The sequence below is a fragment of the Salvia splendens genome, chromosome 6 (assembly GCF_004379255.2).
Source record: "Salvia splendens isolate huo1 chromosome 6, SspV2, whole genome shotgun sequence".
NCBI lineage: Eukaryota > Viridiplantae > Streptophyta > Magnoliopsida > Lamiales > Lamiaceae > Salvia > Salvia splendens.
The window spans coordinates 9,803,254-10,079,347 of NC_056037.1; the positions used below are offsets into that span (position 1 = coordinate 9,803,254).

At 37.5% G+C, this 276,094-nt stretch overlaps 22 protein-coding genes, 5 long non-coding RNA genes and 5 pseudogenes across 36 annotated transcripts; 12 read left to right on the top strand and 20 right to left on the bottom strand.

The window, feature by feature from the left end:
* Positions 1–4,392: 4,392 nt before the first annotated feature.
* LOC121807170 (peroxisomal and mitochondrial division factor 2-like) lies at positions 4,393–5,682 on the bottom strand. Of its 3 annotated transcripts, none has more exons than XM_042207374.1 (2): positions 5,566–5,682; positions 4,393–5,343 (listed from the first exon to the last, which is right to left on the bottom strand). In XM_042207374.1, the coding sequence occupies exon 2, from the start codon at positions 5,332–5,334 to the stop codon at positions 4,582–4,584; it is 753 nt and encodes a 250-aa protein (XP_042063308.1). In that variant the 5' UTR covers positions 5,335–5,343; positions 5,566–5,682; the 3' UTR covers positions 4,393–4,581. The 3 variants fall into 3 exon arrangements, with proteins under 3 accessions (XP_042063308.1, XP_042063309.1, XP_042063307.1); XM_042207375.1 differs by having other exon boundaries at positions 5,562–5,681; XM_042207373.1 differs by having other exon boundaries at positions 5,511–5,668.
* Positions 5,683–8,916: 3,234 nt separating this feature from the next.
* LOC121807358 (probable xyloglucan endotransglucosylase/hydrolase protein 25) lies at positions 8,917–9,960 on the bottom strand. The gene is made up of 3 exons (XM_042207578.1): positions 9,667–9,960; positions 9,401–9,561; positions 8,917–9,317 (listed from the first exon to the last, which is right to left on the bottom strand). The coding sequence occupies exons 1-3, from the start codon at positions 9,711–9,713 to the stop codon at positions 9,283–9,285; spliced, it is 243 nt and encodes an 80-aa protein (XP_042063512.1). The 5' UTR covers positions 9,714–9,960; the 3' UTR covers positions 8,917–9,282.
* A 2,193-nt stretch (positions 9,961–12,153) lies between these two features.
* LOC121809902 (mitogen-activated protein kinase 20-like) lies at positions 12,154–16,759 on the bottom strand. Its single transcript, XM_042210748.1, has 10 exons — positions 16,383–16,759; positions 15,010–15,418; positions 14,771–14,898; positions 14,604–14,663; positions 14,147–14,296; positions 13,892–14,047; positions 13,592–13,803; positions 13,413–13,514; positions 13,024–13,190; positions 12,154–12,936 (listed from the first exon to the last, which is right to left on the bottom strand). Exons 1-10 carry the CDS (start codon positions 16,407–16,409, stop codon positions 12,491–12,493), a joined length of 1,857 nt encoding a protein of 618 aa, XP_042066682.1. The 5' UTR covers positions 16,410–16,759; the 3' UTR covers positions 12,154–12,490.
* A 12,827-nt stretch (positions 16,760–29,586) lies between these two features.
* Positions 29,587–36,383, top strand: LOC121808342 (protein MEI2-like 2). Its single transcript, XM_042208767.1, has 13 exons — positions 29,587–29,939; positions 30,771–30,851; positions 30,928–31,068; positions 31,158–31,621; positions 32,796–32,954; positions 33,045–33,161; positions 33,280–33,431; positions 33,567–33,658; positions 33,751–34,675; positions 34,749–34,833; positions 34,914–34,982; positions 35,064–35,243; positions 35,747–36,383. The coding sequence occupies exons 2-13, from the start codon at positions 30,824–30,826 to the stop codon at positions 35,855–35,857; spliced, it is 2,523 nt and encodes an 840-aa protein (XP_042064701.1). The 5' UTR covers positions 29,587–29,939; positions 30,771–30,823; the 3' UTR covers positions 35,858–36,383.
* A 40-nt stretch (positions 36,384–36,423) lies between these two features.
* On the bottom strand, positions 36,424–39,480 carry LOC121808757. The gene is made up of 4 exons (XM_042209339.1): positions 39,466–39,480; positions 36,851–37,131; positions 36,732–36,770; positions 36,424–36,664 (listed from the first exon to the last, which is right to left on the bottom strand). The coding sequence occupies exons 1-4, from the start codon at positions 39,478–39,480 to the stop codon at positions 36,508–36,510; spliced, it is 492 nt and encodes a 163-aa protein (XP_042065273.1). The 3' UTR covers positions 36,424–36,507.
* Positions 38,713–42,370, top strand: LOC121806595. The gene is made up of 9 exons (XM_042206704.1): positions 38,713–38,928; positions 39,502–40,109; positions 40,235–40,423; positions 40,503–40,594; positions 40,749–40,808; positions 40,901–40,970; positions 41,057–41,260; positions 41,369–41,720; positions 41,955–42,370. Exons 2-9 carry the CDS (start codon positions 39,504–39,506, stop codon positions 42,026–42,028), a joined length of 1,647 nt encoding a protein of 548 aa, XP_042062638.1. The 5' UTR covers positions 38,713–38,928; positions 39,502–39,503; the 3' UTR covers positions 42,029–42,370.
* A 6,375-nt stretch (positions 42,371–48,745) lies between these two features.
* LOC121807124 (WRKY transcription factor 71-like) lies at positions 48,746–50,483 on the bottom strand. Its single transcript, XM_042207321.1, has 3 exons — positions 49,852–50,483; positions 49,393–49,521; positions 48,746–49,247 (listed from the first exon to the last, which is right to left on the bottom strand). Exons 1-3 carry the CDS (start codon positions 50,268–50,270, stop codon positions 48,929–48,931), a joined length of 867 nt encoding a protein of 288 aa, XP_042063255.1. The 5' UTR covers positions 50,271–50,483; the 3' UTR covers positions 48,746–48,928.
* A 6,989-nt stretch (positions 50,484–57,472) lies between these two features.
* On the top strand, positions 57,473–71,751 carry LOC121806564 (callose synthase 7-like). The gene is made up of 42 exons (XM_042206667.1): positions 57,473–58,048; positions 58,490–58,590; positions 59,218–59,330; positions 59,422–59,509; positions 59,597–59,707; positions 59,809–59,931; positions 60,167–60,256; positions 60,372–60,463; positions 60,556–60,679; positions 60,863–60,997; positions 61,078–61,154; positions 61,596–61,683; positions 62,230–62,349; positions 63,200–63,317; positions 63,490–63,821; positions 63,894–63,946; positions 64,469–64,529; positions 64,931–65,012; positions 65,099–65,148; positions 65,231–65,317; positions 65,439–65,543; positions 65,697–65,791; positions 65,900–65,981; positions 66,054–66,217; positions 66,351–66,474; positions 66,576–66,679; positions 66,764–66,860; positions 66,976–67,127; positions 67,811–67,920; positions 68,011–68,130; positions 68,223–68,291; positions 68,409–68,598; positions 68,673–68,784; positions 68,871–68,993; positions 69,067–69,179; positions 69,292–69,375; positions 69,462–69,574; positions 69,654–69,883; positions 69,965–70,762; positions 70,842–70,892; positions 70,967–71,152; positions 71,241–71,751. Exons 1-42 carry the CDS (start codon positions 57,841–57,843, stop codon positions 71,478–71,480), a joined length of 5,715 nt encoding a protein of 1,904 aa, XP_042062601.1. The 5' UTR covers positions 57,473–57,840; the 3' UTR covers positions 71,481–71,751.
* Positions 71,752–77,101: 5,350 nt separating this feature from the next.
* Positions 77,102–78,750, bottom strand: LOC121806926 (cytochrome b561 domain-containing protein At4g18260-like). The gene is made up of 4 exons (XM_042207103.1): positions 78,343–78,750; positions 78,103–78,264; positions 77,566–77,714; positions 77,102–77,489 (listed from the first exon to the last, which is right to left on the bottom strand). Exons 1-4 carry the CDS (start codon positions 78,463–78,465, stop codon positions 77,180–77,182), a joined length of 744 nt encoding a protein of 247 aa, XP_042063037.1. The 5' UTR covers positions 78,466–78,750; the 3' UTR covers positions 77,102–77,179.
* Positions 78,751–82,517: 3,767 nt separating this feature from the next.
* Positions 82,518–85,394, bottom strand: LOC121806412 (cytochrome P450 724B1-like). The gene is made up of 9 exons (XM_042206435.1): positions 85,080–85,394; positions 84,607–84,931; positions 84,370–84,522; positions 83,975–84,217; positions 83,513–83,599; positions 83,286–83,364; positions 83,007–83,113; positions 82,776–82,897; positions 82,518–82,706 (listed from the first exon to the last, which is right to left on the bottom strand). The coding sequence occupies exons 1-9, from the start codon at positions 85,313–85,315 to the stop codon at positions 82,619–82,621; spliced, it is 1,440 nt and encodes a 479-aa protein (XP_042062369.1). The 5' UTR covers positions 85,316–85,394; the 3' UTR covers positions 82,518–82,618.
* A 22,244-nt stretch (positions 85,395–107,638) lies between these two features.
* LOC121807128 (ras-related protein RABB1c-like) lies at positions 107,639–109,543 on the top strand. The gene is made up of 6 exons (XM_042207325.1): positions 107,639–107,886; positions 108,154–108,293; positions 108,483–108,565; positions 108,785–108,989; positions 109,073–109,141; positions 109,260–109,543. The coding sequence occupies exons 1-6, from the start codon at positions 107,841–107,843 to the stop codon at positions 109,350–109,352; spliced, it is 636 nt and encodes a 211-aa protein (XP_042063259.1). The 5' UTR covers positions 107,639–107,840; the 3' UTR covers positions 109,353–109,543.
* Positions 109,544–110,709: 1,166 nt separating this feature from the next.
* LOC121808758 lies at positions 110,710–116,424 on the top strand (annotated as a pseudogene).
* Positions 116,425–116,561: 137 nt separating this feature from the next.
* On the bottom strand, positions 116,562–117,552 carry LOC121806284 (annotated as a pseudogene).
* A 415-nt stretch (positions 117,553–117,967) lies between these two features.
* Positions 117,968–118,779, bottom strand: LOC121806285. Its single transcript, XM_042206275.1, has 3 exons — positions 118,657–118,779; positions 118,401–118,566; positions 117,968–118,236 (listed from the first exon to the last, which is right to left on the bottom strand). The coding sequence occupies exons 1-3, from the start codon at positions 118,660–118,662 to the stop codon at positions 118,103–118,105; spliced, it is 306 nt and encodes a 101-aa protein (XP_042062209.1). The 5' UTR covers positions 118,663–118,779; the 3' UTR covers positions 117,968–118,102.
* Positions 118,780–140,595: 21,816 nt separating this feature from the next.
* LOC121808759 (GDSL esterase/lipase At5g03980-like) lies at positions 140,596–143,535 on the bottom strand. Its single transcript, XM_042209341.1, has 5 exons — positions 143,277–143,535; positions 142,988–143,200; positions 141,283–141,431; positions 140,900–141,173; positions 140,596–140,813 (listed from the first exon to the last, which is right to left on the bottom strand). Exons 1-5 carry the CDS (start codon positions 143,533–143,535, stop codon positions 140,605–140,607), a joined length of 1,104 nt encoding a protein of 367 aa, XP_042065275.1. The 3' UTR covers positions 140,596–140,604.
* Positions 143,536–147,292: 3,757 nt separating this feature from the next.
* LOC121808760 lies at positions 147,293–148,336 on the bottom strand (annotated as a pseudogene).
* A 22,020-nt stretch (positions 148,337–170,356) lies between these two features.
* LOC121806466 (gibberellin 2-beta-dioxygenase 1-like) lies at positions 170,357–172,195 on the top strand. Its single transcript, XM_042206515.1, has 3 exons — positions 170,357–170,848; positions 170,925–171,258; positions 171,861–172,195. Exons 1-3 carry the CDS (start codon positions 170,481–170,483, stop codon positions 172,107–172,109), a joined length of 951 nt encoding a protein of 316 aa, XP_042062449.1. The 5' UTR covers positions 170,357–170,480; the 3' UTR covers positions 172,110–172,195.
* A 6,532-nt stretch (positions 172,196–178,727) lies between these two features.
* LOC121807096 (splicing factor YJU2-like) lies at positions 178,728–180,085 on the top strand. Its single transcript, XM_042207293.1, has 2 exons — positions 178,728–179,165; positions 179,273–180,085. Exons 1-2 carry the CDS (start codon positions 178,968–178,970, stop codon positions 179,558–179,560), a joined length of 486 nt encoding a protein of 161 aa, XP_042063227.1. The 5' UTR covers positions 178,728–178,967; the 3' UTR covers positions 179,561–180,085.
* A 5,499-nt stretch (positions 180,086–185,584) lies between these two features.
* On the top strand, positions 185,585–187,113 carry LOC121807097. Its single transcript, XR_006051750.1, has 3 exons — positions 185,585–185,700; positions 185,817–185,928; positions 186,784–187,113. It is a non-coding gene; the product is annotated as an uncharacterized LOC121807097 (long non-coding RNA).
* Positions 187,114–187,364: 251 nt separating this feature from the next.
* LOC121806589 (interactor of constitutive active ROPs 1-like) lies at positions 187,365–189,317 on the bottom strand. Of its 2 annotated transcripts, XM_042206697.1 has the most exons (3): positions 189,045–189,317; positions 188,397–188,437; positions 187,365–188,318 (listed from the first exon to the last, which is right to left on the bottom strand). In XM_042206697.1, exons 2-3 carry the CDS (start codon positions 188,408–188,410, stop codon positions 187,529–187,531), a joined length of 804 nt encoding a protein of 267 aa, XP_042062631.1. In that variant the 5' UTR covers positions 188,411–188,437; positions 189,045–189,317; the 3' UTR covers positions 187,365–187,528. The 2 variants fall into 2 exon arrangements, with proteins under 2 accessions (XP_042062631.1, XP_042062630.1); XM_042206696.1 differs by lacking the exon at positions 189,045–189,317 and having other exon boundaries at positions 188,397–188,726.
* Positions 189,318–189,691: 374 nt separating this feature from the next.
* LOC121807628 lies at positions 189,692–190,269 on the bottom strand. The gene is made up of 2 exons (XR_006051851.1): positions 190,161–190,269; positions 189,692–190,064 (listed from the first exon to the last, which is right to left on the bottom strand). It is a non-coding gene; the product is annotated as an uncharacterized LOC121807628 (long non-coding RNA).
* Positions 190,270–195,391: 5,122 nt separating this feature from the next.
* LOC121809980 lies at positions 195,392–197,356 on the bottom strand (annotated as a pseudogene).
* A 7,383-nt stretch (positions 197,357–204,739) lies between these two features.
* LOC121809940 lies at positions 204,740–207,228 on the top strand. The gene is made up of 4 exons (XR_006052331.1): positions 204,740–204,858; positions 205,058–205,148; positions 206,315–206,513; positions 206,598–207,228. It is a non-coding gene; the product is annotated as an uncharacterized LOC121809940 (long non-coding RNA).
* A 390-nt stretch (positions 207,229–207,618) lies between these two features.
* On the bottom strand, positions 207,619–211,825 carry LOC121808761. Its single transcript, XM_042209342.1, has 4 exons — positions 211,734–211,825; positions 209,476–209,610; positions 208,935–208,984; positions 207,619–208,853 (listed from the first exon to the last, which is right to left on the bottom strand). The coding sequence occupies exons 1-4, from the start codon at positions 211,823–211,825 to the stop codon at positions 208,618–208,620; spliced, it is 513 nt and encodes a 170-aa protein (XP_042065276.1). The 3' UTR covers positions 207,619–208,617.
* A 60-nt stretch (positions 211,826–211,885) lies between these two features.
* Positions 211,886–213,386, bottom strand: LOC121807201. Its single transcript, XR_006051771.1, has 3 exons — positions 213,115–213,386; positions 212,677–212,751; positions 211,886–212,336 (listed from the first exon to the last, which is right to left on the bottom strand). It is a non-coding gene; the product is annotated as an uncharacterized LOC121807201 (long non-coding RNA).
* Positions 213,387–215,611: 2,225 nt separating this feature from the next.
* Positions 215,612–218,821, top strand: LOC121807841. The gene is made up of 2 exons (XR_006052056.1): positions 215,612–215,774; positions 218,447–218,821. It is a non-coding gene; the product is annotated as an uncharacterized LOC121807841 (long non-coding RNA).
* Positions 218,822–229,969: 11,148 nt separating this feature from the next.
* On the bottom strand, positions 229,970–235,406 carry LOC121809485 (polyadenylate-binding protein-interacting protein 8-like). Its single transcript, XM_042210133.1, has 10 exons — positions 234,473–235,406; positions 233,191–233,301; positions 233,048–233,092; positions 232,099–232,171; positions 231,878–231,990; positions 231,678–231,737; positions 231,502–231,549; positions 231,342–231,410; positions 230,450–230,511; positions 229,970–230,360 (listed from the first exon to the last, which is right to left on the bottom strand). The coding sequence occupies exons 1-10, from the start codon at positions 234,902–234,904 to the stop codon at positions 230,303–230,305; spliced, it is 1,071 nt and encodes a 356-aa protein (XP_042066067.1). The 5' UTR covers positions 234,905–235,406; the 3' UTR covers positions 229,970–230,302.
* Positions 235,407–243,792: 8,386 nt separating this feature from the next.
* Positions 243,793–246,504, bottom strand: LOC121810087 ((S)-2-hydroxy-acid oxidase GLO1-like). The gene is made up of 12 exons (XM_042210983.1): positions 246,350–246,504; positions 245,878–246,055; positions 245,677–245,801; positions 245,551–245,597; positions 245,387–245,464; positions 245,182–245,306; positions 245,044–245,110; positions 244,903–244,965; positions 244,741–244,810; positions 244,550–244,650; positions 244,304–244,408; positions 243,793–244,215 (listed from the first exon to the last, which is right to left on the bottom strand). The coding sequence occupies exons 2-12, from the start codon at positions 246,015–246,017 to the stop codon at positions 244,024–244,026; spliced, it is 1,113 nt and encodes a 370-aa protein (XP_042066917.1). The 5' UTR covers positions 246,018–246,055; positions 246,350–246,504; the 3' UTR covers positions 243,793–244,023.
* A 1,086-nt stretch (positions 246,505–247,590) lies between these two features.
* LOC121806501 lies at positions 247,591–251,391 on the top strand. Of its 3 annotated transcripts, none has more exons than XM_042206560.1 (6): positions 247,591–247,904; positions 248,427–248,588; positions 248,675–248,800; positions 248,910–248,948; positions 249,999–250,610; positions 250,850–250,964. In XM_042206560.1, exons 1-6 carry the CDS (start codon positions 247,851–247,853, stop codon positions 250,850–250,852), a joined length of 996 nt encoding a protein of 331 aa, XP_042062494.1. In that variant the 5' UTR covers positions 247,591–247,850; the 3' UTR covers positions 250,853–250,964. The 3 variants fall into 3 exon arrangements, with proteins under 3 accessions (XP_042062494.1, XP_042062492.1, XP_042062493.1); XM_042206558.1 differs by having other exon boundaries at positions 247,603–247,904; positions 250,846–251,391; XM_042206559.1 differs by lacking the exon at positions 248,910–248,948 and having other exon boundaries at positions 247,608–247,904; positions 250,846–251,391.
* Positions 251,392–253,980: 2,589 nt separating this feature from the next.
* LOC121808650 (mitochondrial import inner membrane translocase subunit PAM16 like 1-like) lies at positions 253,981–261,930 on the top strand. 2 transcript variants are annotated; one of them, XM_042209236.1, is made up of 5 exons: positions 253,981–254,103; positions 260,013–260,066; positions 260,595–260,682; positions 261,401–261,531; positions 261,639–261,930. In XM_042209236.1, the coding sequence occupies exons 2-5, from the start codon at positions 260,064–260,066 to the stop codon at positions 261,768–261,770; spliced, it is 354 nt and encodes a 117-aa protein (XP_042065170.1). In that variant the 5' UTR covers positions 253,981–254,103; positions 260,013–260,063; the 3' UTR covers positions 261,771–261,930. The 2 variants fall into 2 exon arrangements, with proteins under 2 accessions (XP_042065170.1, XP_042065171.1); XM_042209237.1 differs by having other exon boundaries at positions 254,007–254,058.
* A 158-nt stretch (positions 261,931–262,088) lies between these two features.
* Positions 262,089–265,269, bottom strand: LOC121808649 (annotated as a pseudogene).
* Positions 265,270–266,596: 1,327 nt separating this feature from the next.
* On the bottom strand, positions 266,597–273,126 carry LOC121809443 (protein BONZAI 2-like). Of its 4 annotated transcripts, XM_042210073.1 has the most exons (17): positions 272,634–273,126; positions 272,350–272,505; positions 271,249–271,296; positions 270,596–270,744; positions 270,463–270,511; positions 270,199–270,255; positions 269,614–269,787; positions 269,390–269,524; positions 269,060–269,121; positions 268,881–268,983; positions 268,688–268,802; positions 268,099–268,175; positions 267,886–268,023; positions 267,618–267,782; positions 267,318–267,431; positions 267,111–267,207; positions 266,597–267,017 (listed from the first exon to the last, which is right to left on the bottom strand). In XM_042210073.1, the coding sequence occupies exons 1-17, from the start codon at positions 272,712–272,714 to the stop codon at positions 266,923–266,925; spliced, it is 1,815 nt and encodes a 604-aa protein (XP_042066007.1). In that variant the 5' UTR covers positions 272,715–273,126; the 3' UTR covers positions 266,597–266,922. The 4 variants fall into 4 exon arrangements, with proteins under 4 accessions (XP_042066007.1, XP_042066010.1, XP_042066009.1 ...); XM_042210076.1 differs by lacking the exon at positions 272,634–273,126 and having other exon boundaries at positions 271,249–271,365; positions 272,350–272,484; XM_042210075.1 differs by lacking the exons at positions 270,596–270,744; positions 272,634–273,126 and having other exon boundaries at positions 271,249–271,365; positions 272,350–272,484.
* Positions 273,127–276,094: the final 2,968 nt, after the last annotated feature.

Consider the following 276,094-nt stretch of genomic DNA (forward strand, 5'->3'; position numbering starts at 1 on the left):
ATGATGCGCAACGCCATATACAAAGCCAACGAAGAAATCTAAAAGTTCCAGGGGTATTACCTCCAGGAAGAGCGGTCGGCAGGGAGCGGCCGGAGCGAGGTCGACATCATCAGTTCCGCCTTGTCGACCTATCAATCCATGAACTACAAGCCGTTCAAGTACCTCAACATTTGGCAGGAGACGCGGTCGCATCCGAAGTATAGGGGAGGCGTAACATCCTCCTCTAGCGGCTCCTCCAAACAGTCAAGGTCGGTATCCCTATCCGACGCCGGCTCCGAAGACGTGGCTAGCCAACTTACCGGAGCTAACTTCGGTAGCCCCGACGCCGGCCAGAGCGGTTCCCAACGCCGACCGCAAGGAAGGAAGAAGGTGGCGGCCAACCACCGTCGTGCCGGGACTCCATCCGCCCCCGATCTCGAACCCGCTCACGCTCCCTATGTGCCACCTCAACCCCCCACTTAATTTGGCCGATAGGTCAAATATGACTCCCCAGCAACTTCGATCGCATGTGGCGATGATACGGGATTTCCAAAGAACGTTGGGGGTATTGCCGGATGATGATTAGTCTTCGCCGGGGGTATTTTTACGCTTAAATTGTGTAATTTTTATTTTTTAGTAGTTTAATTATGTAATTTTTATTTTTAGGATTTTAATTATGTAATTTTTATTTTTTAGGAATTTAATTATGTAATATTATTCTAGGTATTTTTAATGAATTTTAATTTTGTGGAAATGTTTTTATTTAAATTGAATAATAGAATGGTGGGACCCTTGTGCTCGTCCTTGCGGAAGAGCACGGATGTGGGTGTTGTGCTCTTGCCTAAAAGCAGACAGAAAAAGTGGGGTCGGGCCCATATACGTGCTCGCTGGCAAGAGCATGGATGTGGATGCTCTTAAGTCTTAGGGTCGTTGAAGTGTATTTTGCCGGAGTACGCTATGATTACGTATTAATCCGAGGATTTATTGACTTTTAGATAACACTTTTTTTAATATTGCTTCCTTTCTTTTTTTAGTAGAGGTTTCTTTTTTTCAATATAAAGAATATAATTGTGACATTTTTCTCATTTTGCTCTACTTAAAATTTTTAGAAACTTAAAACTGTGTAATCTGTATTTAATTTATGTAATTTTAAGAATTTAAATTATATTTTTGGTACTGAATTAATGTAATTTTGAGTCATTAAATATTTACGTATATTACAAATAATGAAAGTTTTATAAATGGAATTGGATAATAGTTATAAAAAAAGAAAATACTATAAGTAGTGGTTATAATTTAATGTATTGAGTATAGGTGTTGTATAATATTCGAAATTTTAGTGGGATATTATTGATGCGAGAGCTGAAATTCTATGTGCGATTTGAGATTTGAAATGATGTTAGACTTCAAATGACCTCATTGCTTTCAAGATGATAATTGGTACCCAACTCATGTCAGTTTCTGATTCACCAAAACTATATGATCTACTCAACGATTCCCTCCCGAGTGCAACCGCTCCACATTTTGAATCATTTTTTTCTTTTTATTTCCCTTAAATCATTCATTCTTTTATTTTGTTTACTGATTATATTGTGATAGAATAGTATCAATGGAACTAAATTTCTACCTCTACTTTTAATTAAAACAGTAGTACTTGTGTGGCTGTCGGTATTATGACTGCATATACATATATAGTCAACAATTAATTGAGGGGTGATAAAAGGAATGTTGGTGAGGATCCGAACTACTACTACTTAACACGTAGCTTTCCCACATTAGATGCAAAACAAAAAAACAACTAAGAAAGCATACGAATCAAGCAAGTGAACGAGTACATATATATGATAATGATACAACAAATGTGTGTTGAAAAAATGCAAAATTTTAGAATAGCAGAAATCTCAGACATGAAAGATGATTCGTTTCATTCGAATCACACTATTGGAATTATCAACATGTTACAGTATTTGTTGTGCATTTTGCGGACCAAAGGCTTCATTCCCTACCTTAGATATTATGAATTTCTCAATCTACATCTTCACTAAACACCCAAATGTAGTGTTCTGCTCCTCCAAATCTCTGAAGTGAGCATCAGCTCACCGGTTTCGAGACCTGCACAACAAACAAGTCGAAACAACCAACCTTATAAAAACAAGAAAACCTAATCGAACTTACATGATCATCACAAACATCAACAGTCCATATTGCAATCAAACGCCACAAAGTCGAGAAAATCCTAATAGAAAGTAACAAAAGAAAATGCAGCAAGAAAGAACAATCACTAATTATTCAGTTTAGCATAGGCAACAAAAATCTTCATGTTGTGACAGCAACATTCTGTGTATACTTTTCTGTGTTATCTCACAACACAGTACTATTCTGGCCTTGTATTCAATGTTGAACAGAACAATGCTTCCAGTTTTAGATATGCAAGTATTTAATGGGGATGAAAAACATAATCAAGAAAGGCAAGATTTTTCAAACTCAAGCAGCGGAGAATTTAAATCTGCACAGGATCATAATTCTTTGTCTGATGACTACGAGAAGACCAATAAGTTTCCCTCTACCAAGTACCAACACTAGTTAAGCGCTATAACTCAGATTAGTGCTTAGTAGATATCTTTCGACATTCAAACACTTAATTGAATTTATGTTTTTGTCGTCATGGAACTTGGATCGATGATCAGCCAACGACCATGTGAAACTAGAGTTATCGATCTGAACATGAAAAGATTATGTCATCAATGGAAAAGGTTATGTTGCCTTTGAGGAAACAAACAGAAAACTTGGATTTATTTGCAAACACCATACGCTGAGATTTTTGTTTGGGTGGTGCAGTAGAGATTAGGCGGTGCGCAAAATGGAAGACTATAAACACCCACCTAGCTACTTTCATCAAGTTCAACTTTTTCTCATACATCTTTTATGCCAAATTCAATTAGTCATTTGTGAACGAAGAGGGCCTCAATTAGCAGAAACAGAGGGCACCTGAGTATTACAACATTCAAGATTGGCATCAAAGATGAATGAATTCTTATGCTGTTCTCAAGATTTGAATTACTTTAATGAGGGATGGTTGAGTTAACAAAAAAAGGTAAGTGACACTCCTAAACTATGGCTTTTGTTTTTAACTGTGGTTAAAAGACTAGTTCATAGTACATTGCTTTAATTCGATACATCATCTAGTTCCTGAATGCACACTAAAATCTCGAATTGTATACACATGCAGTAACATTTCTATTAGCATAATCAGTTCATGGGAACTTAAATAGCAACAATTTCTTGTAGATTTGATCTCCCATGGACAAAATTAGTATGAAACAATACAGAGAATACAGAAAGCAAAAAAGAAAAATAGACAAATTTGTAAGTGCAAATGCTCGCAACTTGTAAAGTAAATGTAGCTGTATGAACACACAAAAAATATGAATAACAAATCGAGGGCAGATAAAAAAAGAAAACCCAAACAGCGCAAGGAAAGAAAGAGTGACCTTTTGGGAGGAGAGGCCATGGTCTGAGAAAATATGGTGCCACTGCCGCCATGAGCAAAGTCACTAGTTTGAAGAAAAACCCAAATAGCGCAAGGGGTGTTTGGTTCAGAGAGAGAGAGAGAGAGAGGGAGGGGGGAAGTGCAGCACAGCACTGAGCAGTGAGTTGGAAGTAGGAAAACAGCATTTTGTTCAAAGGGATTTTCAGAGTGAGACAGACTCTTTATTCACTTTTCCTCTTTTATTTTTGTGTTGTTTGTAGAGCAACAGGGTTCACTCCCATCTGTATTCTGTATTGTAACTGGTCTGTCTCTGTGTGTGTGAGAGAGAGAGGTCTTTTGGTTGAAAATAGCACGAATCACGAGGAGCTGAAATGCCAACACAGGAAGAATTTAAAACAGCGGTAAAATGCCTTCAATTTCTGCCTTCATACCTTTTACTTTTACCACTCTCTCTTTCCAACTCGATCAAGTTTCGACTCAATTAAAATAATAATAATAATATATTAAAATAATGGGCGTATACGAAATGGGCTTCGTAAAAGGGCAAACTTTATTGCTTGAAAATTAAATACAGAGGTTTGCCAGTGTCAGTGGAGAAATTTACAAGTGACGAACATAGCCACCATGGCCATACCATGCTAAGGACTCGAACTTAAATGTTGTGTAGATAGATGTTGGGTACAATTGATAATTGTATCAATAATAGTTATAGAAGGCTGGAAATGGTCCTGACAACAGACAAATAGGGCGGACACTCTACCCTTCTTACATGCAGAGAAGCTCACATTCACTTTTCTGCTGAATAACATATTGGCACACAAAAACAGTACAAGATCACAAGCGAATAAATGCCATATGGTCAAAGATTCAAGCATGGTGGCAAAATCATGGTAATCTTGAAAGAAATGATCAAGAAAATGATGTGCATCAAGAGCAAGACATTTTTAGCATTAACCGATCAACAATAACTGTCCCCAAAACTTAGCATCAAGCACAAACCAAAAGCAACAATTATCCAAAACTAAAGCACAACTCTCCCAATTCGGCCAAGAAGAAAAGGAAATATAGAAATCCTCCTACTCTCTACCTTACTACCATTGAAGAAGCACAAATCAATGTTTCCTTGCAGCATGTATGTACCCCACCATTACAGCAGCAGTAGCAATGGCCGAGCCACCCACAAGCATCCACTCCCTTTGCCTCAGGCCACAAACCAACCCTCTCTTTCCAAGGCTATCATTGCCGTGACGCTCGAGCTCCTTGATCAAATTCTCCTTATCATCCAAACAGCTTTGCAGAACGCTGATTTCAGCCTTCATCTTCTCCACCTTCATCGCCAAACCATCCTTCTCCGCAGAACCCTTGCTCTTGCCCTTGCCCACCACAGCTTCCAATTCCTCCACATTCTTCTTGAAAACCTGGATCTGCTTATCCCTAGCATCCAGTTCCACCACCAGCAACGCCTTCTCCCTCTCCGCCGCATCCAGCTTCACATCTTTCTCCACCGCCCTCCCTTTCATCCCCTCCAATTCGCTCTTCAATCCAGGCAATTCCTGCAAATCGATCATCGCGGTCGCCAAATCGTGATGCAGCCTCGACACCTCGCCTTCGAGATCCGCGGCGCGCGCAGCCACAGCACCAAACGCCTTGTTGTCCGATTGCGCGTTCTCTGTTTGATTCTTCAAATCCGCATTCTCGGATTCCAATTTCTCAACAGATGCCTTCAGCTCATCTATTTGTTGCTTGTATTCCTTGACGATCTTAGTGTTCTCCTCCTCGAGATCATTGATCCTTTGATTGAGCTCGTCGGAATCCGCATTGTCAGCATCAGCGAATTCTTCGTGGAACGACGACTCGTCCGCCATTAAATATTCCTATAAACACAAAAAAGAGAACGCATTGAAAATAATAATAACACAGATTTGATCCAAAAAGAAACAAGCGGATGCTCAAATCGACGAATTTCATAATTGCACAACATGGGGGGAAAACAGAGAATAAGGACATATCGAAAACGGAATTTTACGATTCAATTTGTTACCAGATTGATTCCATGAAGAGAAAAGAGATTCAAGAAAGAAATAGATGTAACCTGCCTAGGGTGTGCGGAAGATTGTAGGGTTTATGGAATTTTCAGTCGAGAGAGAAATGCTGTGTATTTTAAAGGCAGGAAAAAATTACTACTCCTCCTCAAACGGGCTATATTAAAATTTAATCGACATAGATCGTCCTATTAAAGTACTTATTCCTGTGCGTTTAATCATATAGAAAACCTATCTAACCATAATATTATTAGGCCATCCACAATAGAAATAGCCCAGCAATAGCTCAGCCATAGCCTAGCCACTGCCACATCATTATCACTAAAAATCCTCCTGCCACATCATCAAAACAAGCAAATAGCCCAGCAATAGCCCAACCATAGCCTAGCCATATACTATCCACATCACTATTAACAAATATATACAAAATGCAATAATTAACAATAACGCAATATACGAAATTTAATTTACGAGACATCTACGGGAAAATTCACTAATATTAATAAAATTTAAAAAGTACATAATTAAAAAAAATTACATTAATTAAATTTACAAATGAAAATTTAAAATAACATTACAACTTAAAGTTAAAAAATAAAAAAAAGACATAATTAAAATCATAAAAAAATAAAAATGACATAATTTAAAATACAATTTTATAGAAAATCCTTGAATGAGATTGTCTCACATCGAAAGTGGAACATAAAACATTCAAGGATGTCTCTATAAAAGAGAGACAACCAAGAATGAGTTTCATAAATTCGCAAGCCCATTAAATATATATGGGCTATTACGAATTTCTAGTATAAATTTATTTATAAAAATTGATTTTTATATATAGAAAACAATTTTTATAAATAAATAATATTTTTTTATATTTGATTTTTTTTTAAAAATTCGAATTTCAAAAATTCGAATTTAAAAAAAAATCGCGCTGGGCGATCCGGGCGCTGCAATAGCGCCGAGCGGATCGCCCAGCGCACCGCCCAGCGCCACGAAACCGCCCAGCGCTGCGCGGTTTCTCTCTCCAATCGTCCGCTGGGCGGCTGCAATAGACCGCCCAGCGAACCGCCCAGCGCCGGCGCTCGGCTGGGCGGTCGCTGGGCGCCTATTGTGGATGGTCTTATGGTCCATCGCAATATTTGTAATTTTAAAATGACACTTTTGCGCACTAGATTATCTCTTTTTATACCATCTTCTTTCTTAAACTATATGGAGTACCTTTTTTTTATATAAAAAACTTCCCCAATCATACATTATTATAAGGGTGGCAAATCGTGCGTGTTGAGTCGTTATCGGGTCAATCTATTAACGACACGATCTAATAAGGACAAACACACACTCGATCTGGTAAGAAAACCCCAAACCCGAACACGAACCTGACTTGCTACCCTCAAACCGAACACTGCACAAACCCGACACGAACCCATTAACGACACGAACCACCTTGGGTCAACACGACGCGATAACAAGACGTGCACGTCATGACACTATAACAACACGACCTGATAACACGGTTAGAACCTAATAACACGATTGGAACCTGATAATACGATAAGAACCTGATAACAACTGCTCTTGATTAACAAAAGTTACAAAACTTTGAATCTGATTTGTAAAGGTCTAATTAAAAACCTAAAATCTGATTACACAATCTGATCTGATGAACAATAACTTCAATAAATTCATAGCGACAAAATCCAATGAAATCCAACAAAAAATTATCATTTTTTAAAATGCTAAAAGTTAATAATATTATAATATTATTTCGTAATGGGTAACCTGAACCTGACACGATAAGGACACGAACCCAATAAGTTTTGACCTAAACCTATTAATTTCGCGTTCTTAACGAGTCGACCCGATAAGGACACGAACCTAATAAGCTTTGACCCAAACCTATTCATTTCGAGCAGATTCGTGTCAGATTAACGTGTCGTTGCAAAAAATTGTCAGCCCTATACACCAAACTCAAACCCAATTTTAAATTTTTCTATGGAACAACATCAAATATGGTGCAACTGTAAAAATTTTGTGAGACATATACTAAAAATGGTACTCCCTCTGATCTATGTTAATTCATTTTTCTATTTGGGAAGTTCAAAAAGATAATTGAGTCATTTAGCAAAGAGTAACTATTTCTCATACTTTATTCTTTCTTCATTTCTCTTACTTTATTCACTGTCCACTTAACACATTATTTTTAATTTTCGTGCCGAAAAGAAGCGACTTTATTAACAAGGAACATAAAGAGTATAAAATTTGAATTTTGTGTGAATGATTGGAGTAAAATTGTTTTTTAGTGTGATTTATACTCAAAAATTAGTTTGAGTTTAATATAAATGGAAATATGAGTTTGAGTTTGATGTAAATGGTTAAAGATGTTAATTATATTTAGCTAACTTATTTCATTCTTTTTTTTTAATTTGTAAAAATTTGTGTTAATCTCAAATGAGATATAGAATAGCAGATGAAAAGTGTATATGGAGTACTCCTTTATTAATTGAGCTGCAATCCCCCGTTTAAGTAAAATCTGGGTTTTAACCCCATTGATAAATTGAAAACATTACATTGTTCCAATGGATGAATTAGAAGATTGTCTCTGTTTTTGTTTAAACAGTCAATATATTACAGTTTTTGTTTAAACAGTCAATATATTACAATTTGATACTAGCGCAGTAGCGCTATAACAAATTGCATCCATATCAAGCAATTTATGATAGTACTACTATCTTATTTAGGTACCCGGTGTAACCCGGCATATGATATGTTGATTAAGATTCCAAGCAAGTTATGGTAGTACTAATATCTTATTTAGGTATCCGGTGTAACCCTGTATATGATACTCCTTTCGTCTTACGTTACTCGCAATTTTTATTTAGGAAGTAAATTTGGGATTCATTTTTTAGTATAATTAAATTAGAATTTTAGGTGTAATGAGACATAACTTAATAAAGAGTCTCTTAACTTAGTCTAACATATTAATTAAATATATTAATTCTAACTTAAACTAGAAATAATGTAAGTAGTTTGAGACGAGTCGAAATAGAATAGTGCAGGTAACATGGGACGGAGGGAGTATATCTTAAATACTTGATTATATGTGTTCCACAAGAGTATGTACTTTTTCCTTTTTAGTATGTCACACGAGAGCATATTCTTATGATACAGAGAGAGGAGTAGAGAGAGGAGTAAAGTTTTTAATTTCTGTATTTATTATACTATTAGCAATTTTGTGTAACCCCTCGTATTTTTAGCAAATAATACCCTTTATCAATAGGTCGAACACATAATCGATTTTTGGATAATGACGTTCATGTGATATATTACATGGACATCATTACCCACGGTCACACAAGTATCCTTGTTTTTATAAATTAGGACAAAATATAGGTAAAATAATAAAGATATTAAGTTCAATTGATTAATCAGTAAACAAAATAAAAGAATGAATGATTAAGGGAAATAAAAAGAATGAGTGATTCAAAATGGGGAGCGGTTGCACTCGGGAGGGAATCGTTGAGCAAAGCGGTTAGAATCAGAGCAGTAGTTGTAGATCATATAGTTTTGCTGAACCCATCTTAGGAGCCTGTTTCTGCCTTGGGCGTCAAGGTCCTGCGTCTGCCCGCATTGTTGGCGGAATCACCAACGGCGGAGTTGATGTTGAAGTCGCTCCAATCCGCCTTGACACGGCCCCAGTCGTCGGCGTTCCACAAGCTGCAGTAAACTCTCATCGCCTGCGTTTTAGGGAACGGAGTCCCGATGGCTTCGTCACACTCTGATCGGAATGTTGTCCCACCATAAATCTGTACATTCAATTCAATTACTTGCACCATTAATTAATTTCACTCAACAATTCTATAATCAAAGTAATTAGATCAACACTCACATGATGCGTTGGAATAGGTGTGGAAAGATGAAGTCGGATCGAACCAGAGGCGGAATTGCTGTTCCTTGTCGCCTTTTCCGCCGGCAAAAACGTTGGTGGTTGAATTCCCCAGAAATTCGAAGTCGATTTCATCGATCGTGTCCTGCTCCTTGAGACGACAACTGCAAGTTCCAAATTTGAATTTGAATTAGAATTTAGAACAAACAAAGTAATTAGTAATTCAATTAGAATGTGAGAATTAATTAGAAAAGGGAAAGCAGAATTACGAAGAAAGTATTCCAGCGGAGTTTCCAGGGACGAGCTTCATCTGCATATCGAATCTACCAAATAAGTATTCATTCTTGGATTGGAAACCGGAGCCAGAGAGAGTATTGGTCTAGCGAGAGAGTGAGCTGCCGCCCGCCTTCCACCACGTGATCTCCGCGTCGCGGTAGAAATCGCCGGAACCGAAGCTCAGAACAACAGCACCAAACAGAATAGAGACTACAAGGATTTACAAGATGCACCACCCATTGCTCTTGTTCAAGGGAGACGGGAAAGGAAGATAGTGAAGTGTGTGTAGATGTGTAGTTTGATTTGGTAGGAGTGAAGTGTTTGCATTTTTTTGTAATATTTATATACTCCAGTTAGTATTGCAGATCCAACGGTGGGGACAGCTGGAGTGGAGCTCGACCGCGGTTTCTGAAAATGAAAGCTGGCTGATTTCGGCATAAGAGCATGCACAACGGTTGCGCCGGGCCCCGCGTCCGTCCGCGCCGCTGGCAAGGACGAGGCTCGCCGCCGCCGCGCTCGCGTCGCTGGCACAGCACTGCTCGATGCATCGAGCAGCGCCGTGCCAGCGAGCAGGACACGTGGCGAACGGCGATTGGATCGAGCAGCGCCGTGCCAGCGAGCAGGACACGTGGCGAACGGCGATTGGGCAACTCCATAGTCGTTGCCTTTGAATATATTTTTTTTAATTAAAAATCAGTTTTTAAATAAAAAATTATTAAAAATTTAAAATAAATTCACTTCCCAAAAAAAAATATAACCGTTTATTACCGTTTTTTATCACTTTTTAATTTTTTTAATTTCCCCCCCAAAAAATACACACTTTCATCTATAAATACCTCCACTTTCACACCAAAAAATTCACATCAAACTACACAATTCTCATATTCATTCTCCCATATCCATTCTCATCTTCATTCTCTCATATCCATTCTCAATCTTTTCTTCCACCATACAACATAACAATGTCCGTCCAAGGCGATTACCACCCGCCCTCTCACGGTTGGAACCCCGAATGGTTGGGTTCACAACCGTTTCCTAGTTCGGAAACGGAATATTCGGCCCCTCCTCAAACCCAAAGTTCGGGCGTTCCGGGTGGCTACCGGCCATACCCAGTCGACGATCAAGGTGCCTCCGAATGGCGATACGGGTGGACACCGGAGCCTAGGCCGACCGCCCCCTCCCAAACTCCAACTCCTCCTACTCGCGGTGTCCGCACACCGTACACTCCGGCGGAGATGGATAAATTGTTCAAGGCGTACTTAGAAATCTCCGAAGATGCGGTGGTTGGCACGAACCAATCCGGCGAGCACTTTTGGTGGCGCGTCGCTCGCCGGTACAATGAAAACCGGCCGCCGGCAACGATTGAGCGCAACGAGAGTATGGTGCGCAACGCCGTCGGCCGAGTCAACGATGAAATTGGCAAGTTCAATGGCTATTTCCTCCAGGAACAGCGGAATGTCGGGAGCGGCCGGAGCGAGGTCGACATCATCACTGCCGCGCTGAGCACCTACCAATCCATGAACTGCAAGTCGTTCAAGTACCTCAACGTTTGGTAGGATACGCGGACGCACCCGAAATATATGGGAGGCGTAACATCCTCCTCTAGCGGCTCCTCCAAACGGTCAAGGTCGGTATCCCTATCCGACGCTGGCTCCGAAGAAGTGGCTAGCCAACTTGTCGGAGCTAACTTGGGTAGCCCCGACGCCGGACCGAGCGGTTCCCAACGCCGACCGCAAGGAAGGAAGAAGGTGGCGGTCAACCGCCGTCTTCCCGAAACCGCTCCCTATGCACCACCTCCACCCCCTAACAACTCGTTGTGGATGCTCTTAGGCCAACTCAATATGGCCGATAGGTCAACTATGACCCCCACGCAACTTCAAACGCACAAGGCCATGATATTGGGTCTCCAAAAATAATTGGGGTTAGTGCCGCCGGATCAGTAGTCTTCCACGGGTAATATTAGCCAATAATTATGTAATTTTTAATTTTTAGGAGTTTAATTATGTAATTTTTAATTTTTAGGAGTTTAATTATGTAATTTTTAATTTTTAGTATTTTAATTATGTAATTTTTTATTTTTAGGATTTTAATTATGTCTTTTTTATTTTATTTGTAATTTGTAATATTTATTGTGGTTTTGTAATGAATTTTAATATTATGGAAATGTTTTTGTTTAATTGAATTTTAAATTGAATTGTGCTTGTCCTTGCGGAAGAGCACAGCTGCGGGTGTTGTGCTCTTGCCAGAGAGCAGGCAGGAATAGTGGCGCCGGGCCCACAACCGTGCTCGCGCAAGAGCACGGTTGTGGATGCTCTAAATCCAGATACTTTTGTTTTGCCAGTTACTATAAGTTTAGTTAATTGATCCACCGCCAATTAATTTCCCAGAAACTAAATCGAGTTGGCAAATTGCAAGTTGCAAAAGTATCATAGTTGAGTAATAAATAAAACTTCTCTTTTATGAATTTAAAGACACCAAACTAGCATGGCAAATCGAAATTTACATATGATTGAGCTTCACCGTCTTGCACCCAAATTTTATACTACTACATGCTAATATGTTAGAAGAGAGATTTCCATTCCAAAATCAGCAGAAGCAGAAACTCATCTTTTACCAAAGTAAAAATGATGAAAAACATAAGTAAAAGGTAACATTAGCTAAGGGATTCACCACCAAAATAAGGCGATGCTATCAAACATGTTACTATCGTATTAGGGCTGCTCCAGGTGCCCTACAAGCCCCTTGTTACTGTACACGACGGCCATCCCCCCGAGCAGCAATTACATACTCGAAGGTGTATTGCCTTAAATACGTGTGCTAATACATCCTCGCCATGCCATACTGAACACTACCTACCTTGCTGTGCGCAGCTGCATTGGCGTTTGTAGTTGCGTGAGTCGGAGCTCTGGTCTGCAGAAGGTTCGCGTCAACCCTGACTCTGTCATGAGCGTGATCGACCTTCATCACTGCAGCCCGACTCATGCAAAAAGGATTGCTTCCTGTGTTAACTGCTGTATCGGGAGCTAGTTTAGCAGCCATCTCACAGTTGGGCATTTGCTTCGTCATCTGAGGTGGCAAGGTTTTCTGAGTCTCTGCTGCTGGTCTTTCCAGCCTGTCTTTGCTGCTTCTATAGTAACAACTTGTCGGTGGGATAGGGGGAGGAGCAACACCCGTTCGTGCCAGAGTTCTTCCCTCATAAGCATCTCTTGTGGCATTCCCACTCTCGTATGGAAAAACTGGGCCAACTACTTTACCTGGTTTAGCTGTGTAGGGTTTGAATTAAACATCAGTTCTTGAGAAAATCTATGGTAAATATGGAACGAGAGAGGTTCTTCGTTATATCGAACAACCTTGTAGGATCCTCTGCGGTGGCTGCAATGTTCTAGGGAAACTACTATGAATCCCATTGGAATCTCTTGAACTTCGACCGCATGATTCTTCACCATTTTGTCGATCTTTGGGATGAACGGTAGCTTGATCCTTAGGTGGTACTGCACCAGAATGTACAACGGTAGACCTGCATCATGCAAAAGATTGCTGGTGAGTGCACGAAATAGACTAAAAGCTGATTGCCACAAATATCAATAATGATTAGCAAACATATAGTAATCAAGAACACGAATATAGGGAATATCTTCGAATTACTAGCACGTAAATAATGGACTTCCACATCCAAAGTCGGAGACAGAAATTCATTAATAAATCCACGGGCAAGGTTGAATTAAATAGTAAGTACTACCTAGGAAGGGAGGCATGCTTTCTTTCAAGAGGAATCGCTGGTGAGCTTTTGCCAATATTTTCTTCCAAATGAGCAAATTGTTTCTTGAACTGATCAAGAGCACTGGGTAAAAGATAATTCCCACCATTAGCAACATGCATTTTTGAAAAGTGAAGAGATTTGAGTAAAAAGAATATCACCTCGGATAGACAAAGGTAGTTCTCTCGATTCCATTGATGTAGTCCTTCAACAGCTGAGGATGGTACTCTAGTATCTCGCGGAATATTAACTCCCGAATGTCCTCTTTTGTCACCTTCCGCCTCTCAAATTCAAATTCCATCTTCGAAATTGGCTGGCAGGATGGCTCTCTGTCAACTTTGGCCAATCCCTTGAAGTACGGATCAGCTAGTGCCTAAAGGCAAACAAGAGATATGCAGCATCTAATCATCCCGAGCTTTCAAATAATTTCCTATCAGAACGGGATTCAGGCCAAAGCAAACCTCTTGAGCTGTAGGCCGGTCCCTTGGATCAAAAGCAAGCAGCTTCTCCAAGAGCCGAAGGGCTAATGGATCAGCGTTTGGAAATTTCTGTGAAAAAGGAATCGGCGGCTTCTTTCTCATGCTTGTGAGATATCTCCTAGCCTTGTCATTACGCACCTAAAAAGAAGAATACAAGAAAGATACTACCAAAACTAAGTAGGGTCTCATATGCAACGAGAACCTTCAAATTTATAAAAAATGATAAAGAATGCATACTCGAGAAATCGTATCCATTGAAGGAGTGCCGAGTAGATCGGTTATCATGTCCAGCTGATGAACAACATTCTTTCCAGCAAAAAGTGGTCTCCCCGTCAACACCTCAGCAAAAATGCAGCCGATACTCCATATGTCAATAGCTGGAGTATACTGAAATGTACAGTAAAAAATTCAAGATGGAACGACGGCCAAAAATGTTGATGCCATGGCACAAGAAGAACAAACTAAACCTATAAATGAGCTTCACACACCAATGCTCCCGATGAGGCATTGAAGAGAATCACACACGAGGCACTTCACCATTTGATGACACGTGTACAGATGTACCCAACTGTTATAAAACTCTCATGCCCTTATCATCCTATTCACAATCTCTCTATATAAAAATATACCAATCCAATATTGAGAATACAGTGACAGGGAAACAATGAAGAGGGAGACAAATGCAGAAACATACCTTTGAGAAAAACGAGCCGCATAATTCTGGAGCCCTGTACCATCTAGTAGCAACATAATCCTGTGTTTTATGACAGGGTGCATACAACTATCAGAAAGAGGCATAAAGAAAAGCAGCTCTTTTAATTGTTCATTATAAATAACAATGACAATAACACCTGTTCATACCGTCCAAAATACAGTCGTCGGTGTGTCACTGAATGCAACTCTGGCCAATCCAAAATCACATATTTTCAGTTTACAATTTGCATTTGCCAGGATGTTCTTTGGTTTCAAATCACGGTGGTAGACATTAGCTGCAGCATATATTCAGAGTAATGATCAAATAAAGATTTGCACTTTATCTATTTTTTAGGGTGGGGTGGTGGATAAGGATTAGTCAAGAGGAATACAAATAGAAGGATTACCCGTGTGAATATATTTAAGGGCACGAAGCAATTGGTAAAGAAAAAATTGGTAATGTTCCCGTGTCAAGTCATCATTTGCTTTGATAACTTGATGTAGATCAGTCTCCATTAGCTCAAAAACCACGTAAATATCTTTGAATTCTCTCCTTGAAGGGGGAAGCGTGATATGCTTGATCTCGACAACATCTGGGTGCCGCAGAAGCCTGAGAAGCTTTACCTCTCGGAGAATCCGAGCAGCATCAGATATGTGCTCGAAGATGCCATGGATTTTCTTTATTGCAACCTTGTCACCAGTATGAGTGTCGATCGCAGAACAAACAACACCATAACTTCCTTTTCCTACAACCTCCTGGATTATATACCTGCTTGCCTCCCCATACTCAGAAAAGAAGTCCATTTCCTTTGAACCCTGATTCAATCAAAGAGATTGGATATACAGTCACAATTTATTAAACAATGAAATAAACAGTAACTGCAGACAACAATTGCACTATATATACTGCAGCCTTTCATTTATACACCACCCAGTGGGTGTTAAAAACATTTCAAGCTATAGCAAAAAAAGGAGAGTAGGTACAGAGATGCAGGAGATTGGCCACACACAAGCACACAAACCTATAGGAGAAACCATTTCACATATCATCCTAGTCAAGGAAATGCAACAATGTAACATTTTAAACTTCATTGGATCTTGATCAGTCATAGTATAAAATAACTACACCATTTTCGTTTCTTGAACTTGAACAAGATAACTCATAGTCAAGAACACGAAAAATGTACTCCAAGCAAGAGCTTCCGTAGTAGACAAGTACCACTACACAACATTGTAAGCCATGTAAAGCTAACACTTGTTCCAATCATGGTTTTAAAGAATCAGACAACATGAAACATAGTAAAAATTAAGATGGAGAAGATAGTATCAGTTAGTTTAAGCGTTCAATCAGAGATGATGAGAAATATGCAGTGTAATTGCAGCTGACAGCATTCGGTTATTCATTTCTTTGAAAGAGTCTACTGAATTCAAATGCAGAAAGCTACAGATTTCAGACACCAAAATTCCAATCATCATCTATCCATCACCAGTCTAATCAAACATCAAAACTAGCCTTCAAACGTCTGATCAATCAATGTAATTCATAGTTTACCAAAATTGATGTATTTTAAACAAATCAAGAACAACCCCAATTTGAGACTCGTCATAAAAGAAAAGTCTTTCTTTCTTTTTCTTTATTTCTTGAAGACGAATAGTACAAAACAAGTAAAACTGATAATCAAGAACAGGCAAATCTATAAAAAAAATCTTCTTGTTTTTGTAATACGTAAATCATACACCTCAAAAAAACTTTTCTTTTTTCAATCACAATCGAGCTGACCTTCTTTTTTAGGTAATCAGACTGCATTGTTCCAAAACCCAAGAAAAGAATCTTCAGCAGCTCTCCAATTCCGCCACGAATTTCAACAGAAAACGCAGCCGCATTTGCCCATCCAACTCGACTTGGAATGGAGAAAGAGCAGAATCACAGTAGAAAAAAGAGAAACCGATCCCTCATATAACCTGACGCTACTCCTTATCTCCGTTTTCACCAGAAATTCTAGAACAACCATCAACAGCTTACTCACACGAGTGCGTGAATGTGTGGATCTTAAGGAACGTTGCGGTTGCTCCGACGATGGGGTTGCTTCTGACACCGACACTAACTGTAGGAGAGAGGATGTGTATATCAGTATATGTAGAGCGATAGGAAGTGAATGTTTGAGTTGTACATTTCTGCTTCTAGTTGTACCACTAGACCATCAGACAACGCGTCTCCTATCCGTCTCGGTCTCGTCTCTCCGAGACCGAGACGGAGATCTCATCTCGTCGGGCGTCTTGCCCGGAAGAGAGAGCTGGCCAGCCAGCTCGCCACGCGCCTTGTCCACGTGGCGAGCTCCCGTTGATCCGTGACGCCTAGTCGTCGGCCCGTGAGTGGGCATCTTTAATTTCCGTTGAAAATATTTTTTTTGTTTTTTTAAAAATTCAGGAAAAAACCGAAAAATAAAAAAGAAATCCCAAAAATATACTAGCCGTTTATAGCCGTTTTTTACAAATTTTTTATTTTTTAAATATCTTTTTAAGCCCCCAATCACTTCTATAAATATCAAATCATTCCCACAAATTAATTCACCATAAAAAAACTCCCTATTCTCACTTAAACACTCTACATTCTTCATCTCAAAACATTATTCTTCTCCCAAATTTAATCCATTCATGGATCCATTTGAGCAAATGCGTCGAATAATGGAAGAATCGCTAGAAGAAGATCGACGTAGGGAGGAGGAGGAAGCCGCGGCGCCTCAAAGACGATCCCGGATTTACATCCATCGTAACCGGGAGGAAGCCGCCGCAAGGTTGATACGCGATTACTTCTGTGAGAACCCGGTATGGGGAGAGACCTACTTCCGTCGCCGTTTCTGCATGCTGAAACCGCTATTTATGCATATCGCAAATACATTGGCAGCCCGGGAAGAGAACTTCCAAGAAGGGTTCGACGCCATTGGCCGTCCCAGTCACACGACGCTCCATAAATGTACTGCAGCAATCCGTCAGCTTGCTACTGGACAAACGGCGGATTTGTTCGACGAATACCTGCACATTGGGGAAAGCACTGGGAGACTGTGTTTGATGAACTTCTGCAAAGGCGTCTGGGCAGCCTTCACCGACGAATTTCTCCGGAAGCCAAGCACCGCAGATTGTCAGTTTCTGCTCCGACTTCACAAAGAAGTGCACGGATTCCCCGGGATGCTTGGCAGTGTCGATTGCATGCATTGGCAATGGAAGAATTGCCCTGTGGCATGGAGGGGGTCATACACGAGCGGCCACAAAGACACCCACCCCACCGTTATACTCGAGGCCGTTGCCGACTACCGGCTATGGATTTGGCATGCGTATTTCGGGGTCCCCAGATCGAACAACGACGTCAACGTGCTCAACCAATCCGACCTCTTCAGCGAAGTTTTGAATGGTAAAGCGTCGGCCATCAACTTCATCGCTAACAACCGCTAGTATAAAATGGGGTACTATCTTGCCTACGGCATCTATCCGAAGTGGCCAACCTTGGTGAAGACGTTCAATAGGCCGATGAACGAAAAACAGGCTCTTTTTGCGCAGAAGCAAGAGGCTGCTCGTAAGGATGTGAAGAGAGCGCTCGGGGTTCTCCAAGCTCGATTCAACATTATCAAAGCCCCGGCTTGTACGTGGTTTATGGAGAATATGGTCGACATCATGTATACGTGCATAATCTTGCACAACATGATTGTCGCCGACGAAGGACCTGAGGCGGGAAATTGGTTCGACCCTGAAACCCAGGGAAGCTCTATCGCAAGTAGTCCGCCTCACAATGGAGTGCATTTGTCTTTGCAAGAGCGGTTGTCTGTTCGGGCAAGGACACGTAATTCTAGCGCCCACGCCCAACTCCAGGAGGATCTAATGGAGCACATTTGGGCAAAATTTGGCAACCAGTAGACGCACTTGATCGTCATTAGACAACTCTTTCTTCTGCTTCTTTGAGTTTAAAATTATGTATTTTTTAAATTATGTATTTTTTTTATTTTTTTAGGATTTTATTAATGTGGTTTTTTTTATTTTTTTAGGATTTTATTAATGTGGTTTTTTTTTTAGAATTTTAAGTTGTAATTTTATTTTATTTAATGAAGTGTGTTTTTATTAATTGAATTTGTTGGAAATAAAAATAAAAATGAAATTGAATGAATAGTTAAGGGATTAGATGGTTAAGAGATGGAGGGATGCAGGTGTTGTCTCTTAGTTAAGAGATGGAGTGAAAAGTACAGTGGGGCCCATGAATAGTGAAGAAATGAGACGGTTAAGACACGGATAAGAGACAGGGACGTGGATGGCCTTACTAACTTAGGTTTTGGATAAGATTATGTTGAGTAAATATTCTTCGTTAAAATGTTTTTAATATTATACTACTAGTGCTTAAAAATTATATTAAAAATATAATACTACCTCCCTCCCTTCAAAAAATTTTTGATAAATTGTAAATAACACGAGTTTTAATACTTAATTGATAAAGTAAGAGAGATGGGGAGAAAATGTGATAGAAGTAATGTTAGGGCTCGTTTGATAGCTATGTCATGTTTCGACTCGACATGATACCATTATGATAGTAGTCATAGTTTCGATTAGTTAATTTACTTATTATAGTGTTTGGTACAATAAGTCACAAGCAAGGATTAAAATTATGATTGCCAAAATTGTCCTCATTAATTTAAATTAATTACTAAACTATCCTCCTTACAAAAATCAACATCTTTTCAAGCTAAGGGCATCAGCAGTGGGGCGCCCTAAGGCGCGCCACGTCATCAGTTTTATCCTCCTACCTCCCCACCTGCAGTGGGGCGCCCTAAGGCGCTCCCTATGGCGCGCCACATCATAATTTTTTAATATTTACAAAATCCATACGAATTTAAAAAAACTAATAAATTAAAATACGAATTTCAAAAACTTCATTTCATTTAATAAAAATTAATACATTACAATGCGAATTAAAAAAAAATGCAAACTCAGCGACGACGGTTACGAGCCCACACTTCTTCAATCATGTCGCTCATGAGCTGCGCATGATCCCGTTGGTTGCGCATTGAGGCATGTCTAGATAGAACCTCATTGAAGCCTAACGGTAACCCTCTATCGGGTGTCTCGGTCGACGTGCCGGACGAGCTAGATGCACGGCCATCTTCATTCCAATCGGTGTTGCTTCCGCCTTCATTCTCGACTATCATGTTGTGCATGATTATGCACGCATCTATGACATTGGCGATGACTTCCTTGTACCAGGAACGAGTCGGCCCTTTCACAATTGCCCACCGTGATTGGAGCACACAAAATGCCCGCTCGACATCCTTCCGCGCCGACTCCTGCTTTTGAGCAAATAAAACCCTCTTCTCACCAATTGGGTAGCTGATCGTCTTTAGGAAAACTGGCCACCGTGGGTAGATGCCATCGGCCAAGTAGTACCCCATATGGTATTGGAGTCTGTTGGCAGTGAACTCGATGGCCGGGCCGTTGCCGTTACATTGCTCGGTGAAGAGGGTAGACGAGTTGAGGACGTTAATGTCGTTGTTCGACCCGGCTACGCTGAAGTAAGCATGCCAGATCCAGAGTCGATGGTCAGTGACGGCTTCAAGGATCATCGTCGGGTGGCTGCCCTTGTATCCACTTGTGAATTGGCCTCTCCACGCCGTCGGACAATTCTTCCACTGCCAGTGCATACAGTCGATGCTCCCGAGCATCCCAGGAAACCCGTGCGCCGTCTCGTGCATCTGCATCAGACCCTGGCAATCAGTGGCAGTCGGCTTGCGCAAATATGTGTCGCCATAGGCCTCTACTATCCCCCGACAAAAGCGCTTCAGACACTCACGGCCTGTAGAATCCCCGCAGTGGAGGTACTCGTCAAAAAGGTCCGCCGTGGTGCCGTATGCCAACTGACGAATAGCAGTCGTGCACTTTTGCAATGGTCGTCCTCCCGAAACGTGAAGTATTCATCACGTGAAGACAATGTCCGAACAATGTTGAGAAAAAGGTACAACGACATTATAAACCGGCGGCGGAAAACAGTCGGGCCTCATCGTGGTTGATCGGCAAAATAGTCTTCAACCAGACGTTTGTGAGCTTCCGGGTGGTCGCGTCGGACATACGTCCTATGTCGAATAGGCCTATGGACTTGCTCAGCCGCCGCTGCCGCCGCCTCCTCCTCGCGCTGCATTGCCGCATAGCATGCCGCCATGGCCTCTTCAACGGCTGCATCTAATGCTTCTGACGTCGAACTACCGGACTCAGACGAACTAGAACTATTGGTGTCGTCGCCGAGATTCATTTTGGTTGGATGTTGAGAGAGAATATGTAAAGAGATAATCGATATGTTCGTATGTACAAATGAATGAGAAACGAGATTTAAATAGAAAATAAAAAACGCGTGCCATCGTCCGCGTAGCCCACAGTGGGGCGGACGATGGCGCGGCTGATGGCCTATCGTCCGCGGCCATCGTCCGCGTAGGCCGCAATGGGGCGGACGATGGCGTGGACGATGGACATCGTCCGCGCTATACTCCGCGCCCTTAGTATAGGGTGCGACGATCGTCCGCGGCCTATGTCACGCACCCGCAATGGGGTGGACGATTTAGGGATGGCCTAAGCTCCTTACAAAAAATAACATATTTTCAGGCTAAACTCCTTACTTATCAAAAAACGTATATTTATTCTACCAAAAAAAAACGTATTTTATTTTGGTATTTTATTTTTGTAAGCATTAATTATTTTGGTCAAATTTTATGAATAAGCATTGATTATTTTAGACAAATTCTATACGAAAATATTTTATTAAGTGCCAAATTTTGTACATTCAAAATTTTGTTTAAAGCGTTTGTGGATTGAACAAAATCGTATATTTTTGTTTAAAAAAAGCAATTGCCTTCAAGTATTACGAAATTATAATTAGAATATAATATAATAAAAATAAAGTGAGAACAACAAATTGACATCAACAAAAATTATAACATGATTAATAGGAAAATGACGTATTTCAATACAACAACATAAGTAAAACCAACATATATTTTGGTTTAGGGTTAGAAATTTTGATGGGTAAAATTGTATTTTGCTAAAATTAACTAGACTTCCATGATAAATAGGATTTTGGGTAGTTACAAATATGAGTGAAACATAGGATTTTCAGTGGCCTTTGTGCGGACCGGATATAAAACACGGGCTATTAAGTTTGGTAAAATAACTACCAAACACACAAATAAACCCAGATTTAATCCCTTATTTAGGCGTAACATAGCAACCGAACGGCCCCTTAGTGGATTGTGAGGTCCACATTAGAATGATGTGTAGAATTACTATTCTTTTAAAACTCTTATTTTTAGAATTAGTTCAATTTTGGTGGACAGCTCAAAATGGTAAAATTAGTCTATTTTATGGACGGAGGTAGCAAAAAGTTAGTACTCCCTTCATACTATGTTACCTGAGTCTATTTTATTTTATTTTATTTTATTTTATTTTATTTTATTTATCTTACTTAAATAATTCTCTTTAGGGCTAAAAACAAAATATCCATCTCTGAATTTATTCTCTTCTTTATCTTATATTAATATTATGTTTATTTAACTTATTATATATAAGTTTTTAAAATTTTGTATAAAAAAATGTTCAAAATAACATAAAACATAGAACAGAGGGAGTCCAATATTGATCTTGCTTTTTATATTACATTAAGAAATGTAATATGTCCCTCAAGTAGAGAGTGGTCCACAAACCTTTGCATTCCCCTTGAAGTAGCATGGTCAAGTCTGAGGTGCCATTAAAATGTTTCGTTCATTATATAAGGAGACTTCCGTTTTCAAGAAGAAGCCTGATGTGTTGTAAGATTCTTCTTATTGGGTGGATTGCGAAGGTATTATAGTGTATAAATTATTTTCATAATACCACGACAATTATATGTATCATATTTTTCAGTAACGCAAGCAACTTTAAATGCAATCAAATATCCATAAAAAACAAGTTTTATGGATATGAAATAACTCGCATGAACTCTGGAGAATGAAATCAACATGGGATTATGGACCAATTACTCCTCCCAATATCTCTATCTTATTGAGATGACCCATCACCTTGAGGACATGATCACTCATAGATGAGTCATCCTTCATAATCTTATTCATGATTATGAAGGAGGGAGGGGCTTAAGGTTTAATGTAATTTAAGTACTTGCATGCATAGCTTGATACCGATGTTGAAGCACATTTAAGATAGAAGCCAAGATGTAACAATTCTCCATCATTAGCTTTGCGTCACTTGTTATATGTTTCCTTAAACGCATTCAAAGCGGAAGCAACAGGCATGGGCAGACCCAAAGAGAAGAAGGGAGGGGCTTAAGCCCTCAATGAAATATTCTTTTCTATTGATTTTTTTAAAAAATTTAGTCAAATTTAGTGTGAAATCTAATGTAAAAGCCCCTACAAATTATTTAAATTACTAAAAAATATACATTAATATAAAATTTAGAAATCTCAGCCACTATCGATATTTATTTCTGCGTCCGCCCCTGGCAACAGGTACATGTGAACGTGGTGTCTCTAAAGCAACGTTCAACTTATCAACTATGAGAACTATATCTAAATTCCTCTTTCAATCTACATAATTTTGACTTTCGAGTTTGTTTTATTTTAGGATGATAGTCAGAGCTATTAACTGAGAAAAAATAAGCTTAATCTAACTTATTCGACGCAAGGACTGCAAGAAAATTTTAAACACAATATCTCTAACAACAAGTAAGTCACTAGGTAACGAAAACCAATTTAAGTTTTAATAGAATTTTCTGATTGCATTACTTTGACAGTTAGGCATGAAACTATATAATAGGAGTAGGTATTTATGTTTGTACTTTGATTAATTATTTGACATGTTAGATACAGATATATAATTAAAGTTTTATCATGAGAGATCATTTCACTGTGAAATACATCATGATTCGAATTAAAATTAGATAATATACAATTAAAGTTTTCATGTTAGCTACGTTTTGCTTGACACATTTAAAGAGTGCAATAATGTACAACTTTTTAATAAAGAAAAAGTAGATTTAGTGTCATATCATATCATCCAACAAAGCAGTTTCTTTGCTTGTAAGGATGGTTTGAACTTGAAAAACATACAGTACTATAAATTTTATGTCGTCTTTACCATTATTAATATTTGATGCCCTTAACATCTGTCCCCTTTTAATGTGTTTTCAAGTTACACCAACATAGTTTTACACTTAAAAGTTATGAATAAAACAAGAGATAGCACTTCAATTACAAATATTATGGAGTAGTAGTATATATGTAGTACTAGTAGTTATACAGTTCTTATCTTGTCTCATAGCTCTTGTACTTGAGCAAATGATCTATTAATCGAGAAATAACTTGGCATGAATACACCCACACATGCATGAAAAAGACATAGTAATTCATTGGTGCTAGTATACATTTTCTCTCTAATAGCAATATTATATATTCGTGAACAAGAACAACAGATGGTTTTGCATATTTTTAATACTATGTTTTTATATGGAGTATATAATTAATCACATAACATTAATGCTTGTTGAGTTATGTTATCTATCGCTTGCAGTATTATTTTCATAATTTCATGTGTAAAAATTCCACAGCTCGAGGCCTTAGAAAGAACTCAAGATCAAGTCTGTAATAAAATATAGGTTAAGTGCAAAATACAATATAGTTTCGAGGCCATCAATCACTATTACGAAAAAGTTGTTTTAGTTGTGCGATGGAAAAAGTAGATCACTTATTATATACAATTACGACTATGCATATACATAAATAATATTTAAACCATATATTTTTGTGATTAAGACCTATTGCATGTCTCGTGCTTTATATAAGTATAAACATGTCAATTCTGAACCACTCATTATATATACTATATGTAAACAAGTGAAGAAAATATTGTTGTAAAGCAAAATCTACGAAAAGAGGAACAAAAGACAAGTCGAATCGTCTCTCTCATCTAATAATACATTAATATATATTCCCACTTCATTTTTTTTTATTTATGTTTATTTAAGTTGTGATTTCTTAACTAACAAGATTTCGTTAGCACTCTAGTTTTGTGATAGCTGGATATATATAATACTATGAAAGAGGAACAAAAGAGATGTCGGAAGCATCTCTCATTTAATAATGCATGTACGGTGCCGTTCGTTTAGGGTGACTTATTATTATATGATTATCCATCTAAAAAACTGTGGAATTAATTTTAATTAGAGAGAGGTGACTATAACTAATTGTGAGACTATTTTATGAACTAAACATAAATACTCTATATGTAATTTAATAATGAAATATAATCTTGCAAATTGAACGACCATGTAATTAAAATAAATATATGCACTTGTACTACGTAGCAATATCATGTTTAGTACCATAAGACTATATATTGATCTGGATTTGAATATTATCAAAACGACAATATTATCAATTTGATTGAATTATAAATTAATATTCTCATCCGTTGTTGAACTGTGGAAGTTTGATCAATATAGCTTATCGATCTTAATTAAGTGGTTCTATAATCTTAAAGAATTAGTATATAACAAAATTAAACTGAAACTTATAATTGATAAAATAATTTATAGTTGCTGGTAAAATTATAATAGAGACTACTTGATTTATGTATAAAGTAATTAATTACTACTATATGTTTGGCCTATACAAAAATAAAACACTACTATAATATAAGAGTGGATACACAGCATAAATCCAAATCTGCGAGATTCTACACTAGCCAAAAGCTGGGATTAGATCAAGTATTTTTTATGAGAAAAGAAAATTGAACAAAAAAAGTTACCAAAAAAAGTTGAAATTCCACTCGAGCTAAATCGAGACATTGTGGAAGCTGATTGTATGAATATTTGCCTGCCATTAAAGTATTGCTTTTTTATAAAAGGACTTATAATGCTGTGTTCGGACGCTGAAATACATAAAAACGGCTAGAATTAAATTAAGCACGAGAAAATAATCTTTTTGCCCTGAAAAAGGTATTCAAATTTTATCATGTTTATTTGATTTTTTATTCAACAAAGAAAGTACTAGTAATAAGAATTCCTAAAACAAGAAAAGTTGTGCGACTTACCAGGTTTCTTCTTTCCTAATTTTCTTAATAATAGAACTAGCTTCCTCCACCGATTGTTAGATAAGATATATTTTTCTCATATTTAAGAAAATGATATTTAGTTAATTATATAAAGAAAATATTAATAAGTAAGAATAAAGTAAGAAAGATTAAAGGTGTTGATTTTTTCTGAAAAAAAATGATGAATCATTTAACGAAGAACATAACAACTAATAAAAAACAGTTATATTTCATTACTATTTATAATTATTATTATGTTATCAATAAATATAACTTATTAAATAATTCTTAATATAATTGTTGAAAATTTGAATGCACTTAATTTTTGAAATCTTAATGTGAATTTTACTTGTAGATCATACTTAACTAATAGCCATTACACTAAGTGCATATTTGGTAGGGAAGATAAATTAACAAAAAACATGTTTGAAGTTATTTTTGGTTATATAAATTTAACACATCTATCCGAACTGCCATTGATTATAATTATTTATGTATTATTATTATTATTATTATTATTATTATTATTATTATTATTATTATTATTATTATTATTATATCCTTAGTTAATAATTTATTAAGTAAATTATGATGTAATGTTTGAAATTAAGGATCATATTGTATGTTGTACTATTTTAATTTAAAAAACTTTAAAAAGTAAAATTTGCAGTATAATGGTCGATTTTTTTTATCAGAATCAGTTGTTGTTTTCCTCTCTAGGCCGCCACGCCTAACACCTAGCTCTGCGCACCTTGACTCCCATGAAACCGCTGGTTAAGGGGCAGACTTGTAACCAGATTGCCTGAACCGTTAACACGGTTATGTTTGAACCTTCAGATGCTAGTTCTGGTTGTGAATCGTAATCGGCGATTCCAAACCATTGGTCTGATTAAAACCACCCATATTTATATGCATATGGTAGAGTATTGGGGTTTTACGACAGTGTAAAATGTATTGTATGTGGTATAATACCACTTTATAGTACTAGTAAAAAATACTCTCTCCATCTCTAGGAAGATGATCTCTTCTTTATAAGACACGAAATTTTATGCAGTTTTATTTTTATTTGGTAGGTAAAGAGAATAAAGTAAGAGATACGGATAAAGTAAAGAAAAAAGAGTTTCTATTTTTAATAATGAGTTATTTTGAATGAGACAAACTAAAAGTAAAAGTGGATCACAGTGATGTTAGGATCGTCGACTGCAACATTAGTTTGATATTGTCCGCTTTGGGTCAAGCCCGCACGGATTTGTTTTTGGGTCACTCCCAAAAGGCCTCAAACTAATTGGGGTTGGACAGGAATTATATACACCTTCCAACTTCCCTCACTCATCCGATGTGGGATGAGTTTGTAACCCAACAAACCTCTCCTCAAACCGAGACCACATCGGGAACGCAGTTGACACGAACATGGGTTGTTCCAGCCCTGGCCCCTGGGTCATCCTGGGCCCGACTCTAACCCGAGTCCTTCAGGGCCCGACCCTAACCGGGGCTCATTTAGGCACAACCCATAGCCACCTGGGCTCTGATACCACTTGTTAGGATCGTCGACTGCAACATTAGTTTGATATTGTCCGCTTTGGGTCAAGCCCGCACGGATTTATTTTTGGGTCACTCTCAAAAGGCCTCAAACTAATTGGGGTTGGACAGGAATTATATACATCTTCCAACTTCCCTCACTCATCCGATGTGGGATGAGTTTGTAACCCAACAAGTGAGACGTAAGGGGAGCAAGTGACACTGATTCCTTTTATCATGCTTTTGGTAACAGGAATATATTTTTCTTGGTCATAGAGATTTCAATCTAGTCACCTTTGCTTGTATAAATGGGTGTGTATAAATTTCAATAAAGTTAATGGAGCCATTAAGATAAGTGGCTTTCCTTTTCCGACAATAGATTGAAAAGGAAATATCAATGTTTATTTTATTTATTTGCGAGATGCATTTTGTAAGCTAGCTAGTCTCTAAATAGCTCAAGATTTATTTATGGATTTCACCGTAGAAAATATTTTCAATAGCAATAGGCCTTTTACATATTACTAATATTGTTTCATTTCGTGTGATCGATGTTCACTGACTATAGATTATAATTATGGATATATTCACCGTTCACGTAATGAAGGGAAATATATGGCCTTAAGTTTTTTTTTAACTCATTAATTATAAGGATATTGGCAACGTTTACGAGCACAACACCATACCAATTTGCAATTTGTGCAACCACACCCATAAGCATGAAACACAAAACAGCAAGTACAATTTTCATAGTTTTAATTTTTTCTGATTCATTATTAATTCATTTAATTTGTAATTCTATTTTTCACTAAATAAATAACACGGAAAATTACACATTTTAAATTAAAAATATAATTAATTAAAATCATAAAATTATTTAATAAACTTGCTCGGGTGGATGCGTAGATGGTTAATTCTTAAACTAATTTTGGGCTTCATTTGTTTTGTGGCAAATATAAGGTGCAGAAACATGCCATAAAATAATTTTGTTTTCTATGCTACACTAGTGGGCCCAAAAATGGTAAGGCCCAATTAGGATGGATGATAATGTTGACCAATATAAATTTGAATTCTTACAAAAATATGTGGTCTTCAATTTTATAATTATAGCAAATTTTGCTAATTAACACTAGTATATGCTTCATATATATTGCAAGTAGAAAATATTATGAGCTTTGTAACAAATTTGGAATTATATTACTATTTGTTGATTCCAAATAAACAAAGGCCTTAACCTTGATGGGTTTGGTTATCCTATATTGATAGATTTGAGGATTGATTCTTTTCTGTAACTTGGATTTTGCGTATTATAGCATCATCTATAATGTGCTATACGTAATAAAAATATTTATACACTATTATATCAACTTAAAACAACTAAGTTCCTTCACTTTCCCCCCACATTTTGCCTATTCTTTGCAAATCTTTTTTTTCGGCAGATTACCTTAGATTGTCCTGCTATACATTGTAAAGATCCTCATGATTTCATCTGCAGTGTACGAAACACATAGATTGTGTTGGGACTCTCCACTTCACCGAATAGCTGTATAATGTCGAGACACATGGTAAATGATGAGTTGAGGCAAGAAGAATATGAGTGTGTGAGTTGAGCCAACTCCAATATTGACATATTGTTTATGTCAAATACATAACCAACCATTTAAATCGACTCATTGTCCTATACAATATGGAGCATATTGTTGGAGGGAAATATTGCTCATGAGAGTAGGAGAGTTCTGACATGTTGACATTTGAAAAAAAAATTGAAGCATTAGAAATGAGAAGTTGAAAGATAAATTTGAGAAGAACGTAGAGAAAAAGTGATTCGGCGGTGCAAATGAAACGACAAGTGGGAGAAAGAAGATAAGTTGTAAAAGGGGTTGGAAAAAGGAGAAAAATGGTAACGCGACCATTCCCAATTGATACGACCGATTTTTACTTATTTCTAACTTTAATATAAAATAAATAAAATCTAAATTAAAGATTAGCAAAAGAATATGAGTGTGCACGCATAATGATTGATTGAGACGGCGCGTGCAACCATTTTCAGCCCACATGCCACATACATGATATCCCCATGTTGAGAGTCGCCAGTGTTGGCCCTCAAGTCGATATAATGGTCGCAGATGCTATTGGGTACCCTCTAGACGGCATAATAGGATACCGTTGCGGATACTTCAATGATCTCGTAACGATAACAATACCAATAACCTATTTTTTGAGTCCCTAGCCCCATCCAAATTCCAAACAGAACTTACGAAATCAAATATAACTATTTTCCAATCCCAAACAGAACTTACGAAATCAAATATTGAAAACAATTAATTTCCAATTTTTGGCCATTGAATACATTACCAAAGATCTAATAAACAATTACTGTTTGGAATCAGACAAGTACGATACCATCTTTTCCATCCAATCATTCTCCATTTGGTTCTCTCTCAAAATTGTTCCGTTTGTCTCTCAAAACCACTCCACTGGTTTCCCGGCGGTAGAGGAGGAAGTGAAAGAGTAGAAGAAAACAATTCCTCTGCTTCTACGAAACTCTCACTCTGAGGGTTTTGTGTTTCTTGTAAATTTCATTTCTTTACACTCCCTTCGACCTATCTTTCCACCCAGCCTTAGATTTTTGTTTTCTCTTCTTTTATTTTGGGGCCTCTCTCTCTCTCTCACACACACACATCTTCTTTTTTAGGCAGTTAGCAGTCTTGTTCGTGAGGTACTATCTTTCGTCTCTCTCTGTAACATTTTCGGGAATTTGTCACTAATTGATGTGGGTTTTTATTCTATTGTGATTCTCTATTATTTTCGCGATTTAAGGTGTGGGCTTGTTGGCAAAATTTATAATTTGATTGATTTCTGGTAAAGCTTCCATTTTTATGTGGTTTACAGTACTAAACCTAGGATCCTTTATTCGATTCCATTAGGTTTTTGCATGTGGAGGAGTGGTAAGTCGTCAATTTCAAGGGGACTGCATGAATTGTTATTCTATGTTTTCGTGATTTGGGGAATTTATCATTTTTGCATATTTCTGTTTTGGTCTTTAATTTTACTGTGCGGAGTTGATCTTCATGCATATTAGTTGCTTCAGTTTGATTTGTAAATTGTGGTATCGAGCCGATAATCCCCGTTCAAAGAAATTAGTGTCTTGATCCAAGTGAAAATTTTAATTTGGCTGTGATCATAGTTTCATTTTTTCTTTTTTGCTATATATTTTTTATTTTTTGCTCAATTGTTTTCGAGTCATCGATAGGGTTGATAATTGATTTTCCTGCTTCGTGTTGTTACTTTTGTGTTTCACTTTGTAGGTCATTGAATTTGCTTTATGTGCATGTGCTAGTACTTTATTGCCTGCATGTATGTCGAGTTTGTTTCTAAAACAAGTTTCTTTATTTGATTCTTATGTTAGTAGATTTATTGCAAAGTTTCATTTTGATGTTTAGGTTTAAACAGATATCCATTGCTTCTATTTTGGTTGGTGCACTTAAGTGTGATTGACCATGCTGATCATTTCTGGTTTCTATTTTGTTTATGAACTTTCCTAATCCAGAGCCGGCATCATACTTCATTGCCAATTAGCTGTTTTTGCATAAAGTGAATTCAATGGAGCAATCCAAAAATCCTTTTGCTGGTAAGTGTAAAGTCTCCATTATATGTATTTGATTTTAATGCATTCATCCCACCATTATTTCAATATTTATCTGTAGGCCCTTCTAAAGCTCCTTTCATGGGTGTTTCTGATAAAGAGAAAACTGCATGGAAACTTCCGAATGATACCAGAGCGTATCACACATCTACCGATGCTAGTTTGTTTTCTACCTCGTTGCCTGTATTCCCACACATGAAATGTGAGCAAAATCAAATATGTTACTAACAAGTTGTGCCTTTTCAATTACTTTTTGTAATAAGCTCTTAGCTTGGGCCTTTTGATCTTCAGTTAATTTTAGTGAATCTGAACGAGTGAGATCCATTGATGATGGCTTCCCTAGTCGTACTAAAGGTCGTGTAGCTGATGAAGTTAAGGATCCGCTTGAAGATATTGAACCACATACCATGGGGAATCTTCTTCCTGGTGATGAAGACGAACTCTTTGCTGGCCTAATGGATGATTTCGACCTTAGTGGGTTACCAACTCAACTTGAGGAATTGGATGACGACTTTTTTGGAAGTGGAGGGGGTCTGGAAATTGAATCTGAAAGTCATGAGAATCTGATTAATGGTATATCGAGGTTAAGCATGTCGGAAGGTATTAGTGGAAGTACCATATCTCCTTTTGGTTTCACAAATGGTGTTGCAGCTGTTAGTGGCGAACATCCATATGGAGAGCACCCGTCAAGGACGTTATTTGTTCGCAATATCAACAGTAATGTGGAGGACTCAGAGCTGAAGTCTCTCTTTGAGGTATTGAATGCTAATCTTAAAGATTATTTATATGCGCTAGCACCCCATCTCTCTAAAATTGACACTGACCGTTTTCATACTGTGCTTGCTTTTTGCCTAAGTTATTTTTCAGCTATATTCGCAGATATGTATCTTTAGTGCTGTTGTGCACTGCCTTTTACTTCTATCATCTGGCTAATTAATAGAAGATGTAAATGGTAATTTGTAACGCTTAGATGCATGGGAGAGCGTGACACTCAAATCCCTTTATAGTAGCTGGTTGCCATCCAAAATACTTAAGATATGTGGAGTTTTCGAAATATAGGTTAAATGATAATGTTGTGAAGGGTTACAATTTCTAATACATCATGTAAATAAGATGATAGATAATGTAGGAAAACATAATCAACAGCTTTTGGCCTATGGAGATGGGTGAAATATTTGTTTCTGGTAGTTTTTAAAAGAATTAGTTGAGTGGTCATCTATGGTAATTCTTACTAGTATACTGTATTAGATAATTCATAGAGCTTTCCCGTGCCTTTTTTTTGTGCTACTATCTATACCTCATGCTCACATATAAATGAAAGAGCAACTCCTTCATAAATGAAGTTGTTTGTTTTACCATCATAATCTTGGTGAAGGAGCCCCTTAAATGTTTGAAGCTGCTGATAGCTAACAACGGTCTCGTTAATACCAAAATTGATTGAAAACTTTGTTGCTGATAAGACTCAAGCAGTCTTATCATTCCTGATCCCGTTCCATCAGTCCATGTTGCCAATCATATTTCTGGTATCTGGATCCAACTTTGATAGATTTGATACTTCTTCTTAATGTCCAAAGCACAAAATAACTACTTTCTATGAATCTTAATGTGCTAGCGAGTTAGCGCTATATTTATCTCAGTTTGATTGCCTTTTTTTTATCGGGGTTCGACATTTAAGGTCGGTTTGCAGCCACTGTCGAGACAGATTTTACGAAATTAAGTGAAACCTTCCTGATTAGACCAATGTAGTTTGGCTCCTAATTTTATCTTTTACTGCTGTTCCAAGTTGTTTTTTTTTTATATTTTGATTTACAATAGATTTCCTTCTAAAGTTATTATTCATTTATGATACTCCTATTAAACTTTTTATCTGTTATTCTGACATGTTACAACCTTTTCTTTTCTTTCTTGTTTTTCCTTTCCTTCAAATAGCAATTTGGAGATATCAGAACTCTTTACACTGCATGTAAACACAGGGGATTTGTGATGATATCATACTATGATATCAGAGCTGCCCGAACTGCAATGCCTGCACTACAGAGCAAGCCTTTGAGAAGAAGAAAACTTGATATTCATTTTTCGATTCCTAAGGTATGGAATTGAATACCATTTCATTTTATCAACGTAACATGTTGCTGAGTGAATAACCTTCTATCAACAATCGTTTCCTGCTCTTTTCAGGATAACCCATCGGAAAAGGATGTTAACCAAGGCACTTTGGTGGTGTTCAATTTGGATGCATCCGTATCCAATGATGACCTTCGCCAAATATTTGGAGCTTATGGCGAAGTTAAGGAGGTACTACTACATTTCCAAGAAATTACCGCTCTTCTTGAGCTCATTACATGTTTTTTTTGCTCATGGGAGCTCCTCCACTTATGTTGACTGAACTATTCGTGTGTTGCATTAAATGCAGATAAGAGAGACGCCTCATAAACGGCACCATAAATTTATCGAGTTTTATGATGTTCGAGCTGCAGACGCAGCTCTAAAGGCTTTAAACAGAAGTGATATAGCTGGAAAACGCATAAAGCTTGAACCTAGCCGGCCTGGTGGTGCCCGTCGGAGGTGCACCCTCTATTCATTAAGAAAAAAAGATATACTATGAATCATTAAAGAGTTTTGGATCTTTTACTTTTTGTTAGCCCTTATGGAAATCCATCACGATCTAGTAAAGTGGTACTGTTTCCTTTTTTTGCACAGCTTAATGCAGCAGCTTAGTCAGGAACAGGATCAAGATGAAGCCCGGGCTTTCCTTCACCAAGTTGGTTCTCCTTTAGCTGATTCTCCTCCAGGCATGTCTTTGGTGCCCACACTCTAAACAATTATTTTTTCCATCACTTTTTTATGTTTTGTGCGAGTCAAAATGATAAAAAGATCTTTGCAGGTAGCTGGGCCAATTATGGCAGTCCAGTCGAGCGAAATTCACTGCATGGTTATAGTACGACGCCAAAGTTAGGAAGTCTGAGTCCTGTGGGGAGCAGCCACTTAACGGGGTTGGCTTCTATTCTCCCGTCCCATGCATCTAATCCTGTGAAAATTGCGCCAATTGGTAAAGATCCAGGAAGGATGACCCAAAACCAGGTCGTCAATAAGGCTAACAATGGCCAAGGAGTGGCTTTTCAGGATCATTATTCGATTCCTGATCCAAACTTGAGCTCCAGTCCCGGGCCCGTCTCACCGTTTGACTATTCCAAGCCGTCTAGCATCGGTACACTTTCTGGTCCTCAGTTTCTTTGGGGAAGTCCCTCTGTCCAGTCTGACCATGCCAATTCATCGGCATGGTCTTCATCTTTGAAGGCCCGTCCTTTTCAATCCAGTGGTCAGGGAATCGGTTTCCCCTACCCTAGTCAGCGTGGTTCATTTCTCGGGTCACACCACCACGTTGGATCTGCTCCTTCTGGTATTCAACTGGAAAGGCATCTTGGCTTTTTTCCCGATTCTCCAGAAACTTCATACATAAACCAGGCAGCTTTTGGTGTAACAAATTTTGGACGCAATGGTGGGAGCCATGGCATGAATATCGGGGTCCCTGGGGCTGTGAATGTAGGAGTTACTTTTGCTGGAAACTACACTGATAGTGGTTCTCCTGGTTCCCGAGTGATGTCTATGACAAGAAATGGCCCTTTATATTACGGGAACAGTTCTTTCGGAGCCACCAACAATGATGGGATGATTGATCGTGCTCGTAGTAGAAGGGTTGAGAGTGGAGGCCAAATGGATAACAAGAAGCAGTATCAACTAGATTTGGAGAAGATTATGAGTGGTGAAGATAGCAGAACTACGTTGATGATTAAGAACATACCAAACAAGTAAGAACTTGAGATTTGTTCTGTGGTATTTCCGGCGTCTTTTTTCTTAATGTTTTCTTCTATCCGATCTTAGGTATACTTCAAAGATGCTACTGGCTGCTATCGATGAAACCCATAAGGGCACATACGATTTTCTCTATTTGCCAATCGATTTTAAGGTAATGTTGTGGTGGATTAGGGTTTTCCCCCTATTTTAGTAATCTTGAAAATGGAAATTAATTTATTTTGTTTCAACCAGAATAAATGCAATGTTGGGTATGCCTTCATCAATATGGTATCGCCTTCACACATCATCACCTTTTATGAGGTTCGTGTTCAGTCTAATTGTTCCATGGTCACTTAGACATTTAATAAGGCGTGCCTAATTGCAAGTTGTTGATCATTGCAGGCATTCAATGGAAAGAAATGGGAAAAATTCAATAGTGAAAAGGTCGCTTCTTTGGCGTATGCAAGAATTCAGGGAAAGATTGCTCTCGTGTCTCACTTTCAGAATTCGAGTTTGATGAATGAAGACAAGCGTTGCCGGCCAATCGTCTTCCAATCGGAGAGCCAAGGGACTGGTGATCTGGTACGTTACAACATCAACATTGGTGCTTGATTTCTTTGAAGTCTTTACTATATCAAATCTATCCCAAACTATCACTATTTTTCCAAATTGATCCCAAACTATCGACCTTGACCAATTAATACCCAAGCTATGGAAAACTATGCAGATCTATAATCAGATAGGTTTTTTGGGTACTTGAAAGCCATGCAGAATCGCTGTCGATTTAAAGCAGTTGGCACATAAATTATTGTTTTTTTAATGGTGAAAATACAAGGGTCCTACTAAGCTATTAAGCACTGAGAAATTCGTTCCAGTGATAGATTTGCATGGTTTCCAATACTTTTGGGTATTAATGGTCAAAGTCCATAGTCTGAGATATATTTGAGAAATAGTGATTCCAGAAAATAGTGATAGTTTGGGATAGATTTAGATCTTTATCCTTTTACAATTTTGTTTGCCCATCTTTATGTGATAATTATTGCTCATCGGAGAGCCTGATATAAAGTCGTGTTTGGGATGCTCAGGAACTGTTCCCATCTGGCAATCTTAACATCTTTATCCGTCAGCCCGATGGGTCCTACTTAGGAGATTCTCTTGACAGTCCGAGGGGTGATTCAGACATCTTCGGAAGCTGAACTGAGCTGGGAAGGTCACTTGACTCCTGATAAGAATTCAGGGAAAATAGGCGCTAACTCTGTATATTTTTGCATATAAAACATGTTTCTATTGATAGTCAAGGTCAATTGTGCATATGACTACACTTCTACTAGGGCAGTGTCCTCTGATTTTTGCAGTGGATACTCGGTTTTTTTTTTATCTCGTGGAAGAATATATTTAATGAGGAAGCGCCGCCGTTTTGTCTGTGTGTATTCCGGTAGCTGGAGGAAGATGAAGCAGTGCACGGGGGTAGGCTCAGCTCTGCGTTTCTTCATCCTTAAATATATTGGCTCTCCCCTTTCCAGACTTTTAGCTTCCTCTTTATTTCTGCTCGACTTTCGACTGATTTCGTCATTGTATAGTAGTTTAGAGAGTCGGAGGTATGTAGGCATGGTGCTGTTTCGACCAAGTGTACAGTAGGGGGCGTCAACGCTTTATTGTTTACTGTGGGCTTAACTTATGCTTATAACGCACGCTTTTAATGATATTTGTTTTTTACAACATCAGTTGTACTATGTTCTTGAATAATTTTTTGGGCTAATTGTAAGTTACAATTTCAATTGTTGCAAAATAACAGAACTTTCAAGTTTTTCGATTGCACCACATGTGACATGTAATGCTTTCTAAACTAATTAGGTAGAACTGACAGAAGTAGTGCCAAGAGTTGCAGTACATGTATACAAGAGTTAGGCAGGGCAGCTGCAGTAGGAGAGGGAGGGACTGGACCAGCCCCGAAAACATGGGTTCCAATCGAGCTACTCGTGTTCAACACCGATGAACTTGTGCTGCGAGTTTGACGTGTTGGCTTATGAGTATTTTCACCTCTTAAAGAAAAAAGGAGTAGAATCTCACCTTAGAGATGGGCAGTGGGCTAGTGGCATGTCACATAACCTGCATTAGCATATCATCATCATCATCATCATCATTTTAAATATATATTTATATAAATAAATGTGGGTAGAGTGAGTGACTTGGATGAGTGCTTGTTGTAACGGCTGAGCCAGCAAAGTTGCAGCTGCTGGGGATTGGATTCCTCTGGTAATAGGCGTGGTGGCGGAGGTTGATCGGGGCAAAGCAGCCTCCCCCGGGCAGGATGGGGGAGCAGTCTGTGCCACCGTGGCCACAGGCATAGTCCAGTGCAGCCTGTAATGCTGCTGTTGTGGCGGAGATGCTGGTGACGCCCCAGCTCCCCCGCGGCAGTAGATGGAGGAGTGGTGATGGTAAATATGAATAATGTAATATTAGGGAATTCCTAGGATAAAATTAGTAATTACTAGTACGTAGATACTTCATGTCACGTTACTTTGAAAAGAACAATACTGGCCACAAAATTTTTTTAATTGACAAAAGTATTGCTAAATTGTTATTTTTGAAAGAACTAACCCTCAGATATTGGCCTTTTTAGCTCATAGGCCTATATATTTCAATGGTGTTTTAATATATCAATTGTATATACATTTAATAATCATCCTCTATCAAGAGAACAATATAAATTTACTAATTAGCCATGATTTTGATAGCAAATCACTACTTCTATTATTGTAAAATGCAACACTTTTAACAAAATTGTCAGTTAACTTTGGAATTAAAAATAAAAAAGAGGGAAAATAGAGAGAAAATGAACAATTATTTATTTAAAAAAGAGATTCTTGATAGATCTTAATAATTGCAGCTATACTTTATCCTATGAGCATGTATTAACTTTGGTAAAAGTTATATTTGGTGACAATTAGATATTTCAAAATCCTAACCTAATTATGAACTTTTTGACCAATTGATGTCCAAATTTCTACAAGCTAATTCTTCCAATGTTGTATATTTGTGCATTTGTTAATTGTTAGTAACTTAGTACTATTATGCTTCTTTTTATGCTAGGGGATTAAAATGGGATCTTGACTTTTGTATCCACTTGGGATTTCAAATCATAAAGCTAATGGTGCTAAAGCCATCCACGATAGGAATAGCCAAGCCATAGCCTAGCCACTGCCACATCATCAGCATTAAAAATCTTTCTGCCACATCATCAAAACAAGCAAATAGCCCAGCAATAGCCTAGCCACATAATATCCACATCACTATTAACAAATATATACAAAATGAAATAATTAACAATCACACAATATACGAAATTTAATTTACGAGACATATACAAGAAACATTAATAATACTATTAAAATTTTAAAAAGTACCAATAATTAAAAAAAAATTACAATAATTTTTAAAAAAGTACAATAATTCACTCCTCGTCGCCGTCGTCGTCTCCTCCGTCGCTGTCGCCACCATCGCCTCCGCCTCCGTCGCCGCCGCCTCTACTCCCGTCGGCTTCCCTGACTCCATCCACCTCCCACGGGGATCGGGGGAGTTTGAGATTCGCTACTCCCTGAAGTAGGCTCGTTGTTGAGATTCATTTACCGTTGTTGATCTTGTACAGAAATTTAGATAGAGAGAGTACTCGTTAATATAAATGGTGCGAATGAAAATGACATGCAAGTCGCGTATATATAGTGTTTCGGAAACAAAAAAAAAATTAAAAATTCGCGCTAGGCGATCCAGACACTGCAATAGCGCCTAGCGCTAGGCGGTTTTTTTTCGCGAAATCCGCTAGGCGGCTGCAATAGATCACCTAGCGCACCGCCTAGCGCCGGCGCTCGGCTAGGCGGTGCGCTAGGCGCTATCGTGGATGCTCTAAAAAGAGACTTCAGAACTCAGAATATAAAAATTAATGGTGCTACTTAGGTTGAGAAACTTCACATTCCCATAAGATATGCTGATAGTATTTTAGTTACTTACGTCTTTTGATTTTATTTTTTATTCATCGTCACATCATCATTATCCATCATCTCTTTGTTTTTTTGAAGTTTATAATTATAAGTGCAAAATATAAATATTTTATAGAGTACTATTATGAGTGGCGAGGCACAATCCTAATTCCGAACCGCTTAGAATCTGTTGTAATCCTGTACATTCACTTCCAAGTTTTCATGACAGAGTATTCATAAAGATCCTTGATTTCTTGAAATAGAACCCAAGCAAATTCCTCCAATCTCTGGTATGAAAATCAAGACAAAGTTTATATCGGAAAAGCCTGCCTTTATTTACTATGCTGCTGATATTTTTACTAATTAATTATGCGATTTTCTTAGTTTAATTTTGTGGTGGTAATGTTTTTGAATCTTGGATCATAATTGAGTTCGTCATAGTTAGTAAAATATCGCTGCAATTTTTGTTAAGCTGTATCTCGATGTTATGAATCCATTGAACAATTTAATCTTTCGATGGGCAAATTCAGTTAAGGCATGGATGGAATCAATTCACTTATGATGTAGCATATGCTCATTTCATAGTTGCAATTTCACTTGTAATTGGTTGATTGGTTCCATATTTGTTGATGTGTAGAAGAATCATTAGGGTAGGGAAAGAGCGAGGGAGTGTGGTCGTTTCTCTCTTGCTGTTCTTTGTGAATTTTACGTTTATTCTGATGCTCTGTCACAGTTTAAGTTGTGATAAGTTCGTGTTTATGGGTAAATGTCTGCCTAATTGTTCAACTAGTCACATCTTCAATGCCTAAGTAATGATCCTAAGTAACCTTTATTTTCTGCATTTACTTTTCATAATGTGGCAGCAATGAGCAATGATCCTAAGAAACAAGAAAGTCACAAACAGCAGTCGTGTAGGGATGTTTCGCTGGGTAATGAGTTGTGGACGGATGGACTAATATGTGCTTTTGAGTTCATACGGGGTAATAGAAAACCTCATCATTCAGGGACTGGCTTGAAAGTCGAGTCTTCGCAAGCTAGTGCTGTTGACAAGTCACAGAATGGTGTATATGGAGATACAGACGCTTATGATGTTGATGCTCTAGACGAGCAATCTCAGAGACGCGAGCATCATTTAGGCTGTTTTCATCCGCGTGAGAGATCTTTTGGGAATTACTGGATACCAATCGGGTGGAAAAGGATATCTCAGCTACTTCAGACATTGCAAGTTGATGCTGTTTGGGCGTCCCAATCTGTTGAGCTAGATGATGAGGATGACGTGGCTGTAGCAGATGTTGCAGCTCCTTACTGGGAGCGTCCTGTGGGCCCCACATGGTGGTGCCATGTGGATGCAGGCTGCCCTTTTATCAGTTCATGGTTGAGCAACGCTCAGTGGCTGCATCCTGCGATCAGCACTGCATTGAGAGACGAAAGCAAGTTGATAAGCGAACGGATGAAGCACCTTTTATACGAGGTATTATTGGCTTACTTGCGCACTGATCAATTACATATCCTTTTAATCGTCATTCATTTCTGTTTTTAAAATTTGTTATGTTTCTGTGTGTACTAAATAATCTGGAAACATACCTCAATTTTTAGGTTCCTGTTAGAGTTGCTGGAGGGCTTCTGTTTGAGCTGTTAGGGCAGTCAGTCGGGGATCCTAATGCTGATGAAGATGACATCCCGGTTGTCATACGATCTTGGCAAGCACAGAACTTCTTGTTGACTGCATTGCATGTCAAAGGCTCGTCTTCAAACATTAACGTGTTGGGTGTTTCCGAAGTTCAGGTCTGTCAATGCTTCATTTTAATGTTAAAACTCAACCTTCTCTGAATCATCTCATGGTTATATGCTATTGTTGAATCAGGAACTCCTTGCAGCTGGATGTAGCAACACACCACGAACGAGTCATGAAGTTATAGCTCTACTTGCTTGCCGCCTTGCTCGCTGGGATGACAGGTCGATGTCTTCTCCTTGTTGCTAAATAATGCCATCTTTACTTTTTATAATTTCAGCATCACATGAACTTCTCGTATGCCTCAATTGTATATGTGGCTAGAGGTTAATGTGTCACATGTTTCGCTTTGATGATTGCAAGTGTTGATCTTTCTAGATTGTTTCGCAAATACATTTTTGGGGCTGCTGATGAGATTGAATTGAAGTTCATGAATAGGTAATATCTTTATTTGATAGTGTAGTAAGATTTTGCTTTTACTTGGAAAGAACTACTTTTGGTAAAGAAGAAACACTGTAAATTTTTAACAGGAGAACTTATGAAGACATGCATATGTTCAGCATAATTCTAAACCAAGAAATTCGAAGACTTTCAACACAGGTATGCTGCAGGCAACATGAAAAGCCCTGTTTTACTACCTTGATAAAAATATTCGGTCAGAAGAGATGACCAAATAACCTCAACAGGTAATCAGAGTAAAATGGTCTTTACACGCGAGGGAGGAGATACTGTTCGAGCTTCTCCAACACATTCGTGGCAATGCTGCAAGAACTATGCTTGAGGGCATGAAAAAAAGCACAAGGCAAATGATTCAGGAACAAGAAGCAGTCCGAGGTCGTTTGTTTACAATACAAGATGTCATGCAGAGCACTGTTCGTGCATGTTTGCAGGTTCTAGCCTTTGAACTCAATATGAGGCCTTGAGATACATAATTAAGTCTCCGCCTCATGAAAAAACATGCTATTGCAATGCTCATCACATGTGATGGTAATTTTCAGGATCAGAGCCTCCACGTGCAGCATAACCTTGGAGTTTTTGGAGGCTGCGGCCTAGTTCTCAGCATCATCACCGGGCTGTTTGGAATAAATGTGGATGGGATTCCAGGATCTGGGGGTGCCCCTTATGCATTTGCCGTGTTCTCTGGTGGTCTTGTCTTGTTAGGAGCGGTGCTGATAGGAATCGGGCTGATCTATCTTGGACTGAAACGGCCGTTGACTGAAGAGAAGGCAGAGGTGAGGAAGCTGGAGCTTCAAGAACTGGTGAAGATGTTTCAGAAGGAAGCTGAATCTCATGCTCAAGTGAGAAAGAACTCCAAAACATCTTCTAATGCTGCAGAGATATTTGTTAATGGTGAGAATTTTGTTCTCCTTGACTAATGTGTATGCAAGGTCTCTCGATGCATACTCCACATTTTTCTGGTGATGTTTCAGTTACTATATTATAATCGGAAAATATGTGTTAAAAAGAGAAATTTTACTATGGGAATGCAAATTCAAAGATTCATTTTTATTAAAAAAAACAACAAACTGCGAATAAATACATCTGCAAAATGCTAGTGACTAAAAAGCTATATACATCCCCCAGGCACGAGCTTGCCAGAAGAGGAGCCGATGACATTCGAACAAAGGGATGTGGCCCTTCTCCCTGGGCCGCAGTAGGCAAGGTCTTGAAGGCCAAAGATGACCGATGATGAGAGCGCGAGAAAGCTGCAAAGGCGCAACCCACACATCGATGAGTTGCGGTGCACGTCGATGAGTCGCGGTGCCTTGACAGCAAATTGATGGATCAATTAGTGACCGGAGAAGTCTCACCGATAGGAAGTGAATAGGCGTCGGAGGGATGAGAAGAGACCGTCGGAGGACATGTTATCGGAAAAACCCAAAATTAAGCTTTGGACTGCAAATTAAATTCAATCAAACAAGAATTGGCTCTTACGAGCAAAAACTGTCTAGATTAGTTCCTCGACAAGAGTCAAAACTGTCTAGATTAGCTCCTCGACATGAGTCAAAACTTTCTGAATTAGGGTCCTCGACACGAGTCAAAACTGTCAGAATTAGCTCCCAGACACGAGTCAAAACTATCTAAATGAGCTCTTCGACAAGAGTAAAAACTGTCTCAGATGGCTCCTAGATACGAGCTAAAACTATCTAAGATGACTCCTTGATATGAGTTAAAACTGTCTAAGATGACTCCTAGATTCGAGCTAAAACTACCTAAGATAGCTCCTAAATATGAGTAAAAACTGTTTACACAAGCTCCCGGACACGAGTTAAAACTGTCTAGATTGATTCCTTGACACGAGTTAAAACCGTCAACAAAAAATTGAAGAACTCCTTGAAACGAGTCTAAACTTTCAATAACTCTTTGATACGAGTATAAATTATCTATGATGAATTGAAAAAGCTATATGATACGAGCATAAACTATCAATGGAAATTGAAGAACTCTTAAATACGAGTATAAATTATTCATCAAACTAAAGATCGTTCAAGTTAAGTGTCGAAAAACTCGATACTCAACTTGAGAGGGAGTGTTGGAATAAGGAAATCAATTAATTGGAGAACAAGAAGCCAAGAGATGAAGTTATGACAAGAATAAGGAAGGAAATCAATTAAAGATTATGGAAAATTAAACCAAAAAGAGGTTTATGAAATTATAATATATTTTCTATGTATAGCTAGAATTAGAGCCTATAAAAGGTTGTGTAACTATTGAGATAATTAATTCAAGTCATTCCCAATGTAGTCTTTAAAGTTCTCCCCGTCTTTTACTTTCTGCAATAATCTTTTATTTTCTGCATTATATTTTCTAACCAGAGAAACAGTACTAGTGATGATAAAATGTTGAATATTGCCATTTTCGATAGATATTGCAACAATGGAAAGTATGTGTCACTTTAGAACGTATAAATATGTATGAGAAACGCAAATGAAAGGTCACTCATCAAACCTTAATTTCCTCATAAATGTGGACAAAGGTTTGCTCATTTCCTTAGTTAGAATGATGATTTTCGATAAGTGTAAGGAGACTAGGAAAGACATTAATTTATGTTGATGGAGTTAGTTTTATGTGGTGTTATTAATTACATTAATTAATTTTTTTTCCTGCATAACGGAAGAAAATACGGTTAAAATACTCATGGTCAAAATACCACTTAAAAAGAGTAGTTATTATAGATTTTTTTTCAGTAATTACCAAGGGTATCCGGTGGACCAAGTGACTATTCCGCCGATGTGTAAGCACCTCAATGGGTGGAAGCAATTATTGATAAATTTTGTTCATGAAAATTGATCCAATAATATTTTAGAGTAAAATTCACTAACCTAAATTCATGGTTTTCGTAATAAAAATTTAATTTTGTAGACATTATTGAATTTTGAATAATGTTATAATTTTAGGGATTAATAGTAAATGAAGTATATGTTAGTAGTAGTAAATAATAGTAGTAGTTATAAATAATAAGATAACGTTTGTTAGTCGTGGGCAGAAAGTACTAATGCAAAAGTGTCCACTACGAAAACCGTTTATAAAATTCATGGAATGATGGACTTCATGAAATAACTATAAAATCCATTATTGCATTAAATTTTATTTCGGTAAAGGATTTTCAAGGTACTCCATTGTTTGAAAACGGGTTTAAAATATCCGAAAAGCTTTTAATATCCTATCCACATGAATGAAGTATTTTGTTAATTTTGCTGTTGGAATAATTAGCTATATGGAGTATATATTATGGGACGATCCATTTAACATTCACTACTAAGTTGTATCCTCTTCAAAACAATATAATAAACAAGTAAAATAATTAGAGCCCTATTATATTCATAAATATTTAATTTTCTTCGGCATAAATTTAAAATTATAACAGTATTTAATTATCATAATTTCGAGTTCCAAAACTCCTCAAGTTAATAAGAATAACATGCGTTCTCTAGTTAGACGTGGATGGAAAATATTAATGACCATATTAAGGATTTAGTTGTAATCAAATTGGAATTTATTACCTAGTAAGAGTATGCTTAGACGTCACCACGGTTCGGGAACCGGCGGTTCACGGTTCGGAACCGCCGGTTCCGGTTCGAAAAAAAATGGAACCGGAACCGAACCGGCCAAGGATCGGCTGTTCCGGTTCCGGAACCGTGAACCGCCGGTTCACGTGAACCGCGGAACTGCCTAGGTTTGCCCAGTTCCGGGCCGGTTCCGGGTCGGTTCATCCGGTTCGGCGGTTTTTTTTTTGCATTTTAAATTTGTAATTCAAGTAAAATATGTAGATATATTTGCATAAATAAAATTAGAATAAAGCGATGTTCAAATGCAACTTTATTGATACAAATTACAACTTTAAAATTACAAATTACAACTTAAAATTTACAAATTACAACTTTAAAATTACAACTTTAAAATTACAAATTACAACTTTAAAATTGCAAACTACAAACAACTTTAAAATTACAAATTACAACTTAAAATTTACAAATTACAACTTAAAATTTACAAATTACAACTTAAAATTACAAATTACAACTTATTACTTAACATTACAAATTACAACTTTAAAATTACAAATTACAACAATTACAAATCGAAAAATTTAAATACAAGTTACTTACAACAATTACAAATCGAAAAATTTAAATACAAGTTACAACAATTACAAATTTACAACTTACAAGTGTTGACAAAAAAGACTTAGAAGATCATTAAAAGATATTCCTCATTTGATAAGTATCTTATTGGTGAAAAAGTGGGTATCTTTGGGGCAGATGGTACTGGAACACAAATTTATATATGGAATCAGGATGAATGAGGATCACATTATAGTTTAAAATGGGAAGCTGGGTTAACTGGCGGGAGTTCGTTTCATCGTCGGACTCAGATGAATATACCACCCTGATGGCCTGATGAAACGAACTCCCGCCAGTGAACCCAGCTTCCCATTTTAAACTATAATCTGATCCCCATTCATCCAGATTCCATATATAAATTTGTGTTCCAGTACCATCTGCCCCAAAGATACCCACTTTTTTCACCAATAAGATACTTATCAAATGGAGAATAGAGAAATTGAGATTGAGAGAGAAATTCTTATTAACACAGTTACACAAGAATGGGGTGAGTAGAAATGAAGAGGATTGGGGGGTATTTATAGGGGAAAATTGTGATTAAAAAAATTTTTTTTTTTGAAAAACACGGCGGAAACCGCCGGAACCGCCGGTTTTCGGCGGAAACCGGCGGTTTAGGCGTCCGTTTGAATTTTCAAAATTTGGAAAAAACGGCGGGAACCGCCGGAACCGCCGGTTTTTGGCGGAACCGGCGGTTTTGCCGGTGGAAACCGGCGGTTTCCGCCCATGGTTTCGGTCAAATCCGGCGGCCGCGGGCCCGGTTTCTGAAAAGGCTAGGAGTAGGCCTGAAATTGTGCCGGGAACCGCCGAACCGGCGGTTCCGGCAAAACCGGCGGTTCCGAACTGCCAGTTACGGTTACCGAAAAATTGGAACCGGAACCGGCCCGGCCGAACCGGCGGTTCCGGTGCCGGTTCGAACCGCCGCCGACGGTTCCGGTTCCGGTTCGGAACCGCCGGTGATGGTTCCGGGCCGGTTCGTCCGGTTCGGTTCGGATTGGGGACCTCTAAGTATGCTTGACCATCTTCTTTCGAGGATAGACGCTATCAATTATACATTAATCGATTTACTTCACCTAAATTTAACGTATGCAAAATTTGTAAAAAAAATTGTTATATAAATGCTAATAAAACATCAAAATAACAAACCTTTATAAGATGGAAAAGGATATCCAAGCGTTGGAGTTCAGGCAGAAAGTTTGGAGCGCAGTTGAACCTTTAATTTCTATATATTATTATTAAAGTGAAATATGTGAGTATATTTAATTTCAATATCACGCGCTAAAGAATATTGTGTTGTGTTATTTGACATATTCGAGTTGATATTAATTCGCCTCGAATTATTGTCTTTAAATAAAGAGAAACCAACAAAAAAAATCAGTGGTCAATATTGTATTGATTTGAATTGAAACATGTAGCATGCGCACTTTCAGTCTTCTTTTTTTTGTTGTTCTTATCACTTTATTTTGAATTAATTTTTGTGGGATCGATTTTAGCGGATTTCTGATGAGTTATTGTTCCAAACATTTTACCCAAATGCAGCCCTTAGTGGAAACGAAGTTGTAATTGACTGATTTGATTGAGACAATTTAGCTGCCAAAATATTCGAAAATAAGCTCAATAAATATATATTCCATATGCAACATTAAATTATGTTCATGTGATGTCCACACAAAATATCTAGTAAGGTCAAGAATATCAAGCTCCTCGTACAAAAAAGGAAGCACGCTACATTACTCATCACATCATATTGTAGTGCAATCAATCATTCACCTAGGTTATTAATCTAAATTCCCGCAACAATATATAAGTAAACATAATTATTTCCAGATGGGATTTATTAAAGAAAGAAGAACTATATTTTTCATGGTTATATGTCGCAATAATTTGAACTCAATTACTTTCTATATAATTGTCGGGCCTAGCTAGAATATTATATTGGAAGGTAAAAAGATATACATATAATTGGAAGGGATAAATAAGGATGATTTGATATCATTTTAGAGTTACAATGTGTCAAAATCAATATATCATCAACACATACTTCCTCCATCATAGAATACGAGAATTTGAAATGACACGAGAATTAATACATAATTAGAAAAGAAAAATGAGGAAAAATATAGTTAAAGTAGTGTTAGTGAATATTGAGACTGACATTATATTAGTGTTTAATGAGTTAAAATGGTGGGTCATAGTAGTATAAGTTATAAATAAATTGGTGTATTCGAGTAAAGAGTTGGGGATCACTTTCCATAAATGGAAATGCCCATATTTTTATGGGACAGACAGAAATAGAAAATACACATATTTTTATGGAACAGAAGAAGTAGTATATAGTACTGTGTTATTCATTACTATTTAGCTAAAATTATCCCTAAAATATATATCTATAATTTAATTTCACATTTTTACTAAGTTATATACTCCAAAAGAGTTATAGACCTTTTGATTTTTGATTGCATATTCTATAATCTATAGTAATTTGGATTTTCTTCGGATTATCAGATGAGATCGAGTTAGGATTTTTAAATTGGGAAAAGAATCTTAGAAAATTAAACTAAGGGGTTAAGGAATGTTTTTGAAATAACTGAACTTATAGTTAAATATGCTTGGGAATTAGAGCTTGAAGAACAAAAATAGTCGTTGCATGGGAATAGTATATATTTGGTGGCAATTTTTAAGGATAGTATTTGTTTTAGTACATAGTATCATTAAAATAAATACTAGCTTTTATCCAGTCCCTTAAACATAGTCAAATCCATTTTAGATTTTTTTTTTCTCTTTAATGAGTTAGACTGATCATTTTCTATTATTTTACTAATTGTAAACTAAAATTCATATCTTTTAAAAAATGTTTATTTTTATGGGGTGGAAGAAAGTATTAAAAATATTGACATCACTATACAACACTAAAACACAATATGGCACGAGCACTGGCTCGATCTCTAAGTGTCGAAGCAATTTGAAGTTGATGATATGTACTCCAGTCAAGACTCAACAAATTAAGTAGCCCCACAAAGGTCTAATACTCCTTATTATGCTTTTAATGTTTAGCATGTGTAGTTCATTTTTAGAATAAAATCAAGAATTGAACTACCACTTTATTTTGTGACTAATTCACATAGACATGAGGGACAAGGCCGCAAACACATTTTTTTTGGAAAAGGTCGGTGACAACTTATATTTTGGATTGTTTAAAAGTATGATTCAGACACGTTACAACTTATGGGATGTTATATTCAAGCTGAGCTGTCATATGGAGTAAAATAATTAAATTTTACAAAGGTTTTCATTAAATCAACGTAATCAAGAACGTACACTCCAGCAAGAATCGTCGTCGATTAATTCATTAAATCCTTAAATTGATAAAAGATAAATTTACGAATCGAGTACTATATGTCCATTCCAACGAAACCGGTTTAAGCAAATTAATGAACAAAGAAGTCAGCAATGGATACCTTAATTAACATATAAAACAAGAATAGAATGCCGTTGGTTTCCACTTAGTAATTAAGAACACAATTAAAGTTTTGACTTAGATAATAATCGTTTGGCCAGTTTACATTTGTATACATCCACAACTCGATCATTCTCATTCTAAACTACTACTAGTAATCTTAGATATAGCCTATACACCTTTCATGTCCTAGCTAATTAACTAAATTGACGAAACGAATATAGAGAATGGGACACACAAACACACGTATAAGTACCCAATTGGATATAACAAATCGTATATATATTGTGATTTAATTTCCCTTGCTATTAATTTATTCAGTTTAGGAAATCACATAATTTTCTTAAACCAGTCTATAGAGATAACAGATAGAACAAGTACAATATATACACAAAAAGTTGCTTCAAGAAATATCAAATAGTGTCTAAAATCCAGCAACACATTTAATTAGGCAGGAAAAGATGCGTACAACCATTGATCTAGGGCTGTTGAAGAAAAGATGAATCCATGTTGAATTGATCAGCTAGAAATTGGGGATTGATCTCGAGCTGCGGAAAATTTGAATTGTGATGGTGATTAATAGCAGTGAAGTAGTTTTCAGGGAAGCCATGGAATCCGAACTGCGGCTGCGACAGCAGAAGGGGAGCCGGCAGCGCGGTGGCTCTGCCGCGGAGAGTGGCGGGGCTGTGGTGGTTGTGTCTCCCCAAATAGGTGGTGATCACCGTTGATGAATCTTCATATGATCTCTCAATAAGCTTCTTCACACCACACTTTTGGCTAGTGCACTTGTAGTAGCTCCTATATAGATTACATTTTACAACATCTATAAGTTCAAATTCCAATTAAAAATCTAATTATTTTAGCAAGATTGAGATCTTGTTACTAATCACACTAGTAATAAGAATGGTAGGCACTACATAATTATTTTTCGAAATTGAATTACCTTGGAAAGGGGCTATTCTTCACAGCTTTCTGGCCATACTTTCGCCATCTATATCCATCTTCAAGATTGTTTATCTCGCTTTTAGTCACAAAGGCAAATCGTGCTTCTCTTTCCTTTTTCTCTTTGATTCTAAAAATGATTTGTAATTATGTTAGCCCTCAACATATTTTTACTTTGGCAAAATTGTAGATCTTGTACATTTTTCTTAACATAGATAGAGAATTAGGGTTTTCTTTCTCGTTTCCAACTAAAATTTATATGGCTCAATTTCAAGAAAGCTTAAATCTCTATCTATCTATCTATCTTTATATGTATGAATGATGTGTAGCACCAGCAAGCAATAGGAAAATATGAAAAAAATTAAAGTTTGCCTATTTTGAAAACAAGACAACTACTATTGAGAAAACATAGAGTGGGGATCAAAGAAACATAGAATTAAAGAATTAGTACAAAACCTACACTTTTTTAGGCTTCAAATCTCCACCTTCACACACTTTGGCCTGCTTGCTTTTGAAAGAATCTGCTTCTTCAACTCCGGCCTCCGTAGAAGGGAACGACACCGAAGAATTCTGAGCTGCTGCAGCGCTGGAGCTAGTCTCTCCAAGATCAAGATTATTGTTAGAGGAGCTATCACCAAAAACAGGTGCAGCTTCAGATGATGAGTCAAAAGCTGGTGCTGATGGGGTGCTGTACCCTCCATGAAAGAAGCTCGGGTCAAAGATTTCAGCCGGGTTTTGCACAGGCTGCTGCTGCTGCTGCTGCTTCGGGTGGTTGTACAAAAAAGGTGTGGGAGAATTGTGATCGGTTAAGAAGGAAAAGTGAAACCCTTGTTGTGATCCCATGTTGTAAGGATATGAGTTGTTGTCTGCATCAGGCATGGGAGATGGATCTTGAATACTGATTGGCTAAAGAGAATTTGGGGTTTTTTTTGTAGGAGAAAGTTGAAGAAAGATTAAATTAGGCTTCTTTTAATGTGTGATCGAGGATCTGAGGCATTCTTAGCTTGTGCTTTTTCACATACTCTTGTGCCCCCTTTAGAGAGAGAGAGAGAGAGAGAGAGATATGATCGGTCATATAAGTCATGATCATGAAAGTGATGTTTTCAATAAATACAACTCTATGGTTTGAATTATTTTTTGTTGTAGGCTTGAGATTGTATTTCAAACCATCTTTTTCTTCTCATTTTTCGGATTTAAATTAAATCATATACTATATGTGAAACGCGTTCGTGAGTGTGTGTTTTTCGGAGTACTATTATACTATTATAGATATCTAGGATCTTGATCTAATTAAGCACAATTTAATATGACTAGATTTATGTACTTTGCATTGCTTGTGTTCTTCACTAATTCTTAAAGTTATTGGAGTTCTCGCTCATCAGAAATTGAGCACTTTTTAAATTGAATTTACTTTCCAAGAAATTTACATAGAATGAGAGAGACATTATTCAAATTCAAACTAAGTAGTAGTATATGGTTTTACATTCGGTTTGCAGACATTGTATTTTTTTTTAAATTTGTCACCTGTACGATTAGAGATTTTATACTCATGATTTGAAGACTACCCTTAAAATGAGGCCTAATACATGGAAAATAGTACATTATACATATGGGGACTCGAAGTAAAGGAGATAGAATTATCCATTACATTAGTATATAATTCTATTCAATCACGTGTATGTATCAAACATAAACGTTGGTTTTAAATTAATCGCCTACAATTTCAGTGGGGTGTGAAAACGAAGCGGAAACCTTTATGATAAAAGAAGAAAAGAAATGAATAAATTCTATCTTGTAGCTTTCACAATTTGATGGGAAAAAATAAAACCAATAAATTAAGATAATGCATTAATTATTAATTGTGTTTTATCTAGCGGATTGTCAAAATAGAGAAAATGATGATGAGAAATTGGTTTCGGTTTCGGTTTCGGTTTCTTTCTCTTTGATGGGTAAAACTATAATATAATGTGACACTAATATATATGATAATCTCATTCAATTTATACACGAATAAAAATCTTATATCTAATAAAAAGTTAAATTAACTGATGATTGTGCACAAAGCACAGGATATAGATCACATTATGCATACATGATTAACTAATTCGGACAGTACTATTATTTTTGAAGTACAAATTAATTGTTCACAATCTAGCTAGGCAGTATCCGATTATTATCCTACCAATTATTTTCGGAAAACAGTTTTGAATTATTTATCTAATTGAATAATGAATTGAGCATAAAGTCTCACTTATTTTTCTTTAATTTTTTAAAATTGGACAGATAAGTGAACCGACGAAAGAATTGATTCATAATTAGTCGGACGATGCGACAATTGATCATGTTGAAACATATTAGGGAGTACTTCTTTTAGAATCAATTAGATATAGTATAATTTTGAAAAGTAAATTGCTAAAAAAAGTCATAAATTTGACAGAGTATCATCTAAATTTTAATATACTATTGATAACAAAATAGCCAAAGTTGAATTTAATTAACTATAAACGTCGCCTGTTTTTGTCATCATGACAAAAGACACGGCCAGAATAACAAAATTGAACTTCTAATAAAAGGGAGTATTAAATAAATCTTTTGATTTAATTCAACAGTGTTAGTTTAGGTACGAATGACCGACACCCATCTCAAATTCAATTCGGGAAAATTTTTAAATCAGATACCAAATCATAAAAATAAAAGGTTCAAATGTTTATGTTCAGAAAAATGGTCCTATGCGATTTAAATAAATTGCGAAAATAGCTATTTAGCCGCTAATATTCCATAAAATTTCTATATGCAATGTATAAGTCCATTCCATTATGTTGAGTCTTTTGTTATTATATGTATATATCTAAGCTTGATTGGGTAAGCTAATGCCATATTATGAGAATTATATGTAATATTGCTCATAGCAAATGACATCATACATTATTAAGACTACTTATAATTAACATATAACGATTTCAAAAAACAAACAAACTATTATTTGTGATTTTTAATAGTTTGCTTATTACGAATTAAATCAGTATCTATGATACTCATAAGCTTATATTCAAATCATAACAAAAGACTCTTGCAATTACAAACCCTCTTTTAAAATGTTACACAAAAATACACAATTAATTTTATTGTAGATAATTTGTAAGTATATATAACAAACTATAATGTACTACTAAATAGTTTATACAAAAAAAATGATGTTTTATCTAAAAAAATATTTCAAGTTCATAATATGTCACAAAATTGATCGTGGTATATTGATGTAGGTGCTACACACCTTATCCATCAGTCAATGAATTGTGATGTCCATTGGCCGATTGATAAGGTATGTAACATCGTAATCCTTTGAACAAATCAGTTGAACCGTTGAATCAATTATTGATTTTCTAAACATTTAAAAAAAAAACAATTTGAGTTGGTAGAACTAACTAGTCCAATCTGATTTTTAAAACAATGCTTTTATTTTTTATTTTTTGTTTGTTGGTAAAGCAATGCTTTTAACGTATACATTAGGGCTGTCAAATTGGATATCGGGTATTGGATACCCGATACCCGAACCCGAAAAAATCGGGTAATTGGATACCCGATACCCGAAAAATCGGGTTTCGGGTCGGGATCGGGTATTGGATTTTTTGGATTTTCGGGTATCGGGTACCCGATACCCGATCGGGTAATACCCGAATACCCGAAAATTATATATAATTTTACTAATCTTTTATTTAATTTGTCACATTTATCAACTAATTCAATTAGGGAATTTAGGGTTCTACACATTACAATATTTAATTAATCCATAGTACACTCATTTGCTAAAATAAATCGAATATTATATTCTGTAAATTCTCAAATTAGATTGAATAATTATTCAGCCTAATTAATTAGAACATCATTATTATACTAGTAATTTTGTTTTGTAACACTGTGTATCAACAGGATAAGAAGAAAATATGATTTTAACATGGTTGGCTTTTAACTTTTTACTATTAGTAAACAAAGAGTGATAATTCATACTACTCCATATTTAGAGATGAGCAAATTTTGAAACACAGATTGGGTGTTAGTGACAGATTTTTATTTTTATTCTTGAAGGCTGCACCAGAAATAAATCCAAACATGTAAAATTATTGGTGCTACTACTAATTCAACCAACTGCGCCACTGTGGAACTGGGATCGACTTCTATTTTTTAATTGGAAATATTTTACTAAAAGTTAGCCAATTAACCAAGAAGGAAATGAAAATAATTATACATTAATCAATCCTAACTAAGTTATCCGAAAATATCAGTCTCACTAATTAAGCTGGAATACTTAATCTGATGCGCTAGAGTTTGATATAATACTTGAAAGTAAATTTTAGTTAATTCTCCATCTATAAAATATTATGATTTTTTTTAAATCGGGTATCGGGTACCCGATTTTTCGGGACTGGATACCCGAAATTTTTTTCGGATCGGGTATCGGGTAGCAATTTTTTGGATTTTCAGGATCGGGTACCCGAAAATTTCGGGTCGGGTACCCGCGGGTACCCGATTTGACAGCCCTAGTATACATAGTCAACTAAAAGAATCTGCTCGTGAACTACGGTTTTCAAATTTTCGGTCTTTAGAGTGATATCTCCTTTTTATATTTATTTGTTCATATTTAATTCATTCATATACTAATAATCAATCGGGTCGGTCCATCGGGTTTCGAGCCAACCCTACTCAGTTTGCGGGTCAATCGGGTGCGGGCTAACCGGGTTGTAATTTCTTTCGGGTTATAAAAGTTCGGCTCTAACCCTAACAACTCGGGTTTCGGGCTAGCCCGACGGGTTAATCGAGTTTCTACCGATAAAATTAAGATGCGAACAATCCAATAAATCATGATGAAAATTAGTTATATTTATGAAATATAAAATATTTAATTATGATAAATTTGAGATATATGCCTAAACTCAATCATAAATATGATCAAATACTAATATTTGAGATATTTCATGAAATTTTAATGTATGTATTAGAAATTTAAATATTTTTTAGTGAGTTTAATTTATTTAACAATTATAATATTAATAAAAATTTAATATATAATTTGCATATTTAATAGTATAAAAATGAAAGTTATTTTTTTAGTTATCTATATCATAAAATTAGTCAATGAAGTGTCGAATTAGGAGTAAAAAAATAGAATAATAGAAATTTTATCAGATTTTCGGGTCTGGCCCTAACGGGTTGCAGGTTAATCGGGTGCAGGCTTATCGGGTTTTAAATTTATTGGCTAGAAATTTCCGGCCCTAACCCTGTAAATTTAGCGGGCTATTCAGGCCAGCCCATGGGTTGCGGGTTACACTGACATCCCTAACTAATATCGACCAAGAAGAAGATGCCTAACTAATACTCCCTCCGTTATTATATGTGACACATTTCTTTTGGACATAAGTTTTTAGGTGGTGATTAAATAAAAAGATAATTAGGTATGAGTGAGAAAAAAATAGAGAGAAAAAGTAGGAGAGATGATAAATTAAGATATAGATAGAGTGTTGTTTTTACATAAAAAGAAATGTCTCACTTATAGTGAGGCAGACAAAAAAAATAAGTCTCACTTATAGTGAGATGGATGGAATAAATAATTAACATGGTTAGTTCAATATAATAAAAAATAGTAATTATGGTTGAAGAAGCATCATAAACAAGTGGAGTATTTGAGTAAATATTTTGACGTTTTGGTTTTTATTAGTGGCTAACTAATAGTAATAAAATTGCATGTGGCCATTAAAATGGATTGGTAGGAAATGTATGCTGAAATAAAGCCAAGATCACGGCCTTGTTTTTCGGAGAAAAAAAGTTTAGTCATATCACGTGCACCGTCATCTGACTCTGAGTTGGCACGTGCCACAAGTCCACATTACTGCCTTGTTAGACGCTCCCCTAAATAAACTACTACTATATATTAATAGTATATCAATTATCAACGTGCTAGATTACTACTACTACTACTATCATGTATCGATGTTTAATGTTACACCAAGCCATATATATCTAGAATTTCACAAATATCAATGTCAAACGGTGGTGATGTTTGTAATTGTGTATGCATTGAAACTCATGTACTATAAATAATTAAAACTAATAGTAGTACTAATTGAAGCTTAGCATTAATTAGTAAAGTCCAGGCACCACAAAATTATTCTTAGAGAGAGGTCTATTTGAGTTTAATTATTTCGACCACGACATCAACGGGCAACCACAAGTTTTTTTTCAACATTTATGGGTGGCAATGGAACACGAAAAAGTCACCAAATCAAGTAGTAGTAGTAGTAGTTTGTTTGTGAAACTTTGACCTCTGAGACACCCAACATTTCGTGTATAATGAATGCCCCAAACAATGCTGCAACAACTGGTTTCCAGCAAACAAACACCATTAACAAATGTTAAGGTGGAAGTATTAGTATCTATTAACACCCACAAAAAGAATGATGGCCATAGAGATACATATCTTTCTCTTTCTGCCTCAATCTTCTTCATTTGGAACTAACAACCAGAAGAGCTACAAATAATTCAAGACATAGAAAGAAGGTGTGATTGAGGCATAATCAATACATAATTGATACAGTTTAGAATAGAATATATTGTGTAATATAGCCCCTAGAATAGAATGATTTGTGATTGATCTCCTTCCTTAATTAGTGATCCTCGTCTCCTATATAAGTGGGAGGAGTTGTACACATTCCAAACACACTGAAATAAGAGAACAAGCATATCATTCTCTACACACAAAAATGTCTAGCCTTTCTTGCCCTACCTCTCTCGATTACCATCGTTAAGACCAACTTTGTCACCAAGGATCCTTTTTTTCCCATTAGCAAACTTTGAACATGTGCAAGTAATGTGTGTCACTAAAATCAAGCTCTAATTAGCCCGACATGTGTCTCAGTCAGTTCCTACCAGCTGCATTGTTTGGCTGCTGTCGATATCGGACAAACCGCAGCCCTTTAATTGTAATGAAACTAAATGACCCTCAAATATCATTAATTTTATCGAGAGATCGATGCAATGAAAGTGAAGAATATTATGAACTAGATTGGATATTAGACTTTTAAGTATTTACAGTTGGATTTTTAATTAATAATTGTAGAGAAAAGAATGCAAATCAAGTGGTTAATGCTCGAAACTAAAAATTTCAGATTTGAGTCCCCACTATAGCTTCATAAACTAATTGCGTATGCAATATACAAACACTTGTTGTTAGAATCAAATCCGACAACAAAAAGTTTACTACCCTTTATAAGCTGTTTTTGTATGTGAGTTCCATCAACAGTGGTGAATTTGCATAATTGAAACCCCTCTAACAACTGCCCAAAAGGCATACTTGAAAACGTTGTTCGTCCCCTCGCTTAATTAATCTTTCATCACGCAACTACTCAAAAATTAATTGTACCCAAATTTTGTCTGTGCTTTTTAGCCATGTAAGACGACAATTCTTTGAATGACATCTCCTAGTCACCAAATACAAGCTCAATCATTTTCACCGGTTCAATTTCAGCTCCAACATTTGGTTTCATATCCAAAGCTTGTAAAACTGATGATTTTGGCTTGAAATCAGCAAAACGCCGGCAAAACCAGCTAAAAATGCCAACTGGAACCAAGATCGGAATCACCGATTTTCCATCAAATTCGAAACCCACGATTTAGCTCGCTTGTCCACTTACAGTTTCACTCCCTTTGCAACAACTCTCAATTATTTTAAATTATAATGTTGCATCTATATATATCTGATTCCAACTGAACATCACAATATTTTTTTACCTATAACTGCTGCCAATCATTTCACTTTGTTTTTGGATATTCATATAGTACTACTTACACACTAGTAATTTTTTTAAACGAATATAGCTACAAATCGATATAATAACTTATACCCTAAATTCACGTATTTTATTGAGCTGGAAGGTAGCAATTTGTCCATTTTCCCATTAAAGTAGCATAAAGTTTGTGATTTATTCTAAAAATTAAGTGTTTATATTTATATCATAAAACTGGATATTGCGTATTTTTCTTTTAAAAAAGGAAAGGAAATAAAGCAAAAGGGGCGGGAAAAGGGCAGTTATGCGACACTTCTTCGTCTCATACTACAAAGTGGAAATCTAATTCACAAGGCAGCCAAATGCCCTTTCAACTACGATTCACACACTTCAAAAGCCACCGGTTTTCGATTTATTGCGCCCAAATTCTTTTCTTCCTTGCAGAGAAACCCAAACAAAAGAGAAAAAGATTTGCCCCACTTCTTCATCAAAGCATCAATCCTTGTCGCCTTTGTATATATGCACTCTTTAACCAGAATGATGTTCCGCTGCAGCCACAAGGATTCTGGAACCGGTGGCGATTTGTGGAAAATTGAGTGTGATAGAAAGGGGGGAAAATTGGAGGGTTTGCGGATTGCAAGTAGGGGAAGGGGAGTGGCGTTAGGAATAGCATGGCGAGTAGTAGTGGGACCAAGGGCGATATGGGCCCGCCGCGGTCGCTGTCCAAGCGGCTCACTAGGGCTCTCACGGTGATGGACCCTTCCGACGAGAATTCCGCCGTGGACAGTGAGCTGGTGCCGTCGTCGCTGGCCTTCATTGCCCCTATTCTCCGCGTGGCTAATGAAATTGAGCAAGATAATCCCCGCGTTGCTTATTTGTGTAAGATTTTTAGTTTAAACAATATCGAATTTTCATTTATTGCGAGTGTTGTTTTTGGCATCTGTGTGTTTTTCTCTACTTTTACCAATTATCTCAGTTTTGCATGTAAGTGTTCATTATGTTGTCATCAAACTGAGTAAGTTGAGTTAATTTAATGCTTTGGATTAAAAATGTTACCAATGCAACACTTTATTAATGCAATATGCGTAGCATTCCACGTTTTCCTTATGTTTGTCACGCATTTATGCAATTTTCTTTCTACAGCTCCAATATCCAGTTCTTCCTTTTTAAATTTGATGTTATAGACCGATGTCATATCTAAATGAAAATATGGAATCTAAGCTTGTTTATATAAGTTCTCCTGCTTTATTTCCTCTTGTTGTGCTTCAGAGTTAATCTGTTACTTTTGCTGTCTCTTTCTTTTCGGATAAAATGGACCAGGTCGATTTCATGCATTCGAGCAAGCGCACAAGGCGGATCCGAAATCCACTGGGCGCGGTGTTAGGCAATTTAAGACATACTTACTACACAGACTTGAAAAGGTTAGCTTGTTGTGGATTTCAGTTCCCTAGAAATTTGTTTTGATATCTGTAGGTATTATGTTGCATTGTTCCTGAGATTTTGGTCTTTGAGCTTTACCTCCTGGCTCTTACATCTTATTTGTTTCCTGCTATATACCATCTCCTAGATTTGTTCCTAGGTTCATTGTATGCTTGCCAAGAAATTAGATACGGTAATGGACAGAGAGAGATCAATATATAATAATTTACTGTACGTACAATTTTTTAAATGTTAGCAGCAGCTGCTGGTATTAGTGATGCAGTCTAGGAACATGACAACTGAAGGTCAATGCGATCATTAGAGATGATTGTTGGATATACTATAGGATTGCAGAGAGAGGGAAAAGAATCTTTAACCTTTCATCACTGCTCACCAGTGTACCAAGAAAAAGATGTGATTAATCAATCGTCCTGCTACCATGAGCGCAGTGTTGTGTTGATAGAGGAAGATGCAGTGCTGTGTTCTAGACAATTACTTGAATTGTATCCAGTTTCTACAAGTAGCCACTTCTATTTAAACTTTTAAATGGATCACAACTCGTAATCTGTTGCTTGCCTTAGTTTTTTATTAATCCAGTCTTCTTTGTGTTTAAAAATTAATGGTTGCAGGAAGAAGCAGAGACAGCACCTAAGCTTGCAGGTAACGATCCCAGAGAAATCCAGAAATATTATCAGCTGTTCTATGAGCACAATATCAAAAGGGGGGAACATACAAAAACACCGTGAGGCTTAATCCCAAATCTTTGTTATTATTAAGATCAATAAACTACAGAATTTACTTGATAGTTTAATGATGTTAATTTTTCCTCTAAGGGAGGAGATGGCAAAGATCTATCAGATTGCTACTGTCTTGTATGATGTGCTGAGGACGGTTGTGCCGACAGCAAAAGTTGATAGTGATGTATGGTTATGTTTCTTATACTAGTGAATTGTCCTATGCTTCGGTAAAAGAATTTCTAATTCAATTATTATGATGTAATAAATGCAGACCCAGAAATATGCTAAAGATGTTCAAGAGAAAAAAGTACAATATGAGCACTTCAACATTCTTCCCTTGCATGCTGTTGGTGTTAAACCAGCAATTATGGAGCTCCCTGAGGTAATTATATATGCGATGTATCTATACTCGATTCATGTACACATGCATTCAGAACTTTTGTCTTCACCTTATAATGAATATTTCTTGATTAAATATTTTAGATCAAAGCAGCACTTCAAGCTATTCGTTATGTATATTATCTTCCAACCTTTCAAATGCCTGAAGAAAGAGGGAGGCCAGTCAATGACATTCTTGAATGGCTTGCTTTACGTTTTGGATTTCAGGTGTGCATACTATTTTGTGGGTGTTATTGTTGCCTTTGCTACTTGACTACTGCTAGTCCTATAGGGTAAATATATATGTTGGTTTTCCTAGGCTCCTTTGTGACACACACACACACTTCGTTTGATTTATTGACTGCATTGCAAATCCTTTTTTTCTGTTTACTGTTATTTTCCTGAAATTTGATGCTTAAGATTGCTCACCTCAATGTATTTGTATTCTTCTATGGTGTTGAAGAAAGGAAACGTTGCTAATCAGAGGGAACACTTGATATTGCTTCTTGCTAACATGGACATAAGAAACAAGAATCTTCAGACTTACACACATGTAAGTATGTCATTTGTTCTCCATGGAAACAATCAGAGAATACAAAGTAAATCCATTATTTCCTTGATCCCCTCTTTTAATAGACTAATGGTTTTGATGAAAAACTGTTATCCAGTTGGAAGGCAAGACGGTTCAGGATTTGATGGACATGATTTTTAAAAATTATCAGTCGTGGTGTAAATATCTACACCTTAAACAACATCTGGAGTAAGTTGACTAAATTATGATTGCACTATTACCAAAATTTCCTTATTAGAATGTCATGTGACCATGTAGCTATCTCATTTTCATGCTTACAGCTGTCCACGGGATGAAAGGAAACAACAATTGCAGCTTCTGTACATTGGACTTTATCTCCTTATTTGGGGTGAAGCATCCAACATTCGATTTATGCCAGAGTGCTTATGCTATATTTTTCACTGTGTATGTTCACTTCTATTATTTTACAACATCTTACTCGATATGCTATCATATGTGCAATTTGTTTTAGTATAAGAAAAAAAAGAAAGTTCTTTGTGTTTCTCTGTTTAGTGTTCAAGTACATCACTGATAATTATTCATATATATGTATTCAAAAGAATAACTTGTTCTGTTTGGGAAAACAAGATGGCTAAGGAGATGCATGAAACTCTGTTCAATAATGCTCAACACGTTACTGGAGCTGCTACCCAACTAGTACCACTAGGTGAGGAATCATTTTTGAAGAAGATAGTGACTCCTATTTATGAAGTTCTGGAAAAGGTAAATCAGTCTTTGAATCTAGTATTTGTTAGTTATTTAATTATTCATTTTATATTAACTGCTTTATCTTCTAAATAAAGGAAGCCAGGAGAAACAAAGAAGGAAAAGCAAGCCATTCAGCATGGAGAAATTATGATGATCTGAATGAATACTTTTGGTAACTCATTTATTATAATTCTATGTTTTATCATTAACTTTTCAGAACATTTAAAGAACTTATCATAACACAGATTCTACATATTGAGACCTTCACAGATACTTTTATTGGTATTAATCTAATTTGATGAAGTCACTGTTAAAATTATTTCTCCTGCACCTAAATGTTGAATTTTTTATACTCCGTCCCATAGAAATAGACCATTTAGGTTTGACACGGATTTTAATGTGTAATTGGTAAAGTAAGAGAGAAGGAGAAAAAGTAGTTGAAATTGTGTAGTGGATGGTGGGGCCCATAAATGATAAAGTAAAAGAGAAGAAGAAAAAGGTTGCCATAAATGGATATGGACTATTTCTATGGGACGGAGGGAGTAAATTATTTGTTCATTTATGTACTAATTCTGTTTTTTGGTTTGTTGACTTGCATTTCCTCCCTTGTCAGGACTAAGAGGTGTTTTAAGTTAAAATGGCCATTGGATCTAAAAGCTGATTTTTTTGTGCATTCGGAAGTGATAAAGTCCAGGCACAAGGTATTGAGTCCTATAACATGGTTATATCTACATCCATTGTGTTGATAAACACAAATATATGGACCTCTCTAGTAACGTTCTTTCTTGTTTATTCTGTATAATAAGATTGATAATTCATCTCATAAGTCACCATTTCTTAAATTATTGCAAAGGTATATGCTTGATCCCAAGTTGCATTCCACTTGCAATGTGTTTGGCTGCCACTAACAAAGGGGAAACTGAGTCATGTAAACCAGGATGAAATAGATGTTTCATTTTAAAATCCTTTTATCTAGAAAAGCAGATATTTTGGTGAAATATAAGTTAAACCATAAACAAAAAGGAAGAAGAAGAGTAAAAGGAAAATACAGCCAAGGGATAGGCCTCAAGTCACTCTATTAACTAGTTCATGAAGAAAATATTAAACTCACTGAAATTTGAGATGTTTGCTTGAAGTTGTGAACTGTAATTCTAATTGTCTTGTATGTACCCAGGTTTTCTAGAAGTATTTCTCAATTCATGTTTTTAACTAAGAAATACAGGTACTAAATCAGTTTTTGTTGACAGAGAAATAACCAGACTGTTGGAAAGAGAAAGCCCAAGACTAATTTTGTAGAAGTGCGTACGTTTTGGCACCTTTACAGGAGTTTTGACAGAATGTGGATTTTCTTTATATTGGTGCTCCAGGTACTTCATTTAGACTCACTTTGTTCTGTGATGTTTTGTATATATATATATATATTCATCTTGAGTTGTTTTATGGCTCTTAATTAGAGTTGAAAGTTTTTCAGAAAATATTTACCTAGAAACAACATTTTAGAACCTCATATGTCTTACATAAATCAAATCTCAAAATGTGTCGTCATTTTCTAATCATCTTATCTTAAGCCAATCCAAAAAGATTTACAAGATTCATGCACTAGAATAGGAGGAGATTATATGCATATTCTGGTGTTAGAATGGTAGTGACAATATACTGCCTATTAGTTATTACTTCAAACTGGCCCAAATTTAAAGTCCAGATATATCAGTTATATTTTAGTTTCAGTCTAGATTTACTGCTATATCAATTAAATTTGACCCATAGTCGGCAACCTCAACAACCTGCTCTCTGATACGATGATAGAAATTCAATTGGTTTCAGGATGGAACCTTATGAATTTCTATCGCGGTATCAAAGCAGGTTGCCGACTGTGGGCCAAATTTAACTGACCTTATATCTGGACTGAAACTAAAAATTTGATTGATCCAGCATATCTGGCCAGTTCGATAGTGGACTGGTCCAACCTGATTAAAAGAAGTCCAACCCTTCCAAGGTTCACTGTGAAGGGTTTGAGGGAGGGTATTGGAAATTGAAACTAAAAGTAACATATAACTATACCAATTGGTTTCAAAGAGAACTGAAACCACTATATAGGTCTCATGGGTCATCCTATCACCAATTGGTTTTAGGATGGAAGCCCATGGATTTCTATCATTTATTGTTTAACTTTTTTGCACCTTTTCTTTTAACTATCAGTTCCTCAATATATATCAGGCAATGATTATAATTGCATGGCATCAACGTGTATCCTCAAATGTTCTTTTTGACGAGGATGTATTCAGAAGTGTTTTGAGCATCTTTATCACTGCTGCCATTTTGAATTTTTTGAGAGGTACCTGTTAGCCTTTTTCCTTTCTGTTTTCAAAATTGTATGTTTTTCTTTGTGTCAGTGTGGGCGTGTCAGTACATCATTTGCAGTATTCTCACAATTTTGTTACTCGAGGCAGAGCCTTGTTTTATATCATTCGTAATATAAAAATAACATGTCAACCATCCCTCTGTAGCTGTCCTCGACATGGTCCTCAGTTTCCATGCCTGGAGGAGCCTGAAAGTTACCCAGATACTCCGATATCTCCTGAAATTGGCAACTGCTACATTTTGGCTTATAATCATGCCACTGACGTATTCCAGATCTATTCAGAACCCAACTGGGATAATGAGATTAATTGACAATTTGGGAGCAGATTGGCAGAACCAAGACCTTTATTATTACTGCATTGCAATCTACTTTTTACCAAATATTCTAGCTTCTTTCCTCTTTCTGTTTCCTTTTATGCGGAGAGTCATGGAACGCTCAAATTGGCGCATTATTGTTCTTCTTATGTGGTGGGCTCAGGTTAGTTGATCTAAAGCTGCATTTCTGACGTATATGATAATTATGGTTTAATGTATCCTTTTTCTGTTCCAGCCAAAGCTGTATGTTGGAAGAGGAATGCATGAAGATATGTTCTCCCTTTTCAAGTAAAATTTCGTTTTCACCATTAAACAATGCATAAATCTGTGTGTATATATATAAGAGAGCGATCAACTTAGTTCCCTTTTTACTGTTAGTACATTTGTCCACTACACCAAACGTATAAAATTACTAAAAGGTTTAAGTTCCAGAGTTCAAAAGCTAATTATGAGCATGGCATCTGATTTATTTCTTATATGAAATGATAATATCTAAATTTTTGGACCCCATTTTGCTACTTGTCTCTAGTTCGATGTGATAAGTGTCTCAAATGAGTTACTAGAGTATCTCTTAGGCCCTTCTTGGTATGATGAAATGGAATGAAGGTAGGAATGGAATGAAGATAGGAACGGAATGGCAATTACTTTGAATTCCCATTCCATTCTCTCTGTGCCATTACATGACCATTCCATTCCATTATACCAAGCAAAGGAATGGAAGTAGGAATCACCATTCCATTCGCTCCTACATTCCATCATACCAAGAAGAGCCTAGTTTCTTACCTACCTTTTGTTTAACATTCTTTCCAGGTACACACTTTTTTGGGTTACCCTGCTAATAAGCAAGATAGCATTCAGCTACTATGTTGAGGTAACCTTATTCTCTTTGACGAGAAATATACATGTATGTATATGTGTATGTACGTATGTATGTATGGGTTTATGTATGTCTATTCGTCTTGTGGATTTTGAGGAAACACTTAAAGAGATATATGCTATATAGTAACTATAGCATTCTAAATTAATAAATATCTGTTGTCACGGTGCATGATTGTTTTTTGTTCTTCTGACAATAGGCTGCTGTATCTGACAGAATGATCCCAAGAAGATATTAATTCATCTGGACATAACTATAGAAACTTGGTCTTTTATATTCAGTTTTTTCTACAATCATAGACGTGATTCCTCTATTTTAAAAAGTTTGGCGTATTTGCATGAGCTTTCTGCTCTCTAATAAATTCTCATGTGACTTTCATTTTTGTCTTTAATTAGATATTGCCATTGATTGAACCAACAAGGACGATCATGAATATCACTGTCAGTAATTATGATTGGCATGATTTCTTTCCAAATGGTAATATTTTCTCGATTTAACAGTTTGGGTTTTGTTCTAATTACTTATGTGGTTGACGAACTAACCATTATGCATATGGAATGCAGCAACTCATAACATGGGCGTGGTTATTTCTATCTGGGCTCCAGTCATTCTGGTACGTGACCAGATACACTCTTGCAATGAAATGTTTCTACCAATTTTCTTCTTAATATTCATGAAAATTTATCTGCCTATAGGTATATTTCATGGACACGCAAATATGGTATGCTATATATGGAACTATCATTGGTGGGATCTATGGCGCATTTAGCCACCTTGGAGAGGTTAGTGATTTTGACCCTGTCAAGTGGCGAGATAGGGACGTACAAAACCTTTATAAGTTGTGGCTGTGCTTAAGTAATATGTTTCAAGAATCTTTCCTGACCCATTATTTCCTTTTGTTAGATTAGAACCCTTGGCATGTTAAGGGCAAGGTTTGAAAATGTTCCTTTGGCATTCAGCAAGCGTCTTGTTCCATATTCCAAAGGGGACGCCAAACGGCATAGAGGGGTACTACATCGATTATCTCTTGATGATGATTTGGCAGTCTGGGAAACATTTTTCAAATATTCAAATGAACTATCTTATTAAAATGTTTGTACACTTTACAGATGTATGTCTGAAAGCCTTTAGCGTTCTTATTTCTCTGAACTGTTATGGCAGGATGACATGTATGATAGAATAAACATCGCAAAGTTCTCTCAGATGTGGAATGAGTTTATATCATCTCTCAGAAATGAGGACTTGATCAGTCACTGGTATCTCTCTCTCTTAGATGGGAAAGCATATGCTTTTCCTTCAGAGTTCGGTTGTCCTGATGACAGTAGTTTTTATCGATAAAATGATTATATGGGACCCATTTTCAGGGAGAGAGATCTGCTTCTTGTGCCTTACTCATCAAGTGATGTCCCCGTTGTCCAGTGGCCTCCTTTCTTGCTTGCCAGTAAGGTAATAACTTATCACATTTTTTAATTACTATTGATATTCCTTCTTGAGTGAATGTCTTCCTGTTGATATCAGATTCCAATAGTACTGGACATGGCAAAAGATTTCAAGGAAAACGATGATGCTGAACTCTTCAGGAAAATCAAGAGCGATGATTTCATGAAGTCTGCGGTAATTGAATGCTACGAGATATTGAAGCAAGTTCTAATTGGCCTTCTGCTAGATGAAGGGGATAAGGAGTAAGAGACCTATATCTGGCTTGTCATTCTGAGTTTATCTTAATTGCTAATTATGAAGAAAGAAGCATATGTTGTTTCGTCTTACAATCCTACTGAGATGAGTTACTTCTTGAACTCTTGCTCCAACTTTCAGAATTATCAGGCAGATCTGCAACAAAGTTGACAGCAGCATACGTGATCGAAGATTCTTGAGGGAATTTGACATGACTGGGCTGCCTATATTAAATGAAAAATTGGATAAATTTTTCAAACTTCTTGTAAGATCCAAATTTTGAATGTTCTGAATCTAACTCTTCAGTAAATCTAGATGTTGAATGTCTCTTGTGATATCAATTTTGAGTTAGTTGTTGAATGACAGATGGAAGATTATGAAGACCTAGAGTTATACAGATCTCAGATCATAAACAAGCTCCAGGATATCATAGAGATTATCATTCAAGATGTAATGCTTGATGGCCATAAGTAAGTTTCGTATTGTTTGTAACAGCTAGGCTGTGATGTTATATTTTCAGTATTTTGAAATATAAACTTTTCTCTTTTCTTCAGGATTTTGGAAAATTTCAATCAAGGAAACGAGAAAGAACAGCAGAAGTTTGAGAAGGTCAATATCAATCTCTTGGAGAGCAGCTCCTGGAAGGAAAAGGTATTGTATTGGAAACTTGAAAGTTTGTTAGATTTTGTCTTCTACTGTTCTACGTCCTCTCTATAACTGACCTAATATTGTTAATTCAAAAGTTAGTTTATTTTCTATTGTGCAGGTCATCCGACTTCATTTGCTTTTGACTGTGAAAGAGTCGGCAATTAATGTCCCAATGAATTTAGAAGCTCGGCGACGCATTACTTTCTTTGCCAACTCTTTATTTATGAAAATGCCTCCCGCTCCTAAAGTCCGTAACATGCTGTCTTTTAGGTATGATCTAACCTTGAAAATCTGGGGTTGCTTGTCTACTGGCTCGTGGCTGTAGTTATGCTCATCTCACTTCCAAAAATAAATAAAAATATTTCCCATCCGAAAACATGTAAATTGCAAAGCGGACGGGAGCATATTCTGGTTCAACTCTGAAATCTTACCCTTTTGAAATCATTCCATTGATCATCATAATTGAAAAACATGTAGCCAATGCTCTTTTGTTTTTCTCCCTCCCTCCCTTATAAATGTTCCCAACTTTTCGGCATGAGTTTTAATAAATGTTAGGTAAGTGTTTAGAGATGACTATATTTATTATAGGGAATTGTACTTTATGGCAGATGTTAGGTAAGCGTTTAGATGAGCTGTGGGCCATGCTTGGTTTTTGATGTAAATAAGTTGATATAGTGAGGGGAAAATTTAAGGGGTTTGTGGTGGGTAATTCCAAAAGTGGAATGGGAACACTTGTGAGGGACGAACTAAAATGGTAAAATGAGAACTATAATAAGGGACAGAGGGAGTATTACTTTTTTGTTACATGCTTTGTCTTTACTAGCTTTTCTAAAGAGGCTCTGTTTCTTATCTGTCTTGTCTATACTTTGCACGTTAATATGACCCCCAGGCATGATAGTTGAGCTGAGTCTCTTGCAACTCTACCACAATTTTGAATCTGTTATATTTTTCAGCGTTTTGACGCCATACTATAGAGAAGATGTTCTATACTCACCGGAGGAGCTTAAAAAGGAAAATGAGGATGGCATTTCAACTTTATTTTACCTTCAGAAAATTTATCCGGGTGAGTTCTAAATCCATCTTGTATTGCAATTACTGTGATAATTCAGGCATTTATTAAACTGTCGCGCTGTTCTGTTTTTAAACAAAAAAGATGAATGGAATAATTATAAGGAGCGGATCAGAGACCCCAAACTCAGTTATTTCAAAAGAGACGAGAATGAAATGAATCGTTATTGGGTATCTTACAGGGGCCAGACACTTGCTCGAACAGGTCAGATATACAAGCATATATTTGAGAACATCAATGTGAATATACATTTCTGACGGACATTTCCTTTTTTATTTTTCTTGCTGGGTATCCAGTGAGGGGTATGATGTATTACAGGGAGGCCCTAGAACTTCAATGCTTTCTGGACTTTGCTGATGATGATGGTTGGCCTCTTTCTTAATCTCTCTCTCACACATACATTTCAATGCTTTTCTGTAGCAAATCACTTATCTTTATTTGGAGCTATCTGTTGATTTTGGCATTCACTGTTCCCCTTGCAGCTATCTTTGGTGGCTATCGGGCCATTGATACGACTCACCATAACTACAAAACTCTCAAGGACAGAGCACAAGCTTTAGCAGATATGAAGTTCACTTATGTTGTGTCTTGCCAGGTCTATGGTGCACAAAAGATGTCTAGCGATCCTCGAGAGCGTGGCCACTATCTCAATATTCTGAGCCTCATGTTGGAGTAAGTGAAAGTAAGCAATTAGTTTTGTAGATCGATCTTACGCTGACTAAGTTCAAAATCTGTAATGGATCTAGGCATCCAACGCTGCGTGTTGCTTATATTGATGAGAGGGAGGAGACAGTAGAAAAGAAAACTGAGAAGGTTTATTATTCTGTCTTGGTCAAGGGAGGGGATAAGCTGGACGAGGTACTAGAAAAGACTACCTCGGTGTTCTGTTGCAATTGATTCATTGGCCTGTGATTTTTAATGACATCATTTTATTGCGACCCCAGGAAATATACCGTATCAAGCTTCCAGGTCCCCCAGCTAAAATCGGGGAGGGGAAACCCGAGAATCAAAACCATGCTATCATTTTTACCCGTGGAGAAGCCTTGCAAACAATAGATATGAATCAGGTTTGTCTAAAAGTTCTCTATAAATTTTATCTTTGCTTATTTTCATCTCATATAAATGGTTATTTTCCTTCAGGACAATTATTTTGAGGAAGCTTTCAAGATGCGCAATGTTTTGGAGGAATTCTTAAAACATCAGCGGAGAAGACCGACAATTCTGGGATTGAGGGAGCATATCTTCACAGGAAGGTTTGTCATTCCATTTGAAGAGCTAATGGATACTATTACTATATTTATTTAGACAACTAATCTCCAATGATAGAATGCTGTGCATGCACTGATCTTTTCTTTTCTATAATAGTGTCTCATCACTTGCTTGGTTCATGTCCAATCAAGAAACTAGTTTTGTGACTATTGGGCAAAGGATTTTGGCAAACCCTTTAAGGTAATGTTATCTTTCTGGTCTATCCTCCTATATTTTACGTGTCCTAATATCATGATGTGATGTTTCAAGTTCTTCTATGCTTACAGGGTAAGGTTCCACTACGGGCATCCTGATATTTTTGACAGAATCTTTCATTTGACAAGAGGTGGCTTGAGCAAAGCTTCAAAAACAATTAACTTAAGTGAAGATATATTTTCCGGTATAAATATCTAAAATTTCTTCAATCATAATATTCTCTCATTCTTTATCTTATCTTTTGACTGAGTTAATACCTTCAGGATACAATTCAACACTGAGGAATGGCTATGTAACGCATAATGAATACATCCAAGTGGGTAAGGGACGGGATGTTGGCATGAATCAGATATCTCTGTTTGAGGCGAAGGTTGCAAATGGAAACGGAGAGCAGACTCTTAGCAGAGACGTCTATCGGCTAGGACGTAGGTTTGATTTCTACAGAATGCTGTCCTTCTACTTCACCACAGTCGGATTTTACTTCAGTAGCATGGTATGCGAGATTACACCTATTTCTTATACTTATAGTTTCTCTACATATTAGAAGAGTGGATGAGATGTTATTTGTCGCCAGGTTACCGTGCTTATCGTATACGTCTTCTTATACGGACGACTATACATGGTCTTGAGTGGTTTGGAAAAGCGAATTCTGGATGATCCTTATATTCGTCAGAGTAAAGCTCTTGAGGAGGCTTTGGCAACTCAATCTCTTTTTCAGCTAGGCCTGTTGCTGGTGCTGCCAATGGTGATGGAAATCGGCCTTGAACGAGGCTTTCGAACTGCCATTGGCGATTTGATCATCATGCAGTTGCAGCTGGCATCTGTCTTCTTCACATTTCAGCTTGGAACAAAAGCTCACTATTATGGTAGAACACTGTTACATGGAGGGTCGAAATACCGAGCCACAGGTCGTGGTTTTGTCGTCTTTCATGCCAAGTTTGCCGATAACTACAGAATGTATTCCCGCAGTCACTTTGTCAAAGGTTTGGAGCTTTTGATGCTTTTGATCGTGTATGAGGTATATGGGCATTCCTACCGCAGTTCATCACTGTACTTCTTCATTACCTTTTCAATGTGGTTCCTTGTTGCTTCCTGGTTGTTTGCTCCTTTCGTTTTCAACCCATCCGGGTTTGACTGGCAAAAGACCGTGGATGATTGGACGGACTGGAAGAAGTGGATGGGAAACCGCGGAGGTATCGGGATTGCACAGGATAAAAGTTGGGAATCTTGGTGGAATGGAGAGCAGGAACACTTCAAATACACTAACTTAAGGGGTAGAGTGCTCGAGATCATCCTTGCATCTCGCTTTTTCATATACCAGTATGGTATTGTCTATCGCCTCAAAATATCACACGGCCGCAAGGATATCCTGGTATCCCCTAAAGCAACCATCTTTTTCTTTCACCATACCTTCGTGCCATCACTCTTGCTCAAAATCATCCACCTTGTAGGTCTATGGCTTGTCTTGGTTCGTGATGCTCACAGTTCTTCTCGTCTTAAAGGTATAAATGTTTGGATTTCCCCTTATCTCTCTCTGCATATGGTCAATCTCATGATTGAGTTGTTTTCACAATAGATGGTGTCGATGGGGAGACGAAAGTTTAGTACAGACTTTCAGCTCATGTTTAGGATTCTGAAAGCACTTCTATTCCTTGGGTTTGCATCAGTGATGACTGTGCTATTCGTTGTTGCTGGCCTTGCTGTCAGTGATATATTTGCTGCTACACTGGCCTTCTTGCCCACCGGGTGGGCCCTCATCCTCGTAAGCATCTGGGTTTATCGTTTTTCTTCCTCCATTCTATTGCATACATTTGTTGCTTCTTGATCTGATTAATACCACTAATTGGCAGATTGCCCAAGCATGCGCGCCTTGTTTGAAGGGAATTGGGCTTTGGGGGTCTGTGATGGAACTGTCCAGGGCATATGAAGCCATAATGGGACTCGTGATCTTCATGCCCGTTGTTGTTCTGTCGTGGTTCCCCTTCATGTCTGAATTCCAGGCTCGTCTTCTCTTCAACCAAGCCTTCAGTCGGGGCCTCCAGATATCGATGATTTTGTTCGGGACGAAGGAGAAGTTGTCAACCTCTTGAACCTTTTATTATACTGCAGCTGTTGCCAAATATAGGTTGTGTAGTTTTGTGAAAACGAAGTAGCAAAAATAGCATATGGTATTAACATCGTTTTCCATTGCAGTTAGATTGCCGCACTTGTGTAGCCTTTTGCTATATCAAGTATACGTACTATACACGTTGAAATATTTAATATGAAATGGAGTACATATCATTTTGTAACATTTATAGCAAATTTCGACGGTGTCCTTTTGGTATTATGAATTTGTAATTGAAAAGAATTGTATTCCAATTCATTTCATCTTTTGTTTAATAGGGACAAATTTTTAGGATAGACACAAGAGTGAAAATAAGTGATAAATTTAATAAATGAATCAATTTCTAATTAAAATAAAATTATGGCTGCAGGCCTGTGTTATAAATCTATACACCATAGTGATATTATTTTGCACAAATCTATGAAACTATGCCAAACATATAATGAAGTTCCTCCGCATATTAATTAGTTGTGGCAGTCGAGACTAGAATATGTCTAATCTGATTGCAGAAACATCTATAAATTGAATGCGATTAGATCATCCCTCTCCATATAGCATAGCTAAATATATGTAACTAATAAAAATGAAACGCAATAAATGTGAGTAATACTATCTAGGACTGCCGAAAACACAAACCCCTCACTCCCTTTCATTTATTGCAAATATAATATTTTTAATCACGCTAATAACCTGCACGGGTTAGGCATCAACAACTATACTCCGTTTCTGTATAATAACTAGGACATCATACAAAATCATATAAGAATAATTAGACAATTACTAGTAGACTCGATCGAAGTAGTAGTAATGAAATTCGAATTTTAAATATTTTGGTCTAAAGGAAAGTATAATAATCATTAAGATCACATTGCTAAATATTAAGGAATTTCGGTAAAACAAAAATAAAATAACTAAAAATATTAAGACAAATACGAGTATAATTCTTGGCACACATTATTTACATGAGTTACAGCAGTTTACAATCGTTGGGTAACCTTTATGGTCAACATTAGTTTTCCGATTCGATTTTTTTTAACCGAATCGAATTAAAGCATTTAAATTTTTTTGAAATAAATTAAATCGAACCGAATTACTAAAAAGGCCATATTCGAAAAATCAAAATTGAAAGTACAGAAACTTTTGTCCGAATAAACCCAAATTCTACTATATCTAAGAAAATCGTGAATTAACAAACTTGAATTTACATAAATATATTCATATTGTATCAACAAAGTAAAAATAAGCACTTTTTTTTATAGTTAAATAAACATCTTCTAATTTTAATAAAAGAAGATAATTTGGAAAATATACTAATAAAATTTGCCTTTTGCCTGGAGAAGAGGTAAATATATCTTCAAAATGAAGAAGGTATAATACATTTCCAAATATCTTTTTTATTAGAGATTAAATTTTTATAAATAAAATGTAAATATGATAATTATTTTGATTTACGTCTTTCTTTAGGCAGAAATAACTAATTTCAGCACCGATAGGCGGCTAGTATAGGCCTCATACAATCAATTTTCCACACTATTTATTGTTCTCCAAAAAAACTTGCTCTTCATAACAAATAACAATACACACCTCTTAAATTAAAAGCAAAATGGGAAAGAGGAAATCAAATGGATCAAGTCCAACAAAATCATCCAAGCATGAAAAGATGTTGCAGCCAAAAGTATACATCGCAGACACGTACAACTTCAAAAGCCTCGTCCAACAACTCACCGGAAACGGAAAAAACCCTGCGGCGGCGGCGTGGGAAGCTCCCTCGGTTGAGAGTATGAGTGCGTCGGTGGAGGCGTCGCCGGAGCTGGAAATTTATAAGGGATTGGAGGCGATGCTGATGGAGATGGACTCGGATTCGTCTCATAATTTTGATATTGCATTTGCATCTAATAATAATCATCAGATGTGTGAGTATGACTATGATTTTAGTGGTATCATTTAATCAATTCAATGCATGTATGTAACAAATTCACGTCTCGTCTCGTAATAATCTATGACATAATTCTATAATATTCGGAGATTATAGATTTTCAGAAAACATGCTTGTGTCGAGATTATGATTTTTATTTTTTTTTCTTGCGAGTTATACTCACAGATTCTCTTATCAGTGTGTACATATAGTTACAGCCAATAATTGATGAGCAATTCTATCAACAATGTAATCTAAACAATACAAAAACCACTAATAGTATTATGATTATGATCATATCAAATGAACTAACATAAATACCGGGTCCACCTATCTTGTTTACCAAATGTATATCAATCTCAATTAAAACATATCTTTTTCCCCAAAAAATTAGACTATTTTACCATTTTGATTTGAGTCGTCCCCAAAAAATTAGAAAAAGTCTAAATATGGAAAGTTTTTCAACAAATAATAATCATATACATTATTTATAGTATGAACCTAACAATCCACTAACACTCATTCAACTACCTTTTTACTCTCTATTTTACTAACAAATTTTGAAATTTTAAATAAGTGATAACAAAAATAACATGAACATAATCCCAAAATTAGTAAATTCATTATATTTTGGAATTTAGAATTAATTAAATTATAATCACAGTAATTAAATAGTACTCCCTCCGTCATTAGAAGTCCTGTTGACTTTTCTGCACTCATTTTATAAAAATAATAATAAATGGTACTCTCCTCTACATTATTCTCTCTCTTATTTTACCATTTATTCAATTTAAATATATAGTATCATTTTGATATAACGAGTGCAGAAAGTCAACAGAAATTCGCGGAAGGAGGATTAGCAGTAATTATAATTAGGAAAGTATAGTAATTGTCATTCGGATCCCTATCTGTGCACAGCCGCACGGGTACTTGAGGTGATCAAAATATAAAAGGAAGTAAATCAAACAAGGTAAGTGACATTGGATAAGGCGCTGGTCTACGGAACCAGAGATTCTGGGTTTGATCCCCGGTAGAGTCACGTTCACTCTATTTTATTTTCCATTTCTCTAAATTTATTTTGCAATTAATCTTATTCATTCATTTTTTTTCTATTGGTTGAATTTTATTTTATTTTTAATTATTTTGTGTATTTTTACTTTATAAATAGCACAACCAAGTATCATTTTCTCATCCCAAATTCTCAGTCATTTATCTCAAGCATGTGAGTCGCCCGTGACATTGCAATTCAAGGTGCTCCCCATCAATTCAAAGATTTTGTGCGAATTAATACTTAATTGTATTCACAATGAACAATTTTTTGCTCAAATTTCATCGAGATATGAACACAACAACTGAATTTCGGAACATGGTTTTTTTTTTTTTTTTGGTAATTATCAAGGGTATCCACATGTGTGCCCAGTGACTATTTACCACGCTGATTTGTAGGCACCTCAATGGGTGGGACAGCTGACCCAAGGATTTAAAGTTGTTTCATACCCAAAGACATGGATCGATCCTCTGACTATTTGGTTAAGGAATTGAAGTTATACAATTTTCGGTTGTTAATTAATGTAACAAGTTTCCATTATTTAAATTAATGTACCTTTCAAATTTTAATCAAGTAATTTTCAGTTATTTAGCTTCTACTAAAATTTTTAAAATGTTGAAATCTTTGAAACTACTTATGCTCTAGAAATTGGGACTGAAATGGGAGCGGATGATGTGAAAGCTAAAAAATGAGTTGGCTGATTTGGGGTGGAAAAGAAGTGATTTTTGTTGTGAATTCGTGCCCGCTTACACATAACATAAGTAAGTGAGGGAAAAAACGCGATCATGTCCTTCCACATCTAGGCGCTAAGATAGAAAATCTTGGTTTTAGATCCTTACATCTCGAGGAATAAAATAATCTAACTAGCTAAGTAATCCAAGATCATGTAAAACAATGTTGTCTAAATCGTAGATAGATTGCAATCCGATGAGTAGAGAAATATAATACTGAAGTTGCAAAAATGAAGATAAAAATCACAGATTGAGAGGTTATGCAATGCTACTAATAAGCTTACTATTATTAATAATGGCCATCTCCACTTCCAAGTCATCGGACCACCACTGCGCCTCCACAAACACCTTTGCACCACCACCACTCACCTCCGCCCCACCTCCATCACTATAATAGCAGCAAATATAGTCACTGTTGTTGAAATACAAAAGAGACCTGCTTCACCTCTGTCGTCTCCACCGATCTCGCCGCATCAACATCCCCACCAGTACCACCTCTCATATGAGATAAAAATGGGCCAATCACCTCTTCTCTTAAAAGGCCATATTAAGAGATTTTTAACAAAGTAAGGAATGAAGTTAAAGGGATAGTATGAGACAGAGACGGAGCAGGTGGAGTTGATGAGGTCTCTCGCCCTCCACCGCGACCTTCTTGGCCGCCCCTTGATTTCTTCCGGAAATCAACAATTAATTGGGAGTGGATGCCATTGTTTTTGCATCGGATTCCATGAGAACAAATTTATGTTATTTCAGAGCGTAGCCGGAGACACCCATATGGGTTCTTTCCCATGAAAAATATTAGTACCTTTTTAAAAATAACTTTTTTATAATCAAATATGTATCATCGAAATCATATTTATATTATACTCTATACATTTACTACTACCTCCATCTTTAAAAAATACTACAAATTTTTGAAACGGCGTGAATTTTAATACATGATTAGTAAAATAAGACATAAGAAGTTAAAATGTGGTGGGATTGGTAAAATATAAGAGAGAATAAGATAAAATATGGTGAGAGTAATATTAATGAATTGTGGAGTCTACATTATTATAAATGGTGTTTTAATGGTCTTGTAAATAAATTGATGTATATGAATAATATATAGATTAAAAATTTTCTACAGTACAAAATTTCTATTTTTAAGAGACAAATATTTTAATTAAATTAAACTGTACAATGTAAGATTATTTAATTCTATATTCCTCATTTTGACATTTTATTGTTACTTTCTCAGACTAATATTTACAATAAATTTTCTTTATTTATTTCTCTAGTTTTAGTCCCTGTTAACATTTGATAATTGGTTTTTATTCACGTCGATTTTAAGAGCTAAGCGATATTGGACAATTTTAATAAAATTAACAAAAAAAAAAGAACAATTAATAGGGCGTGAATTTGTCAAGAATATAGGTATTAAATAAAAATATAATTCATAATGTAGGGTAGTGTTAAAATGCAAACTCTAAATATTGTACAAACTCCAAACTATGATCTGGACCGTTAAAAAATGTTAACAGATGACAAAATAATAGAAATAAAAAAAATGTCAACACAATATCAACGGTGATCTAGACCGTTAAAAAATATTAACAGATAACAAAATAATAGCAATAAAAAATGCCAACACAATGTCAACCCATCATCAACCGTTGACATTGTGTTGACATATTCTATTGCTGGAATTTTGTCATCTGTTGACATTTTCTAACAGCCCAGATCATAGTTTGAAGTTTGTACAATATTTAGAGTTTGCATTTGATCACATCCCTCCCTAGTAATCTAACTATAATTGTTCTGTTATAGATTAACTGGCATAGGAGCCCTGAGCCAATATGTTTATTTTCTTTTGTATGACAAACAATTGCATATTCATTTATGATATGAGACGTTGTGTCTGGTTATAATTTACATAAAAATGAAACCAAATCCAATATCAATGCAAATATGACTATGTTACTACTAAAAAAAAATCACATGTATCATCAGCAATGTTCACTTGTTTCTTTCTGCTGGGACTCCGTGATCATCTCTCGATCGCTGGTAGGTTGCACCGGCTTATTCCCGAGTATTGCCCCTTGTTTGCGAATATAATGCCATTTTTCTTGTAGGAGATACACGAAGAGTGTGAGAGAGACCTGAACTGTGAAAAGGATTGTCCAAATACTCACATTCTTTAAACTTCTCTTGTGGTAGGCTTCTAGGCCAGTGTATATGTTGATAACTCCCAGTAAAGATACAATTATTCCAACTAGCCAGTGAAAAATAAACCAAATATTTCTGCTTTTGCTTCCCCTGCAATAAAATAATATCACAAACACACATGAAATGTAGGTATGTTTGCATTTGTATTGAGTGGTAAAATATTTACCGGTGCGGCCTGCAGATGCCAGCCAGTGCTTGTAACCACATGATAACGTAAAAGGCGAGGCCTATTCTCTGGTGATCGTTGTTGAAAGAGTTGTCGAAGTATTTTAATGACATTACTGCTGCTGCTGAAGCAAGTAGTACTGAGACTACCTGTATAGTAAATATGAGTTAAATTGTGGTCATAGTGAAGCAAAATTGATCTCATTATTTTGAATTCAATAGGAGTTAAAAGGGATTTGATATTTGTTTGCTACATTACATGATTGGTAGAATAGTTCAATATAAGCAACTTTGAACTGCTCATTGTGCAAGAATGAGGCTTTTCCTTTCCCCCAAGGATTCATAATGATTATTAGCACCAATTAAGGATCAGTAATTTAGATTATCTTTTGAGTCATTAAAGATGGTTGTGGGGCACCCTGCCTAGCTACCAAAATGATACTGTTGAGTTGATTTCATCAATAATCATACATAGGTAATTATAGGCAATTGTGTTACTATTAATTAGTAGTAGAAAAGATCAGAATCATGGGCTTGCCTGTGTAATAGCATGTATATAGAATATGATTCTGAGCCTCTTCCCAGATTCTTCTCTGTTAGACATTCTCTTTACCAGTATGGCAGCTGGCATGAGCAAGCCGACTGAAGCCCAGAGGAGAAACCCGTGGAGCTTGATCTCGAATGACAGTTCACGACTCACCTGACACATACACACACAGTTGGCCCCTGTTCTTGAAAATGAAACATATAAGAAGATTCAACTACATGAAACATGTACCTTGTATCTGCTGCTAGAATCCATCGTTGGATGGTCTAGCAACGAGGCGATTGATGGTCGGAGATTGAGAATGTTGAGGCCTACGGGTAGAGCAACAGCCACGAGCTTATGAGAAGAAGGCATTCTTCAAATGAAGAGTATTTCAACACCTAAAAAAATTTAGAAAAAAGCAGCATATATACATAATAGATGTCATGCTATTGTGAAAGAGAAAGCCATCTATTGCTACTTAGCAGGAAAGAAAAAGTAGTTGCTCATTTACTCTTTTTGTGTATAAAAGAAAAGTTGGATGATTATAAATATGTGTATATATGTTTGAGGAATGGGGAAATTTGAATAGATTTTAGAATGGGGGTGGGGCCATTTAATGGAAGGAATGCAGAATTTAGGAGATGGATTTGGATTGTTAGTCAGAATTGGTATTGGTGGAGATTAGAAATTTGAGATATTGTATTTGTAGTGGTCTGCAAAAAGTTTATGCTGTGACACTATCTTCTGCTACCCCCACAATATATGTGCAGACAATTATAGAAACTATATACTATAAAGTAGAAGATGCTTTTTTAAAAATGTACATGAGCTTTCATTATCTCTACGTGTTCATTCGTTATCATACATAAAAGGTTTCTGTTTTCTAATTAAGATAGTAGGAGTAGTATAATATAGTAGTATTAACTTTGAAAACGATAATTATTTAATTTCATATATATGTGTCTGAAATACAACATGCATCAACGTATATATACTAGTTCCTACCTTTCCCTCAAAAATATATTCAAACTATAATATGATGTGTTTTATTCGTCTTTGCTTTTTTTTTATGATGAATGATTCAGTTATGGGTTCACTGTTATAATGGTTGCTAACAGAAACAGCTCACAAAAGCATAAATAAATTAAATGTAGAATTTTGTGGAGACAGATGATGCAAACTTTAGTTGTGGGAAATCTAAGTAATTGATTGCATAAATTAGAAAAAGGTGAGGAAAATGGTCCCTCCCATTATCATATACTATAGCACTGCGTAGTTGGGTCTCGTTTGTCATCATGCAGAATTGGATGAATTTATTTTTTTAGATCGAGTAAAGTTTGATTAATTTGAAAACAACGTTACATATATAAATGCAAAAATTCAAGAAGGGATATCTTGATTTTGATGGAAAATGACTTGTGGAAACATTCTAAGTTGGTTTATTGACATGTTTTGTATATCCATAAATCCAACAAGGAGATGAATTTTGGCAGTCCAAATACTTGAATTTTATGATTTTTTTCCCTGCGACGTACTTGGATAACTAGGAATACAAAAGGCAAATATTAGTATACTAACAATTGAATTAATATGAACAACTGACTAGCTCACTGACTTTTTTTTACCATATTTTTAGCACCCCAATAATAAAATCGTGCATTTCGAATTTTGGAAATGAAACACATGGTCTGCATATTGTCCTAATTTCAAAATTAAAATGGGAGAAATTATGAAATAAATAAATGATAAGAATGCAAGATCATATGTCGAATATTTCAAATGACTTGACTTTTGGTCACATGGAAAGTGATGAATAAGCTCTAATTGTCAAGTAATAATAATGATGCCTAATTGACAATCTATTGGTAGCAGGTCTTTTCTTTTCATAACAACCAATTTTGTTTTAGGTGAACGACACAACTTAAAAGGAGTGATACATGTGAATGAAAAAAGGTGATTATTATTTATTAATTGGGCAATCAAGTCATTTAAGTGTACATGACTGTGAGTGTGTGGATTGCAACTTTAAAAGTAATTAAGTTTTGATTGAACTATAACAAATTTAATTGATAATATACTCCAGTCGATTCATAATAAAATGTTATAATTGAAAACTTAATAAAGTGGTGGCTGATTTAAAATTACTCGAAAAAAGATTGTGAATACCTTCACCCACAAAATAACGTCCTTTTAATAGGGAAAGCTATGTCTACGTACACAAATTCCATATTGTGTCATTATTAGTCTTCTCACATTATTCTCCCTCTTATTTTATCATTTCTCTACTTTAATTATTTATTATCATTTTTACAAAATGAGTACAGAAAAGTGACCGGGACCGGAACTTCTAAAGTGGGACGGAGGGAGTACTATTCCATATTCATAGTACAATACTTACCAAGTCATTATTATGTTAAGTAGATTGGCATTTGGCAATACGACCAGTAACCAGGAGATTGGGGATTTGTGGATTTCCTCCTAACTAGACAACTAGATTTATTAAAATTTTTAGTAATTTTTTATTTTCTCGCACTAGTAGATTTTCTCATACCTAGAATAATTAACTTTTATAGTTATTAATTCATTTAACTGATTTTCATAGCTAATTCTTTAGCTAGTAATTATTTTATGCTTTTTTTATTAATTTTTAGAATAGTAATTCAGTGTAATTTTTATTTATTTTTTCAATTTTATAAATATCGATATTGTAAGATCATAAATTAATGATCATTATAATCTAAGAAAAAAAACTCCTTTAGCCCCATAAATATATAATATTAATAAATTCAATTCTAAATTTATGCATTTTATTTGAAAAAATATATTCTTCAATTGTTTTGGCGTCGACACTGTATGTATCTTTAATTCATACTGCTCATTCTCAAATTATTCATCTCTCTCAGTTATATACTGGTTGTGTTGGGACTATTTCAAGCGTCGTTAACACTAAAAATAAGTAACAATATCAAAATATTCAGTCGACCACAGATTGCAAATATAAATATCCCCTACCCCGAGCCGACACTTGCAGTTAAAATCCATAACTCTGTAAACACAGGGTGATTTCTTTTGGAAGCCATAACCTGGGTAAAGAGGCTGTAATAAAGTGCACTTCACATGCATTTGAAGATAAATGCTCTCTTCATAATGCAAGTAAAATTTTACTGAAAACTTAATTCCTACTGGAAAAGGGGATTGGAATCCTAAAACAAAGGAAATAATAATTTCATAGACTAAAACTAATTAAAATAATAAACACAGTGATCTTTATTTTGAAAAAATAAATTGAATCTTATGTACTTGAAAATTTTCTTTGTAGAGAAAAGTACGACGCAAATTATAGGCATGGCCAGGGTTATGTGAGTAAAGGTATTTAATTGCTGATTGAGTTAAACCATGATATGAGCCTTAAAATTAGGAATTATGTCAATTTTGTAACTACCACTTATTATTGCTCAAACGGACTTCAAATTAGTGGCCAGTTTTTCCCTCACGGCGTCTAAATTATTTGTAAATGTCATAATATTTCAAATGGATTCTAATACTACCAAGTTTAGTCAATTTAGGTGCAATTTTGTGATTTAAGTCTTTGAATTAATTAAAGGCCCCAAAAGCATTGATATGTCATATACTCCTTTTTAAATAACTATCAGTAATAGAATGAATATAATTTCAGCATTAAAGTCATTCCCGCATCCAAAAAAAATACCATTAAAGTCATTCCACCCTCTCTTGGTATTATCTTCTTTTATTATATGGAATTTTATTCTATTTTTTCACTCTTTAATCTCATGTCGACTTTTATAAAAAAAAAAAAAAAACTTATAAATGTATTATCATTCTTCCATGGCCATGAATAACCGAATAAGTAGTTTTTCCAAATTATTTAATTAGTTTGGAATAATTAATATATACACAAATTTTAGACGAGTAAATACGTATCAATATTCTGTTCGAATAAACAGAAGCACATTTATTTCACCGAGGAAATATTATTGAAAGCAGTTGTTTGGGCCAATGTTAAGCTTGAAATTCGGATTCAGGCCCAGATGTATGGGCCAATTTCGGGTTTGAAATTTTATTTTACCGAGGAAATAATAAATTTCAATCGTTTCGAAAAATTGGTGTTCCTGCTAAAACGGCGTCAGGCCCAGCAGCCATATGGTCCAATTTTGGGCTTGAATAATAAGTTTAGATAGATGTTTTATGTTTGTTCGGATATTATTCCAAACTTATGGTATACATAATTTTTTTATTATAAATTGAATCATAGTGTAATGCTCCATATAATAGTAAATTTTTTTAAAATAGTGAAATTCCATACAAAATTGTGGGACAGAATTTCAACCTGTATTACTTATATTGATTTTGTAAGTAAAAAAATAAAAAGGCACTTTGATTGAAATTAAAGGTATGAGGGAAGATTGAATGTAATAAGTGTAGAATGGGCTATATATTATGACTCATAGGTATAGGAGAAAATTACAAACTCAACACATCCTAATATATTACGCCATAATTAAGTTTACAAACGATGCACATTCATCTTGAGTTCTCTTTCAAACTCAACATATGGATAAGCCAAAGTTTGTTCGCCCTCTCCCACCTCCCATCTGCATTACAATCACCAAATTAATATGACTACAAATCATTATCATTAGATTAATAAGTGGATTAGTTACCTATAAGTTTGAACTAGATGGTGGAGGAAAAATGCCACCTCAACTTTTGCTAATTCGAAACCTGGGCAACACCTCGACCCTCCACCAAATGGAGTGAATTTCTTACATGTTTGATCTTGTTTCTGCATATTCAATAAACCCAAATTACACCTCTTTTTTCCCACCATTAAATATCTGGATGTATAGTTATAAATTAAATATAGATCTTTTTGAAAAATGGCCTTAATTTACCTGCCATCTGGAGGGATCAAAGTGAAGAGCATCTGCATGAATTGAGGGGTCAAGATGAACTGCAGAGAAAACTGGTAGGACCTTCCAACCTGCTGGAATTATATAATCTGCCCCAAAATAATATCAATGAATTAGCAATTCATGTACAGATAGGAAAAGTATGTATGTATGCATGAATAATAATTGCTTAGAAACTACTTTTTTGGTTGTCAACTAGTGCTGCAACTGATATAGCTTAATTTTGTGGACCATCAAATATTTATCTATTTAAATATATACCTCTAAACTTGACATCTTTGATTGCCTTTCGGTGGACAAATTTAACAATGTTTCCATATCTCAGAGCTTCACTTATGACCTGTCTTAGAAAGGTCCACACAAATTTAATTAATATCACACTTTTTATTGCAGTCAAAAAGATGCATTCTGCAATGAAATTAGTATTCACTGCTATCATGTACTAGTACATGTAAAACTAAATAATAAATTGTGGAAAAATATCTTACATTTTGTGTGTATTCCATCATTCTGTAATCTTCCCAGTTCAGAAATTCATCCTTTGTCTTCATGCTTCTTATTTTATTATGTTCAAGCTATAACACCAAACAACAAATTTTGCTCAATAAGAATATAATAAAGGAGTAGTACTATTATTTATTGACACAGAAATATATCAAGACATTTACTGCAGAAAAAAAAATCCAAAGTTAAAAAACTTTGACTATTATGAAGCCATGTAGTTCTCATATAAAAGTACTAATTGATGTACTCTCACCACACCCAATTATTAAAATCTCATGATTTTATCTTCAAACACAAGTATAAATAAAGTGTTGACTTCATAAAGAATAAAGCACAGTCTATTATGGTACTGTACTAAAGCACGCGCGCGGCATCTTCTATCGATCTAAAAGAATATGAAATAAAATACGAGACTGAAATTCGAAATTGGTTGTCGTCGAATTTACCTTTAATTGGTGGACGGCTTCAGGGGATCGATCGAGAAAGAACACTACCATGGACATGAGAAGTGAGGTAGTCTCATACCCACCAAGAAGAGAATCCAACACAAAGCTAACTTTTTCATCTTGGGATAAGGATTCTACACATAGTAGAATCTCAAGAAAATCACTCTTTTTGCAACCATTAATATTACTTCTTCTTCTTTCCTCTATGATTGCTTTGACAGTTGAAGATATTCTAATTCTAGCCTGTAAAGATGTCATGGCAAAAAGGGTCAGCACATGCAATTCATGCCCTTTTTACCCTTAAAAAAAGATAAATGAAATTCCCATGGGAACAATAATTGATGAAATCCAAATCTAGATATATAGGCTTAATTTATAGTAATAATAAAAAAAACCTGAACAGCTCTTGCGTATGGAGTGCCAGGAATGTAGATAGGCAAAGAAATGAGGCCTTTCATAAATGTGAGAAAATCTTGAAGAATTTCCTTTGTTTGTGGCTCATCTTGTGTTAGTCCTAGCACTTGCTTCACTATCACATTGAATGTGTACTGCAATCAAAAAAATTAATAATAATATGAAAAACATAGGTATTTGTCACACCCTTGTAACAAAAAAATTGACAAGACACATACCTTCCTAGCTTCCTCACAAAAGAGTACTTGGTTCTTGTCCTTCCACGAATCAAGAATCTGCGTGGCAGTCCTCTCGATGTCGTTCAAGAACTCCGGTTTCGACTTCATCGACGTCACGAGTGAAACGGCGACGTTTCTTAGGCGCTTGTGCGTCTCACCAACAACTACTAACATTGAATTTTTGCCCAAAATCCCATGAATCGGTTTAGGATAGCTGCATTGGAACAATTTATCTTCGTTTTGCAGTATGTAGTAATTCAGCTCTTGGTCACATGAAACAATTGTGGGAGAGAAGAAGAGATGGGATTTGAACACTTTCCCATACCTGCAAAAAAATGATGAATCATTAAAAAAAAATTCGTACACAACACACACTCTCTAGGTGCATGAACACGTGAGTGATGGCAGCTTTATGAAAAAACGAAAAAAGAAAAAAAAAACACAATGATGAGAGAGCATGTTTATGAACTTGCCTAGAGCAATGGTTTTGTAAAAAGGCACCAATTGAGGTGGAGGAGTGAGGCTTTAAAAAGGAGAGGGTTTCGCCGAGAAGCGGCCATCCGAAGGATCCTCGAGGGACATTCTTCGCCGCCACCAAAGGCCAGAAATGGTAAGCAATCGTCACCAAAGATGAAACGGCTAATACGACCACCACAGCCACGTTGGCAATGATCGAAAGGCCTCCAGCTATGCCAAGGATCAGCAACATTTTGAAACCGGAAGATGGAAAAATTTGTTGCTAAACAGCACTCTGAGGCTTGGACAGGCTTGAGTTTGACTGGATATATATAGACAGAGGAAAATGCAAATGAAAATAAAATAATAGAGTACTAATAAAAAGCGAATAAAAGGAAATAAATTTTAAAAGATGAAAAGTTTGGTTTAGCCTTTTACCGCTGATCATATATGTAGAGATAGAGGTGTATGCAGTAAATTGTAGTAAGACTGGACAAGGAAGCTAAAAAAGTTACCAATATAATTATTGGGTTTCCGGTGGTGTACACCCGAACTCCACATTAGTATGATATTGTCCGCTTTGGGCAAAGCCCTCACGGTTTTGCTCTTGAGGTACTCCTCAAAAGGCCTCATACTAATGGAGTTGGGGAAGCCCATTTATATGCTTGCAACTCTTGTCCATTCTCCGATGTGGGATATGGTTTGCTTCACAACAATCCTCCCCTCAAACCAAGACCACCAGACCAAGACCACATGTCCGTGTCCCATGTTACAGGTCACCACAGGTCTTGGTCGAGCTCACGCAAAGACATCGGAGAACTTGCAAGTGCAACCCACCCAACCCCGAGCCACACAGGCCCAGCCCATGAACCAGGGCTCTGATACCACTGTTGGGTATCGGTGGTGCACACCTGAACTCCACATTAGTATGATATTGTCCGCTTTGGGTAAAACCCTCACGGTTTTGCTCTTGGGGTACTCCCCAAAAGGCCTCATACTAATGGAGTTGGGGTAGCCCATTTATATGCTTGCAACTCTTGTCCATTCTCCGATGTGGGATATGGTTTGCTTCACCACAATTCACAACAATCCTCCCCTCGAACCAAGACCACCAGACCAAGACCACATGTCTGTGCCCCCCATGTTACAGGTCACCAGATCACCACAGGTCTTGGTCGAGCTCACGCAAAGACATCGGAGAACTTGCAAGCGCAACCCACCGAACCCCGAGCCACACAGGCCCAGCCCCTGAACTAGGGCTCTGATACCACTGTTGGGATCGGTGGTGCATACCCAAACTTCACATTAGTATGATATTTTCCGCTTTGGGCAAAGCCCTCACGGTTTTGCTCTTGGGGTACTCCCTAAAAGGCCTCATACTAATGGAGTTGGGAAACCCATTTATATGCTTGTAACTCTTGTCCATTCTCCGATGTGGGATATGGTTTGCTTCACAACAATAATAAATATAAATATTAAATGATTTAATTTTTTTTGGTTAATTAAGCAGCCTCAGTATTCGCTGCATTGCATATTGTATATATGACATGATAAAAGTATATGCAATGAATATACTACTATTAAATTAGAATAATGTTGAGGGAAATGCTTTAATTTTAGCAAGACAAATCGAATATCAAATTAATACTACTCCGTTTATATGATGATCAAAAACTGGTATTTTTAGATGAGGACTTAATTACATAAATTGTATAGTGAACCTTTTACGTACGTACATTGTTACTTAAATGTAATCGTGTGAACTTATTTAGTCATAGTTGCAATAAAAAGGAATTTATGACGAAATTAGAAAGAACTGATCAACCTAGTCTAGGATCTAGGCATTTACAGGCAATGTAGGGAGCAGAGATTTATAAAGATGAATTGTAAATGCTTTTTTTTATGGTACTTGACTGTTTTCTTATTTTTATTTTTGCATTTGACTGGGGGTACTGAATAAAAGAGACAAGTACCATCACCATGATTATAATCCAAAATGAATTATGGTTTCACAAATCACAAACCGTTAGTAAACTTCACCTTCAAGATTTATCATGTCTAATTAATATTGTTTTCAGTTTTTTCTCAGGAAAAATAAGAGTAAAGTAGAATGCAATTTTTTTCAATTATCTACTAGTACAATTTATTTTTCTATGTAATTAATTTATAAGGTGGGACGGACGGATTTAGTACTTTTCTGTTGTAAAAGAAGCCAATTACATTGGTCTTGGCTACTTTTTCTGGTTAGTACGATTAACAACTTAACATATTAATTAATTTGTTAGTTGGGCAGTAATTCAATGATGTCTCCTGTCACTGATCAATGTCATAATTTGTTATACATATTGCAAAAGATTGTAATAATAATTTTAAAAATCGTATAAACTATGAAAAATTATTTTTATAGGAATACTAGCAAAAATATTAACAAAATTTGAACTGATTTTAGTTTTCGATATATTTTAATATTATATTTTTTTATGTTGCAAAAAGGACCATTCCCCTAAAAAAAAGAAGGCTAAAGAATTTTTGACAGCGGAAGTGGAAATGGGGAATTTCGGAAACTTGGAGAAGTTAATTTTATAGGAGTAGATTTAAAATATTACTAAAGATTCAGAAAAGTAGTGGTCTAATCTTTTGTCAAATTGTATAAATATATATGGATTGCTGAAATAAAAAGGGAGCACGAAAATGACTGTGTATAACAACATGCAGGCACTTTAGGTGGTCAAATATAGCCACTATGTAATGAGTAGAAATTCATGATTTTCCACTTATCCATTGTCTCCCAATTTGTAATTACCCATTAATGCCCATAATTGCTGGACCTAACTGCGGCTAATCCACTATCTTAACCTTTTTTTAAAAAACTCAATTTGCATATCTTACAAACATAAAATCACACAATTAATTAATATTAATTTCGTTATGCATTTGGAAGATAAAATGAAATATTAAACACCGAGAAATTAAAAATGATGCTTAGCCTAACTACCCTTCCCTCATATTTATGATATTAAAAAATGCAAATAATTAAGCTGCATTGCTTGGAAACGCACAAATATTAGAATCTGTAAATATCTTTTAAAATCTGATTTGTCTATACACCACTGCCAAAGTTAACAAGTTTCATTATAATGATAATTGACGATAAGTGTAAACCTCTACTGATAACTAGCGAAGTGATAATAAGTAGTTGTAGTTCAAATACAAAAACAGAAATGATTAACTAGGAGTAGTAGTTGTCTTCCAATGCCTTCATTTTAACTTTTAAGTACTTTCTTGGGGAAACCACATCATATTAACAAATTAATTTTATAATGCATGTAACTTTTCATGCATATACAACTATAGTCTACATATGTTAACAATCGATCGAATCGAGTGATGACCTTTTGACAAAGTATCTCGCACAAACCATTGCAAATCACACCTTAACTCTTTTAAGTGAAAAATGTCTATGATTGATGAAATTTAATCGGCAACCCTCAAGAGAACATTACTTAATTATGGTTCATATGTTCTTGAATTTTTTTCAGTTACCATCTAATGACATCTTGTTCTAAAAGCGTATGAAAACTCTTATCACAATTTTCATTCATTAGATTTGATTATTACTGCGTCCGGCCAAAAAAATAAACTAATTTTGCCATTTTGAGTCCATCAAAATTATACCAATTTTAAATATGAAAACATTTAAGAGCATCCGCAGCGGCGGACATCCCGGCGGATGTCGGACCGGCGTGCCGGACGTCCGCCATTAGACGAGCGACCCGCGGACGCGGACATCGCTTGCGGACACCGGAGTTCTGCGGATTTCCGACGACGTCCGTCGTGACGTCCGCCATTGCGGGTTCCCGACGGACGTCCCGGCGGACGTCACGATTTAAAAAAAATAAACTCTATATATACGGCTCGTTGAATTTCATTTCATTCACACCACTTGTTTTAACGAGTATTTTTTTATAATGTAATTTGTTGAGTATTTTTTTTTGTTGAAAGGTATTTTTTTATTTAATGAAATTATTATTGCACTTTCTCCGTCCGTATTCGTGTCGAAATTTTAATTCGTAAATTATTTTATTTAGTGAATTTGTGAATTTTTATTATTGTGGATGTCCGCCATTGTGCAGTTGGATGTCCTTATGACGTGGCAGTGCAGTGGGAGATCCTTATGACGTGTCAGGAGGTGTTTTTGGAAAGTCTGTCGGGTCATCCGTCCCACTGTGGATGCTCTAAACAAATACTAACCCTACGCATCATTTTAAATGTGGACCCTACAATCCACTAATACTTCTTCCACCACATTTTCCCTCAATCTCTCTTTACTAATTATGTATTAAAATTCGTGTCATTTATAATTTTATCTATTTTTTTAGACTAGTATATTTGTAAAAACATTATAGTATGATTTAAAACCACGATGAACTCAGTTTCTTTTTAAATTAAGAAAAGTCGCACAAAAGAAGTGACAATGGCCAACCCGCAGCTTTGTTTGAATGAAAAGTGTGACAACTTTTTCTCTTATTAATTGATGACAATTTTGTACTACTATTTCTCAAAACTAAAAATATAGAACTTAATTGTAATTCTTATGATCTTCACCAACCAAAAGAACAAAACGAAACAAAAAGAATAAAAAGAAATTATCAGTTCCTACTAAAATGCAATCTAATGAAACAAAAAGGACATAAAATACTAAAACCAAATAAGCAATCAACCTTTTAAATTGTGGAGTGCTATGAAAGAAGTGAAGAGTAAATACCTATGAATATAAGGGTGACTAAGAAGCGTGTTCATTACAACTGTATTAGTAGGTGCGTGTGAAAACGTTTTTTGCATTACATATCACTGGCTCACTGCAGACATTATGTTATGATTACCAAGTTTTGGGAGAGAGAAAGAGAGAGAAACAGTTTAATTACATCTAATACTAGAATTAGAGGATATACAAATATTTTTAAGGAAGTGGTCGATGTAGTTTTGGGTGACAAATCCAAAACTAAAGCAGATTTTAAGGGATTTGTAGGAAGGCTGCATGCTGTAAAACACACTGGTGGGGAAAGATGTATTTTACGTAAGCACTTTTGATACGAGTATATCTACGTAATATCATCATATCTCTATTATTTCATATATTATTAATTTTCATATCTTTCCTATTTCTTAATCACTAAGTTAGATTATTAGCGAGTATTATAAATATGAGTCTTTGTTATCGTATTTTACTTTTCTGCAATTTACTTTTCTCAGTCTTTGTTTATCGGTTGCTCGACGGAATTCCTTCTACGAACGGACCTCTTTTATCCGGCGATTTCTCGCCATTATTCTCCGATACGAGTTTACTCGTATCATCTGGTGCTTTCATTGGTTCTCATCATCCGCATTACCACCGTCTCTACCACTGCCATGCCTCTATCCGTCAACATGTACCAGCAGTGACAATTCTGGGAGTTGCAATCGCTCGACCAAGGATTGCAATACGATGTGCCGTCGTTTAGCGCGGCGGATCAATTACAACTCGATCCCTACCACCAGGGCCATCAATTCGACCACCTCACACAACCGCCGCAGCCACGACCCCCTTCCTGTTGGGACCCGCCTTCGTATCACTTGTAGCAAGAGTACATATCATATGTTCAAGAATCCCCAACTGGCTAGCCATCTACTTGCTGGGACTTGCCGACGCCCTATCAAACATCAGAGTATCACAACCGCCAATTTGAGTACCAGCCCCCACTAGTCCAGAATCAGTTTGCTCACGACGCCCTCAGCGCCGGTCATTCTGGATGGTATCAACAACCTCAGCATTCGAATCCTAATATTGACGAGCAGACCGTGAATCCTTACTACCAACTAGAAGCGTACCAGCAATGGGTTGTTGACGAGCTGCCTACGCAGCCGCTCTATACGGGCTTCGATTTGCCGGAACCACTGCCATATCCGGGTTCGGAGCCTCTCAGCATGCCACAAGTTCCAGTGACGCCGAATTTGGAACCGAACCTACAGTTGGCTGCCTTGGTTTCACAGCTTGAGCACTTGACCGCAACTGTCGAGCAATTGGCGTCTCGGATGGATGCAAACAAACGCTGCCTGGGTGATCACACGCCGCAATGAGGCCTACGAGCCATCTCCGCACAGCCGCCCCACTGGCCGCTACAATTGCTGTCTCGTCCATGAATCTGCCCCCGCCAGCTCCTCCGTGCAGCCCCGATATCAGTGGAGATGAGGGCGAATTGTTAGACGATGACCCATCCCCACTAGCCGTGATCTCTCAGTCGGGCGACTCCAATACCATTCCAACATCAGTCCCTCATTTGGTACTTGTTGTTTTCCCTGGTTCTATAAAATTGGGGATTTCAGAGGGTGTGAAACGCGACTGCTTTAGTTCTTCTCTCGGCAAGAGTAAAGTTACAGAGAAATTTCATAATTGGGATGATATAGGTTTTAATGATGACGCGAATCCAATTGATGGTGATGTTGCAATAATGAATCATCGACCAACATCGCTTGACGGTGATACACGGTGGATTCCTCCGCGCAAGGACACGTTGTGTTTGAGCATTCTGGGACGCGTCGACAAACTTCCCATTTTAACGATGAATTTTGGCAACCACAATGGTCATCCTTTGATGATTTTTGATGGAGGTGATGAAGGGAGATGCTCTACTGTTCGGTGTGCGTTTGATCTGGGAGGAGATACCTCGCCAGAGCTTCGACTTTTAACTCTCATCGTGGCTTCATGGTTTCCACCTCGAGGACAAGGTGAATTTAACCGTGGGGGAGTTGATACGAGTATATCTACAGAATATCACCATATCTCTATTATTCCATATATTATTAATTTCCATATCTTTCCTATTTCTTGATCACTAAGTTAGGTTATTAGGAAGTATTATAAATATGAGTCTTTGTTATCTTTTGAAGGAATCATTGAAGAATACAATTATCTTTTATCGTATTTTACTTTTTAGCAAATTTACTTTTCTCAGTCTTTGTTTATCGGTTGCTTGACGGAATTCCTTCCGCGAACAGACCTCTTTTATCCGGCGATTTCTCGCCATTATTCTCCGATACGAGTTTACTCGTACCATCTTAATGTTACAGACTCAATTCCCAAATCGGTTGTGAGAACAACTGATGTGGGGTATATAGACTAAATGGGCTCTCTCTCCTAATAGACTAGTCTTTTGGGATGAGTTCTTTTGTTTGGTCTGTATCAATTGGTGCTTTCATTGAGAGCCCAAACAGCTCGGAGTGGTGGCCGGGCAACGAACTCGTCGTTACCAACGAGTGCGTTTGGGACCGCTCGAAGTGGTGGTCGGGCAAAGAATCCGCCGTGACCAACGTGGCCGTGACCAACGAGAACTCGGAGTGGTGGCCACGGAGTGGTGGCCTGGCAAAGAACCAGCCGTGACCAACGTGGCTGTGACCAACGAGGACGTTGGCCCTTAAAGGAGGGTCGAATGTTACGGACTCAATTCCCACATCGGTTGTGAGAACAACTGATGTGGGGTATATAGACTAAATGAGTTCTCTCTCCTAACAGACTAGTCTTTTGGGATGAGTTCTCCTGTTTGGTCTGTATCAACTTTCTACTCGCACAATAGTTTAACCATATATTTCAGCTCTTATGTTTGGTATTTCAAAAAAATAAACTGAAATTAACATTAAATTTTTGAAAAATTGGAACTTCGTATGATTTTTAGTTTGACTATAAAAAGTGCAATTGTCGTATTGAATATTGAGATCGCAATGGCCTTTAAATTTCAAATATTAGGCAAGTGTGTATGGACATAAATAAAATAAACCAACTTCTTTTGTACTACTACATGTGTTTTTGAAAAGAGTGGCATTTTATTTGGCTATATCTGTACTACCATAATATAAAGTCAGTGTTAAAATAATCGATCTGAAGTTTATTAAAACTTGTAATGTAGTTCCGAATAAATCTAAATTCATTTTTACGCTAGTGGAGTAAAATTGTGCTTTTTATGTGACGATAATAATCAAAATACCAACAAAAAATCCAAGGTCATATATATGTCTAAGCATACTATTTCTTGGTTTTGAAGCAATAGTTATTAGTTCCAACTTTCAAGAGACCATTTCCTATTTCTCCTATTGTTCGTCAATCGCAACTATTTCGAATGTGTGGTAAATCTTACTGTGTTGTTTATGGGATTCTATATATGTTTTCTGTCACACACACATGTACTATTATGTTAAAAATAGATTGACATATTGCACTGCCACTTTATTACACGAGTGTGTCTTGTAGTATATATTTTTAATGTGACTTTCAAGAGAATTCTAAATCTGTTTGGTTGATTTCATAAAAAACACGTCATTTAATTAAATATAAAAAAAGTATACCCCTTCAAAAATTTAAAAATGATTACATTTGGGTAATTGATTTAGTGCCTCTAGGCAAAAGTTATTTAGAATGGTTTGTTTTTACAATAAGAAGAATAGGTGCAGTTATCATAAAAACAATGATGGTGGTATCATTAGTGTTAAGCAGGAGGAAGGGGCTAATGACTAATATAAATTGGTACTAATCTTAATTTAGATAGTTGGAATATGCCATATATATGAAGCCAAAAATGCCATGCATGCAATTGCAAAGTGAGATTCACAAGTTCCAAGACTGCACGAGGCACGAGCTTATGTCAGTTTGACCAATCTGTGATTTTATATTCACACGTTTGACTCCTTTTTATATACCTGTAATTAATTATTACTATTACAATCCTCTTAATTTCTTTATTTTCTTATTTTCCACTCCATGACAAAAGCTCTTTGATTGCTAAGGCTAATAAATTTCGGTAGGTTTTAGAAACCGTCGCATTTACAGTAGTACTATATATTCAATGTATACACGTTTGTTTGATGAGGTTTCTAATCAACTATTAGTAATTGATTTTTCTATAATTGTACTCTGTATTCACATGTCACATTATGTCCAAATCCAATGGGATAACGTATCTGAGTAGTCATAGATTATGTATGTATCTAATTAGGGCAGTTAAGTTTTTTTCAAGAGATCTAATTCAAATTTTAAAATGAAAAACACAATCTTTTCTTAATAATAATATAAACATTATTACCATAAAGTAATAAATAATAAGTTGGAGTTTATGTTAGAAATCAGACACTCACTCCTCTTAAAAGCTTTATAAAGAAAGATTATTATTTTAAATTTGATACAATATAAGTATTCTTTTAAAAGCTTTATAAAGGAAGATGATTATTTAAAATTCGATACAATATAAGTATTGATGAATGTCAATCTTATTCTTCACTTTTAGAGTATCATCAAATTAGATGGTTATTAGTTATCATGGATTATATGAGTTAGTATATTGATTACATACATTATTTTGTTTAAACAAATTTGATCATTTGAATATGTTGTGTAATGTACATTTTTATCGTATTCATTTCTTCTTGCGTGGAATGTCCATGTGGAATGACAATAGTATGAAAAAGGGCTATTTTTTTCAATTTAATTAATTTTCCAGGATCTATTAGTTGGGATCGGATACTCAAGTTTGATAATTAAAAATCTGAAATCAAAATCGGATCGAGTATTGGGTATTTTTTTGCAGCAAAGTCGGGATCGAATAAACACTTTTCAAATTAGATACCCATCATACCCGATTGGACAACCTAATATCTATCGTAAAATGGTTCTTCACAATCTCGATAGGCTTACTGCAATCTTAAAATTGAGTTACAATTATGGTGTTTCAGTGAAAGAGATTGGAGCCACTAGCTAGGGATGCCGTGTTGTACCAACATTATAATGGACAATTAATCAATATAGGACCCTTTTTTTAATATAATAAACTACATTAATTTTTTCGAATAGATGGTCCAAAATTGTAAATCACTAATTAAGGTTGAACTACTTTGAATTATTAGAATAGAACATGAACCCCATTAGCGCTGCAAATCCCATCATTAATCTCAATAATCCCACCATGCATATATGTTAAATAATCCAAGTCAAACTATTCACAACTTTATCAATTTTAGTGTAGAATGACGCGACAAGGGTGTAATCAATCTTTGAGAATCAGAATGTTGGTTTGTTAAATTATTGTATATTTGTATATATAGAGCATAAACTTTTAGATATATATGCAAAGTAAATGCATTAAGTTTTCAACATCAATACCCGGAATATTGATATATAATTAATATGCAGTCCATCATTTGTAAATACTTATAAGTTACGTTATTAATATTCTTTAAAAAAAATTAATTTTAAAATGCATCATTTTTTAGACAAATAAATAAAATTCAAAGATCAATTAATTTCTTTTAATTCCTCTATAACTTGATGAATAAAAATAAATATATACCCCATAATTTATAAACTTAATGATTCGATAAAATCTTCTGAAGTACGATAATGAAAAATATATTTAAAAAAATACGACGGCAACAAAATGTTGATATGCTTATAGAGGTCGCAAATAATGAATAGTAATATTATTCTGTATTGTATATAGTACACCCTCCTTCCGTCATTAGAAGTCTCATTTTTTGGCGGCACAGGTCGTAAAGTGGGTGGAAAAAAACTAATGGAATATGAGTCTCACTTATACATATTAGTTTTAAATGAAATGTGAGTGGAGTGAGTTAGTAGAAGGTGAGACCCTATTACCATTTATGGTAAAAATGAATCGGAATTCCTATTCGCAGACGAACTAAAATGAAAAAATGGGACTCCTATTTGCGGACGAATAGAGTATTTTATAAGTATAACAATCTGAAAATGGTAAAAAAGAAAGTATGTATGAAAAAGTTGTCGTGGTGATGAGGCGGCCAGAGCCAGAGAGAATGAAAGGGGAATACGCTCCTGAGAGATAGTTGAGTGGACCGGCGCACGTGCAATCATGCACCAAATAATTATTACGAATTTATGATTGTGGGGACATATTATATGAATCAATTTACTGTTATTTATTTCAAAATAAAGAGAATTCGACGTTAGGGTTATCCATGATAGGTGGACAGCCTCAATAGCACCGTCCCTTTTTTGTCCACAACCCCAGTTTATTTATCTGCGCCCATAAAAAAAACTATCTGCAACTATAAGGTGGACACTTCCAATAGCCCCAAAAAAAATTTCATTTATTTTAATTCAAATTATCGGACTATATGTAATTAGAAAAAAACGGCTATAAGTGAAGAAATTGAAATTAAACACTAAAATTTCATTATATTAAAGTAATGGACAAATTATACAAGGAAAATTTAATCTATTGAAAATCACAATGGTCTTCACGCTGCGCCACCTCCCCTACGTGCCCAAACTTCTTCAATCAAATCGGTCTGGAGTGTGGTATGTGCTGTGCTCCTGTGCATATCAGTGAAACGTTGGAGCAAATATTCATTGCTTCGTGGTACGCCCATCTGTATCGGTACGGAGGCAACATCGTTACTTGTACTTGCACCATCTTCCGGTGCCCATTGCTCTGCAGCAATTCATTCATCTTCTATTATCATATTTTGCAATATGATACATGTTCTTGTTTAGATCTTAGTCACTTTTGGGCTACGATCATATTTTTGGAACATTACATTTTGATTTTATTTACGGGTAGGGGTCTGCCTAAACCCCCCGCCCACAAAGGGCGTTTCTAATTAAAAAAACATAATATTCGCGACATCATCTTCGTGCCAAACTCATGCCGGGCACCGTAAATGGCCCATCGCGCTTGGAGGACACCAAAAGCTCGCTCAACATCCTTTCTAGCACCCTCTTGTTTTCGCGCAAAATATTGTTTCTTCGGTCCAACCGGTTGGCGAATTGTCTTGACGAATACGGGCCATCGAGGGTATATCTCATCTGCTAAATAGTATCCCCTGTTGTACTGCGTTCCGTTGGCTACGAAGCTAATTTCTGGACCCTCCCCCCGGCACTTATCATTGAAGAGAGGCGATGACTGAAGAACATTGATGTCGTTGTTCGAACCTGCAACACCGAAATACGCATGCCAGATCCGCAAACGTTAGTCAGCAACGGCTTCCAAAATCATCGATGGACCTTTGCTTTTGAAACCAGTAGTGAAGTGGTCTTTCCACGCCACCGGACAGTTTCTCTACTCCCAATGCATGCAATCGATGCTTCCTAACATCCCTAGGAAACCGTGAACCGAACCGTGCATATCTAGCAGTCTCTGGCACTCATCAGGGGTGGGCTTTCGTAGGAACTCCGGACCAAATATTTCCCGAATCCCCTTACAAAACTGCCTGAGCACCGTTAGGCTAGTCGTCTCACCCATCTGTAGGTATTCGTCGAACATATCAGCCGGTCCGGCATAGGCAAGCTGCCTAATTGCAGCAGTGCATTTATGAAAAGTAGACAGCCCGATCCGGCCAGTGCAATCACTCAGGAGGGTGAAGCACCGGTACCGTTCCGCCAAATTCGTCGCTATATGGTTGAAGAGCCGTTGCGACATTTTGAATCGCCGACGGAAAATCTCGCGTGGATAACGGGGGTTATCCACAAAGTAGTTCGGCATTAGACGCTGGTGCGTTCCGCTATGGTCTCGTTGGATGGTCCGACGACAAGTTATCACACGAGGGATCGCGACCTCCGCAACTTCCGCCTCGCGCGCCGAATCCTCCTCGTCGGCTTGGTTTTGCACCTCTTGAATCAGCGAATTCCACGCGTCAATCCACAAATCGTTCATTTTTAATACCAATTGAATCCACAAATTTTAGTGAGAGAAAGTATGAGTGGAGAGTTGGAATGGTGTGAAAATAATGAAGGGAATGAGGTGTATTTATAGGTAAATTAAATTGAATTTTTAAAAAAGAGAAAAAAATCGCCCGCCCCGTATCCGATACGGGGCGCCGCGCACCGCCTCGCTATAGGCAGGCGCGTCCTCGCACTCTTCTCGCCAAAAAAATTCGTCTGCCTCGAGGCGGACAATTCTCGCACTATAGGCTGGCGGGGCGGCCGGCGCGCCGCCCCTATAGTGTACACTCTTATTAATTGTTTTTAATTTTAATTTCTCTTTCAAAACATTCAAGCGGTAAGATTCAGGATTAGGCCACAAATTCAATTTATATGGGTTCCCGTTTCCCCCCAACTAACCAAAAGAGAACACATCAATGTCTGATGTCCCGTCTCTACTATTCTATCCTTTAATGAAAAATTTCCCACCTCCAAATGTGTGAAATGTCAAAAGGCTAGCCTTTGGCCTTTTATATGGTGTAACCTCCAAATGTTTATGAGGTGCCCTAATTGCAAGACCTTTCACTTGTTTTTCCTAGCCTATAAATAGGTTTGATCTTGAAGTAGAAAAACACACCAAGAAATCATCATCTTTTCTCTCAAGGTCTCTACATCATAGTGTGCATCTTAGGAGCATTGTCTAGCTCGATTCTCGGAACTCCATCAAGTTCGCTGGTGCCTAGCGGGTTTGAGGTGCTTCTACACGCTAGGAGGAAGTCATTTTATCTTTGGGGGCAATACCCCATTCCGTGAGCACTAGCCGGGGCGTAATTTGTCTTGCGGAAAGAGAGCTTTCCTCGACTAGACTTATAAATTTGGTTTGCTTTATTTCCGTTGTAATTTTCATTCCTCTTTTGTTGCAAGTTTCCTTTCGATTGTAATAGTTAGAGTACCGCCTGTACACGGCTTGGGAATTTATTCACACTATTTCTAACAATCGCAAGACAAATTAGTGTACTTTTCTAAGACAGGGTTATATCAATCGAAGTTGGAGAAACATGAGCTTCAAAGCTGGAATGAAGAAACGAACAGTACCAATGTTCATGGGCTACGAAATGGTTAATTCCTTGAGATCTACTCTCTTGAGAATTGTGTTTACGTTTGTCATTTGACAAGCAAGACCAATTTAGACTTGGTAGTAGTAATTGAGATGCATGGGTTGTTGAATATACCAATGCACATATGGTTCAATATAATTGTGTACTTATTGGTGGAGACAATATTGTGCAAATTATTTGAACATGTTGTTATAAACTACAATGATCACGAGGTGGTCGCAATGGTCTCCGATGTGAACCATGGTAACAATCCAAATGAATGGTTTGTTGATACAGGTGCCACATGTCATGTGTGCTCTGAAAGAAGCGTTTTTTCTACCTACATATCTGTTGGAGGTAGAAAAGTACGTATGGGAAACCAAGCCTCTTCTAAGGTGGTTGGTGTGGGTAATGTGTTCCTAAAATTAGGATCTGGAAAAGTTCTTACCCTTAGGGATGTACTGCATGTCCCAGACATCCGAAATAATTTGGTGTCAGGCTCACTTCTAGTAAATCATGGATTTTCACTAGAATTTGAGTGTGAAAAGGTTATATTGACCAAGTATGAAAAGTTCATAGGTGAAGGTCACCTAGTGAATGGGCTTTTTGAGCTGAATGTTACGGTCATTCACCGTGGAAAAGGAATAAGCAATAAGGAAGATGACACATCCTTTTATTTGCTTGAAAGCTATGATTTATGGCATAATAGATTGGGACATGTAAATCTAAATGCTATAAAAAGATTAGTAAATCTTAATTTACTAAAAGTAGATAAGTTTAACTCACAAGAAAGATGTGAAGTGTGTGTTGAAGCCAAAATGGGTAAACTGCCGTTCCATTCGGTAGAGCGGAGCACAAAACCTCTTGAATTGATCCATACAGACGTATGTGATTTGAAATTTGTGCAAACAAGAGGTGGTAAAAAGTATTTCATCACGTTTATAGATGATTGCACAAGGTATTGTTACCTTTACTTATTAAGAAGTAAAGATGAGGCAATTGAAGCGTTCAAAGACTTCAAAAATGAAGCTGAAAATCAACTTAATTGTCGAATTAAGTGTTTTCAAAGTGATAGAGGTGGTGAGTATGTAGCGCCGTTTGCAGAATTATGCCATGCAAGTGGAATAATTCACCAAACCACAGCTCCATATTCTCCTCAATCAAATGGTGTTGCTGAACGTAAAAGTCGAACACTAAAAGAGATGATGAATGCTTTGTTGATTAATTCAGAATTACCCCAGAACATGTGGGGGGAGGTTGTGTTAATAGCGAATCATATCCTGAACAAAATTCCACTAAAAAATAGGGATGTGACTCCTTATGAGTTGTGGAAAGGCAAGAAACCTTCGTATTCATACCTCAAAGTGTGGGGGTGGTTAGCGAAGATGTGCCTCCTCCGAAACAAGTTGCAATAGGCCATAAAACAGTCGATTGCATCTTTATTGGCCATGCACTTAATAGTAGTGCATATCGTTTCCTAGTCCATAGGTCAGATGTGCCTGGCGTGGCTAAAGGAACAACAATTGAGTCAAGAAATGCTATATTCTTTGAGAATGTGTACCCTTGCAAGAAGCAGGAGGATCGTTCTAGTGAAAGAATGATGGATGAATCCACTAGTTCTAATCCTCCAAAAAGGACGAGTTCAAGTCCTGAGGATATAGAACCAAGGCGTGGTAAAAGAGTTAAAATTGCTAAGACTTTTGGTCCAGAGTTCATAACTTTCATGTTAGATGGTGAACCAAAGTCAGTGGCGGAAGCTTTGTCTGGCCCAGATGCAGCGTGGTGGCAAGAAGCTATCAACAGTGAAATTGAATCCATCATGAGAAATAACACTTGGGTGTTAGTAGACTTGCCTGAAGGCTGTAAGGCTTTAGGGTACAAGTGAATTTTGAAAAAGGAAATATAAACCCGATGGTACTATAGATAAGTACAAAGCTCGCCTAGTTGTCCAAGGCTTTAAGCAGAAAGAAGGGCATGACTTTTTTGATACCTATTCACCTGTTACGAGAATCACTTCCATTCAGGTGCTTCTTGCGATTGCTGCTTTGCACAATCTTGAGATTCACCAAATGGATGTGAAAACTGCGTTTCTGAATGGTGATCTGGAAGAAAAAATATATATGGAACAACCCGAAGGGTTTGTTGTGCCTGGGCAAGAGCGTAAAGTATGCAAACTGGTAAAATCATTATATGGGTTGAAGCAAGCGTCGTTACAATGGCACTTGAAGTTTGACAATATGATGTTGTCAAACGGGTTCACTATCAATGAGTGTGATAAGTGTGTTTACATTAATAACACAGATAACGGTTTTGTTATTGTGTGTCTTTATGTAGATGATATGTTGATTATGGGCAGCAATAGTGCCATTATCAACGAAACCAAAAATATGTTGAAGAGAAATTTCGACATGAAAGATATGGGTTTAGCTGATGTGATTCTCGGAATCAAAAGGAATCATGAGAGAATTGCTCTGACACAATCTCATTATATTGAGAAAGTGCTAAAGAAATTTCACTCGTTCGATTGTGAGCCAGCTAAGACTCCATTGGAACCCAACGTGCATTTGAGTAAGCACACGGGTGAGCCTGTAGCTCAAGAAGAATATGCAAGGATCATAGGGAGTTTGATGTTTATCACAAACTGCACCCGACCAGATCTTGCGTGTACGGTGAATAAGCTGAGCCGATTTACGAGCAACCCAAGCAAGGAACATTGGAAAGCTCTGCGTAGGGTTTTGAGATACTTGAAGTATACTCTTAACTTTGAGCTGCAGTACACAAGATATCCCCAAGTACTTGAAGGGTACTGTGATACAAATTGGATTTCTGATTCAAAAGACTCATTTTCGACAAGTGGGTATGTGTTCACTGTGGGGGTGGTGCTGTCTCGTGGAAATCAACGAAACAGACGTGTATTGCTCGTTCCACCATGGAATCTGAGTTTATCGCATTGGATAAAGCAGGGGAAGAAGCTGAGTGGCTCAGAAATTTTATAGAATGTATTCCATGTTGGAAGAAGCCAGTGCCGACAGTAGTGATATACTGTGATAGCCAAGCAGCTATAGGGAGAGCACATAGTGGCTTATACAACGGTAAGTCTCGACATATTCGTCGGCGACATAATACCATCAGACAATTGATCACAAGTGGTGTTATCACAGTTGACTATGTAAGGTCAGTTGATAACTTAGCGGATCCGTTAACAAAAGGTTTAAACCGTGATCAAATGCATAGATTGCTAAAACGAATGGGACTGAAAACCACATCTTAAAAAGATGATTATAGTGGTAACCCAACCATACGATTGGAGATCCCATGGGCTTGGTTCAATGGGAAAACGAAGCCATATGAATCTAGTTGTAACACTCGGAAGATTTTTAATCTTCGCTCATTCTTTAGAAAGCATTGAGTGTTGTAACCTGCATGTGGTAGGAGGCTAAGTTTTGACTTTTAATGATTCTTGGAAATCTCGAGGGGGTGGGTATTGCAGGATACCTGGAAAAGAATCACCTATGTAAGTGAAGAAGTGTGGGCCGCTTCAACATGTGAATCACTTATGAGTCCAAAGTGCTGTTCCATGGCCAGTAAAGGACACAAACGTGAGAACTGATGAGTTTGTAAATAATATTGGGTCAATATTATTGTCTCGGTATACACCAAGGAGGAATTGTTCAAGGCATCACGTCCACCAGGCCGCCGGTATGCCCGATAGTGTTGACTATGGAAAGTTCAAAGCCCCAAGCTACTATTCCAAATGCAATATTATTTCTCGAGAATTGAGCAAATAGTCTGCATGCATGCATACACGTCTTGTGTTGGTTTGAGCTTGCAGTGCTCTAACCAATGTGGGGGATTGTTGGAAACGTGTGACATTTGAAAGGTTTCAAACCTTTCACTTTCTTGTCCTTTGGTCTTTCAACCTCCATTGTATTAATTTTGTGGTTAATGGTGGCTAATTCCATGACCTTTCATGTCCACATATGATGCCTATAAAAGGCATGGAGTTGTAGAGAGATGATAGACCAAAACATGCATTCTCACTTCTCTCTCTAGTTATCTACATCATAGTGTGCATCTTAGGAGCATTGTCTAGCTCGATTCTCGGAACTCCATCAAGTTCACCAGTGCCTAGCGGGTTTGAGGTGCTTCTACATGCTAGGAGGAAGACGTTTTATCTTTGGGGGCAATACGCCATTCCCTGAGCACTAGCCGGGGCATAATTTGTCTTGCGGAAAGAGGGCTTTCCTCGACTCGACTTATAAATTTGGTTTGCTTTATTTCCGTTGTAATTTTCATTCCTCTTTTGTTGCAAGTTTCCTTTCGATTGTAATAGATAGAGTACCGCCTGTACACGGCTTGAGAATTTCTTCCCACTATTTCTAACAAAATTGTGTTTTTAATCCTATATACTTAAAGAATGAAGAAAACCTAATGAAAACCCAAACGATTTAATTAATCGAACCGGATACACTTTGAGTGGCTATCCCTAAATCTCCGAAGCCTAGGTTGAAGGCCACATTTTGCAGCTGCAAATGCGACCTTATTGCAACCTTGCCTGATGCATTTTTCTTAAAACATTTTTTTAATTAATATTAATACATTATTTTATCTATTACACTTTCATTCTATATTTCTTTCTACATTTTTCAAAATTCATACAATCAATAACAATCTAGTGGTCTATGAAAATACTTGTCACATACTGTTTTATAAGGCCATCCACAGTGGCTCCGCGGACGACGGACGATGTGTCGTCCGCGCCCTACGCTTAGTCCGCGGACGAAGCGCGGACGATAGTGCATCGTCCGCCCACTGTGGGTGCCGCGGACGATGCAACACGTTTTTGTTTTTTTTTTTAATTTGTCTATTTAAACCTCGATTGTAATTCTATTTTTCATACGAACATTTCTCGCATCTCTCATTTCTCTCATCTCTCACGTTTCTCCATCTCTCACAAACCAAAATGAACCACGACGACGACCGGAGTTCCTCGGAGGACGGTAGTCCGACCTTGACTCGAGCCTTAAATGCAGCCGTGCACGACGCAATGGCGGAATGCTTAGCCATAATGCAACGCGAGGAGGCAGCGGCGGCAGCGGTGGAGCAGATCCCTAGGCCTATTCGACGTCGGACGTTTGTCCGACGCGACCACGCCGCAGCTCATGAACTTCTACGTACAGACTATTTTGTCGAGCAACCATGGTGGGACCCAACTGTTTTCCGCCGCCGTTTTAGAATGCCTCGTTACCTTTTTCTCAGCATTGTCCAGACGTTACAGTCACGTGATGAATGCTTCCAGTATCGGGAAGATGACATCGACAGACCCGGACTTACGCTGTTGCAAAAGTGCACAGTTGCACTCCGCCAGTTGGCCTACGACACCAGCGCTGACATGTTCGACGAGTACCTCCATGTCGGGGATACAACAGGCCGCGAGTGCCTGAAGAGATTTTGTAGGGGAGTTGTGGAGGCCTACAACGACACATATTTGCAAAAGCCGACAGCTGTAGATTGCCAGGGCCTAATGAGAATGCACGAGACGGCGCACGACTTTCCTGGGATGCTAGGGAGCATCGACTGTATGCACTGGGCGTGGAAGAATTGTCCGACGGCGTGGAGACGCCAATTCACTAGTGGATACAAGGGCAGCCACCCGACGATGATCCTCGAAGTCGTCTCTGACCATCGGCTCTGGATCTGGCATGTTTACTTCGGTGTAGCCGGGTCGAACAACGACATCAACGTCCTCAACTCATCCACCCTCTTCACCGAGCAATGCAACGGCAACGGCCCGACCATCGAGTTCACCGCCAACAAGCGCCAATACCACATGGGGTACTACTTGGCCGATGGCATATACCCAAGGTGGCCTGTTTTTCTGAAGACGACCAGCTGCCCAATTGGTGAGAAGAGAGTTTTATTTGCGCAAAAGCAGGAGGCGGCGCAGAAGGATGTGGAGCGGGCATTTGGTGTGCTCCAAGCACGGTGGGCAATAGTGAAAGGGCCGGGCCGGCTCTGGTTCAAGGAAGTCCTCGCCGATGTCATGTATGCGTGCATAATCTTGCACAACATGATAGTCGAACATGAAGGTGGGAGCATCACCGATTGGACCGATGACGAAAGTGCATGTAGCTCCTCCAGCACGGCGACCGAGTCCATCGCTCGAGGATTACTGACGGGCTTCAATGAGGTTCTATCTAGACAGGCCTCAATGCGCAACCAACACGACCATGTGCAGCTCATGAACGACATGGTTGAAGAAGTGTGGGCCCGTAACCGCCGTCGCTGAGTTTGCGTATTTTTTTAATCCGTATTGTAATGTATTAATTTTATAAATGAAATGAAGGTTTTTCCCAATTTTTGTAGTTATTTAAGTATTCAAATAGAAGAAAATGCTTAGGGCGCCCCACTGCAGGCGGAAGGGCATGAGGATAAAATGCTGACTTGACGGTGCATAAGGCGGACTTTAGGGCGCCCCACTGTGGATGTTCTAATGGGATGTAAATGCAAGAACTTGGAATCCCAACGTGATGGTGAAGACCTATGTGTTAATATAATTTTTATTTTGCAATTTTATTTGTATATAATTTAAAATTTTTATAAAATAATAAGTACGAAAAATGTTATAAGCTGATGAAATTAGTTGTGGCTGGAAATGAGGTTGCCTTGTTGGTGACTGAAATAAATAATGTTCACGTGAAAAATTGATTGTGGCTAAAAATAGGGCTGGTTTATGGGTCGTTATTATGGATGCCTTGACCGCCTATCGGGATCAAACTAAAGTCGTACCATATTAAAATAAAATTTGACGGGAGATATCGTCCAATTTGTACATTGAAATCTAACAGTAATCAAAATATCGTAACACAAATTGGAGTTAGGAGATACTCATTTATCTCATAAAAATAGTCTTCTTCATCCATTTTGGTCCGTCTCACAAAATCAGCTATTTCTATCTTTGGTATGTGCTTTCTCTCTTATGAGATTAGCTTCATTTCCGCTGACAATACTATAATTATTTTTTTTTCTTATCTCTTTTATATTTATTTGCTCCTAATTTTGTATTAAAACATGTACTATTATTTTAAAGTTTTTATTTTTGTAGAACAGATAAATAATACTCCATGATTTAGGAAATAGGAAAGTTGCATGCGTGCGAACAAGAATACAAACAATGCAGGAAAGAAGAAAGGGGAAAGATGGCTTTCAAGCTCCATTATGGATGTTTGCACGTGGGAGTGGGGTTGCCCTTTCTTTTCTCTAATACTATTTATACTTTTTACCTTTAATTTATTATGGGTCAAACTCTTTTTTGTGAAATCATTTTATGTGTCAAAATCTACAAGAGGTCTCATTTTATTTTTGATTATCCTTTCAATTTTAAAGGCTACTTCTAATAAAAATGTTTTGTTGTGAGATCTAGATGATCTAAGCACAACTATCTACGAATAAAGAAATCATTCAACAATTTTTGATGGGGTGCATGCCAGGGGTGGAGTCAAACAACTTTTTAATAAAAATAATCTATATTTGAATTGAAGAGGATAATAAATAATTAAATCCAACTTTAACTTTTACGTAATTTATAAACTCATAATGACAATAACAATTCATGAGCTATCAAAAAATAATAATAATAATAATAATAACACTCCTATTAAAAAGAACTTAAATAAACGTCAATGAATAATAAGGTCATTCATTATCTACAGATTTTCAACTTAGCAAAGAAGGTACCAGGCCCACGCATCTATTGATTTTGCATTAATGAGCCTAATAAAAGTATTTATATATGTGAACATTCTTTTTGTAATGCAAAAGTGAAATATGTTAAAGTTTATTAATATTACTCCTTCCGTCCATAAAAAAGTACTATGAATATTTGTTTCGGCACAAATTTAATGCATAATTGATAAAGTAAGAGGTAGAAAGAAAAAATAATTAAAGTATTGTTAGTGGACAATAAGTCTCACCTTATTAGAGAGAAAATAGTTTTTAAAATTAAAATGTTCATACTTTTCAGGGACAAACTAAAAAAATGTTCATACTTTTTAGGGATAGAATGAGTACTAAATTATGATATTATTCGTTAGTAAACATTAATTTGTCTTAATATAAATGGTAAATTTAGTTTTTGTGTAGTTTATGTGTTGATTTAAATTATTATTCCATATGACATTTAAAATATCGCGATCTCAACATAAGTTCAATGTTAATTTTCTTTCTTGGCTCAAGGCTGCAAAAGAAATAGTAGATTTCTGTGGTACTCTTGCCTCAGCTCACTTCGTTTTCTTCTGCGTACATGCCCTTTTAATCTTTGTGATTGTCACGTGCAATAATCATATGAATTAGATCCTTAAACAAAATATAAGTCGTGGCAATAATCTGAATTAGATCCTTAAAATTGAACGGACTACATGATGCAAATCATAAAATTGATTTATTCATATATTCGGTATGTTAAGATTTTCAAATAGATGAATTAAAATAAAAAATGGCTGTTATTCTAAAGTTTTATTGTGCTATGGGTTATTGGGGATTTTTTTTATTTTCCTTTTGTAGATTTTTCACCTATTCATTTATTATGTAATTTGTATTTGGAGATTACCAAGTAAATTGGAGGCTATGAATAGAAATGTAGAATTACTAAAAAGGCAGGTGAATATGCACCGTAAAACTAAAAAACCAGCATGTGCAACAAATTAGTTACTTTTTCCCTTTCTTTTATTTTTCTAATTCATAAATGTGATTTTCGTTACTTATCGCAGAGGAATTTCTCCATGTTAAGCAACATCGAAACATTGCAAAAATAGCATTATAGGAATTTTCCCATGTTGAAACAAATCAAGATTCAGGAGCCCTTTTATGTGTTTCCTCTTGAAAGGCGAAGGATAAATATTGGCACTATATGTCTTTGAATATCAATCAAATCTCATCATTATTTGATTTGCTGTCACACGTTGTGTGTTTGATCTAGTAATTCAATGTCGTATGCTTACCTCTTCAAGTACATTATCATCGGTGATACCGGTAATATCCTGTTTTCCTTTCTTGGGCTTGTTTTTTGTTTATTAAATAGTACTATCTTGGATTTGATACTGATATGAATTGATTATTGTTGGCATTGTCTTATGATCTGTAATATTTTGACTGTGGTTGTAGTTTTTGCATTCTGATTTGGTATCTCTGTTTTAGATCTGTAATATTATGGTGAAATTTGTATATGAAGATAGCATCATTGTTCTTGTTTAAGTGGATGATGGATGGATGGATGAAGTTTTTGTATCATTTCTTCAGGTGTTGGAAAATCATGTCTGCTTCTGCAGTTCACGGACAAGCGCTTCCAGCCAGTGCACGACTTGACTATTGGTGTCGAATTTGGAGCCAGAATGATCACCATTGATAGCAAACCGATCAAGCTACAAATTTGGGATACGGTTTGTCATATGATAATATATAGCATTGGTTTTCTTATGATTCAATGTTATGAACAATTAAGTAGTACTACTTATTGTGCCAGCTTGTGGATTAAGAGGTTCCTTTGTCATTTTTTATATACAAAGATAAGTATGGTTAGTTTGATTTCTTCATTTCTTATGCTGCATATTTCATAATGATCATGCCAGGCTGGTCAAGAGTCGTTTAGGTCCATTACGAGGTCTTATTACAGAGGAGCCGCTGGAGCCCTGCTAGTCTACGATATCACAAGGTGCTATTTCTTTTTTGAATAAATACATGAGTACCAATGCTATGGTGTTAATCAAGGACTTTTTAAGTATATATGCAGATGGTTACTTCTCTGCCATCAATCTCTTATTTCACAATGAGATACCTTTGTGACTTCATGATAACATATGTTTCAACTTCTCTAATGAAACCTGATTTGTGTTGTAACAACTGATTGAGTTCGATTCCATCACACTTTTAGGAGGGAAACTTTCAACCACCTTGCCAGCTGGTTGGAGGATGCAAGGCAACATGCGAGCATGAACATGACGATAATGTTGATAGGAAACAAGTGTGATCTCGCTCACAGAAGGGCCGTTAGCACTGAAGAAGGTGAGCAGTTTGCAAAGGAGAATGGCTTGGTATTCATGGAGGCATCTGCTAAAACAGCTCAGAATGTCGAAGAGGTAATACCAGTACTCATCAAGTTCAAGTCCTTAATATATAATGTACATTATCTTTCATGTTTCTTGTGACTCTTATTCCTCAGGCCTTTGTGCGAACCGCATCAACAATCTATAAGAAGATTCAGGATGGCATTTTTGATGCGTCTAATGAGGTGCGTGTTCTGATATGATATGACAAATTGATGATGATGATGGCCTTATAGCTTGTTTTGGCTAGAATGGTCTAGAGATATTTGCTATATTCATTTTAGTTGTGTCTTGTTTTCGCAGTCGAATGGGATCAAAATCGGATATGGAGGAAACCAAGGAACTTCAGCTGGAAGAGATGGAGCTGCTTCTCAAGGAGGAGTTTGCTGCGGCTGAAACTTTTTTGGAAAAAGTATGAAAATGACAAGCGTTTATCTTTATTTTCTTATGTTTCAAATAGTTCTACATATATTATCACCAATCTAGAGTTGCCTTGATCTACTTACTTTACAGAACAATGTTGATCCACATTCTAAAGCTGGTTGATGTGAAAACAAAGGATATTCCTCATCAAACTTTTCTGTATATGTTTTTTTATGGTTGAACTAGTTTATATGGTGATGAAAAATCGAATTTCAAATACATGTTTCATGTTAGAGGACGGTTGGGGGATTCACGACAGAAACAAGTTAAACAAATTTTTGATCAATTTAGATGATTATAGGGGATTAATAACACAAATAATTCATGTAAAGAATTAAAATCCTAAACATAAATTTTACCGAGTAGATAATTTAACATTTTGATTCTCCAAAAAATCATAAATTGTTTACCGACTCTAAAACTCAACCACAGATTGTTCTTGAACTCAATATATGGTCTTTTATGAGGACAAAATTGATCAAATGTAAATAAAATAACTTGATTTAGAAAACACATGAAATTTTTGCACGTGTTGTGATTTTTGAAAATCATAATTATGAAATCCCTAAAATTAAGTTCAAATAAATTTAGGCGTAAAGTAATGCGTATATCTCCTCACTCCTCTCCTCTCCTCTCCTCATCTCTATCGCACACATCAAGCCTAATTCTCGTCATGGTTGCGTGATCATTGATATAGAGACACGTATTTTTACAGGCGAGCTTCTACCGGACTTTTAGATTTTTCTCCGACTGAATTTTGTTTAACAAAAGGATAATGGTCAGCTCTTTATTTTCTCTTATCTTATTTTTTGTTTATTTTTATAAACCATACGTGTACGTGTCTATCGAATTTGCATTAGTGTGGAATTGGCTTGATTTCAGTAATTTTCTGGTTTGTATCCGAAATTTCTAATGCGTGGAGAGTTAGGCGTTCATTCCTGGTTTAATGTTACTGTAACGTAAGAAGAAATCTGCAATGTACCCAAGTATTCACGTCATCTTGATAAGATTTTCGGTTTTAATCTGCACTGCCTCATTAATTCTTTAGTTTGTTTTATTATTTACCACTCTGGTTGTACTATTCGCTGCCATATATTTATCTAATGGTAATTGAATTGCTGTTATTAGTGTATTTCCTTTCTCTGTATGTGTGTTATTCATTTCTGGCATTGATGCTACATCTTTCGATGGAGTCCAATTTGCAGGATTATCCCTCTTTTTAACTTACTAGATGCTCTAATATTTTAATGGTGTGTTCATTTAGAAACTATGTGGGCATCTTTTAGGTTGATTTATGTAAACATTTTTTTTGCTCTATAGAGCTTCAGAGATGGAAGAGGCAGACCTCGTAGGGATTACCCTTCAAGATCAGAAGATAGATCCTACCATTGTCGAGAAAGTAATCCGCCATCAGGGCACCTCTGGGTTGGAAATCTTCCTCATAACTTAACTGAAAGTTATGTAGCTCATGTCTTTTTACACCAGGCCGGAGCTATGCTTTTATTAATTATATAAGTAAAGAAGATGCCTATGATGCAATTAAAGAGCTTCAAGGTTTTGATATTGAAGGCAATCCACTTAGGATTGAGTATGCCAAGGTGGTTAGTTCTGTCAATCTTTGTCTTATTTTCTTCTCGTTCTGTATTGATGCCTTTCCTATGTTTAAGTATATTACTTGCTCTGTTCTATGGAATCTATGGTTATTCAAGTTAGGGCGATTGTTATACTGCACTACAGAAGATTCAAAAATGCACACGTGGAGACTTGAATCGTTGCACAATCAATTCCATCTCATTCTTGCACATCAGTTACTATTTAAAGGTTTTCACTCTCCTCAGCTGGCATTCCAAAATGAGAAGGAACAAAAAGTAGACAATTATACTTATGTAGTCTACTTGTTAATTACAGAGATTCTAATCCTCACTTTGTTCCACTCACTGCTTTCCAATTAATTAGCATAAGTTTTGCTCGCTCTTGCACAACATCTTACATCAAGTGCAATTACTCCAAGGTGCTGAATCAATGCTTCCCTCTTTGCACATGGATCTTTCCATCAAAACATGGATGCTTAGTGCCATTCTTGTGCGCCCTGCACTCCTAACAACACTGATTGGAAGTCCTCTTTTGTACATATTTGCATTAGATGAAAAAAGTTATGCAAGCAAAAATAAGGCTTAAATATTGAACATATCCATTGCTTGCCAAGTAGTTGAGTTACTTCTTAGTTCTTACATATGGGCAGCCAGTCGCCAGAAAAACCAGACTTCATATCCTTGCTAATTGCTGTGAACTTGAATTGTACATGAATAGAGTTAGCATTTATCAGCAGGCCCCCTCCAAGGCACATATCTCCAGACATGTTCGAAAAGTTAAAACTAGTTGAACGGTGTAGGGTGACTGAATTTGCAGTTCCTGTCTTTGAACCATAATATGTCTCGTTTGTGGTCTTAATATGTCAAAGCTTTGCTACACAGGCAACATTTTACACCATGGTGGACGTAAACAGCAAACTATGCACTTACTACGATGAACCTTCTATGGGTTTCTACTTCGCTGTTCAAATCAAGCAGGACAGTGCTCATATCAACACAATGCTAATATGCAACTTTAGACCCTCACAAATGCATATTAATCTTTGAACTTATTGTTCCGCACTGTTATTTCTGACCAAACACTGCAAGTTATATCCATTCGTGTATTTTGCAAAAAGGCCACTGTAACTCCATTGCATCAAACACCAAGCATATCATTATATGTTTTCTCACAGCTTGTACCTGTCAGCCAGTGATTTCATTAGAAGCACAAATCATTTTTCTCCAAAGGTGGAAAACAATGAAGATGGAGAAAACTGTCTGTATATCTCCAACGAGATAAGTCTAGGCCGTTCATTTTATAGAGCTAAATAACATATTTGGCTCATCATACACTTGTCTCTATGATATTAGTATATTTTTGGGAGAAGGTCATATTATTCATGGTCCAGTATGCTTCATGGTCCAGTGTGTTGAGCTACATGTGTCCATGGAAAAGTCCAGCTGTCTGGTAAAATCTCATCCAAAGAAACATGAAGGTGTAAACTGTCACCATAGCTATACTCGGTATATAGCATTAGTGTCGTATGTGTGATAGGTACCAAGACTTCAGGATCTGGTCAAAGAGCTGATTATCAATGAAACACAGTACCTATACAACTCACCTTCAAATGCATGCCCCATATCCAGCACATCTAGACTCCAACAATAAAGATAGAAATCGCATACAGCTAAAGTAAGCATGTGAGGTCAATGAATGAAAAAGTGAAATGCTCTCTTGAATCGAATGAACCATAAACCTATATATCTGTTTCTTGCTCTGACTGTGCTATAAGTAATAAATAAAAGGCCACTGATAAACATTTCCTAATAATTATTCCAACTCCTAGCTTTTTGGATTTAGTTCAGTGACATGCTTTTCAGGCAAAATGTATGCATAATGTAGTCGTGTGATTCTCTAAGTTGTTGGCAATAAGCAGAAGGCTGTATGGTAATTGCCTTTTCTGATTTCTGTGTCATGTGTAAATAATTTCTTCAGCTGAATCCAATTGATTTACCTTTTCTCAGTTCAGTGGAATTTGTGCTTTTTATATGTTTTTAATACTTTTGTTTGACAATATCGATAAAGCACTCTTTGAAATATCTTCTCAGCATTAATATTCTGCTATAAGGATACTGGTGAAGTTGGTTGCTTCATTTGCATGTAGTTCTTAGTTATGTAATATCTGCAGCGAGCCATATTTATAAAAAAAAAACTTGATTAAGCAGATGAAAGACAATCAACCCTGCAGAACACATGTATACCTTTGAGATACTCCTCCACAAAACTTTCCCAAGCACACTTACTTTCATATCTTTCATAGGATCTAGCTAGTGAACATTGCATTGGTAAATACACGTTCAGTTTCTTGTGGTTGCAAAACTCAATATCAAACTACTGGTTGAAGGCTTATATGTTGCTATTATGGTGAAACAATGTGAAATTATCTGTTTGTTCACATAACTGAATAGACTTTGTCCTGTATATTGTGTTTCTCAACGTTTTGAATCTTTTGATTTATTATCTACTTTTTTTTGAAGTGGAGTCGAGCTATCATGGCTCTTCTTTTTTCAGTTTTTATGCCACAGTGAAATTTCTTTCTTAGAATTCAGGCACTGCTTCTCTGGTGCAAAAAAGATACTGATAATAAGATTGTGGAATTTTGTTTTCAGTACTTACTCAATTTCTTCATCTCAAGTGTATATAATGTGAAGTTGTACTTACTCAATTTCTTCATCTCAAGTGTATATAATGTGAAGTTGTGAATTCTCTTGCTAATTTATTTAACAGTAAAACCTGATACTATGTCTTATTGGAGAAGAATCAGTGGACATTGATATGGAGAGGGAGAGAGAGAGAAGTTAGATGGATGGATTTTGAACAATTTAATTATAGATTAGTGGTTGTGGAAGAAGCTCTGACTTTTCAAGTATGTAATTCAATAGTAGTAATGGAGTTCAAATTTGCAGGAAAAATCATTAGTTCCACCACGTGATGCAGATTATTACTCTGAGCGCGAACAGAGGGATAATCCATATCCCAGGGGACGAGGGTCTCCCTTTTCCTCGAGGGACTCAAGACTGCGTTACTCTAGTCCTGAGTTATCACATCACAGAAAATCCAAGATGAGTGACAAAAATGCAGAACCAAGTGAGGTCTTGTGGATTGGATATCCTGCTCAGCTGAAAGTAGATGAATTTGTTTTGAGAAAGGCCTTTTCACCATTTGGTGACATTGAGAAGATAACTGCATTTCCAGGTCGCACTTATGCATTTGTTTATTTTAGAGATGTGATGGCAGCCTGCAATGCTAAAGAAACACTGCAGGGGAAATTATTTGGAAATCCCCGTGTAAATATTTGTTTTGCAAAGAATGACATTGGGCCATCAAACAGAGAGAGGTGCTCAAATGCTCCTCCTTCACCACACATTGGAAAACATGGACACACTGAATATTTTGGTGACTTATGGTCATATGTCCAGGGATCACAGCATCACATCTCCTAATGAGCCACATCTGGAATATGGTGATCGTAACACGAGGCATACTGATTCTTGGTCTGGGAGGAATAATATCCATGAACGGAGGAGATTCCCCGGGCAAGGGTCTGTGCTTGGGATGTCCACAGATATTTATGATGATCCCCATAGCCATCCAAGGAACATGAGAGCACATATTCGTGAATTCTCTCCTGAAGGTTATCCTCATCAAGGTCCTATCTATGATGATCCGTGGGATTTGCCTGAAGATGTCTCTCTCTTGCATGGGGTAAAAAAACTGAAGACCAACACATTTCCCACTGATAATGAGTTACCAGAATATCCACTTGTCTGATTTAGAGAAATTGAAACGAATGCCTTCTCGTAATATTTCTCAGTCTGGTCTCCTTGATAACAATGACAGATCAAGACATTCAGGTTATAGACCAATTTCAAAGCGTTTGATGAACACTGGCCAACCATATGATGATTTTCAGGTTGCTCCTATGCCGATGCATCCCCTTGATAGGAGAAAATTGACTCCTGATTCTCGTGAATCTTCCTCAAAAGAAGTGTGGAGGTGGGAGGGAATGATAGCTAAGGGAGGAACAACTGTTTGTCGTGCTCGCTGTTGGTAAACTGCCGGACATTGTCCTGTAAGTAGTAGCCTATCATAATCCTTTTCTAAACAGGTATCATTCCCCAAAGCTTTCAAGGTTTTATTTTGGCAGAAATTGTTGCAGAAACTATTTCACATTTATCGGGAATCTGTTGAGCACTCCGCTTATCAGATAGTAGACTTGATATGCTAGAAAGATAAATAAGCACATCCAATATTTTCTCATTTGGACATTTTTTTCCATTGGAAACATAATAGAATCTAGAGGAGTATGGCTGCTCCGGAGAATTAATTGAAACGATATGTGACTTTTACTATTTTATCATTTGTACTTGGATATAGCCCTTTCGTTACCTCTCTCAAGTCTCACCTTATGCTACCGGATTACTCATGCAATGATTTTGAATGTTCAGGCCTGAAGTTCTTGATTGTACAGCGAGGACTAGCTTAGACATGCTTGCGAAGCATTACTATCAGGCGGCTAGTGCTTCGGCTGCCTTTTTCGCCCCAGCAAATGATCCTGACATTTCATATTACAATGAATTCATGAGCTATCTTGGGGAGAAGCAGCGTGCAGCAGTCGTAAAATTGGATGAAAGGAACACCTTATTTCTCGTACCTCCTTCAGAGTTCTCTGAGAAAGTTCTTAAACTACCAGGTAAAGTGTGCATCTCTGGTGTTGTCTTGAGGTTAGATCCTCCTGGTTCTAGCCATGGATTCCTTCCTCCAAACGAAAACCGAGAAACTCCATTTAACTCGTTCCAGAATGACTCGGTGTATCAGAATTCAGTCTCACCTTTGGGGCCTTACTTGCCGCCTCCACCACCTCTTATTAATGATATGCGGTCAGTTGATGCTCAGCTTCCGTCGTCTCTTCTCTTCTCGGGCAACAGAGACAATTGAGTGGTGTATCGGGTTACCAGTCCCAGATGTCAACCGATTTCCCACCACAACAGTATGATCAAGTGCGGCAGTTGCTGCAGCAGTCCCCAAACTTAGTTGCATCGCAACGAGAGCCTCAGTTAAACCAGCAACAGCAGCTTCGAAAAGCCGGGCAAGATGATGCGGACACTGATCCACAGAAACGTTTGGAAGCAACGCTGCATCTCGCCGCAGCTCTTATTCAGCAAATCCAGCAAGGGAAAGGTACCTGAAAGATCGAAATCATTGGTGTGGAGCTGTGCTATTGCATTCTGAGCGATAATCGAAAACCGGCTCTCTGTTTTGCCTTGTTGGCCTCTTCTTGTACTTTTTATGGATTGTTATGTAACAGTAGATTTGTGTGGAACAATATGGATAAAGGCATCTGTGCTTTACACATTCACTCCTGAAATTGGCTTTGGGTATTTTGTATTACTAATTAGTGTTCTTGCTAAGCAGATGGATTTGGATTATACACCTCAAATTTTATCTCCCGTTGATGCCTTTCATGTTGTGTGTTTGTAGTTTACATCCAGTGTGTACAATCTTGCAAGGCTAGGAATATACAGGTTGATACTGAAGCACAGTCGATTTGTAGGGGATCATATCAAATCACTCTACATTTTATTTCCATGAAATCATGTTTTTACATGATGAACAAAACTCAAATGTTCATGCTCCAAAAACTGAGATGATTTATGATAAATCTAAGAGTGTCAAAAGTTTGCAGGGCTATCATCAAGCTGCTTCTCATCTTCTATATCCACCTCCAATATTTCCTGATATTGATATAAGAGAAGCCCAGAAATAAGCTTAGTAGGATATTCAAATGTTAACACACAGAAAGTGGATTGAGCAGCACTTACAGGTATTCTCTGCTTCAAGTAATTCCCCAACCTAGCCAAAACCGTGGAACGTTTGTGCCAAAATCGTCCGCTGAGCCTGATCTTCACATAGGGTCCGACCATCCAATTCCGCAAGTTCCACTTTTCCTATCCAATCCACATTATCAGATACTACACATTGAAAAATTCATGGTGACAGTTGAGAAGTAGTATCACCTGTTATGTTAAGTGAAGTGTCAAAGAGCTGTCCCAGCTGCAACATATTAATCAAAGTGTGAGTGAGGCCAATGCAGGGAGTGAGAGTTGCGAAGATGAACTTGCCTCTGTTTTAGCATCCATGAGGACTTGCTCAATATTATCCTCTGTCAAATCTAGTGGTGCAGATGAGGCTGAGATTGCAGCACTAGGGAACCTCCGCCTCGAGTTTCTGAGCTGGGTCGTTGCGGTTTGATTCTTCAACTGTAACAGTGCAGGTGCGGAGAAGAGATTGGATGCGAGATGATGTGAGGAAGGTGGAAGCTTTGATGTGGGAAAGAGGCTGCTATGGAAAAGTTTCAGTGGCATGGTTGCCTGTTTTTGTTATCCAACAAATGTGTGGCCAAAATATGAATAATATTTAGTCTAAGTTTTGAGGCATTATTCATCACTTCTTTTTATGAATAATGTCTAACTCGTTTCAAGCCCGGTCCTGTCCCATAAAACTTTATTTATATAGGAGTATTATAGTATTATTGTTTTGAGTAGTTTTTTTTGGTTTTGGTTGGCAATGAAACAAACATTTTTAGAAATATGTTTTTTGTGATTTTTAATACTATCTGAAGCGAGTTAATACTTATTGAGTTTTTCGATTTTTTTAAGTCTTGTATTTGCAAACTACTAAGAGAACTATATTAGGATTCCCAATTAAGTTCCGTGTTCAATTAAAAAACCAAGTAAAGTCTATTTTAACGAGAACTCAAGTGATACAAAGAATGTGATTTTGACATTTCATACAAAATAATTTTTGGTCTCACGTTGATATTATTATTATTATTATAGAAATTAAATTCTTCGCATTATGGAAAAAGAATGCAATGAGCTTTCATGGAAGTTGAAACTTCGAGAAAAAAATAGAAAAAAAGCAAGAGAGATTAAAATAGAGAGATAATAAAATATGAGAGAAATAAATTATTATCACATATGGAAAAAAATTAATTATGGTGAAACATCTCAAAATTAAAAAACGACCAAACTATGATAGAACATCTCAAAATTGTAAAACGGCTCAATTATGGTGTGAGTATTACATTAGTCAAGACTTAAAATACGGGCAAAGCCTACATTTCGCCTTAAAGATCGGGTGAGTTTAACGGTGTCAATATCTTTTCCGGTGACCACCAACTGGTTTTTCTCGTCAATCTCGAACGTCACTGATTCAACCCCTACAAATTGATGAAAATACAATAATAAAGAAAGAAAACGTGCATCAACCTGGAATAAACTTGAGAAGAAAACAGAGGAAAATGATCATTTCCTTAATAAAACCAAAATCCAACTCCCTAAAGTTAACCATGATTAGTAAATAAAATCATACTGATTAAATTACCTTTGGAAACTGCAATCTCCATTGCCTTTTTCCTTAATTTAGCAGTAGAAATGCGTCTCTTCCAAATGATATCATAAGGAAAAATGAGCTTCAACAAATAAATCACAATCCTTAAAGGCTTCGGCAGACACTTCCTCCCATCCAAACACACCTCAAAGACAATCTTCTGTTGTTATAGAAAAAAAATCTATAAAGATTATTTACAAATTAAACTCAGATATGATGATGTAAGTAAATTAAGTAAACTAAACTATACCGTCATTTATTTAATTGGGAGCTGGACGATTAAGTTGTAGGAATAACAGTGAGAGGTATTGTATTTATAGCATTTGTAAGAGACTTTTCTAATGCTGATTTCTCTTTCACAAACAAGCATATTTCCATCATGGAGTAGTACTATTTTTAACTTGTAAACTGGTTTATGAATTATTATGATCTCCACTCAATTGTAATCTTGTTGCAGTATGGCTTTCATTGACTAAATTTATTCTAACAATGTCGAGGTCAACATGACTCCTATTCTATTTCTATGTTCTTTGAATATAAAATCATTTCACACGGCGGGGAAGAGTACTACTCCACTTTGTAGGTAAGTTTCCAAGTAGTAGATGTAGTCACAAATTGAATATGAAAGTGCTGAAAAGTAATACTCTACTATATGTACAAAATCCAAATTACAGCTTGGCTTAATATTCTTTTTTGTTTCTATCTGTTCAAAATGTTTCTTATCAAAATATACATTGCTTGTTCTACATTCTTTTTCTTTAATTTTGTTTTAATCATAACTCGAATTTTACTAGGTAAATTATTAAAATGTTTTTATTTATAAAATTTGATTAATTGTTCCTTTTATAATTTGGAATTAGAGAATTGAATTTCACTCTCGATTTGTTTGATAGGAAATATAGTGAAGTTATGAAATAAAATAAATTTCCTAGAAAATAATTCACGATTCTCAACAACTTTATTTTCATTTGTTTGAAAAGATGACAAGATTTTAAAAAATTATATGTTTAATTGAAACATTTCATTAGAAGATATAATAATTATATTATAAACAAGTATAGTACTAAAAAATACTCTCTCGGACATCATTTGCTTGAAAAGATGACAAGATTTTGAAAAATTATATGTTTAATTGAAACATTTCATTAGAAGATATAATAATTATATTATAAACAAGTATAGTACTAAAAAATACTCTCTCTGTCCGAGCCTTAGAGACAGACTCCATAAAAAGTAAAAAGCCTACAAAATTGAGGAAAAAAGGTTTAGCGTGACTACGTGAGAGAGAGGAAGAGAGACTCACAGACACCGATAGAGAGATTGGACAAATTGAGGAAAATAATACCTTGATTGAGTAATAGAAAAAGAATATTAATGATATTTCAATTTTCCATATTTTTAGAAATATGATTACTGATGGGGTGCGTACTAAACAAGCCCGACAGCAATGACGGCCCATCAGCCCAAAGCCCAAGGAAGAGTGTGAGTTCGGCATTACCAAAGAGTTCGGCCTCAGCCTACAGCTCGGTAAAAGCCGACCAATCAAGCTCTGCGAGTTCGGCATTACCAAAGAGTTCGGCCTCAGCCTACAGCTCGGTAAAAGCCAACCAAGCTCTGCTCTCAGGTCGGCATCAAGCTCTACTCTCAGATCGGCAACCAAAGCAGTTCGGTCTCAGTTTTCGACCGAACAAGGAGTTAGTGGACCCATGCAGGATTTCCACAACTTCCAACACACCCACTACCACGTGGCGTCAACTCAGGCCACGATCTTAGGCCATGACCTACACGACTTCCACGACCTAGAGTGATGATGTAAGCCACGATCTTAGTTCAATGTATAAATAGAACTTAGGTCTGATAGAAAGGGGTTGGAAGCTCTCTAGAGAAAAATACCATATAGCAAGTCTGTGTTGTAAGCTGTAATTCCAGATCAAGCAATACAAACCTGCCCCCATTTCTCCCCGTGGACGTAGATTTACCTCAGTAAATCGAACCACGTAAAATTCTCTGTGTCGTGATCTGTATTTTCCTGCATTTACTAACATCAACAATTCGCGGACTCATCACTGGCGCCGTCTGTGGGAAGCAGAGAACCAAATTTGTGATAAAGCGAATTTTTGACCATTTTTTCAACCCAAAAAATGCATACCAGATCGCAGAGTACCCGTATTCCTGCCCGTGAGAACCAGGAGGAAGCCAATCCACCCCATAGGTCTGGAAAACAGCCTAGGGATAAATCCACCACCAGTTCTCATGGCGGAGGAACAAGCCGCTCCAAAAGCCGTCACACCGAGTCCTCCCAGCAGCCCGATTTGAACGAGGCTGTCAAGCTGTTTTTGGCTGAAAAGCAGGAGGAATTCTTAACCTTCCTGCAGAGAAGCCAAAAGCAGCCGGAGGCGAAAACGGCGGATTCTCCCTCTCCCTCCATACGAGACAGTCACTACCGCAGTAGTGTCATGTCTTCCAGAAGAAAGAATCCTCGGTACCGGAATCACAGGAGAACTCCATCTCCTCCATACCGAAGAAATGTCGGGTTCGCCATGTACGGAGCATTGAGGACTCCGTTCTCGGACGATATTACCCGAACTTCCCTACCACAGAACTACCGAACTCCGTCGATAACCTATGACGGACTCGTGGATCCTCATGATTTCTTGGGACGCTATCAATATAACATGGCGAACCAGGGTCTCAACGAGGTCCACATGTGCAAGCTGTTTCCCGAACTGCTTATCGGGAACGCAAGAAGGTGGTTCGATAGCCTCCCCCAAGGCAGCATTAGATCCTACCGAGATCTAATGGATGCTTTCCACAGGAGGTTCTTTCAGAAAGCGGAAGCCCGGATTACTTCGGCTCAGCTGCTTTCTATACGTCAAGGTCGCGACGAAAAGATCAGCGACTTCCTGACGAGATTCCATAAGGAATGCCTACAAGTAGATAATCTCAATGATCTACTTGTCATTTCGGCATTCCAAAATGGAATCCTGCCCGGAGCTCTCTACAGAAAGCTCGTGGAATGCAGTCCGCAAACAGCTCAAGAGATGTGGGACATTGCGGACAAGTTTTCTCATGCCGATGAGGCAGACCGTCGAAAACGGTCTTTAGACAGCTCATCTAGAGAAGACAAAAAGAAGCCCGATCATAGCGATCAGAGGCTTCCTCGCCGAACACCTTCCCCACCAAAGGAGAGATAGCGGTCATCCGAGGTGATCGAAAAAAGAGCAAGTGTGTTCGCAGATTGCGCTTAAAAGTGCCGAGCAATCAGTTCGGCACCATCAAGCATAGCAATCACAGCAGCCGGAGTCAGAGGCAGGCGGAATGACCGAAGTCACACCGGAGCCGAACTCGATGGTGTACGGCACTGAAGCCGTGATTCCGGTTTAGATTGGCATACCCAGTCCCCGAACTCAATTTCTCCTCAGAAATGAATGGTGACGGACTGAGAGCCGAACTAGATCTTGCCGAAGAAAGAAGAGAATTGGCCTGCATAAAAGCAGCCGAGTACAAGGAGCAAGTAGCCCGGTATTACAACCAAAGGGTGAAGAAGCTGCAATTTCAAGTGGGAGATCTCGTCTTGAGAAACAACGAAGTAAGCCGAGCAGAAAAGCTGGGCGAACTCGAACCCACATGGGAAGGTCCATATCGGGTGTCAGAAGTCCTCGGCAAAGGGTCTTACAAATTGACTCACGTGTCAAGAGCACAAGTACCCCGAACATGGTACGTTTCCAACCTCAAAAAGTTCCATTTGTAAGAGACAGTCCGGTCAATGTGCTTTCTTTGGTTTGCTTGGTCTTTATTTGTCTCTGTGCGTTTTGTCTGTGTGTTTTGTCTGTTTCGGTGCGTGTCGTCTCTTACAAATGTTACTGAGGTATCTTGTTCTTCGAAGGCTGATCCCCTTCTTAGAACATATATAAGCCAACGATTGTGAGTCAAAGCTTCTACAGAAGATACAAGACCACAATTCAGCTTAAACAAGCAGTTCGTCTGAAACGAGCTGCAACAAGCCAACGATTGTGAGTCAAAGCTTTTACAGAAGATACAAGACCACAATTCAGCTTAAACAAGCAGTTCGTCTGAAACGAGCTGCAACAAGCCAACGATTGTGAGTCAAAGCTTCTACAGAAGATACAAGACCACAATTCAGCTTAAACAAGCAGTTCGTCTGAAACGAGCTGCAATAAGCCAACGATTGTGAAGTCCAAGCTTCTAAAGAGGATACAAGACCACAATTCGGCTTAAAAATCAAGCACTTCGTCTGAAACGAGCTGCAACAAGCCAACGATTGTGAGTCAAAGCTTCTACAGAAGATACAAGACCACAATTCAGCTTAAACAAGCAGTTCGTCTAAAACGAGCTGCAATAAGCCAACGATTGTGAAGTCCAAGCTTCTAAAGAGGATACAAGACCACAATTCGGCTTAAAAATCAAGCACTTCGTCTGAAACGAACTGCAACGAAAGTCCGATTCTCGCGATAAAACTTGCCTGAATTAGGACAAGGGAAAGTCCGATCCACGCGATAAACCTCGCCGAATTAGGACGACCAAGTTCGGTCAAAGAAGTTTACCTCATAAGACCGAGGACGACCATGTCTAGTCAAAGAGGTTTACTGCATAAGACCACTTCGGTCAACTGGGAAAGTCCGATCCACGCGATAAAACTCGCCGAATTAGGACAAGGGAAAGTTCAATCCCGGCGACAAAAATCGCCAAATTAGAACACAAGACGAGTCCGGTCAAAGATGTTTATTTCATCAGACCAAAGACGAGTCCGGTCAAAGATGTTTATTTCATCAGACCAAAGACGAGTCCGGTCAAAGATGTTTATTTCATCAGACCAAAGACGAGTCCGGTCAAAGATGTTTATTTCATCAGACCAAAGACGAGTCCGGTCAAAGATGTTTATTTCATCAGACCAAAGACGAGTCCGGTCAAAGATATTTATTTCATCAGACCAAAGACGAGTCCGGTCAAAGATGTTTATTTCATCAGACCAAAGACGAGTCCGGTCAAAGATGTTTATTTCATCAGACCAAAGACAAGTCCGGTCAAAGAAGTCTACTTCATAAGACCGAGGACAAGTACGATGAAATTTTTTCGCTAAGCTGTAAATACACAGTGTTAGAAGCGAAAACAAAAACAAAATTTCATTTTCAAATCTTGTTCGGCACACAACTCCGCTACCCTACAAGATGGCGTTACGCTATTACAAAGGACTATTCTACTGTCCAGGGTTGCTAAAGTTGAGCCATCTATTCACAAAATCCTCGTGAAGCTGAGTTCGGGCGTTCCAGGCAGCTGCAGAATAAGCAGGTCGACGAGATGCTCTAATCGACCTGCCACCCCTTCTCTGAGCCCGGGAAGCCCTAGCACCTCGGCGGCGAAGAGTCTCTTCACGAAGCATTTGCCGATCTTGCTCACTCATAACCACAGCTCCTCTGCGAACTTCAGTCCGTCCTCGACTTGACGTCTCCGGTTGTCCCTGAGTTCGTTGCTGACTTGGAGTAGGGTTTTGAGCAAGTGAATCAGAGGTTTGAGCTGGAGTACTAGCATCTGTTGGCGGGAAATGCCGGAGGAATCTCTCAATTGAGGGACGCCGGGCAAGAACTATGTCGTACCGAGAGGCCCAGCGCCGCAATGATGTCACGACTTGTTGGCAAGCCGAGCTCTCCAGCGCATTGTTCCTCCGGAGTACATTATATTCCTCCCACAGTTCGTCAACTCGACTCTGAACATCTGATATGGTCATTCCCCCGCGCACACGGATGTAATCCTCGTACGCAGTCCTCTCAGCAATGGTCGTATTCAGCTCGGCCTCCAGATCATTCTTATCGGACTCTAAGTCCTTATTATCGGCATCCAGCTTCACTAAACGAGCCAGAAGCTCGTCATTCTTCGTCTGATCGGCTATAGCTCTTTTCTCAGCTTCGTCTAAAGCCGAAGAGTACAGCCGTTTCCAGTGAATTATCTCCATCTCCTTGAGTACAAAGCAGCTATATTAGTTCGGCAGCTGTACCGAGCAGATAGTAAAAAACAACAGGAATAAAGGCGAGTACGAAAAGCTATACGAAGACAAGTGTAGAGAATTTTTCATTCATAAGGAAAATTTTTTACACTAAGAGGGCTTCAAGGCCACCGTACAAGGAAGAAACTAGACTAAGAGAAGGGAGACGAAATCATACTCCGCCAGCTTCGTCTCCGGCTCCTTGGTCTGGTTCAGCTTCTTTCTCCTGAGCTACCTCAGCCTCGGCCTCGCATCCTGCCGGCCTCGCCTCCGCCTCCTGATCGGCTTCCTTCTCCGGATGCCCGGCCCGCTCGACTTCGGCCTCCAGCTCCAGCGGCTCGGCCTCACCCTCTCCGTGGTAAGTCGAAGCGGGTGAAACGGGTCCCACGGAGGCAAAGATAGCCTCCAGGTTCTCGTCCCGATCAGCTCGACAACTCCGGACTCGGTCTGCAGAAAGCAGGACCGAGGATGAAGCGAGCTCCTCAAGGAGCGGCAGATTCTGAAGCCGAGCTGCTATCTCTCGGCTGTACAGAGGCAGCACGACGTCGGCCCCCTGCTCGCCCTTATCGGCAATTAGCCTTACCAGACTACCGACAAAAGCCGAGAACTGGCTGCTCAAAAAGAGTTTCTCCGTGTAAACACGGAGAGCCTCCCCCTGGGCAACCACGGCGGCAGCATCACTCCGTTTCGTCTGCTCTCGCTGGATGACGAGCTGGTTTTTGGCAAACTGAGCTTCATCCTGGGCCGAAATCCTAGCAGCTCTGGCTTTCTCAAAGTTTGCCTCGGCCTGCTCGGCCCGGTGACAAGCAGCCGCCAATTTCCTCTGCATCTCAGCATAGTCGTTGGACGCTTTGGAGAGTTCGACGGCGACGAGCTTGGAGAGCATATCGTTCCTCTGAAAATGGATAAGGAAAAAAGTCAACAGAGGGCACCAAAAATACAGGACAGAAGCCAAGCCAAAGAATCAAGAAGACAATTCACCTCGGCGAAGTCCGTGGGCCATAAAAATGGCTCACAGATATGCTCCGAAGGAGGCGCCAAGACCACGTCTTTCTCTGGCGCTCTCGGGGGCTTCTGGGTCTTCCCCTTCCTACTTGCCGAAGTCGACTCCGGCTTCTTTGGACCCGAAGAGGTCTTTTGCCTCTTCGGATTCTTCTCGGCATCAGGCGCCGAGCTGGTAGCCTTCTCTTTCTCCGGCTCCTCAAGCCCGGAGGACTTTCGGATAGCCTTATTCAGCATGTACACTGCCAAAAAGCAAGAAAGCAAGGTTAGTTTTCGCCGCTAAAGCAGTAAAGCATAAAAGAGAAATCCTCACCCTCGGCCTCTTCGTCCGAAGACGAGATATTGAACACGAGGTCGCCCTTGACGAGCTCAGTTTCCGAATACTGTTTCCTAATCATAGGAATCTTATTGAGCTCGCCCTCGAGCTCGGCCAACGGTTCTAACCGAGGATGGGGAATCACGGACTTCGGCCTTCTCCAAGGAAAGCCCGGAGCCAAAGTCCTATTATAAAAAAAGAAACGTTTTTGCCATTTCGGCCACTTGGTTTTGCAGAAGGCCCTAAAAGGCTGTAAGGGGATCAAGTAAAACCAAGATCCCTTCCTTTTAAACTGGAAAAAATTAAGGATTGCCCTCAGAGACAGATCCTTATTTAGCCTACGCAGTTCGGCAGCAAAAGCCGATAAGTGCCTCCAAGAGTTCGGAGTCACCTGACCTAAAGGGAGTTGAAAAAAATCAAGAAGCTCTACAAAAGGTGGGGGAAGAGGGAAACGAAGCCCGCATTCTAAGCAGGCTTCGTAAACGGTGGCATAACCCTCCGGCGGGTCGTTAGCCCTATGATCATCGTCGGGAACCACCGCCTTCCCCCCGGGAAGAAGATATTTTTCGTGTAGAGATATCACGGTGTCCTTACTCAAGACGCTGTGAAAGTGCTCTACGGTCTTCTCCCCGGATTCTTTCCGGCTAGGAGACCCCTTATCCCCTTTCCTACCGCTACCCGACTCCGAAGAAGAAGAAGACATTTTTCTTACTTTTTGAAGGTGAAGAAAGTCTGAAGAAGTTCTTGAAAGCGGAGAGAGAATTTTCGCAAAGGAGATAGAGTGCAGAAGAAGCAGTCGCAAAAGTGCTTCAATGATGAAGAAGGGAGGTATTTATCAGATTCGGCGAAGATTTCAAAATCGTCGCACCGTTTCGAATCCCACCTTTTCAGGATTCAACGGCCGGATTTTACTGTCGCATTTAATGCAGCCACATGCAAGGCACGTCCCCTGACGTCAGCCTCCCCCGTACCTTTATCCAGAATGCCGAAGTGACTCGCTTCGCCGAAGTGATTCACTTCGTCTTTCGGGGGGGGGGGGTAGTGATGGGGTGCGTACTAAACAAGCCCGACAGCAATGACGGCCCATCAGCCCAAAGCCCAAGGAAGAGTGTGAGTTCGGCATTACCAAAGAGTTCGGCCTCAGCCTACAGCTCGGTAAAAGCCGACCAATCAAGCTCTGCGAGTTCGGCATTACCAAAGAGTTCGGCCTCAGCCTACAGCTCGGTAAAAGCCAACCAAGCTCTGCTCTCAGGTCGGCATCAAGCTCTACTCTCAGATCGGCAACCAAAGCAGTTCGGTCTCAGTTTTCGACCGAACAAGGAGTTAGTGGACCCATGCAGGATTTCCACAACTTCCAACACACCCACTACCACGTGGCGTCAACTCAGGCCACGATCTTAGGCCATGACCTACACGACTTCCACGACCTAGAGTGATGATGTAAGCCACGATCTTAGTTCAATGTATAAATAGAACTTAGGTCTGATAGAAAGGGGTTGGAAGCTCTCTAGAGAAAAATACCATATAGCAAGTCTGTGTTGTAAGCTGTAATTCCAGATCAAGCAATACAAACCTGCCCCCATTTCTCCCCGTGGACGTAGATTTACCTCAGTAAATCGAACCACGTAAAATTCTCTGTGTCGTGATCTGTATTTTCCTGCATTTACTAACATCAACAATTCGCGGACTCATCAATTACTTTCTTTATTTCTTTACTATCTAACCAAACACATAAATTTAACAATTAGGCAATTTATTACTTTCTGTATTTTGTCCAAACACAATGTTAAAGGGAATTCCCATAACGTGATGCCGGAAAACGGGTTTAGAAGTCCGGGAGGCGAAATCCTGTCGACAACTAGAGTTTGCAAGGAAAAGTAAAAGAAAGTCCTAGAGTTGGTTCGACTTCGATACGGGAAATAACCAACAAAGAAAACCCGTAGAGGAACTTATAACGGGCTCGGTCCAGAAAACGCGTAAATACCTAATTAATGAAAAGACTCTTGCGGAAGGAAACTAAATAATGGACTAAGGCAAAAATAAATAAATAAAAAAAGACATCCTATTTGGAAACGAAGTCTCCGTAGCGTGAGGGAGGCCTGGTCCTCCTCCCCGGGCGGCTTGGCGGTCGTGTCACACTCGAGCTCTTGATCACTATTCCTACTATGCACGGACTCTTCTCCCTCGGGCTCGAGGTCTTCGACGAGATTAATGAGTGGTATCGTATCACACAATCATTTAAAAATATCGTATCGGAGCACAATCTTTATCAAACAAACAGACCCTTAAATAAATTTATGTATCGATATCGGAACTCATTTTTTACTATATATCTTGAGGAAGATGTTACGGCAAAGTTCTAAACTTGGATTAATATCGTACCTCTGTTCATAATCATAGTACTTAGTAATCAAGCTAGGCTATGACTATCAAATTAATTAATTAAGCTAGCTGTCACCTTGTCCGTGGAGAACTGATTTTCATTGTGTTAAAGGGATAATTTCCATTAACAAGATTCTAGCGTCGCGTCGAGGTAGTCGCGGGAGCTTTGCCCGTCGATCAAACCAAGAACAATACTGAATTGAAATAAAAGCGTAAAAATAAAATAGGATAATTGTATTTCTGATTCAATAGGAAGAATACAATGCCTCCTATTTATAAGTCTACTCTGACTTAGAGAACAAGAAAATAAAGATCCTAATAATATATGGGAAATATATGCTAAATTAATACCAAACTAAATAATAGAGATATGCGTATATTCGGAGAGATATTCTCGTATCACATTGTCTTTTCTTGTTTGTATTTTCGATCTGTTTACATTGTCATATTTAGTTTGTTATTTATACGTTTGACCTTTTAATCTATATGGAGTAATATTATATAGCTCATAGAGATTAATGGTGACTTAATAGTCGGACTGCTAGATTCGAAATACAATCATTATTATCTAACGTCTAGTGGCTGATCATTTCAAAAGATGTAACATAACATTGATTTAACCGGCATAAGTTAATAAGTTAAGGATGTTAATATCTTATATAAACGAAGTATGTCATCTTTTATAAAATAATAATAGAAACAAATTATAGTATCTTATACAATGAGAGTAGTACATTACGACTGAAATGAAAAAAAATAATTATGATTGGAAGTAACATCATAAAAGTAATTATTACTCAATTTATACCGAATAAAAATGATTGATTTTACAAAAAAAAAAGAAACAGATAATAACATTCAACAGTAAAAAAACAAAATTAGAATATCGATCCCAATTCAAAATCAAGTACACGTACATGAAAAGCAGTGAAATAAATGTGTGTTATGTTAATCTCCTCCGCATCCACCACAGCCACCGCCATCGCCATCGCCACCGCCACCACAGCAGCAGCCCGGCTGTACTTCGACTACCGTTTGGGCAAGCTGTAGGCCGTCCAGAACGACCATGTTGCCGTCCCTATCGCTCGTCTGCGGCCTTCCGTTTTGCTGCTGAGTGTCGTCGTCGTGGCGGCTACAAGCGCTCATCAAGCAAACAACGAACACAACCACAATTACGCCAACCAGGATTGCTACGCCGGCGCCTGAATCGATCCCTCCTCCTTGCGTGTTAGTGTTACTACTATAATATAAATTCAAAACAATTAATTAAAGATATATACTTATTCATCCTCTCTATATATTCTGTTCCACATTTCTATCCAAATTTTTTTTTTTGCGTGAAACATAAGTACATAATAATGGATCAAACACTTCAATTGTAAATTTAATCTTTTATAGTTGTGAAAATGTGCAGAAGCGATGAAACAACATATATATACCTCATTTCAAGGTCGAGCAGAATTTTCACTAGCGGGAAACTGGCCAAGCTACTCTACAAATAATTTTGGTCTCTCTTGTGGTATTTGAGCTGCTTGTTAGCTAAATATATATAGCTATAAAAATGTACACTATTTAAAATTGACTTTCATAATGTAGTCCTAAGTTAGTTTGTTTTTTTTGTTCCCATCGCTCGGTGTTATCTTATGTAGTTTTTTGTACGTAATTGTTTGGTATATCAAGATTTTTTTGTCCTATTCTGCGTATCCGACATGAATTTTCAAATAATAAATGATAATAAGGTTATCATTTTTTTCAGCGTTAAGAGCATCCACAATAGTCGACTAGCCGACGTGCGGCTAGGGCGCTCAGCTAGTCCACTATTGCAACCGGCGGCACAAGGACGAGACCTAGGCGGACGAGAGGTCGGGCATGGACGAAAGGTGTTAGCCGACCGCTCACTGCCCAGTGGCGGCTGCAGAAAATTTTTTTAGTATGGGTTTCATTGTATATATGTGCTTGAAAGAATAACTACTTATTTTGTACATGAAAATAACTTTGTTAATGATAATATGAGTTTAACTGCAAATCGAAAAGTAAGAGAATGATTTTAAAAAAGTATTGAAATATTGCTTGTAAATAGCTTTGATCGACACCACAAAATAAAAAAAAACATAATTATTTTAATGGATGGAAAAAATTATATCACAGGAAAAATCACAATCATAACAACTATTACTATAATAATATGAATCAATGACAAATACTCCATAACACTAAAGTTCAAATTAAATAAATCGAACTATCACTCTAAATTAGAAATAAAAATAAACAATTGAAAAGTTGTAGGAACGTATCGTTTGTATTTTGTTTGAATGGCTGTTTAATCTTTATTTTTTTTGTCAAAATTGTAATACAATGAAGGTTTTCGAATTAGTACTATGTTTTTTTCCCGGATTTATTTTGTTGTTGTTTTTAATGTTTTTTTTCAAAAGTTCATTTGGCTAGACTGTTGTTAGGCTGTCGTTTGGCTAGGGCAATGACTAGCCTGTGGAAATGACATAATAATATGGCAAAAGGAGTTTTTAGTTAGGTTATTATTAGGTCGTTACTAGTCTAGAACTATTGTGAATGCTCTAAAGTAACGCGTTACGATGTAGAACTATCATTTTTGAGTGACTTCTAGGAAATTTTGCAAGGCCTGTTTTTGTTGCTTGTGGTTTAAATTAGGAGGGCACATCCGTCTTTTGACCGTGCTCTTTCCACTAATTAAATTCCAAGTCATTATCTTAGACGATTAAGAGAGAAAAAAAAAATTGTAGAGTTAATTCAAAGCCAAATTTAATAACATCATAGCCAGAAAAAAAAATAAAAAATCTTTCGAGGGAATTATTTCGATATAATTAATGTTGTAAACGCGGTTAAGTGTCGATAATGTTTTGTCGTGAATAACGAATATTAAGTTGTCGGTTTTGGGGATTCTCTCATTAAGCTAGTGTAGCGGCCTTGATCTCAGTTTATCTTTAATCCTCGGCAACTTAGCGGTTATTTTATTGTCCAATTTTATCATATTATTTTGTTTTAACAGATTAAAGTAGTATAAAGATTAAATGTGACTTTTGGAGATTCAAGAATGAGAGAGGGAGACCATCAAGGCATTTTAATTAGGAAATTTAATCATATCTATCTAATGAATTATGTTACGGTAATTTAAAAAGTTTCTAACCCCATAAAACTATTCCCAATTGATTTGAACTAAATAGTAAGTCGATCGACAATCCGACATAAGTCACATAACTAAATCGAAATCGATAGGAAAGATGAATAAAAGTTGAAGTTTAGCCTTTGTTTACTTGTGTAATTGATGTTGGATGAAAATTTAGTTCGACACGAGTTTTAATGTATAATGAGTAAATTAAGAGAGATGGAGATAAAATGATAATTAAAATAGTATTAGTGGAAAGTAAACTCCACATCATTAATAGTGTAGTGAGTGGTATAAATTGTAAATAGAATGATTTGTAAGGGTAATGTGTTATTTAACTTTTCTAAATTTAGAAAGTTCATACTTTTCATGGATGAACTAAGAAAAAAAATAGACTTTAACAATTGTATCTTCCAAGTTTCACATCTTCTTCAGTACTCTCTAACATGATTACCTTTTGAGACTAGCCATCTACAAATAGTGAAAGCTCAACAAATTAATATAGTATTATCAAATAATATAATCAATAAGTAGCTTATTGTGTTTTTTTTTGTTAAGGTTTCATTTTATTTCAAGATATACACTCCTATTAATAGTAAAAAAAATTATATGAATATTACTAGCTAAATAGGTGTCACAGTTAAATATAAAGTGGACATATTTTTAATATTTATAATTTTATTGAAAATTTATTTTTTTAAAGCTATTGTTATGATGTTTAATTTAATGTGTGTATTCAATATTTATTTTTAAAAAAAGTGAGATTTAGAAAAAAAATAAATATACGAGAGAGAGGAAATAGGGGAAAAAGTGATAAACACTACTCTAACTTTTCCCTTTATTAAATCAATATAACAAGAAGTAGATTATCATAATTCATTTTCTACGATGTTTTTTGAGGAAGATATTACGGAAAGTGCGGGAAAGTTTTAAACTTGGATTAATATCATACCTCTGTTAAAGCTAGGTTATGACGACCAAAGTCGAGGATCAAAATTTTGTACGTTTTCATTTGAATCAATTTGAAAGTGCATCAACACGGTGGAATCTTGAGAACATACTCTTCTTATTCTCGTAGGCTAGGTGTATATCTATTTATTTAACAAAGAAAAACAAAATAAGTAGAACACTTACAAAAGGTAATACTAGTAGCTTATTATTCATGTTGTTGTTTTGTTTGACGAGCTAGCTGTCACCTTGGCCGTGGAGAAGTTCCAGCTTAATTTAGAGTTTCATTGTCTTTTCTTGTTTGAATTTTCGACCTGTTTATTATATTAGTAGTAGTATTTAGTTTGTTGTTCATACATTTCACCTTTTAATTTGACATTGAACAAGCTGTGAACATTGATTTAACCGCCATAAGTTGATAATTTAAGGATGTTATTAACATACCCGACCCGACCCGAAATCGGGTATCCGCGGATACCCGAACCTGAAAAACCCAAAATCACATACCCGATACCTGGATACCCCTCTCGGGTATCCAGTCCCGATTTTTAATGTACTAGGATGCAAATCCGACATGATTTTTTATATAGTCAATGAATAACATCATCAATTTTTTTATTTTTATTTTTTTGCATTAAAACGACGTTGTTTCTCAACCGTTATGACTCAATGCAAAAAATAGTTCAAAATTAGGTTGTGATTGAGATACTATATTATTTGGAAGTTTCTTGGAAATTTTGCAAGCCCTCTTTTGTTGCTTGAGGTTCAATTAGGAGAGGGCTGACCATGCGTCTTTTGACCCTGCTATTTCCATTTTAAAATATAGTACTACGTCATTATCTTGGACGATTAAGACATTAAAAAATATGTACACTTAATTGAAAGCCAAATCTAATCGAACATCATATTCACTAAACCTTCGTTGGAATTCGATATGATTAAAGTAGAAAACGCGGTTCAGTGTCGAGAATGTTTTTTGCTGATCGTCTTATTAAGTTGTCGGTTCTCTCTCGTCATCGGCTATTTAATTAGGGGCTTTTTATGATCTAATTTATCATATTGTTTTGATTCAACAGATAAAAGATACTCCATAAATATAAAATGTGACTGTTGGAGATTAGGAATACGGGAGGGAGATTTTAAATACAAAATTGATATATGTCTATTTGAAAATGTGATTATTTAGGTGGGGTAAAAAAATTTCTATCCCAGGAAAATTAGTCCTAATTGATTTGAACTAAAGATAATTAAGTCGAATATCGACAACCCGACCTAACAAATTGAAATCGAGATAGTTGATTTGATTAGAGGTTCAAGAAATCAAGAATTAAAAAGGATAATATTAAAAGAAATTAGTCATAAAATTGGAATTTCACATATATCAGTAGAATGAACTTTTCCCACACCAAAATTTGGTTGAATAAAAGCAATAAAAAAAAGAAGTAAAATAAGAATGAGTTTCAAGTTCCGAAGACCCCACATCCACCACCACCACCACCACAACCGCCGCAACAATCACCCTCAAATCCAATAACTGCTTGAGCGATTTGCACTCCCCCTTCCAAAACTGTCAAACCGCCGTCTCTTCGTGGAACTGTATTTGAGGCTGGTGGAGCGCCGCCGCGCCGGCCGTAACATCTGATGATTAAGCACACTAGTCCTACAATGCCCACAACGGCGCCAAAGGTCACTGCAAACTCCCCTCTTCTGACAACTCCCAATTTAATTCGTGTTACAATCATGTGAAATAGTAACTTACAAAATTAATTTTGAACCTAACTAAACAAATTTCAAAACTCGGAATTTTAATTTGTATATTTGTATTTAAATCTATAAATCGGAAATTAGTAGATTATCGTACCTCATTTCTTCTACGTATCTAGACCAAGATCTTACGCAGTGTTATGAATCTGGAATCTGGAATCCCTAAAGTTAACTCAGAGATCCTAAAACCGTTTTTACGTAACTTGGAATATTACCCAATTCAACGGATATCTATAATCACTTGCAAGAGTTCTATTCTTTACCATGATAGAAAACCGTGACTATTGATTAGTATAATTATAGGGTTGGTGATCATTCATATCTAGGATCCAAATGACAAATGTGGAAAACGTTTCACACACGGAGGGAGTACATTATTAGATGACACGTAACATTAATTAACTGTTAGAAGACAAGATCTAATGAATTGACAAGTGTTTTATGGTTTGCATATATTTAGAGTATGAATCTGAATACATCCATATGTAATATATATAGACTTTGTATTTTTAACACATTATCACTTATTTACGTCTGCTAAACAGTATGATGTTACACAATTCTTTACTACAATGAAAATATATTCTACAGGTAGAACTGAATTTTAATCACCTATAACAATAATAGGAGCAGCAAAAAATAGGCAGGTTAGAGCATCCACAACCGTGCTCTTGCCAGCGAGCACGGTTGTGGGCCCGGCGCCACTATTCCTGTCTGCTCTCTGCCAAGAGCACAACACCCACAGCTGTGCTCTTCCGCAAGGACGAACACAATTCAATTTAAAATTCAATTAAACAAAAACATTTTCATAATATTAAAATTCATTAAAAAACCACAATAAATATTACAAATTACAAATAAAATTAAAAAGACATAATTAAAATTCTAAAAATTAAAAATTACATAATTAAACTCCTAAACATAAAAAATTACATAATTAAAAGCTAAAAATACCCCCGTGCATCCGGCGACACTACCCCCAATTGTCTTTGGAGGCCCAATATCATGGCCTCGTGAGATCGAAGTTGTGAGGGGGTCATAGTGGACATATCGGCCATATTGAGTTGGGCCAAAAGCTGCCACAACGAGTTGGTGGGGGTGGGGGTGGCTCATATGGAACGGGAGCGGGAACTGGAGCATCGGCGGTTGGTCGCCGCCTTCTTCCTTCCTTGTGGTCGGAGTTGGGAACCGCTCGGGCCGGCGTCGGGGCTACTAAAGTTAGCTCCGGCGAGTTGGCTAGCCACTTCTTCGGAGCCGGAGTCGGATAGGGATACCGACCTTGACCGTTTGGAGGAGCCGCTAGAGGAGGATGTTACGCCTCCCATATACTTCGGGTGCGTCCGCGTCTCCTGCCAAACGTTGATGTACTTGAACGGCTTGTAGTTCATGGATTGGTAGGTGCTCATCGCGGCAGTGATGAAGTCGACCTCGTTCTGGCCGCTCCCCGCATTCCGCTCTTCTTGGAGGAAATAGCCATTGAACTTGCCAATTTCATCGTTGGCTCGGAAGATAGCGTTGCGCACTATACTCTCGTTGCGCTCGACTGATCCCGGCGGCCGGTTTTTATTGTACCGGTGAGCGATGCGCCACCAAAAGTGATCGCCGGATTGGTTCGTGCCAACCACCGGATCTTCGGAGATTTCCAAGTACGCCTTGAACAATTTATCCATCTCCGTCGGAGTGTACGGTGTGCGGTCGGCCTAGGCTCCGGTGTCCACCCTTATCGCCCTTCGGGGGCACCTTGGTCGTCGATTGGGTATGACCGGTAGCCACCCGGAACGCCCGAACTTTGGGTTTGAGGAGGGGCCGAGTATTCCATTTCCGGACTAGGAAACGGTGGTGAACCGAACCATTCGGGGTTCCAACCGGAGCCTGGGGGTTTATCGCCGTGGCCGGACATTGTTATGGTGTAGAAGTGGAAGAAAGATTGAGAATGGATATGGGAGAATGAAGATGAGAATGGATATAGGAGAATGAAGATGAGAATTGTGTAGTTTGGTGTGAATTTTTGGGTGTGAAAGTAGGGGTATTTATAGATGAAAATGTGTATTTTGGGGGGAAAAAGAAAATTAAAAAGTGGTAAAAAATGGTAATAAACGGATATGCTTTTTTTGGGAAGTGAAATTTTTTTATTATTTTTTATCGGTTTTTTTAATTAAAAACCGATTTTTAATTAAGAAAAATTTCAAAGGCAACGGCTATGCCGTTGCCAAATCGCGTGCCGCCACGTCGCCTGCTCGATGGCACGAACGTGCTCTTCGCAGCCAGCAGCGCCGTGCCAGCGGCGCGAGCACAGCGGTGGTGGAGCTTGTCCGTGCCAGCGGCACGGACGGACGAACGCCGTCTGTCCACCGCTGCGCATGCTTTTACGTTTGAAACATAGCCTAGTGAGTAGGGTTTCAAAAGTGGCAATGTAGGCTGGAGAAGATTTGATGAAGCAGCCATCCAGCCATGATCTTGTATGATCGCTGAGTCAAATGCACCCCATCCCAGCTTACATATCGCTCTGGATCCGGACACACCCCAACTCCATCGTTCCCGCACATTCTTGGCATATCGTAATTGTATTTCCCTCCGATCCCACAACAAGCTTGTCACGCCCGAATTTTCTAAGGATAGAAAACACGGTTGATCGCGACTAGGGGATGATTAAAGAAGCGGGGAAGAAAGGGGAAAACAACACAACTCGACCATAGCTCGAAACAAATGGGAATAGCTCGAATAAAATCAGAGTATCTCAACAATCAACAACTCAAAAATGAATATTATCTCAACGATACAATAACTCAAAAGAAGGACAACTACTCAGCGGAAGCATTTGAGAGAAGGAATATGCCACGTGTGAAGACATGACACATTCTAGACACTTAAATTTCTTCAACGGTCTTGCTCAACACCTACCGCACCCGTCACGCTCAACCTGCACATTTTTAAAAAGAAATGCAGGGCTGAGTACTTGATGCACTCAGTAGACTCATGCCGAAAACATTTTATAAAAAGTAGTTTATCATGCCACCATTGAGTGACCTTGGGGTTTTAACTTTAGAAATCGCCCAAGACACTAAAATCATTTCCATCGTAAAATTCGGTTGATCAACCATTTTCCCATAGATGTCTATCATATCTGATCCATTGATGACAAGGAATGTGGCCACATTCCAAGTCACTAGACCGACCAACTCGAAAGATGGCGCACGATCTCCATAGGTGTACACTCGCCTGAGTAGGGACTCACTCCCTAGTCAGACCCGAATTCGATTATCCATTGATGGCATAAGCCACATCAGATAGGTTTCATAGATAAAACAAAACACCGCATGACAAATATTCATATCATTTTCACATAAAAATACACTTAGGGCACAACCCTTATTTAAAAAGAAAGCCCTTAGTTTACACAAGTTTCACTCTTTAGCCTTTTAGATGCTTTTTAAATCCCAAATTCTGAAAAAAAACGTTATCTGCTCATAAATAATTGAAATCGAACTATTAGAAAACTTAATAAAAGGTTTAAGATTTGGGAAAAAAGGGAGAGGGACTTACCGGTTGTGAGACAAGACGCTGCCGACGGAGGAGTTGACCGCCGGAGCAATGGCGGACAATGGCGGTGACGCCGCGATGGAGTCAGCGGCAGCTGTTTGTCTTCGACGGAGAGGCAGTGGATGTGAAGCGGCGCCGGTTTGGAACGAGGGAGATGGATACCCTGTTTCTGACTTTGGATGAAAAATGGAGGGAGAGAGAGAAAAGTGAGATTTAGGGGGAGGAAGAGTTTGTTGTGAAATAAAGGGAAGAAGAAGACGTATTGGTGTCTGGGAGTATTTTATGTACTGACTCTTTTTCGTTTCTTTTCATTAGTAATGGACTAGGGCCTTTTATTTTATTAGAATTTGGGTCACTCATTTATTTATCTAGAGTGGGCCGGCAGATTGAGAGCTTGTGTCCACTAATTAATTGTTTGGTCTCTGATTTAATTATTGTTGGGAAGATTTTTGGGTGATGAAGTAAATCCAGGAAAATATACAAGGACTTTATTTATATGTTTTCTTTATGAAAGAACGAACAATAATATGAGCGCACACACATAGGAGGCATGCATTAGTAAATTTATTTATTTTGTAAAGTCTAATTTTTGCATATCGTGTTAGTTCGAAAATGGTGAATTTGTGCACGTTGTTTGCGGTGAGAACGAAAAGCGATTGAGGATTTAAGCGTTTGAGGTGGGCTTTCTTTTTAAATAAGGGTTGTGCCCTAAGTGTATTTTTATGTGAAAATGATATGAATATTTGTCATGCCGTGTTTTGTTTTATCTATGGAACCTATCTGATGTGGCTTATGCCATCAATGGATAATCGAATTCGGGTCTGACTAGGGAGTGAGTCTCTACTCAGGCTAGTGTACACCTATGGAGATCGTGCGTCATCTTTCGAGTTGGCCGGTCTAGTGACTTGGAATGTGGCCACATTCCTTGTCATTAATGGATCAGATATGGTAGACATTTATGGGAAAATGGTTGATCAACCGAATTTTACGATGGAAATTATTTTAGAGTCTTGGGCGATTTCTAAAGTTAAAACCCCAAGGTCACTCAACGGTGGCATAATAAATACTTTTTATAAACTGTTTCGGCATGAGTCCACTGAGTGCATCAAGTACTCAGCCCTGCATTTCTTTTTTAAAAAATGTGCAGGTTGGGCGTGACGGGTGCGGTATGTGTTGAGCAAGACCGTTGAAGAAATTTAAGTGTTCAGAATGTGTCATGTCTTCACACGTGGCATATTCTTTCTCTCAAATTCTTCCGCTAAGTAGTTGTCCTTCTTTTGAGTTCTTGTATCGCTGAGATAATATTCATTTTTGAGTTGTTGATTGTTGAGATTGATGAACTCGTAGTTTAGCAAGTATTTTGGATGTTTAACATGAATATTTCAGTGTTTTGTAGCATATTACTTGAGTTTGCATCCATTATCCACTATTTAGGTGTTTTGATGAGTTTGTCGAGTGTTGTAGTTAAAACATGTAAAAATGAGTTGAAAAGGAGTTCGGGGCTGGAGTACAGAGAATTCGCCCGGCCGGGCGTTTTGGAAGGAATTGAGAATCCAGAGAGTTCGCCCGACCGGGCATTCTGGCGACTTAAAATCGCCCGGCCGGGCATTTCGTGCGGAGCGTTACAACTGCTTTTATTTCCGCCCCGGGTATAAAAGAGACCTAGGGTTTTCGACTCCCACACATGAGAGACGCCCTGAAGCAGTTTTGAAGGTTTGAGAGCGGATTTGAGAGACAAGGAGTTCCAATCCTCAACAAGATTGAAGACGAAGACGATTTGCCCATTCAATCCACCCTTAGGAGTATCTTTATTAGTTTTCCTATGTTCAGTTCACTTTCTATGGATTTATCTTGTGAATATGCGTTGAATATGAGTAGCTAAATCTCTTGTAGAGTTTTGGTGAAGACTACAATGAACACTTTTGATTAATTCAAGGACTTTTGATTACCTATGCTCTTGTGATTTCTTTGTTTCATTCTTGAGCTTTTTCAATTCAATTGCTTAGCTACCAATTGAGTTTGTTGACCTAGTTTTGAGTAATCGAGAGATACCTAATTAGGATTGATAAAAATGAACAACACCAAGATAATTTACATTCGAGAGAAGGAATTCTAGAGTGAGGGCTTGAGCCTTTTGTTTTAAGAAGTTAATTGTGAAGTATTGGAATGAGACTTCAATATTAATGTTTAATCAACGGGTTGAGTGCACCCGAGAGAAGGCTTAGCCTAGACTAGCGGCTTTCCTAGTAATCCTAGAGACTTCAATTGGGTAATCAAAGTTGTTGAATTGTTCGTATTGTGTTCGTTGTAGTTGGATCCAAAGCTCTACCTCGTTCTCTTATTTGAAACCTGCTCTTTTATCTCTTGTTTTACTTTGTTTATGTTTAATAGTTACATACTAAAACCAAACCTTTGATTTGTCTAGATAGTAGTTAACATCGGTCCGTGGTACTTGAGTTTGTATAATTTGTCTCTGTGGGATACGATACTCTTGCTTGCTTTGTGCTACACTAGCCCCGTACACTTGCGGGAATTTCTTGTGTTAAAATAAGTTGAGTCAGAGATACTCTGATTTTATTCGAGCTATTCTCATTTGTTTCGAGCTATGGTCGAGTTGTGTTGTTTTCCCCTTTCTTCCCCGCTTCAACGGATATCTATAATCACTTGCAAGAGTTCTATTTCTTTACCATGATAGAGAACCGTGACTATTGATTAGTATAATTATAGGGTTGGTGATCATTCATATCTAGGATCCAAATGACAAAAGTGGAAAACGTTTTACACACGGATGGAGTACATTATTAGATGACATGTAACATTAATTAACTGTTAGATGACAAGATCTAATGGATTGACAAGTGTTTTGTGGTTTGCATATATTTAGAGTATGAATCTGAATACATCCATACGTAATATATATAGACTTTGTATTTTTAACACATTATCACTTATTTACGTCTGCTAAACAGTATGATGTTACACAGTTCTTTATTACAATGAAAATATATTCTACATGTAAAACTGAATTTCAATCACCTATAACAATAATAGGAGCAGCAAAATAGGCAGGTTACGTTTGAAACATAGCCTAGTGAGTAGGGTTTTAAAAGTGGCAATGAAGGCTGGAGAAGATTTGACGAAGCAGCCATCCAGCCATGATCTTGTATGATCGCTGAGTCAAATGCACCCCATCCCAGCTTACGTATCGCTCTGGATCCGGACACACCCCAACTCCATCGTTCCCACACATTCTTGGCATATCGTAATTGTATTTCCCTCCGATCCCACAACAAGCCCTTTCTGTTTCGAACCCTACATGCATTCGCCAAACAAGTAGGAGTAGTTTTTTTTATGATTGTGTCGTGTCACCAAACAATTCTAATTGTATGCGTACGTACCGTGAGATTTGGAGTGTTCCAATAGAAACTGATAAGCGTTGTAGTAATCAGCATAGACGACGGTTGCATTAGGGTTTTGTTGCTGTAGATCATGGATGGCTTGTTGAAGTTGTTGATTGTGGTATTTAGCAAAATCATTCATTTGCTTTAGGCACAGGCTCTCATCGTATGCTGCCGAAATGTTTGTCAAGAATTGGGTTTTGTAAACTGGAAGGCAACCGATAGGCATGTTCCCGGGAACCACCACCTTTGTAGCTCCGTAGCTCATAACTTTCTACACTCAATTTGTACTCCATAATTAATTAATAAAGATAAAATTTAAAGAATTTTATTTATGGTCAACAATAATAGTAATGCAATTATACAGATCATTATCAACTTACCTTAACACCAAGCATGATGGTATTTACAACTTGAGGTACCATGCTTCTCACCTCCTCTATTGGCTTTCCTTCAAAGAAGGCATAGTTGTAGTCGTTTCCACCAATTGTTCCAAACATAAAAACCGCGTTTTCCATTTTCTTGCTACAATCTAACAAATTGAAACACAAAACAAGAATATTTTTTAAAAAGGAAAACCGTATTTCTTTTTTATCACTTTGCAGCATTAGTCTACTGAATATAGATTAGATATGGCAGCAACAAACTGTTTTATTGCTAATTGTGGCCCCACTTCCTAAAAAAACTCCCCTTCTCGTCACTATACAATACCTACATTTGATTAAATAAATTTATGGGATACTTGAAAATTATAAAAAGCTATGAAAAATTCTTCATAAACTTTGAATGTGGTCTTAAAAGTCATTAAATTCTGAACCATCCTGGCCCAAATAGGAAAATTTCAACAATTTTTTTTATCGTACATGGATTGACGTGAAGAGTTGTGATCAATGTCGAACTCCTCTTAAAGACCGAACTAGAGACCAAATTATGGCCATCCATTTTCTTAATCTTGTGATTAGGATTAATTTACAATTAATTTAATATTTTATTCAATAAATATATTTTTTAAAAATTTTAATTATTTTAAAAAAAAATTTTATTCAATAAAAACTTGTTGGAGTAAATAATGAACTATATTCACTAAATAATGAACTGAATGAACGTATGTTATGAAGTAATTTAGTTCATTATTTAGTTAATATAGTTCATTATTTACTCCGACAATTTTTATTGAATAAATTTTTTTTAAAAAAAATGAAAAAAAATAAATAAATAAAAAATAAAATAAAAAAGTTTTTATTGAATAAAATATTAAATTAATTATAAATTAATCTTAACCACAAGATTAAGAAAATGGAGGGCCCTAATTTGGTCTCTAGTTCGGTCTTTAAGACTGGATTTGTGAATAATGAGACTCTAGATGTGAAATCTATAAGGCTTGGTCTGAATTACATACTCCCTACGTCCCACAAGAATATGCTCTCTTTCCTTTTTAGTTCGTCCCACAAGAATATGCACTTTCCAAGTTTGGAAACTATTTTTACTCTAATGAAGTGAGACTCATTCTCTACTAACAATACTTTAACTACTTTCTCTCTCTACCCCTCTCTTATTTTTTCAATTTTGCATCAAAACTCGTGCCGAACCCAATGTGCATATTCTTTGGGGACGGAAGGAGTATATACTAATGTCGTTTTGATAAGGGTGTGATCAAATACTAACTTTTTACAGTAATAACTAATAACTAAATATCAATTTTGTATGTTAAAATATCAACACAAAGACATAAATTTATCAATCTTTCTTGTGTTGATAAATTATGTCTTTGTATTGATATAATTATGTCTTTGTGTTGAAAATTTTAATACACAAAATTAAAAGATTTAGTTATTACTGTAAATTAGTTAGCACACTAACGCAATCCCGTTTTGATATCCTTGAAATTTGACATTGGATAATGTGTCTAATAGGGTAAAATTTGTTAGATTGAAGAATGACGCATAGTAGAAAATTGACACAGATATTAAAGTTTATGATTTTTAAGATCGTGTTCAGAGCTCATGAGAAATATCAGAATTCGCCCAAAGTTTATGATATTTTGACCAATATTGCTAAATTTATTGAATTGTGTATATATAAAATAACCTCTGTGATTATGACAAGTGGAGTTGATATGAGAAGCCACCCAATCCAGCTGCACAAAAAGAGAACTATTTGTCACCGAAGAGGAGACATTCTCCGCCGCCAACTCATACCAGGGCAGTGCCGTCGACCCCGCCACGGCGAAGTTCACTCCATGCCTAAAATCAGCACCACTGTTTTTGTAGGGTGGTAACAAAGGAACGCCTGCATCTAATGCTGTACTAACATTTATATAAGTGCAAGTAGAAGAACACATACAAATTATTAATTTATTAATTACATATATATATACCCATGAAATCGATCATAAGAAGGCCATTGGAGCACCGGCCAGTTGGTTTCTTGAAAAATGATTCGCCGTAAGGCGGCCTCGCACAGAAGGTGGCCAGGCCGATTTCTCGTATCAAATTTCCGGTGTCGGAGATCGAATCTCCGATGTTGTATATTTGGTCGATCTTGCACGTCTTTAAAAGATGAGCATGTGAAAGAGAGGAAATTTGGAGTAGTAGAAATGTAAAGACAAGTTTCTTGAGAGTTGAGGAAATTGCCATTGTTGAAATGATTGATCTGAGTTTTATGAATGTAGAGGAACAAGTGATTATATTTATAGACTCACGAGTTTTTTGGATTTGGGACGGTTTTATAATACTTGGAGTAATCATTTAAGATTTAAAAGGTTTCTATGCTTATCTTTTCATACCTACCACAAAATTATGAAAATATGGAAAGGGAAAAGAGCCAAGCTAGAAATCACTAGCTTATTAAAAGTAGTTATAGACATATATAGTTGCTGTGGGTTTGTTAATAATTGTATGGAATTTCAGAGGTACATTACTTCAAGTCTGCAACATTTTTATTAATGTAAGCTGAAAACATTGGATAAATTATTAATAGTAATATTTGATATTCTTACGTGCACGTGTATGTCATTTTGAGATTCAGAATTTATTTGAGTTAGTAAGAAAGCTGGAAAAACAGGCACGTATTACTTTCCAGTATGAGTTATAGATGTAAATTTTGTTGATAATTGGACAGATTTGAAGAGTAAATATTTTACATATCATCCGTAATACGTGTAGCTTTAGCGATAGCTTGGAGTAAAGTTTTTACACAAGCAATATATATTTGCGCATGCTTTATTTTAAAGTCGAAGCTAAAATACTACTCATGTAAGTATGTAACACTTATGTTTAATTATGAGCAACTTATGTCGTGTTGAAACACCTTTTAGTTAATGGGTAAAGACACGTCTCATACAAAGAAAATAGAATATTACTCCCTCCATCCCACAAAGATTGTCTCGCTTTGACCAGACATAGATTTTAAGAAATGTAATGAAAAGTGAGTTGAAAAATTAGTAGAATGTAGGTCATACTTTTCTATATTAGTTTTATAATAAAATGTGAGTAGGAATGAGTTAATGGAATATAAGGTCCACTACAAAAATGGTAAAAAGTGAAATGAGACAGATTTTGTGGGACGAACAGAAATGGAAAAATGGGACAATCTTTATGGGATGGAGGGAGTAATTGATATACTACATATTTTTTTTAAAAAAAAACTTCATATATTCTATATGAAGGAGGAAACTACAAATAAACTCCTATAGCAAGGATGAAATTACAACTGATGTCAAGAGGACTCGAACTCGGCACCTCATACAATAATGTCTAAGCTCGTTGTCGCTAGGACAAAGGCTCTGGACTTGATATACTACGTATTTACAAGCACAACATGTGCTCACAATTCTGGCAGAATTGCGAGTAATAAGCTTGTGCTTGCTATTTTGTGAGCACAAACAACAATTTAGTTTTTACATCAATAGTTTTCTAGTAAGCTACTACATTGCTTGCAGATTTGCGAGCACAATTAATGGTACTTGCAAAATTATTACTACTAAGTAACTCTTATCCAGATGCATCTTCCTCATTTTTTTCTACCTCATTCTCTTTCTTCTCTTTTTTGTTTGCGAATTCTTCTATCTTTCTCATTTTTTTCGTTCCTTTTTTTTTCTTTTCGTCTCTTTTCTTGCTTACGATTTCCTCAGTGAAATAATGGGCCGCAAACCCTACACTGAAAATACTTGTCAAAATTTGTCGCCGCTTAATTCTTCTCCCAGCCTAATTCTCACCATCTCTCTCAATTCTCAAAATTCTCACCGCTATTCTCTCTCCCTAAAGAAACCCTAAACCTCCCCTCTCTCGTATCATCTCTCACTGAATCATTTGTTGCGCACTGATTCATTTCATTCTTTTTCAGATTGTTTGAATTGAGAGAATGTGTAATTAGATCCTGTGAAGCAGAGACTCTGGTGAGTGAACTGCTTCTGGACTTTTGTAATGAATTATGTAGATATGCGATTCATATTTGAGTGGAATGTTGAGCTGGTTAACTGCTTTCATGATTGAGATTGCATTGAGTTCGATGCAATTGTGATGTTCATTTGATGTTGTTTACTCTTTACATTACATTGTAAACTCAAAATTAAATCATTAGTAGCATTAGATAATTGAGTTAACCATTCATTAAACAATATTGAGGTGATGTTTAGCTATATGTTAGCTATGGATTGCTCACTGCTCACTTACAATTATACTTTTTTACAGTCATCCGTTCATTGTTAAACCCCTCTCTAGTCAAAATTTTAACTGGAATAGAAAGGTTGATTAAAGTTAAGAAACAGAACCATAAATATAGGTATTGATTATTGAAGGAGATTCATTATTATCAACTCACCTCGTTTCTCATTTCTTAGGAGCTGCCAACTGTGTTAATACTACAAAATCCTCAATCGGTTTACACACTTATCTGATTTCTAGGTGAAATTATGGTTAGATTTTCAATTTCTTAGTTATTTTCATGTGGATTTTGGAGATTTCACTTTTATTTGTATTTTTCTTGATATATTTTCATCATTTGCAGATTTGTTTAGTTCTGTGTAAATTGTAACGATGTGAAAAACTTGGAGAAGTAGAATCTATACGTTTTCTCTCAGTAAAGACGAAGAAAAGAAAACCTCGAGTGAAAATTGTGAAATCGTCATTTTCATTATGAATCACTAATTATGAAGCAGGTGCTAATTAAAGTTTTGAACATTTCTTCTATATAACTGTACTTCTATAAATAAACTATCTATGTTTATTTGTTGGCAATAGAATATTGTCCATTGTACGTCACGATGTAGATTTGGTAGTGGAATATTAGTTTGCATTATTTATATGGGAAGAGAACGAGTTAGCGAAAACTTAGAATTTTATATTTTTATAGAAATAATGAATTGGATTTTTTATTTGGAGATAGACTAAAATGGAAAATGAGACTCTTATTTGGGGATGAATTGGAGACGAATGGAGTATATTTTAAATAATAAAAACTGACTAAATAATACCCCTTCTGTCCGACATTAGGAGTCTCATTTCTTGGCAGCACGAGTCTTAAGAACGGTTAAGAAAAGTGGGTTGAAAAAAGTGAATGGAATATGAATCTCACTTGTATATATTAATTTTAAATGAAATGTGAGTGAAATGAGTAAGTAGAATATGAGATCATATTACCATTTATAGTAAAAGTGAAACGGGACTCCTATTCACAGAGAGACTAAAACAGAAAAATAAACTTCTATTCGTGGACTGGACTGAGGGAGTACTGTATATTATAGACTCATGAAAAAACTAAATGAATATATCCGCATCACATGTGATAGCCCAAATTGGAATAATGATTTTTAGCATTTGCTGTATAAAGTTTTAGAAACTCAGTGGGCAGAATTAATTCTGAATGAAATCATACATTAGTGATAATTGGAATTAAATTGGAGGTAGTGTCCTAAGTCCTGTGTGTGTCGTTAATTGGAGCGCATATATTACTACGTAGATCGACTATCGTGACCACGAATAAACATTTATGCAAAGTTGAACATGTAAAAAAGATCGAAAGAGATTCAATCATTAATTTTTATTAGGTGACCGAATAAACTACTAGTACAATCTTCATTATCGTGTCACGTCCAGTTATAACAAATCTTTTAAATCAATATCAAATAAAAACATTCACGAATTTGACTTTCGCATAATCATAAATTGAATTTAAAATTTAAACAACTACGTCATAATTTAACTTTCACGCTGCCTTTATTTTCCTTTAATTTTTTTCCAATTCCAATATTACAAACCGTCAAACAATAGAGTATTCATTAGTAATTTCTTACGTACCACGATGGAGACTCACACACTTAAACAAATTAATGTTTATTCGATAATAAAATCAAAAGATAAACTTCGGCAATAATAAATAAATCTCTCAAACATATTAGGCCAAAAAAAGCTCAAGGGCTTCTCCGGTAGGTGATTTGGTTGAAGTTCTGAGCTTTCTGTACTCTTCGAAATCTAACGGAACATAGCGGCGGGGGTGGTCGGAATCCATGAGTTGCGGCGGCGCCTCCACTTTCCCGTCTATCGGCCCCAACACGAAAAGAGCAATAGAAGTCCGCACAGTTGGCTCGTAGCACTGCACTCGATGCTTCACATTGCAAAACCTGCCATTGCTCCAAGCCTTGATCAAATATAGCAATTAAATTAAAACAAGATAAGAAAAAGAGAATTAATTAATTAGGTCATTATATACAATCACAAACCAAACACATTAGCGGTATCTCCGGCATTAACAACGAGAGATCCGGCTATTGGGTGGAGGGGCACGAGGTCACCTGTGATCTTGTGGATGGCCTCGAGGCCATTGACCATCTCATCATCTTGCAATATAGTGAGAAACCCTGGATCTGTGTGCAAAACGGCGCCGGTTAAACCCACCGATTGAGGGCTGTAGTTGTATTTGTTTATTTTCAACTGGCACGGCCAGTCTTCGAAGAGATCGCCGTCCATCCCCAGCCCCTCCATCACAAAATGCCCTAGATCGTACAATGCAAATGCGTACTTGCTCAACACCTCCCTGAAAAAATATATAAAACAATTACTAGAATAGAATGAAAGTAGGAATGGAATAACAATTGTTTTTGGATTGTATACCTCTGATATGGCTAAACGTCGATCTGAGAGCAAAAGAGGTCGATGGCACCGGGGGAGCCCATGTCGTACAAACTAAGATCCTCGAAGAAAGGGCTAGCGAAGTTTGGTGGGGTGTAGCCTTTGCCTGGCTCAGGGTGGGAGTTTTTTGCTTGACCTCCATGGGGAGGTCCATGAGAGAGAGGGTGACGGCCTTCATTTGGGTCATGAGCTCTATAGCCACGCCATGGTTAACCGGTTTGAAGCAACCCCACTCTTCGCATGCTTTCACTATCTTCTCTGCTAGATTCTCTGATTCTTTCATGTCGATTACGGGAGCTGAATACTTCATGGTTTTGCTTCTTTGTTTTTGAGGGGAGGGGGTTGTTTGAAAGTAGGGGATTTTGCACGCGTGTCGTTTGCACGTGTCCCTTCCTATTCAACAAGATTTATAAGTTCTCATTTTCCAAAATACTATTAATTAGCATATGGTAAGTTAGGGTGTCGAACCCACGAGGAACGGTAGCATCCGTTATGTATTTCCACACTTAGAAAGATTTTGTTTTGGCGATGCCGCCACGCTCTAAATTGGGGGTGGGAACTAAGCTACGAAATATAAAAACACTTAAGCTAAGGTGGGAACTAAAAGTGCAAATAAAATGCAATTAGAAGAAAGCATTTAAACTGGAGCGCAGACTGGGCAAGTTGACAAACTGGGCAAGTTGACAGAAATAAAAGCACCAGCGAGAGAAATTAACACTTGGTGAAAATAAGAACATTTCGGAAATGAAAATAGAGCAGCAACTTGCATGAACATTCCTAAGTTTAGAAAGCAAAAGAAACTAAGTTAAAAGGCTAAGGAAAATAAACTAAGTGTTAACTACTAAATAAAGTCTAGAAACTAGGAATGTGACCCTTAAAAGTAGCTAAACTAATTAAGTCCTAAAAGCTAACCCAAATCGCATGTTAGTAAAGGTTGAGTGCAGAAACTAACTAAGCTAAATGGGTTGCCAAAAGTGAAAAGGAATGTGATGGAAGAGGTGTACATCTTGTCTCCTAAAGCCTATTGTCCAATGTGTAAAACCAATGGATAAAAGCCTACAACTAATGGACAAAGAACTTGACTTCTAAAAGCTGATCTTAACTACTAATCCTATACTAAAGGCACATAAATTAAGGAGGAGAAAGAGAGTAGATGGCTGCTACATTATTAAAAATGCTAGAGAAACACAAGATCAACAATTAAGCTACCTAAACATGCATTGAAATCACCAAATGAAAAGCTGAAAATTAAAGCACTTAAACATGATGAAATAAGCTTAAAAACAACAACAATGGAGGATGAATAAAAAGACATGAAATTACGCAACAAACATTAAACTTAAGACATGCTAAACTAATTAATCTTGGTGATTTAAACTCTAAACAAGAACACGAGAACTAAGGCCATGTTTGGTTGTCAGGATTCTGTCTGGGAAAGTAATCTGATTCCTTAAATTTTAAATTCCTGTGTTTGTTTCCGTTTTTAATCAAACTGGGAAAGTAATCAAAATCCTGAAACAAGGAAAGTTAGTACAACTTTCCAGGATTCTGAATCCTAACTTTTCTTAGATATTCTTTTTCCCAGTTTTAGGATTCTTACATATTTAATGTAATATAGTACAGTTTATTATTATTATTATTATTATTATTATTATTATTATTATCATCATCATCATCATCATCATTATTATTGTTATTATTTATTACAATGTTTTAAAAATAATTTAAAAGTATAAACCATACTTAATTTCAGGATAATAAATAACTATAATTCAAATTATCATAATTATAACTATACTATTAATATTTATTTTTATTTTTATTATCAAAATAATAATAATAATTTTTTAAATAATTAAATATAATTGTAATTATATAATAATACAATAATTATTAATTTATAAATTAGTAATTAACAATAAAATTGTAGTGAAATTTTAAATTATAAAATTTATTGAATTAAAAATTATGTAAATATAATGATAATAATAATAATAATAATAATAATAATCTTATTTATTATTATATATTATGATGTATAATCCATATTTAAACTATCCATCGTAATAATAAATAAAATAATATAATTATTATCATTTGTAATTAATAATTTATTAAATAATATGTATTATTATTTTTTATAAATAAAAAATAATAAGTATATTTTTAGTTTGGTGTTTAAATCAAATATATACTTCAAATCTTGATATTTTCCAAACACGGGAAAGTAAAGTTATTAGAAATCATATTCCCGGGATTCATTTTCCCAGGAATCATTTTTCTTGTCAACTTTACTTTCCCGCCAACCAAACATGGCCTAAGAGTAAATGCTTTAGCACTAGAGAAATAAATACACCAAAGGTCTTAAAGATCAGCCTCCAACAACCATATTTAACTAGAGAGTTAAGATGTTGAAAATAAGTTTCAACACAAGTGCTACAAAGAAACTAAAAGCATTAAAGAGACTAAAGTCTACTACAAGCTTCAACCCATGGTGAACAAAGATCTTGGCAGCCTTGAAGTTGAAATCTCTCTTCTTAAGGAAGAGAGAAAAGTTTCCTAGAGAGAGAATAAACTAAAACTAAACTAAAGCTAAGTGACAAAGTGATAAGTTGTTGGTGTCCTTGGAAGGTTAAGTACTTTTAATACATATATCCAATAAAATATATTTCCCCTTCTTTTTTACTCCCCAAGGGCTGATATGGGAGTGTTTAGCAAGTGAGAGTTGTCCTTGATAAGTGTGTGGAAGTGGCTTTAATCATTTTCCCGTCGGGTTCAAACTGGCCAGTCCAACAGCTTGGGCAGTTTGAGTCTTCTTTGCCTTCTTCCTTCACATTCTTCCATTTCATATCATTTTGCCCTCTTTCTTGCATGTTTTCCTCTTCATGCCTTCATTAAGCAGCTTCCGAACTTAATGATCCATGCCCTGCCAAAAAGCATCTTTTTTCATGCAAATATTCCACTAATAGTTGCGAAAAGTGATCGTTTCCGAGTGACGAAAACTAGCCTATCATTGTTATATCAAAGTTTTCGATTTTAATGGATGATGGGATATTTGAATTGTCACGACCACATCTCCCTAGTCAAAGAAAGTGTAGCTTTACCGCGACTAAAACATACTGAAACTGTCTCAACTCATCATAAGATGCTTAAATCAAAAGAAACATTATCTGAAGTGTGTTGAGGGTACAAATCATGCTGAATCAGAGTAGTTATGAGAAATTGTCTTTGTTAAATGAATGTTCTGAATTTGCGCAACGGAAGAGTACCAAGACAGATGTAGTATGTATGAAGACACACTACACCCGCTACCTTCCTACTTATTTGGTCTTCTGTCCCAACACCTCCTCGGCTTTGACAACAATCAACCTGCACATTAAGGAAAACAAAATGCAGGGCTGAGTACTTGATGCACTCAGTGGGCTCATGCCGAAAATATTTTCTTTTAGTTGTCAGCCAAGCTGAGTGAACGCGGGGTTTTACTGAAAATCTATCCCGGTCACTAAAATCTGTTATTTCTTTCTGAAAATAGACTGCAGTCATTTAAACTTCTGATGATATGCCATATCAGCTGCGTGAATCGGGAATGTGGCCACATTCCACGATCACTGGGTCGGCCAACCTGGCGCTAGCTCACGACCCCTAGACCGGCCAACCTTGCGCTAGCTCACGGTCCCTAAGTGTACACTAGTCCGAGTAGGGTTTGAGGTCGACTTGGCGCTGGCTCACTGCCCTACTGGGACCCGAATTCGATTTAACAGATAGGCAATCACAAAACAAAACATGGCATGACAACTCATTCAAATAATCATGTTTTCATATAAATACACTTTAAAAGAAAGAAGAGAAAGCCCACCTTAATTGCTTAAATTCTTGCAAAACGGTGCTTTCCTGTCCTGAGATTACTCGTCGAGCGACGACGTTCCTTTACAAAATTTAATATACTTAAATTAGGCTTTAAAAAAATATAATTGTTTATCTTGCATGTATGCATGCCTAAGCGTGCTCCTTTATTATTTTATTTCCTTTCTTCTAAAATTAGGAAATCTTAATTCTTAATTAAATCTGCGATTTAATTTATTCGGAAACTGGCCGAAAACTATTTCCCGCATTAATTTAAATATCTTAAAATACTTTCCGGGCTAAGAGTTCGCTTATTTATTTATTGGCTTTTATTTTATCACGGCGAACATTCTTTTCATTTTCTTCCGTAGCTTAGGAATTTAATACCATAAATTCTTGGAATTAACTAAAGATTTCAACAAAAGAATCCGGGTCCAAGTAATTAAATTCTCGGGCTCGGTTGGAACTAATTATTCTGGCCCAGCCTTAACTTTCGGCCCGCTCATTTAATCTCGGCCCAAAATGCATTTTCCTTATCTTCTTTTCTATTAAACAATCAAGCCCAAACTAAAACTAAAGAGGAGGCCCATTTCCAATTAATTAATTAGAAGCCCAATAAGAGGAATAGTGGAAATGGCCCAAGGAGAGGTACTCCTTTCCATCCGTCGGCCCCCACCCCCTTCCCCTTTCTCATTTCATTCTCAATTCTAATCCCTAATCTCCTTCTTCTTCTTCCCCCAAAATTCTCCAAAAGAAATCCTTAATTCACAAACAAGGAAGAAGAAGCTGGAAACGGGAACCCTAGTTCTCTCCGCCATCGACGAATTCATGGAGCCGCCGCTCTCATCGCGTCTCCCGGAGGTGTCCGCCGTCGCCTACTCCAGGCTGCTGTCTCCGTCGCGAAGTAGCCACAACACGAACCGGAGCTCGCGCTTGCTCCCTCCACCGAACGCCCTCCGGCGAGTGTTTCCCCCTTTCGGCGAAGTCGGCGGTGGAGAGGAGGCGTCGCCTCCTTCTCTTTCTCAGCCGCGGCCCGTAGCTGCCTCGCGCCGCCTCGGTTACTGCCGAAATCGGGCAAGCTCCGAGACACGCCACTGCTACCTCGTGCCTCTGCTCCCGCGTCGTCGTCGGCTCCCCACGGTCAAGCTAAGTCTCACTCCCCTTCCCCTTTTATTCATTCAGATTTGTGATGTTCTACTTGAAGGCAGTAGCTATGTGGTATTGGGATTTTTGGTGATTGAGCTCGATTACAGCAGTGTGTATGCTAAGGCTTCGTGGAAAAGTTTAGTTTCCTATGTCCTTGAGCTTCTGTCCCTAAATTCCTAAACTTGGCTATCTACTGTGTTCGCCTAAACGTGATGCATAAAGGGTGTTGTGGAGTTTACCTCTACTGCAGTGTTTCGGTTCTTGTCTCTGCTTCGGCTCTCCCTCCCTTTAGCTTGCTCCTCTGCTATTGAGTAGTGGTGTTGTGGTGTGGTATTGCTTGTGGTGTTGAGGGAGAGTGAAGCTGGGATTATTTATGCCCATTTGTCTAACTGAAAGCCTGTTAAGGCTGATGTGTTGTGCAGCGAGGGAGTCCTTGCTTGGTTGTGTTTTGGCTGTTTTCTCTGCAATCATGCAGGGGTGTACTCGTGGGATTAAATGTGGTTGTTATACCATTTTGTTTCCTTCTTGCAGAACTCCCTTTTTCCCTTGAAGCTGCATCCCTTAACCTGAACTTTGTGTGGTGAAAAGCAGGTGCAACAACAAGGATTGTAGGGTTGTTACGTGACAACCGCAGAGCTGCTGCTCTACACGGAGCAGGCTTTGCACGGTCGAAAGGTCCATGGTTGGGGCTGCTGTGAGCCGTGGAGTGCAGGAGACATTGCAGCCTCTTGCTTTTCTTTCTTTTTTTTTTTTGGTAAGTTTTGGTCTCCAATGCTTAAAGTAGGCTTGTTCCTTATCCTTACTTATTTTGCCAACTAGCCACTTTAGTGTCTTATGCATCTTCTTGTTTATCTTGTTGTTTCTGGCAGGGACAAGAGACTGACTCCTTCTCGGCTTTTGTCTCGTCGACTCGGCCCAACAGGCCGTCGTGATGGGGCCGCGGTCCGTGCCGGAGAGGCCCAACGCTAGTTTTCCTCCTTTCATTTTCATATTGTAATAACGTAGTTCGACTTTTATCTTTGTCGTCAAGAGTTGTAAATTAGTTCGGGATTTCTGTAATTAGCAATTTCATTAGCTTTGTATTAAATTTGAAATTTGTACTTAAAATTCTTATTCAAGAAATAAAATCACTCCTTCATCAATTGTACAAAGAAAATTCCAATATTTACTATTTTTCGAAAAATCTCGAGATAATTACGTCTCGGCTATTACATTCTACCCTCCTTAACAAAAATTTCGTCCCGAAATTTTGTCTCGGCTAGGCAAAAAGCTGTGGGTGCTTCTCCTTCATCTGATCCTCGAGTTCCCACGTCGCTTCCTCGCGGCCGTGGTGCTTCCAAAGGACTTTCACTGTTACAATATTTTTATTTCTCAATTCTTTAACTTTTCTGTCCAGAATTGCTTCTGGCTTTTCTTCATAGCTCAAATCTGGTTCTATCACCATCTCTTCTTGGTGTACTATGTGTTTGGGGTCAAACACGTACTTTCTCAACTGTGATACATGAAATACATTGTGAACATTCCCGAAGCTTGGCAGGAGCGCTAATCAATACGCCACATGGCCGACTGTTTCTAGGATCTCGTAAGGTCCGATAATACGCGGTTTTAGCTTGCCCTTGACGCTAAGTCTGGTTATCCCTTTCGATGGGGATACTTTCAGAAAGACTATGTCTCCTGCTTTGAACTGTAAATCCGTTCTGCGAGCATCTGCATAGGATTTCTGTCTATCTTGAGCTTCTTTGATTCTCCCTCGGATCTGTCGGACAATTCCTATCATTTCCTCCACCGAGTCTGGTCCGAGTATCCTTCTCTCACCAACTTCATCCCAGTAAAGTGGTGATCTACACTTTTTCCCATAGCGTGCCTCATATGGGGCCATATCAAAAATTTCCTGGTAACTGTCGTTGTAGGCGAACTCTATAAGTGGAAGTACTGGCTCCCAGCTTACTCCACGGTCGAGCACTACAGCTCTTAACATATCTTCCAATGTCTGGATCGTCCTTTCGGACTGTCCGTCCGTCTGTGGATGGAACGCTGTGCTGAAATTTAGCTGAGTGCCTAACTCTCGCTGTAGGCTTATCCAAAATCTAGAAGTAAATTTTGAATCTCGATCTGAGGTGATCGTTACTGGGACACCATGTAAGCGTACGATCTCTCGCACGTAAATCTGTGCTAACTTGTCCGAACCGTGTGTGATACGAATTGGTATGAAGTGAGCACTTTTGGTGAGGCGATCGATAACTACCCAGATGGCTGTGTTTCCTCGCTGTGATTTTGGCAATCCTGTCACAAAATCCATTGCTATGTGCTCCCATTTCCATTCTGGAATCTCGAGAGGTCCGTAGGGTCGTTGATGTAACGCCTTCACTTGCTGGCAGGCCAGACATCGTTCCACAAACGACGCTATGCTTCTCTTCATGCCATCCCACCAAAATTGCTTCTTCAAGTCCTGATACATCTTCGTACTTCCAGGATGGGCAGTATAGGGTGTCTCATGAGCTTCACTCATGATCTCATTTCTGAGTGTCTCCTCATTGGGTACGCATAATCTCCCTTTGAAAGTGAGAGCATTATCCGCCTCTTCGCGGTAGTATTCTCCTTTTCCCGTCCTTACTCTGAGACGGATCTTTTCTAGAGCGTCATCGTCTCTCTGGGCTTCAACGATTCTGGCTCTTAAATCTGGTTCTATGACCAAGGTGGAAATTCTGCTGTCCACTGTCTCCGGGGCTCTTACTATTTCCAGTCGCATCTTGGCGAATTCCCGGATAAGCTCTTCCTCTTGTGTGAGGAAAGCAGCCACTTGAGGCGCAGTCTTTCTGCTCAAGGCATCCGCTACCACATTGGCTTTTCCTGGGTGGTAGTTTATACCACAGTCGTAGTCTTTGACTAGTTCCAGCCATCTGCGCTGTCTCATATTCAGATCCTTCTGCTCGAAAAAGTATTTGAGACTCTTATGATCTGTGAAGATCTCACATCGAACTCCATTGAGGTGATGTCTCCAAATCTTCAACGCGTGGACCACTGCTGCTAATTCCAGGTCGTGCGTCGGATAGTTCAACTCGTGCGGCCTCAATTGGCGTGATGCGTACGCTATCACCTTACCCTTCTGCATCAGCACGCACCCGAGTCCGACCTTCGATGCATCTGTATACACCACATAGTCGACTCCCGCTTCTGGCATAACTAAAACTGGCGCTGTGGTCAACTTTTTCTTTAGCAACTGGAAACTTGCTTCACATTCTGGGGTCCAATTGACTTTAACTCCTTTCTTGAGCTGTTGAGTCATCGGCCTCGCTATTTTAGAAAACCCCTCAATGAATCTTCGATAGTATCCTGCCAGACCTAGGAAACTTCGAATTTCATTGGGCGTCGCTGGTGACTGCCAACGTTGCACGGCCTCAACCTTAGCGGGGTCTACTCGGATCCCTTCTGCTGTCACTATGTGTCCAAGGAAGTTCACTTCATTAAGCCAGAACTCACACTTGCTGAACTTAACATAGAGTTTCTCGGCTCTTGACGTTTCTAAAGTGGCCCTCAAATGTTCCTCGTGTTCCTTCTCGTTCTTCGAGAAGACTCTAGCTCCTTGCAGCTGATCGAAAAGATCGTCGATTCTCGGTAAAGGATACTTGTTCTTGAGTGTTAACTTTCTCAACTCTCAACGTTCTATCCTTCTTCATGAAGAATTCTGGTGTACCACATGGTCACACACTGAGTCTAAAAATGCGGATCTAGTAGTTCTTGTATCTAGATCTTAAGTTCTGTTGTTCCTTAAGCGCCCTTCTATCTGGTGACTGAGATAATATGACTGATTCAAGTCATCCATTAGACGTTCCATTTCGTCTGGCGGTTGAAGCCATTCCTCGTTTTAGATTTCATCGTCAGATACTAAGTTCTCAAATGCTTGTATCGATCGTAATCGTAGTCATTGAGCTAGCCTAATGACCTCGTAACCTCTCGCTTAGTTGAGGTAGTCTACTTTCATCGTTTCAAGATGCTTTTGTGTTCACCGCGATTCTTTGTCATGATTTAGCATAGACTTTATTCTACTCGCGTTAAACCTTGAATACTGGATCTGTGCATGTGGATGTGTTGGCTTCTTTCTCCCAACGCTACTGTCTCCATGCTCTTTTGGTTCGACTGAGCGATTCGTGGCGAAATAATCTAGCATGACTTTCCAAAGTGATCCAGATCTCGTGTCTAGATTAACACAAAACTCTATCGACAGCTCCTTTCTGAGCCGCTTAATCTGGGATGTGGCATATCGTAGAATACTTCGTCGCGTTTTGTTGTCAACGTTTGTCCTTGCTCTATATTATAGGGCTCTAAACCCGTTCTCTTGCGATAACTCTTTAAGGAAAAATTTCGATTTTCCCTTCATAGTAGTGATGGTGAGGGTAGCTGTGCTATCACGCGTTCCTCTCCCTGAATGTCTCTCCAGCTTTAGCCTTTCCTGGCCACCTCTCAGACGAATCCCTTTTGCTGATGGGATTTGTTCCGTCAAACATAAACTACGAATACACTCGTACTTTCTCCATGGCTTTCATTACATGCCCATGATTGAGTCTTTGTTCTTGTGGCTTACTTATCTTACTCGGAGTAAGCATTTTGATCGTTCAAACTACCATATAGGTCTTTTACGTCTTCGGACATCATTTAATCCTCAAATATTCCTTGATATTTCTCTACTCAAGGCTAGTTGCTTCTCTATACAACAAAATATTCGATCTTCCACCTGCTGGTCACAAGCGGTACGTAGATTCGAAGTATTTAACGCTTTGCTGTCGGTTATGCGACGCTTCTGGTTGGTGCATCATTTCCTGCACGTGTCTCCATGGGGACGTATTTATTATGCGTATCTGAAAGAAACTGAGACCATGCCTTTTTCTGCTAGCCTCGTATCAATAACTCAATGATTAATCTAATAGTCTTAACTTGGATTATTATTCACACAAGAGAGTATGACTGAAAATCTGAAGGGCTCCTGAATACCCAACTGGACAAGAATAACATCCCTTGTTCAACTTTTATGAATTTTCGTCGATAATCGACCTTGAAGGTAAGTACTGAGTTCATTCAAAGAACTACGTAGCTCAACTGGTTTCCAGGTAAACTCATAGAAGCTGAGGCTCACCCCTGGTGGGAGCTAGAAATAATCATGAGATGGGTCATGAAAACTGGATGGAAATGAATTAACTGTAAATTCCCATAGTAAGCTGCAAAATAGGACAATACAGTTGTCCAATTAAACTGAAAGGATCTGAGCATCAAGGACAGTGGTTCAAACATGTCATCGCCTAAGATGATCAACCACGAAAATTTATAAACGTAGGCGATTGCAATGAAGGAACATTGATCATGTTTCAAAGGCATCTTGATATGGAATAACAAAATCACATCAATGATTTCATAGGTTCATTAAGGCAACGCACTGAAATGAACTATTCAGAAAAATCAGCTAGGGCAAGCTCGTTAGGGAAATGTGCAATATGCTTGCCTTAACTTCGAGCTGCAGAAAATTCCGAGACTAGGAATAATACATGTACTGGAATCGAGGTCAAAAAATTTCACCTTTGTAGGATTTCAAAATAGGGAGGTAAACAAAAGATCCAGCACCACATGAAATTCCCTGAGGAAAATGTTTAACTGTCTTGATCACTCTGGGGATCACAACGTAAGCATCGTAAGAATGAAATTTCATTGCATAGGTCCAAGAAATCGAGATATAAATCTCCAATATTGTGGCTCAAAGGAGGCAACAACAAATAACGATGCTTGGAACATAAGAGTATCCCAAATTTGGGAACTGAAACTGAGTCACCGCTTTCCTGAAGAGAATGAAATTGGCGTACTACTTGCAGAACGTGAGTCAATCAAAGGTCTTAATAGCCGACAGGACATCGTTGTCCCGGAGGTTCAAAGAATGTCTGAGGAATACGCTCAATCCGAAGATCATAGATATGAACAACTGTAGAATTTAGGGTTTACGACTGGAGCTTAAACAGTCAAAACTTTACTCTTTATGTACGATGAGTCAAAAGGACTGCAGTCCATAAGCTGGAAATGAGTCAAACCTCGCACAGAAAAAGGAACACTGACATGGTACTTGCGAGTCAAAACTAGAGTCTAAATGGACGAGGGTATCGTCCTTGGAAGGACTCTTAGAAGGGATTTCATTGGAATCCAAGTAAGTACTATTGATTATAATCATCGGTTCTAGTTATGTGACACTCCCTTGTTTTTCTTGTGGAGCTCGCACATGATAAACGCGTTCTGGGAAACCATACATTCCAAGATGGGGTTCCTCGTGCTGTTAAACTGATAACTGCAGCTGAAGGTCATACTTTCATATCGTTCTCGATAACTTAGAACGCTGATTCTGGTAAAACATTACATTCTCCATCGTGCTTCGTAGCACGCTATAAGTATCGCTTCTGGATCACGTAGCCACTTGGGCTTGTTACGCCACATTAGATCACTTTACTAGATCGCGGGTACGATCTCTTTCCGTGTAGGGATGCATCTCCCGAACAGGCTTGAAAGTAAACTATTTTCATTATAACTTGGTCTTTGTAAAGACATTGGGAACTTCTTGGTTCATCGTCTAGTATACATATATATATGTATACTATCTGTGTGTTTAAAAGAATGGACTTCCTTTAATTGCTGTCTATAAGTAGTACAATAGTACTTTTTGGCTCGTCTTTTCTTTCTCATAATTCCTTGGAATTTGAAGCTTGCCCAAACTGATGGGTTTTAGTTGGTCTCGTCGCCCTGGAAGGCGGTAACAAATTCTTATTCTGCTAGTACTTGATCCTGAAAGTCTCACCTAAGGTACTTTTCTAAAGCACTCTAGGTTCACATACATAGTCCCCATGACATCTATACATTCATGTCAAGCTCTTTAAACATAAATCACAGATACATTAAGCATATCTCATGCAAAGTATCAGCTAGCACGTTGCGTCTTGCAAACTTTTCAAATAAACATTTTCGTTCCCATTTAGGGCTATGAAATTTTTTTTTTTTTTTTCTTTTTCTGAAAACTTAGAAAATTTCATTTTCCTTCTCAAAATGGAAAAATATTTTCTTTTTTAAAATTCTCTTTTCTGGACGAGCGGGCGTCGACCCCTGTTTCTGGTGCAGTTGATCGTGTCGAGCTGAGGTGTTGGGATCTTGTACTTAACATTCTGTTCATCTTCAAGCCTAGTACTATCTTTTCTGGACTGAGGCTTAGAAAGAAGGTTCTTGGGTCAGAGCGAAAGAAAATTGCTCTGATACCACTCTGTCACGACCACATCTCCCTAGTCAAAGAAAGTGTAGCTTTACCGCGACTAAAACATACTGAAACTGTCTCAACTCATCATAAGATGCTTAAATCAAAAGAAACATTATCTGAAGTGTGTTGAGGGTACAAATCATGCTGAATCAGAGTAGTTATGAGAAATTGTCTTTGTTAAATGAATGTTCTGAATTTGCGCAACGGAAGAGTACCAAGACAGATGTAGTATGTATGAAGACACACTACACCCGCTACCTTCCTACTTATTTGGTCTTCTGTCCCAACACCTCCTCGGCTTTGACAACAATCAACCTGCACATTAAGGAAAACAAAATGCAGGGCTGAGTACTTGATGCACTCAGTGGGCTCATGCCGAAAATATTTTCTTTTAGTTGTCAGCCAAGCTGAGTGAACGCGGGGTTTTACTGAAAATCTATCCCGGTCACTAAAATCTGTTATTTCTTTCTGAAAATAGACTGCAGTCATTTAAACTTCTGATGATATGCCATGTCAAGCTGTGTGAATCGGGAATGTGGCCACATTCCACGATCACTGGGTCGGCCAACCTGGCGCTAGCTCACGACCCCTAGACCGGCCAACCTTGCGCTAGCTCACGGTCCCTATGTGTACACTAGTCCGAGTAGGATTTGAGGTCGACTTGGCGCTGGCTCACTGCCCTACTGGGACCCGAATTCGATTTAACAGATAGGCAATCACAAAACAAAACATGGCATGACAACTCATTCAAATAATCATGTTTTCATATAAATACACTTTAAAAGAAAGAAGAGAAAGCCCACCTTAATTGCTTAAATTCTTGCAAAACGGTGCTTTCCTGTCCTGAGATTACTCGTCGAGCGACGACGTTCCTTTACAAAATTTAATATACTTAAATTAGGCTTTAAAAAAATATAATTGTTTATCTTGCATGTATGCATGCCTAAGCGTGCTCCTTTATTATTTTATTTCCTTTCTTCTAAAATTAGGAAATCTTAATTCTTAATTAAATCTGCGATTTAATTTATTCGGAAACTGGCCGAAAACTATTTCCCGCATTAATTTAAATATCTTAAAATACTTTCCGGGCTAAGAGTTCGCTTATTTATTTATTGGCTTTTATTTTATCACGGCGAACATTCTTTTCATTTTCTTCCGTAGCTTAGGAATTTAATACCATAAATTCTTGGAATTAACTAAAGATTTCAACAAAAGAATCCGGGTCCAAGTAATTAAATTCTCGGGCTCGGTTGGAACTAATTATTCTGGCCCAGCCTTAACTTTCGGCCCGCTCATTTAATCTCGGCCCAAAATGCATTTTCCTTATCTTCTTTTCTATTAAACAATCAAGCCCAAACTAAAACTAAAGAGGAGGCCCATTTCCAATTAATTAATTAGAAGCCCAATAAGAGGAATAGTGGAAATGGCCCAAGGAGAGGTACTCCTTTCCATCCGTCGGCCCCCACCCCCTTCCCCTTTCTCATTTCATTCTCAATTCTAATCCCTAATCTCCTTCTTCTTCTTCCCCCAAAATTCTCCAAAAGAAATCCTTAATTCACAAACAAGGAAGAAGAAGCTGGAAACGGGAACCCTAGTTCTCTCCGCCATCGACGAATTCATGGAGCCGCCGCTCTCATCGCGTCTCCCGGAGGTGTCCGCCGTCGCCTACTCCAGGCTGCTGTCTCCGTCGCGAAGTAGCCACAACACGAACCGGAGCTCGCGCTTGCTCCCTCCACCGAACGCCCTCCGGCGAGTGTTTCCCCCTTTCGGCGAAGTCGGCGGTGGAGAGGAGGCGTCGCCTCCTTCTCTTTCTCAGCCGCGGCCCGTAGCTGCCTCGCGCCGCCTCGGTTACTGCCGAAATCGGGCAAGCTCCGAGACACGCCACTGCTACCTCGTGCCTCTGCTCCCGCGTCGTCGTCGGCTCCCCACGGTCAAGCTAAGTCTCACTCCCCTTCCCCTTTTATTCATTCAGATTTGTGATGTTCTACTTGAAGGCAGTAGCTATGTGGTATTGGGATTTTTGGTGATTGAGCTCGATTACAGCAGTGTGTATGCTAAGGCTTCGTGGAAAAATTTAGTTTCCTATGTCCTTGAGCTTCTGTCCCTAAATTCCTAAACTTGGCTATCTACTGTGTTCGCCTAAACGTGATGCATAAAGGGTGTTGTGGAGTTTACCTCTACTGCAGTGTTTCGGTTCTTGTCTCTGCTTCGGCTCTCCCTCCCTTTAGCTTGCTCCTCTGCTATTGAGTAGTGGTGTTGTGGTGTGGTATTGCTTGTGGTGTTGAGGGAGAGTGAAGCTGGGATTATTTATGCCCATTTGTCTAACTGAAAGCCTGTTAAGGCTGATGTGTTGTGCAGCGAGGGAGTCCTTGCTTGGTTGTGTTTTGGCTGTTTTCTCTGCAATCATGCAGGGGTGTACTCGTGGGATTAAATGTGGTTGTTATACCATTTTGTTTCCTTCTTGCAGAACTCCCTTTTTCCCTTGAAGCTGCATCCCTTAACCTGAACTTTGTGTGGTGAAAAGCAGGTGCAACAACAAGGATTGTAGGGTTGTTACGTGACAACCGCAGAGCTGCTGCTCTACACGGAGCAGGCTTTGCACGGTCGAAAGGTCCATGGTTGGGGCTGCTGTGAGCCGTGGAGTGCAGGAGACATTGCAGCCTCTTGCTTTTCCTTCTTTTTTTTTTTTTGGTAAGTTTTGGTCTCCAATGCTTAAAGTAGGCTTGTTCCTTATCCTTACTTATTTTGCCAACTAGCCACTTTAGTGTCTTATGCATCTTCTTGTTTATCTTGTTGTTTCTGGCAGGGACAAGAGGCTGACTCCTTCTCGGCTTTTGTCTCGTCGACTCGGCCCAACAGGCCGTCGTGATGGGGCCGCGGTCCGTGCCGGAGAGGCCCAACGCTAGTTTTCCTCCTTTCATTTTCATATTGTAATAACGTAGTTCGACTTTTATCTTTGTCGTCAAGAGTTGTAAATTAGTTCGGGATTTCTGTAATTAGCAATTTCATTAGCTTTGTATTAAATTTGAAATTTGTACTTAAAATTCTTATTCAAGAAATAAAATCACTCCTTCATCAATTGTACAAAGAAAATTCCAATATTTACTATTTTTCGAAAAATCTCGAGATAATTACGTCTCGGCTATTACATGAATACATGTTGATGTTGGTATTTAGAGCATCCACAATGGGGCACCCTAAGGCGCGCCCTATAGCGCGCCACGTCAGCAGTTTTATCCTACTACCCTCCCACCTGCAATAGGGCGCCGCCCTAAGGCGCGCCCTATATGTTTTAATATTGTTCTGTTAATTAATTTAAATGTTTTCAAATATATAATGTAAAATAATTTAAAAACACAACGAGTAATCAAAAACCGGCGAATGTTGCATTAATAATTACACAAAAGTTACACGATTTAAGTTGGCTAATCCACGCAATTCCCAACTTCCGGCGCAACTCATCGATCAACCCCTGGAGAATTTTGCCTTCGGCGGGGTCCGTACACTTCTTGAGGGCCTTGTGCGTCTGCAACAACGTCTTCGCCATCGAGGCTGCTGCCAACGACTCATACGCTGCGGCCGTCGTGAGCGGGCCCGAAATTGGGACCGGGATCGACGATGACGCAGCGGCGGTCGAGGATGATGTCGCCGCCGCCTTCCCCTTGGCCTTCGCAGCCTTGACGCCTATGGGACGCAGGGAGGACATCGGTGTGCCGGAACTCTCAATGTCCTCGTACGTCCGGTTGAGGTCCACCGGACGAGTTCCGCTTACGCTGCTCGTGTAACCACCAGCTTCGGTGGTCTTCGTCCTCTTTGTCGCCCCGGTGTGCAGAATCTCACCTAGGAACTTCTACTTGTCCCTCAAGAGCGCCCAGATGACCTCGTGCTTGAATTCACCGTACAGGAACTGGTACGACAACAGCGCTTTAGCGCACATCGCACAAGCTCTCGCCGCTCCCCTGCGCCCTCGCGCACTTCTCGTACTCCGACGAGAACAGGTTGATTTGCCTCTTTACCTGGTCCTAGAGGTCCCCAAACCGAACCGGCCGAACCGGCCCGGAACCGGAACCGTCGGCGGCGGTTCGAACCGTGACCGGAACCGCCGGTTCCATCGGGCCGGTTCAGGTTCCATTTTTGAACGAACCGTAACCGGCGGTTCAAAACCGCCGGTTTAGCCGGAACCGCCGGTTCTGAACCGGCGGTTCGGCGGTTCCCGACAACTTTTCAGGCCTAAAACCGACCTACCCCTAGCCTTTTCAGAAACCGCCGGTTTTCGTTAGAAAACCGTTGACGAAACCGGCAGTTTCCACCGAAAAACCGGCGGTTTACACAGAAAACCGGCGGTTCCGCCGGATTTTCAAAATTTTGAAATTTGATTTTTTTTGTTTTTTATTTAATCACAATTTTCCCCTATAAATACCCCCTCCTCTTCATTTCTACTCACCTCATTCTTGTGTTAATAAGAATTTCTCTTATCAATCTCAATTTCTCTATTCTCCATCCTCATTTTCTCAAGTTATTTACGTTATTTGCGCTCATAATTTACTTACGTTGTTCATGTTATCATATTCACACAATCGCACTACTCTCTATTCTCCACTTTCGTTGAGGATAAGTGGACTATGATTCCAAAATGCAATTGAGCATTGAGGATACGTAGGCATCTCAACTTTGTTGGGACTTGCATCCATTTCGTCGAAATAATAAAAATGTGAGTTTCGAGAGTGAAATCGTAAAAATTAAACGTTACAAATGAAGGTGGGGTAGGGGTATTTATACAAAAATTAAAAAACGCGTGACATCGTCCGCGACCATCGTCCGCCGATCCTGCAATGGGGCGCCCGATGGCACGTACGATATCCCATCGTCCGCGCCCATCGTCTGCCGAGCCCACAATGGCGCGGACGATAGGTCATCGTCCACGCTTCAACCGCGGATGATGCATCGGGCGTGGGCGTAGGGAGCGGACGATGGCGGGCACCCACAATGAGGCGGACGATGGCGCCCGCGGACGATGACACGCATCGGGCGTGCCATCGGGCGTCCCATTATGGATGCTCTTATAGTGGAAATTTAGGTCTTGATGTCATATAATTTTGCAAGTTTCTCATTTTCATAAAACAATAAATTAATACTTCGTTCATCAACAAATGGTTTCTCTTTTTTTTCTTTTTTCTTTACATCCACCAAAATTAGTACTACTATCATTTCAATTTATTTAAATTTTCTTACTAGTTTTTTTTCTTTTTCTCTTCTACTTTACTAATTAATTGTGTTTTAAAACATGTGTCATCTACAAATGAGATAATCTTTTATAGACGAATAAAATATTTTTATGTGCCAAACGCAATAAAAATGTGTGTTTAATAGGTTGATTTACGCTGGAAATACATCTGACGATATTAGCGACGAATTACCAGCAGAAATTCTGATGGTGAATTCACTGGCAGATCTTTGGGAAAATTCTGTGGTTCGTCTATGCCAAAACCACTGTCCGATTTACCGACAGTATATAATCTACCAAAAATTATATGCTGGTAAAAATCTGGTAATGGGTAATGTTGCATCGCATGCTAAATTTGAACTTCTTCCATCTTATCTAAAATTCTGGTTGTGTTGATAAACCCTAGTCCCCATTGTTGCAAACAGGTCATGTATCGCGTGCTAAATTTGAACTAGTACCCTAAATCGCCATGTTCGTATGCTTCAACTGTATCTTTCTTTAATTTGTTGTGCATTATTCTAATGCACCATGTTTTAATGTATAATGATTCAGTTATATGTTTCTAAGGATGTGATCAATTGCTAACTCATCTTTTAATTGCTAACTACAACTAATTTAAAACCATAAGATTTGTACAGATCTAGTGGTCTATAAATTGTCATGTATGATTTCATTTTATTATTATTTAAATTTAAAAAGATAAGAAGAATCACCAAATTTAGGGTTTTAGAAACACTGTCAATGACTCAATATAGTATATAAAAAATATCAATACAATTCCTTGAATATGTCAACACAATTTAGCATTGACATTGTATATGTATTGTATTGACATATTATTATTGCTATGCTGACATTATCTGCTTGTCAAAAAATACAAAAATTCATGAATTATTTTTCAAATTTTGACATCGAAACATATGTTGAGATCTCGTTGGAATCCTTATAAAATTATCTTTAATTTGATATATGTTGTGTAAAAAATTAATTTAAATTGAGATAATTATAATCATTTAAAGTTTAGAGATGTTTTTCAAAAGTTAGTTATAACTATTTTTTTTGTTAATTGACAATAATACCCATAATTGACATTTTTTGTTCACCGCATTGATATTCGTGGCTAAATAATCTTATACCTAATTTAATGATCTAATACGTGTATCATTTAGTTCTAGTTAGCCATTTATAAATGAGTTAGCAATATAACATATCCCATTTTTTCTATATATCAGACCTTATATATATTGTCTATTAATTTGTTGTTCATTAATATTATTAATTGGCTGTATAATAATGTTGGATATGTGTGGATTAGTGGATATAACGTGTATTGTATATGGTGTCTAAAAATCCATACCGTATAAAGTTAGTCAAACATTTCGAGGGGAGAAGGTGGTTTATAAAGTTTTTTATTTTATTTTATTTTTATGTTTATCTTAAGGTGGTTTATAAAGTTAAGGGCGGCATATATGTCTCAAGATCCATATGGTATAAGTAATGGAGTACTCGTATGTGTCATGTGGCCAGACCCAAAATCTTGTTTATTTAAATTAAGTTTAGTTTTTATTATATTAATCAAATCAATTATAGATCTTGACAGATGCTTATTAATGTATACTTCAAAACAAATCGCTCAAAGAAATTGGAAAGAGAGTCTTCTTATACTAAAAGATATTTGTGTTGACATATTAATATCGCCGTATTGATATTTATAATATATTATGTTGATGGGTTAATAAGTTAGCAATTTAAGAAGAGTTAGCAATTGATCACACCTCTCAAATATGTATATTTATATATCATAATTATAGACTAATACATTTGTTAAAGAATACATAATTAACCGGAGTATTACAATAATTCTAAAAAATAGTGAAATGAGTGTTTGTGGATTGTGGTGTCCACATTACTTAGTAGTGTGTAATTGGTTAAAAACTTCCTATATTTGAATTCAATGTAATTTTAAAAGACGATCTAAATTTATAAAACTAATCTATTTTTTTAGGACAAATCACGATATTGATGGCAAATAATTTCAATCTAAGATGCATCCGAGACACGTCGATGGTGAGTAATGTCTTGTGCGGTTTATTGTTTCTTTGATGAACCAAACACGCCTAAGGCCCAAAGCCCACACCATATAACTCCTCTTTAAAAATTATCTTACTCAATTAGAAAAGACACGTTTTATTTGACTTGTTTTACCAATTTTTATTTATGATCATATTCGCCTGCACTTAAATGTCGGGAATGCATGCACAAAATAATGATCTATTTAACTTAAATTCGACCTGTGATTTAATCAATTTTAATTGATGCTTTCTGCAAAAACATTCTAATAGCTGATTAATAAACCCTATTTATTTCAATAAATTTTTAAATAGTACTAACTATAACATTTAAGCATTACATTGACGTCGCTAATATAGTATAAAATTTAGTTTCGAAAATGTCTGCATCCGTTAAGAAGAATATTATTACCGATAATATTTTGAGCAGATAACATTATTAAGTATTAACATACAAAATGTTGTTAGTATATTATACTAAGTACAATATAGTAGTATTAAAGTATTTATGATATTTTATTTTAGTAAACAAACATTTATGAAAGTGAATGACTAAGATGGTGGGGGATGAGAAAGTGGACCTCTCTAACACAAGGGTTATGGTGTCAATGTCAATCATGTTCACTAGCATATATATTCTTTAATCCATGGTCAATTATCATTAATTATTCTACACATATTGCTACGTCGATGGTACATGAACCTAACAATGCATATCATTTGAATTGATAGGCTCGTAAGTATAATGTAACATTCCTTGTTCGAGATAAAAAAAAATTAAAAGAATATATTAGGCTATAAGATTTAGACAATCACGTATATATATTTTGCCGACCCATAATTAAAGATCCTCAAATGTAAATATTTTATTTTTATATTATACCACTTTGAAATTGTACTACACACTTTGATAGTGCATCCGGCCAAATTGAATTTTATTGTAATTTAGAAATTTAAATTTGTTGAAATGAACAATAAGTAAATTTAATTAGAACAAAACCATAATAAGCATCTAGAAATAATTAGATATTCTCCTAGTGTCGGTATCGAACAATAAAGAGGAAAACAATGTGTAAACTACAACTACTACATTTTATTGCGAAAGAAATAAAGAATAAAAAAATGTTGATATTATTTCACTTTGTTATTAATACCATAATTAATGCTCATCCGACGTCGTCCTAAATGTAGGTATATGAACACGTCATGCCCATGCTGGAGAGAGACATGAAGCTTCTGTATTGTTGGAGAGAGATTCAGCTCTGTAACAGAACCATATATTAATGTACTGTTTGAATTTTAGTTTTCAACCAAAGAAATGCCTCATTATTAAAATAATAGTTGTGCATAATTTTATGGTTGTAACGATAGATTAATTCCTGTATTATGACATAATAGTCATCCAATAGTACATGCAGTGACATCACGTGTATAAACAAACACACACTAATATTAGACTGAATATGGAGGAACTCCAACTTCTTCCTGTGATAATTAAATCAATCTCTAAACCGATATATATTCGTCTTGTATTACGATATCAGCAAATAAATCAAGTTTATATAATAATAACAGTGTCGGTCATGAGAAAGAGAATGCCTATGGCAAAACAATAAAAATCACCAATTAATCATATAGAAAAAAATTGTACTGCTCCCAAAATCATAAGAAAACATTGATATGACATTTCAGTAAAACTAATCTCCAAATCCAGTGAACGCCTTATTTTTACTATTTCCGTAGCCAATGAAAATGGTAAGTACATTTTGGAGATTTAGAAATGAGTCATGATAAACAAACAAATTTTGTACTATCAAAATAAGATTATATTAGTAATTTTGATATATTAATAATGTAGTAAATAATAAATGTAGTTAGTGGATAAGTTAAAAATACTTTATTAGTCTTCGGCCTTATTTTCAATTTTTTATTTTTATATTTAAATTGTCTTTCTTTTATTTTTCAAATTTGAATTAAAGTATGCATTAATTATATTTTATGGTTCTAAAAAAGAAAAAAATTTATACACAAATTATTAATATATGACTATAATATTATGCACGTTCCATGTACTATATATGTGTCCATATATTTTAATTAAATGCATAAATAAAATAATTTTTTTCTCAAATAAATTAGTTTTTAATTGTATAAAATTTGGTAACATAAAATTACTCCCTCCGTCCCGGGCTACTCGCACATTTGCTTTTCGGCACGGAGATTAAGGAATGAGTGTATAGCAAAGTCAACAATTGCGGCTGTAGGTGATAATTTTTACTAAAAATGGAAAGAGTGCAAATAACTTGGGACGCCCAGAAAGGAAAATAGTGTAAGTAACACGGGACAGAGGGAGTATTATTTTAGAAAATGTAGTGGACATCCTTACCTAGTACATGTCCAATCAACCTGGGATAAATCTTGAAATCATTATTGCTTTCCCAACCCCAGGCTGGGGTAATATAGAGTAATTAACCATACCTTCTCAAAATTCAAAATTTAAGCAGTGTAAATACAACGTACTCCCTCCGTTTCTCCATAGTTGAGTCATTTTTTTCATTTTAGGAAGTTCCCCATAGTTGAGTCATTTCCGTATATAGTAATTTTTTTCTATCTCTACTTTATTCACTTTTTACTTTATTATCTATTTATTTAACATATTCAACATTCTTTTCTTAAACTTCATGATGAAAAGTTTTGCCTGAACTATAAAGAAGCGGATGGAGTATTTTGCAGAAAGTGTGTAGAAGAAGGTCGAAATCGTTATCGTCCCCTCCTTAAATAGCGAGGCAGCTCTCCAGGCTCCAGCCCATATGTTGTTATATATATATTCCAGCTCATCCCACAACCACCAACACACACTCTTCTCTCTCTCTCTCTACATATCCAATAATAGCCCATGGTGTTTCTCTCCAAACCGGCAATGGAACAGTTCTCATTGCAGTTCTCCCCCTTTCCGCTGATCGACCTCTCGAAGCCCGACGCCCAATCGCAGCTCGTCAAGGCCTGCGAGGAGGTCGGCTTCTTCAAGGTGATCAACCACGGCGTCCCTTTCGAATTCATGGCCGAATTGGAATCCGAAGCCATCAAATTCTTCTCCCTCCCCTTATCCGAAAAACTCAAGGCCTTGGGCTATGGCAACAAAAACATCGGATGCAACGGAGATTTGGGGTGGGTCGAATACCTCCTCCTCACCACCGACGCCGCCGATTCAATCTACCACAAATTCGCCTCCATTTTCGGAGAGCCTGCCGCCGACAGATTCCAGTCAGTTTTTAACTCCCCTTTACTTTACGCGGTTTGGCAGGAAACATAAATAAACAAATACGGTATGTGTGTGCAGCTGTGTTTTGAAGGACTACTTAAGGGCGGTGAAGAAAATGGCGTGCCGGATACTGGAGATGGTGGCGGAGGGGCTGGGGATTCAGCCGCGGGATGCGCTGAGCAAGATGCTGATGGATGAGCAGAGCGACTCTGTTTTCCGGGTGAACCACTACCCGGGAAGGGCGGAGGGAGGGAATGTGATCGGATTCGGGGAGCATACGGATCCGCAGATAATATCGGTGCTCAGATCGAACAACACGACGGGGCTCGAAATATGGGTCAAGGAAAAGGAATGGATTTCCATCCCGCCAGATCAACATTCCTTCTTCATTAATGTGGGTGACTCCTTGCAGGTACAACTACTTTCGCGCCGTCAATTCCTCTTCCTTTTTTTCAATTTATTAATATTTCCCACGTGTTTTGTTGCTCTTATCTTGCATGTTTTCGCCTAACTAACTATTCACTAATCATCCTCCCTTCCTCCCCAACTCTACTACTCCTAATAAATTTTCATTCTTCCAACTTTTATATATAAATTCTCACTAATTTATGTGAATTCCTAGGAAAGTTCCCATAACCAAATTTATAAAACAGAACTTGATATTTTTTTTTGCGTTAGCGTTCGCATCTGACCTTGTAAAATTCCATAACACTACTGCAGTTAATACTATTTTTGTATGTGTTGTTGCCAAGATGTGAAACTTTACTAGATTTGCTAAGACAATGCATTCTTCCTATTTTCACGCACGAATTTTATTTTTTCTTATAATTAAATTCACTATACCCAATATTTAAATCGTTTTAGATTCCTCAATCAGTACAAGTCACTATCAACTTATTGACCCATTTTCAAAATTGGATATGCTCTGATGACAGAATTGATTTACTAGTTTGTTACCACTTTTTTTTTGAAAAAATAAAATAAAATTTAGTCTGTTACTCCATATGAAAACAGGTAATGACCAACGGGAGGTTTAAGAGCGTACGACACCGGGTAGTTGCGAACAGCCCGAGACCGAGGATTTCAATGATTTATTTTGGAGGACCACCATTGAGTGAAAAGATAGCTCCATTGCCTTCATTAATGGAAGGAGAAGACAGCTTGTACAATGAGTTTACATGGTTTGAATACAAAAAATCTGTTTACAATTCGAGGCTGGCTGATAATAGGTTGGGCCTTTTTGAGAAGATTGCAGCCTCATAATGTTCCCCCTTCCTTCTTTTCATTCACAAACATTTTTAGTGTAGTTCATTTCATTTTTCAAATAAATACCAATCAAATTTTAGTGATGATCGAATCTCCTACGCCATCTCTTCACTCCAAAATTTTGTGTATTTCAATCTTTATATTTTAGTAGTACTACTTTCTAGGTCAATTTATTCACAAAACTAATAAAACTTACATGACTAATATAGTTACAATGTCATATCATGTTGGTCCAATCAACACTTAATCTAGATTTTCATTAAATTGCAATATAAAGCTATATGCTTGTATTCACCTCAAATGAAAAACCACATCTCCATTTGGAAATCTAGATATTCTAGGTTTATTAGTGGTAATGTTTGAATTATTGAGATTAAATAGATATCTATCAATAGATAAACCCTGTCTCCGATGGTCCATACCACTTTTTGCGACTATATAATTCATAGATATTGAAATGGCAAATTACATCTTAGTGGGCAAGGGTCCAAAATTGACGTGTACTTCGAAGTCCTATCAGTATAAAATAAAATAAGTACATACATTATTTTTCTCTTAAATCAACATTCTAAGTGAAAACTCTACATTAATTGATTTGACCAAGACCTACCGCAATATAAAAAATAATACGTATAAAAATAATAAGATCAGATTATGACTCGTGACCATGACGTTTCTCAGCATGTGTTTAATTAGCACTATTTCGTTGATAATATGTTTAGAAGTTAATGGCGTGGTCCTCTACCATGCCCTATCACGATCAATTTCGTGTCATTAAATTGTGTAGACAGAATCACATAATTATGATCAAGATTTTCTCAATTAGGCACATTTAATGTTAGGCAGTTACGCGTTGATACGTTTTAATGTGTTGGGTGGTAAGCTAGGTAGCACATAACTTCAGCTTTGTCTCCACACAAAAACTGTCTAAACTTAATTATTGCAATTGATGAGACTATATAACTCGCGGATTACAAAACTTTATATCCAAGACATCAACTTATTACATGTCTGATTTACGAACCTATGTATCTAACTGCTTTTACCATAAAAACATACTAGTATTCCATTTGTCTTAATCCAAATGATCTCATTCTTGAATAACACATGTTTAGAATTATTTAGTGTATTAAAATAGAGGAAATAAATTTAATTGAATGTTTTAATGATGAGAGTGCAAAGAAATATATTATTCTAAATATTGAAAGATGACATTTTAGTTGTGTGAAAAAATAAAAGTGAAATGTGAATATCTTATAGTATCATAGGAAGGATACTTTGTTAATTAGGTTTATGATATTTGTAAATAAGTTCGTCTCAAGTACTCAAACAGGCATTTGATTGAATAATAAAAGTATTTATTTTTTGGGTGAGATGTAATGTCTCCGTCACAATATGATTAAGTTAGTCATTTGAATTATTTTCTTTTTTTTGAATAATTATGAAATTTGTGGTATTTATTATAAATCTTCTTACCATCTATCTATATTAGATTAAATATTACAATAAGATTTGATTTATCAAATTTAAAAAATTGATTTATTTCATAATTAATTCAACTTATCAACTTGTAATTATAGAAATCATTTCACTATTATAATCATTTAAGGACAAAAGTTTCAAAATATAAAAATATGTTATTCTTTGTGTAAATTATATGTTTCCATTTAGTATGCAGTTCCGGGTTTTCAAATCACTAATATAATTGTGTAGTACTAATTTTTAAAATTTGTTGTTATATTTAAAATATTTTGAACTAATTTATTTAATACTCTATTTAATATTTGAAATTATTTATAAATTTATAGATTTATTGGCATCTAATGTTATTAAACTTTGTCAATGAAAAAAAGAAAAGAAAAATACTAGTATGAAAATATTGTGTTTATGTTTATTAAAAGTGAAATGATACCTTAAATATTCAAAATAAAAACACTTTAAAAAAAACTTTGTTAAGTGTGGATTCAAAATATACACCTTATTATTTTGAGTATTCTTGATTATTCCCATTAATTTTGGTTAGGTTATACTTCTCATCCATTAATTTACTCTCGTTTTGTCATTTCAGGGTGTACGTCCATAAAAAATATTACCAGTTTTATTTCAAAAATGAAAACTTTCTTTCCTATGTTATCCATTTTTTTCTTTTCTTTCTATTTCTTGTACTTTACTCACTTTTTCTTTTCATCTCTCATCTTATCAATTTAACATTAAAATTTGTACGGTGCACAAATAAAATTATTTTCTGTGAAAAATAAAATAAAAATATTACAAGTGATTTTAATTAGAGATATACTCCCTCCGTCCAGCAATAGGAGTCCCGTTTTTCCGTTTTGGGACGTCCGGGAATAGGAGTCCCGGTTCTACTTACCATATTTAGAAAAATAAATTACCCTCCCTCAATTCACAATTTACAAAAAAATGCCATTAAAAAAACACCCCCCATACTCCAATTTTATCTACAGTCTCTCAATTACACTCTCTCACTCTCTCATTCTCTCAATTACACTCGCGTTCATTCTCTTCCTCCGTGGAAACCCTAATCGCCGCCTCCTTCTCTTCCTCCGTGGAAACCCTAATCGCCGCCTTCTTCTCTTCCTCCTCCAAATCGCCGCCTCCTCCTCTTCTCTAGTCGACCGTCCATGGATAATGCACCCTCTCCATCACGATCCCCCATCTATGGGTTAGATTCGGTCGGAAATCGCATTTAACTTCCACGTTGGCCTCGTTTGAATCTGGCGCCGGAGTGGACGTTCGACCCGTCGGAGGGGTCGATCCTGACTCCTATTGCAACCCGCATGTCGCCTATCCCTACATACTCGTGGGAGGCAGGTGATTCGATGTCTACCGTTGTTCCTGAAACTCCGACGGTCGAAGTCCCTCCCTGGACCGATTCCCAGCCCCAATGTACCTTGAAACCCCAGATCTGGAAGCTATACCGTCGATGGTGGGTGGTTCCACTGTGGTCCCTAGCACGCTGGAGACCATGCTTGAATATGAGCCTATTGTCCCTGATACGTCGGGTTACGAGAGTCCGGACTCCAATTTGGTCCCTGAAGCTCCGCGAGTGAAGAGACGGAGGCGACCTATTGAGGAAGAGGAGTGGTTCAAGGAGATCCTCCTGATTCTCTTACCCGGCATGAAAGATCTCATCTAACATGGTGAGTTGTGTAAGAATCACCCCCTGTCTAGGGTTTGGAGATTTTGGCTTCGTCTGTAATTAGGGTTATTTTGTTATGTTGATTTAGCGACCCCCATTGTGGGTTAGGAGGTTTGAATCTTGCCCTAATTGATGAAATTTGTGGTTGGTTGCTGGAATTTGTTGTTGCCTGCTGGAATTTATGCATTCTACTCCTTTATGATGAAATATGTGATGTTTGTCCGATTACCCTACTGCTATATGGTGCATCCTTGTTATACATGCTGGAATTTATTGTTGGTTGCTCATGTGCTGTTGGGCCATGTTTGTGGTTCCTGTTGTGTGTGAAATAGCCACCCCTTTATATGGTTTGGAGGCTTTTCACAATGCCTATGATGACATTTTTCTGAGGTGCTTTCATGATGCTGAATTGTTGACATAGTTGATGGAATATGTTGTTGGTTGCTGTATTCTCTGTTGGGATATGTTTGTGGTTCCTGTTGTGTGTGAAATAGCCACCCCTTGATATGGTTTGGAGGCTTTTGCTAGTGCCCTATGATGACATTTTTTCTGTTGTGCTTTCATGATGGTGAAATGTTGATATATTTGCTGGAACTTGATGTTGGATGTTGTTGTGCTTATAGGGTATGTTTGTGGTGCTTATTTTATGTGAACTGGCCAACCCCTTAATCTTGTTTGGAGGCTTTGGATGGTGTTTTGTTGTTGGTTGTTTCTGTGATGTGTAAAAGCCACCCCTTGTTTCTGGTTTGGAGGCTTTTGATGGTGTATTGTTGTTGGTTATTGCTGTGATGTGTAAAAGCCACCCCTTGTTTTTGGTTTGGAGGCTTTTGATGGTGTATTGTTGTTGGTTGTTGCTGTCATATGTAAAAGCAACCACTGTTTCTGGTTTGGAGGCTTCACCCAATGCCCTATGATGAAATTTTTCTAAGGGTCTCATAGCATTATCCTGCATAAGTGCATTACAGTAGGTTTGCGCTATGTATGTATACCAAAAAACCAAAAACATCAAACCCTAACCCAAAAAACATAGGGGCTGACCAACACACCAAAAAAATCAGACTACCCTATTCCATAAACATTATGGCCGGACCAACACACCAAAAAGATCAGACCACCCTATCCCATACACATGACTTTTGCTGACCTAGAAGCCAAATGCATTTGACAGAGGGCCAATATCATACATTGACCCAACATTGTTCTCTGACATTTGTAAGTAGTGCAACACATCTCTCACAACATCCTCCTCCACCTTCAGCACATTGGGGAGCCACCCATTTCTTTGTAGTCTGTCCTTGTTGATGTGTGGGACTTTGTATCCATTTCCACCTCTGCACTGTAGGATTTCAGTGAGGCAAGCCTGCAAGCTTAGGAAAATTCTGTTGAGAGTTTGTGGTGACAGCTCTGCAAATTAGCTACACACATTCCCCACAAGTTCATCCACAGTCTTGCATGGTTTCTCATGCTGCAGTGACTGAATTGCTCTAAAAAATCCCAGGTCTAAGATGTTAGTGTCAGGGGAATTAGGTGGTTGACAAATCAGTTGGATTTTAAATCCATCTGAATTGGCAACAGCCTGAAAATCTGCATCCATGGCAGTTATGTGTGGGGTTGCATTAACTTGTTGAATGTAAATGTCTTTACTTGCCCCAACAGGCCACTTGGCCTTAATTGCAGGTATAATCTGGCATAAAGAACAATAACATAACTAGATGATGATCTTTTTTGAATTATTAAGATCTGATAGAATGAAAAAAGTTGCATACCTTGCGGATAAGGCAGTCCCTCATCACTGCCTTTGTGACTGAATTGATTGCTTTGGTTTCCATGGTGCCTCTTGCCCTGTTCTTTGACTTCCTCTGTGCTGGCAGTACTTCAGTGAAGGGAAATATTCCCACCTTACCATCATAAGTTGACTGCCCATCCATACCAAACTATGGTCTACTGACTGCACACATAAACATCACTTTGGTGATGTATCTCTTGGATTTGCATGACCTATATGGCTCATCCTCATCCGGCAAGAGGTAGTACCTGTCTGATACCTTGGTCATATAGAACCATTTTTCATCTATATGCACTACATTGTGCATGCTTTGAAACTGAACTCTACCTTGAGTAATTTGTGACTGAAGTTGACTAAGACCCCATCTAGCTCTTGCTATCTTATTCATATTGGTGAGGGCCGGTTTGATTGCATTTGTATGTGTCCGTAGTTTACCTTGCTTCACCCACCGACCTAATGTGCTCTTGCTCACATTCAGTTTTACTGCCATTTTTCTCAGGGAAGATCTTTTAAGAGTAGATAGTTTCTAACCTTTTCTTGATCAAGTTTTAATCTGTCAACATGATGGTAACCTCTAATCTTTCCTTCCATCATTGCAGGTTCTCCCCTTTGCATCTGCTCCTTGGTTGCCTTCCACAGCCTGTATACTGTCTTCCTACTGATGCTATGAGTTTCTGCTGCCTCCATTACAGCCCCTCTTGCTAGTACTCCATCATGGCTGTGTTGAGTAGAAACTGCACCACATTATTCTTCATGCTGCTGCTCAAGTGCAGGGTTTGCCTCTGCCCATTATCCATCCCAATGATGAAATTTTTCTGAGGGAATTAAATTTACTTAATGCTTGGGAGTGTTTTTGGTAGATTTTCAGATAAGGAGTTGGTAGGAGGTGGCTTAAATGAGTGTAGTTGATGCATTTATAGCAGCTATGAAGTTGTACTTTTTGGAGTTCAAATTTCCCTCAAACTCTTTATAGAGGGAAATTTGAAATTTTGACATCCCCTTGTATGTTGAGGTGATTTCACCTAATTTTGATCAATTTGTAATGGAATGCATATTTTTTTTATATTGAGTGTTCTTTTTAAATTCAGTTTTCCATGTCTTATGCCCATTTTAAATGTTGGCAGCCATTAATTAACAATTTCATTCCATGAAATTACACTCAACGTGCTGCATTATTACATGCAAACCAACAAAATTGAAGAATTTGGCTTATTGTTGTATGCAAGATAAAGGGCCGTAAATTAACTTTTTGGTATTAATTGACTTTTTAAATTTTGGCTGTCATTAATTTAATTGGCTTCTTTGTCATTCCATGTCTTATGCCCATTTTTAATTTAAAACAATTTAGGTGGGTCCCAAATTCCATTATCACACAACATTTATTACACACTCCAACAACTTTCTTAAAACTCGTGCCCTGGAGAAATGAAACTCCAATTGCTGGACGGAGGGAGTACTAGCTAATATATTTGAAAGGTGTTTGATTTTCAAGATTATATTTTGAGATATAATATGTATTTGTGTTGGATTCATGAGACTAAATCTCATAATTTAATCTTAAAATGATAATTAATTGTATTAAATAGAATAATTTTATAGTAATTCTAAATAGATAATGTAATAAGTAAATTACTCTGGCAACTGAAGGGTACCTTGAATAGCTAAAGGGTTCGCCTAATTTGACGGTATTAAAAATTGAATACAGAAACATTTAATCTCTCCGCGCGTATTTGTTTTGGGGATCAACATTGATCGTTAATTGGAGAATTCGTCGTTCCGGTCGTGACTCCTGAGTTTAATAGAGTCATTTGTTTTCTTGTTACCAGCAGAATTGGGGGAAGAGTCTATCTAGGGTTGCAGCGGCGACGAATCCAACTGTTTCCGTTGAGCCGACTAGCGAGCAGCAAAGATGGGAGAACGGAAGGTTCTCAACAAGTACTACCCCCCGGACTTCGATCCGGCCAAGATTCCTCGGCGCCGCCAGCCGAAGAATCAGCAGATGAAGGTGCGTATGATGCTTCCGATGAGCATCCGTTGCGGCACCTGCGGGAATTACATTTACAAGGGTACCAAATTCAATTCCCGCAAAGAAGACGTCGTCGGAGATGTACGCTCACCTACTAATTTCGTCTCTTTTTTTTGCTTCCAATGATTGTTTCTGTATTTTAAATTATTAATTCTCATCTGAATATCGCTTATGTTGTTTATCTGCAGACCTACCTGCGGATCCAAATTTTCAGGTTTTATTTCAAGTGCACTAAATTCTCGGCTGAAACAACCTTCAAGACTGATCCTCAGAACTCGGATTACATTGTTGAATCCGGAGCGTCGAGGAACTTCGAGCCTTGGCGCGCCGAGGATGAAGAAACAGAGGAAGAAAAGAAGAAGAGGAATGCTGAAGAGATTGGAGATGCCATGAAGTCTTTGGAGAATCGAACATTAGACTCAAAGAGAGAGATGCATATCCTTGCTGCTTTGGATGAAATGAAATCGATGAATTGACCTCGGGCTGGTGATCGCCGGCGCCGTAGTCCGAGATGGTGGTGGTTTCCTGATACGATCCCAACAGAACCCCAAGCAATGCTGGAGCCGGCAGTAGAGCCCCAAGCAATGCTGGAGCCGGCAGTAGAGCCCCAAGCAATGCGGGAGGTGGAACAGAGCAGGGAGAGTGCGGAGGACAGGCGGACAGAGGACAGGCGGACAAAAGGAGTTCGTGCGGAAGCGTCCATTGCGAAGTCGAGGCCGACGAGGAACGCGAAGCCTCCGAGCAGATTCGGCGACTTCGTCGCCAAGTAGTGATTTCCATAATTAGCTTTATTTTATTTTAAGTAGGAGTCGAACTTTAGTATTTTATTTTGGGGATATTTTATTAATTATTTTACAATTGAGTCGAGCGTAAATTATAAGCTCCGTCGGGTTTTCTTGTGGGTTCTTTCCCGATGATAGGATTAGGTCGAACCAAACCTAAGGTCCATAGAATATAAATAGGGCTATTTTGTTCGTAACCTACCATGAAGGAAAATATTAATTGCCCAACATCTTGTTGATAACTTGTGAAACTATCGTCGAACTTGATTGCCTGACGGGGAAGACTCACGCACACAATCTGTTCGATCAAACCGCCGACCCTGAACAGGGCGCCGGGACGATTGCTTGCCGCCGAGAGAGAGATCGGGTTTGAAGGGCTACTACCGTCGTTTTATTGGGTTTTTTGGGTTTGAAGGGCTACTACCGTCGTTTTATTGCAGGCTACGCTATGATTGCGGCTCCGTTGACCGAGTTGCTCAAGAAGGATTCCTTCAGCTGGTCTACCGACGCTGAGACGAGCTTCGGGAACTTGAAAACTGCGATGACCTCGGCGCCGGTTCTTCTTTTGCCGGATTTTGACCGGCAGTTCTGTATAGAGACGGACGCGTCTGAGGTGGGCATTGGGGCAGTGTTGTTACAGGATGCGCATCCCATAGCCTATTTCAGCAAGAAAATAGGTCCTCGACGTCGGGTGGCTTCTACGTATCACAAGGAGTTGTATGCGATTGTGGAGGCGGTACAAAAGTGGCGCCAGTACCTATTGGGGCGTGAATTCGTGATCCGTAGCGATCAAAAGAGCTTAAAGGAGCTACTACAGCAAGTGATACAAACCCCGGATCAGCAGCTTTATGTGCGAAAGTTAATAGGGTACAAATTCAGGATAGAATACAAAAAGGGGACTGCTAATCGTGCGGCGGATGCCCTTTCCCGCCGCGCTGACCCACGCGATGCGGACCCCGAGATTAGTAGAGCGAGCGGGGAGCTCGAGGATGACCAGGCCGACGGGGCTCTCCTGACAGCAGCAGTCTGTCCGGTCCCGAAGCTGATGGATCTATTGCGCAGCGAGACGGCGTCGTCTCCGGAGATGCGTGAGATGACGAAGGAGATCAAAGAGGGACGCGCCCCTCCTCATTTATCGTGGGTGGATGGGCTGGTTTACTATAACAGACGGATTTTTGTGGGATCCCGGTCTTCGGCGCGGACGCCGATCATGACCGAATATCATTGCTCCCAATCGGCGGGTCATCCGGGTTTTGAAAGGACTCTACGTCGCGTTACAGCCGAGTTCTATTGGCCGAACATGAAAAAGGAGATTCGCCGATTCGTCGAGGCGTGTGTTATATGCCAAACTACAAAGTATTCTACTCAAAAGCCGGCTGGATTGTTACAGCCACTACTGATTCCTTCGCAGGTTTGGGAGGACGTCTCGATGGACTTCATCACGGGACTGCCTCCGTCGCGAGGGTACACGACCATCATGGTTGTCGTGGATCGTTTATCCAAATACGCCCACTTTGCAGCCCTGCCAACACGTTTTGATGCCTTGCGGGTTGCACACTTATTTGTTAACACGGTGGTGCGTCATCATGGATTTCCCAAGACCCTGGTCTCGGATCGCGATTCCGTGTTCTTGAATAAAATTTGGGAGGAAATTATGCGGCTAAGTGGTACGAAGTTGAACTTTTCGACGGCATACCATCCTCAGTCGGATGGTCAAACGGAGGTGCGCAATAGGGGCCTCGAGCAGTATCTGCGAGCGTTCGCCGGGGATCGCCCTTCTATATGGACTAATTTCCTACCGTGGGCGGAACTAGCGCTTAACTGCTTCTATCATGCGGGTCTGGGCACGTCACCGTTCAAAGCGCTATACGGGAAGGATCCGCCCAGTCTGGTGTTTGCCCCGCCGTCAGCCGCGACTCCTCCGTCAGTGGCGGATCTGATCAGGCAGCGGAGTGAGCTACTGGTTCAGCTTCGCACGAATCTAGCTCGCGCACGGCAACGGATGCAAGAGTCGGCGAATAAGCATCGTCGACATGTGGAATTTGTGGCGGGAGATATGGTGTTACTCAAACTTCAACCGTATCGTCAACATTCGGTTGCGCGGCCATTGTCAACGAAATTGGCGCGACGGTATTACGGGCAATTTGAGGTGATGGAGCGGATCGGGCAGGTGGCTTATAGGCTGCGACTTCCGGAGGGGAGTAGGATTCATAACGTGTTTCATGTGAGCCTTCTTCGCCCGTTTGTAGCTGGAGGTTCAGAGGAACCACAGGGTGATTTGCCATCCGAATTTTTGGGGGAACGGCCGGTGGTGTACCCGGTGCGTGTGCTGGAGAGGAGGCTGCTTTGGACTGGGGATCAGCCAGGGGAACACGCTTTGGTTCGGTGGTCAGACGGTACCGAGTCGCCGACTTGGGAACCAGTGGAGGCGCTTCGTCAGAGGTTTCCGAATATCTTCCTTGAGGACAAGGATGTTGCTATGGAGAGGGGGGTTGATACGATCCCAACAGAACCCCAAGCAATGCTGGAGCCGGCAGTAGAGCCCCAAGCAATGCTGGAGCCGGCAGTAGATCCCCAAGCAATGCGGGAGGTGGAACAGAGCAGGGAGAGTGCGGAGGACAGGCGGACAGAGGACAGGCGGACAAAAGGAGTTCGTGCGGAAGCGTCCATCGCGAAGTCGAGGCCGACGAGGAACGCGAAGCCTCCGAGCAGATTCGGCGACTTCGTCGCCAAGTAGTGATTTCCATAATTAGCTTTATTTTATTTTTAGTAGGAGTCGAACTTTAGTATTTTATTTTGGGGATATTTTATTAATTATTTTGCAATTGAGTCGAGCGTAAATTATAAGCTCCGTCGGGTTTTCTTGTTGGTTCTTTCCCGATGATAGGATTAGGTCGAACCAAACCTAGGGTCCATAGAATATAAATAGGGCTATTTTGTTCATAACCTACCATGAAGGAAAATATTAATTGCCCAACATCTTGTTGATAACTTGTGAAACTATCGTCGAACTTGATTGCCTGACGGGGAAGACTCCCGCACACAATCTGTTCGATCAAACTGCCGACCCTGAACAGGGCGCCGGGACGATTGCTTGCCGCCGAGAGAGAGATCGGGGTTGTTGAGGGAGGAAGGCCTTAACATTTCCACCCCTGCCTCAGCGTAGATATCTCCATAAGCGGGTCTGGCGGTTCCTTGTGTCTTTCCTCGGTCACGTGTCCGCCAAAAGCTAAAGTTTCAAGCTTCTTAAGCATCGATTCTCGGTGCCGCGCCAAAGCGTAGAGGTTGTACTTCAACGGAGGTTGGGGTTCCAAATCCATCGAACCTAATGCCATGGTTGTTGAGTGTTGAGGGAGAAGAGTAGTCAATGGAAGCACCAATTGATAGGGTTTGAGTTCCCTATCAAGAAGTTTGTAGAGCACACGTAACTTTAATGAAGCAAAAGAGAAAATCCCCCTAGTTGGAGTGCTAGGGTTTCGAGCAATTACAGTTTTGAGAAGAAAGATTTGTCTTTATTTCTCAATGTTTTTTTACTCTCTAATGGACTCTGGTATTTATAGAGTCCGCTTGATTCGACTCTATGATTCGGGAAAGAATAAAAAAGAAAACCCGAAAAGATCTATATAAATCCTATGCTAAAATATAGTAAATATCTTGCTTGAGGAGCAAGATTTGTGTCCCAAAAATACTATAGCTAGACAAGAAAATAAATACTAATAAACTAGCAATCAAAGTTGTTAAATAGCGGCTATGGCGGTGATATGACGCTATATCATATCGGTTAGTAATGAAAACGCCATCACCACACCGATTTATGGCATTTTTCTGTATCGGCCTCCATGCCCGCCATGGCGGTGTTTTACTGTAATTTTGACTTCTTTGTTCTAATTTTGACTTTTTAATGGATTTTTTACTTTTTAATTGAATTTTGGTATAAGCTCAAAACTGAACCGGCCCACCCAACCATTCTAACCCATTTAATTTTATAATTAAAATGAAAATAGATTAAACTTAAAATAGAAATTGAAACCCTAATTATAGTGATGAAGCAATGGATGCTGATGATAGTGATGAGTTGAGGTGCCTATGGTTTCAGGACCGGCGGCTACAGTTCGGATTCGATGGTTCCGGATTTGGAAATTGCCGAACCGAAACCGTACCGCGAGGGTGTTTTGCGGTTACGGTTCTAAAACCGCCGGTTTCGGTTCCGAACGGACAGTTTTTTATGATTTTTTACGGTTCTGAACCACCGGTTTTCGGCATTTTTTTGTGGTTCCGGCTCGGTTTCGCGGTCTTCTACCGGTTTTTTCCCGGTTCCGGTTTGGAACTGCTCGGAACCGGCGGTTCCGGTACGGTTTCGGTTCGAAAATTTTTGAACCTAAACTGAACCACTATTCTAAAATCGACGGTTTCGGTTCGGGTAAATTCTCATGGTTCCAGTTCGGAACCGCAACCGACGGTTACGATTTCACGATTAACATCCGGAACCGTAAACCTTGGGCACCGCTAGTGATGAGGATGAACTAGAAGACTATGTTGAGCTTGATGATTAATGACTACTGAGTAGTGCTTAGGATGACTTTATGTTTTGTTGAATTAAAGACTTTAGTTATTAGACTTATATATAACTTTTTAATTTTTTGCTTTATTAATCGTTTAAAGAGTTTTTGAATTTTGATGTTATATTTTTATTATTTTCTAATTTTTTAATTATATATAAATATTATTTTATTTCTTTATTTAATGACTGCCATATCCCGCCATACCGATACGCCATATCCCTGTGGCAGTTTTCGGGCGGACCGCCATAAGCCGCCATACTGCTTTGACAACATTGTTTAGCAATAAAAGATGTCGGGCCACGGCTTAGTTGGTCGTTTGGGTTTGGGGGTCGAGGTCTCTATCAGGCTAATAGGTGTCTTGGTACCTGTGGTGGCGCTTTACTCTGAACGATAGTTTCTGGAATTTTTTAGACTGAGATGTAGTAAGCTGGCTTGAGTATCAGCCTATTCCCAGAAGAAGATATAAATCTTGATAGTACTTTTGTGTGGCTTTATGAAGTAGATGTGAATAGTAGTGATATTCTTCCATTTTATGCTTAGACTGATTAATGTGGCATTGTGGCTTGTCTCTGGATACTACATATCAAGGCTAATCGGTTCATGAGCCTAATTATCTGGTTTCTAAACAATTTCAAATTTTATTTAGGTTATTGTGTGAATTCTAGAAGAAACACATTCACTGTACAATTTAAGCGTACTCTATAAAACATTAGAAAAGCATAGTTTGTGATGAGTTAAGGCAGAGAACACAAGAAAGAGAGTAGGAATAATATGGAAACGGAATATAATGAACTGAAATGGACAACTGAGTTAAATTGATATTACCGACTGCAGAAAAGGACATAACTAATCCATCCTATGCCTATGGTACTACGCCCTAAATTATTATCCAAGACACTTTGCTTTTCTACAAAGGAGCTACCGAGCTATTTATGATAACCACCTATAGTCTCATGTCTCCTAATTTGAATAGAACTCCTAATTAAATAGGATTCCTAAACGACACAGTAACTCTAATGAGAACAACTAAACTCTGTAACTCAATAAACAATTGATAAAATAATACTAAAGATAATATACTAGATGATCTGCAGGGTAGGGATGACCTATTTTTCTTTTGTCGATCAAATGTATGACTGTCTCATATAAAATTTACACACTGACGCTTTGTCATAGTTGTTGGGTCTCTACTGAACCGTGCTTTATATTTGTTAGGAAAGGAAGCTGTTAGAAGAAGAAGAAGAAGAAGCTTACATAAAAGCTGTGTTTCAGGTAACGATATAATCATAAAATACACCGTTTGCTCATCAATGCGTACATCTAGCATTTCTTCCATTTTAGCTTTATTTTTCATCTAAAATTCTCATTATGTGCCTTCTCCAACTCAGGGTCAAAAAAAGGCTCCTATTGTTCGAAGGATTGATGATGATGACGACGAAGATTTGGAATTTTTCTCTCTTGACGATGTGGGATCATCATCTCATCCATGATCCACCGAAGGTATCCTTATTTTCTTACACCATCTTCCGTGTATGCTTTCTCTACAGGAATGAGGATACATCAGTGGCAGATGTGTTTAATAGTAGTATGCAGTGACAGATGTTAGTACTGGAGTTGATAATATTCATCATTGTGCTATTGACAATTTAAAACCTTTAGCTACCTTTGCTATTGAATTTGCCTCAGAAGCAACACTAACTGAATTGCTTGATGTCCATGGTTGTTCCCTAATTTCTAAATGTGCTTACACAATTGGTTGATGGGGGTTTCACTTTGAACTGTACATAGAATAGTAAAATTCATATTTCCAGCCCTTCCTGTGTTCCTAACAAAATTGATTTTGTTTTAATATTTAATTAACGCAGCGAATAATTATATATAGGAAGCTGGGAGTTAGGAACTGACGTGAGACACTGACAATAATGGAAACATTTAAGCATCCAATTCTCTTACAGTGTAAGTTTGTACTAGGTTATGGGATTTTATAAAGTATCATGCTCAGTTAGTTTAGTGCTGAGTGTTTGCTCCTCGTGATATTTGAGACCCACTAATTGTCTAAGGGATATTACAGGAGGATCTATCTTAATCTTTTATCTATATTTGACAGAAATCGAATTTGAAACCATATTGTAAATATGCAGCATCGGAGCCTTTAGTGCTCATCTATGAATGTCTCTTATCTAACTTTGTAGAAACTTAGTTGACTCTGTACATACAGGGGTCCACTGTTAGTGTGGTTTTACTTAGAAATCATGTGTTTTGGTGCAGAGGACGAAGGTGTCTGATGAATATCCTTCCATGCCAACAGATATATTGATGACACATTACTTACCATTGCATGTATGTTGTTGATAGGTAGAGCTGGTGTTGATTGGGCTTCTGGTAGTAGTAAACCTGTTTCGAAGACTCCTTCAATCAAATTCTCAATCATCAAGAAATCCGCGCCACAATCCTCAACTGTAGGCGTGGAGAAAGCACAGCAAGATGCCAAACCCACCGTTGCTACCAGCAACGTATTACAATCCTTATTCCAAGAGTATGGAAGCGATGAAGACGAGTAATCAGAGTATATAAAGATAAAACATGTAATACTGATCTCCCTAGTTCAGATTCAAAGTATTTAGATTTTTGTTGCTATCAAAGCATTTTTTGCCTGTATGATGTCAGATTGAAATATATTGATAAATCTAGTGCTGCTGCAAGAATTTTTTTTTATTGCCATGGATCTCATCAACAAATTTTTCCATCCATCATATATGAAGATCAAAAATTTGATGACTGCAAACGGAACAAGTGCTGCTGCATTTTTCATCCGGATTTTTGTGAAGTTAGCAAACATATATTTTCAATATGGTACTTTTTAGTTATGCATCTGGCTAATTTTGTTATTAATTGGAGCAAGTCTCATTGTTTCAGAATATAATCTGATTGTAATCTATCTCCACAATTCATATTTTGATTGGCATTCTCGATAAATGAACCCCATGAACTGAATTGTCTGCAAACACAAACCAAATACTCCTACTAGTCTATTGCTAATACATCCCAAACTGAAAACAGATGCAACTGGATTACAAGCATTATTTGGAACCTAAACAGTCTATTTGTTTCCTTTCTTTCTCCACAGGTCTCCAAACATTTTAATACCAGAACCTTTCCTCTTGCCGCCGTCGTCAGAATCGTCCGGTGAGCTTCCATACACCTGCTTGTCCACTTCCCCAGCCAACACTGCCGCAGCTGCATCCGCAGCCTTTCTCCATTGCTCAGTTTGAACACGAAGCCTCTTCATCTCCATCTCCAACTCCACCTTCCCTCTCTCACTAGCTTCCACTTTCTCCTTCATGCTTGCCACATTTGCTCTACTCTTCTCCACTTCTTCATTGGCCTGCTTCAGCTTCAAACTCAGCTCCTCAATTTCCATCTTCATCTTTGCATTTTCCTCACCAACAACCTCAGCCTCTCTACTCTTCTCCTTGAGCGCTCTTATCTCATCCCGCGGAGATTCCTTCGACTCCACAGCTGCTTTCTCCATCGGCACTTCAAACACATCATCATAGAACTCCTCATTGCTCTCTTTCTTGTCTTCCATTTCCACAACCTTCTTAGGTTTCTTTGATTTCTTGTTAAGAAGCTCCTGAGCTGCTGTCTTGGCTGCCTCGGCAGAGGCCAATTGATCCTTGAGGCATTTGAGCTCGCCCTGAGCCTGCCCAAGCTGAGTCTCGAGGTCAGCAATGCGGCTGCCTAGCTTCCTCTGATTCAGAGGCTCCGATAGCCTCGGGCTCCGCACGGTGGTCCTCGAGCGCGGATGGACTGGATCCGAGTCCGAGCTCGAGGACGTCCGGAGGCTGTGCGGAGCCCGAGGAGACGGCCGTTGAGGCATCTCACTCGCTCTGTTTTGCCATAAAACACACAATCAAAATCATTTTTGAGTTAACAAGATAGTTATTAATAGATGAATTCTTGAATACCTTGATCTTGGCATCTCTCCGGCTGCAATGTGAGTTTGATTCTACAAGAATGGAATGAGAAACTCAGAGACTAAAACACTAATGAGCACTTTCTATACTTAAATTATTGATATACTATATGATGTGGTACTGTATTTATTTTCCTCAAAAAAAAAGAGAATATACTAAGACAATGTGAATTTGATGTTTATTTATTTTCCTCAAAAAAGGAAAATACTTTTTGAACCCGTGAGAGAATATGATCAAGGCCATTGTCTTTCTTGAAAAGAGATAAAGTAGTTTTTGGTTGCAGTACTAGCTAGTCACTGCAGCCATGCACGCATCAATTTTATGAAAAAAGATGCAGACCATTTTGGCTTTATAGCCCCACTCAATTCTGTAGAAATATGCACTCCCATTAAATCCAAAATTGATTCTGTAGAGTAAAATATTAAAACAACTTTAGCAAAGTGCGACATCTTCTCCAAAAGAAGTAAAAAAAAACTCACCAAAAGACTAAACTTTTTACTGGTTCATCAAAAGGTATTTATGACATAAATTAAATGAAATGTAGAATTGAATAACAAAGAAGTGTAAATACTACTATAAATTAGGACAAGAATGGTAAAGAAGAAATGGGAACGTTAGAAAAATAATACTTCTACTCACCTTAATTGTGTTCTTCTTTCATTTTACGCAGATGAGGAAGAAGGAGAAGTTGAAGAGAAAAAGACTAGGAGATGGGAAAATGGAGGTAGGTTTTGAAAGTGTGCTAATGCATTTATGAATACACGTGTGCCGTGCGTATATATATTGATAACTCGTGTTGGAAACTTGCATGGACAGTAAAACTGTATGCAATGTACAGAATCCAATAGGATATTTTTAACAATAAAATGTTGATGGAGGAGAGAGAAACTGGAATTTTACACATCCTTTCAAAATTTGAATTAAAGTTTGCTTAAATTGAAACGTGGGCAGCATTGTGAATTGTAGTTTTTCTTTTGGTAATTTGAAGAAAAAATCAATTTTATCAAATTTTGGTTAATTCTCATTTTTATAAATACTCAATTATATTGCCATTTTTTAATTATCCAGCTTATTTGTATTTAGATGAAATTGATTTTAGTATGAAGAATATAAAATATATACTTAATGATTAACTAGAATTTGAACAAATTGATTTTAGTATGAAGAATATAAAATATATACTTAATGATTAACTAGAATTTGAACAAATTTAATTATTCATTTTGTAATTTGTCTCTTTTCTTAATTTTTTAAGTTATATATGTAAATTTTTCCACAGTGTATCAAACACCAAAACTTTTAGTTGTAGTTAAGGATAGGGTATTCGAACACGTCAATGTAGAACCTCGTTAAAGCAAAACTTTCCTATGCTTTTGACCTCTTCAGCCCATCCCAGGCCGGCTTCTTCCTCTTCGCCCGAGACAGCCTCGACTGATCTCAAAAACCTCGTAGTCATCAGTATTCATTGCCGACAGTTGGTAAGGGCTATCCTTGGACCCGGTCAACAGATAAGGGGTTGTATCATCTACATGCACTTCACATTCCGACGGCCTATCAACGTCCCAGCTCCTACCTCGAACAAACGAGGTAGTTCTAGTCGAATGAGAAAGTGTCGTTGAGACCCATCTTTTATAAAAATAAAAGTGAAATTGGCTGAAACTGAAAGTGGATATGGAATGGAAATTAAAGTCAAATATAGTTGTCTTTATATGGTATTGAATTTGAAATAATAAAATAAATAACTTTCGCCCCCACCCGCGAAACCATCCTCATCCTAGCAGCTCGCAATAGCAATGGGCGGTGAGCAGCGCATGCACTGCTCCCCGCCCAGTCAGCTGCCCCTGCCCCTGCCCCGCCCGCTCCCCTCCAACCTACAATAAGGGCACTGCCTGCTGGGACGCCCTAGCTGGATCAATATTTATACAGTAAACATATGGTGTAAAGAGTGTAAGATGAGGAAACAATAAACATAGTGCATAGGAATTTGTTTCATAATCAATCATGGAATTTTATAGTATTATAAAGAGAAATTTTGAAAATGTCATGAATTTTAAAGCAAAATTTGTAAGAAAAAAAATGAATAAAATAAGAAAGAGGAGGAAAGTAGTGGAATTATTGTCAGTAAAAATAGACAAAAAAGAAAAGAATTTCTATTTTTGAAAAATGGAGGGAGTATATATTTATTATTTTTATGAGATTGATAAATAAGTGGTAGGAAGAGATTAGTTCATATGTCCCAAAATTGGCAGGTGGGAGGGACGTCTCATAGATAGTTAGAAGACAAAGCATGTGAATCTCAATCGAATCTCAGCCATCATTTTCAAAAAAAAAAGTAAAAGAAAATTAAACTATCGGGCCCTTTAGCTCACACTCTTTTATCTTTCATACTATATAATTATTAAATACTAATCATAACATCCTATAAATTACAATATAGACTCTAAAATATAGCTATGAAACAGATGAAACATGTCTTTGTCGAGCATAATATTTTACTTGATTTGGTTGAAAATAAACCCAATTCGAAATCACAGGATATGAGATATTATGGGCAGGCTAGGACTAGGCCCAATTCTTTAACTTTATCATTTGATGGCTACATAAGTTGTTCTTATAATTTACATCAGGAATAGCAACACACTATCAAAAAAAAGATTATGAGAGCATCTGAAAAAATAAATTTTATAAAATATATTTCATTATATATGGAAATACTTTAAAACACACACACACACACACACACTGATGAGAGCTTAAATAGGCCTTGGAGGCCGATACGCCGAATAGATAGGCACAAATAGAAAGAATGAAGGATCGGTTGTTTTATTTTCATTATCCTAAAAAAAAAGAAAAAAGAACTTACGAGAGATTAACGTTACTCAACAAAATAATCTCTATTCTATGTAAGTCTAATTCGTCGTCTTTTGATCAAAATTTTCTCTTGCTTATACTAACCAGATTAATTTTAGCAGCACGACATATATTTAAAAGTTGATCCAACAACCATCTTCTCATAGACGTCGACATAATTAATCATTGATTTAGTCCATCAGTCCTAAAAAATTGATAAATTTGTAGATGACATGAATTTTAATGTGTGATTGGTAAGTAAGAGAGAGAACGAGAAAAATAGTGAAAGTAGTGTTTGTGGATAGCGAGAACCACAATAAAATAATGTGTATGATTAGTAGTAGTATATTGTTAAAAACTTTTCATATTTAGATTTGGTCTAATTTTTAGAAATGATCTAAAATGATAAAATTAATCATTCTTTTTTAGGAGGGAAGGAGTATATCACTCAAAATAAGCATCTAAAAAGAATTTTGATTGTCAAAAACTTGGGACAGCCCGGCCTATTCAAGACATTTGATCATTTTTTTTAAATTTATTTTTGAGCCAGTTCGGCCTGATCCTGATCGAGGAATGTGATAAAATTGCTAAGCTGTAGCTTTTTTTTTTAATGTAGTGTAGTATGCTCACAATGGATCATTAGATTATATTTTAATTGAATTAATGTGTTCAAAAGGGAGCACTATGTGACATCATAGTTAAATTGACAATGTATGCTTGCAATCTGTGATATATATGATAATAACTCGGCATATAGTTTCAAGCAATTTGCGATACGAAATTAGAGCACTATAGTGACACCATAGTTAAAATGAAAACTTAGGCAGACAATCTGCAATACATAAGCAATCAATCAGTAATACATAGGCAAGTAACTCAACATATAGTTCTAAACAATCTATTATACAATATCAAAAATAATCAAGCAATCTATGATATATAGATAAACAAGTCTGTCATGTGGCAACCTGACAAATTAAGGTTGAATCTACTCCTAAATATAATGATCCTCCTCATTAATGGTATGTTGTCATTTTAATTTGGGTTGTCATTTAGTATATGTTTATGTTCAAATATTTATCCATACTATTTAATGTTCTTATAGTGACTCAAAATGTAAATAAGGAGTATATAGATCGGTGGAACCAAACAAAAACCTCTCACTAAAGTAAATTTTAATAGATGTATATGTATTTGTTTGCTACAAATACAAATCATCCAAAGAATTTGAGAGCTAGGTAGATTACAATCCGAATGCCTCATAATCAAATAGTTCGATTACCTAAAAATGTAAGCTCGTTTTGGACTCTATTTGAAATTTAAAAATTTGAAACATGCAGCGTAATTTATAAACTAATTTGATCGGAGTACTAAATATTTGAATTTCTTATAAATAAATTGCATAATTTTTTTTATAATATTAGTACGGAGTATATTTTTTTAGTAATATCAAAAGACAAATTAATATCTAAGTGCTTGTCTGACGTGACGTGGAATATATATTCAGGCGGAACTTGTCGCATATACTTTAATTTACTAGATATAAACATCTTTTTACATTATTTATCGAAGTTATTTATGTAAAACTTTCTGAAAAGTTACTAAATTTCAAATGAGAAATTCTTTTATAAACATTACAAATTAGAATTCACATGAGTATATGATAAATAACATTTTTTTAAGCTTGTAAACAGTGTTAGAGTCGGTATTTTAAAATTAGATTATTTGTGTATATACACAAAATTTCAAACATTTTCGGTTTTTTTTCAAACTTTTATTTTGGAATGTAAATACGAACTTTGAGTTTTTCTAAATTTCCTCCTAAAATTATTTTTTTTTTATATTGAAGCTGATGTCTTTGTCGAAAGTGCCATCGTGGTAAAAAGCAAAGAGTATTTAAACGACATCATTTGAATAAAAATGGTAATTTGTCCTGTAGATACACTATTTTTTTATGTTTTCTAAAAAATTTCCTAAACTTTGATATTTTATAGAATTTGTTCCAAACTCTTGAGATTTTCTATTTTTTTTCATAACGAGTGATTTTTAAATAATTTGCACTCTCTTTTAAATTTAGACATGATCCCACGGAATGGGCACGGGAAACAGTATTTACCCTTATATGACCCAATCCTTGCATATATAGGTAGATGAAAAGAAATAAATATCGAGTATGAATGCACCGGCATTTAATAATGGATACATCCATCATACATGAATGAATATAATTGATATTTGAGACTACAAATAAAGAAGAAAAAAATTAATCATTTTAGTTGAATCAGTTGGTGGGAAGCATTAAATTATAGAGGGAACATTTTTTTTCATGAACTTTGTCAAAATATCATTTTAGGTCCGTGAACTTTGAAAATATCATTTGAGGTCAGTCAACTATGAGTTAATATCAATCGAAGTACGTTTTACTATTTCCAAGTTTTTTTTCAGACGAAAATACACTCAATACCTTTAAGGGTACATATTTTTAATAAACTTATCACATATTCATATTTTTTATAAATATATTCACTATATATTTTTGACTAATTTTTTAAATTTAATTTGACCTTTAATATTATCACTTAATTTTGTGACATGCAAGAAAAGTTCCTTCTTCGTATAATTAAAGACCTTCTTCATAAAATTAAAGACTTTTAAAATATTTTTGAGCTATGGATATTCGTAAAAATTAATCTCACAGTCAATAGACGATACTTGAATATCTTTACTATATATTTTTGACTGTATATCAATATTCAAGTATCGTCTATTGACGGTGACAATAATTTTTGCGAGTATCCATATCTTAAAAATATTTTAAAATTCTTTAATTATAAAAAGTTGTAGAAGGAACTTTGAACTTTTCTTGCATATCACAAAATTAAGTGATAATATTAAAGGTCAAGTTATATTTAAAAAATTCTTCAAAAAATATATAGTAAAGATATTTATAAAAAATATGAGTATGTGATAAGTTTATTAAAAATATGTACCCTTTAAGGTATTAAGTAAAAAACTTGAAAATAGTAAAAAAGTACTTTGATTGATATTAATCCATAGTTGACGGATCTCAAATGATATTTTCAAAATTCGCGGCCGTAAAATGATACTTTGACAAAGTTCGTGGACCAAAAAAGATTTCCTTCTAAATTATAAGATGTGGCCACCCTGAAATTACTACTTTACATTCCAATCCCTTTTTTATGGCCAACCAGTCAACCACGTGCTTTTCTCAAAGATTGTTGTTTCTTTCCTATTTTAGCACTTAAACCTTATTTTTGTTTGAAAAATATAATTTTTTTTTGACATTATAACATTGTCACATAGGGTTTAAATAGTACTTTCATATATTTACATTTAATTTTATGTTATGTTTGGATTTTGTATACATACTTTCCTACCCATATATAACAGTTACTTTCATTTCAGTTAAGGCTATATAGTTGGATTTGCTTAAATGAACTATATTTTATTACTTATTTTTATTCATTGTCAAATTCTCTCTTGTTTTTCTTCTTATTCAATTATATATTCCATCAACAAAATATTGTTTTCTCTTAATTACTCAATTCTAATTTTTCTATAACAATGAATAACTCACTTACAAAACTTTTATATTACTTATAAATTACAATACACATGATCAGTTCCTTCTTCATCATTTTTTTTTCAAATTAAATTTCTCTTTGTAAATGACTACGATAGTAATTGGGGCTGGACTTTTTCGGAAAAGGATAAACAAAAATGACGTGCAAATTATGCGATCATTAGATTGGCAGATGGTAGAATACAATTGTAATTACTAGTTTCATTTCCACCTACTTAAAGGAAAGCAGTTAATGAAAATCAGTAGTTACTATTCTTATCAGTATTTATTAACATCTCGAAGCCACGTTGTAAATGTATATTTCATGTACCATGTTCGATACTATACATTGGTTGCCGTCTCAGTAAATTAATAATTTATATAATTCCTTTTTACACTTTAAAAAGTCTCATTTTTAATTTTTTTTATTTTGTTTTTCTATTACAGTATGTTTGTTTTACTTGAAAAACTCATCTTTATGGAGTAATTTTATTAATTATACATGAGTGTTTTGTTCATGTATAAACATGATATCATTGGCTGGTGTTGTAGATTAATTGATAATTTCAATTTATTATAATTAAAACTCCAGAAAGATACACACCAGCCAAATTCATATTGCCAAATGAAATCAGCCATGACACTCACAATTACGATAGAAATAGAAATAGAAATAAAACACAAGCATGAACCCGATAGCGAAACAAATCGATCAGGTCTCTCATTCTGCAATACCATACGATTTATTTAATTAAGCCAAGTCTTAGGGAATAATCAAGCCTTGTTTGGATTCTCAATGATCTTGATGCCACCAATAGTGACCCCAGGCCCGCTGTGCCTCGGCACAATAGTCACAACGATGCTATCATCGTCGCCGATGTCCATGTCCTCATACAGGTCCGTCAGCCTCAGCCTGATCGACGTCGTCGACGTCTTCTTCGGCGCCTTGTGCGGCACCTGCGCGTACGTCCCCGCGTACGCCGCCTTGTCCAGCTCCAGCGGGTTGTCATCCTCGTCGTTCACGAAGACGTCGAATTTCAGGAACTTGGTGGTGTCCACCGTGATGTCCTCCAGCACCAGCAGCTCGTCCGCCTTCCCCTTCTTCGCCTTCTGCACCTCGAACCTCACCACCTTGGTGAGATTCAGAGGGAAGACAGAGAACACCTTGGGGAAGAAGCTCGTCGTCCGCTTGATCCTCGCCAGGGCCGTCTGGATCGGCGGCCGGTAGTCGAGCCAGGGCAGGTCGATCCTCTGCAGGTCGTACCCCATCTTCCTCGTGTCGAGGCAGTCCCTCACGTAGACGCGCACCAGCTGCGCGTTCTCGTCGTAGAACAGGAAGGACGCGTTGAGGTAGTCGGGATCGGTGATGTCCTTGGTCGGGACCTTGTCCTTGGGGAGGACGTCCTTCCATAGAGTCCACATCCGGTCAACGTTGGCGTGGTGGCAGTAGAAGAGTGGGTCCCGCCCCGCGGAGTAGAAGTTCCCCATGTCCTCCATGCTGGGCTCCCTAGGGTCCCCCACGAATATGTGGAGGGCTGTGTGGGAGCCCCTCTCAGAAGACCCCGGTCCAGGGTTGACCGGGAAGCCCTCGCGGTAGGGCTGCCCCATGAAGTCGTACACGTCAGCATTTCCACGGACCATCTCCGTGTACATGACGGTGAGGTTGTTGGTGACTAACTGCATGGGGTCTTTGCTGCCGGTGCGGCCGAGGTCCACGACCGCCTTGAGGTTGTCTTGGTTGCGCTTGGAGTCGTTGATGGCTGCCTTGGGGTCCAGGAATATGGGCGGGATGGTCATGCCTTTAGGGTTGTCCCAGTCCAGAAGGGGAGGGCGAAGGTGGGATCGTCGATCAGCTTCCCGAGGATTCTCTCGTAGAAGTAGAGGTACCATCTGTGGAAGGGGAAGAAGAGCCATGAGTTGTGGACTTGGATGTCAAGGTCGCCCTGGCCGGGCTGGTTGTAGGCGCCGTTGCAGTAAGCGCAGTGGATGAAGGCCTGCTGCATGAAGCTGCGGGGGTCGTCTTCGGGGAGTTCCTTCATGCGCTGGATGGCGAGGTTGTACTTGAAGACGTCGGTGGGGTTGAGGCGGTGGGCGGATTGGCGGGTGCGGAGTTTGTACACAGGCGGGAGCTTGTAGTCGATGATGTCGCCCGTCACAGGTGGGCAGCAGTTGACGTCGAGGATCTGCTGGTTGTTGAGATTGGTAGCGGCGCCACATTTGTCCAGCTCGGGAGCTTGGACCGGGTTGGCGGAGGCCGAGTCAGTGGAGATCAGGCTGGTGGCGCCGTAGAGGCCGCCCAGACCGAGGAGGACGTTGCGGCGGTCGAGCCTGCCATTGGGGGAGTCGGAGTCGGAGGAGGCGCGGAGGGGGTGGCGGTGGCAACGCCTTGCATGGGAGATGAAAGAGGAGGGCTTGGAGAGGAGAGGGTGGGGGGAGGGGCGGAGTTTAGAAGAGGGAGGGGCGGTGCAATGAAGGTATAGAGAAGCCATTGCTTGAGATGGTTTCTCTAGGCACAAGATTGTAGGTTATTTATTAGTGGAGAAATGGAGAGTAGAGCATATTGTGTATTAAAGTCGTGGTAGCCGGTAGGTGTCTGAATTGATGATTTTGATTTCTCTCCATACACACTGTCAGACACTCTTCATATATTGAAATGTATTGTTCTTTTATCTTCAATTTGACCTACCTAGCTAGTAATTGGATCTACGGATCAATGGCCTCTCTCACTCGTAAACTTACTGGTAAATTTCTGATAAGTATATCTAACCTGTATACAAAATTCATATTTAAACAAGATTAAATCAATTTAATGTTTTCTTAATGGAGTACGTAACAGTCATCAACATAATAAAAAAATGTTGCGTGATGTTAGAGTATACAAGTCCCGACTTGAAGTAAGACATGTCGTAACACAGCAGGCTGCTAACATTAGTATGTAGATAGACGCAAGTACTGGTGGTTTAGATAAATAATTTTAGGGTTTTATATCTGGGGCAATAATCGAAGGCAAGACTCCATTTACATTCATAATTTCATATCTTATCTGTACAATTTGACTCTGTTGATAAGATTTGGAGTAGAGTTTTAAAAACTCAAACACATAATCATAAAAAAAAATAGACTCGATAAACATTACATAATTAGAACTTGGAGTCGGTTCCTCGTGCGGGTGTAGCAAGCCTGACGGTGTGCTGCCTGTATCATATGTATAACTCAAATTATTTTTTAATAAAATTGTAGTAGTATTGTTTAATTTAGTTAATGATATAAAAACTTTGATTACGTTTTCTTTTTTAAACCACAACTTGAGGCATGTTGATGTTGGTTGGTGTACATTAAAGTTTCTGATGGTGATAACTGAAGACTGAAAACTCGCACGTTTTATATACTGGAACCCAATAATATTTTAATACGGAGTATAAGAAAACGTAATAGAAAAATTGTAGGAATCGGGCACAAACAACGCAATTTGTCATGTATAGTTTTGTGATATTAAATGATAGTATATGATTTTAATCTAAGTCCGTGTAGATGCTCGTGATGTACTTCTCATCTCATGTCCCTGAAAATTTATTGGGAGCTTTATAATTTTTGTCGGTCCCATAAAGTTTCGTTCGTCCGTCCCATATTTAACTAACTCATTCTTACTCATATTTTATTATAAAACTAATACTTCGTATATAAAAGTAGGATCTACATTCTACTAACTTTTTCAACTCACTTTCTATTGTTTTATTAAAATCCGTATCTGGTCAAATGGTGACAAATATTTTGGGACAAAGGTACTCCCTCCATCCCCCATTAATTGGCAATGCCATCAATTTCCTTTTTCGTCGATCCCCAATTAATTGGCACCCTTACCTTTTTGCTACTTTTAGTAATGGATCTCACATTCCACTAACTCATTTCACTAACATTTTACCGTAAAATTGATATATAAAAATATGACTCATACTTCACTAACTTTTTTCATCCACTTTTCACCACATTACTCAAAATTCGTGTCAAGTCAACCGGTGTCAATTAATGGAGGACAGATGAAGTAGTATTTATGTTCTCTAAATCGATTATAGAAAGTGAGAAATCATGAATAAAAGTTTTTAGCATGAATATGGAGTTTATAGAGTTGTGAGATTAATTAATATTAACATCGATGAGTCTTGCAGTAATCAAATATTTAAGAGATTTTATATTTATAGTATATAATAATTATGTGTACAAGTGACTAACATTAAAACTAACACTACCACACATTTTTTAAGCTCAAACCTTGCATACGAAAACCTTTATGCATAGATTACATTTTCGAAACTATATACTCGCCTCTTGCAGTTCATTAGAACTCATTTTTTATGTGGTACTGCTACGTACGGGAATAACCCATTTTTTTCTTTGAATACACGAGTATATGAAATGAGAGTACTATTGGGGCATCTCGTCTTGCACATAGAGGTCTTTCTCAACTCGGCTCATTTATGGAGTTGTAATTTCAATTTATTTGTAAATAGAAATTTGAACCTCTATTTCCATATACTTCATTCTCTTGCTATTTTCCATTGGGATTGTATTATATCCGACAAAGTATCTTTTGTATCTAAGTTACTGAAAAAATACTACTCCCTCCGTCCAACAAATATATGTCCACTTTCTATTTCCGTCCGTCCAATAAAAATATAGGCATTTTATTTATGAAAAGTTGTCCCCTACTCATTACCCATATACTCCCTCCGTCCCGTGCTACACGCACGTTTGCTTTTCGGCTCGTCACAAAGTCCTTACACTATTTATAATTTAAGTTAGAATTAATGCATTTAATTAATATGTTAGTTTAAGTTAAAAGCTCTTTTATTAAGTGATGTCTCATTACACCTAAAATTCTTTTTTAATTACATAAAAAAATCAATCCCAAATTTACGGCCTAAAATGAAAAGTGCGAGTAGCATGGGACGGAGGGAGTACAATTTATTTACAACTTATACTACTATGACTCACTATCATAACTCATTAAACACTAATAAAATGTGATTCAACTTCATATATTTTTATTGGACGGAAGTAGTATAATTTGTACTAAAATAAGAGTACATTGGACTAATACGGAGCATAAATTGAGTCATTACAAGAATCATGATTATAGTGTTGGTGAGTTGACCAAGCAGTAGAGAGATTAATGTCTTATGCCAAAGGTCTCATATTCAAGTTCTGTGTAGCGCGACCTTTATATTTAAATTTATTTACACATCAAAAAAATCACGATTGTAGTATAAAATCTGAAATAATTAAAATTTTAATAAAGTGAACAATTATCATTTACCATGGGTTTATCACTTTAACCAAATGCATTTATGAGTCGAGATCAGAATCTTATAGGCAACATAATATTCAATTTTCTAATACACCAGAACTTATTTTATACTGACCGACTTGGTCCACTTCTTATATTTACACAGTGTATACTTGGACTCAGTTGATCCACTTTTAATATATATCAAATACTAACTATATCAATATGCTACTTGCTAACTAAATCAACACAAAATGTCAACACAAATTTATGTAATTATGTTGACATATTCGTATTATTGTGTTGACATTTTTAATATATTGTGTTGATTAGTGGACAAATAGCACATTAAGCAAAATGTTAAAATAAATTTATGTTATTGACATACTCATGTAGTCATATTAATATGTTGATTAGTTAGCAAGTAGCGTATTAAGATAGTCAGCACAATAACACAGCTATAACAGCATGACAATAGATAATGATTAATGAGTAATCATAATGAAAGATCCAGTTAAAATATTTGCTAGTTTCTGTTCGGCGCGCTTAGTGGTCGTTGAATAGTGAAATCAAATATATCACCTAGGATTTTTCATTCAGTTTTTTTTGCATGCTCAAGAAATGTGAAGTGTTTGCGAATACAGAGTCAACATAGTACTCCTATATTAAGTGTTTGACTCCGTGTAATATAGAAAAGTTGCAGAGAGTTTGATATTCAAGGAAATATTAGTAAGATGCAATATAATTGTAGGCTAAGTCGGAGTTTGATATGAATATTTGAAACAATAAAATGAGAAGATTTGGTAGGTTCTTCTTTCATTATCATAATTTAAACCGATCTCTATATACTTGGCGAACTAGTACCATATTTGCTGGTGACAAAGAATCGAACCGAATCGCTGGAGTATTAATTATGGTTTATTTTATATTACATATGCAAATGCAATATAAATTTACAAATGAAACACAATTAATAATGGGACATACTAGTATCTGATCCGAAATCTTGTGGAACATGGATAGCCACGCTACGCATATTAGACGTTACTAGCTACATAAATGCAGATAATGATTTTATATTAATGGTTTATTATTTAATGATAGTGAACAATTTCGTTTACGGTGTGTTACTGAATAGTGAATACTGACTTGTACATACATCAATTGTGTGTCCTCATTCATGATTGTCAAGAGACAGAAAGAAGCTAGTAGTACAATAGTTTGTCTTAAATGTACGTAGCCAGGAGGACCGTTGGAACCTCAATTTATTTCGCCAACTTAATTTTTATTTGTATGTATAATTTCTTATGTGAAAGCGCAATATGAAGCCGTTTATTCTAAATTAACAGTTTGATACGATATATACAAATGTTAGAATTTGAAATTGTGATGCAAATCTAGGTGAAACGCATAATGTATCATTGTAGTGTACTATATATTGGCTAAAGAATTGGCATGATGGTTACAAGATTCATTATTCATCTCAAGCATTACGAAAAGAGAAGTACACCTTGAAGAGGTCAAAGGCACGAAGACAATATTCGAAGTCCAAACTGTCGAATCGTGTCAAAGGGAAAGACCCGGCCGGATGGTGTGATGTTGCATTAGCCGCCTGACCAATTAAGTGGAGCAAATGGGGCAGTGAGTTTCACTTGATCAGGTGTTGCATGGACTTAGGTTTTTCACCTTTTGTGTCTTATTTTTCCTTTGTGTTATTCATTTTGATGTCATCTTTGAACATTGTATAAACACTAGCCTCTTATGAACTTTCTCTCCAAGTTTAGATGAGCATTTATCACAAATTCCACTTGATGGGCGGATTTATGGGCTTTATTGCACGGGTTTCGGAGATAAACCTTTCTAGCCGTCCGCCCTTGGGAAAGGGCACGCTAATCGGCTAGGGCGGATTTAATTTTTAACCTTTTTTTCATTCTTTTCATTTAAGTTTGTTTTTTAAATTTTCATTTTCTCTGAATTAATATGATTGACTAACTTTTCACTTTTCAATTTTAAAAGGACAATTTTATTTCAATTACTGAATTTAACGAACAAATAACATAAAATTAAATTTGAATATTGCAATTGAACAGTAATAAATAGTAACTGTAAATGCATTCAATTCATACCAAACTCAAAGTAGTACTAGTAATAGTTGGTAATTTCAATTGTCTCGTCGCTCTCCGAAACCATCTTTTATGAAATTCTCCGTTTGCTTTGTGAAGCCAAACTCAAATAATTTATCTGTTAACGTTGTAAAAGTTTAGCAGCATGATGTGAAATCTCTCTTTGTGACAACGAAATTAATATGGAAATACTATATGATTCAAAGTTAAGTTGTTAGTATAAATATCGGATAAAATATGAAATGTATGGAGAAATAAATACTGAAATGAATGCGACTTGAAGGATCAGATCTGATAATGGGCTCCAATACTCTTGGCCCATTATTGGTTTGGGCTAGACCTTACTATCGTTCTTACACGCCTCCAAACTGCAACCCATAATTTTGTACTCCACTTATTATCAACAGTGCATTGAACAGATCAGGATATTTACTTATTTTTGTAGAATTTATTGTTATCATATACTCCATGATTTTTTAGAATTTTATTTTATAATCAATACTCTATCCGTCTCTAATAAGAAGTCTTTGGTTGAAAAGGTTGGTGGAATGTGAATCTCAATTTTTTATATATTGGTTTATTGATGAATGTTACGCCGATGGAAATAAAATTAGATTATTTTAGCAATGTATATTATTTGTTTTTTTGTACCCTTTGGATTAGTTTGATCATATTTGTATTAAAGTCTATGTCTAATTTTATTTATTATTTGATTGTTTTTTTCTTAAAAGTGCGATAATATATTTTTAATTCATTTCTAGGCAAATTTCATTTTAGATAATTTCATATAATAAATCACTATTATCTGTGTAACTAATTGAATGTAACCTTTACCTTTAAAGATGAATCGATACACCAATTTTGTTGTTTGATAGAGGAAATGTCGATATGTTTTTATGGAAATCTTATATCTAAATGGGCCCAAGTTGAAAATGGCGAGTTGGTAATGGATGGGCCTCGATGTAAGAGGCGTAGTTTCGCAACTCCACTGGATCTTCAGCTACGAGGCCTCCACCATGTGGAAATTGATTTTGTAGACATTTAACAAATTAAACTAAAATCGAAAATTATAAAATAACAATATAGTATGAAACTCTTACTAATTGCACAGTTTGAATAAGAATTTTATTTTAGAGAACATCACCAAATGTAACAACAAATCGAAATTGCAAATTTGATACGATTTCAATTCAACTATTGATTTATGGTGCGATTAAACGTGTCCAATTTCTCGAACAGTAAAAATTTGGTAAAAAAAAAATAGTGAAGTGTGGGGGTCATTACCAAAAGTAGTAAAAATTAAATGAGGCACTTAATTGTGAACGGACGAAAAAAGAAACTTAAGATACTTAATCGTGGACGGAGGGAGTATAATCTTACAAAATGAAGATCGATCTTCCACTCATGAGGTAGATAAGAGATAAAGAGAAATCCATAATCGACTTAAACCCGCTCTGATACCATATTAAAAATGAGTCACTCTCTTCCTTAAAGTCATATAGATGAGATATGATCATTACTAAGTTGATGTGGGACAAGATCAAGAGATTTTAACAGTTCATGAATGATACTACCTCCGTCCCCAAAAAAAGAAAAAAATTGTAAATGATATGGGTTTGAATGCGCAATTGGTAAAGTAAAAGAGATGGTGAGAAAACGCGATGGAATCAGTGTTAGTGAATTGTGGAGTCTACATTTAGAATGATGAGGTGGGGTTAATATTTGTTTTAAGCTTTCCATATTTAGAATTGGTCTAATTTTGGTGGACGACCCAAAATAGTAAAATTAGTCTACTTAGATTAAACTATTTTGAGATTCCTCATCTAATTGGTTTTCCAAATATAAAGATATTCTCCCTACGTCCCATTAAATATGAAACAATTTTTTTCGGCACATAATTTTATATAATATTGTGTTGTGACTTGTGACTTAATAAATAGAGAATTAAATAAAAGAGATAGTTATATTTTTATTTTATAAAATATTTATTTTTAATGGTTAACCTAAAAAAGAAAATATTTCATTTTTGTTTGGGCAAATGAAGTACTTATTTTGTTGTTTTGACGTGAAACCAAGAATTAGCGACGCTATAAAATTAACCATTGATATTAATGATGAATAATAAGTACGGAGAATTCCAACTTCCATGTTACCTGGGCAATATCTTTTAGTAATGAGATTCAGTAATAAATTACATTTAGTGAAATAAAATAAGGTAAAAAAAAGGTGAAGAGAATGTATAACAAGAAAAGATAAGATATTTTGGATTTTGTAATTTAAGAAAATGATTTAAATAAGTTAATATAATCCGAAATAAAATACGTTAAGGGCATGTTTGATAGCCCAGAAAATCCAAGAAACAAGCTCATTTCCTTGTTTTTTTCCATGCTTTGATACACTTTCAACTTTTTTGAGAAAGCCTGCAAAATACTTCGGCCCGACAAAGGCCCAAGAGTGTATACCAGCTTATCTGTGGAAACTGATCGTTGTTTCAGCCATAGTTTATTTTCCATTGCATCAAGAAATAAAATTCCCTTCCAAAATTAGCCCTCTTTGACTTAAATTTCATGCTCAAACTCTCTTCTTCCATCTTCTTTCTCTTTTTCTCCTTTGGTAAGATTTACAGCAACCTTCAACTCTTCCCTTTTTCTCTTTGACTTGCGGTCAGATTTGCAGCACCAATCCATCTTCTCTTCCCTTTTTCTCTTTGATTTTTGGACAGACAATCAGCACCACACCACATGATTTTAACACATCAATTTTTTTTTTACACGAATTTATCTCACTAAAATTGGCCTCTTGTTTTGTGCAGCCCTATTTGGAAGATTTACACACAATCGAATGTTTTCTTCTTCGTTGAAGAACTCTATTTCGGTCCATTGGTGAAATTATAGACACTGCAGGTAAACCCTAATTTCATGACTTCAATTTGTGATATATCCAAATACAGTCCGTCCATATTTGGGTATGCTTCAATTTCATGGAGAAGATAGATTGGATGAGGTTGGATATTCAAATGGGGTTTGTACTCTACTATTCTAGTTGAACCTATTTTATATCTACTATAAATGATTCAGGTTTAGGTTTTTAGCATGAATCGGCAGGCATTCATGATAAAAGGGCCAAACTATTATGTTTTGTATTTTCTTATTCTTTCTAGTTTTGGTTTGTTAATTGGCAGACATTTTTTAGCATGACTTGGGTTTTTTGGGCATGAATTGGGTTTGGGTAATTTAATTGGCAGGCATTTCTAAGTGTTGTGTTGGTTTATATTTTATCATGATTTGGCAGGCATTCATCATATAATTGGGATAATTTTTTGCTTTTTAATGTGGATGATGGGTATTTCTGTTGCAATTTGTTTGGTGTTCTCAATGTATACATATTCATAAATAAGAGCCAACATGTAATTCATTTTGATTTAAAACTTTCTAATTGGGATTTGATTTTAACTTCAATGGTTTATATCATTGTAACAATTGAAAGTAATTTTGTTCAAGGACTCACATCACATATAATTATGAGTGAAAGTTCATTGTCCGACGAAGAAATCGTCTTGCTTATTGAAGACATACTACAAAAGCATCACACGCAGACCATGATCATTATCCATGAATTCTTGAAACTTACTAATGGTTCTAAGTGGATTAAAAAGAACCAGACACGATGTTTATTTCGCCGTCTGACCCGCATACCTACCCAGGTCAATCGTCTTACTAGATTGACAGGTGTTAGTGATCAGGACTGCATAAATAATCTACGCATGGACCGAAATTGTTTCGGGAGACTATGTATTCTTCTTAAAGAATGAGCTGGGGTAGAGGAACAAGTGGCTTTATTCTTATGTGTTTTATCACATCACAAAACGAACCGGGTGGTTAGTTTTGAATTTTTAAGGTCTGGTCAAACAGTTTCATACTATGTCCATGTTGTCCTCCGAGCCATCATACTGGTGCATAAAATGTTTATATCTAAGCCAACTTCGGTACTTGACAACAGTGTTGACCCTAGGTAGAAGTGGTTTAAGGTAAAATGTCTAAGCTTTACTCACATGAATCGGATGACATAGATTTTTCGTAGAAGCTGAAGCTACAATCGAGGAGGAGACATGCACTCGTGTGAATAGGGACGACATCTATAATCGGTTGCAATTCCTGGAGCGTCGCTACCAAACCTTCAAATCATTGGTTGAGCATCCGAATACACGATTCGAGCCCTCGTCGAACAAGGTTTTTGCTTCTGAAAAAACTTGGACGGCCATCCTTAAGGTTATTTTGAGCTCAATTTTTTTTTATGATGTACTGATATGATGCTCTTTTTAAAAATAATTTTTTTGAGTTTATTGTTATTAGAAAAATGACTTTGCTGGAGCATATACAAAGAATGGAGAACTAGAGTTGAAGCTGCTCAAGATGTTGTTTAGTGGTGAGTTCAATGTGAGCGAGAACGATATAGAAACTATTGTGCTCTCGGACAACACCATTGATCTCAATCCGGATGTTGATGAGGGCCAATGTGAAGATTATGTAAGTGGATATAACCATGATAGCCATCTACTGCCACGCAATCTGTTCAATGAGAGTTCACACTCCCGAGACTGTGAGTCATCAAATTCCATGGAGATTCGTGATAGGGAGCTTGGACAACGACCTGAAAATTTCATCTACCACGGCTTTGACAACGCCCCAACAAGGACGGTTGACTCCTCAAACAGTAGCTCTTGTGCATCGTCAAAGCCAACTTTATGGTGGCGCCGACCATAATCGTGACTCTTATCTACTATGCTGTAAACTTAGGATTGCCACTTGGAAAATAAGTCGTATCTTGCGACAAGGTTGTTGTCGTCTTATGCATATTATGAGTGTGTGGTTTTAAAAATATGTAATCTCATGTGTAGTCCTTAGAATTATTTCGATTCCAAAAGTTGCTCTATGCGACATGTTATGTAACTTTGTTTGTGAAATAAACATGAGTTTCAGAAAATAGGGATAAAGATGAATAAGAAGTAGAAACAAAGGAAAGTTGTGATGAGAGTGATGTATATCTATTAAGAAGTGCCATTATTGCAAGAGAATCAGTAATTCTAAACAGAATAAAAGCAGCAAAATCAAGTGAGGTTATTTGTTGTGAGGCTATGTCAATAAATCAATCGACTCAACCTCAAGAAAATGTTTTTGCAGAAGTAAATGAAATGGAAATAACACATAATGGAGTCTTAAAACGTGTTAGCTTTGGAGATAAATTGGTCACTATTTTTTTGTGTAATATATGAACCAAATAATAACATGAAAAATATATTCATTCTTATAAGCCCATGAGAGCACAATAAACAGGGAATTATAAGTAATTTGAGAAAAAATTCTAGTCATAATATGTAACATATTCTGAGGTTCCATAGATTCCACAAATAGAGTCATAATAACAGTCGTCCAATACAAACCAAGGCCGAATCCCAATGTTTTAAGCTCATACATTTGAGCATCAGTAGAAACTAGACAAAAGATAATAAGTGCGATTATAGTTCAATGCACATAAGGAGGATTAGATATCATCTCCTACAAAATAGCTCCAGGAAGGCTATTGAACAAGTCCAAATGTTCGACTTTGCTGAGGATGAATTCAGCGGCGTCGATTTGTTGCCCAAGAGTAATGCCTTGAATATTACCGAGCATGCCAAACACTTTCTTTCTTGCCTTGCTAGCATCGAACTCAAACCCAATCCTACCAGCCAACTTATCAAGCCTAGCGTTCGTTTCATCCTGTCCTTTAGCAAGCAATTCAAGCAACGCATCAGCCCTATCAACGAGTTTGCGCTTGTTACCTGTTTTCTTTGGCAATTTTTTTTCCGGTGTCACCGTTTGTCTGTGCGGGAAACTGAGTTCCAGTGTCACTGTCTCCCGTACTCTGATCTGGCATTTCTCCTGAGCCCATGGTGTTAACTGGCATTCCTTGCGAGCTCGTGGTGTTATCCGTATTAGTTCCAGAATGGCCATCGGCACTAGCTTCAAACTCAGCCTCTTGACTCCCATTACCCACATTGAGATGTGAGCGCACACCAGAAGATCTCGTTGCACGATCCTTGCCAAAAATCTCTTTCCATTCATCAAACAGAGGCCACGACTTGAAACGCATGTAGCGTGCATTGTTATCTAGCTACAACAACATTAAACACCCATCACAAATCAAACACAGTCGCTCTCACAAAAAATAAGTGTAAACATAAGTAAAAGTCAATAATAGTAAGAAGCACACCCTAACAATTTGTTCTCATTGGTCGTTATCACAATCAATCTTATGATCGCCCTTGTAATTGAAGACAATGCTACTTCGATTGAGCATGTTAACCAGAGAGGAGTAGTTTTTTTTCCATTGCTAGAGCTTGGAGCTGATATGGGAGGTTGCCTTAATGTCGCTTTTCGGGCATTCACGCTTGATGATTTCCTCAATCCGAGCTAGATACCCACCACGAAATTCGTTATCTGATTCCCACTTGTTTACAACAAGGTCTTTTAGGGCTAACATCAAGGCCTCTTCCTCACGAGTAGACCAGCTGCGCCGAGTCCGATCTGTCTTCGGCCTGCGACCAGCCCTTTCTCCAATTTGGGAATCTATTCCGACAAAATCATATGAATGTGGGTAGGGTATTCTATAGCTAACAACACAGGATTTGATAAGTCAAAATAACTCACCTTCAACCAATTGGATTCCGATCGGCCAGATTCTCCCATAGTGAGCAAATCTGCTAAGTAATAAGAAAAGACATATTCTTAGAACAAAAAAGCATTGGTTCTCGATGGGTACCCTCATTAAAACTCAACTAACTTTCTCCTGAAATCTGAACATATACATATACCATTCCATTTAGTTTGTGTTGGGAAACTAAGTGATGGATATACTCCATTTGTAATCGAGAAGTTTGCATAATGTAAGCAATTGTATCCTAAAAAAGTATGCAGAATGAGTAAAAAATATCAAATTTATGCTCTGCTCTCAAAATGTGGGGTAATCTAGAGGTTTGAAATCAATGTTGTCCATTAATTTCAGTCAAGTCCTTGAAACGTGAATTTTCGTCTAAATAAATGAAGAAATTGAGCTCATACATGGAGCACACAGTATAGCTTGAATAATTATTTAAAATCTCAAAAAAAAAGCATGCTATTGATTTCCAGCAAGATATTGTTAATAACTTGGGATAAAATCAAACTTTAAGGAAATTTAATTGAAGCATACCTGTTTGCATAGAATTCGGTGGGAGTCTTCGAGCGGCTGCTGGGAGGAAGAAATGAGAGGAAATTATATATTTCTAGCGTTAGGGTAAATTGTGGTATGTTGGAGAAAAGTAGAAAAAATTGAGGGCAATAATGTCTACACAATGGAGTACGTGGTGTTTCTATCCATATCAGAATTTAAAAAATCGCCTCTTATTTTGTATCAAACAAAAACCGACACTTTACTCAATAATTTAGTTTATTTTCTCATTTTATTTCTTCTCTTGGATTTTCCTACTTATGTTATCAAACATGCCCTAATGGGGAGTAACATTGTCCAAGTAAAGAATTAAAGAAATCAATTAAATATGCGCTTTACATCGTTGAAAAGTTTGGTACTCTTTGTCTAGTAGTACGAAGTACTACAAAACTTTTGACAACCAGCCCATCTCTTACTTGATGATCGTAGTGCATCATCTCTGGACGAAAAACTGAACCCACTTATCTCATAATAATTGGTTACTCTAATGCTAATGTTGGGTTTCACTTAAATTTAATGTAAGATTGATAAAGTAAGAGAGGGATAAAGATGAAAAGTAATTAAAGTATTGTTAGTGGAGAATGAATCCTAGAATACATATTCTTGTAGGACGAACTAAAAAGGAAAGAATAAATATTTTTTTGGGACGGAGGGAATAGTATCCATTGCATTAGCAACATAAAAAAATTATCATTGAAGATCTTTTTAAATAAAGACATCATTATGTCAATCTTTTAAAGTCACATTGAAGTTGGGGCATCACAAGATTTTCTTAATAAGTTGTGTTTAATCCGCAATTGTATTTTCCCACATTTGATTATACAGTGATATCTCCTATGTATGACATATTGATTACGTTTGTGTGTTGTATGCAGTATTGATTTAATTGATATTAGATGATATACATAATTCAGAATGACATGGATAAGATTGTTCGCGAGCTTCTTTAAATAAACTTGATATACATATAGGGATAGGTTTGTGATCAAATACTAACTTCTTATAGTAATAACTAATACCTAAATATCAATATTGTATGTTAAAAATATCAACACAAAGATATAGGGTTGTCAATCTTTCTTGTGTTGATAAATTATGTCTTTGTATTGATATTTAAATTTACATGTTGTATTGATATAATTATGTCTTTGTGTTGATAATTTTAATACATAGCATTGATAGGTATTAGTTATTACTGTAAATAGTTAGCACCCTAGTCCAACCCGGGATAGGGATATATATATATAGGGATGTATTCATTTCCTTTTTATATCTTTTGTTCTTTGTTCTTTTTAATCTCAGCCCCACGATTTTGTCATCCGACGGTTAGATTGGTGTCACGTGTCATTTAATAATGCAGATTTTCAGTTGAATAATGCACACCGACTAATAATGCACCATTATAGTGTAATAATGCAGATCATCTGGACCGTTGATGAATGAGATCTAACGGCCCATATTAAATAGAATAAATGATCTAAGGGATGAATAGGAGAAATGAGGTCAAAAATCCAAGTCAATCCCATCCATTTAATTTCTTAATCTAACGGTGGATTTGGCTGCAATTTGTATTTTATTTAATAATTATAATAATCATAAAAGGTTAAGGATGGTATTAATATATTTGATAGTTAGTAGGTTTCCATTATTCACGCTTCTTTTTTTTAGCAAGATTAAGTCTCCCTTCCGTAAATGAAAAAAAATCAAACAACCACAGTAAGAACTCTGCGCCGTCTTCCAACATCTCAAGCAGTGGCGGATGATGGGGGGAGGGGGCGGTCTCTCCCTCCGCAGGCCGATTTCCCTTTGCCTTCGACAGAAATCCACCATGGTCGCCCCCTCCGTCGCGCCGGCGCCGCCCCGAAGAAGAAGAAGTTGACGGCTAAATTGTTTCTTTCGAGTGAAATTCAGCTAATAGAAATGAGCTTATACGTGTAGAAATTATTATTGATGAGGTCAATGCAAGCTAGATGTTTACCATTTTTACATAGACTTACGAAAATTAAGTAAAATTGGGGGAGAAAGAGATGGAGCGTGAGATAAATTTAATGGAAGAGAGCACATAATGTTTCTTCAGAGTACTGTATTTCACAAACGTATTAAAATATAATTATGCTGAAGGCGCATAATGTTGCAGCACCAACTGAATAATGTTATATAAAAACAACACGAAGACACATCTTGTTTACATTATTGCTTTTATCAGCATACATTAGTGTATTAAAATTGTTGTAATATACTGATTGGGCTTAATAATGTAACGCATAGCACAAGCACTTTGCATTCCAAAGCTCATACGCATGACAACAATGTTAACAAACATGCTATACATTATTCTTAGTTGTCTATTGGATAATGTATCACTAAGTGGTAAACAATGAAACAAAGGGTATGCAAATAATGCCAAAAAAACAACTTAATATGTTACATTATTCATAAATCAAGAATACATTATTTAGCCGCCTCGCTATTTCTTCCTAGAATGTGAAATCTGTCTATTTAGTTCTTCAGTCCATCAGGTCATTGCCCTTTAGAAAGCCGAACGTAAGATGCACATCATCCCCTGTAATACGAACAAACTCATTTTCTAAAAATTGTATCCTGCACCGCTTCATGTTGAATACAGAAAGTATCCAAAGGGCAATTTCTCCAGGTATCTCTGGTATTTTGTAGTTTTAAATACCTCCAAGCCCGAGCTCATGGACAACTTCAACCTGTTGGGGATATAGCTTTGCAATCATGTCCACATATTCCTTTGATGTTCTCCTAAAATACAGTATATCTTCCCTCTTTTTTGGCCGAACCCTGTCCCCTGCATCATCTTCCTCCATCTCTACTTCATCCTGTTTACATTATTGCTTTCATTAGCATACATTAGTGTATTAAAATTGTTGTAATGTACTGATTGGGGTTAATAATGTAACATATAGCACAAACACTTTGCATTCCAAAGCTCATACGCATGACAACAATGTTAACAAACACGCTATACATTATTCTCAGTTGCCTATTGGATAATGTATCACTCTGTGGTAAATAATGAAACAAAGGGCATGCAAATAATGCCAACAAACAACTTAATATGTTACATTATTCATAAATCAAGAATACATTATTTCATTTTACCTTTGATTAGATTATTTTATCAAAAATGTCAAAAAAAAAAAAAGAGCAAAAGCTTACCATCTATGGGGTTTGAATTGGTCTTGAAGGGTCCCCTCTTTTGACTATGTTCTTCCCTTTTTCCATCGTATAGAACTGAATGAATACAACATTACAACCGAGATTAGTATAATTAAAAAACCCCAAATCAAACAAACAAACAAGTAACCAATGATGTATACAACAACCTTGAATAATGTAACAACAACTACTAATAGACAACTACAAATAATGAACATCAATAATGTACATAACCTTGCACAGTAATGAAATACGAACAAGAGAAATGAAGTATGCTTACCAGCAACAAACGTATCATTACCTTAAAAATCGATTCTTTTCACGAAAATTCTAGGATTCATCACGGTAATGTAAACATAAAACTGGACAATTCTAATTTGGTATTTGAGTAACTAATGTATATCGGAGATGATTGAGAGAATTCCATATCTAAATTACCTTAACTGATCGAAAATGGAGCCTTGAACTGAAAGTTTCTAGCCTACGACACTCGGCGTAGTTTTGAACAAATTCACGTTTACACCACAATTCCAGTCGCCAACCGTTGATATAAGCTTCGTCTTCCACTTTTTCGCGATGGATTGAGGTCTCCATCTTTAGTGGATAAGGAATCGCCACAAACTAAGATTGAATATAGAGAGCAAAAGTGGGAAATAAGGTTTTCGTCGATTTGGGGTAAATGGGAGAGAGAAATAGCGGATATTTCGCTCCTTCCATTTTAAAACTGAATAATGAATAAGATGTACCAATTATACCCCCATATTGTAATCAGAACTCCTAAATACTGTAGCTCGGGGTATGATATATACTTTAATCTAATCCGTCCATCAAGTTAATCCTAAGGCTGGAAATACATTTGAACTTAACACTAAATGGTCACTTGGACCCTAATGCTCCCATATATATATATATATATATATATATATATATATATATATATATATATATATATATATATACACCAAATATATATAGAGATAGAGTGTTGTGATCAATGTCGAACCAATATTAAAGACCGAACTAGAGACCAAATCTCATCCGTTCATTAATCACATCTAATGGTTATTAATAATTAACATGTTATCTGTTTTTTTTCATTCAATCAAATTGACACAGGGTAGTTTTGGAAAACAAAAAAATGGTGTAGTTTACGCCACTTTGAATTAGGGCCCTTAGATTTAGTTTTGGTCCCATTATTCACAAATCTAGTCTTAATGACTGAACTAGAGACTAAATTAGGGCCCTTAGATCTAGTTTTTAATGGATGAGATGAGATGATGTAGTGAAAATTTTCGCATTCATTAGGTAGTCAAATTACTTCAACCGAGAGTATTTTTGTCAAATTACATTTATAGTTTATTACTTCATCCAGTAGATTTATTACTCCATTCCAATAGTTAATTAATTCATTCCAGTAGATTATTACTTCATTCCACTTTGAATTTTAATTTGTTTAACCTTTTTACAAAATTTAAAGCGAATAGACTGTGTGAAGTGTTTTCAAAATGAAGTATTTATTCTTTATTATTATGTCAATGTTGATGAAGTTATAATCTCATTTAATAAGGTAATGGGCTGAAGTAATAACTCAATTGAAGTTCAATGAAATAAAATCTTATTGTGATGAAGTGGTATACTTGTTGAATGAAGTAAATGCACATATGAATGAAGTAGTGATCACTCTTCCTCATATGCTCAAGAATCCCTTAAAGTAATAACCTAGTCGAATGAAGTGATAAAACTATTTGAATGAAGTAATAGAATAGAATAAAATGAAGTAACAATCTAGTCAAATGAAGTAATATAGATAGTTAAATAATGAAGTAGTAATAATCTAGGTGAATGAAGTAATATGTAACTGAATGAAGTAATAGTTTAGTTGAATGAAATAATATAGAAATCTAAATAACGATGATTTTTATATTTTTTCTTCTCCAAATTCGTAGCCAATAACAATACAAGTTGAATAAAATAATGAAGTACTAATCTAACATAATGAAGTAATATTCTAGTTGAATGAAGTAGTATAGAAATCTGAATAATGACGATTTCCGCACCAAAATGCCTTCAATCAACCGGGATAATTTCCACCATAAATTCTTCAAAATCAATGACCAATTACCTCAATTTAAACACATCATTACATTGCATTGCGTTAGTTAACTAGGTATATTACTCTACTACTACAAAATCTACAATAGGTAAGAATATGTTATTGATGAATACTACTCCAGCTTGCTAGATTTATACAAGATTCCAAAGCACATCATAAGAATCCATAGGTTTGTGTTTGTTCTGTTGAAGCAAAAAGGTAGGCAAACAGTGAAAAACCGTTCCTATTTACAGAGCTTGCTTCAACATCCGCCAATTCACCGCCGACAACGACCTCGGCCTCCTAGTCGCAGTCGTCTTCTTCAACACCCAGCGGGAAATCGCCGCGAGAGAGAGAATTGTAGAGAGATTGGGAAGGTATGAAGTGGCGTAAACTACATCATTTTTTGTTTTCCAAAACTACCCTGTGTCAATTTGATTGAATGAAAAAAATCAGATAACATGTTAATTATTAATAACCATTAGATGTGATTAATGAACGGATGAGATTTGATCTCTAGTTAGCTCTTTAATATTGATTCGACATTGATCACAACTCTATATATATTCATATATCATCCGGCTAAATTCAAGATCGAAATGATTTTTTTAATTTAATAACAAATCATATCCATTGCTTTAAATATTGTTATTTTATTTTATGGTTTTAATTCAACTATAGGGACCAAGTGTACTTTTGCTCTTGCTCTGTTGGTACTGCATAAGTAATACTCCAATGTAGTGGCATACAACTTGTACTGCAAAAGCAGTACATCCCAACAACAATCAAATGATCCTAATCTTTTTTTATAAATATAATATGGTCTTCACAAATCACAATAGACCTCCAACATCTTCGGCTTTGAATGCGGAGCTACCACCGTTGTTGGTATCAAAATCAGCTAGCGCCAAGGAAACTGCGCCGATCTTGATACCACCAATGGTGGCGGCGCCGCCGCCATTGGCCACCTCCGAATTTGCATCATAACGCCATCCTCCCAATTTGAGTAAGGCTCATTACTTTAATTTTGGCGATTTAATTTGATTCTCAGATTAGATTTTCTGTTTCCGAAAATTTGGATTGAGTTTTGGCCGGAGATTGCAAAGTGTTTTTCATAGTACTAATTGATTATGGGTGCAATTTCGATCACTCCTTAATCCTTATGGGCTCTTAGCTTCTCTTTCTTGGTCTCCTATTTGTATGGAAATAGTTATTCTTTCTGTCTATCAAGCTATTTGGCCATACCATTTCTAATCCTTCTAATTTTAATTAGTATTCTCCGTCCAATTTACTAAATGTATGGGCACTCTATTCTCGAGATATATTTATTTGATTCTTATTCATTGTGAGATACAATTTGAAGTTGCGGTTATATGGTAGAAGAATATTTTTAAGTTATATGATCAATTTTAAGTGGTGGCCCAGTTCTAATTTTGACCTTCAATTGTGACTGATTTTAGAGTATCTCTCTTGTAGTTGAAAATTGAAAAAAGAAAAAGAATCATATTGAAAGTAAAAACGCAAACATCCCACATTGGCAGCAGAAAGCTTTTGAAGAACAAAGAATGGCTTCTGCTTCAATTTCATGAGTCGAAATATAGTGCATATCGTCAGTTCCTTGATAAAAAGAAATCCATTCGATATTTTTTTGTGTTCGTGTTTTACTCTTTGTCGCTAAAGAAATTAATTTTAGTAGTGAACTCATGTCATTCGAACAAGCTTTCTCTTTTGTCGTCAAATATTTAAATGAAGCAGAATACAGGAAAAAAGTCTGGAGTGGGAAAAGGACTATATTACTTGAGCCAACTCAAATCATTAAATGATTAAAATATATATACTCTTAAGTAAAGTAGTGGATGGAGTTGACATTTAGTTACAACTTGTATTGGAGGCACTATTATGTAACTTATGATGAATTATTGAACAAAAGTTTAAAAGCGACTATAAGAATTAAAAGTGAATTAATTGTATTTATCAATTGAGCGACGAACATTTAGTTACATTAGGCTAACGCAACGAACGAACTGGCGACAGATGAGAGGTCGGACGTGGACTAACCGGCTAGCCGATCGTTGGCTTCTTATTGAGCGGCGAGCGATAGGCTAACTGATTTTTCTAATAATCTATATTTACAACTCATTACACTTCATTTTTTTAATATTTGATAAACACTAACAATTAAAATGAATTAATCGTATTTATCAATTTATTTGCTAGGCTAGGGCATTGGCTAGGCTATTGCTAGGCTGTTACTTTGTTAGCTTATTGCTAGGCTGTGGAAAGGGTATGATGATGTAGCATGGGGAATTTTTGGCTAGGCCATTGCTAGCCTATCCTTATTGTAGATAATCTAATTGTCCTAGATAAGATATACGGTCTTCATTTTGTGCAGATCATTTTATTACCCATATTATGTACTACATCTGTTCCATAGTAGTAGAGTCTTTTTGCCATTTTGGTACGTTCCATAGTAATAGAGTAATTTTCCTTTTTAGTAAAAGTCAACACATTTTTCCACACCTACTTTACTCACCCTTACTTTTTTTCTCTCTTCATCTCTCTACCTTTTCATTTTCCTCCTATTCTTCATTTACTTAACTAACCTAATACAATTTTTCTTAATCTCCGTGTCGAAAAGAAACGCCTCCATTACTATGGAACGGATGGAGTACTACAATTGTTCTATCTATGACCACCCATTTTAAATCTTCTAGAAAAAATAGAAATAGAAATTAATATGGTTAACGAGCAATAGTACTATCTCGAATGCAAGCGACCTTTTATATGGTGTGGTCCAAATAGTAGTAAAAGCACATACATGTGCTTTGATATCTAATCTACAACTAAATGCAAGTAGGTTCATATTCTTTAATTTTCTCTCCGCATTTTAAAAAGTACTATAGCCAAATTATGACATATAAAAACTAATATGTTGTTAATTTCCTGCGCTATTAGTAAGAGAAATTAATTATTGTTCTTTCAATTTATGCATGGACGTCGAATACAATTGTGTTTCAATATACATATATAATGTATTTTACATTTTAATATTGTTATACAGCAATTAATTTTCTCAAAGATTCGCCTAACACGTTGAGTTGTTGTGTAGATTTTGTACAGTTTGAAGTACAGTTTTTTGTTCATTAAAATGGTGTAGTATAAAAAGTACATTAGGTAGCATTATAATATTGGACCTATACAGTAATGTAGGAATTAATAGCACCATTAGGTAAGAAATGTACTGCATTTACTGAACATACATCTAGTACTGCAAAAAGTACAATTCTTAGCCTAATCACAACACCAATTATACTCTCCTAATTAATCTTTAATTATACTCCATATATGTGTATATATACTACTCCATGATCTTTCACAAAGGACCCAACAATGTACATCGTCGACGACGGCCGCACCACTGCTAATTAAGGATGCGGAGACCGGCGGCGGAGCTACCACCATTGCTGGTATTAAAATCAGTCACAGCGGAGACAGATGGCTGTCCCGATCTTAATACCACCAATGGTGGCGGCGGCGGCGCCATTGAATTGCCTCCGACTTTACATCATAGTAAAATTCCCCCATACTGATATTCTTTTCTTTAAGTTTTATGTTTATGGAGTACCACTTTTTTGCGAAGAACTTTGTGTTCGTTTGATTTCGTTTTCCGTGATGCAGGGGATTTTTTAAAGATACGTGGCTTGGCTTAAGTTTGGAATCAAGTGAGCAGTTATAATGTATTGAAGTGGCTAATTATATTTGGAGGTATGGCCGTTTTCGCTTCGGATCTCGGTTTCATAATGGATTTGTTTTTCTTTTAAACAAGTAGCTTGGTCTCTCTTGAAGAAATTACCCCATATAGTCTTTGTATTCTCTGCTTGTATTGCATAAAATATTTGGAAGAGCTAGGAGAAATTAATTTTACTTTGAGCAAGAAACTCTTTCTTTAGCACATAAAAATTGGATGTGATTGTTTGATAAGTACTTTTGAAGAGGATTAGAACCTCCTGTAACAAACACTTTTACTTTGAGCAAGAAACTCTTTCTTCAGCACATAAAAATTGTATGTGATTGTTTGATAAGTACTTTTGAAGAGGATTAGAACCTCCTGTAACAAACACTTATTTTTATGGATAGTGGTATAAATTATAAATATTCTCCATGGTCAAGTTGGTATGTGTGTGATCTTTAATTAGAGATGTAAAAGGGATGATTGTGTTTGCATGTAAAACGAGTGGCTGGGTCGGACAACTTTGATGGAAGGTATTGCAATTCGTTATGATTTGAATATGGTCCTTTTGCATAACGTATCAAATCTGTATCTGGAAAGTGATAATCAAAATTTAATTAAGAGTGACAAATACACAAAATTCTATAAAAAAAATACACATTTTTTTGTCATGTTTGGTCACGTAACTCCAAAATAAATAAACAAAACATGCTTTTTTAATCATCACCATCATCATCATCATCATCATCTGACACTTTTTGAGCATTGGAAAATGATAATATTTCTGTTGGATCTAAGGCATTAGTATATGTTGAAACGTTTTATTTTTATTCAACTTAATTTCTCTTATGATATACAATCCTTTATATAGGATGTGGATTATACAAATTAGGTAAAGATTTACCCTAGTTATACTTGCCAATTACACGGTGATATCAATCAATTCCATAATTCCCTTGATTTTCTTCCTTCTGATTTGATCTTCTTTTATTTCTTTCCAACACTCCCCCTCAAGTTAAGTAGGGGATCATCTATACTTAACTTGCCCAACACCTCATGAAAATTTCTTGAGTCCACAACCTTGGTGAGGATATATGCTAGTTGGTCTTCGGATCTGACAAATGGTAGTTCCACAATCTTTGCCTCGATGTTATCCTTGATGAAGTGCCGATCTACTTTAACGTGCTTTGTCCGATCATGTTGCACTGGGTTCTCTGATATGCTAACTCGGTCATTAGTATATTCAGCCACAGGATCTCGGTTAGTCCGCTTTTGATCCCTCGAAACTCAGCCTCCGCACTTGACAATGCTACCACCTTTTGTTTCTTAATTCGCCATGTGACTAAATTGTCGCCAACAAAGGTAAAGTACCCTGTAGTCGATTTTCGATCATTCGGATTTCCTGCCCAATCAGCATCGGTGTATCCGTGTATGTCCATATGTCCATGTTTCTTGAACAACACTCCATGTCATGGTGTTTCCTTCAAGTATCGGACAATCCGCAGAGCTGCTTCCCAATGAGCCGTTTGTGGTTGGTGCATAAACTGGCTTACCACTCCAACGACATATGCAATGTCAGGCCTAGTATGGGACAAATAAATCAATTTCCCAACTAAGTGTTGATATCTCGAACGATGAGTAGGTTCAGCTCCTTCTACTATCCGCAAACCGTGGTTCTGGACTAGGGATGTCAATCGGGCCAGCCCACCGGGTTTCGGGCCAACCCTATTCGGGTTTCGGGTCAATCGGGTGCGGGCTAGTCGGGCTGTGATTTTTTCGGGTTATAAAAGTTCAACCCTAACCCTAAAAGCTCGGGTTTCGGGCTAGCCCATCGGGTTAATCGGGTTGCTATCGATAAAATTAACATGCGATCAATCTAATAAATAATGATTAAAATTAGTTATATTTATAAAATGTAAAATATTTAATTATGATAAATTTGAGATATATGTTTAAACTCAAACATAAACATGATCAAATACTAATATTTGAGATTTATGCAAAATAAAACATAAACATTAAGAAATTTTAAAGCATGTTTAGAAATTTAAATATATTTTTTAGTGAATTTGAAGTTTCTAATCCATTTATCTATTGTTATATTAATAAAACTTAATATATATAATTTATATATTTAATATATAAAATGGAAAGTTATTTTTTCAGTAATCTATATTATAAAATAATTAATGAAGTGTCGAATTAGAGTCAAACAAATAAAACAATAGAAATTTTATCGGGTTTCCGGGCCAGCCCATCGGGTTTTCGGGTCTGGCCCTAACGGGTTGAGGTTTAATCGGGTGCGGGCTAATCGGGCTGTAATTTTATCGGGCTGGAAATTTTCAACCCTAACCCTATAAATTTGGCGGGCTATTCGGGCCAGCCCACGTATCTGCTGGCTTGCAGTCCAGCATTCCAGTTTCTGCTAACAAGTCGAGGACATACTTCCTTTGATTAATGAAGATTCCTTGTTCAGATCTTAGCACTTCTATTCCCAGAAAGTACTTCAGCAGTCCAAGGTCATTCATCTCAAATTCTGAAAAAATATTCTATCTCAGCTCCTTGATTTCTTCCTCGTCATCACCAGTAAGGATCATGTCATCAACGTAGATAATAAGACAGGTGATCTTTCCTTCCCTTTTCTTCAGAAACAACGTGTGGTCGGAATTGCTCTGGTTGTACCCATAATTTTTCATCACCTCGGTAAATCTCTCAAACCAAGCTCGAGCCGACTGCTTCAATCTATACAACGTTTTCTTGAGCTTGCATATTTTTCCTCCTTCAAAGTCTTCTGAGAATCCTGGTGGAGCCTCCATGTAAATTGACTTCGGGAGTTCACCATGCAGAAAGGCATTAGTGAAATCAAACTGGTGTAGGGGACTCCTTGTTGGCCGCAATAGAGAAGAGAACCCTAATCGTGTTTATTTTGGCAACTGGGGAGAATGTCTCGGCATAATCAACTCCATATGTCTGAGTGTACCATTTTGCTACCAGCCTTGCCTTATATCGCTCGACCGACCCATCTGGCCTCCTTTTTATGGTGAAGACCCACTTGCATCCCACGGCTCGTACACCTTCTGGCTTGTCACACACTTTCCATGTCTTACTCTTCATCAGTGCTTTCATTTCTACCATCATTGCCTTCATCCAATGGGCGATTTTCATAGCTTCCTCGGCAGTTTGAGGAATCTCTTCTTCTTCATATAAGGCGGTTGTGAACGCCTTAACCATTTCTGTGAGGTTGGCTTTCGCAAGATTCGCCACTGAGTATCTGCTCTTAGCCCCTATCCTCTCTGGACTGTATCTCTTTGGAGGAATTCCCCGAGTGTTGTGCTGAGGAAGAATATATCGACCAGTATCCCCATCAATAGCGGTGATCTCATCTGTCTCAGAGTTGTCAGGTGTAATTGTACTTTCAGAGTCAGGTTCGGGATTTACCTCGGATATCACTGGAGGAGAATTGGATTGAGGCGTGGTTGGCTGAGGAGGATCTATAGTGGATGTGACCTGCTCGGCGGTGACGCAAGCTTATTCTGTTAGTTCCACCTCTGAGTTACTTGGTTGAGGCACCAACCAACTTGGGGGTTCACTGATATCCCTTAGGCTATTTCTACTCCCCCTGACCCTGAAGTTGGGTGTGATAGAAATATTCACATTCAAGAAAATTACAATTCATAGTGGTGATTATTTTCCTAGAGGACGGATCATAACATCTATACCCATATCCCAGAAAAACACATTTCACAGCGCATGCAGAAAACTTTGTTCGCTCGTGTTTCGGTATATGCACATAGACAGAGCATCCAAAAATTTTAAGCGGAAGAGTGAGAGGTTCATGGAGTTTTGTCATTTTCGAAAGGGTTTGAAGGGGTGTTTTCATGTTAAGTATTTTTGTAGAAAGATGATTTACAAGATAAACTGACGTAGCTACCACTTCGGGCCAAAGGAACTTTGGGACATTTGAGTCAAAAAACAAGGCTCGAGTTATTTCAAGAAGAATTCTGTTTTTTGTCTCAGCCACCCCATTCCTGTCCCGGTGTATAAGGGCATGTGGTTTGGGGAACTAACCCATTTTTCTTAAAAAAGTCTTCCATGTCTTTATTGACAAACTCCCTACTATTGTCTGACCTAAGAACCGAGATAGTTTTGTGAAATTGTGTCTGAATCATTTTACAAAAGATGGCAAATTTTTCAAAAACTTCATATTTATTTCGCAAAAAATACACCCAAGTCATTCTAGTGCAGTCATCGACAAATAGAAGGAAATATTTAAAACCATGATCACCAGTAATAGGCGCAGGGCCCCACACATCAGCATGAACAATAGAAAAAATATCCTTAACACGCGTATTACTGGATTTGAAAGATTGTCTATGATTTTTAGCCAAAACACATGACTCACAAGAAATGTCTTTAATATGCGAAAATTTTGGAAAAGGCAGTTTAAAATAACCCGTTGAGGGATGACCCATTCTCCGATGCCACAACCAAGCTTCTCTATCAGCAGATCCGTGAGCAAGCATTGTGGCGCCACCTTGGTGAGCTATCTCATCCACATAATAGAGGCCTTGACGCTCAGTGTCACGCCCAATTATCCTCCTCGTCTTGATATCCTGTAAAACGCAGAAGTTCGGGTGCATTAATAAAGTACAATTTAACTCCTTGGTCACATGACTGATAGACATTAGTTTGTGAGACAGTTTAGGCACATAAAGACAATTATTGAGTTTCAGATTCGGAGATATCTCAATAGTTCCACTCCCACTTACGGACGTCAATTCCCCATCCGCAGTTTGAATTTGGCTTTTCGTTGCCCCATTAAAAACGGAAAAATCATTCCTATCATAGGTCATAGTATCTTTAGCCCCACAGTCAAATATCCACTCACTTGTAGTACTACCCTGTAATTTTTTCGCCATGCACACAATATGGGTATTTTCAAGGGGTGCAAAATAATTTGGGGTAATAAACGAGATTTCTGAAGATCTGGGTCAGTTTTCGGATTTCTAATTTTTATGGGGTCCAATCGCCTATTATTATCACCATGGGGTAAAAATTGAAGTTTACTGATCTGGGGGGTTTATATGCAAAATTGAATTTAGGGTTAGGGTTAAACACCCCTAACCCTTTACCTCCGAGAGATCCGCTGCTCTTCCTGAATTCGGTGATTGCCGCTTCTCCGATCGCGCCGCCCCTGTTCTCCTGCCGTCCGTGAGTGTCGGCGGCCTCATGGTTGCCTGCTCCGGTCGCCGGAAACTGACCCCCTCCATTTTCGGTTACACCGATCGCTAGTTTTGCCTTGGCCTTCTGATTGTCGTCCCACCACTCCGGGAATCCGACGAGTAGGAAGCACGACTCCTTGGTGTGCGTGTGCTTCCCACAGTGTGAGCACCATAATTTTGACTTGTCCTGCTTGAATGGCCGGCGATTTGGAGTTGTCGGTGTGCCGAGTCGATGCGGCGGCTGTCCACTCCTCTGCTGGTTGCTGGCCGCGAATCCGAGCCCGATTCCGCCTGATGATGATATATCGTGGGTTCGATGGTGGTTGCCGGCATGATTCTGAGCCGGGCTGTCTCCCTCTTAATCAAACCGTACGCGACCTCGGCTGACGGCCACGGTTTGTCCTTGAGCACTTCCCGTTTCATTTGGTCGTATCTCGGGTTCAGGCCGGTTAAAAATTTGAATAAACGCCGTGTTTCAATATACCGCCGAAATTGCCCTATCCCTTTGTCACAACACGTGACCGGCTGTTCTTGGCACCGATCTACATCAATCCACGTTCCGTGTAAGTGACGCCAATAGGTTTCGAGGCTTTGTTCCCCTTGCTTGACATTCTCTGCTTTTTCTTCCTGATCGAAGAGCAAAAACGGATCGGATGTGCTCTCGAATGTCACGGCTAGGCTCTTCCATAGGGCTTCGGCCTTTTGATGGTGTGCGAAATCGATGACGATATCAGTCTCGATGTTATCTAAGATCCACGAGAAGACAATCAAGGCTGTCTCCTCCCACTCCGTGTAATCGGCCGCCCCTGGTTTGGGTGGTGGCGGGTTGCCGTTGATGTGTCGGAGTACTCTCCTACTCCCAATCTGGATCTTCATCAGCCGTGCCCACAACGAATAGTTCGTTCCATTGAGCTTAACGGCGACGGTAACATTTTTGCTTACCCTCGGTTTATGATCGTCTGAAAGTTTGGGTTTGGTTTCGTCGTCGGCCATGGCTTGATTCTGTGTTAGGTCGAGAAATGGTTATCGGGCTATGATGAATTTTTTCTGAGCCTTTGCTCTGATGCCATGTTGAAACGTTTTATTTTTATTCAACTTGATTTCTCCTATGATATACAATCCTTTATATAGGATGTGGATTATACAAATTAAGTAAAGATTTGCCCTAATTATACTTGCCAATTACACAGTGATATCAATCAATTCCATAATTCCCTTGATTTTCTTCCTTGTGATTTGATCTTCTTTTATTTCTTTCCAACAGTATCGACAACAAAATGGTTGAAAAGAATGAAGAAATATATGCTAGTGGTATAATCATAATACATGTTGTACGCCACACTCTAGTTTTACAAGAAAAACAAGCTATCCATCCTCTCCAGTAGCCTACAAAGAAAAGATAGAGATAGATAAATAAATTGTTGTCAGTTCAACTGGTTCATCATTCTCTCGAAATCCCTGAACGACATTCCACGCGTCAAAACCGGCGCAGAATTGTACGAAACTGAAACTCCGCTCGGCGGCGGAGGCGGCTGGGCGGCGGGGGGGATAGTAGAGTCCTTCCCCGTGAGGCTCTGAACGACGGATTTGAAGCTTCTGGCATCAGTCTCCACGAATTGTGTGTTGATTATTACTACCTTCACAGCACCGCTGCCACCACCCATTTCTTTTGCAAAAAGATGTTTATGCTTGTGCGAGAGTGTGTGTGAGTTTTTGTATGTGAAATATTTTACTATTAAATTGATTAATGAAGTAGTCCCTTTTATATGCTTGGGCTTCGTGTTTGGTTTTGACGGTTAAGCCGTTGAATGAGTTGACTCTTCTAAATCTAAGGCAGTCTTAAATGACCGATGCTTTTCCGCCAAGTCAATGGAACTAAAATTTGGAAGAAATTTACACTTTCGTTTGCATGTTCGAATGTCACATCACGTGTTATCATTTTTGTGCCCTTTTTATTTTCTTTGCCCTTTTTAGTATATACATATGTTCGAATGTCACAACGTATCATTTTTGTGTTATTTTTATTCATTTCTTATTTCGGTTATTTTTATTCATTTGTTATCTTCTCTAAAAGTTTGTCATTTATTTTTATTTTTGTTTATTCTAAAAAATTTATTATTTTTCATTTTTACTTTTATTTTTTTTAGTAGTAGACCCAACAATCTACTAGCTATTTCAATCAACATTTCTTAAACTTGATGTCGGATTAAATGGTGATAGAATTTTTGTGACGGAGTAAGTAGTATACATATGTTTGAATGTGACAAGTTTTCATTTTTATGCTATTTTTGTTATTTGGCTTTTTTTTGGTATTTTTAATAAATCTAGTACTCCCTTTGTTCGTGAAAATTTTCACTTATTTCTATATTCGTCCGTACAAAAAATTTGTCACATTTCATTTTTATTATTTTTGATAGTATACCCTACATTGCACTACCTCATTGTCACTCACATTATATAAGTAGGACTCACATCCCATTAACTTTTTCAATCCACTTTACTATTTCTTAAAGCCCTTAACGGGTCAAATGGTTAAAATTTTTAAGGACAGAGGGAATATATACTTCTTCGTTCAACCATGGTTGAGGCATTTTTTTCTCAATTAAGAAAAAATGTATATTTATTTTAAGACTGTTTATTAGTAATCGAGTATACCATCCAACCAATCACATTTTTCAATATTAATTAATTTATTTCTCTTCTACGTCCTCAATATTTATCGAACTCAATCATACATCTTTTTGGTCATTTATCAATAACCATCCAACTATCCTATATTATCACTACAAAAAAAAAAACTTACTCTTGGGAGAATTGAAACACAATTATTTGTGTTGGAAAACTTTAAAAAATAACAACGTATTAAGGACAAGTTAACTTAATCTTTTACTAGTACTACTTTTTTTGGGACACTTCCATTTGCGTCCTCTAATTTTAGTTGGGATACCAACGGTAATGACGCTTCTTGAAACGTTGGTGGTATATTTAGAAACACAAATTAACGTCCTTTATTGCATTAAAAAATATCCTTAATGGTTTTTTTGTTGTAGTGTATGTCGTATCTGAATGTAGTATTTATAATATATTATATAGTACTATGACATTTTATTATAGCAAAGTTTATTAAAAAACATAAAAATACAAAATTAAAAGTATAAATAAAAAACCAGAAACATAAATTCGAAGAAATGAAATATAAAATTGAAGATACATAATTGGTGCTCAAAACAAATATTAAAAATTAGATACTACCTTTGTCCCACTTTAGAAGTCTCATTTGAGTTCGGTATGTATTTAAGAAATGTAAAGAAAAGTTGGTGAAAAAAGATAATGAATGTGAGTCCTAGCTACTTTTATACTATATTAGTTTTATAATAAAATGTGAGTGGAAAAATTATTAGTAGAATGTGCGGCCTATTATCATTTATGGAATATTTCAACCGGGACTCCTAAAGGGGAAACACAAAAATAGTAAACTGGAACTACTAAAGTGGGATGGAGGGAGTATTTAGCTAGTATTGTCAATTTCGCCCCATATATATGTCATTCTCATGATCGATGATGAATAACAAGAGAAGATGTGTGTAATTACAAATTTAAACTACATTTATTGCGATTTAATTTATTTTTTATTAGGCATGTCTATCAGTCTCAATTTTAATGTCTAAGATCACGTGTGAATTGAAGAATTTCTGTCCAAAATAATATTTGAAAATTTTAAATTTCAAATTACTTTCTTAAGTTTTGTTTTCATAAAAAGTATGTTAAATAAAAGCATTTTCTTGATAAATCTAATAAGATCCTAACTGTACATGTTCAGATTAATAAATTTTGAAATATTTTATATCATATTCATATAATTTTGAAAAGCAATTAAATTTTTCATAGAATCAATATGGTATGTGATGGAAACTGATACTATCACATTACATAAACATATCAGTTTTATCAGTTCATGTATCTAACTTAAGATTAACAATTTCCAACTATACTTTATTTGCGTAGATAACATCAAATTATTAACTCAGTTTTAGTAAGTTGTGCATATACATCTCGTTCGCCTTCAGAGTAATGATATTTATAAGGACAACGAAGACAATATTATGGCACAAATATAAGAGCATCTCCAATAGCGGCGAGCGCACCGGCTAGCCGATTCTTGGCGCTCGCCGGTCCGCTCGCCGAACCATTGCAGCCGGCGAGTGCCAAATCGGCGAGAAAAATGACGAGCGCACGCCGATTCCCGAGCACTCGGCGATGCGCTCGCCGATCTCCTGGCCGCCATTGCAGGCTCCAGATCGGTGAGCGATCGGCGAGCGGGATTTTTTTTATTTATTTAATTTTCGAAACACTATATATACGAGATTTAGACGTCTTTTTCATTTGCACCACTTGTTTTAACGAGTACTTTCTCTATCTTAATTTCTGTACAAGAGCAACAACACGAAATGGAGCACAACAACGAGCCTACTCCAGGGACGAGCAGGTCTCAAACTCCGACGGTATCCGCGGGAGGTGGATGGGGTCTGATGCCCGGGTACTACTACCCTTGGCAGCAGATGATGCCCGGGGTGGCATCCGGGAGTGGTATGCCGGGATGGCAGGGGATGCCGGGGGGTCCGGCGATGCAAGGCGGGCCGGCGGTTCCGGGCGGGCAGGGGGACCGGGGATGCAACCCCCTATGCCGATGATGCCGGGGTGGACACCCGGGATGCAGATGACGCCAGGGTACCCGGGGATGCAGGGGATGCAGGGGGGGACAACGTCTATCGCCCCAGTCTTGATTTTGCTACTGCTGCTTCGCACACATCGACCCCAGCGGAGACGCAGTTCACTGGGTTTGAGACCTTCTCCTTAGAGGAGTTGGGACTAGATCTCGGGGATGCGGACACTCCCATTCAAACGGGGGGAGTAGGGCGGGGTCGGGGTACGCCCAAGAAGAAAAAGGGGAAGAGGGTGGTCGGCGAGTCGTCGCAGCCAGCTAGTGACGACAGCTAGGCACGGAGGAAGTGGACGGACGCGGAGAACGTCGCGCTGTCCAAGGCGTGGGTGAGAGTTTGTGATGATCCCCTCGCCTCGAACAATCAGAGGATCGTCAACTTGTGGGCTAAGATATCAGCAGCCTACAAGGCATTTTGCCCGGAGGGGAGGCCACGCAGCGGGGAGGAGTGCCGGAAGGGGTGGGACCGAATCCGGCAAGGGGTCTCTCAATTTTCGTTGTACACCAACGCCCTCCGAATGCAGTCAGTGGCCAAACTGACGAGGACTGCAGGAGGATGGCGGAGAAAGAGTTCCCCGTGCCCGGGCTTTACAAGGAGTTCACCTACTGGAACTGCTACCTGGTGCTAATGGACTCCGAGAAGTTTCGGGCAGAAGTCGATGCTGGCTGGCCGAAGAAGCAGCGCCTGAACTATACCGGTGATTACGCTGGCGGCAGCAGCGGCGGTTCCCACGACCTCCCCGAAGATGCTCAGGAGACCCCGTCCCCTCCCGCGTTTACTCGCCGCACTCGCCCGGTTGGTCAAAGGCGGGCGCAACGGGCTCGCCAGAGGTCCGAGGAGGTCCAGTCGCCATCCCCCACTGTTGGCAGCCCGACAGCCGACCTCGTCTTCTTGGCGCGTCAACAAACGCAGGCTCAGATGTACAAGGTCATATCTGACTGGAAGAATGCCACTGACCCCGAGGAGAAGAGTTTTTTTCACGCACTGCTCGTGAGTATACGAGCCGATTTGACTGCCTCCGCGGCACAGGTGGGGGGCTCAGACACGAGCTCAGATGCAGCAGATTTGGGGATCCCGGATAGCGGTGACAACGGCGACGATGGCGACGACGGCGAGGCGTGAGGCGGAGGCGGGGGGCTCATGCGTGGAGTAGGAGTTTTTTTTTAAATTAATGTATTTTTTTATGTTAATGTACTTTTTTTATAATTAATGTACTTTTAAAATTTTTAATATTATTATTAAATTTTTCCGTATATGTGTCGTAAATTTAATTCCGTATTTTGTGAGATTGTTAATTATTTGTTTTTAATAATTTTTTTTATTGTGGCTGAGCTATGACTTGTCCAATTGCTTGTCCTGATGACGTGGCAGGAGGAGTTTTAGTGCTGATGATGTGGTAAGAGGAGTTTGTGGCTGAACTATGGCTAAGCTATTCTTATTGGAGATGCTCTAAGGATCCCACAAGTAGTAAATGTCTTACATCCAAGAGCAAGAAAAATGAGTATTTTAAGGGCAAAAATCAGAGTCATGAGTCTTAAATAACCTGTACATTGTAAACCTCCCCTTGAGCAAGGCAAGGGCAGCATCAATTTTTCCATTTATTTTGAAGCAGAGTTGTAGTAGTTCAAGATAGCATTCATGTTTAAATATCATATAACGTAGCCGAGTTCGCACTCATCGAAAAAAAACTCAGAATTTAAATCCAGGAGCAGGAAAAGAAAAAAATGTCACTGTTGCCAGGAAAATGGAAAGCTGGAACACAGCAAGTTTCACGACCTCTTCTATTTCGAAGCAGGCTCTCTTCCAAGAGAACAAACAGCAACCTTCACCTTTCAGGGATAGACGATTCCAGTTTATCTCGTCACTGCACTCCAGCTTGGGGCATCCGCGGCCTCACCGGTGTCTTTGAAGGGCTCACCCTACACAGCAGTTTCTCAAAGTTGTTTAGACTGAAGAAGTTAAAGAATTGGGACTGAATGAGTGGGGCAGGCTCAGGGCAACGAGGTACCTGATACGCTGGGATTCCAGCATTTCACCACAGCAGTCGAGAGCCAGGATTGCACTCTCAGCCTGAGATTTAATTTAAGCCAACAAATATGAGACCAGTTTCATGATATTACAGCCTTTAACTGATAACTAAATAAACAGGCAACACAGAAGCATGATGTGTTCTGTCAATACTTTTTTAAGAAAAAAGTGTACGCACAGGTTCCCTGTCGTTCGTAGAGTTAGTGTCCTCCTACCTTTTAAGTTGAAAACATAATCCAACATTCCTACCTCAAATGACTTGTAACAAAAAAGTCTAAAGGTGTGTAGCTCTACAAAGTAAAGTACAAGCAGTCATCAATATAAGACAATTCATACAGAAAAGCTTCAAGTTATGTTAATACAATTTGAAATGCTGATATGTTATATAGATGGATTACATTCACATTTCTAAATTCCTCTACTTATTTTTCTTAAAATTCTTTTATTTCCTTCATTGGTGAAGTTATTCAGGCCGTAATAAAGGGTCCAACCTTGCTTTTGTTTCCAGACCCTAGTTCATTACGTTATTTATGCCATAGTTGAATGATTTGGGATCATTAATTTTTTTTATCTAGTAGAGTTGGCATATTCTAGTTGGGCAGGAATTCCTGATCCGCATTTCTCGCAGGTTCACTTGAAAGTTGTTTTCTTCTCTTTTAGTTCCTTTCCTTTCATTATAAAGTTTGTTTGAATTCTGTTCATCTAAAAATACCCTTAACTCTATCCTCCTCGTTGAATGGTTAAAAGGTTGTTTTGGATCTACGATAGCCTGGTCCTATCCACATGAACGTTTCATGTACATATTCTAATATGAAACATAAACTAGACCAAAAAAATGAGAACACAGAAAAGTAAAAGTAGTAGCAGCATACCATGAAGAATTCAACAAAAGCAATTCGTGTAGAGTGCATGTGATCCCCCAAGAGCCTCAGACGGGACACCTGAAAATTAAGAGAATTGTCTGGTCATACCAATTCCAAGCACAACTAGGAAAAAGGAACTATGATAGTCATACTAAACTTCAAGGTATACCTCCCCACATCTTGTTTCAAAGAAATTCTTGACATCAACTTGTGTAACCTATAAGGACAAAAATTTATCAGAATATATTAAATATTTAATTTATAACAGCGAATCTTCAGAACACAGCTCCAAGTAGAAAAATAACAAAGACAACATAACAACGGAAAAGGAGAAAGTTTGCATGCCTTCTTATCAATGTTTGTACAGTAAACTGTCCTCACACACATTTCACGCTCATCCTCCGACTGCAAAGTAATTAAGAATTGATATGATTAGTTTAGTTGCTAGAAAATAGATGTCAGATACGTGAAAGCAACTGGAGGGGAGGAAAGGAATTTAAGAAAAAATCTTGAATAGAATACAAATAGTGAAGATTAATTCATACCCTTGGAAGGAATGTCGGATTGACGGGGAGAATAGCAGTTTTAGAAGGCAAGACCTTGATAGGAGAGAAACCTAAGAGTGTTCCGGAAAGGATAAGAGCAGCTCTAGCAGAATCTGTTGATTTTAGGACATGAGAAACGATAATGTTTTAGAGATCAGACATTCATGGTAAGGAACTCCAATGAAAAGGGTGTGAGGGGGGGAGGGAAAGAGATGACTCACAATCATCTGCAAATTCTACAAAAGCAAAGCGAAGACGGGAGTGTGGATCCCCACATACCCGGCAATCGAGAACCTGCAAAAGAAATACAGAGGTTTACAGTGCTGAAGTTGCCTGCCGTAACAAATGGAGTTGCATTTCATGATGGTTGAAGTTGCATGAAGTAAAAGATAGAGAAAATTTGCTTAAAACAACGCAATTATTAACATTTATAGCTACCAAGGCTTCTAAAGTGGAGCCACACGCACAAAGGCTCCAGGTATGCATTGCGGACAAAGAGGCAAAATAAGAAAGAAAGAAACATGACATATAGGTGGGTTTTCAGAATCGAACCAAGATATCAGCACATCAAATGTTCAAAGCAGAAAAAGACAAATTAAATAGTGCTAAAAACTTGCCAAATGAACTAGTAGTAAAGATAATATTTTCAAATTAAAATAAGCTTCATAGTGAATGCTACTAAAAAGCTGAAGACGAGCTAAATATAGCTTTTAAGACCCTACTTGGTGGTTTTCGAAATGGCTTAGAAAGAAGTAGGGAAAAAACAATAGCAGAACTGGAAGACCGAAAAAACCATGTATGGAAGGCTTCCATACAAAAGGATGTGCAAGCAAACCTAGAGAGAAATGTCGATCCAGATGTCCTTTTTGCTGCAAGGAAGCATGTAAAAACAGTATACAAAAATATGGCTGCAAACTAGTGATAAACAAAAGGAAGGTATTAAAATAGGCCAAGTATTTTTAATTCATGTGGGAAATCATGGCCACAATATAGCCAAGAATTTCCCTACAAAGGAAAGTAACTAGTGCTTCAAGGTTAAAAATTGAACATTCAGAGGTAGACTCAAATTATATTCTAGAAAGAAGTGATTTTAAAGATGAGGGGCATGATGTCGTTATTAATCATGCAGAAAAAATTCACATGACAAAGTCAGTCAGAAGAATAACTTACTTGTCCATAGCTGCTGAATAGAGCAGCAAGCCGCTCCTCAGTAATCTTGATTTAACAAGCAAAAGGAACAATCAATTAAGAATTATGAGTGAATATCAAGTTTCTAGCCCTAAGAGAAGAAGAAGTTCATCAACTTCACTTACATTATGATCAATGTCAGAGACATAGACAGTTCGCCGAATGCTGTCTTCCCTTTGAGCTTTAGCAGCTCTGCCACTCATTCTCTTCCTGCTTGAGTTGTAGTTATTTCTTCTCTGAGGAGAAAATTTCAAAATATTTGCAGTTAGATATGGTCCAAGCAAGAACTAGCCAACCCAACCAAAGGAATGTACAGTTGAAAATTTCAGTTAACAAATTATAATAGTGACTGAGTAGGTGAAGACAAAGAAACCTGTAAGTCACTGAGACCAATTACTACATTATTATTACTAGTTGTTTAGCATACCAATAGCAAATCCATGAATGTATATTATCTTCATCATCAATGTGTAGAAAAACAGGATTACTTGTGCAGATAACAAACTCATTCTGACAAACAAGATCCTGATTTTACTAATCCTTTAATACAAAAGAATGCCAAAATACAAGGTCAGAATCTAAACATTAGTACACATGTCAATATCTATTATTCTTTTTACAGCAGAACTAAGAAAAATGATTTATGAGACAAAATCATGTGTCACATCACAGGTTTAGTCCAGTAATCACTAATTAATGCTTATTTCATGAAACCATGTACAAATTAACAATTCCTATTCCGAAGAAAATATACATATGGTTGTGATTTTAAGATTTAAGGCAGTCCATAAAAACAGTTTTGCAGCAAAATCAACAAACCACATAAAGAGTGCATATACAAAAATACAGTTTTGCAGAAAAATTCAGACAACTATGAGGCGAAATTGGCCGTAGTTTTTCAGATTTAAGCCAGTCCATAAAAGCATAAATATGCTATTACGATCACCAGAGAAGTATTCGGAGGGTCGGGATAGCTAAAAGGCTTTTCATGCTGATACTCTGAAACAATCAGATCATCAAGGAAATTGCCAAATATATTCATTTACAAGTGAATAGAATTATTTTCCACAACATCATCAGTAAAAAAATTATTTTTCAACAGCTAAAACAGAATTCTCATATTAAGAAAAAGATAATTGATATAGAACAAAACCTCAGTCAAGAATCAGGATAATGAAAAAAGGTTACCATTTTGTCAAATAAGTTAATTAGAACACAATCCATTCAAACACATAAACCACACCTGCAAAATGCTTGTCCATGTTTAAAACCTCACAATTAGATTCAGAAATGCGAACAAGCCGAATTAAAACAGTATGGATCAGTACAACATCAAGCATCACATAGATTAAATAATTAAACAACAACAATTTACAACATTCAATTAATGAGTGAGAGTGTATATACCCTTCGGTTATTAGGTAAACCATCATCCCCCAAATTCTTATCTGAAAGCACAAAGTTGTAATCACCCATCTGGCCATAATAATAATTGGAAGGGAAAAACTCCTTGGCCATGGGATTCAACTTGAGTTTCTTCAACATATCAACAATTTCCTTCATTTGCAGCTCCGGTTTTGAATCCACATTCAATTTCGAATCAGAAATTTTAACACCGTTACTTATATCTGACTCAGAAATTTTAACACCGTTACTTATATCTGACTCCTCAGAATTAACAGAACTGAAATTCTCAGTTCCATTTTCATTATCATTCTCAATTTTCTCAACGATTTTTTCACTAGGAGGGCTATGATTTTTGGGTGATGAAGGCTCAACAACAGCAATTTGGGAATCAACAACCACTCCCTCACCAGATACCTCTGCACCAGCAGCCATGGAATCAAAACCCAGAAACACAGAATCCCCAAATTACAAAAAAATCAAGAAACAAAAACACTATCACACAAAAATTCAGACTCTAGATGGCAATTAAAATCCAATCTTAACAGGCTTCTTATCTCAACGATTAAAAAAACCCAATCTTTATATCTCCGAAAATAAATTAAAAAATACAGAGATCAGTGTAACAAAAGAGCCTCCTCTCTCTATCTCGGATTACGGCGATCTCCTCATATATAATCTAGATGGATTCCCTCAATGTGTGTGCGCGCACCTAATAAATAGAGGACCTATAATCTAAAACCCATTTGGTGAAAAAGGTCAGAAATGGTATAAATTGGCAATGGGAGAGAGAGAGAAAATGCAAAAAATAAATTCAAGGGCTTTCTGTAACAAATTCTTGAACACAAGTGGCAGTGGATTTTGTACGTGGTTTAGGGAAGAAACTAAGAGGTGGCCAGGGCTTTTGGCTCCTCACTCACACACACATTGTGTTCATTCTTATACACGAAACAGAGGAATTATGGAGTTTAATATAATCAAATAAAATGAATTAAAGTTAGGGGCGTTAGAAATTGGTGGGGTTACCTAAATACGTTGGATGATTTAAGGCTGGCTTGTTATTGTTTGTTATTTTCTATGACAGTATATTTTCATAAATTATAACTGCCTCTTTTTTTTGGGATTGTAATTCTTTTTTTCCTTATATATCACATCCTTAATTTATTCATTTTTATTCGTGCAATTGATTCTTAACCTTTATTATGATGTTACTCCTCAGACATAGGATTTTACAAATAGTGATGCTTAAGTAACAATTATTAAATTATTCGGTCCGGTTTGATATCTGATTCAAACGGATGGGCTTGACTATCTCGATAGAGATGCTAACACAAAATGTGTTACTCGTTGCACATTGTTGCAGGAAGCATTTAAACTCTATGTTCCATGATTTGTTATAACCTAGAGTATATTATGATGTTACTATTTAATGAATTATTGATGCTCCAAGTATCCATTGCACATGTTTTTAGAATTTCGACTATTGATATACATCATGCACTCACAAAGTGCCACTCATCGCTACATTGAGTAAAAATGTTGTCGTGCATGTGTCGTACATCAGTGAAACTCATCTATAAAGTCATATATTATGTATATCTAGGATTCTAACTTCTAAGTAGAACATATCCTATACATATACTTGTACATATACATATAGTGAGGTTTGCATTCACTTAGGTTTTTTGCCTAAACCTAACAAGTTCAAGATAATCTATTTTTCTAAAGTTTGAAAACAAATGGAAACAAATCATCCAAAAAATTGAAATCCAAATTAGTAAAGTTAACTTGAACTAAAAAACTAACTCGTTTGGTAGACCTCATATTGCAGCTAGTTAGGATAATGACGATCATGTATATAATATGGTTTGGGCTAGTTATATTTCTAAGTTGTACAAAATAAATATCATGCTAAATTTTTGTGAACTAAAATTACTTCAATAATATGTATGCACAAATTAAGAGTAGGAAAGATAAAGGTCAATTTAGTAAAGTTGTTCCACTATCCTGGTTCAACTATTAAAACAGTTAATTAATCAACCAATATTGTAGATTAATAATCTAGGATGAAACATAGGCTTGAAGACGGACTTTCTCGGATCATAAAAATAACACATGCTATTAATTAATGTTAATATCAGTACCAAACGCACTATTACAGCTAGACGAGAGTCTGTAACTTGTTCTAACATAGACCCTATATCTCAAGTATATCACCTTAAAAATATGTACTTGGTGCTATATGATGTCGGCTTCCTCCCCGCCAAAATAATTTATCGACCACCTCTTGAACAAATGGAAAGACCATGTTCATCAACACACATTAGGTTGCTTACTCGTGTTGAAGCAATAAATAGAGGCATACTAATAAATGAAAGCTTTTCAAAGCGATTGACTAATGCTTCAAGATAAAAATATATCAAAAAACAAAAGTAGATAACAAGATTATCATTTTTATCAAGAAAATATGTCAATATAACACTCAATCAAATACCACTCTCTAATCAACACATGAGATATCTGATTTCTTCATGATATCTGCTATGTTCCTATTATATTTCGTTTTTTATTGTGTTAAAATACTTAGAGCAAAATACTCATCGGGATAACTTACTTAGTATGCGAAAAATCTTAAATCCTAAATCCTAATTTTTTCATAGTCAAATTAATGGAGTAGTATTTTGGATATATTGTCACGTCAATGTAACTGATTGGTAGAATACGTACGCCAAACAGTAATAGTACATCCGGACCATATAATTTTTATTCGTCATTATAGGCACGGGTTAAAGAATTTAATTTTACTACCATTAACTAAAAAGGCAATTACACTTTAATATGCATATTATTTTCACCATTTTCGTATAGCATAACAATTTGAAGAAAAAAATATATACTAGTACTTAAATACAAAAATTATCATTTTTAACAATCACATTTTGCTGTCCAATTTGAAGAAAGTAATACAGTATATACTTAAATACAAAAATGATCATTTTCATGGTATCAAAACAATGTTATACTTATCCAAAACATCTAATGTAACTCTGACATGTTATGTACATAATTTTCGTCCCAGAAAATTAAATTGCAATAGTTTAAAAGTTTGCTTTCTTGAATATTTAGCTAATGTATTTTTCTTGAAATCGAATTATAACCGTTGCAGTGTCAAAAGTTTAGATACTAGTAGTATAACTTTTCAAAAAATATACTCCTATTAATAAATAAGTATTCAGGGCATCAGCAGTGGGGCGCCCTATGGTGCGCCACGTCATCAGTTTTATCCTCCTCCCCCACCTGCAGTGGGGCGCGCCACATCATAATTTTATTGTTTTGTTTAATTATTTTAAATGTTTTCAAATAACAAGTAACGAGTAAATAAAAAACGTCTAAATAACAAATGGCGACGCATTAATAAAAAAAAGTTATACCGGTCAACTTACTTAAAAAAAAGTTACACCAGTACGCGCCCTGCCTCTGGTTGTTGGCGAAAATCGGGTCTTCCGATATATCTACCCAACACCGGGCCAAAATGAGGGTTTCGTCGTCGGTGTAGTTCGTACGGCCGGGGGCGTACTCATCGCAATTTCCGAGAGGCGGCAACTTCTGCGCCCGCTGCCGGTTTCGCTTCATTTTGGCTGGGGCGGAAGCGGTCGCGGCGGGTTCGGGATCGGGATCGGAAGACGGCTCCATGTCAGACCAATGAAATCGTGAAATGAAATTACAAATGAACTCTATTTATAAAAAAACGAAACCGCGTGCCATCGTCCGCGTAGCCCACAGTGGGCCGGACGATGGTGCGGACGATGGCCTATCGTCCGCGTAGGCCGCAATGGGGCGGACGATGGCGCGGACGATGGGCATCGTCCGCCCTATACTCCGCGCCCTTAGTATAAGGCGCGACGATCGTCCGCGGCTTATGTCACGCACCCGCAATGGGGCAGACGATGGCGGGCGCCGACGATGCGCGCCATCGGGTGTACCATCGTCCGCCCCATTGCGGATGGCGGACGTTTAGATACTAGTAGTATAACTTTTCAAAAAATATACTCCTATTAATAAACAAGTATTCACATCAGCGAATCAAAGTATATGTGTTGCTTTTCTGTATTGAGTGGCAAAAGTGCCGATGCTGATACTCACAAAGATTCGTTTTGATTGGCTTCAGTTTTTATAATTTTAATTAATATTCATAACTATATCTCAGTTTTTGTAAATTTTAATTAATATTCACAACTATAGCTCTCCTACTACATAACTTCAATTCATAATATATGCACGATTTCATGTTGTACCCTTCTTGAATTTTCTCAAGTTATCGGAATTTATGCTTCAAAATTTTTTATGATAGATTTTGCCTTCAAAATATTCAGTTCAATTGTATAATTAGAAAAATATCAGTAGTTTATAATTTGTGTTAATTATAAGTAGTTTGTTTCATATATAAAAATAATTCTTTTTTATCCATATTGATTTCTAGTTGATCACTTTCATAAATATGTACTATCAAATTTGTGTGTTTTATATGGGAAGGTGAAAGTGGGGTTGTTGGTGGGATGATTGCTGCATGACCATGAATGCTCTCTGGTGGACGTATGATAGCAACATTGCATCCAGCAATTGATTAAGGTTTAAATTTATGGTTTGGGTTTGGTAGTTTTTTAATTTGAATTTGAATTTGAATTATCAATGTTTTTACTCAGCTATATTTTTTTTCTTTTATAGTATTTTTTAATGTAGAAGATAGAATGTTTCACAAATCTATTGTTATAATTTCATAATATTAGTTTTATCTTTTACAGTATATTCATTGTCAATGTTTCACAAATCTATTGTTATAATTTCATAATATTAGTTTTATCTTTTACAGTATATTCATTGTCAATTAGCGGTGATTAGGGCAAATCTTTTGTTGCCCGTATGTTGTGGTTGTATGAAGATGAATTCTCCTTTACTTAAATTTTGACAAAAACTTTTAGAGATATTTTCAATAGATAGCTGAGTTGAATTTTAGACTAATAAATTATGGCATAATTTAGGCTTGAGCTAGAAATTAAAAGGTGAATTGAATATACTTGACTTAGATATGGGCTCTGAATCGGCTGCAATTATTGATGGAATGAAATGTGCAGTCGCTGGTTGCCATTTTCAAATTATCTTTTTCTAAAATTAATGTTTTAAAATTTTAACAATTTTTTTTGGCCAGATAGATAAATCCGAGATGTATTACTCCTGAGAATTGACACGTGTGTCTAAATAGGATCTATACCTGAGAAAGCAGCGCAGCACAATTTAATGTTTTTGTGCGAAATAAAGTAGAGCAAAAATCACCAAGCTTGGTAGTACTATAAGTCAAGTTCACAATTTTAAAAAATATATGAGCATATCACAAATTTGTCATTTTTCACGGTTAGTCCATAACTTCATATTTGAGCAAAATTTTGTTTAATATGTTAAACAAAAAATAATATATGTCAATTTAAACGATATCATTTAATATGTTTTTAGTTTTCATACATATATCATATATGTGTCTGACACATAGCTTCTTGGGATTTTTCACCATAAAACAATGAACAAAACTATTAAAATTGTGATATAATTGATGATTATAAAATCAGAATTCGACTATGATTTTTGGAAATTTGCCCTGATGATTTTTAGGAAATTTTCCCTATAACATATTTATGTATTTTACAATAATTAGCCACTCAATTATTTATTGAGATGTCAATCTATCCTCTGTCATTCTTAAATTAAATTCATTTCCAGCAACATTTATAAGGATCAGATATTTATTAAGCCGTATATATATTTAATAATTTTTGTTAATGAAACGTTTGACTTATGTAAGAAAAGCGTAGAATTGACCAAGTTCTGAGGAAGAAAGAAAGGAGTAACGGAGCATTCATTTATATATGGTCCGTGAAATTATTTTATTTGTGGATTATTGACTTTAGTAGGAATATATACTTATCAAAGTTGGAAAGCGCCACACACAGTTTTACCGCAGTGGTACGGTACGAATTTTAATTTGAGAAATGACAAAATTGTAAAGTGAATATAAAATTAAGATTAAAAACAAGTGATTAATATATTGTGTGATATGCCACCAATTTAGTGGGATATTACAAATCTGGGCTTTGAGTGAGATTTCTTAGGTATTAAAAAAATGATAAGCATAAAATAATATCGTTTTAACTATTCTTAGGCATCTTTAATACACTTGTGGTTATATTTGACCTGTGAAATTTGTCAAAGTGTTAGTTAATGAGGCATGCTCAAGATGATGTAAACATAAAAATTTGAAAAAATGAGGAAGGGAGGAATAATTACTACACAAATTTTATTATGAGAAGATTAGGTTGGCCCTGATCATGATCCGAACTTAGCCCAATCTCCTATTTGACTTGATACAATTGTTGGCAATTGAAACTAAAAATATAATATATAACTGTCTTACATCGGTGTCAAGAGAAAACTGAAACTAGTATATAAGTCTCATGGGCCCCTCCTCCTATCACCAATTGGTTTTAGGATGGAACCCATGGATTTCTATCATGGTATCAGAGCGGGTCGCCGACTGTGGGTCATATTTAACTGACCCAGCAGTATATCTGGGCTGAAACCAAAAAAAATGACTGACCCAGCAGTATAACTGGGCTGAAAATTTGGACCAAGTGGTCCCAACCGATCGAAAAAAATTGGACCGATTGTCCAATCGATTAGAAAAAAAAAGTCCAACCCCTCCAAGGTTCACTTTGAAGGGTTTGAGGGAGGGTGTTGGCAATTGAAACTAAAAATATAATATATAACTGTCCCACATCGGTGTCAAGATAAAACTGAAACTAGTATATAAGTCTCATGGGCCCCTCCTCCTATCACCAATTGGTTTTAGGATGGAACCCATGGATTTCTATCAACAATTATATGACCTATATTATAATAACAACAATTGTAATGAATAGAAATGACCTATTTTGTAATAACAACAATTGTAATTAATAGAAATGACTGTTATTCCGGAGGTACCACAAATAATTAGTATAAAGATTCCATTGTCACGCAGTTTTTTTTTTATATATATGTAATGCCTAATTGTCTATAAAAAACAAGTTTAGTCAGAGGACTCTGCGTGCATACAGCCATGTAAATTACAAGCTCACTTGTATATGATATTAGTTATTTTATCGAACTGATGTAATAACATATACAATTATAATTAATGCTAAATACTAGCTCAATGTGAGATTATTTAAATGTAACTCCTTAGTCCACACATCAGTTAATACATCCTAACTTTAAAACTACACTATTCTACTTCTCGCGTATTTAAACATCAATTTTTGTCAATAAGCTTTACCACAATAATCAAATAGGCACATTTAATAATTTTATGCCATTTAATTACAATAAAATGAATTTAAATGTCTTAATCACAAGAAAGCTGATCAATGATCAATGTCCAAACAAAATTTCTAACATCAGCAGCAATTTTTACCTTACTCCATCTTTTTTCCACCTAGACAACATCACGACCTATCTTGTACGCATAAAATTTTGTTTTATTAGAACTATATGTGATCATCATTCGTCATATATCCCCTAAGAAAAGACGTATGCAAGAATCAATATTATGGGTGATATTATACTACAGCCAATTTGATCGGTGGAGGATCTTGGGGTCACGAGGGTGTCGCCCTCTCCCGACCATCCGTAGAGCCTAAATATCCCCTATAGTCAGGAGTCGAAAATAATCCCCTTCTAATATAGAAATATACAATACTATTTATTTTTATACTCCATGTTATGTAAAAGTCAGTAGACTAAACAAGTCTTTTAACATAAAAGTCTATGGTCCAACCCCAATGAAAACATAGTATTTTCTTTTGTTCATCCATTCTTCATTTCTTTATTTTATCAATTAATAGTATTACTTTTTATTATTAAAAGAAACTCTTAAAATATTTTATGAAATTTAAACAATTACTAGTTTACATTACTATTATTAAAATAATAAATGATGGAGTATTTTGTCATTGCTAAAAATAAAAATCTATCTACTTCTACTTTATTCCATTCATTCTACTTGATCCGCTCCACTTAATACATAAAATAAAACTAAAGAGGTCAACTTCCTTGAAACAAGAAAGTATCATTATAATGGATATAAATTTACTGGCCTTTTTTATATTGCATCAGGACACGATGAAATACTAGTATAAAGTATTCAATTTGTCATTTCTTTTCTTCGAGAACGTTATTGGCTTATTGCTATAATTTTTCCATTTTTAATTCGCAAAACTACTTTACCAAAAATAACGCACGAAAATTTGCTAGAAGCCTAGAATAATGAAATCACAAGGTTTTCATTTGAACATATGTTATAAAATTATACTAACTCCTATTCCGAAAAATAGAAATTCTTCTTTTTAGTTTGTTCCTTAAAATAGAAATTTCTATTTTAGGAAACATGTTTCTCTAATAATGTGGAACTCATTTTTATTAACATAATTTTTTTTTCTATCTTTGTCTTATTTTATTAATTTTATGTTAAAACTTAAAACTCTTTCATTTTATGTTTTTATTTTTAAGACATGAACACGGAAAGGAAAAAAAAATTTATGTCAAAAGAGGCTAAGCAGGCGCGTATTACATTTCCAAGAAAACTCTAACTGAATAAAATAGCAACTTGCATACATGCTCATGCTTACTAAATTTAGGACCTACAAAACATTCCAGAACATAACTTTATGTTGAGTGACCTAATCCGTAAATTGAAAAATAAACAAAATTGTGGTAAGATTTTAAGGAAACAGAAATTAAAGTTGGCCAAAACTTGAACAACTACTTCACAAAATATGATACTCTGACTAAAGATGGGCCTTTTTATTAGCTAAAATATGGTTCAATTAATACTTGGTATGTTAGTTAGAAATTAGCAATTAATAAGCCCATTACTCTGACTATCTGAGCTATAGAATACAGAGGAGTATTATAATTAGTGTAGCAATTAATGGGCCTTTAATGTCGATGATGTTTTTGTTCATAATCTGTTAATATTTGTTTAATCATCTTTATCTCTTTGAAAGTTGCAACTCTTTAATTTTGAAAATTTTGTAAACTCAAATTTTTTTGAAAAGGTTTTGGTAAAGACCCATCAAGTATCTACGAATCTTACTAAACTGTTTTTCTTAAACTTTTTTTTTTAATTCTGGCCTCTTTCACTAGTCATTGTGCTAAGCTCAACCATATACACAATCATGGAGACAATTAAAAACGTCATTCACAACTCTAATACCCTTGATATAATAAAAATTGAATAATAGCAAAAGTATGATTAATTATTATAGATATCTCATAACTTCGATTCGAATTTCAGTCTCATATTTGACATGGAATGAGGCAAGCAAGGGGCATTTATGAAGAATATAAGTGTTCCATCATCATTCAAAAGCTTGTCAAATGAGTAGAATGAAGAAGTTGAGAGCATATTTCACAATATGAAACATGATATATAGGTTTGGACATCTATGTTTTGATGCACGCATCTCTTATAACCTGGGGGCCGGGAGTCCCCGAGGGGCGTCCCACTCGGTCACAATGTGGTTGCGCGTGATCTCACTGAGTGTGCGGCACCCACTCAATGCCATGGTCAGCTCAAACTCATCGCGCAACATCTGGAGCACCTTCTTCACGCCCGCCTCCCCTTCAGCGGCCAATGAGAACACCACCGGTCGCCCAATCTGGAAATTATATATCGGTTACTGGACTCTTTCTTGATGCTCGGGGCGAAAAAGGAAAACTAGTTGGTGTTAGTTATATTGAACTTACAAAGATGCCAGCAGCTCCGAGTGCCAATGCCTTGAACACATCTGTTCCACGGCGGACACCTCCATCCAAGAACACGGGAACCCGGCCTTGAGCACCTTTCACGACCTGAAAAACCGACTGCTCGTTAGAGACTAGACAAGCCAAACTAAGACAGCAATGAGATTGGCTCTCCAATGCAGAGGCAAAAGGGAGTTTGCAAAGTTCTTTTAGTTCAATAGGTGTTGGAATCAAAACACTTTTGAGTACCTCCTCCAAAGCCATGATGGTCGAGGGCACGTAGTCCAGCTGACGAGCACCATGGTTGGAGACGATGATACCTGCAGCTCCACTCTGAACAGCAATCCTTGCTGCATATATACACATATGTTTCTTGCTAAATTAGTATAAACTCACACACATACACACAATGCTGTAACTCAAATGCTTTCTGCTCTTACCATCCTCTGCAGTGAGCACACCCTTCACCAAGATTGGCATTGAAGTGATTGATTGCAGCCACTTAACATCCTTCATTAGTCACCGTGTACATCATAAATCAATCTCACACCTTGTAAATCCAAATACCAAATTGATCAATCTATGATGAACAGAAAGATTACCTTCCAGCTCAACGTGCGATCAATTTGACCAGCAACGTAGGAAGCAAGTCCAGAGTCATTGGCCTGCACAGTGAAGATAGCGTGAGAACGAGCGGCATGAACAAAAGGATGTGGAGTAGCTAGATATGTTGGTCTACTTACTTCATCCATCTTCCCGAGGTCCAAGCCCTCAAAGTTTTTCAGTGTCAAGCCGGGTGGCAAAACAAATCTGGAAACAACAACCAATGAGTAGAGGTTTATAAGGTTAGCTAGCATGTTTGTAAAAGTGATGATGGGAACCTGTTCTTGATGTCAGATTCACGGCGTCCCAATCTTGGGGTGTCGACAGTGAGTGCAATGGCCTTGAAACCTGCCCTCTCAGCTCTCCTCACAAGCTGAGCCACAACGTTCCTGTCCTTGTAGACCTGAAACATAGAGAGGGGCAGGGCAAACTAAGCTATCCATCATCCATCTCTGATGATAAATAATTCAAGTGCAGACTCACATAAAGCTGGAAGAATCGAATGCCAGGCCCTGTGGAAGCTACTTCCTCAACGCTGGAAGTGGCCCATGACGAAAGGGTCTGATGTAAAGTTTGGATTAGCATTCCAGACTATTGGAAAACTTGATGAATAGAGTCAAGTATTGAGTTAAAGAGAGAAACCAAACCATGATAGTTCCAGCTGAGGATGCAGCTCTAGCTGTTGCATACTCTCCTGCAGACAAGGCAGTATACGTTTATAGACAGACAAATTCTCAATCTAATAAGTCGATGAAACGGAAAGGCTTAGTTACCATCAGGGTGAGCCATTTTCTGCATAGCAGTCGGGGCAATCATGATTGGCATAGAGATCTTGAAGCCCAACACAGTAGTAGTCATGTCGATTTTGCTAACATCAATCAGAATCCGGGGCCTAAACCTGCATACGGTTTGAATTTGTCATCAGAACACCGTTAATAATTTTTCTATTGCTAACCTCACATCCAGTCACTTACAGAATCCTCGAAAATGCATTTCTGTTCTCAGCAAGAGTCCATTGGTCCTCTGCACCCGAGGCGTAGTAATCGTACACCATTTTAGGCAGTTTCTCCTTGGCAATAGCCTGGTACTCGGTTACATTTGTGATCTCCCCCATCTCTACACTTGCTTTTTCACAACTTCCCTCCCTTTGATCTTCATTCACATAATACCAATTACCAAACCAAGACATACATGATTAAAAACACAAATTAAGACCTGTCTCATTTAAGGGCAGGAACCAATATTCTAATTAAACGCATCATAAGAATTGAGGTAAACTAACTAGATTGTTTAATAAAACAAAGCATTAGTCATATGATATCTTTACTAAACTAACTAATATTTCAAAAATCAAAACATGGGTGACAAAAAGAAACCTCTTTTCTATCAGTCAAGAAGAAGTAGAGAGAGAGAGAGAGAGAGAGAGGGAGGGAGAGAGAAGCAGACCTGAAGGCTCAAGAAAAATGAGCAGAGTGCATGCAATGAAGGGAGTACTAGTACTAGTATAGTAGATAAACTCCAAAGGCAGTGAGCCAAGAAAAATATTGATAAATAATTGCTAAAAACAAGAAAAATTGGGTAGGAAGGCGACAAAGGTGATGAATGGAATACAGGATTAGCTTTTGGAGGTTAGAATTCAAAACCACATCCGATCAGCGGGCAAATGGGCTGATCTCTACCACACCCTTCTTGTGTGTTTCACAGTGTTTTCTTCATTATCCGTGAGCAAATTATTCACAAAATTTCAATTTTTATGTGTAGATATTTATGTAATAGTATTACTTAATTCCACTATTTTCTTGATAAGTGCTGTCTTAATCTTCTTTCCCCCCAACTTTGTCATTTGACTATTAAGGATAGTAGGGTTTTTGAAGAAAAGGGTGGTGGGGGGATATGGGATAGAAGACGAGTCTCTGTCCTTTGTTATCTACATGAACAAATTAACATCATTTCTTATCAATCTTCATAATTTCACTATATGTTATGTAATGTTTTGCGTTGAGCGACGAGAATTAGGCCTGTATTTTGAAATTGGAATAAATATATTGTGACAGAAAAAAAGATGAAGATAAGTTAAAAAAACTTCTAGGCCATGACATTACACGTGAACAACTCTCCTCTTTTTCACCAAATTAGGAATCCAAGTTGGAGTCAGCAGATTAAAATCATCTGCAAATGGTTGTTAGGCGGTTAGCCTGCTATATTCCTCAATTCCCTAGGCATACTAAAACTGGTTTTTGTTCATGCCATTTATTCATATTATTGCAAGACCAAATCTTTGCAGAGTTGAGGCCACTGCATTTGCGTATGTGGACGTTCGCATTCGTTCACAGCACCATTACGATGCAGGATGAAAAGGGTAGCCCGAGAGCTTCGCAGCTGGAATGCAGCCTTATTGCACCAAGGGGCATCTGCTTTTTCTGATTGATCCACATTTATAAGTTTTTTATATTTTTTTTGTAACTCTACCTATATATACCCTCTCACTTCTACAGGAGAACGATCGGTATCAATTATCATAGCATCTAAAAATAATACAATAATTTGATCAATCAAAGATTTCAACACAGGTCTTAACAGCAATCAAGCCAGCAGCAATGTCTTGTAGAGTAGAGTTGAATAACAATGATAATACAAAATCTGGATAGGAACATAAGAAAACAAAATTGTCAAAGGAAAAACGTCACCAAATTGTTCTTAACGACAAGTCAGCCTAGGTGCACATAAATTTCAGTAGAAGAGAAGATAATTTTACCAACACCATATTGTAAGGTAATCGAGACTAAACACAGGATGAATGAGAGGGGTATTTCAACAATACATCCGGCCATGTGCTCACACAATCAGTTACCTCTTTCATCAGAGATGCCACCTTATCGACATCTACACGAATTTGCTGCTTGCTATCTCTTTCACGCACTGTCACTGAGTCGTAGAATCAACTGTGATGGCGAAAGGAACTCCGAGTTCATCAGTTCTTGCGTATCTTTTTCCTATAGAGGTACCTGCACAGTAAAGCTTACATTAAAAGCTAGAAACTAGTACATGCCAGATCAAGCTCTCAGTAGTTCCAAAATAAGTACTCCCTCCCTTTCACCATAGTTGAGGCTTCCTATATCATCTTTATCCGCCTAAAATCAATCTCAGTGTTTTAAACATGGACTTCATAGTTCATACTATAAATTTATATTCATATGAAATATGCTAATTGATTATTTGATTGATGAAAGTGGTGGTAATTATGATTTTAATTGTGCCACCAATTTTATTTAATATAATCAAATCAAATCAAATTAAATATACTACCAGAACCATAAAACTAATGTAAAGTGATTATAAATCACCTCATAAATGATTCTGATCGAATTTAGACATGTTACGCAGTAGTATATGGAGTATCAATTATAAGTAGTACTATTACAATTGTGATATTTCCCTTTTCAAAATGCATCATTTTTACCGTTAAACAATACCGTAAGCTCCTGTATCGAGATCACGCATCCTTCATTTCCCCGCCAAACAGAACGCCACAATGAATGGCCGCAGAGCCACTAGCTCCACCGGCGCTCCGGCGCCGTCGCTCAAAGATGCGCAATCGAAGCTCTTTCGTATCGTCTGCCACCACGAGCAGCTCAAAGTCTCATTCGAACAGCTCCGATCTCAGATTGGAGCTGGTTTGCTCGAGGTCCAGTTAAACCCTCGATTAATTTTGTGAAATCTTCCATACTTTGTTTGCTCATTATTTTGAAAGTCATTTTATGGTTTTGGAAGGCCGAAGATGTGTTCGTGTCGCTGGCTATTCAGCTAATGAAGTTGGTAGGACTGAAGACGACTGAGATGGCTGAAGAGAGGAGATTTAGCACGATCGTATCCTCTTTTGACAGTTCACAACCGCAGGTAATTGGCGTAATATTTAAATCTATCTACCAATTCACATTTGTTTTTGTGCGCGAACACGATATCTTGTCACGTAATTTGCTCTAATGATAAACACATCATGACGCAGACTGTGCAGGTTTGGACACGGAGAAAGGTTCAGATCCATGTGTGTGAATTTAAAGTGCTTCTTTTTGTTGGTTTTACTCAATTTGTGGTCCTTAATAGTATTTGTGTATGTTAAAGTTTTGAAGATATTTGAGTAAATTGGACTGAGAGCCGTTTATGCTTTTCCCATGGACGAACATAAAACATTATTTTCCATAGCGAGGATTCCTGATTAGATGCAAGATCACCATTCAAGTAAATGAAATATCTATAGTTGTGTATGGAAAAAGTATAAAAGGCTTAGATCCTTGCTTGAACATTTTAGGCAACGCTTTAGATGTGTAAGTGTAAACAATTGGAAGAAGATCATATATATGGAAGTTGTCATGCTAAATGAGAGCCTGATTATCTATAGAATTTACATGGAATCTTGCTGAAATAGCTTGCACATAAGAAAAAGTTAGCCGTTGTTGTATATATGGATCCTTATAATATAAGTAACATTCTTTGGATTTTTATTATGGTGAATGCGACTATCTGAGTAAGGAGGAAGAGGAAAGTTGAGAAAATTCATAATATTTTCACAACTTTTGTTGAATTAAGTGTCTGCAAGATCTGCCTGTTGAGCAATTTGTGTTGATTATTCAGAGACTAACTATATATTTGACTTTGGTTCTACTAATATAATGTTTTGCAGGCCAGCTGGTACCAAGTTACAGAAGTTTTTTTTGTAGTACTATCACTTAAATGAAAAACTGAGAATTTCTGGAACTTAAACTAGATAAATCTCAACACGCAGTGTTGAGCTGCAATAGGGGGATATTTCCACTTTAACCTATGTACTTAATGTTTCAAAGTTCAGACCCCCGCAGGCTGCAGTAAGCTCTTGGGCCTCAATATCATGTAGCACGGGAAAATACTGTGTAGTGACCAGTGAATCATTAATATAAGGCTCTGCTGAGGTGCAACATAATGGGTTCCAGTTATTGCATATCTTACCTCATGGCTTGAAGTTTTGAATGTGTTTATGTATCAACTAAGCACTTCAGTAATTATCTTTGTTTCTCTTTGTTGTATTCCATTTTCAGCATTTGTTTTTGTTTAACTGTAGCCAGAAGACTATATGGAAAAAGCCATGAAAGCTGGAAATGAGCTGATGGAGAGACAGAAGCTACAGATAATTCATATCATTGGCATTCTTCAAAATATCGAAGATCAGGTCAATTCAAGCAAAAAAAGCATCGTTCAGGACCTTGCTGAGTGTCAATCGTTCATAAGCAAGCTCTTCCGCAAAGCTTCTTCAGTTGTTTCTTCAGCACATCAGTCTGGCAGGAGCAATGACCTAGCTCAAGTGACACAAAAGGTTCTAAAATATACATTTAATCAAGTAGGACTCGCCCTTGGATCAGTGGAGGTTGGAGTAGAAGACATCATTACTGGACTGGCTGACCAAATGTGCAATCCGATGTGTCAGTATGTCCATGGTCTTAAGGCTGAAATGAAGACTGGAGCATGCTCTTATTTACTGGAGACTGTTAAGGAGATGCATGAAGTAATGCAGGTCAGGAGACTTGAGTTGGAGGAAGCAAAAAGTCAGACTAGATATGCAGAACAAAGCAGGATTGAGGCATTGAGCATGTTAACGCAATCAGAAGAAACAGCCAAGGAGCTGATGATGTCCTTGAGATTGCTATCAGATGATAGAACTGGACTAGAACAAGAGGTACATGTTTTTCTTCCTTTTGTTTTTTCTGATCAATTCAGTTGGAAAAATAGTTGCAGCTAAAGAGAAAATCAATCTAAGTCCAAATGAGTATGACTAATTCAGAACATAGCAAAATTTACCACATTGTGTTTTCTAAATGCATCAACTGCTGACATTGTGGTTGTTTCATTATGTCATGGTTGTTGTCTGCTGCTGCTAACATAGTTTCTTTTCCCTCTGACATGACCCGAAGGCAGTAAAAGTGAGAGAAGATCAGGCTAAAGACGACGGCTTAATGTGGGAATTACTGAGGCAGAAAGGGCCGTCCCCATCGGACAGTCCTCTGGGACCAAATGAGCTTCAAGGGATAGGAACAAGCAGCAAAAGACTTCCTTCGAAAAGGGTGAATTCCATGCTCATTCAGAGTTACAGGGCTCCTAAACGTCCTCAGATAAAGAGGAACGATTCAACCATCAACACCAAGATGATCCTAAGTTCATCCCCTTCAGCAACAACTCAAAATGTTCCAACTTACACACGCGTTAACTCACTCATCAACACGAACTGATTCTTGCAGATAACCAGGCATTTGGCAAGCTATTGCACAACCCACCAAATCAGAGTGTTGTGAGTTTCTTATTTTGCACTTGTTCTTAACTTCTTATCATTGCCGGTGTTCTGGAAAATTGTCTGAATGTGTTTTTGTTGCTATGCCAGGCTGTTCAGTCTGTGAATTATAGTTTAAATGTTTTGGTCTGAAACAGAGGTAATCATCAGTATTATTTCTCTTGGACTCCTTAGTAAGCAGTACATCATTTATGAGGATGAGCATATTTTATCGCCAAAAGCCCAAAACACACTTACAAATTCGTAATCCTTATCTTTGGGGATAAGCACCATTTACAAAATTTGGTTTATCATTCTTACAAATTTAGTTTTGTCTAGGGCCCATTTACTATATAATATGATAGGCATGATATGTTTGGAATTCCTTCTCAAATTTGTTTAATACCGCCTTTACATACTCATAACGGAAGATCTACCAATTAATTTTAAAATATTATATACCCTCACTATTTAGTTTTCATGAAAAGAAGTACAATTTCAATTACAAATGAGGGTATATAAAACGACAAAAATATCCTTCTTAGGAAAAATAACCGTTTATCATTAATTGTCCAATTTGAGATCAAACCGAGTTTAAAAAAACATACTATGAGGAAATGTGCGTTCAAAATGTTAGTGAAATATTAAATCCATTTTATATACTAATTGTAAAATTAAGTGAAATGAATTAATGAAATTTGAGATATATGAATCAAATATAGTTTAAAAAAGAGAGATATATAATGATACATTTTTAAATGGCAAAATGAAATATTTAAAGATGAAGTAATTTTTTTGAAGAAGCAAATAGGGTAATAATTTAATTGATAGAATCCTGAGAAAATAATGGTGAATTTACTTATTAGTTGTATTAAGTGAAATATGAATCATTACAATTTACAAAAGTAGTCAATGTGACAATGTTACAAGGAGTATTTGATAAGAAAATGATAAGAGCATCCACATCGGCGAGCATGTTGTCGTCCGTCTGTCCGTGCCAGCGGCACGAAGACGCTGCCCGCTACTGCACTCGCGCCACTGGCACGGTACTGCTCGATGCATCGAGCACGTCCGTGCTAGCGAGCAGGCGACGTGGCGCGTTCTGATTGGCCAAATGCATATCCGTTGGAAAATCATATTTTTAAAATTGAAAATAATACCAAAAAAACAAAAATTCAAAATCCCAAAAAAATGCCCTTTTTTGCTCATTTTTCTGTATTTTTTTGAATTTTTTTATTCTTTTCCCCAAAATCATCTATAAATACACACATTCATCATCCATTTTTCACATTAAATCATCTCGCATTCATATTTTTCATACAACTTATCTATACCTTCATCTCTCACTCAAAACCTCAAATGGACTTCACCCATCTCATTGCGGAAGCGGAGCGCGAAGAACAAGAATACTACAAATAATATCGTGCCGCTTATGAAGCATATGTCGCAGCGAATACCCCCGCTCCTCCTCCTCAACCAACTAGATCAACTCGCCGCTACATCCATCATGACCAGGAGGGAGCCCACGAAAGGCTCGTTGCCGACTATTTTTCCGACCAGCCGTAGTTTCCGGAAGATTACTTTAGGAGTCGTTTTCGCATGTCAAAGCGCTTGTTCATGCATATTGTCAACACATTGTCCGCCCGTGTTGAATACTTCCAAACAGGTCCAGATGCAGCCGGTCGGCAAAGTCTCTCGGCGTTGCAGAAATGTATACCACATGGGTTAATATCTCGCCGATGGTATCTACCCAAGGTGGTCGACTTTCCTGAAGACGCTCAGCAAACCGCAAGACCCGAGACGGGTTCTTTTTGCGCATCGTCAAGAGTCCGCGTGGAAACACGTCGAAAAAGCCTTTGGGGTCCTTCAAGCCCGATTCAACATTGTGAAGGCCCTGTCTCGGCTGTGGTACGTGAAAAATATCGTCGACATCATGTACGCGTGTATTATCTTACACAACATGATTATAGCCGAAGAAGGACCGAGGGCGGCCAGCTTTTACGACAAGGATGAAGCCGGAAGCTCAAGCGCGAGGTCTCCCCCACGCCGAGGTGTGCATACGACGGTGGGTGAGAGAATCGAAACAAGACACACAATGAGCGATACCCGAACCCACGTTGAGCTACAAGAAGACCTAATCAAACACGTGTGGGCGAAATTCGGCCACGGGTAGTGGGTTTTTTAATTTTATGAATTTAATTATGTAATTTTTAATTTTTAGGAGTTTAATTATGTAATTTTTAATTTTTAGGATTTTAATTATGTAATTTTTATTTTTTAGGATTTTAATTATGTAATTTTTATTTTTTAATGCATTTTAATTTTGTGGAAATGTTTTTATTTAAATTGAATAATGGAATGGTGGGACCCTTGTGCTCGTTCTTGCGGAAGAGCACGGATGTGGGTGTTGTGCTCTTGCCTAAGAGCATGCAGAAAAAGTGGGGCCGAGCCCACATCCGTGCTCGTTGGCAATAGTATGGATGTGGATGCACTAACTACAATCTAAAATTATTTAATTTGGTGCCTCATTTCACTCTTTATTTATTTGAGTGGACTTTTAAAAAAAGTTCTTTGGTTGATTAGATTTTCTTTTTTATTTTTCTCTCCTTTATCCTCATTTGATATAATATTTTGAGGAAGAAAAGAGATATTGAACAATGAACACAAATCATTTAAAATTACGATATAGGAGAGCAAAATTACAAACAGAATTTAAATTGTCCAAAATATTCTTCAAGTTAAAAAAAATGAAAAAATAGTATAAAAAATTCTGAATAAATATAAATCCTTTCCAAGTTCAGCCTATTTATTTGTAAAACAGATTTTTGGGTTTCTTCCACAGCTCTCACACGAAAAGAAGGTCGGACATCTTCCTCTTCTTGTGATTTCTCTTACAGTTTCTAAGGTGCGGTTTCCGTTATATCTTATCTTGGATTTATTGCAGCTCTGTTTCCCCCCTTTTTCTCTTAATGTTGGTATTGCTTCATACGAATAGGTTTTTCTAATATATTCCCCCTTTAATTTTGTCAGACCTTATTATTATGTAATTTGTTATTCAATCAATTGAATTTCATTGATATGCTTATGTTTCGCTTTGTTTTGTCATAGGAAATGGTAGTTTTTGCTTCGTTTCTTCTTCGATACTGTTATGTTTTTTGTGCAAATATTTTCTTTAGGGTGTCTAGTTACAATGCTCCCCTTTCACCTTGACGATTATGTTGAACGGTGATCGGTACTCAGCCGTAGAGTGAGCTAAGAACCCAGTATCCACGCACGCAATATGAAATAACGCACACAACGAAAGCAAATGGAACAAAATGGAGCCTTATTGATAATATCTAATAGGAACTAGAACGATTACACAGAAAGGGAAATGAACACTGAAAACGAGAATGATACTCTGCCTTCAACAATCCTGGCCCATAACTAACACCCAAATTGACAGCTTCTTCCTTGTGGTCCCCCCTCCTTTTATCAGCCGCTATCCACCTCATCATTCTGTTATCTCCGCTCTCCACACGCCACCATACTCTCACCACACGCCAATGCGAGATAATCACGTGTTCTTATTAATCACACATCCTACTAGCATGACTAGGTGCATGCGTCACCATCTACGTTGCATGCCGACGTCAGCTCCTCCGCCAAGCATGCAACAATACCCTCCCCTTAAGGTTCCTTGTCCTCAAGGAAACTGCTCCTTGATCACATCTGCAAATTCCCACGATGCATCTGCCGGCTATGTACCCGACCAATGGATCAACCACTGGGTTGCCGCGGCATTGCGACACTTCACCATTTTCCCCTCCAAGATAGCCAAGGGAATTGCATCCCGGATATGAGAGACAGGAGGTAGATCAGGAACAGGAGCAGTCGGTGGAGCCGCAGCCTTCAAGAGAGAAATGTGGAACACATTATGAATGGCCGCGGATTGAGGCAAATTGAGTTTATACGGCACCTCGCCCACCTTGTCGACAATTTGATAAGGCCCATAGAACTTAGGCTCAAACTTGTGGTGTTTTCCCCTGATAGATGTCTGCCTATACTCCCGCAGCTTCAGCCACACCCACTCGCCTATCTCAAACACCTTGTCCACCCTATGCCGATTAGCCTGTGCAATCATACGATCAACGGCTTTTTGTAAATTCCGATTGAGTAAAGCGATCATCTCCTCTCTGTCCCGTAGCGTGATATCCCCCGCTTCCACCCTCGAATCACCCAGAAGGTAAGGAATATGTAATGGTGGAGCATACCCATACAAGGCCTCGAACGGGTCATCCTGATGTTAGAGTGATACGTGGTATTATACCAGTGCTCAGCCAACCCAATCCACTGTGCCCAAGAGTTGGGTTTTTCCCCCACCGAACACCTCAAGTAACATTGAAGACACCGGTTGACGACCTCAGACTGGCAGTCGGTCTCGGGGTGGTACGCCGTGGAGTACAGAAGCTCAACTCCGAGAAAAGCAAATAACTACTTCCATAAAGCCCCGTTGAAAATGGAGCCCCGATCACTCACAATCCTAGTCGGCAACCCATGAAGTTTAAACACCGATTTAAGGAAAGCCTCGGCCACGGTCTTGGCTGAAAACGGGTGGGACTAAGCCACAAAATGGGCAAACTTGCTCAGTCGATCCACAATGACAAAGATTGTATTTTTACCCTGAGATGTTGGAAGAGCTTCAATGAAGTCCATGGTGAGGTCCGTGAATAGCCCAGTGGGCAGGGGCAATGGTTGAAGCAAGCCTGCAGGCGGTGAATTACCCGACTTGAACCGTTGGCAAGTCACACAAAGCCGCACAAACTCCCTAATATCTCGCAGCATCTTAGGCCAATATAACAAAGATGACAGCCTCTTATAAGTTGCTAAAGCGCCCGAATGGCCAGCCATCACTGAGCCGTGAAACAGGGCAAGTATCTGCGCCTTCAACTCAAGATCATTCCCCACCACCAACCGACCAGACCCATTCAACCAAGTATACTTAGGATGAACCTCAGCCCTGAGCTCCTTATTCTTGATAATGAGCAGAATATGGGAATCCCCTTGCCATGATTCCCTGATCCTTCCCATCAACTCCACTGGAATCACATAAGAAGTGAGAGTGAGTAGCATGATCTCCGGAACTCTTGACAGAGCGTCGGCTGCAGAATTCTCCACCCCTTTCTTATATTTGATTTCATAATCAAAATGCATCAACTTAGCCATCCATGCCTGTTGTGTTGGTGTTGTCAATTTTTGCTCCAACATATACTTCAAGCTTTGATGATCCGTCAAGATGATGAACTTTCGACATTGGAGATAATGGTACCACTTCTTCACCGCTAGAAGGATCGCAAGCAACTCCTTCTCATAGACCGAAAGTCCTTGATACTTGGGTGACAATGCCTTACTAATGTAGGCTATCGGGTGCCCCTCTTGCATCAATATAGCCCCAATGCCTGCGCCGGAAGCGTCGGTCTCCACTGTGAAATTTTTAGCAAAATCAGGCAGTGCCAATACAGGAGCCGAAATGAGAGCCTCCTTCAATCTGTCAAAAGCTCCTTGGGCACCCTCTGTCCAAGTAAATGTAGAGCTCTTGATAAGGTCTATCAATGGCTTAGCAATAGCTCCATAACCCTACAGAAACCGACGATAATACCCAGCTAGACCCAAGAAACTCCGCACATGCTTAATTGTCTTCGGCCTTGGCCAAGTCGATTTTGCCCTCATCCGGTGCCACCCCGTCTTTGGAGATCACATGCCCAAGATACTCCACCTTTTCACACCCAAAACTGCATTTAGACCTCTTGGCGAAGAGGCTGTGTTCCTGCATCAACTCAAGCACCACAGATAGATGCTGCCTCACATGATCAAGTTTAGTAGCGCTATAGATTAGTATATCATCAAAGAAGACTAATACTAATTTCCTCAAATGCTCCTTGAAGACCGTATTCATCAAGTTTTGGAATGTTGCCGGGGCGTTAGTTAACCCGAAGGGCATCACAAGGAACTCAAAGTGACCAGCGTGTGTTTTGAAGGAGGTTTTGAACGCATCCTCCGGTGCCATTCTCACTTGCGAATACCCCGAGCGTAGATCAATTTTTGAGAACCACCGTGCTGCGCCCAACTCGTCCAATAGCTCCTCAATGATAGGAGTGCGATATTTATCCTTGATAGTGATCGCGTTTAGCCCCCGATAATCCACGCACATCCTCCACATAGCATCCTTCTTCTTCACAAGTACAACGGGACTGGCGAAAGGGCTCATGCTCGGCCTAATAACCCCATTCTTAAGCATCTCCTCAATTAAGGAGCCTATGACATCCTTCTGTTGGGATGCGTATTTGTAAGGGCGAACATTGACAGCCTCTGCTCCTTGAGGATGATACGGTGGTCTTGCTTCCTCTGCGGTGACAGCCCCTTTGGTTCGTCAAAGATTACCGCATATGATGCAAGAAGAGCCTGCAACTTAGTCCATTTTTCCTCTGTCTCCACACTAAAACAGGACCAATTTCCAGCCTCTGTTTCAGGCATGATCAAGCTCAGCTTCCCGATATTATCATCCTCTGCTTGCGGGTTAAAAACATGCAGACAGTGGAGTTGCTCAGGTTTAGACGGCCAGCACTCCCCCTGCAGCTTAACTCTCTCCCCTTTCAGCTCAAAAATCGTACTCAAATCACCAAAATTCTACCCAATATAGCCCAACGTAGAGAGCCATTGACCACCCAATATGAGATCGTAGGATTCCAGTTTAATGAGGTAGACCTCTGCCACGAAGGACACCCCTGCATTTCCCACACGAATGCCTCACATTTGTGAGAACATTGCAGTAACTGACCATTAGCTATCTCCACATTTCATGGTGTTACCGGCGAGAGTTTGCACTTGAGTCGCCCCGCTAGATGCTCATTTAAGAAATTATGAGTGCTTCCCGAGTCAATCAGCACTCGCAACATATGCCTGTGGCACGTCCCTTTGATCCTCATGATTTGTGGCCCATTTTTTCTACACAAGGCATGAAGCAATAACTGCAAAGCATCATCCCCTGCTTCGTCCGGCTCCTCCACCAACCTAACCATCTCCCCTATCTCTCCCTCGTCCACCTCCTCAATCATATGAATAGAAAATGCCTTCCTCCTCGCGTAATTGTGAGACGGCGTGTATTTCTCCGGGCACCAAAAGCATTGGCCCTTTGCTCTCTTCTCATCCATTTTGTGATTCAATAATTACGGACCCAACCTCATGTTGCCCTGACGCGGATTCTCTCACCCAACATTCAGCAACCAACTCCCACTTGGCTTAAACGTCGCCGCCGTCACTGCTAGAGATTTGTTACTGGAATATGGACTAACTGTGTTCGCCCCAGTAGTCACGACTGCCTTCGCCCTTCCCCCCAAAGCTCGAACCGTGATATCTTGTAATTTTGCCAACGAGTACGCCTCAGCTAGCTCTCTAGGTTTTAACATGCGGACCGGCATTTCCAACTCCGCCACCAATCCGGAGAGAAATAGGCTTAAAGCTTGATCCTCACGTATGCCCGTTCTCGGACAAATCTCGTCGAGAGCGTCCATGTAAGCTTGCAATAAACCGGTCTGGCGCAGGTTGCGTAGCTCAGCCAAGGGATCATCGTATGCCTGCATTCCGAAACGAGCACCAAGCGCCACGATATAGGAGTTCCAGTCGTGAGCCGCCGCTGGCCCTTGCAAATTCATGTAGCCCCGATGCCATTGTAGGGCTTTTCCTTCAAGGTGCACAGCTGCCACCTTCATCCGCTCACGATCTGCAACCTTGGCTACCTCAAAAGAAGAATTCCGCACGCATCACCCACCCCTTGAATCCGTCACCATCGAACTTAGGGAACTCGTAGCGTGTTGACCTCCCCAACTACTCTTGAAATCCCCCCGGGAGAACGACCGTGCCCCGGCTACCTTCTCCTTGCCCCACCTTCTGTTTTCCCATAGTAAAGACCGCCATCGCCTGCAAAATCTCCTCAATCTTACCCTCCGTTCTCGCCTGCCTCTCTGCTACCTGACCCAGAGCTTCTCCTACCCTCCGATCAACCGCGTCCAACGTCTGCCGTTCGACTGTTTCCATCAGCTTCCTCTCCGATTCCGACAGCCTTGTTTGCGCCATGGTCCGGAAATCGAAGGCTCTGATACCACTTGATAGGTACTCAGCCGTAGAGTGAGCTAAGAACCCAATATCCATGCACGCAATATGAAATAACGCACACAACGAAAGCAAATGGGACAAAATGGAGCTTTATTGATAATATCTGATAGGAACTAGAACGATTACACTGAAAGGGAAATGAACACTGAAAAGGAGAATGATACTCTGCGGATCAACAATCCTAGCCCATAACTCAATACCCAAATTGACAGCTTCTTCCTTGTGGTCTCCCCTCCTTTTATCAGCCGCTATCCACCTCATCATTCTGTTATCTCCGCTCTCCACACGCCACCACACTCCCACCACACGCCAATGCGAGATAATCACGTGTTCTTATTCATCACACATCCTACTAGCATGACTAGGTGCATGCGTCAACATCTACGTTGCACACCGACGTCAGCTCCTCCGTCAAGCATGCAACAAACGGCGTTATCTGATTATAGAAATGATCTTTGGAAAGAAGATTGATTCTTGGAGAGCTCTGAAGATATATGGTGTTTGAAGGGATGATTTTATGCAAATTTGAATTGAGAAAAAAGAAATGTAGATGTATTTTAAGGGTGCACCTCATTAATATACTACCGATTTTAGGTTTTTGATTTGTGATGGATTATTTAGGATTGAATTGGATCTTACTCATTGATTCACGTTTTGATGTAGGTTATCTGGAGTTGGTAAATTGATCGGTGATCGTGTTTTGCTCCTGTAGCCATGGTATGTTCCTCCTGGTCCTAACCTGGTTTTTATCTCAGGCAAGGCATAAATTTTCTGCATGCATAGGTTCTATACAATGTCTTAGAATGGCCTTTTCTTGCTTAAATAAATGGAAAAGGATCATGAAGTTCCTCTCTTAAGCTTGCCAGGATTAGGGAGTGGGCTATTTGATTAATTGTATTCTCATTCTAACTGCGAAGTTAAGTTTTCACCACATCAATTTCACATGTAGTTGCTTGAATATATTGTAGGAAAATTCTATCTGATGCTTGTCTCCCATTTCTGGTTTACAGTTATTGTGCGTTAAGTATGTGTTTAGTTTCTAGTTCCTAGAGCCTCAAACTCTATAAATTATCAGAAGCTTGATTCACAACATTATATCCCATTGGACACTGTAATATGTCATAGTTGGCTCACATACTCAAACTTGTCAATAAATTCCGCCATGTGCTATGATATTGAAAGGTACTTATTTGTATTAGGAGTATTATTTTATATTGCAAATTGATGCTTGATGTGGGACTGCAGGCTGCTAGGATTCTTGCTAACTTGATTGTGATGGGCTCTGGAATAATGATTCGAGCGTTTGCTCAAGCATATCGCCAGGCACTTGCAAGTAAGTTTTTTTGTTACTACAGTTTCAACTTTTGGGAGGATTACACAAACTATTTTGCCAAGTACCTGATCATGATTAATTCCTACTGTTAGTGCCGAAGTCAATGTTATCATATAGCGGATATGGCGGCGCCATGGCGCTATGGCATGGAGTTTAGTGGTGGAAACGTCATAGCACCGCCATATACGCCATTTAGCAACATTGCGTGTGTACTGCATTTAGGAATGGGGCATTATGTAAGAAACATGGAGGTTAGAGTCGAATTTTATGCTTTATTAATTGTTTTAAGAGTTTTAGATGTTATATTTTTATTATTTTCTAGTTTTTGAAATATATATAAATATATAAGTATTATTTTATTTATTTAATTATTGACCGCCATGTCCGCCATACTAATACGCCATATCCCTGTGGCGGTGTTTAGGCGAACCCCCATAAGCCGTCATACAAGATTGATAACATTGGCCGAAGTTGACTAATACTATATTGGTAGAAAGATGTGAAACTTGGTATACAGATGTCAAAATTTTATAAGCTGTTGAAATGTTGCCAATAGTGTTGATGATCACAGAAAGTATTTTAGTGCTTGCGCATGGGGTTGCAATTTTCTTGTGAGTCCAACAAAATGAATTAAAGTTCATGCATTTTACGCGTTGACAATTAGAAAGAAAATTGATTTCTCTCAATGATCTACACTTTCATCCCATATGTACTGCAGATGCCTCAAAGACTGGTGCTGCGCACGAAGCAGTACAAACTATGAAAAGAGGTAGTAAAATGATGACTGAATCGGAGGCTAGGCAGATACTTGGTGTCACCGAGGATACACCATGGGAAGAGATTGTGAAGGTTTCTCCTTTCTCTAATTCCTTTTTTTTCTAATCCCTTGTCTATTTAGATAAAAAGTTTGAGTCTTCATTTGGTATGACATTGAAAATCTCTCTTAATTTTCTCAGAGGTATGACAAGTTGTTTGAGAGGAATACTCAGAGTGGCAGTTTCTATCTCCAATCGAAGGTTGTTAGAGCGAAAGAATGTCTGGAAAGTATTGAGAAACCAAAGCAGGGGCAGCAGCAGAACCCGAGTTAAAGCATTGCTTCCTGGTTCGTGAGAAATTGCTCTTCCCGAGTCGTTAACTATAGCTAGTTGTCTTGTTTTTTCTCTTGTTGTTGCCATTTAACATCTGGAATATGGGGATGTGGTACAAAAAAAATTCTCAATTATTAGTTGAGCTACGATTGTTTTGCAAGCGTTCAGGCTAGAATTTTTTTTACTATTGTTTTTGGATATATTTACAGAGAATAAGTCAGGCAAATTACAATGTGAAAATAGCGTCCACATTATTATCTCTTCTCTTAAAAGAGAAGTCCAACGCTTGGATACCAGCGGGTAATATTCACTTGAATATGAACAATAAAATATCATATACTACCAAATTACCAGACAGAAAATGCAGCTTAGAAAAGATCATTTTGAATAAAGTGTTTTATTTCAGCCTAACTTCATGCCAACATACATTGGTAATGGCAAACCTAACTAATCCTTTGAAAATGGGGGCAATGCCTTGTAATTCAAACAACTGCAAAAATTGTTTTGAGGATTCATCGCATTCTAGCCCTTTTGTCAATGCATTCTGGTTCTGGCTCCTCATTCTCTTTGTCGGCTTTTGCAAGTGCTTGTTCTTGCGCTTGTGCATCTACTTCTGCTTCAGCTTTCTCGAGTAGAGCCTGTCTTTGCATGGTTGCCACCATTTCTCTCATTGTCTTTTCCTCACCTTCAAGCTGAGCCTTCATAATCATTTCTGCTTCTTGTCAAGCGGTTTGAAGTAATCCTCTATAGCTGCTTCCTGCAAAATTTCACCTTGTATATAACCAACTTGACTAGATAACCAAATGTTGGCCACAAGAGATACCCGACTATCCATCACACCTCTAAATGTACAATCAAACATACTACGATCGAATAACAAGAGGAAAAAGACGGAGCTCAAATTATTTCTGCCGTTCAAGTGTGAACTAAAGGTGCAAAAGCATTTTTCTTCAGTATCTACTATCTAGTAGTGAAAGGATGCAAGATGTTATTTTATCCAAAAAAAGGACACCACATTGAAATTCACCCATTACACAGACCGAGAAACTGTCTACACAGCACATATAGGAAGACAAAGAGAATTAAGAGTCCAGCTACCTATTAACCAATTAGCTAATGAAATGAAAGAGTATTTAATCTCTTCCGTGATAGGATGAAGATGACAATCTATCAAGATTCTAATGTTTTGTTATGGTGCCTAGTAGGAAGGTAGGTGGGTTGATGATCAATTAATTGGATTTTCTTTTGGTAGTGTAGATCACAACTCAAGATGCATTGTACACTGATATGAATGGTACTCTGCTATTCTGAATAAACCTCTTAGTCTTATATAAGAGTCACGGTGAGCTTCATAGAAGCATCTGCCAACCATGAATCCCGTTGACAGTAACAAGGGCCAGTAATTGAGCACAAGGAGAACACATGAATGGACAAAGAACGAATTCTAAATATTTATTCTGGCAGCAGGTGTATCACTCACAATCAGAGAACAATATAAGATAAGGGTTTAAGCTGTGAAAACCATGCTATGCCTGAAACTGAATGCAGCCCTCTCTAGCAACAATAAAGCAAATCAGCACAATACAGACAAAAATGTGTCTTTTCCCATTTTTCCAACATAAATTACCTATTACAGATTTCAATCTTATCTTGATATGACGATTATGGAAAATGGAATATAACTATGCTGATATAAAATTAGTCTCACAAATAATTTTAGTACGATTCCCTGAATCCCAAATTCAAGTCCTATTTGGATCAATATAATATCCACATCCATGGATGAATAATATTGGTCTAGAGGCTAGAGGAAAATGTTATCCTAAAATCTTCCTATCAACATTATTGCTAGCCTTTAGCTGTAAGATTCATGCAACAAAATTGAAGAGTTGAGCAACTTACTGTATCCTCTAACTTCTTATTCAAAGACTGCATTTCCAGAACCATTTTCCGCACCTCTGACAAAATAATTTGTTCAGGAACCTTATTAAGAGCAGCTTTCCTTACTTCAGCCTGTCAAATGAAATGAATAACAAACTAAAAATGGAGACAAACTGAAGGAATACATTAATTGGTAGATACATATAAAATACATAGGTACATAAAGTTATCAAGTTAATAACACATGAAACCTAGCTGTTCCTAGCTCTTCATTTGTATCTAGATGTGCATATACATTACTCAAGAGCATGCAATCCATGATAAATGTCAGCCAACTATATGAGAACCATCCTCACAATAAACAATTCGTCAACAGGTATATCACCAGCAAAGCTATTGGCAAGACAAATCATATTATGAATAATTTATGATCCCAACTCAACTGGTTGTGGCATTACGCATTCATCCACATACTTAGACAACCAAATCAAACTTAAGGAGAGACGCATCTCCATCATGCGTCTCTTGTTTTTTTATTTTACGGACAACGCATGATCGTCATGCGTCTTAGGGAGATACGCATGAGGCTCGTGCGTCTCTAATTAGCATAAAACATACAGGACAGAGGCAGTAGCTCCCATTTTTGCGCGAGAGAGCGAAAGAAGGAGAGGGACGCGAAACTCAAGCGATTTCTTGGCGAAATTGGCGATTTCCCATAATATTCCGGTAAGTTTTCTTCCATCTTTCAACATGCGAATTAGAGACGCATGAGCCTCATGCGTCTCTCCCTAAGACGCATGACGCTTATGCGTCGTCTAATAAAATTTTAAAAACAGGCGACGCATGACGGAGATGTGTCTCTTCCTGTGACGCATGACGCTTATGGGTCTTTAAAAAAAATAAAAAAACAAGCGACGCATGTCCCTCATGCGTCTTTGTGTAAGACGCATCACCGTGATGCGTTTCATTAAAAGGAGACGCATGACCCCAAAGCCGGAACAAAAAAAACGCTAGTACACTTATGGAATGTTATTTATGCCCTAGAACAACAAAAGAATTATCCCCATAAATACCACCACAAGCCCATTTGATTTTCATCAAATAATGTAGAAATTTAGCAAAAGCTGACAGCATAATAAAAAGAAGATCAATTTAAATGAGAGCAAATCGAAACCTGCTGTAGACGTTTCTGAAGCTGCAATCTGTAAGATATGATTCTGCGTTCTTCGTACCCGGACAAAACCCTAGCGTAGAACATAGTTTTCTTGAAGAATTCCCTTACTTTATCCATTTATTCCAATCACCCCTAACTACACTTCTCCTTGGTTTATTTCTTAGTTTTTGACGTATCAAATATCAGAATTACACAGCTTCAAATGGGATTTTGGCAGTGGGATTGAATGGAGATGGCGATTTTGAACTAACAAGTTTTTCAGCTCAAGGGTTATGTCGTTGGTGTATACCCTAAATCATTTTTCTTTTCTGTTATATCTCTCAATTTTGTAATCCTTCTATGAAATGAATGATGATTCAGTAATATTAAAAGAGTTGAATATTATTGTAAGAAATATAGTACCGTATAAAATCATTTAATTAATATCAGTAATATTAAATGAGTTGAAAATTTTTGTAAGAAATACAGTATAGCACAGTATATAAAATCATTTAATTAATAAATATTAGTACATCCTTTACTATTAATAATCTTAATATTTGATAGTAAATTTTGATGCAAAATTGATTGAATAAGGAGTAGAAAAGTGTTGATGTAATGTTAATAGAAAGTGGGAGGTCATAGACAAACATATCAAAATAAAAAGTAATTGACTATACAAAATGGAAAAAAATACCCCACTTGATTGTGAAATGGGGTATTGAGAAAAGGATACTCCACATGTCAAAGAATAATGAGAAGCAGGCGACATATTTTTCTTAATGACAAACCCTCTTAGAGCATCTCCAGTGGGCGGACATCCCACTAGGACATCCACTATGACATCCCAAAAACACCTCCTGCCACGTCACTAGGACTTCCCATCCCACTGCCACGTCACTAGGACATCCCCTGCACAATCCGCCCTTCCCATCGCCCTTCCCACTAGGACATCCGGCAATAAAAAAAATCACAATAATTTAATTACGTAAAAACGGAAATATAATTTTGACACGGAATACGGGAGAGCAAAATACGGGCAAAAATACATAATCCAACATCCCCGGCTCACTCCGCGTTGAAATGAAGTTCAACGAGCCGTATATATAGAGTTTTTAAAAAAAAAAAAAAAAATTCCGGACGTCCGACCGGGACGTCCGACCCTTGCCACAGTGGCGGACGTCCGCCCGCCCGTCGCCGGGACGTCCGAGGACACCCGACGTCCTCACGGGACGTCCGTATCCGACCTAAACGCCACAATGGCGGACGTCCCGGTCGCCCGTCGCGACTTCCGACCGGATGTCCGACCGGACGTCCGCCATTGGAGATGCTCTTAGGTAGATTTAACTATAATTAATATTATTAATTAGAAATTAATGGAGAGTTCTCAAGTATATCCATATCTTGTATCTTGAACAATGTTCATCTATCGTTTTCCACCATTCGATTATTGGGACTGCAACATGCAGTCTCACTAAACTGGATTACAAAATCAGAGTAAAGATAGTATACTTTGAACAACTTCATCAATTATGGCATAGCATCTAAAGCATTGATGGACTTTATACTACACATAGAAGGACAAAAAAATCGAATCCAAGAAATTAAGAAAATGTAGATCAAACCTCAAATTGTAGTCAGAATTTACATACACAGACAAAAAGAATTCTCAAGCATATACAGTCCTCTCTTACAAGCAATCATCAATCCCGGCATCTAGCAATGAAATAAGTGCAATTTCTACTCCATTCGTAGGCAAAACATCGATGATGGTTAAAAAGAAATGGTGTCCTTTGCGAAAGTGAGTTGAATATTTCAGATTTCTAGAAACTGGGTACAAATGGATGCAAAAAGTTTAGATAGTATCAAAATCCATGTCCACGTGAGAACCTTTAACAAAAAAAAAATTGAAACTTCATGCTACATAATGAACAAGAATGGTTTCTATTTCCAGATTTCTGAACCCTGACAAAGTTGGGCATGTTTCCGTGGTGAGATAAAAAAACCTAACCAAGGAACTTGGCGCAGATCATTCTGGTGCGAATGCCATAGGCTCTGGAAGCGAACTATGCACAATATAACCAGGGAGTAATTTTGTATTTACAGTTGTAGATTGGATTATGCAGTTAGGCCAATACCTCGAGCTCGCACATAATTCAAAAACTGTGTTGGTAATTCAGCTAGAAGTGATCGAACGACAGAGTCTTCTCCACCTGCATTTCAATAATACCCCAAACAGTTCAAGATAATTGAAGATGCTCAAACAAGAAAATTGTATTCTGGAACTCTATGAATTTGTTCCTTACTTTGTACATCACGGAAAGGAACAAACTGGACAATGTCGCGTGATGCAACCCGTCCAGATGAACTTTCGAGTCTCTCCCCTTTGTCTGCATCCAATATCTGATGAACGGCAGATTATGGATTGAGAAGTGTGGGAAATGGATGGCGGATATTTGCTAACATTGGTTAAGGCAACCAAGTGCAAACCATATAAAAAGAAAGGCCTATACCTCCATTTCTTTAAAGTCAGCTCCCCCAACCCCGACAATAAGTATTGACAATGGCAGATCAGAAGCCATAACAAAGGCATCCTTTGTTTCCTGGAGGTCAGTTATAACCCCGTCCTAGCAAATGAATTAGTTAAAATGTGAGGATATAATCAGATTTAATTATTAAATCAGGAAACAAATAACATGCACGATTCTAAAAATGCAAACTTCGCTCAGGTTCTCCATGCTTGATCAGGTATACTATAAGTCTAGACTATAGAGTCGACAACAAAATAATAAGTTTGAATTTTTTTGACGTACTGTTATAATCAACAAAACAAAATACTTTCTCTCATTTCTCGCAACCGATCCACTGGCTATCTGTGCAGCCTGCGTAACTACATGTCCAAATAATGTTGGTCCTGCTAATGAGACATTAGAAAGAGCGCCTGAATATGCCATCATAATTCCATGGATTCCTTCAACCTGGATCGAAATAGAAATGATTTTCAATGAAAATGAGTTGAGAATAAAATGGAACCTTATAAAGAATACTACTTGACAGTATGTTAACAAGTCCCAGGTTCACCTCACAATAGGTACTGCTGCCATTTAAGTTGAAGCAATGGGATACGGGACCATCAATTGGCCGGGCTCCAAACCCCCAAGCAGGAAATTTTTTATCATAATCGTAGAACTGCAGAACTCCCCCAACTTCTAAAATTGCCTAAACAAAGAGAGAGCATATTAGTTGTATTCCTCAAACCCACGAACTGAAATCGTACAATGGAATACATCTCACTCTCTGATATGCGCTTGGCCGCCCTGACGGATCAATATAGTGCAATGAATCAGGTAGGCGCGGATTACCATTTGAAGCTAATAAAAGATATTGAGAATTAGTAACAACCTCTTCAAATTCTAGGATAAAAGAAATTCTAGCACTTCACGTATGGACGTCCATACAATGCACGCAAACTTAGGGTTAGCTAAGTGTGCAGACAAGAAAAGGAGAACTCTTTACACGTTAACACTGAGTCGCCTACTTGTTCACTTATGGCACCAGAGTCTCTTCTATTATACTTCTTGTCACATGCTCTAAGAAATCTTTCAGCAGCAGGAACCGCGTAACCTAAAACTTAGTAAGGAGGCCATTTTGTGTTTACTGTATAAAGATCCTTGGACACAACAAAAAGTTGCATGCACACAGCACCAAGGGAAACTACACTACATAGTAGCATATTCGATATTTTCTGACCCAGTCAAAGAAAATAAACTCATTGCAAATGAGTTCAAATCAGTTCAGAAAAGTCAACGATATATAGACTCAACCAAACAGAAGACTTTCACTCCAAAGAAAAACATATTAAGCAGACTAAAAAAAGGTATACCAGTGAAATCAACAGCCACCATAAAATTCAGCTCATAGCCTCCAGCCAAGTAATCGAGGAATGTGTGCTGGATGGTCTCTGAATACTTATCCACAATCAACTGACTCTTTAAGACCTACAGGAAAGAAATATTCAACATACAGATAGGTATACATATGCTAAAAAAACTCATCTCAAACAGTCTGTTTCTTACCTTGCGTTGGTGATTTTTCCCAACTGACATTGGGATAAACAAATTTTCTACGGAGCCAGCAGAGTGCAGCCTTTCCAACTCTGCCAGTGACTTCTGAACTTTTCTGAACAATTATGGATGGGAATCAGCCTAAGCAAGAAAACAGTTACGGTGCTGGTCAAATAATGACAAATGCTTACCCCAATAAATCATGCTTTCCATTGCTGTTGAAGTTAAAACACTCAATTAGTAGTGGGCTGTCCTGCAATAGTTAAACCTAGTGAGGTAAAAATCTCCATGTACTTACTGAAAAAGAATAGAGAACAGCTATACGGAGAACTGAAGTTATCACAATCCAATATACTATTCATGTAAAGTTTTATAACAATGATTGACACAAAGTTTAACATCTGAAAGCAAATCTAGAATCTAAACCAGTCAATATGCTAAATATTTTGTAGAAGGAAAAGCTTCAGACCACTCAAAGTGACATAGAGTCATAGAGAAGTTTCTAGAACCATCGTTTGTACCTTGCTTCCTACTTGCTGAATACTCAGGAAAATTGGGTTCCATTTTGGTTCGTGATCATTTTTCCGGACTTCAGTTTTACAAATTGGAACTAACATTCCATGCTCTGTAGCTTTTGATATTACAAGAAACGGATCCTGGAAAAAAGAAAAATGACAAAGATTTGACTGAGCTTTTCTGACTTTATACAGAATCTGATTTTGAGATGAATCGGTCTCTCTCTTACACTTTTTGAGAACAAATCCTTGGATTCCAAGTCCGAACATCGCAATACCAACTCTACTGTAGTCTTTGACGTGACACTTTCTTCAGCATAAACTGTAAGCTGGCCACATTTCCGAGTAGAAACTTCTTCACGTGTTAGATCTATGGTTACGGTTCTGTACAGTTTCGTGGCGATCTACAAAAATGAAATGAGGGAAAGCAAGGTAAAAAAACAGTGATACCCAAAAACACTCTGAAAAATGTTATATATCCATTGCAAAAAGTTACAAGATCAGAAGACTAATACATATAAAGATGTTACAGAACAGAGTCAAGCATTGCCCATTTTCCAGCCTCAAAGTTAAAGGATTGCACAAGATGCACAAGTACCACTAATGCTTCAGTCATGGGGAAGATATTATCAATCCACCAGAAATAAAGTTTAAATAAATCTCTCCTAGAGCAATCACAAAAGAGATGGGAAGAGGAGTTTGTAAGGTGTGAGTGTAACTGTAACTGTAACTGTAACAAAGTTGTATAATATTTTATTTTGTCTACACATGTACATAGATTAAATTAAGAAAACAGAGATGAAGAATAAGCATACCTTAGATATTGTGCAAATAGCCTCACCAAGAAGCTGCTGCTCCTCCAGCTTAAGTGTCTAAAGCAAGAAAAGAAAGTAAAAAACAATAATAAAATCAATCAGGTATAACTTGTTCATGTGAAATAGGCAATGAATATAACATAATGAGGGACGTAAATGTATGATGTGATATTAATAAGAGATACTTAATAAAATAGTGTTGATCATTCAGTGAAGTTACTACTCTGTGTAATGAAAAGACATTTATTAAGGTATTCAACCTACCTTCACATCCATGCCATGAAATTGAGTGTCGACATCATAGACGCGTAACCTGCAGCAGAGGAACCTCTTGAGATACATAAGACCAAATTATTTATTTTTGGGGTACAAAAACTGCATTCACAATAAAACTCACACCAAATTCTGCACCATTTCGAATTGGTAGGTAACAGAAAATTTCTTAATCCATTTGGGGCTCAATGAATTCAAAACTACTTCTGTCCGACCAAGCTCTCGTAGCGAACCATCATTTCCTTTGATATACAGAACCGCCATAGGATCACTCTAAATTATATGATGGCGGTCAGTGGAGGGTGTCAAGGTGAATCCATTAAATTTATCCAAAAAGCATACCCACCACCAACTATAAGTAACCAAATTTTACAAATAACAGGTGTAGTGAAAATGAGATACAACATTGTCCAAAGAAACTGGACACAACAACAAACAAAGAAGTCAGGAAAAAGTTTGTGAACTTTTTTGGAACAAGATGTGATAGACTTTCCCACATACATGTCCACAAACTATAAATCAATTTTGCACATATGCATTTTTGCATGAATGTAATAGAAACATAAACATGTAATATATCATTGCAGTAACCAATCTCACTAGAAGGTCTGACCTTGAGTGAAAATGTTCATCAACATGTAAAATAGGACAAAATGAGTTACTAGAGTCACAAAACTAGGCAAGTCCAAATCAACAAACGATCAGAAAACAATATGATTTTCTAAATCAAGAATGTATAGAGCTAATAGTTCTTTTTCTGATAAAGTAAAAACAAACCTTGGAGAGCACATCCCGGTCACGTAAGTCTGTTGCAGAAAGAGAGAGCTGAAAAATATTTGAGCTTGATCACAAGATTGATGGATCATCAATGAAACATAGTATGGCAATACAAGTCTGTTAAAACATATGGAGCATCAACAGCAGAAAATAGGAAAATAAACAAAATCTCTGATATGAAAAGGCAAGAAACCATTAAGCTGGTCCAGGTCCTAGATTAACTAAGAAGAGGCAGTTAATTGTCTCTAGTTAAATTGTTATAGTACAACTTTGCACCAAGCTTGAGATGAGGCGGTTAACCACACAGTATCCTACTCTAACACATGGCTATGAGCCAGAGCGACCTTGTGGACTGTGTGCTTAAGAAAGTAACATCCAGAGTAGTGGGCCAATAGTACTCAGAGCTCAAGATGCTTATTCATAATCATGCCAATTTTGATTCAAAGGCTTAGGAAATGAGGATCGGATCCACATATAAATACCACCCTGTCTTCCAAACATTTCAACGTATGTATTTGTCAGGTGTGAACCTAATAAAACATACTATTATTTCACAATAAAGCACCATGTCATCAGTAGATCCCGTACTGTTCCCACGGAAAACTCAACCCTAAATGAATGCCTCCATTAAGGAGCAGTCTCGCCAATTCTCTGCACAAGTACCTTGTAGTTTGTAGCATCATTTAACTCAGGCACTTCTGCAGAAACATGCCCTAGGATACTTGAGCATTACCATTACCCACTCTCCAGTGCCTCCAAGGCCAATCGGGATAGCACCTAAAATCCACCCCCATCCTGGAATCTAATTCAGCACCTAATCCATAGTAATACTCATTCAGTTTGGATACTACAAGAACCTAACCACACTCAGTTACTCAATCTCACCAACAACGTTCCAAATCTACGAATTTTCAAAACGATTGCGTATGAAACAAGTTAGCAACTTGCAGCAGCAGCAGCAGCAGCAGCAATCCAATTTCATTACCTATGCGCCATCAAAACCCAAACAACCACACACATACACAAAACAGCAAACTCCACAAAAACACAAAAAATGCCATTGAATAGGCATATCCAGTGATGCAAACAATTGGCACGGACCTCGATCTCAGAGGAGAGACCATTGTAGCCGCGAGACTTGAAGAAGGCATCAACTGCTTCGTTGGAAGCGTTAGCTGCTAAGCTAGAATAGGTGCCTCCTACCGCCGACTGCCCGCCGGCCACGTCGGAGCAGCAATTTCCCATCGCTGGCGTCGCCTAAGAAAAAAGATAGCAGAAGCTAAAATTGCGTAAACATATTTTGGTGAGCAGTTGGCATAAAAAAATACAGGCGCATAAAAGAGAGAGAAGAGAGTCAGTGGAAGCAGCTGTGAAGGGGGGCCCACCTGTATTTGTGTTTCTGGACTGATGAGAAGAAAGATTATTACTACTCCTACTTGACATAAGTTTGGTAAGTCTAAAGGCATGAACTTTTCTCAGCTTTTCACCTTGTTTGGTTAGCTCAATTTACCAGAAACACTTCAACGTGGTATAGGCTAAGGCTGAAATCTCAATTCCCTTGAAAAGTTGTGGAAATTCCTTGAATAATCTTCCTTCTCTACCACCAACTAAGAACAGTCTACCATGATTTGCCCTGATTTTAATTTCATATATTATGTTTGAAATTTCTGTATTTCTTTCATTGATTTGCAACATTTTGGGGGTTTCGTGTTCTACTGTATTTATTAATGAATTTGTGGTTGCCATGAATTCCCATTAAACCGTTGAACCAACACAACATTGAAGAAGCATCCTTCATCTATATGGTGCAAAAGAGGAGAGAGATGGAGACGATAATTTGGCGTAGACAAGTAAAGTATAGTGGTGTTTTTTCCATTTGAACAACTTCTCTGAGACTTTTGCATTAAAAATTGAGAACTCTCTCGTTTATTTGTCTTCTATTTGGGGTGGATTAGATCAGTGTAAAATGTTCGACCTACCACTAACCCTACTTTTGTGAACGTCTCATTCCAGATTATTAATACTCCTGTGTAATTAAATTAAAAAGCGAAAAAACAAAGTGAAAAATAAGGAGAAAAATAATAATACAAAAGTCATATCGTCGAAAATAATTATCCATGCAAACTCATTACTTGTCTATCTCTAACATTTTTTCTGCAAAGTATATTTTCCAAATAAATAGAAAAATAATTGGGAGAAATTTTATTCGTAGCAGTAATAATAAGGAGAGGCGTGGTCGCGTGGACGTTAAGAATTACAAATAGTTGAGTTCTGGTGTAAATATAAATAATGTTTTTAAATTTTAACCGTTTTTACAATATATATATATATAAGTATTTTTTTAATTTATATTGACTCCAACTTTGTAGTATAACAATGTTTTTTATTTATATTGACTCCAACTTTGTAGTATAACAATGTTAGGAAACATATACATACCATAATGGATCGTAGTAGCTCCAATACTGTGTTATCTTTTTTTCAAGTTAACAAAAAAAAAAATTATGTATTGTATTTGAATGGTGATGCATGCAATACTGTAAATGGAAATTTCGACAACAACACGATGCAATTCCACCACTTAATACACGACACAAACCCACTCAACCAAATAATAAGATAATTCTTAAAATGCTTACATGTCTCTCTCTCTCACGTGTATATAAGTACACATTTGTGTTTTACCGATTTGTCAAAAAGATTCGGATCCAATCCAACTCATGCTCTCAGAGCCCAGAGGCATTTGTAACATAGCATTAACATAATCAATTCATATAATGAAATTTAATATAGATTATAAGATTATAACAATATTATTGCACTACAGCTTACATGGAAACACGAAATTCTACGGATATAGGATATAGTCAAGGTCAACAAGTCAACTACTAAGGCTAAAAAAGCTTTAGAAAACGTTTTAGGGCATCCACAGTGGACTATCGTCCGCCACTGTAGTCATGCGGACGATGGCACATCCATCGTCCGCGCCCTATGCTTCGTCCGCGGACGATAGGGTTTCGACCACGCATCGTCCGCGGTATCGTCCGCCCCACTGCGGGTCACGCGGACGATGCAACGCGTTTTCCTTCTTTTTTATTTTTTTTAATTCTTCAAAATTTATTATATATACACCCCAACTTCACTCTTCTATTCACTCCACTCTTCCATTCTCACTCTTCCATACACTAAAAATGAATCCCGGTGATTACCCAAGTCCGAATAGTCTGATGTTCAGTGGTGGTGCACGGTGGCCGGGTACAGACCCTGATGAATACCGACCCTTTGACTCCTACGCGGAGTTGGCGGCGGCCGCCAACGGGAGGACGTTGTTGGACACGCACCACGCTCTCATGCAGTGCGAGGACCCGGGCAAAGCCGAATACCTCAAGTGGATGATCGATGATCTGCGCCGCAAGTTGGGAATGAATGATTAGTATGTAGGATTTAGTGAACTTGTTTTTTATTTGTAACTCTTGTAATTTTTTTAAAATTAGTAATGTAGGATTTGCCTTTAATCATAGTGTTTTTTTTATAATTTTGCATGATATATTTGAAAACATAAAAAATTAATTAACAAAATAGTAGTGAAAACTATAGGGCAGACTTTAGGGCATTCCACTGCAAGTGGAAGGGTAGGAAGATAGAATGCTGATGTGGAGTAACATAGGGCGTCCCAGTGTGGATGCTCTTATTATTATTTCCATTTTTGGTAATCATGTCCACCTATATGATTTGCAATATTATGCTCTTGCTCTTCAAGTGTATTTCGAAGTCAATTTTCGGTTTTTCCTTAAAACTCTCATCCATTAAATACATCTTATTATAATACTCCCTCTATTTGCGAATAGGAGTCTCGTTTTTCCATTTTAGTCCGTCTGTGAATAGGAGTCCCGGTTCATTTTTACTATAAATGGTAATAGGGTCTCTCATTCCGCTAACTCATTCCACTCACATTTCATTTAAAACTATATATACAAGTGAGATCCTTATTCCACTAACTTTTTTCCACCAACTCTTCTTAACAATTCTTAAAACCCGTACCGTTATGAATTGGGACTCCTAACGGCGGACGGAGGGAGTATAGTCTTATAGTAGTAGTTGTAGATTATAGACTATTATAAGAGCATCCACAATGACGGCGAGTGGACCGGCTAGCCGATCTCAGGCGCTCGCCGAACCATTGCAGCAGACGCCGAGCACACGCCGATTTCCGAGCGCCCGCCGATCGACTGGCCGCCATTGCAGGCTCCCGATCGGCGAGCGATCGGCCAGCGGATTTTTTTATTTAATTAATTTTCGAAACACTATATATACGTGATTTGCACGTCATTTTCATTTGCACCACTTGTTTTAATGAGTATTCTCTCTATCTTAATTTCTGTACAAGAGCAACAACGCGAAATGGAGCACAACAACGAGCCTACTCCAGGGACGAGCGGGTCTCAAACTCCCACGGTACCTGTGGGAGGGGGATGGGGTCCGATGGCGGGGTACTACAACATGTACCCTTGGAAGCAGATGATGCCCGGGATGGCATCCGGGGGTGGTATGCCGGGATGGCCGGCGATGCAGGGGGTACTGGGGATGCAAACCGGGATGCTGATGATGCCGGGGTGGGCACCCGGGATGCAGATGATGTCGGGGTACCCGGGGATGCAGGGGACGACGGGGGAGGACAACGTCTATCGCCCCAGTTTTGATTTTGTGACAGCTTCTTCGCACACATCGACCTCATCGGAGACGCAGTTCACTGGGTGTGATACTTTCTCCTTAGAGGAGTTGGGGATAGATCTCGGGGATGCGGACACCCCTGTTCAAACGGGGGGAGTAGGGCGGGGTCGGGCGC

Coding starts and splice junctions, on each gene's coding strand:
- LOC121807170 (XM_042207374.1), bottom strand. CDS start 5,334: ATGGCGGACGAGTCGTCGTTCCACGAAGAATTCGCTGATGCTGACAAT.
- LOC121807358 (XM_042207578.1), bottom strand. CDS start 9,713: ATGCAGATGAAGCTCGTCCCTGGAAACTCCGCTGGAATACTTTCTTC. Junction 9,562..9,666: donor TCCGCTGGAATACTTTCTTC/GTAATTCTGCTT, acceptor TGGAACTTGCAG/TTGTCGTCTCAAGGAGCAGG. Junction 9,318..9,400: donor CACCTATTCCAACGCATCAT/GTGAGTGTTGAT, acceptor TTGAATGTACAG/ATTTATGGTGGGACAACATT.
- LOC121809902 (XM_042210748.1), bottom strand. CDS start 16,409: ATGCAGTCTGATTACCTAAAAAAGAAG. Junction 14,899..15,009: donor CCTTAAATATATTCACACGG/GTAATCCTTCTA, acceptor TATATGCTGCAG/CTAATGTCTACCACCGTGAT. Junction 14,048..14,146: donor CAATGGATACGATTTCTCGA/GTATGCATTCTT, acceptor TCTTCTTTTTAG/GTGCGTAATGACAAGGCTAG.
- LOC121808342 (XM_042208767.1), top strand. CDS start 30,824: ATGGAGCAATCCAAAAATCCTTTTGCTG. Junction 31,622..32,795: donor AGCTGAAGTCTCTCTTTGAG/GTATTGAATGCT, acceptor TCCTTCAAATAG/CAATTTGGAGATATCAGAAC. Junction 32,955..33,044: donor TTCATTTTTCGATTCCTAAG/GTATGGAATTGA, acceptor TGCTCTTTTCAG/GATAACCCATCGGAAAAGGA.
- LOC121808757 (XM_042209339.1), bottom strand. Junction 36,771..36,850: donor TACAACAAGCACTCATCCAA/GTCACTCACTCT, acceptor ATGCTAATGCAG/GTTATGTGACATGCCACTAG. Junction 36,665..36,731: donor GCCCACTGCCCATCTCTAAG/GTGAGATTCTAC, acceptor TCAAACTCGCAG/CACAAGTTCATCGGTGTTGA.
- LOC121806595 (XM_042206704.1), top strand. CDS start 39,504: ATGAGCAATGATCCTAAGAAACAAGAAAGTCACAAACAGCAGTCGTGT. Junction 40,809..40,900: donor GAATTGAAGTTCATGAATAG/GTAATATCTTTA, acceptor AATTTTTAACAG/GAGAACTTATGAAGACATGC. Junction 40,971..41,056: donor TTCGAAGACTTTCAACACAG/GTATGCTGCAGG, acceptor TAACCTCAACAG/GTAATCAGAGTAAAATGGTC.
- LOC121807124 (XM_042207321.1), bottom strand. CDS start 50,270: ATGCCTGATGCAGACAACAACTCATATCCTTACAACATGGGATCACAA. Junction 49,522..49,851: donor GATTTGAAGCCTAAAAAAGT/GTAGGTTTTGTA, acceptor AATCATTTTTAG/AATCAAAGAGAAAAAGGAAA. Junction 49,248..49,392: donor AAGAATAGCCCCTTTCCAAG/GTAATTCAATTT, acceptor TAATCTATATAG/GAGCTACTACAAGTGCACTA.
- LOC121806564 (XM_042206667.1), top strand. CDS start 57,841: ATGGCGAGTAGTAGTGGGACCAAGGGCGATATGGGCCCGCCGCGGTCG. Junction 68,599..68,672: donor ATTCTGAGCCTCATGTTGGA/GTAAGTGAAAGT, acceptor TAATGGATCTAG/GCATCCAACGCTGCGTGTTG. Junction 68,785..68,870: donor GAGGGGATAAGCTGGACGAG/GTACTAGAAAAG, acceptor TTGCGACCCCAG/GAAATATACCGTATCAAGCT.
- LOC121806926 (XM_042207103.1), bottom strand. CDS start 78,465: ATGCCTTCTTCTCATAAGCTCGTGGCTGTTGCTCTACCCGTAGGCCTC. Junction 77,715..78,102: donor ATATACATGCTATTACACAG/GCAAGCCCATGA, acceptor TTTACTATACAG/GTAGTCTCAGTACTACTTGC. Junction 77,490..77,565: donor GGCATCTGCAGGCCGCACCG/GTAAATATTTTA, acceptor ATTTTATTGCAG/GGGAAGCAAAAGCAGAAATA.
- LOC121806412 (XM_042206435.1), bottom strand. CDS start 85,315: ATGTTGCTGATCCTTGGCATAGCTGGAGGCCTTTCGATCATTGCCAAC. Junction 83,600..83,974: donor AAGCCGTCCACCAATTAAAG/GTAAATTCGACG, acceptor TTGGTGTTATAG/CTTGAACATAATAAAATAAG. Junction 83,114..83,285: donor CAAAGATGTCAAGTTTAGAG/GTATATATTTAA, acceptor ATTTTGGGGCAG/ATTATATAATTCCAGCAGGT.
- LOC121807128 (XM_042207325.1), top strand. CDS start 107,841: ATGTCGTATGCTTACCTCTTCAAGTACATTATCATCGGTGATACCG. Junction 108,990..109,072: donor CAGCTCAGAATGTCGAAGAG/GTAATACCAGTA, acceptor CTTATTCCTCAG/GCCTTTGTGCGAACCGCATC. Junction 109,142..109,259: donor TTTTTGATGCGTCTAATGAG/GTGCGTGTTCTG, acceptor TTGTTTTCGCAG/TCGAATGGGATCAAAATCGG.
- LOC121806285 (XM_042206275.1), bottom strand. Junction 118,237..118,400: donor GGAGATTGCAGTTTCCAAAG/GTAATTTAATCA, acceptor ATCAATTTGTAG/GGGTTGAATCAGTGACGTTC.
- LOC121808759 (XM_042209341.1), bottom strand. CDS start 143,535: ATGGCAATTTCCTCAACTCTCAAGAAACTTGTCTTTACATTTCTACTA. Junction 143,201..143,276: donor TCTTATGATCGATTTCATGG/GTATATATATAT, acceptor ATGTTAGTACAG/CATTAGATGCAGGCGTTCCT. Junction 141,432..142,987: donor CACTTGTCATAATCACAGAG/GTTATTTTATAT, acceptor TCAATTTGTTAG/ATTGTAGCAAGAAAATGGAA.
- LOC121806466 (XM_042206515.1), top strand. CDS start 170,481: ATGGTGTTTCTCTCCAAACCGGCAATGGAACAGTTCTCATTGCAGTTC. Junction 170,849..170,924: donor CCTGCCGCCGACAGATTCCA/GTCAGTTTTTAA, acceptor ATGTGTGTGCAG/CTGTGTTTTGAAGGACTACT. Junction 171,259..171,860: donor ATGTGGGTGACTCCTTGCAG/GTACAACTACTT, acceptor ATATGAAAACAG/GTAATGACCAACGGGAGGTT.
- LOC121807096 (XM_042207293.1), top strand. CDS start 178,968: ATGGGAGAACGGAAGGTTCTCAACAAGTACTACCCCCCGGACTTCGAT. Junction 179,166..179,272: donor AAGAAGACGTCGTCGGAGAT/GTACGCTCACCT, acceptor GTTTATCTGCAG/ACCTACCTGCGGATCCAAAT.
- LOC121808761 (XM_042209342.1), bottom strand. CDS start 211,825: ATGTATAGCATGTTTGTTAACATTGTTGTCATGCGTATGAGCTTTGGA. Junction 208,985..209,475: donor ACCGAATTCTATGCAAACAG/GTATGCTTCAAT, acceptor ATTACTTAGCAG/ATTTGCTCACTATGGGAGAA. Junction 208,854..208,934: donor CGGAATCCAATTGGTTGAAG/GTGAGTTATTTT, acceptor TTGTCGGAATAG/ATTCCCAAATTGGAGAAAGG.
- LOC121809485 (XM_042210133.1), bottom strand. CDS start 234,904: ATGGCTGCTGGTGCAGAGGTATCTGGTGAGGGAGTGGTTGTTGATTCC. Junction 232,172..233,047: donor TATTCAGCAGCTATGGACAA/GTAAGTTATTCT, acceptor TTTCTTTTGCAG/GTTCTCGATTGCCGGGTATG. Junction 231,411..231,501: donor TTGAAACAAGATGTGGGGAG/GTATACCTTGAA, acceptor CTTAATTTTCAG/GTGTCCCGTCTGAGGCTCTT.
- LOC121810087 (XM_042210983.1), bottom strand. CDS start 246,017: ATGGGGGAGATCACAAATGTAACCGAGTACCAGGCTATTGCCAAGGAG. Junction 245,111..245,181: donor GAATCTGACATCAAGAACAG/GTTCCCATCATC, acceptor TGTTGTTTCCAG/ATTTGTTTTGCCACCCGGCT. Junction 244,811..244,902: donor ATCGCACGTTGAGCTGGAAG/GTAATCTTTCTG, acceptor TGACTAATGAAG/GATGTTAAGTGGCTGCAATC.
- LOC121806501 (XM_042206558.1), top strand. CDS start 247,851: ATGGCGAAAGGAACTCCGAGTTCATCAGTTCTTGCGTATCTTTTTCCT. Junction 247,905..248,426: donor CGTATCTTTTTCCTATAGAG/GTACCTGCACAG, acceptor CCCGCCAAACAG/AACGCCACAATGAATGGCCG. Junction 248,589..248,674: donor TTGGAGCTGGTTTGCTCGAG/GTCCAGTTAAAC, acceptor TGGTTTTGGAAG/GCCGAAGATGTGTTCGTGTC.
- LOC121808650 (XM_042209236.1), top strand. Junction 260,683..261,400: donor ATATCGCCAGGCACTTGCAA/GTAAGTTTTTTT, acceptor TATGTACTGCAG/ATGCCTCAAAGACTGGTGCT. Junction 261,532..261,638: donor CATGGGAAGAGATTGTGAAG/GTTTCTCCTTTC, acceptor TAATTTTCTCAG/AGGTATGACAAGTTGTTTGA.
- LOC121809443 (XM_042210073.1), bottom strand. CDS start 272,714: ATGCCTTTAGACTTACCAAACTTATGTCAAGTAGGAGTAGTAATAATC. Junction 270,745..271,248: donor ACCGGGATGTGCTCTCCAAG/GTTTGTTTTTAC, acceptor CATATAATTTAG/AGTGATCCTATGGCGGTTCT. Junction 268,024..268,098: donor GGCCAAGCGCATATCAGAGA/GTGAGATGTATT, acceptor CTCTTTGTTTAG/GCAATTTTAGAAGTTGGGGG.